Genomic DNA, 243,514 nt, shown 5'->3' on the forward strand with positions numbered 1-243,514 from the left:
CAGGATCGTGGAGGAGGGAAAATGTGGGTCAGGGTGAACAAAGGTGACAAGGGCCCCCAGCACAGCTCCATTTCAGGACCCAGGCCGCCTTCCCAGAGAAGTCCAGCCAGGGGATTGGTCAGGGGATGCGTTACCCCAGTTCCAGCAGTGGCCCTGACCCCAGGGCTCAGGGACACCACGCCGGGTCGGGTGGGGCCGGGTGGTGGGAGTCCACAGGCCTAAGCCCCCTTCTCCAAAGAGGCCCTTCAGTGGGAGGAACTGCTGGCGTCTGGGCAGGAGGACGCCCATCCCTGAGATCCGCAGGACACTGGGGCCTGAGCGCAGCAGGTTTCCTAGCAGTGTTTCTGGGATAGGAATAGCAATAAAATCTGCGCCGGACGAAATAGTCCCCGGGGACCTCAATTACACGGTCATGCAGAAAGAGGTTTAAAGACGGTTCTCTAAGTATTATTTGAGGCACAGGACGGGAGGAAATTCTTTTGTTTTGCCACAACATGGATGAACCTGGAGGCCATTAGCCTGAGAGAGATCAGACAGACACGGAAACAGTGCCGCGTGACCCCACTTCCCTGGGGAATCTCCAACAGCCACACTGGTAGAAGCAGAGCAGGGTGGTGGCCCCCCGGGCTGGGGGTGGGAAAGCGGGGGCGCTGGTCAAAGGGCACAGACTTCCAGTTCTAAGATGAGTCAGTTTCGGAGAAGGTAATGTCCGGCGTGGTGATTATAGTTACAATACTGTAGCGCATACTTGAAACTTGCTGGGAGGGTAGGTCGTGAGGGTTCTCACCACACACACACACACACACACACACACACACACACACACACACACACACACACACACACACACACACACACACACACACACACACACACACACACACACACACACACACACACACACACACACACACACACACACACACACACACACGGCAAATGGGAGGCGAGGGGTGGGCGGATTAGCCTGACGGGGCGATCATGCCACAGTGTGTATGCATATCACACCATCACGTCCTACACCTTAAATATATACAACTGTAATTCACTAATTAGCTACAGTTGTAATTTACTTCATAAAGCTGGTGGAAAAACCATTTCCTTAAGTTGGGAATCTGTGAGATACTGCGTTTTACTGAATAACTCCTTTGGTTGTCCTTAGGGGAAAAAAATGGGTCTTGCCTGACGCTGGGCGCTTTGCCCTCCTAGGGAAGGGGAGGCAGCCGGTGGAGGAACAGGTCAGCTTCATGACCCGCGCCCCGTTTCCCGGGGGCCCGAGACTACCCGACCAGTAGCGGCAGGGATGGGACCAGGTGCACCGCACAGAAATAACCCTGTTTGTCCGGTCTCCAGCCTCTCCCTTCCCCCGAGCCTCCTAAAGGCACACGCTTGCCCCATCCACTCCATTCCAGTGGAAAAAGAAGAGTAGTTGGTGTTTTTTGAGTCCTTGCCCTGTTTAGGCACCATTCCACACCCTTCAGACACATCAGCTCATTTAAACTCTTGCAACAGATGTGCAGGCTACACACCGATCCTATTCCAGGTTCGGACGGGGAAATTGCAGCAGAGCGGTCACCAAGGAGGGGTCTCCCTTCCCAGTGTCACCAGCACTTGGGAGCCGCCCTTCAGGATGAGGTTTCCTTCTCTCTCCTCGTGGGGTAGCCAGTTTGTCCAGATCTGTCGGCACTGTCTTGGTTTTAACACAGAAGGTGCTGTGTCTGGAACAGAGGGCCAGCGGGTCACCTGGGCTCCGCAGAGTAAAGGTTGGCACGCCGCCTGTGAGCCACGTCCTGGTCTGGTGCAGCAGGCGGCTGAGCTCAGAGCGGCTTCTACAGCCAGTAAAGGGTTGGAGGGGGTGGGGGTAGTGGAAAGGACAAGGGTGGGGGCTGGGGTAGGGGGTGTGGGGGAGACTGCGCTGGGAGGGGACGAAAGAGGGAGGGGTGGTGGGGGAGGGGGCGTTGACGCGAATCTGGGACACAGCACGGGGCAGAAAAAGCTTAGACTATCTGCTAACTGAGTCTTCATAACATTCACACCGCCTCCTGCTCTAGACGCCTTCAGGTTTAGAATTGGAGGCGCCCGCACCCCATGAGAGGCTTTAGTGTAGCTGGGGATAAAGACTGGTTCTTTCTGGGGGGCCCCCAGCATTCGGGTCCCTGACCAGTGAGGGGGGGATTAGGGGCAGGGCACGCACTCACCACCAGACGCCCAGGCTGATGCCGGGGCCCCACAGTGGACACCCGGGGGCGCTGAGTGGCCCATGGGACAGAGGCTTCCGGGGACCTAAGGCCAGGCAGCCGCAGGGCAGTTCTGTTTCCTGAGCCCCAGGCCCCCTCGTTTAGGGTGGGGGTGGTAACAGCCCTTTCTCCCGGGGGGATCCACGCGTCCCCTGTTGTTTGCCCAGAGGGAGCTAAGTCCCTGCTGCCCCAGGCATCACTGTTCCCATCTCACAGGTGGGAAACACCTGGAAAGGGGGCTGACGCCCTGCGTGCGGGTGGTGCTCACGGGTGCTGGCACTTCTGCGCTGGGACCATGGGGCCCAGGGGCTTTCCGGGTGGGCCCAGCCTCAGCCTCAGCCTCTCCGTCTTCTGTCCTCCTGGTCTGGGAACTCACCCCTTCCTGCCCCTCAGAGGAGAGCAGCGCTCTGGAGCCTCCCCGCTGCGCCCTCGCCCGGTTTGAGCCCAGCCTGGGCCGAGGCACACCGCTCCTCCTTACCCAGGCCCCCTTCTGGCATCACGCGCGGCTCGCGTTTGGAGCCGCCCAGAACCAGCTGGACGTACTCTCTGAGCTCTGGACAGAGATTCCAGTACGACGAGAGAGGCCGACAAGTGGCCCAGTTAATTACAGGGGGCGAGCGCACTGAGGGAAATGGGGACTGGGAGCCGGGAGACAGCCTGCGTAGGATGGCAGGCAGGGTCCTGACACAGGAGCCGCCATTTCTACAGCCAGCACAGAGGTGGGGCAGCAGGTGAGGAGAGGACTTGGGGCAACAGAAGAATGGGTGGGAAAGAATGTCAGGTGGGACAGAACTTGGGTATTTGCTAAACTAAGTGAAAACGTGCACCTGCGTTTTTGCAAATGTTTCTGCTCATGCCCATTGCCTGCTCGGGAGGTGAGTCCATATCCCTACGGTTACACACTGTGGATGAAATGAGAGTTCCTGTGGCCAGGACTCTCACCTGGCCCTGGTTGACTAGCTCACTGCACACCTGTGGGCCATACATGGCTGTTGACTCTATATAAAGAGCTCCGCCCAGTGCTCTGTGGGCACAACACGGTGACAGGGCTGCAAAGCTGCAGGAGAGCAGAGCAGAGGCTGGAGTGGTGGCAGTGCCGAGGACAGAGGCCCGGAGGATGGCTGTGCGGGACAGCTGTGCAGAGAGGCTGGGGGATGACTGTGCAGAGAGGACCGTTGGACGGCTGTGCAGGACAACTGTGCGGATAGAGGGGCCCAGAGGACGGCTGTGCAGACAGTCCCAGAGGCAGAGACGGGCTTGCTGCGTGCAGACTCGCTCCAAGTGAACGGGATTTTAGTGACTGACCTGCCACCTGGAAATGAAGTTGGGTATAACCCTTTCACCCCAAGAACATTTTGCTGTCAGTTTCTTTGGTCACATTGAATCCACAGCGAACTTGCTGTGGCTGAAACCCACTGGCAAGACAAACACACACGAGTGTGTGGAACACACCCTGAGCCCACTGCCAGTGGGAGGCCCTGGAATCCCGGTTTCAAAGGCTCCGCAGGTATTTCTTATCAGCAGGTTTGAGCCGTTCAGGGCTGATAGGCACAGAAGGGATGGGACTCGGGTGAGGGCTCGTATCCTGAGGCACTAGAAGACACAGTCAGCCAACCTCCCTGTCCTGTTTTTCCTTTCAAAAGTGTCTTGCAAACCTACTTTGTTTGCAGCAAAGTAACAGGAACACAGCGGGCGAGACAGCCAAGTCCCCGCTCACACTGAGCTTGCTAATCGGACTGAGGTCCGGGCAATCAACGAATACTCCGCTCAAAAGTGTACACAAAGCCACGGATTCCCAAGGAAAAAAAAAAAAGCCCCCAAACAACAAAAGAATAGATGAACTCATCTTTCATGAGTGGAATAAACAAAGGCCACAAAGTTCTTCACTCTCATCCAGGAGGAATTGAGTTTTCAGGCTGTATTTCTGTATGGCTTCTACTTTGTCAGCTGTCACCATTTCACTTGTGACAGTTGGTGAGGAAATGTTCCTGCAAGTAGAGACACTCCTCTGATCATGTGGAAGGGGTGGCCTGATGTGTAGCTGTCCCAGGAGGCCCGTTCCAACCACCAGCGTGGAGAAGGAATTCAGAGAACGGCTAGAGAAACAGACATGGCCTCGGCGTTGGGTTTGTGGAAATCAAGGAACATCTCCCAGGGGAGAACAAGCAGATATTTATTCAGAGTGGCTCTGGGCTCTAGCAAGACAGGCGGTCCCTAGCCACTGTGTTGGCGAGACTAAAAGGCAAGTCGGGGAGTGTGCAAGCTGTAGGGCGGAGCAAAGGGCGCTCTCCAGGGGCGCCCCGGCGGGAGGCAGGGCAGCTGGGGGCAGGCTGGTTGCAGGCTGTGGAGGGCTGGGGTGAGAGTGGAGGATGGGGGCCACAGCCAGGCTTGCTGGCAGCGACTGATCAAGTCCTGGCCTGTGGGGGCCGGTTGCTGCAGTGCTGGTGGTCTGGTTTCCGGGACCACTGCTCTCGAGGTTGGGGCTCCGGGTTCTCAGAGAGGGTCTGGCTGCCGTCCGTTTGTACCTGCAGACGCTCAGGCTAGAGCTTGGCGCTGATGACATTTTGGGCTGCGTACTTCCTTGAGGTGGGGACTGACCTCTAAGTTGTGGGGTGGTCAGCAGCACCCCTCCCCTCTGTCCAATAGATGCTGGGGCATCGCCCCCCACATGGTGATAACTGAAACTATACCCAGCTACCGCCCAGTGTTAGCTGGTGGGTGAGATAGGCCAGCTTGCAAGCCGCCGTTAAACCAGGGGTGGTTCGCGGTGCTGACAGCATGCTCTCAACAACACGCGTGCATTTCCCCATAACGTGGTGAGAGTGAAGGAGACTCACAGAGTTCCTAGGGCGGTATTCCACGTATGTGAAATTTACGTGTAGGCAAAAGTCAAACAGGTCTTGTGTAGGGTGGGGGTGTGTGCGGAAGATCTGCCACGATGCGAAGACACAGGAGATGCTGGTGTGCTGTGTCCGGGGGGGAGGGGACAGAAATTTTCTTGAAATTAAACAACACATTTCTCAGTAAGCCATGGGACACAGGAGAAGCCAGATGGTATTGGATCAACTGGAAACCCACATGGAAACAGAGTGAATCTGAGCCTCAGCCTTCATCTTAAACCACATGCAAAAATGAACGAGAAGCAGATTTTAGGCATAAAGAGAAAGCCTAACTCCATGAAACTTCTAGAAGAAAACAAGAGAAAATTTTTGAGACTGTGGGTTAGGCAAAGGCTACAGAAGCACAAGGTAGAAAAATAAAAACCAATGAACTGGATTTAGCAAAATTAAAACTTTTGTTCTTCCGAAGTCCGCACTAGGGAAACACAGAGGCAAGCCACACACGGGAGGGAGCACTCATGACGCGTACATTGGACAAATTTATATCTGAAATACACACATAAATCTATGACCTGACAATTCAGCCTCTAGATTTTAAGTGTACACGTACATGTATACCTGAGATGAAAACATGTTGGCACAAAGGCCTGTATGTGAATGTTCCTAAGCTTTATTCACAACAGCCAAAAATTGGGGGGAATATCCCCCAGTATTCATCAGTAAGTAATGGATAGCCAGAGTGTGTTGTATTCATACAATGGAATAGCGCTCAGTTATGTAAAAAAATGAAGTACTGATGCACATAGAGCACAAATGCACCCCAAAAACACTATGCTGAGCAAAAGACAGCAGACATAAAAGAGCATGTACGGTGCCTGTTGATTTATATGCCACACTAGACGGGAAAAAGCAATCCGCAGGCTGAGAAAGTGGATGGATGTGGGCCCGGAGCTCGTGGTGCTGGGCGGGGGGAGGGGGGGCATGGTGACCATACTGTGACATGGGAGAACTTTAGGGTGATGGAGATGCCCTGTAATTTTATTGGGGTGGTGTTCCTAGACATGCTCATCTGTCAAAACACCTAAGTATACACTTAAAATGGGTCAACCGTCTTAGAAGCAAATCACACATCAACCAAGTTGTTTTTTTTTAATTGAAAGAGAATCTTAATGACTTCAGGAGTAAAGCATCCCATCTTACTTTGTGAAACTTTTAGACCAGGTCTTTCTAAGAAATGCTATACTTAATAGAAAAACATGGTAGCATTTCTTTTAGAATCAGGAGCCTGGACGGGATGTTTACAAGCATGGTGACAATGTAACCTGGCATTGCTGCAGGCCAAGAAAAAAAATGTGTTAGATCAGAAGCAAAGAGAGAAAAACAGTTCTTTGCAAATAATAGGCTTATTTACTAGAAAAGCCAGCAGGATCAGCAGGTGGGCTGTGGGCTGTTAGAACCAGTAACAGTTAAGCAACTTTGCTAGTTAAAAAGACCTATAGCATTTCTCTATACCAACCGCATTCAACTAGAAATAAATTTGAAAAAAAAAAAGACATCACAAAAGCTACTCCAAACTCTAAGACATCTACAAATTAAGTCAACCAAGAGTACATAAGACCCTGGGGGCTTCAATGAGAAAAGCGCAACATAAAACAGTGAGGACAATTTTTGGATAATCTCTTTGTGACCTCTGAATAGGAAAGGGTTTTGAAATTAGACACCAAATGTGCACACCATTAAAGAAAAATATTATTATAATAAGAGATGCTGTTCACAGATCCCTGCAGGGAATGAAAAAAAAAGAAAACTGGGAGACTTGTGATTTGTAGAATTAACAGAGCCACCTTAGCCATGGTCTTGAGAATGAAACTATGAAACTTATGAATCAGTAAGAACAAAGTAGGATGTTTCCCCAAAAGCCAAAAATAGAACTACCATATGATCCAGTGATTCTACTTCTGGGTGTTTATCCAAATAAAACGAAAGCACTAACTTGGAAAGATGTCTGCACCCCCATGTTCCTTGCAACGTTCTTCACAAAGGCCAAAACATGGAAGCTACCCGTGTCATCAATGGATGGACAGATAAAGATGTGGAAAATATATGCAATAGAATATTACTCAGCCAGGAAAAAGGAGATCCTGCCATTTATGACCACATGGGTGAGCCTGGAGGGCATTATGCTAAGTTAGAGAAAGTCAGATGCTGTATTGTCTTCCTTACAGGTGGGATCTAAAAAAGAAAAACTTGTAGAAACAGAATGGTTATTACCAGGGTTGGGCATGAGGTGAGGGGGAGTTAGAGAGATGATGGTTAAAGGGTATGAAATGCGACTAATAAATACACCTGGAAATCTCATGCCCTGTCCAGCCCCGTACAGTGATTATAGACCACAATATTGTACTATTAACTTGAAAGTCACCAAGTGACTAGATCTTAAATGTTCTCACCACCAAAAAAAATGATAATCATGGGAGGCGAAAGAGGTGTTAGCTGACACTACAGTGGCAATCACGTCGCAATATACAAACCTGTCACCTTACACTTAGACACTGCTGTATGTCCCTTATACCGCAACACGAAAGCCAGACCAGACCAAAGCCCAAAGCCTCACGGTGTGCCAGGCGCTGTTCTGAGTCTTCTGCAAACAGTCGTGGACTTGATTCTCATCATTGCCCATGGTACGGATGGGGAAACTGAGGCACGGGGAGATTAGGGGATGGGTCTGAGGCTGTGCTATGCCCCATCTCTGGGGAACCCACGACCAACACACACCAAACAGTGTAGAAGTCTGTACACTTGTACCAAATACTTCATCTACCCAAGCCTTGGCATCCTCATCTGTAAGATTAAGGCTTCTGCGACCGCTTTAAAAGATTTTAATGGCTGAGTCAAATCGTGTTTGAAAGTGGTTTGGCACAAGCCCTGGAATCTCGTAAATGCTCAGTGAAATGACGGGATTTACAGATTTGCAGAAGTCTGAACCAGATTTCTTGGCTGAACCTATACTCCACGACTTAACCCTCCTACTGGGGATCAGAGGTCTGTTTCTCAAGGATCAGAGGCCTCCTGACCCGAGTAACAAGGGGAGGAATCAGCGTCCGAAGGCAGGACGGGCTCTCCCTCAGACTGGGTCTGCCCCCCGAGGTGCTTCCAGGCGGGTCTCCAGCCCCCGTGGGCGTCTTCCCTTCCCACCCTCCCGTGCCCCTGGTTCACCTTCGGGGAGGCCCCTGGGTCTGACATCCTGCCGTCGGCCGCGTGCCTGTGCTCTGGCGCAGTGACGAGACCCCGCAGAGCGGCATCGGGACTTACACACGTCCCTCGACAGCCCCGCCCCACCCCGCCCCACCCCCTCCGCATCCACCGACCTGGTCTGTGGGTCCTCTGGAGCCCGTGGGTCTCTCCCATTTGGGTCATTTACCTGATACTGATAGAGGCCCCCGTTACTCTTCAAGGGTGGTCTACAACCCCCCACGTGGGCGTCACCTGGGAGCTTGTTAAATTTGTCAAAGGGTACAGACTTCTGGTTACAAGACTTACAAGTCCCGGGGGCGTAATGCACGGGGGTCGCAGCTCACAATGCTGTCTCGTACACTCCCGAGTTGCTACGGGAGTACCTGGTAAATGTTACCAGCACAAAAAAGAGACGGCGAGTATGTGACGGGAAGGAGGTGGCTGGTGGCGGTCCCTTTGCGATGAATATACACACGAATCAGATCGACGGGTCACACACCCGACAAGCGGCTGGGTGTCAGTCAGGTCCCAGCAAAGCTGTAAAAAGTGCAGGCTGCTCAGTCCCAGTCTCCGAGTGTTGGCAAGCTCCCCGGGTGACGGAGGGAACACCTGGCACCTCCGTGCCTCTTGAAGCCGGCGTGAGGCACATCGGGATCACCTGGAGGGCGCGTCAAAGGCCCCGGGGTTCGGGCTCGTTGGGGCTGGTGGGGGCCTGAGGATTACCGTGCCTAGGAAGTTCCGGGTGATGCTCGGAGACCACGTTCTCAGGGGTCACCACGTGCCTGGTATGGTCTACGCACCTGCTGGTCTCCATTTATTTGTTTAATCTACCCAATCCTGCCTTCCAGATGAGGAAACCCATCAAGAAGGAAGTTTGCTTGGCTTGGCCCATGCCCCTCAGCCAGTAAGGGGCAGAGGTGGAGTGCTTACCTCCTGGTCTGATTCCCGCTACCGGCTGTCGCCACCCAGGTGCCCGGAGCCTTGCCAGTGCCACTAGATGTGGGAGGGTGTTCTGGGCGGCCCCTCACTGGCGACGCCACAGCTTCCTGGAGGGGCTGTCCGCAGCCTCCTGCTGGCCGTGCTCATGGGTCCCTCCGGAGGCCAGCGCTGTCGTGGACGGCCTGGGCCAGGGGCCCTGCGTAGCTGGTGGTGCGGGAGGCGTTACTGACAGTCCTGAAGGAGACATCGTACTTCTCGCGGTTCATGCCTGTCACAGACCTGGGGGCACCCGCAGTCGGGGCAGAGGCCGTGCCCTGTAGGCGCCACCCTTCCAAGGAGCTCCGCTTCTCCCAGGCGGGGAGGACGCCGGCGGAGCCCAGAGCACACTCAGCTCCAGGTCCCCCGACTCGGTGTTGACGGGCTCTCATCCTGGAACATGGAGGTGGTCCTTCCACTGTGACACGACGTGGCTGCGCCTCTGAGCTTGCCGTGAGTGGACTCATAAGGGGACAGGCAGACGGTGTAGTTGAGGTCGGTGAAAGGGTCATGGCTGGTCACAGCATCCACTCTGTCCGTGTTCGAGGCTGTATGGTGACTAGGGCTGGACGTGGGCAAACCCACACATGGCAGGCCAGGGCCAGGACCACATGAGAGGCCAGGAGCACAGGGCCCAAGCTTTTAAAGTTAGATGGTCTCAGAAATGCCTTTCTCAGTCTGAAAAAGCACACCTCAAGGGTGACAAAGCTTGAAGGAGTGAAACTGCTGCGGGTGAGCTGAATCTGGGGAGGTCTCTCCCTGCGCACTGGGTGGGACCCAGGGGGTCCCCAGCTGGGATGGGGGAGGGCTCTTGACTCTGACGGAGGAAGAATTCCCGAGCAGGTTGGACAAGTATAGGTGAGGAAGGAACGCATTAAAGAGAGAGCAGCGGGGAACGGCAGCAGCCGTGCAGGCAGCAGAGAGCCAGGAGGAGCAGAGGGAGGCAGGGAGGCTCACGGACTCCTGCTCGGCACAGGGCAGACCCCTGCCAACTCCTGAAGCCAGGGGCCACCTGGCATCCAGTGTCGGCTGGAATCTGCATGGTGTGGGGACGAAGCCCTCACCACCCAGGGTTTGGGGGAGACGCAGAGCACTGGGTGGGGTGAGATGATGTTCCAAGAACTTCCCAAGGCAGATAAAGATGTTCAGGACGGCCACTGAAGAGCATGACCATACAGCCGCAGTCCTGTCCAGGCCACCCAGGCGACGGGAACTTGCAAGCCCGGATCAGAGCTCTCAGCAGCCCCTCCCTACTTGTCTGGGGGTAGAACCGGGACAGGGTGAAGACCGGTGCTTCAGTCTGGAAAGTAGAATGAAATAGCGAGATGAGAAAGACACCACGGGAAGAGCGCAGAGACGATATGCAGTAAGTTGAACAGTGAGAGGCTTTATTTAAAAGGCACACACTTGGACAAAGGGGAGCGTGGCCACCTCAGAGAGGAGGTGCACTTAAGGGCTTAAGATTCTGCCTTTTAAAGCTTTCAAGAATGGGGCACCGGGTGGGAGGGGTTTATTGGGTGTAGGCCTGTCATGCGGTCTCATGAGGTCTGTCTCCAGTGAGAGACATATGTCACCAGCCACAGTCAGTCCTCTAGATACTCTGTAAGATAAACTTAACACAAGGAATTTCTTGATCCTGTTCTTCTCCAAGATAGTGGTTTTCCTCAAGCAGTGGGGACAGATCAGTTAGGACTGCTCACCCTGCCTTCAGCTAGGCTGTTCGCTGATTACTAAAGAACATGTCAGGAATCTCACCTCCTGACTCCCTGGTGTCTGAAATGGAATCTTAGCCTTAGGATGGAGTCCTTTCTGTTCTTACTGTACTGTTTGTATCTCAGCATTTTTCATCAGAGGCAGGGAAGTTAATCCTGATGCTTGTCCCATGTCCCTGGCCTGCCTCAAAATGAAGACATGAAGAAATTCCTGAGCCTTAGAGTGGTCTTCATCCATGGCTGTGTATTGTCATCCTTCGGGGAGTTAAAAACAAAAGGCCTCGGGCTGCACCCCAGGGACAATCAAGTCAGACCTCTGTGGGTGGGGCCCAAGCAGAAGGATTTGCACACAATCCTCAGGGCCTTCCAGAGCGTGGGTGGGGTTGGAAGCTGCCAATTTGGGAGGATTAAGTTGGTGTCCCCAGGAGCTCACCTTGAGGAGTAAAGGTGGGCAGTCAAGTCTGGGACAGCCTGTGATAACATCGCCCCCTGCCAAGCAGTCACTGCCTACCTAGAGCTGCCCCAGGAAAGGAGGTTGCCTCTCCCCAAAATCAGTGGGATTAATCTTACCAGTGCTTGGGTCTCTCTTGGATCTTGTCGTAGCTCTCAAAATTTATAACCTGAGCCAATCTTCTACCTGTCTTTACCTGTAAAGCATTTCCCTGTGCCTGCTGGAACCCGTGGCCCCACCTCAGCCATCCACTGAGTACCTTCAACCCTCTTCTCTAGCGGATCTTTCACACCGTTGCTCGAAAATTCCTTCAGTTTTGGTTTTCCCTCCAAAGAGAGTGGGGTGTGTTTATCCATTCACATCCCATTGATGGGGGTTATGTATCCACTTTGCACTTCAGTGCTGAAATCTGACTGTGGTCCATCCTTCATCCCTAAACATCCAGATAATTCAAGACACATGGCATTCGACTGTGGCATCTGCTGCCTCAGAGCAGGGGCTCAGCACCAGGGGAAGTTCTGCCCCTCGGGGGGTATTGGGCAATGTTGGAGACAGCTGGGGGATGACACAGCTGGGAGGGGAGCATCCTACTGCCCCCTAGTGGGTGGAAGCCAAGGATGCTGCTCGACAGCCTCAGTGCACAGGACATTCTCCTACTCGCAGTATCAGGCCCCAAATAATGGTGACAAGGTTGAGAAATGCTGCCTTCAGCTGTAGCATCCAGTGCACTTCCTCACTGAAGTTCTCTGCCCTCTCGGTGACCTCTTCTTGTAGACTGCAGGCTGGAATGTTCTTCAGATAGTCCCTTGGCATCTCTCACTTATCCAAATCTCTGCTATGACGTCACCTCCTAGGAACAAAAATACGTGTTCCCCCTCAAGGCCCACCCCACAACCAACCCACTGTCCCTAAGCATCTCACCTTCAAAAGCATCCACCAGTCTCCATCCCTTTGCACTGCCCTATTTGTCTCCAGCACATTTATTACTTCTTGGCACTAAGTTATATGTCTCTTTGTTGGAATGTAAGATCTATGGAATCAGGGTCTTTTGTTCCCCATGGAAGTCATCTGTTTAGTCAACAAATATTAACTGGCTAACCAAACTAGTCACTGGTACGGACACCAGGGCTACAGGAAACACAGATGAACCCACAGGGGTTTAGCGTTTAAGGAGGTTACCGCTACTCAGCTGGAATGCAAGTAAAGGACTGTGGCATTTTAAGCTGATTCAAGTACTCAGTTAACTCATTCATTTCATCTTCAGTGGTTCATTGAGTGCCTGATGTCCAGCCTCTGGGGATACAGGGTAAACAAGTCCTTGCGGTGGAGGCCTTTTCCCCCTGGCAGGGCTCTCTAAAGATACGTAAACACACGCAAATTCCATTTTTAGATAGTGATGAGAGATGGAGAGAATAAAGCAAGATAAAGTGATGGAGAGTGCCTGGGAGTGCGGGGGCAGGGCAGTGAGGAGCTGCACTTTAGGGCTTAAGATCTGCCTTTTAAAGCTTTCAAGAATGGGGCAACAGGTGGGAAGGGGGCTGTCCTAACCTGAAATCAGGTTGTGTAAGGAGGACTGGGAAGGGGAATGGACGAAGTCCAAGAAGTCTGTGGACGGGGCAGGCCAGGGGACCTGCGAGAAAGCACGTAGGTCTCTGTCCCTGGTAAGTGACCTCCAGGGAGTGCTGTCTACAGGGAAGACCCCCCAGTACCTGGGTAGAGAGGATGCTCCAGACCAGTGCTTGTGTCATGAGCCCTGATATGGGACCTCACGTGACACCACCTCAGCCCAAGGGATTCACTTTGGGTTGGAGATGGCATGGCAATCCGTGCGTGACTAGGATTGACAGCATGCACTGCAAACAGAAACTGCTGCCACCCTGGAGTCGCCTGTTAAAAGCTCAGCTCCGGCGTGACACTGCTGGCCTTCGAGATGTAATGTATGCATCGAGTCGACTGTCAGTGTGAGGTGCTGTGCCCCTAGTAGCTAGAATACACTAGCCTTGCTATCAAGGGGTGGACATAGACTTGGCTTTCATCACCATCATGTCTAGGGACCCGGCTGAAGAATTTGTGTCTCCCGTCCCCCATCCTTGGGATCTACGAGATGATGAGTCTTCACTTTCAGGCCGGGGACACATCTTCCAGGAAACACAGTCAGGGTTCCTGCCTGGTTACCGGGGGCTTTGGGTGCTGATGAACCAGTGGGCAGATAGATGAGCCACTTTGCTGGCAGGGATGACCAACCATGATGATTACCAGGAAGCAGAATCACTGCTGCATCCCAGGGCCAGGACGTGCCCCAGGCTCCCATCCTGAGGTATCAAGTGTGCTCTTCAGCAGGCTTCCCAGCAAGGGAACCCAGCCCCACTGCACACAGCATGCTCTACAGTGACGTATCCAGGGGCTTCCTTCCCCTCTGCGTCTTACTGTCCCTGCCACTTCCCTCTTTTTGGGGGGAGGGGGGATTGTTTTCCAAATAAACATCTTGAATTCAAGTCCTTGTCAGGCTCTGATGTGGGGAATCCAAATTAAGACAGTATCCCCTGGATACACAGAATGGGGAAGAAATGCAAGAAACAGAGACAAAAGGGAAAGGTCTCCATACCCCTAAAAAAATGAATCAGTTACTGAAATAAAATAGCCAGAGTACGAAAGACTCAGACAGAACCACGGAAAGAAAGGGGAGTGAATGCAATGTCTTTCCCCACTCATCTGTCCTCACCACTTGTTTATACTGCCTCTGAATTCTTTCGAACACTAAAGTAATTCTTTTAGAGAAAAGACATGGTGGCCCCGGAGTCTACAGAAGTGCACATGGTGAAGACAGCTGCTCCCGCGGGAACAGTACTCCCAGCACCGAGCTTAAGGCTGTGACCACATCCTCCCTCAAGTCATCCAAGGAAATACACCGGTGATGACTCCTTTCCAACTGAGAACAGGAGGGTCTCTGAGTGCGGGCTCGGGTCACTGGGTGGGACAGAGCAGCTCAGCCTGCCGCGGCCGGGGATTCCCTGCCACGGAGCTGGGGGCCCAAACTGCGTCTGAGGGACAGGATCCCGCAGCGATGGGACAGAGCGGCGTGCCCCGAGGTGGGGGCAGTAAGGGACTCGGGCGGCAGATCAGGAGAATGTGATAGAGGGCTGGCGGGAGCACGTTCCTGGGGCAGGGACGGCAGGAGCATGCGGGGGAAACCGCGGCCTTGTTCTTGGTGCTGGTGGCCTTGTGACCCAAGTAGTGTTCTTGCTGCCGCCTTTAAGGCCCTGTTCTGTCCTGTGTCTGTGCCTTCTTAAGCCAGAACTGGGGACTGAGCCGTGGGTAGGCGGCACCATCATAGTTCTCTGCCTTCAAGAGCAGCTGCTTGTGCGTCAGAACGTGTGGTTCACACCTTCTCGTCCTAATACGATTAAGAGATGCCCCCGCTTGCACCTTGCTCGCTGTTTCCAGAAAGAATGAAGGAGAGCTGGGATGGAAATAAAAAGATAACAAGAAAGGGGAGATGAGAACTCTGAAGGCAGATGGAAAGATGAACTATCTGCCCAGGAGTATCTTTTGTGTAGCTTGCTAAGATCACTCCGTGGTTGGGTCGGGAAGGTCCAGGTGAGTGTTCTGACTGTGGTCTGGTGTGGGGGGTCCTCCAGGATTATCCTAAAGAGTTTCCAGGCCTTAGAGACCCTGAGGAAATTCCTGGGAGGGGGCCGAGAGTGCATGTGATAGACCCAGAGTGAGGATGGGTTCTTTACGCAAGAAAGGATCTTGGTAGCTGGCCTGGCTGGACAGACTGAAGGGAAGGACAGGACAGATAACTGGTGGGTCCTGTACATCAGTGGCTCTCAAATCCTTTTCCTTCAGTCTCATAATAAGAAATAGAATTTCCAACATGATCCCATACACAAACACGTGTCCCTAAACACTTGGACGACATACTTATGTTTTCTGATCTATTTTTTGTCTACTCTTCCTTTAAAAAATCTGAACATAACTAACCCATGGGTGCACTAATTTGTCATGACCTGGAGTTTTCAAGCCACTGCGGGAATGAGGAAAGGCCAGTCTTTTTACTGAATGGTGCTGGAACAACTGAATGCCCTCTACCTCACCATGTACACAAAATCAATTTAATTGGTTGTAAACTTAAGCGGGAAGGTCAGAACAATGAAATTTACACGAGGGCTTTATGACATTGGGTCTAGGGGAACATCTCTTAAACAGAAGGCAAAAATACCAACCATAAAAGACCAAAGCACTTCATTATGTCAAATTAAGGATGTGTGTTAATCAGAAGACTATCAAGGCATGCCCCATAGTGTAATGGTAGACACTGAAATCTGAATCGCCATTCATCTTTTAAAAATCTGACAGATCAACAGAGGAACAAATAAAATCACCCACTGTCCACAATTATGGCACAAAAAATAGATCTTCCCTCCTACCTTACTCATACACACAAATCAAATTCAAGTGAATCACAAATCTAAAGTCAGAAGGAAAAACAATAAGGTTTTTTTTGAAGACAACACAGAAGATCATTTTTATGATATAGGAATAGGCTAAGATTTATTAAAAAGGACCTCGAAATTCTTACAGTGAAGAACGATATGTAATTTAGACTATACAAAAATGAAAGACCTCTGTTCTAAAAAGACACCATTAAGGAAGTGAAAAGGCAGTCCACAGAGGGGGAGCAGATACGTACAACAAAGGGCGTGAGTGTCTTGGTCCATATGCAGGCTGCAAATGGGAGGGGCCTCAACAGGGAAGAAGGAGGGGTTGGGTGGGATCCCGTGTTCTACAGCCCCTACTTCTCAGGGTCCTTGATGATCGCATGGATTCAAACATTTAAAAATCTTGGAGCCACAGGATCCAGCAATCCCACTGCCTTACACACCTGAAAGAACCGAAAGCAGGGTCCCTAAACGATATTTGCACTCCTGTGTTCATAGAGCGTTGTTCACAAATGTTAAATCATGGAAGCTACCCAAGTGCCCATGGACCAATGAATGGATAAGTAAAATACGGTGTATGCATACCAGGGAATATTATTCAGTCCTAAAAAGGAAGGAAATCTGACCCCTGCTACCACATAGTCGATTCTTGAGGACATCGTTCTGAGTGAAATAGCCAGACGCGAAAGAACAAATATTGTATGATTCCACTTCTGTGAAGTACCTAGACTGGTCAAAGTCACAGAGACAGAAAGCTTAAGGGTGATTTTCAGGGGCTTGGGGAGAAGGGATAGGAGTCATTATTTAATGGGGACGGAGTGTAAGTTTTGCAAGATGAAAGAGTTCTGGAGATCGGTTGCACAAAATGTGAATGCACTTAACACTACTAAACAATTCCCTGAAAAAGGGTTAAGATGGCAAATGTTATGTCACATGTATTTGTAGGGGCCAAGGGCAGGCTGCCCCAAAACAGCCACTTTGGAATATTGATCATCTTGAACTCGAAGTTACTTAAGAAACAGCCAGGTCAAGAACAATCTGACCCTCCCTTGTCTCCAGAAAGCAGGAGCTCAATCTCCCAGGTGGAGGGTACACTCCCTGCACAGGAAGCAGAGCCACCCCAGCTCTGAATTCCAGTGCATGTCACTCTGCGAGCAATGACACAAAGCCACCAGGTGGCAGGGTCCCTGGAGCAGATGTGCAGGGACTGTGAGCCCTCCTGAGAGTCAGGCCGCACATACCAGGAAGGGGGGGAGCAACGGCAATGACCATGGTGGTGATCATCGCTGCCCCTTTTTCACAGAGGAGGAGAGGGCACGGGGCATGTAGCTTGCGCAGAATCAGACGGCTGATATGGCGGCAGCTGGGTCTGAACCTGGGTGACGTGGCCTCAAAGGTAGCTCTCTTCTCCACTCGGCTCATCAGTGTAGCAGTGGCTGCATGCCGGACACTGTTCTGGGAAGTTCGGCTTGGTTCTCTTCAAGCAAGCCTTCCAGTAACACTGAAGTGTATTACAGGTCTTCCCGTTGGGAGAAACCAGGCTGCTGAGATGGGTGACTCACCCGAAAGGTCCTTTTCCCACCTCTCCGTGGAACTGGTCTCGTGCCCGATCCCCAGGGCCAAAGGGATGGAACTGATGGTTCCCTGTCTTTTCCCTGCAGACCGGAGCCTCCCCAACACCGTCTGGGATGCTGTGTCAGGGTGTTCGCCAGCTTGGTCAGAAGCTGGTCCGCAGGAGGCCCCTGGAGCCATGGGAGGGGGCCAAGAGCTCCTTGGCCCGCTGCCTGACCACCCTGGATCTGGTGGCCCTGGGCGTGGGCAGCACCCTGGGAGCGGGTGTGTATGTCCTGGTTGGCGAGGTGGCCCGGGAGAAAGCCGGACCAGCGATCGTCGTCTGCTTCTTGGTGGCCGCCCTGTCTTCTATGCTGTCCGGGCTCTGCTACGCGGAGTTTGGGGCCCGCGTGCCTTGCTCCGGCTCTGCGTACCTCTACAGCTATGTCACCGTGGGGCAGCTGTGCGCCTTCATCACCGGCTGGAACCTCATACTCTCCTACGGCCTTGGTGAGGTGATGGGGCCAGGGGAAGGCCTGGGGGAAGCAGGGGGCTTAAGATCAGGAAACGAGGGCAGGGGACTGGCATCTCCACCTGCCTTCATGAGCACCTTGCTGTCCCCGTGGTGCGTGGGCCACAGTGCAGGAAACCCCCCGAACGTCACTCGCTCGGCTCCGTCCTGCTGGAAGCGCAGGGAGCAGTCAGCCCTCTGCAAGGCCCCCTCCCGCAGCCCTCCGGCGCTGGGCTCAGCTGATGCCTCTGTAGCGTTTTCCAGACTCTCCCCGCCCCTGACTCAGGAGTCAACCCTCCTCCTCCGCCAGCCCTGCCAGCCCCGCCGTCCTTCCTTACATGACGCTCATCTGACATTAAATAGTTGGCCTATTTTGTGAATTTCCTGTCTGCTCTCCCCACCCCACGAAAAGAAATTCTTTGATGTTAGATCTATCGTGTGTACGTCTCCCCAAAAATGCATCCATGGCGCCCAGTCGGGGTTCTGTTTACCTCGTCAGCAACACCTCCCGGTCCCTTGCAGGCGCTGCCAGCGTGGCCAGGGCCTGGAGCTCTGCCTTTGACAGCTTGCTTGGGAACCGCATCTCAGGGTCGCTGCCGGAGGGCTTCTCTCTGCACGTGCCCCATGTCCTGGCCAAGTACCCAGACTTCTTCGCGCTGGGCCTGGTGCTGCTGCTTAGCGGTGAGGCAGGGGCCGGAGACAGGGCGGGCGGGGAGGCGGGGAGACGGGACACTGTCCGCGGTGCCCACCCTTGGCACTGCCAGCTCTTCAGGCTGAACCGTTCCGTGGTGTGGACGGTGGCCTGTTCGTTTCGGCTTGTTTTTAAATCACTGTCAGATGTTGAGCAGCATCCCCGGCTTCTACTCAGTAGGTGCCAGTGGCCCCCACCCCGCAAACTGCAACAGTCCAGATCCTCCCAGACGTGGCCAAATCACCCCCAGCTGGGAATCACGTACTTAGACTGACCGATGAGTTTCTTCCTCTGTATGAGACCTAAGGTTTTTTTTTAATTGAAGTGAAATTCATATAACTCAGAATTAACCCTTTTATTTTGCTGTTCTCCCCAGCTTTATTGAGATGTAACTGACACAGGTTCTGTAAGCTTAAGGTGCATGATGTGATGAACTGGTACATGTATGGCCTGGGAGGTGGTCGCCACGTAAGAAATGGGCCGTCTCAGAGGGGACAGCTCAGCAGCACTTATGACCTACATGCTGTGCCACTGCCACCTCTGGCTCTGGAGCATTTTCTTGCCCCTGGAGGAAGCCCCAGCTACCACCGGGCCACTGTCTGCCTCTGCGGTTCAGGTCGCATTGGGTTTTAATGACCCGTCCTCCCCACAGGACTGCTGGCTCTGGGAGCTAGGGAGTCCGCCCTGGTCACTAAGATGTTCACGTGCATCAACCTCCTGGTTCTCGGCTTCATCATCATCTCTGGCTTCATCAAAGGAGATCCGCACCACTGGCAGCTCACGGAGCAGGACTACAAACTGGCCATGCTGGGGTCCAATGACACACACAGGTCAGGAGGCGCCGGCCGCCATGGGGGACGTACAGTCCTGAGCTGGCCGCCCCACGCAGATGGCTGAGCGCACCTCCCGGCTTCTTCTTCCTGCCCTCTCTCCCCACAGCTTGGGCCCTCTGGGCTCTGGGGGGTTTGCGCCGTTTGGCTTTGATGGGATTCTCCGCGGAGCAGCTACGTGTTTCTTCGCCTTTGTTGGTTTTGATGGCATTGCCACTACAGGTAACACGGCCATTCTCTCCCTTCGGGGCTGGGCACAGTGGGGCTGCCCTCGGGCATAGGGCTGGTGGAAGGTCATCCCTCTGGGTTCTGTGCCTTCAGCCCAGAGGGCTTTCCTGAGCGGGTACTTCCACCCACCGCAGGGGAGGAGGCCCGAAACCCCCAGCGTTCCATCCCCTGGGGCATCGTGATCTCACTCCTTGTCTGCTTCCTGGTGTATTTCGGTGTCTCCGCGGCTGTCACCCTCCTGATGCCCTACTACCAGGTCGATCCCAGCAACCCCTTGCCGCAGGCCTTTCTCCACATCGGATGGGGCCCTGCCAGATACGCAGTGGCTGTCGGCACCCTCTGTGCTCTGTCATCCAGGTCAGTGCCCGGGCGTCCTCCCCTCTGCGGTGGGCCTCGCAGGGGTCTGCCCTGGGGCTTGAGAGCTGGGGGAGAGGCGGCTGGCCCTGTGAGGCCGGGAGCAGGAGCCCTGGGGGCCCTCCTCCTCGGCGCCCTCACACACGTCCCGTCTCGTCCAGCCTCATGGGTGCCTTGTTCCCTATGCCGCGGGTCATCTACGCGATGGCAGTTGACGGACTCCTTTTCCGGGGACTTGCCCGGACCCACACCCGCACACACACCCCCATCATCGCCACCATCGTTTCTGGAACTCTTGCAGGTGAATAAATAAGACCCCCCCTTCTCGGATCAGCTTCCCCATCTTGGGCACTCCCCGGGTTCCTCACCCGGTCCCCTCACTCTGCCCCCATTCTAGCTTTCATGGCATTCCTCTTTGAGCTCAGCGACCTTGTGGACCTCGTGTCAATAGGGACCCTGCTTGCTTACTCCCTGGTGGCCTTTTCTGTCCTCGTCCTCAGGTGAGACCCCACTGCACCTTGACTGGGGGCCTTGGGCTCACGGCGACAGGGGGCTAATCCTCAGCCGGTGCGTGGGAAAGAGGTGCGTTCTGCTGCCTGATGGTGGATGTGTGGGGGCTGCTGTTAACTGCCTTCCTGCGTCTTCCTCAGGTACCAGCCAGACCAGAATGTAAGCAAGGAGAAAACAGTGGTGGAAATAACTGAGGTGAAGCGTGAACGTGAGGCGGGTTCTCTGGAGTCTGCACCTGAGGCAGGAAGCTCACAGACTCCGCAGAGTTGGGGCATCCCCGCCAGCACCATGCCTACTCTGAGGTCTGGCCGCATCGTCTATGGGTGTGCCTCACTGCTTGGTGAGTGGTGGGACTTCTCTCTGGTGGCAATTCGGGTATCAACGGGGTCTTTGGCAGCGGAGTCGCCTTGGAGAGGCCACAGCCCTCCTGGTGTGGCAGTTTTGGGGAAGGACACGTCCAAGGTCTGGCACACTCGGCCCCGGGCTGGACTGGTCTCCTCCACCCTGACCTTGTAGCTCTGCTGCTGACGGGCCTGGGTCTGATTCTGGCCCAGTGGCCGGGCCTGCTGTCGTCTGGGGACCCCAGATGTGCGACAGTGGTGGGGCTGCTGCTTCTGCTCATCTCGGGGACCACCGTCGCCATTTGGAGACAGCCCCAGAACCACACTTCTCTTCACTTCAAGGTAGGCGACTCTACCCCCAAACTGTCCTTCAGTGAATGAGCTCTGCATGCTTGACCTAAACCTTCCAGGGAAGGGAGCTGCTGAAACCGACCTGCTCCCTATCCACGCTTGGCCCTTTACAAGTCCCGTCCCCAGCCCCTGCCTCTTTGGGGGCGTCCAGTGGGAGCCTACCATGAGCAGGCCCGAGCATGCAGCCCAATGGATGGGGTCTCCTTTCCACCCAGGCAGGGAGGGGCTCTCCCGGCAGACACCTGAGGTCACTTTGCCCCCAGGTCCCTGCCCTGCCTGTCCTCCCCGTGCTGAGCATCTTTGTGAACATTTATCTGATGATGCAGATGACCGCTAGGACCTGGGCCCAATTTGGTGTCTGGACAGTGATCGGTGAGTGGCTTTCTGGGGAGAAAGGCCCCTCTGGGGACTGAACCCAACCCCTTACCACTACCTTGCCCCAGATCCCGCACTAGGAGTCCCGTTGAGCATTCACAAATGATGAGAGCGCCTCCTCTCCCTCTCGGTCTCATTCCCCTACTAGGGTTCGCCATGTACTTTGGATATGGGATCCGGCACAGCTTGGAGAAGGGTGATCGACAGCCACCAGCCTCAAGCTCCCAAACTCTCCACAGAAACATTCCTAGTGGTGAATTGGTTTAACCATAGGAAAGAGAGGCCATGTAGAGTACCCACACATACTGGAGGGATCTTCTGCTTCAGTGGAGACTTGGAGCCACTATGCAGTGTGAAGGATACATTTAGAACCCTGTATTTATTGCCAGTGCCTGTAATAATTCTTAAGTAAACTTTTAAAAGTGGAATATACACACAGAAAAGTGCATACTTTTAAGTCTGCTGCAAGATAAATTTTTGCAAAGAAAGTATAACCATGTAATAACTAGCAACCAATGGAAGAAATAAAATATGACCTGCGCATAAGAGGTGCCTTGTGCCTGCTTCTAGTGAAAACGCAAAGATTGCTACATGGGAAGAAAAGGCAGGATTCAACTACATATTGTGTTGTAAATTGCACTGAAAATATTAGGACACACAAATGGCTGGGGGGAGATACGAACGCAAGACACATCATGCAAACAGGAACCTAAGGAGGCTGGCACAGCCTTATTAGTACAAAGTAGACTTTATGATAGAAAATGGTAGCAGACCAGGATCATTTCATAATGATAAAGAGAAGTGATCATTTCAATCTCTCCCTCAGCGTTACTGAGATATAACAGACATGTAACGTATAAATGATCGTTGTTCTCTACCCGGCTGTCACAGACTCTTTTGAGTGTCACACAAGAGGTGACGAGGAAACTTTAAGTGAAAAAAAAAACCAACCCACACTGTCAGACACAGGGGCTGGGAATGGGAAGTAATGGTATAGTCAATACTGCTTTGAAAACTAGAGGAGGATTAACAGAAAAACCACCATCTTGCAGTCCTAATGAAATTATAGGATTAGGAAACACTGATTATGAAGACAGTTGGGCGAATGTTGAACAGAAAAGGCTGATGTCGCCTGATTGTCATTCTTATCACACCGTGGGACAACCAGACATCACGGGCATCCCCACATGCTGTAACGGCAGGACAGGACACTACCCACATATCCATGGTGGAAAACGGAATCAGAATGCAATCAAGCCTCCAGATCAACCGTCGGCTCATAGACAACATAAGGGACAGAGCCCCATATCAACTGAAAACACAGCCAAGACCAGAAGGGGTGACGCTCCAGGAAAAAAGAAATAGTATTGATTTTCTGTAAGTGATATGACCAAAACTGGAGAGTTAATAGTTGCAAATTAAATGTAACTTACTGGACAGAAGTCAGAGGCAGTCACTTGGAGCAACAACCTACCTTGTCTTTTCCAAGACAGAATTCATATCCTATCACCCCATTTTTTTGAGTATGATAATGGTATACGGTTAAGTTTTTAAAAATTACGTAAGATTTTGGATATGCTTTAATGTACCTCAGCCAAGGAAGAAAAAGCCGTTTGGATTTGATTTAGAACAAACTCAGAGAGCATTGTGAGATTTGAATTAGAGGGTACTGAGCTCATTATAAAAATTCATAACATATTCCTATATAAAAATGGCTCCTACAGGTCAGTGTATGGTGTCTAGTGACTATTGGTAATATGCTCCTTTGACGTGAATACTGGACTTAGTCGCGGTGGTCTCAGTGAAGTTCTGCAGCTAACAGCCACTTTGCAGTGGGTGGAGGACCTCAGTCTTGAGAGCACAGAAAGATGGAGGGGCTACCTACGCAAACGTAGCCGTCAGGAAGCCGGCATCGGCAGCTTCCCTCCTGCAAGTATTCACTGCTCACAACGTTCCAGGTGTCTCCTGGGGCTGCGAATGTCCCATGGACTTGTCCTTGAGCTTTGCCTCCTCCTAATAACGCGGTGCTCCTTCCAGCACCTCTCCAGAGACGGTCAGCGGTCAATGTGCCTTCCACCAAGGAGCCCCTGAGGAGAGGGGAGGGTCTTTGGGGAAGGTGATGTGTCTAGTGCTGTGAGTGACGTGCCCTTGTAGGTGGGCAGCGGAGGCAAAGGCCTGTGCATTCAAGTGCCAGCAAACACTGACAAATTGTACTAGAGAACAGTGGTGTCCAAAAAAATGTAAAGAGAGCCACATACGTAACTTACTTAACATTTTCTATTATCATAAAAAAATAGGCAAAAACAAACAGGCAAAATTGACTTTAATGATTTAGCCCAATTTATCCAAAATGTTATCTTTTCGACATGTAATGAATGTAAAAGTTGTGAATGAGGTATTACCTGGTTTAGGGCGGTGGTCAGCTTTTGCAGGTCTCCTACGCCGTCTCACATTCCACCCCTCCCCCTCCTGTTTTACAACCTTTTAAAAATAAAAACTCTAATCCTCTAGGCCATACAAAAAAGGCCACAGGCAACATTTGGGCCATGGGCCAGTTTAGTTTACCTGACCAGTGCACTAAACCAGCTAAGCATGGAAGAAAATTCTAGAGCAACATCATCCACCATGGTAGCCAATAGCCACATTGCAATTGAGCACTTGAAATGTGGCCAGTTGGTTAAAGTAAATGTAAAGTATCACACGGGGGTTTGCAGACTGTTGAGAAATAAAAAGGTAAAATACCTCATTCCCTCCTGGCACTGCAGGCTCCAAGGGGTACAGGTCCTGGAGTGGGCAGGATCACTGTGCAGCCGCAGCAGCCACTCCAAAGCCCAGGCAGATGTCTTCAAGCTGTGTGTGAGCCCTGGGTCCACCTGAGGCTAAAGCCAGTGACCCTCTGAGTGAGTCAATCCCTGCTCCCTCTCCCACCCCGCCCTCTCAGGCTGCTGCAAATGACGTCGTGGCTCATTGAACCACGATCCCTGCCTACTATACGCCCTTCCCACTTCCTCTGTCCATGACCATCCATTCAGACGGCATCCCTGCGTCTGCCACGCTCACCTGAGGCCCACCCTCTCCGTGTGATGCACGGTTCTCCCCCCTCCTCACACCTGTCGTCCTCAGGGTCCTCCTCCCCCCGCCCCTTCCTCCCTGCCCGCCATCTCTGGTTTGTGCAGGAGGGTTTGGAAGAGTCTACCTACAGCCGTCCCCTGAAGCACAGGGTACCCGGCCCCTGGGTAAACCGAGCATGGGCCTTACTTCAACCCCAGATTCTGGGTCCTCCGCCTGCCTTTCCGGACACACCTCTGGACTCCGCCCACCACCATGCCCCAGGCCAGGGCTCTCCCGCTGGCTTACACGCCCACCCTGAGTGTCCCAGGCCGCACTCCCGAGCATGCCAGGCCTGCACGCCAGGCCTCCGGCTCTCGCAGGCTCGCCTCCTGGGGTTCCTCTCATGTCTGAGCACCAGCTGCGCCTTGCATGCACCAGGCCTTCCTGCTGTCAGTCCTGCCCCAGTTTCTCACTCACTCTGGGGCACAGGCCCTCCCCCTCCACATTCTCAGATGCCCCGGGGCTCCCTCATTCCAGGACCATCTAAGATGGCTAACTGCCCCTTGACTGCCCCAGGACTGATGTGAGTTCCTGGCCCCCTCCCCAGGGCCACTGCTCACACATCCGTTGAGGGTTGCCTCCTGGCTCTGCAGTGGGCACTGTGGCACCGGGCGCAGGTGTGTGCTGGCTCAGCTCTCTGAGCAGGTCATGTTTGAATATGCAACAGAGGCCAGTTCACATGCAATTTTAATTCAGCCATTTTGCTGAGTGTCCAGTGACATCACATGGTGGGGTGGCCACACTTCCTTGAGAAATGTGCTGCACACATTGGCACTCACTGGCCACGTGTGTCATCCAGGCCCCCGCCTTCTTTAATGGGTGTTACTACTGACTGGAGGGAGTCTCTGTTTTCTGAGCCCTTTGTTGGGTGGGTGCTCTGTATTTTCTGAGCTGTCAGGTGTATGTCCGGGAAATGCCATCTCCCCATCTGCTGCTTTTTCACCACCTTTGTGGTGTCGAGGAACAGAAGAACTTGGTACTTTTGATGAAATCCAGCCTGTTACATTTTGTGTCTTCTGTGTACTGAAAAACACTGCCCACCCCAAGGTTGTGACAATAACCTCCTACGTTTCCTTCAGAAGTCCAATAGTCTTTTCTACCCACAGGGGGTCTTCCTGTAACAATTCATGGCCACAATGATAAGCGCCAACGGCTATTTATTGAGCTCACATAACATCCCAGATACACTTTTCCAGGAGTTTATACATACCACATGTAACCACACACAACAGCAATACCAGGCAGGCACGACCATCCCCACATCACAAATAATGCACAGGGTGACAGGTGACCTTCCTGGTGTCCTGCAGAAAGCTGACCGATGGGAAGGGGATGCTGGCAGACAGGGGACAGGCCACAGGAAAGGGCTTTCCCATGTATGTTACATGAGCAGGGCCATTCCCTAGAATGAATCTGACAGCAAATGAATTCATCAAACGAACCTATCCAGTTAAAAAAAATCCACGCTTAGTATGTTGTGACCAGTGAGAAAAAGTGATTTCTCCATCCTCCAAATTCAACTCTAACATGACCGATATTCTACGCGCAGGAGACACAGGAGGCCTTCTTCTGTGAAACGGCGTCAGGAATCTCCCTCATCACATGGGAGGGGTGAGAGCTGCAGAGAGGCCCGGGCACCTCCTTTGTACTCAGAAGGGTTCTCGACATCGTCTGCACGGCTACACGCCTGCCCACACTCTGCATGCTCATAAGGTTTCTCCCCTGTGTGGATTTTCTGATGCTGTGTGAGCTGATGGCCGTGGCTGAAGGCCTTCCCACACTCTTTACATTCATAGGGCTTCTCCCCGGTATGAATCCGCTCATGTTTGACGAGGCTTGACCTGTAAATAAAGGCCTTCCCATATTGCTTGCATCTGTAAGGCGTTTTGCCCATGTGAATTCTCTCGTGCTGGGTGAGGTGCTAGCCACAGTTAAAGGCCTTCCCTCACTCTGCACATTTATAGGGCTTCTCGCCCGTGTGGACCCGTTTATGAACGACCAGGCTCGAGCCCCACCGGAAGGCCTTCCCGCAGTCCTTGCACGTGTAGGGCTTCTCGCCCGTGTGGACCCGTTTGTGAACGACCAGGCTCGAGCCCCACCGGAAGGCCTTCCCGCACTCGCAGCACTCGTAGGGCTTCTCGCCGGTGTGGATCCTCTTGTGCAGCACGAGGGTTGAGCCGAAGATGAAGGTCTTCCCGCAGTCCTTACACCCGTAGTGCACCCCGGCGTGGAACCTCTGGTGCTGGGTGAGCTGGTTGCCGCGCCGGAAGGCCTTCCCGCAGTCCTTGCACGTGTAGGGCTTCTCGCCCGTGTGGATCCGTCTGTGAAGGACTAGGGTCGAGCCCCACCGGAAGGCCCTCCCGCAGTCCTTGCACGTGTACGGCTTCTCGCCCGTGTGGATCTTCTGGTGCTGGGCGAAATGTCTGCCATACCGGAAGGCCTTCTTGCACTCTTTGCACTCATAGGGCTTCTCGCCCGTGTGGATCTTCTGGTGCTGAGAGAGCTGGTAGCCCCGGCTGAAGGCCTTGCCGCACTCCTTACATTCAAGGGCATTCTCCCTGTTACGAAGCTTCTGCTGTGGTCGAACAGGGGTGTTTTCTCTATAAGGGGGTGTTTTCCCGGAGTTGACAGTCATTTGGTTGAATATTCCCTTCTGAGGGCCCTGTCGTCCTTCAAACTCACCTTCACGTGTCCAATCAGAGCCGAGGGACTTGCTTTTTCCTCTGGAGTCCCTCTTGGGAAATCTTTTCGCATAAATGCTCTTTTCTGCAGGCAATCTCCTGGTCTCATACGATGAGTCCAAATCTGGGGAAAAAAGTAACATATTTTGTTTCGTTTTGAGAAAACAAAAATGAACAGACCCAAAACTTCTCTAATAATAAAACTTCTGCAGTGGAATAAACAGCCATCAGCCAGGAACCCCGTGCAGATGCGAGTCCACTTCTAGCGCCACAATACTTAGAGAGGAAGCACTGGAGACATTCCTGCCGGCGTCCAACACGACAGGGACCAGACAGGGCAGACCAGACCAGAGAGGGTAGGAAGAGCGCTGCTTGCAGATGGTGTGGTGACGGACCTGGGAAACCCAGGAAAACCACACACAAAGCCACTATAAGAGATAAAAATGTTAACAGCTGGGTAGCTGTGCATAAAATCAATTCTGAGATTGATATATGCATATATAAGTAACAGAATTAAAAGTAATTTTGGGAGAGACCCAACACTCAAAAGTGTGATTCTCTCATGAGCAGGAAATGAGAAGAACAAGGTGAGGAGGGTGGGGATCACGTTCAAGTGTGAGGTGGTGCTCTCTTTCCTAGGGGGGACCCAGGGCCTTTGTGGGGAGCTTTCCGACTACTTCGAGGGTTCCCTGCCCCCCCCCCCGCCTAGTAGGACTGCTTATTGTAGTAAATCCCTAGACTGGCTGTCACCTTCCCCTGCACAGTCCTCCTATCTCCCCCCTTGCTTCCGACAGACAATTCCATCTGGCTTAGAAACGAAAGCTCTTGCTTTCACAATGAGAAGTGCCACATGATGCAGAACTTAGGAAAAGATTTTTTGGTTGAATCTTCGTCAAATTTTTAACAACTTAAAAAAACTCAATTATGATAAAGACTTCAGAAAAGAGAAAGGATTCAAGAACAGAGACCAGATAGTAGGGAAAAGGTCTGATTTCAAACTTCCGAAGGCCACGTCTCTGGCTGGGAGGACAGGGTAGCCCACAGTGTGGGTCTGCAGCCAGGATTCTTGCGCTTGGTACCTGCTTCTGCCCTCTAGACAGCCACTCTGTGCCCCCACATACTCATCTACTAATTAGACACAAGTGTGCCAATCTCATGGACTCGTGAGAAGAGGTAGAACGCATTCTCTCTGTCACACGCACACAGCGCTTAGAACGACGCCTCTCATGCCTCCTAAAGCCTAAGCGCAGTATTAGCCACTAACACTGTGCCATGCTTTCTACTATCAGAAATAAGAAACCTCCTGAGACATTTACAAGGGGTCATCATCCAGTGTTTACCTCAGGTTCATGGGTTTTGCATTAGGTACAACATGTGGCAAATGGAAAATGCCCACTTTGATTTTACAGGAATGCTGTTCACTCAGTCCACCTCTACATCAAACACAGGCCGGTTTACTAAAGAAACTCAAGTCACAGTGATGAGTTGTTTTTCCTGCAGGTGGGCCAGCAAGATAGGACAGGCCATCAGCAGTGCTTTGGGTATAAACATAATCCTAGTTTCCCTGAAGGTGGTTATGAAATAAATATTCCAGAACTCCAACTCATCCTTTGGTCACCAGGGAAGGGAGGGAACTACAGGTCCGACAGTGGGGAAGGGCACAATGTCCACTTCCAACCTGACCAAGCTCAGACACAGACACCCCCTGGAACAGGGAGAAAAAACCCGACGCGTCTCCTGAAAGCCTGTGCAGAGGCTCGCGGTGGAGGGGCTGGTGCTCCTGGGATCCGGGGCAGCGACTCACCCAGGGCGACCAGGTTGCTATAGTTCTCCAGCATCACGTCCCAGTATAGGTCCCTCTGTGCTGAGTCCAGACAAGCCCATTCCTCCTGGGAGAAGTCTATGGCTACGTCAGAGAACGTCACCAAACCCTGAAAACGCAAACCCACACGCCCCTGGTGAGATGGGAGGGCGGAGGCTCAGGACGGCGGACAGGAAGGGCTCTGCTCCGGGTGGGGCTGGACGGCCAGGACCACAGCCCAGAGAGGGGCAGGGGGCTGCCCCGGCACAGTGCGGGGAGGCGGGGCCCCTAGGCTTACTGAGGATCCCCTCCTGTGGCAGAGAAACCCCCACCCTGAGGAGAGCTCATCTTCCCAGCCAGCCAGGAAATGGATAAAGCAGTCCAAGCTGTGCTCCTGTTTACTGGCACAGAACCTGCTACTGGTATGCCTCACCAATTCTCACCAGGCATGGGTTTCTATGGCATCCTTTCCCCTTAATGGAAGGAAAAAAATGTTCAAGGGTTTTGTTTCCGAAATGCAATATAAGATCTTCCATTTCTGAAACTAGGGTTTGCATTTCTGAATGTTTTCAAGAATCAAGTCATTTTGCCAGGTCACCTTTCAAGCAGCCTTCCTATGTAGCAATAAAAGCATTTTTTATTCCATCATACAGACGGATTTGAGTTAATTACAATAGTTACACACTTAGGGAGAGCAAGACATTTTCCCCTAGTTGTGGGAGTTTATGATTGCCTATCACTTCTGTACGGATGGCCTCCTACTTATATCACATGACTTGGAAGCACAGAGGAGTCTGGTGGGTCTGTTCATCAGCAAAAGGTCTTTTTCAGGTTCCCCAGAAGATGAACTCCGAGTCCCACCCAATTCGAATAGCCTCGGAGCCCCAACTCTCACCACACGCTACGACTGAGGCCACTCAATATGAACATCCTCTCTTCCCTGCGTAGAAACAAGATCAGTGGAGAATCTCCTTCTCTCATGTGGTCCAGTGGGACCGACAGGTCTGACTCATCAAACCACAGTCCGCTGTAAATGTTTCTCTCCAGGGACCTCCCGCCTCTGTTACTCTTGACAACAAAGTGGACACAGAGCAGATACGAACACTAAGCTCCAGGATAAGTGCGCACCAGCCCCACAGGTGGGCACTGGGCAGAGGGCATTGCCTTTTGCTGCGGCAGAAGGACTGGTGAGTGGGTGTTTACATGGGACTCACCTGGGCAGAAGGCCTTAGAATGTTCATAAGACTGTGCACAGGATCAAACCATCAAGAAGGGAAGAGAAATACACACTCACGTGGGCCATAGTTTTGGAGTGAAGAATTGGTCAGTCCTCTGGGGTTTCTGTCACCAAACAATGAAATCCAGACAGAGCTACAAAAGGAAAATGAGGCAGGAAAATGAACTGTGCCTTGGGGCCCCAAGCTGACTTACTACAACTTCTTTACTTCTCCATCTTTGCTCCCCAAAACCCACAGCTTCCTCCTCAACATGCACACATAAACAGGACGTATCTGGAAAACATTAAGATTCTAGGGAAAAACCAGCTCTCCCCGAAGCCCTAAGAAACCCAGCTGCACAGAATAGAGTTTTCACTTGGTTTTGTCTTGAATTCAGACCCAGACATTTGAGGAGGAGGATTTCTGGCCACTCTTGGTGGGGGCACAGAACCTAGACCAAAGGGAGGTCTGCCCTCAACTTCTAAGAGGTGACAAAGGAGTGTCTTTGCTCTGGGTGGCAGCTGGCTGTGCCCCAACGGCCAACCAGGTGCTTCCAGGGGGCCCTCCAGGCCGCGCGGTACCAACCTGAGACTGAAATTAGTGTGCGGGCCATGGACTGACCAGTCATGTCTGCATGACCAATCACTCAACCGTGTCTACGTGATGAAGCCCGAGTGAAAACCGTGGAAACTGAAGTTCCCTGGCTGGCAAGGCTCCACACGTACCGTCATACACCGGTAGGTCCTGACTCCGTGGGGCGAGGCACTGGAAGCCCCGTGCTGGCCGTGCTGCTGCACTCGACTTGGCGTTCGTCTGCCTGGCTGAGGTTCACCTGTATCCCTTGCCTGTAATGAGAAGAAACTGTGAGTTCTGTGAGTCCTTCTGGTCCTGAAGTACTGAACCTGAGGGTGGTCTGGAAAGTTCCAAACTCCCCTTGCGGCTGGTGTCGGAACTGAGGGGGGCATGTGTGCAGACCCTGCCCTTAAGCCTCCATCTGGCTGACTCTGGGCAGGAACCTGGGGTCTGGGCCTGCGGCTGGCTGCGGCTGGGACACTCAGTCTCACTCTGAGCACATACTGCTCCCTCCAGCCACACCATCCAGGGTGAGGAGGGGCTGCTCCATTCAAACTTGAACCTCTCCTGGCATCTAGACAGGCTCATGTCACTCAAGACATGGCAGGTGAAGGAACTTTCCAGGCAGTGCTCCACACTCTGGGCCCAGAAGAGCTGACTGTCCGAATACAGGCAGACCACTAGTGTGAGGGTAACGGCCACCAAATCCTAAAGGGGGAGAAATGCTTAAAGACATGAACAATATTGCAGATACACTGTCAGCAGAAAAATCAGGCTACCAAAACAGGATGATACAGTAATGCATTTATAAGGTTCTGTATATGAATATACATGTGTATATGCACATACCATATATGATACAACACACATGAAAGATACAGGTATATATATGCAGAGACAAAAAGATACACACAGACAATAAACCATGACACATCAAGAGGAAGAGACATAGAAACAGAAATAAAAAAAGCCTGGAAAGTTACATATCCCCTGTGCAGAAAAGAGTTAATAGTGTCTGAACCTGCTGGCCTTAGGCCCGCTTGCAGGACTGGCCCTTGGCTGGACTTGCAGAGTATTCCCACCATTCCCTAGCTGCTGAGAGTGGCTCACAGTCCTTCAGCTGTTTGCACAAGCAATGTGGTTCGTGATAAGCACTTGCTTGCCTCTGGGAGTCTAGAATTCCAGTGTGAGAGAGGCAGAGGGCGTCTATGAGACTGACCCCTAATAAACGCCCTGGTCTCCCAGGCTCAGGGGGCTCCCGGGCTACCCCAACCTGCAGCTGGAGGAATCCAGCACATCCGGGCACTGAAATGGGAGCACAGTCTGGAGGCTCCCCACGCGCCCTTCCCTTTGCTGCTCTGGCTGTCTCTCCCGTCACTGTAGTAAATCTTCGCCATGAGCAGGAACAGATGTTGAACCCTATGAGGCCATCTAAGAATCACGCCAACAGGCAGCGGCCTTGGTGGCCCGCACCCCTGGGGCATGCGTGATGCTCTTCTTTCTAAGCACACCCTGCCCGGTGCTGTAACAACGGCCATGCACAGGCTTGATGTACATACATGCGTGTGACTGTTTCTGTAAATATACTATGAGGCAATTAGACTCTCAAATGACAAAGAAACATTTTTCTTTAATGTTCTCCTCTTGAACTGGAGAAAAGGCTCAGAATATATTATCTTTGGATTATTTCACTGAATAACTTCTCTGTGTTTCCTTCACTTCCCAGTACCTAAGCCAGCTCTGGTGTCTACACATGCCCACCCATGTTGGAGTCACTGACCAGACACCCCCACTATGCTTCCAAGTGGCGCCCTGGAGACACTGCTGCTTGTCTTGATGCAGCAGAGGCTCATGCCCTGAGGGGAGGGTGAATTCTGCTTCCGAACCTGTCCTTTCAGCCAGGTCCTGTGGACAACTGCCCAGTCATCTGACCCTGTTCTTCATTTTGCACCAGACCTTACTAGGAAAAAACCACGTGAGGTATAAAGCTTAGAAAGTGAATTCCATTTATGTCTGCATGCAGCCCGTGCATTCACAGCTATTTGGTCAAGAGTGGACAGCAGTGGGTCTGGCGAGAATGCCTTTGGCCGCCTGAGGACACACCTCCCTGAACTTTCGGGCAGCCTCGTGCGTCAAACTGCCTCAGGCAGTTTCCTTTCCTGGCTGGATTACAAGCGGGGTACAGGTAACAATGCCCTTTTAGTCACCTGGCATTCTAAGTCCTCGTATCACAGGGTCAGGCAAATGGCAGGCACTCTACAAAAGTATGTTTTTTGACTCAAAATTCCACTTTATGGGACTTATCCCAATTAAATACGTATAGTAATACACAAACATATGCCCAAGACTGTACAGGAGGACAGTTTTTTGTTTTGAATTGAGAGAACCGTGGATTCACGTGCAGCTGTAAGAAATACAGAGGGAGCCTGCACCCCTGCCCTCCCCTGTTCACCCCAATAACGTGCACAAGAGCACAACCAGGATGCTGACACTGATAAAATCCATGTTTTATTCAGATTTTCCAGAGAATCATTTTAAAAACGGAAAAAGGTAGAAATAAAAATGGTTCACGGTAGAGAATAAATCAAATAAATTATGGTCCGCAATAATGGTAAATGTTTACTAATAATGGTATTCATTTATACTGAAAAGGAAATTAAGATGAATTACCAAGCAAAGGTGGTAAGTTTAAGAAGATAGGTGACATCCGGGAGGAGAGGCCTTGGTGAGAGCAGAACAAGGCTGTGGTCTGACTTGCGAGATGTGAATCTTGGCTCTCCCGGCGCCTAACCTCATGGTGTCTGTCCCTCCACAGGTAGGAGTGGGGATGAAAATAGGATCCACCAAGTATGACTGCCTGAACTATTAAGACAATAATCTACATCAAACACAATAATACATAGCAATTATGTATTAACAAGTTAGCTGTTATGACTGAAAATTAGTAACATTACACAGCCCTTAAACTGTTTTTATAAGAGACTCCAGCCTGCTGTGTCCAATTTTTCTTAGGCTAAAACATGCACTTTTCAAATCAGCTGTCCACATCTCATCTATATCATCTGAAAGCTAAGAACTTTCAGAGCCTCGTAAGAATGAAATTCTTTTCAGTGACAACAATTAAAAAAAAAAAGATTCTAAGATGTGTAAGGAGGAAATGGTCCCTCCCCACCAATAAAGAGAGAGACAGACAGGATTCTGCATCAAAAATCCAGCTCAGACTATCTAAACTGGGAAGATAACCAACTGAGAACACTACAAGCAGCTGAACCGTGTCTTTGTGTGACATTGGAGATTCATGTGGACGTTTTAAACTACAGCCACCTTCTGACTGACTCCCATCTGTCCACCCACGGAAGTGTTGCTTGTATGGCCCATATCTGTGATGTGTCAGTGGGACTCCCATGTTCTAGCAGACAGATATTTGCGAAAGTCTGTTTTTTTTGACAACCTGTTGCCGTGAGCTTTGTTTTAAATGATGTCTGTCTAATCCTTTAAGGTGGAAGTACAGGAGAGATGTTGTGCAGAGCACAGAGGTATCATGTGACCTGTGGCCGAGCTAGATCCCTTTTACTAACTGATCTGGAGAGTCTTTGGCTCACTTCCGTGATTAGTTAGCAGGATTCAATTGCTTGAGGCAAAACCACACACAGATCTAGACTGGAAATGTACATACAAGACATCAATAGGAATTCTCTCCGGATGGTACGGTTTGGGTAATTTCGAGTTTCTTCTTTAGGAGCTCCTTCAGGGATTGAATTTTTTGCAGCAGGCCTGCAATCCCATTAATCCTATTTCAAGAAATAGCACTTAAGGAAATCCCAAACTTAAAAAAAAATAACCAAGAAAAGGACCACAGTTATGGGGCAGTAGGAATGCTAATCGCAGTCATTAAGTGAACTGGATGCAAGGCTTGTGGTGGGCAGAGTAACTATCTCCACAGATGTCCACGTCCTACTACTGGAACCCGGGACTATGTTACAACATTACACAGCAAAGGGGAGTTAGGCTGCAGAGGGCCTTCAAAGAGCTACCCAGCTCACCTTAGGAGAGGGCAGTTATCCTGAATCATGCCAGTGGGTCCAGTGCAGTCACAAGGATCCTTAAAAGTAAACGAGGGAACAATGGACTACTATTCAGTCATAAGAAACAAATCCTACCATTTGCAACATGGATGGAGCTAGAGGGTATTATGCTCAGTGAAATAAGTTAGGCAGAGAAAGACAAATACCAAATGATTTCCCTCATTTGTGGAGTATAACAAAGCAAAACTGAAAGAACAAAACAGCAGCAGACTCACAGACACCCAAGAAGGGACTAGTGGTTACCAAAGGGGAGTGGGGGGAGGGAGGGAGAAGGGGATTAAGGGGTATTATGATTAGTACACGTGGTGTGGGGGGGCACGGGGAAGACAGTGTAGCAGAGAGAACACAGATAGTCACCCTGTGGCACCTTACTACACTGATGGACAGTGACTGCAATGGGGTATGGGGTGGGGACTCGATAACATGGGTGAATGTAGTAAACACATTGTTTTTTATGTGAAACCTTCAAAAGAGTGTGTATCAATGATACCTTAATAAAAAAAAAAAGTAAACGAGGGAGGTGAGATGAAGAGAGATGTGACCCAGAAGCAGGTGAGAGGGACGAGGCTCTAGCAGCTGGGGTTCTGAAATATGCAGCTGTCCCTCAGGATGACAGGGTCTTTGAAAAAATAAGAGTACCTAGAATGGAGACAATTGACAAACACTGCCTCAGCCAGGTGACCTGATGCCACCTCGGCCATCACAGATCATGCCAAGTGTGTCTTTGCCATGACATGATATGAAAGCGGTCACTCACATCTCTGTGATCTCCCACCCCAACCCCTCAGCCTAGTCCAACCCTGAGAAGGACATCAGACTCCGAGGGAGGGGCATCTACAAAACACTTGCATGTCTCAAAAATGTCAAGATCATTTGAAACAACGGAAGTCTGGGAAACTGTCCAGCCAAGGGGAGCCTAAGGAGACGTGACTGTGAAATCTAATGAGGTGTCCTGGGCAGGACCCTCAAATGGATGAAGAATGTTAAAGCTAAGGACATCTGAATAAAGCATGGACTTTAGTTAAGGATAGTGTATCAAAACCAGATCACGCAGACCTCAGACTGAGGTAAATTCTTAACGATAGGGGAGACTGGGTGCTAAGTACCTGGGAGCTCTCTGGGCTCTCCTCACAATTTTTCTGTAGCTCTAAAACTGTTCTAAAAAATAAAATATTAGAAAAGAATATGCAACCATACCTAGCACACAAAGCATAAAATACTCCTACACGACCCTTTCTGGAAAAACTCTGCCAAGCCCTGTTCTAGATCCAGAACTCAAGCTCAGCATCAAACCGTATTGCTTCCCTCAGTTCACACCAAGCTGCAACAGTCAGACCTCATACAAGACCCGTGGAAACAACACATTTCTAACCACTTGCTCCTGCAAAAGCATCCCTGCCTTTGATGGCGAAGATTTTTGCTCAAACTCCACTTGTAAAAGCATCACACAGCTGGTCACTTGGTCACGTACAGACTGAAACAAGCAAACCTTCTTACTGTGCTCCGAAAGTCAGGCCTGTGGAAAAGACCACCGGTATCTAGTGTTTGATTCCACCTCAAACTAACAGCCTCCTTACAAAACCACACGCTAAAGAGCAAACGTTCATCTCCCAGTAGCATTCCTTTGCACCATCGAGTTCTTAGAAAAGGAAGCCCACAAGAGTATGTGAACCAATTTTCCCAATGAATTATGTGAATACTTACTGGGGAATATGCCTGCTTGGCCCCTGTCACATCTCTTGGGAAGGAATTACTGGGCTAAGTCACTATTAGGGAGTGACTTTTGGGCCAAGGAAGGAAAATATTCTTAAGCTCTACACACAGAGTCATTCACTAAACAGTAGGGTAACTCATCTGAACCTTGATTTTAAGATGTGTAACAATTCTTCCTCCTCAGGATGCTTTTCCTGGAGGATGGTGCCTGGGGGAAGGAGAATGACAGAATGAGATACTAGGCCTTTCCTGGAGCACACACTACATCAGAAAATACCCCACAAGGCCACACCTGTCCCCATGTCATTCTAATACCAATCAGAAGTAAGAGGGCACTGGGACCTGAGCGTATCAGTGATACCTGGGGCCTAGGCTCTGCAGCAGGGTACTGGAATACCTAGCTGCCCCTATCCTCACCTCCCAAGTCGGGGACCTCTCCTCCCCATGAACGGAATCTCATTCCTGAGGCCTTCCTATCCTGTCATTCTGACAGCCTGTATGTCATTTAGACAGGACTCTAAAACAGTCATCTCGCGACTATGTCTGCACCCTTATTCCTGGTCATTTTCATTTCGGGGTTCGGGCTGCCTTGCCTCCGCGGCCAGCGCACCCGGGCAGGTAGCACATGGTTGGAGGGTGAAGGCAGAGGGAGCAGCAGAGACCTCACAGCTACAGATGACGCTATCACACGCAGTCGTGCTCACCCAATCCGCGGCCACACAGCCAGTTACCCCTGCCCAACCCGTCAGCCATCACAGCCCAACAATCGCGCGCGCGCGACGGCACACACCTGGGCTCTGCCACCCCGCAGGCGCTCCGACGAACAAGTCACATCTACGGAGACGCGGCCGGGCAGCTCCGCCTCCCCACACACCCACTCCTGGGTGCGCCACAGCCGCAGGGACGGGGGACGGGGCCCGCCCGCACCCTCGTCGCTCCCACGCGCGCCTCCGTCTGGGACACTGCCCGGCCCTGACGCGCCCACGCTCACCCGCACTTACTCCCCGCCGCTGCTGCCCCCGCAGCCGCAGGCCAGGCTCCGCTTCAGGTCTCCTCGCTCGGAGCAGTTCCCTCACCGACACCCGGCGCCCCATCCCGCGCTGATTCCCTCCTGGGATGCTCACGACTCACCGCTCGGGGAACAGCGATCCACAGGGTGTCGGAAGGGGGCACAAAGGCTGAGGCTCGCTCGGGATGGCGCCGGGCGGAAACCAGAGCCTGAAGAAACTGCGCGGGAAGCACCTCCCAGCGTGCTCCTCCCGCGGTCGTACCTCAGAGGCTTCTGGGAAATGTGGTCCGGAGTCTGGGAATCAGCTCAGCTGACTTTGCGACGACTCACTTCCCCAGCAGGCAACGCTACACGATCCTAACGGAGCCGCGCCTCGCAGACTTCTGGGAAATGTAGTTCAGAGTCCAGGAAGCGACTATGACGGCGCTCCCAGCGTGCATTTCGGACCCTTAGAGGACGGTGGCTAGGTTATAATCTGAGACGTTACTCGTGATGAAGCGGCTGATTTAAGACAGATTTTTCTCCCTTAGGTCATTATTTTTTTTGACAGCATTAAATTCTATTTTTATTTATTTATCAAATATTCCTTAGGTCATTATTTTATTAAAAAAAGAAAAAACCCTCTTTCTTATTCTGACATTCACTCTATATCCATTAACTGGTATATTTCTATAGAATAAATCTTTCTCTTATAAAGTGGAACTTGTGTGGTTACATTCTAATATTGCTCCCATTTCAAAGACAGGATATTTGCTTCTTTAACAATTTCTGAAGTAATCAGTTGTTTTAAAAACTACCCTGCATGCTGATAAATGTTATTTTTGGCATTTTCTTTTTAGATTATTTTTATGAAGCTGTGGGTTTAAAATTGAATCAGTGTGTTCCACATTACAGAAATTTTCCTTAATGATGGTTCAAATGTTCACAGTAATGGCAATGACTTCCTTTTCACAGCACAGTTGTTTTCTTCTGATTGGACTCCATCCACTATTGAAAACTTTCTTGCTTTTGGACTCAGCCAGCTTTCCCAGGCTCACTTTATTCTTTCTCTCTTCCAGATGCAGAATCGACCACTTCTCCAAAAAGCCCTGGTTCCTTTTATATAGAAATAGCATTAGAGAACACAATCTGGACACTGTTGAGCCAACACTGCTTGTAGGCATTTTCAGCAGACAGAAAGTAGGGAAAGAATGCTTCTGTTCTATTTTTCCAAATCAATTTTAACGTTATAGAAGTTCTGTCTCTAAACTGACACAAAACTTCAAGTAAATTCTGAACTGTAAGTTTATTATTAACATAATTATTTACTGTTACTTACAATATAAGGAAAAAACACGTCCCCAGTAACAATGGCGATACTATACGTGTCATAACTAAAGGAAATCTGAAATGTTCTTTGTTGTGACTCCTTTTGTCCTTAGAATGACTCCCATTAAGTGTATAAAGATAGGACACTGCATTGTGCCTTTATCAGTGATGAACTATTTAAAAATGGTGTTGGGATGACAGGGTAGTGTTATTCAGAAAAAAAGATCAAATTCAATCAAAATCGCAAAATGTATGTCAGAATAAGGTAGAAATGACCAGACATGCAAATATATAAAGAAAAGTCATGAAAATGATAAAAATGTGTGGTCTATAATATGGAATTAAGGAGATCCTTTCTAACTGTAACTCAAAATCCGGAAGTCATACACTGTTGAAAGATCAAGATGTTAGAGGTCTCTAAATCTTAAGAAGGTCTTGGTCATTATAAGGCAGATACAGTTGCAATGTGACATAAACTCTTTTAAGGAAAAGAATAATTAGACATTTTCAGTAAGGCTATTAAAAATATTGAACAGAATGAAAAAAAAAGGACTCAAAATTTTTAATTGAATCTCCATTACATACATAATGAAAAACTATAAATGACTTTAGCCATTTAAATTTAGCCAGTTAGCAATTAATATTAGCCAAATTCAATTTATTCCATTAATCAAAGATTGAGTATTTGAACATGGTTTAATCTTTTGCATTGAAATAAGAGACTTAAACAGAAAAAACATTTGAGCACCATGGTACACTCTTGAATATTTGACAATTAAGCCATGCCAAGTATGAGAAATTTTTAATTATTAAGCAAGAACATTGAAATTAAAAAACTGCAAGCAGGAAAGCTCCAGCGAACAGAATCAGCAGTAAACACTGGGAGCATTTGCACACAAGTGAGGCTGAACTAGGGCCCTAGTCAGAGCTACAGCCATTGACTGCACAGGATGCCTAAGCCAGGACCCAGGGAAAAGGGAAAAGGAGGAAACAAGAAAAGGGAAGCAAATAGCTAGAACCATTACTATTCACAGATGACATGGTCACAACGTGAAACACACTTACAATAGAGAACGTAAGGCAAATCCTTAATATACTGACATCAGTCTTCCACCTTTAGTAGCAGTAATTAGACAATTCAAACAGAGGAGTGTTGGGAGCCGGGGCTATGTCCCTTCCCCCACGTCTGAACGCAGCATGGGAAAGCACAAGCTTGAGAGCAACCGGTGCAGTCCTTGGAAGTTATCTGCTCACAAAAACATATCTTGTCCTTGAAGATGAGCCAAGACTCCTCGCTCTGAAAATAGGGAGACCTTGAGGATGTGTGAAAACACCTCCCCGCCAGCGCCACCTAAGGTCCAATTATCTCCTGACCCACCCCTTACTTGCTACTTGTATAAATTGAGCCTGTAAACAATAAACTTTGCCAGCTTGATCAGACATCCTGTCTTGCTGGTCATTCTTTGTGTCTCTTGCTTGTCTCATTTCTGCAGGCGTCTCCGGCACACTCCACGTTCGTCCTGCGGGCCGGGACAACTGGCGCCCAACGTGGCGTAGAATTACACTCTACCTGTTACCGCACTGTCCAACAGTGCACTGGTGCCGATGGCAAAAAATATCTAACAGCCATCTTACAAAATGGTTATACTGGTTCCTTTGGAGGCGAGTATGATTATAGCAACCCCCAAGGACATTCTAAATATGCACAAGCCTCCTGCCATGGCCAAATTGGCAAGGCGATTTGCTGGCCACCGCAAGCTCCGATTCACATATCTGATGGCGGTGGACCAACAGACAAAGTAAGGGAAACCCAAGTTCAAAAGAAAATTGAAGAAATTATCAAGGAAATATACCCTCCCCTAGAGTATCACCCTCTAGCCTTGCCCAAGTCTCGTGGCATAGATCTTGACACCCAGACTGCTGATATTCTAAAAGCCACCCATAGCGCACTAAACGCTACTAACCCCAGCCTTGCTGAAAATTGCTGGCTATGCATGACCCTTGGTACACCTATGCCCCTCGCAATTCCCACTAACGCTACCACTACACTGCCAGAACAGAATTGTACTCTTAACTCACCCTTTAGAGTACAGCCTGTAGGATTTAACACATCCCTATGCATACAAAAGCAGCCCCAGAATAATGGTGATGACGTGAATGTAGGATTTGCCGCTTTCACAAACTGCTCCCAAGTTTCCAATTATTCCTCTGCTCTCTGCCCCACTATTGGACAAGTTTTTGTTTGTGGAGGAAACCTAGCCTTCACTGCCTTACCCTCAAATTGGACTGGGTTATGTGTGCAAGCCAGTATTCTCCCAGATATTGATATTATCCCAGGAGAAAAACCTATCCCCATACCCAGCTTTGAGTATATGGCAGGGCATTCACGCTCTAAAAGAGCCATCCAGCTTATCCCAATCCTAGTAGGCCTCGGGATTACTACCGCAATGGCCACAGGAACAGCAGGGGCAGGAATAGCCATACATTCCTACCATAAGTTATCCCATCAATTAATTAATGATGTTCAAACACTCTCAGGAACAATCAATGATCTCCAGGACCAAATTGACTCACTTGCAGAGGTAGTTTTGCAAAATCGTAGGGGTTTAGATCTTCTCACAGCAGAACAGGGAGGTATCTGTTTAGCCTTACAGGAAAAATGCTGCTTCTATGCCAATAAGTCCGGCATTGTTCGAGATAAAATAAAGATTCTCCAAGAAGATCTCGAGAGAAGAAGGAAAGAACTTCAGAACAACCCTCTTTGGACAGGACTAAATGGACTCCTCCCATACCTCCTTCCTATATTAGGCCCCCTTTTAGGATTACTACTAGTACTTTCTTTCGGCCCCTGGGCTTTTCAAAAACTTACAATGTTAATCAAACAGCAAATTGACTCCCTCGTAGCAAAACCCATACAAGTTCATTATCACCGCCTTGCTTTAGCTGACCAAGGTGTGAATCTTTACATAGAGCCCTAAGCTGGCAATAAAATAAACCAGGAACGAGCTATGTCAAGGTTTCTTGTCCTGTCCCTTGACAACATCTCTGGGCAATTAAGGCGGGTAGTCAATGACGGGTAATTAAGAGGTTGTACCTGCAGAAATACAGGACAGACATAAGACCTCTGATAAAAATAACAGGGGCCGATCTAATACTGGGGCAAGCTCCTATTTATGTAGGCCGATCCAGTATTAGGGCAAGCTCCCCTGAAGATATCAGGCCGACTCCAAAAAGAGGCAAGCTCCTGAAAAACAGAGGCCAGGTACAAAACCTCTAAACCTAAGACAGGCACCGTCTACCCAGTAGATAAAAAGCTCCAAGTTCCTGTCCCAATCCCTCCTAACTCATCCAACAAGCCTTAAGAGACCTGCATTATTTGAAATTGCAGACGGCTCCCCCACTTGTAAATCATAAGATCTAAAGTCAAGTATGGTAGCCAGTGACGGGTAAGATATGGTTGAATAGTAAATACCAACCTAAGACAGGGAGTGGTCGACAGAGGACTATGCCCCCATGACGGGTAAGGATTTACTTCAACCGTACAACCTAAGACAGGCACATACCTTGACCCAGTCTGAGTTAGGCTGGTTATTTTATTAAAGAAAAAAGGGGGAGATGTTGGGAGCCGGGGCTATGTCCCTTCCCCCACGTCTGAACGCAGCATGGGAAAGCACAAGCTTGAGAGCAACCGGTGCAGTCCTTGGAAGTTATCTGCTCACAAAAACATATCTTGTCCTTGAAGATGAGCCAAGACTCCTCGCTCTGAAAATAGGGAGACCTTGAGGATGTGTGAAAACACCTCCCCGCCAGCGCCACCTAAGGTCCAATTATCTCCTGACCCACCCCTTACTTGCTACTTGTATAAATTGAGCCTGTAAACAATAAACTTTGCCAGCTTGATCAGACATCCTGTCTTGCTGGTCATTCTTTGTGTCTCTTGCTTGTCTCATTTCTGCAGGCGTCTCCGGCACACTCCACGTTCGTCCTGCGGGCCGGGACAGAGGAGCAGCACGCATTCCCGCTAGCACACACATACACACACACACACACACACACACACACACACACACACACCAGGACCCCTTCTTACAAGGCATTTCAAGATTTGTGTGAAGAAGCCATAAAACTTTATTGAAGGACATAAAGGCATGATTAAAGGCTGAAAAACACATCATTGACATTTAACAGACACTGTAAGGGAAGAAACAGAGCTGCTGAATATTAATTAGGTGATCTGGTTAAACTAGTCTTTGACTGTTAATACGAAAGATCATCAATATCCTTACTATCATGGGTTGTGTCCTTTCCCAAAGATATGCTGAAACCCTAACCCCTAGGAACTTAGAGTGTGATGCTATCTGGAAATAGGGTCATTGCTCAAGTCATTAGTCAAAATGAGGTTACGCTGGAGTAGAGCGGGGTCTAATTCAATACGACTGAGAGTCCTTATAAAATGAACTCTGTAAATCAAGACACTGCATAGAGAACATCTTGTGAGGAGGGAGGATTGCCTGATGCACCTACCAGCCAAGACATGTCAAAATTTGCTGGCACCAGAAGCTAGAAAAGGCAAGGAAGGATTCTCCCCTACAGGTTTCAGAGGAAGCACGGCCCTGAGGACATCTTGATTTTGGACTTCTGTACTCCAGACTGCAAGTCAATAAATTTCTCGTTTTTGTTTGTGGTACTTTGTTATGGCAGGCCTAGGAAATGAATACACTTACCAAATGCACAATGAAGTGGTGCAAAATTATTTACCAGGCACCAAAGGTTATTTTTAATATACAGTGATTAGAAAACATTGATAACTCATCTGAATCTGATATATTTAAAAGAACATCTGGAAACTAAAAAAGATTCACTACATTTGGGATGAGATTTCAGTCAAATTTGAGAATACAGGAACGGAATAAAGATGCCCCCTGCACAGGAAAAACACTTTCCAGTGGGGCACAGGGCCTGTAAACATACCATGTACAGCAAGCAGCACTGTGATGGGATGCGATGGGGGAGGAAGTACGAGGTTTCAGACAGGAGCCTGTCACCTCCCCCAAAAGGGAGACTTCGCGTGGCAGCTAAGGGGACTGGCAGGTACCGGCCCCTGGGGAACAAGGTGAGATGCGGACGGTGTCCAAGGACAGGGTGGGGTCTGCAGCATCCCAGGACCAGGGAGAGGACGCGACCGGCGGACACCGCCAGCGGTGGGGACGAGAATCCACAGACTGAGGGCTTTACATGGCATCGGGGTGGGTGAGGAGGGTCAGGAAAGGGTTTTAAGCAGAAAAACGTCAAGGCAGGTGGTGTCCACGCGCCAGAAGGCAGAAGGTGAGCAGGGATCAGCCACGGCGGGCGACTTTAAAGCCCAGAAAGAGACGCGGGTCCCAATGAGGTACCGTGGGTTTAGACAGAGTAGGGTGAGGGCCTCCGGGAAAAAAAGCAAAGCAAGATAATTACAGACAGAATAATGTAGCAATGTGCAAACAAGTCCCTATTCGTCAGAGTCACACTAATTCTCTTGGGTAAAGTCACCACCAGACTGGGAATACAGACATCTTCAGTGAGTCCAGTTAAAGCGCAAAAGGCCAGGAGCGACTTGGCCTGGAACGCTTGAGTGTTCCGCAAATAAAGGGGGGCTCACCTTAACCCGTGACCTCACTGTATCTCAACTATAACCCACCTTGGGGGCAGGGCAGGGGGTACAAGTCTGCACCCCCAGCCCTTTACCCACGTTCTTGAAAAGAACCCCTAGACAACGCACCCTCACGGGCTCTCCTGTCCCCTCCTGGCGTGAGCCAGGAGCTGTCCTCTCACTGTATGGCCACTTAAAGCCTGTCCCTGGCTCTCCTACCTTGAGTGTTTGCGAAGTTCATTCTTCGATTCTGCAAAACAAGAACCCCGGCATCCTCAAGATGCAAAACCTTTCACGGCGACGCTGGGACCCACCACGGGAGGGAAGGACGGGGCTTTATCGCTCACAGCGAGCCCCGCGCCTCAGCGGCGGCGGCCCGGGCCCTGGGGCCGCCAGGATCCAGCGCGAGCGGAACGACGTCATCTCCTCAGAGCCAGCCCCGCCCCTGCCGGAAATGCGCAGCCGCGACGCTGGGATGGCAGGACGCCTGACGGGCCCCAGGCGCGGCGGAAGTAGGGGCGGGGCCTGCACCTACCCTGGGGCATTTCCGGACGTGGTCAAAGGTACTTAACCCTCTGGGCGTGGATCCGTCTATTCCGTTTAATGCGGAGCAGAGTTACTTGTTTCAAACGCTAAGATGTAAACTGGTAGTCTGCGGGTCACTTGTACCGGAAATTGTTCTTTTAAGCTGAAAACTACTTAAAAGCCCTTTGCCTGTGGGAGATGTGTCCTGCCAGTGATACAAGAGGCGTGCTCGTGCTGGGGCCCCAGTGGGGACCTCCATGTCGAATGGACCGCTTGCCTTCTTCCCTGATCTCAAGTCTCCGCTTCAGGTTCTCTGCTCTGCCTCCCCACCACCACCCCGCTCCCCCCATTTGAATCCCAGGCCTTGCCCTGTCACGCAACTGGGCCCCCCTCTCCTCGTCTCAGCGGACTTCAAGACTATCATCTTTCCAGGACAGGGTTACCCTTCCTGCTCTCCCTTTTGCACTTTTGGACAGAGTCCAGGTGGCACACGTATGACTTCACAGGCCCTCCTGAGTTGTGTGCAGGGGTCCGCGCAGCGTCTCTTAACTTCTGAATGGCCTCCGACTTTGAGGGGTTAATTTCTCCACGCTGCCTTTACCCTGGAACAGTAGGGATAAACACCAGATCTGGGACATCTGACTGGTCTGTAGAACCTACCTGAAACTGGAGTACAACATATTCCTCCACTGGAGTGAGTAAGTCCTTGATAGGTGAGTGATTAGGTAAAATAATTCGTTTTGGCTCTTACAGTTTCAGACCCATTCAACAATTATGCTAGTCTGTGTGTGTGTGTGTGTGAACAAGAATGTCTTCTGGCCTGCTAACTACAAATTATGTCTGTAGTTTCCCCTCAAGTGTTTCTGGGTTACATGTGTCATGTTCTGCCTTCTAAAGTCAGCTTATCAAGAGAACTAGTCACACGCACACATAGGCCATTTGTAGCCATTCTGCACCATAGTGAGTTGTCAGCTGTGCTGCCTAGTGGCCAGGACAGCCTGCTGGCTCTGCACCTGTGTAACCCTACCTCACGTGAGCAGAAGTAGACTGCAGGGAAGGAACTCACTAGACTAGTATCGCTGCCAGCAATCGGGACCAGCACAGTACCCAAACCTGATGTCCCTTCCGCAAGGGGAAAAGTCTGGGTAAAGTGACAAATGGATAGAGGGAGAAATTACAGCTGAGGATAACAGGGAGTGGACTGTTGGGGAGGAACTTGCTTGACTAATATTGCTGTCAGCAATCGGGACCAGCACAATAGCTAAATCTAATATTCCTTCCATGGGCAAAAAGTCTGGGTAAATTAAATGACAAATGGACAGAGGATGAAATCATGTGTGAAGTTAATGGGCTGGATAAGTGGGTTATGCAATGAGGGAAATCCAACATTTCATTAATGCCTTGAGAGAGGCTCAGAGCAAGAGAGTAATACTATCTGTTAGCAAAAGCATGCCAGATGCCAAAAGGGTGAAGCTCTGTGTTTGTCAAAACCACCTGTGATCTTGGGAACATGGCAAGTTGAATGACAGCCTACAAGTCAGTTACATTGCTCTGGTAGAATATTTGGTCATAGGACTTTATAAGACAATGAGTTGTCTCTTTAAATGGGTAACCACCACACACTGGCTTCATCAAATGTAAGCCTGTTTTATTTGCACTGGTCCTGTTTCGTCATGTAAATGCCATACTAGATGTAAGTGCTCTGACAGGCATGACCACCGTGCAGTAAGGAATCTGTATTTGAAGACCAAGGTGGGGAGTATGAGATCATGAGTCATACATAATTACTTGATAGTAACATGACTATATATTCCCCAGATACATTTGGTCTTCATCGAGTTCCTGAAAACACTGCAGTCTTAAAGGTGAAATGGGTGTCTCGTCATATTGAGGAGACATTTGAACCACCTCCCAAGGGCAGGGGCTGGAGGATGAATCGGCCAATGGACAATGATTTACTCAGTTATGGCTATGGAATGAAGCCCTCACAAAAACCCCAGAGAAGAGCTTATATAGTTGTTTGCTCTCCTAGGTCCTGCTTCTCCGGCTGAGAGCTTCCGTGCTTGGGGAGCCAGATGGCCTCCATGGGCCACCAAGCCAGGCCCCAAGCCCCACGAGGATAGAAGCTCCTTTATTTGGGACCTTGCCCTGTGTCTCTCTTCATCTTTCTGTTAACTTGTATCCTTCTTTAACTGGTGAACATAAGCGTTTTCCTCAGTTCTGTGAGCCACTCTACAAATTACTCAAACCCAAGGGGAAAGTCATGGAATGTCCGTTCTGTAGCCAGTGGGTGAGAAGCACACAGAAGACTGCCTGCGGCTTGAGACTGGCACACGGAGTGGGGGGTGGAGGCAACTATATCATAAAAAAAAGATTCCCAAGTCAATTCTGTGGTCACTATTAATTTGAATCATTTTTGTAACAAATACTCTAAAAGCAACTGCTAAAAACTTTGGTGTGCTTTCATAGTAAAAAGTCTTGGTGGTTTCTTATGTAAATCATTCCTGGCTAATTTAGATTTTCATTTAAATATTTTCCAACATATTTTGCACCTGCAAATTTTCTGTCCATTATGATGACTGTCATGCTTTTAAGCTATATTTCTTGGGCACTGGTCTTTCCATACTAACCATGTTGGTATGTTTTCTCTCCACTATGAATTTTATGTACAATATGTGAGGAGCAGTCGACAGCTTTGCCACTGCCTTTCAATTTGTAGATTTTTTTTCTCCCATCTGGAAACTTTCAGCCTCCCTATATTTATAGTTTACACAAAGCTCATGCCTACATCAGTGTGTATGTTTCTCTTTAGTATGAGTTTTCTGGTGTGCAGTAAGGCCTGAGCACAGCTTAAAGGCTTTGCCCCATTTTACATGTGTAAGGTTTCTTACCGGTATGAATTCTCTGATGACAAGTTTTGAGAGACTTGAAAACATTTGCTGCACTCTTTACATTTGTAAGGTGTCTGTCCAGAATGAATTTTCTGATATTGAGTAAGGACTGAGGACTGGGTAAATGCTTTGTCATTCTTTACACTTGTAAGATTTCAGTCCAGTTTGGATATTCTTGCATTTACTTATACTCGATCAATTACTACAGGCTTTTCCACACTCTTTGAACTTCTAGGCTTCTCTCCACTATGAACTTTCTCATGTACTTGAAGATTTGAGGAACGAGTAAAGGATTGGCTGTACTCTTTAAATGTGTTAAGGTTTCTGTCCAGAATGAATCCTCTGATGTCGGTAAAGGTGTGAGCCCCGCCTAAAGGCTTTGCCACATTCCTCACACTTGTAAGGCTTCTCTCCTGTATGAATTCGATAGTGCACAGTAAGACTTGAGGAACAAGTAAAGGACCTGCTGCACTCTTTACATTTGTAAGGTTTCTCTCCAGAATGAATTCTCAGATGTTCAGTAAGTTGTGAGCCCCACTTAAAGGCTTTGCCACATTCTTTACACTTGTAAGGTTTCTCTCCAGTATGAATTCTGTAATGTGATGAAAGACTTGAGGAACAAGTAAAGGATTTTCTGCATTCTTTGCATGTGTAAGGTTTCTGTCCAGAATGCATTATCTTATGTAGACTAAGTTGTGAGCTCCACTTAAAGGCTTTGCCACATTCCTCACACTTGTAAGGCTGCTCTCCAGTATGAACTCTCTCATGCTCATTAAGACGTAAAGAAGTTCTAAAGGATTTGTCACATTCTTCACATTTGTAGGGTTTCTGTTTAGAATGAATTTTCTGATGTCGATTACGGTGTGAAGACAACTTAAAGGCTCTTCCACATTCCTTACATTTGTAAGGCTTCTCTCCAGTATGAATTGTCTCATGCACAGTAAGACTTGAGGAATAAGCAAAGGATTTGCTGCATTCTTTACACGTGTAAGGCTTCTCCCCTGTATGAATTCTCTGGTGCACAGTGAGACTTGATGGACAACTAAAGGACTTGCTGCACTCTTTACATTTGTAAGGACTCTGTCCAGAATGAATTCTCTGATGTCGGGTACATTCGGAGCCCCGCTTAAAGGCTTTGCCACATTCTTTACACTTGTAAGGCTTCTCTCCCGTATGAATTCTCTCATGCACACTAAGACTTGAGGAACAAGTAAAATATTTGCTGCATTCTGTACATTTGTAAGGCTTCTCTCCTGTATGAATTCGATAGTGCACAGTAAGACTTGAGGAACAAGTAAAGGACTTGCCGCACTCTTTACATCTGTAAGTTTTCTGTCCAGAAATAATTCTCAGATGTTCAGCAGGTCGTGAGCCCCACTTAAAGGCTTTGCCCCATTCTTTACACTTGTAAGGCTTCTCTCTTGTATGGATTCTCTCATTAACAGTAAGAACTGAGGAACAAGTAAAGGATTTGCTGCAGTCTTTACATTTGTGTGATTGCCTTTCAGTATGAATTCTCTCATGACTGTTTAGATGGGAAGACTGACTATAGACTTTCCCATTTTCATTACATTTGCAAGCCTCCTCACCAGCGTGGATGCTGTGATGTTTAATCACATTTTTGAAATGTTTAGAAGTTTTGACACATTCCTTGAAGACTTGTCCACATTTATTACATGGGGAATGGTTTTCTGGAATCTGAGCTCTCTGATGTTCTCTATGGCTTGATCCTTTGTTATAATTTATTCCCAGTTCCATAGAGTGATATGCTCTCTCTTGAATGTAAATACCGTGGCAATTATTGAATATAGAGCCCTTCCCAAAGGACTGCTTACTTTTATTATACATGTAAGGTTTTTCCTCATTGTTTATAAACTCACTTTCATTAAGCACTGTTGGGTGGACAGAATCTCTGTAATAGTTACCAAAACTGTAGGTTCCAGCACAAGTGGGAATTACTTGTTCTTGGAAGAATAATGAATCCTCGTTAAATGACTTTTCAAATTCAACGTATTTACACATTTCTTCCTCACTGTATCTTTGGGCCTCAGAATTATATGACTGAATATCTAATGGGTTATTATATTTTGTATGATTGAAACTATTACTTGCACCATGGCCCTCCTCAGTTTTAAGGTTTTCCAAGATTTCTTTCTGAGAAGAGTTGTGTTTCAAAACTGGACGATGACATCTACTCACAGAAGCACATTCTTCTGCAACAGTAACTGACTTGCACTGGGTTTTGTCCCGAGTCACCCCAGGCTGCGGGTCCCCACGGATGGGGAGGGGCTTGTCCCGGGGGCTCCTCCCGTGGCTCTGCACTCCTCCGTGACGGCCGTCCTGCCCTCCACGCTCAGCCTCACCGTCCCTGCGTGTCCTCAGGTGTGAGTCCCCAGGGTCACAGCTCCCACATCTTCTTCCCAGGAGCACTCTTCGGAATGAGTCCTTTATGGCAAGCTTAGGTAACAGTCCTTTGTTGTAATGGGAAGAAAGTGCTGAAATATATAAAAAGGTTAAATTACATCCCAAGAATCAGGTACATATACTTTAAAAATACATGTAAAAATTAATAGTGTACATGTACATGTATTATAGTGAACATTTAGTAATCTATAAAATTGCTTTACACGTGAAACAAGTTATGGTGTATCAACTATATAGCTCAATTTAAAAGCCACTCTGGTGATGGTAAATATATATATATATACAGACATTGAAAATTATTGTTATATTTGAGCAGAAAATACTTTTAATATTGGCATGGAATTTAATACTCATGAATCATTTAATGGATTTACAAGAAGATACAATGTGACATCAATAGCATTAAGTGATGAGCAGAATACATACAGGAAGAGTTTTGCTACCTGAAATTGTTCCAGTCTTTAAAGAGATTTTTATAAACTTAGTAAGTTTTATGTAATACCCAAGAAAATACACATGCAAGACACTCAAAAGGGAAAAGAGAAAGAAAAGAAAGCATGACCATAGAAAAATCACTAAACAAAGGCAGACACAGGCAGATGAACATGTGGAAAAGATGCCTAGAAAAGACACACAGAAAAAGTTTTACAGAAAGGCAATGGGCAATGCTTGAACTCCCCTTCAGTAATTAATTGTACGTGGACTAAACGCCAAAAGAAAAGATGAAGAGAGGCTAAGTAAACTGAAAAGACAAGGTCTAACTGCAGGCTTGTCTACAAGACATTCACTCTCTAGAAACACACAGAGGCTGACAGTGACAAAGATGGAAAATGATAATCAATACACAAGGTGACCACGAGACAGGAGTGGCCATTTCAGTTACAATGGACTTTGTGAAAGACTATCACAGGACACAGTGACAGCCAATGACCAATGAGACACTCACAGGAAAAGATCCAAATTATATGTACTACTGCATCCCATATGAGAGCTCCTACATAAAGAACACAAACAGTGACAGTACTAAACAAATGAAACAAAATAATGATGAAGATTCAATATCCCATTTTCAGGAATGGTTAGAACACCAGAAGGGAAGATCAATAAGGAGACAGACAACTTGAAACACACAAGAGGGAAACTGGACATAATGAACATGCAGAATCCTCACCAAATGGCAGAAAAAAACAAGTTCTCAATGTCAAATAGCACATGACAGATGACATACATTAGCCCACAAAATCAGTCTAAGTAATTCTTGGAAAATGTACATCTTACAAAGTATCGTTTCTTTTTAGGCTATTTTTACTGAAGCATAGTTGATATGAAATATTATATTGATGTCGGATGTACAACAGAGTGATATGACAATTATAGACATTACTAAAGGCTCATCAGGTCAACAAATCAAGACCTTACAGTATTTCTTGGCTATATTCCCTATGCTGTACTTGCATCCTATAACGAACTGATACTTAGACAGTTGATTACTATACAGAAGGAGCAAGAATACACAATGGGGAAGAGACAATAAATGCTGGTGTGAAACCTGGACAGTACATGCAAAAGAATGAACCTACATCACTGTTTTATACCATTCAAAAAATAAATTCAAACTGGATTAAAAGACTCAAATACATGACCTGAAACCATAAAATGCCTAGAAGAGAACAAAGCAGTTAACTCTTCAAAACATGAACATCACTAATTTTTTTTCTGGGTATGTTATCTCCAGGCAAGGGAAAATAAAGGGAAAAATGAAAAAGCGGAACAACTTAAAGGTTCTGAGCAGCAAAAAAAAAAAAAGTCAACAAAATTAAAAGAAAATTTACTGGGTAAGGTTACGTATTTGAAAATGATTTAGCTCCCAGAGGGCTAATATCCAAAATAAGAATGAACTCATGCAAGTCAAGACCAACAAGAGAAATAATCCAGCTAGAGGACGGTCAAAGGACCTCAATAGACTTTTTTCCAAAAAATACATACAGATGGCCAACAGACACATGAAAAGATGCTCCACTTCACTGATCATCAGGACGGTCCCCTCACACCAGTCAGAGTGGCTAACAGCAAAGATACAAGACATAGTGACTGTCAGTGAAGGGAACCCTTCTAACACGTCATACGGAACTGTAAATTGGTGTAGCCACTACAGAAAGCAGTTTGGAGATTTCTCAAAAACTAAAGACAGAAAAACACTTAGCATCAATTCTACTACTGGGAATCTACAGAAGACAAGAAAATCACCAATTTGAAAAGATATATAGACCTGTTGGTTTATTGCAACATCATGTACAATAATCTAGCTATGGAGGCAACCTATGTCCATAAATAAATAAATGGATAAAGATGTGGTATATTTATAATGGAATACCACTCAGTTATGAAAAAGAAGTTGATCTTGTCATTTGCAACAATATGGATGGGTGAAGATGGCATTATGCTAACTAGTAAGCTAAACAGAGAAAGACAATTACCTCAGGACTTCACTTATATGTGGGATGTAAGAAACAAAAGAGAAGTAGACCCAAAAACAGAGATAATGGACTGTTGGTATCCTTTGCAGGAGATGGGGGCACTGTATGGGTGAAATAGGGGAAGGGGACAGAGAGGTACAAACACAAATTATATAAAACATCATCATTTTTTACCATGAGGGACTGAAACCAGAAACAATAATGGAAAGAAAAGGGGAAGTAAAAAAAAAAAAAATGCAATAAATACACTACACACACTTAGGCCACCTATTTTCCGAGATGACACAGGCAAAGAAAATTAGAACACATCTTGAGATAAATGAAACCAAAGACACGACACATTGAAACATATGGGATGGAGGGAAACCAATATTAAAAAGGGAAACTTATAACAATGAGTGTTTATATCAAATGAGAAACATCTCAAATCAACAACCTCAATTTACACATCTGAAAATACAAAAATAACAGCAAAGCCCAAGTTTACCAGAAAAAATAAACAAAGCTAGGGCAGAAATAATGAAATGAAAACACAAAATTAATAGGAAGAAAAAAATACTCAATGAATCTAGTTGGGTTCCTTCAGAAAAACAAAACAAAACTGAGAATCCTTATATAAATAAAAAATAAACTGGAGATAACTCAAACAAAACCAAAGGTTAAAGATGAGACAATGCAAGTGATGCAAAATAAAAATGGATGATGGAGATTTTTTTAGAAAAACCATATATGCCAAAACACTAGACATGTAGAACAAATAACGTACCAAGGTTGAATCTTGAAGACATGAATATATGAATCTATGAATATACTAGAAAAAGAGATTAAAAGCACTGCCAGAAGTTCCCAAAGGAGCCCTTTTGCAGTGCAGACGGCTTCACCTGACAATCATTATCAAACACTGACAGAAAAATTAATAACACCCTTTCTCCCTAAATTCTTCCTTAACTTAAAGAGATGGAATGTTTCCAAACCCTTTCCTGTAAGGCCAACGTGACGCTGACACCAGAGTCAGAGAAAGACACAACCAAACAGAAAATGACACACTTCTGATGACCATGGATGCAAAACCCTCAAGAAACACACCACACAGTCGGATGGCACAGTGCAGGCTCAGGCGTCAGGACAACGCGGCAGCCATTCCTGACATGCACAAGGTCACGACCCAGAATAAAAAATAACCAACAGTATACTAGAGCACAATAAATAAATATAGGAAGAAAAACACTTGATTAGCTCAACTGAGGCACACAGGCTTTTGAGAAGTTCAACATTCTTTTAAGATAATAAAAACACTGAACAATGAAGGAACAGGTATAAACTACAACATCATAAAGATTATACATGTAAAGCGCAAGGCTAACATGATACTCAACTGTGAAAACAAAGATTTTCCTTTTTACTCAGGAAAAGGAAGGATTCACTCGTTTACATCTACTCAACATATCGCTGGAAGCCCAAAGCAGAACAATTAGGTAATAAAAAGAAACAAAATTCACCCAATTATGTTCAAGGAAAACAAGTATCTCTTGGCAGTAAACATGATATTATATATAGAAAATTCTAATATCTACACACATACACAATCACTGTCAGGTCTATTAAAACACATTCAGCAAAGGAAATGGCAGAAAAATTCATACACAAAACATCACTTGTCCAGAAAGAGAATTAAGATAAGTCCATTTACAATAGAATCCAAATAGTAAGTCACTTAGGACTAAACTAAACCAACTATGTGAAAAACTGTTTTCATGAAAATTAATAACATTTCTGAAAGACACTATGACATGAATAAAAGTAAAGACATCCCATATTCATAGACTGGGAGAATTAACAGTTAAGATGCCCATAGTAGCAAAACTGGTGATTAGACGCAATGCAATCCACACCATCTCAATGACATTCTTTCCCCAGAACAAATCCTAAAATGCACAAAAATATGGAGACCATGGTAGTTAATACAAACTCCAAGGATGTTAATGTAACAAGGTGACACTCCCCCAAAGAGATGAGGACTTGCATAAACAGAGACACACAGACTAGCTGAACAAGAGAGGCCACATTAGAGCCCCGTGTCCTGTCAAGTGAGCTGTGACAACAGAGCCGAGGGCACACCATGCAAATGAGTCTATAGACCCTGTTCATGGATAAAATGAACATCCACATGCAAAAGAATGAAGCAGAACACTTATACCATTTCCTCATACAAAAATCAACTCGTTATGGGTCACAAAGTATTTAAAACTTGTAACAATAAAACTACTAGTAGAAATCATGGGAGAAATCATTACAATATTGCATTTGGATGCAACACCAAATGAGAGAACAAAGCCTAAGTACACAATGGGCCCACATCTCCCTGAGAGACAGGTCGCACATCACAGAGCACAGAGGCCGCTGGCCCCAGGGGAGGACACACGCTGGGAGCCCAGGTCTGCCAAGGTGCTCCCCTCGGGGGTGCACACTGCTCAGCTTCAAACCCTGAGCCTGAAATCCAAACACTACCCCAATTTAAATGATGGGCATTAGGACTGAACAGAAGTAACACCAAGGAAAATATACAAACAGGTAACCAGCATTAAGGTAAGGTGCTTAAAAGAACCAATCATTAGATAAATGCAAATGAAAACCAGAATGAGTTAGCTTGTATCTGTTAGGTTGGCTTTTCCTGAGTTCTGTGAGCCATTCTAGCTCACATTAGTCAAACCTAAGGGGGAGGTCGTGGGAACCTCCAGTCTGCAGCCGGTAGGTCAGAAGCACAGGGACCTGCATGGGGCTTGTGACCAGCATCTGCAGTGGAGGGGCAGAGGGCAGTCCTCTCGGACGGAGCCCTTCACCTGGGAATCTGGTGCTGTCTCTGGGCAGATAGCATCAGAGTTGAGTTGAGTTCTCCAACACCCTGCTGGTGTTCGAGAATTGCCTGCTATAAATATGCGTGGGGAGACCCCCTCCCACATACTTACACACACTGGAATTAGGTCTGGGTACCCAAACAGAATTAGAGTACTATTACTGCTGGGTATAATACTGTTACCAATATACATAAGTATAGGGAAAAAATACACCACTGCATTTGGCATTGGACGAGTGAGAATTGCCGAAGTGAAGAAAGGGAATGCTTGTGCACTACTGGTGGGATTGTAAACTCTACGGCCATTATGGAAAAAACCGGAAGGGTTCTTAAAAGCTAATAGAACTGGTGATTATACAGCATCTTGCTACGCTGATGGACAGTGACTGTAGTGGGGGGGGGGACTTGGTGAGGAGGGCAACCTGGTAAACAGTGTTCTTCATGTAATTGTAGATTAATGATAGCAAAATAAAAATAAAATAAAATAATAAATCGATAAATAAATAAAAAGTTAATAGAACTATACTACCATCACCCAACAGTTTCACTTCTGGGAAAAAAAAACAAAAAACACTAATTCCTAAATATTGGCACCACCCAATATTAATAGCAGCATTATTTACAAACAGACCATGCATGGAAAAAAAACCTAAATGTCCAACAAAGGATGTATGGATAAAGAAGCTGTTGTATATACACAAAAGGGAATATTATTCAACTATTAAAAAAAAAAAAAGGAAATCCTATCATTTGCAGTAACATGGATGGGCCCTGAAGACATTATATATACAAAGTGAGTCAGTCAGACACAAATACTAACTTATCTGTGGAATTAAAAAAAAAAAAGAGACTCACAGAAAAAGAGACCAGACTTGTGGTGACTGGAGACAAAGGATGGGAGAAGGGAACTGGGGAAGGTGGTCAGAAGTTAAAAAGCTGCAGTTGTAAGATAGGTGAGTCCTAGGGAGAAAACGCACGGCCCGAGGCCTGCAGCCCACGCTGCTCAGTGCCGGGCAGGAGGGACCAGAGAGGGAGGACTGCGAGTGCTCATCACAGGAGGAACTTATTTTTCTTTTTCCTTCTTTAATATTTATTTTTATTCTACCTACTAACGATGGATGTAGGCTGAACATGTGCTAATCATTTCACAATCTATGTCAATAACACCATCCTACTATACACCTCAAATGAACAGTGATGTATATCAATTATTTCTCAAAACTGGAAACACACACATGCCAATGGAACTGAACTGAAGGCCTACACGTACGGCTATATGGAGACACTCAACTAGTGTTGGACAAAGAATGCAGAACACCCAATGAAGGAAAAAGTCTCTTCAATTAATGCCACAAGGAAAATTGGGATATTCACAAGCAAAAGAATCCAAGTGGGGCCCTATCTCGCCTACTCACAAAAAATTTATCTTGAGATATACTAAAGACTTAAATCTAAGACTTGAAACCACAAAACTCCACAAAGATTTAGAGAATGTTCTTTGATATTGGCCTTGGCAATGATTTTTCAGATACGAAACCAAAAGCACAAGCTTCAAAAGTAAAAACCGACAGGTAGGACCAATCAAAAGCTATCCAACAGCTAAAGAAACAATCAATAAAATGCATAGGCAACCTACAGCATGTCAGAAAGTACTGGCAGAACACGTACCTGATAAGGAGTTAATATCCAACATACAGAATTTCACAGAAGATAGAAAAAAAACAATCTGATTAAAAAATGGACAAAAGACCCAAACAGTCCTTTTCCCAAGACAGCTTTAGAATGACCAAGAAACACATGAAAAGATGTTCAACACTGCTGCTCATCAGGGAAATGCCATCCAAACCACAGAATAATAACCCTTCATACCTGTCAGAATGGCTGCTATCAGAAACAGGCACAGGGGCTGGTGAGGGTGCAAAAAAAAGGGAACTCGTGTAGTGCTGCAGGAATGTAACCTGCAGCAGTGATTCTGGAAGAGTTATGAGGACTCTTCACAAATTAAAAACACAACTACCATGTAATCCAGCAATTCCACTTCTGGGTGTGTATCTGAAGGTGATAAAATCAGGATTGCAAAGAAATGCACGCATCCATGTATTCACTGCACTGTTCACACCAACCAAGGCGTGGAAACAAGCCAAGTGTCCATCAGTGGAAACACGAGAGATGCACCCCTACGCACACGTGCACACACACAGTGGAATCCTAGTCAGTCATCAAGGAGGGAGGCCTGCCATTTGCAACCACAGGGACAAACTGTGAGGTCTTTATGCTAAGCAGAGTAAGCCAGAGAAACACAAGTACCACATGATCTCATTTACATGTGTAATATTAAATTTAAAAAACCATAGGAAGAGAGCAGATGGGTAGGCGCCAGGGCCTGCAGGGGGTGGGAGGAGGAAGGGGGATAATAAACTGTACCAACTTCCGCATACAAGATGAATTAACTTCTCGGACATAATGTTCAACAGGGCCCTTTAAACTAGTCCAGAAACAGTTTTTACAAGTTACTGCTCATAAAATTAACAGGGCAAGAGTCAACCAAACAGGAACCATAAAAACAAAATAACAAACTGTCAGAGTGCACTTTGCAGAGATGGGCAATTATGCGGGACCATGAGTCGTTTCCCCTGGAGGCGCGAGTTAGTGAACAAGGCATTAGTGAAGCGGCTCAGCCTCTCAGGGGCAGTAGGTAGCTCTAATGTCCTTGTCTTCCCCCATCCAGGTCATGAAAGGCCCCCCACCCACTCCTTTCTCGTACAAATTCCTTGCTTCCCTGCACAGGGGCGACACTTTTTCTGGTTGCTGGTCCATCTGTGCTCCCCAAGTGGCAATTCTAAGACCCCAGATAAGACCTTGTTCTTTCTCAGTTTTCCCTGCGGCTTCTCCGTCAGTGTGGAGTTCAGGACTGAACATGGGGTGAACATACTTTATGCCCCTGAACTCGGGAAGTACCACGAACCTAGGGTGAAGGACGAGGTCGCTGCAGAGAGGGGAGGTCTAAAGTCAAAATACATCAGGAAAATTGTCTCTATACCAACAAATCCCCAATTTTTCCCTTCAATTCAGGGATCTGACACACTTTCATATAAAGCAGAAATTTATGGGAGCCATTCTGTAAACTAAGAAAATAAAAGTTCTAAGTTTGGACTAGGAATGTTGGAAAGAAGCTCTTATCCTCACCCACGGAGACCAGGTTGCTGTAGTTCTCCTGCATCACACTCCTGTACAAGGTCCGCTGGGCAGGCGCCAGGCATTCCCACTCCTCCTGCGAGAACCGGACGGCCACGTCCCCGAAGGTCAACTGTCCCTGAAATGTAAAAAACAATGGAACAAAAATATCCACAATTACCAAGTGGCTATAAACAAGAGTTCATGGCCCAAATGAAGACTGAAAAGTAAGAGAACTGGTTTGGGCCTGGGTGAGTGAGCGGAATCATTTTTAATACAAACACCACTCTAGTGTTCCTTGAACGTTGAGGAAAGAGAATAATGTAAATCCACAAAACCAGTATAGAGACATAAAATAAATAACTGAGGAATCAATACTGGCATATATATTTTTAAGTACTAAAATTGACAGCTTACCTGTTGCATCTATTTCTCAATGTCAATGTCATTTTGAGTTAGAAGTGTTCCTTCTAATTTAGTATGTAGTACAATGAAGATCTCCTGACCTTTAAAAATCTTCTGATTTTAAAATGGAGATAATGATTCAGGTTTTCTGGGCTGGGTCCTGAGTTTCTCCATTTCCAGCAGGCTCACCAGTGAGACTAAGGACTCTCCCTCCAAGGGCCACATTTTTGAATTACTGAGCAGTGAAATACTATGGGAAATACTCATGGGTGGCTTTGAACTAAACATTTTATGGCAAATGCAGTTTCTTAAATCACAGCAAGAAGGGCAACCACAATTCACTTAAAACATTTACTATCTGCTAGATATTACTCTAACAGCTTTTCATGAACTGATGCATAGTACTCAAAAATAATCCACAAGAACAGTATTTTTTTCCCTCATTTATGAGGACACTTTGTTAAACATCCCGTAAATAGGAGAACCTGGGTTTTAACCCACTTTATCTAACCTAGAATTTATCAAGAGAAATAAAATCAGATGAACACTAGCATCAAAATGGAGATTCACAGCAGTTCCCTAAACTGAGTAATAGAAACAAAGAAAATGAACAGCACAGAACTTAATCTAGTAACATTTACATTTTTACACAGACATGGATATATTAAAATGTAAGTATACACATGTTAAAACTACTACAGTTGAAAATTTTACTCTTGGAAAATAAAGTTTAATTTGCATACCCAGTAATCATGTATGGGGGACACTTTTTCTTGCTTTAAATACACTACAGAAACCCACACATGATAAAAACTAAAATAAAAGCTATTGTTTTTTAAGTCTTGTATTTCTTGAAATTTTTTGCTACATTTATCATAGGTGCAGTATTGTTTTAGAATTTTAAGGCACCAACACATACATTAAGTAACAAGGCGCAGTAGGTCTGTGATGGGAGTGGGGAAATAAAGGCAAACCCCCACAGCCCAGGTTGCCTGACAGAAACCTCCATTTGGACAGGCCAGAATCTGCAGGGAGCACAGGAGACCTGCTGCATTGTACAGAGCAAACTACGAGCAAAGGGGATCTGAGAAGAAAAGGGAGTTTCTAGACTAAATGAGGTGATTTGTGAACTCAGCAAATCCTCTGAGATCCTGAAAGGTAACTGGGAAATTACTAACAGGAGGATCTGGCACAGAGCCCCGAAGCCAAATGTCAACATCTGCTATACTGGCACAAATTGCAATTAGCTGCCTGAGGCCCACAGCTCACATCACTGCTGTGATATTGTGGCAAAAATGAAAGAAACAACAGTCAATCATGATTTGAACCCAATTACGAGAAAAGAGCAATGATGGATGGTTAATAAAAGATACTAAAATATAAGCACATATGCACAAAATTCTACCTCCAGAGCATGAAGTGTTGTGTACTTTATCAACTGCAGATTTTTCTGAATTCATATTAGACTAATTTTAAACCCAACATATTATCACAAGATCCATTCAATCCTGACAGCTATTGTCTGAAACTCATGAGAGTAACTTTCCCATACATGCTGTTTCCCTAACTTCAGGAGGAAAAACAGACCCAAATCTACAGATGACAGGTATTTTCAGTATGACCACAATTAGTGTCTCCATTAATTGCATCACATGCAAAAGAGTTAGAGAAAACATTTCTAGTCTGGCAGTTATAACTAAAATGCACTGATTCTGTACAGGATGACAGGATCCAATAGATTCATCCTGCTCTTTATCACAAGCAAGGTTCTAAGCACAAAGTTGGGAACCGTGATATTCAGTTTGTGATTCCTGTAAGGAAGCTGGATAAGCAGATCCATCTCAGAACTACAGTCCTTCCTGAGCACCTTAAATATCAGGTTTCACTACCACGTTGATTAAACATCAACCTTTCATTGCTAATGACATGAAATTACATTGGGAAACAACTAAATGGTTGCCAGGTGAGGGACCCCACCTGCCTTTTCTATTAGCTCAGCTCATACCTCTGCAATTATTCCACCTTCCTGCGTGGCTTTGATACTGCACAGGCTTCACACCCGGGGGCATCACTTTTTCCCAAGACGATCACTGACGAGACTCCTGATAGCCCTGCTCTCATCACAGACTTAACGCGCCCCCCTCCTCCCTGCTGTGGGGACACCCAGCTCCTGGGAAGGGCAGGCGCGCAGTGCAAATGCAGAGACAGGCCTCAGCGATTCTGTGACCTCGCCGCTCCCCGGGGGCTGCACCGCCCCTTCCCCTACAGCAGCTAAGGGAGCGCGGGCTTGGGGGGACACTTTCTGAGAGCCTTTTTCAGTTGCTAATTACAAGGAGATCAACAGCCATCACAAGCAGCTAGGGAGCTACTCCAGGGCCCCCTGGAAGGTTTGTGACCCTTTCCCTACGATCCTGCAGGCGGGCACACCTGCAAGTGACCCCTGTGAGGACAGTCGTGGCAACCCTGCCACAAAGTGAGCACCACAGTGAGCGCTGAGTGGAGGGGCGGGAGCGCAGCAGGCGCGTCTCACGGCTCCTCCCAGAACCTCCAGGAGTCACGTGACCAAGTAGTCTTGTGACTGGCTTCCTGCCCTTCAGGCTTCTGAGCTGCTCCTACATTTAAGTTATGAGCGAGGTCCCGGGAGGGGTCTTTCTCCCCCACTCCACACCCTCGGACAAGGACACAAAGCAAGGAGGAACAGGAGAGAGAGTCACTGAGCAAGGGGACAGTGTGCTGTGCGGGCAGCCGGGGGGCCAGGCCCAGCCCTGCTTATCTGAACGCTTGGTTTTTCAGGAAGTGGGAGGGCGGGGTTAGCAGGTTCAGATCAGCTCACTGCTCGGGCTCCGTGTAGGCTCCGACTCTGTAATGAGGCAGGAAACCCATGGACGGGGCAGGTTTCTCATGATCAAGTGAAAGGGCCAAGGTCATTCTCACCCAAGTCACCAGTCACCTGCTCAGGCATCAGCCTTCGGGATTTCCCGGATGTCTTACTTTTTCCCTTCAGGCAAAGAGCGATGGAATCCCACCTATAAAGGATACCGGCTTCCAAGTCTCCCTTCCTTCCCGCTGCATGTATCTTACTAACTGCCTAGTCTTACCAGCAGAGATCCAAATCCCCTGAGCAGGATTTTCAGAGAGATTCCAGTAGGAGGAAGAACATGCTCCTGTAAGGCTGGAGGCACCGGAGGGAGGGGTGAGCACGTGGGACACTGATGACGTGCCAGAGTCCCTTGCTGCGGCCCCCAAGTTCCCGGCTGCTGCCCCCTCCTAATCTGAAAAATGTGCCTTGGGCTAGCTAATCCTCGGGCCCCTGTAATTCTAAGCTCTGTCTCCCCCTACCTTCTTTAAAACCTCGCTGCCTGCCCGGCTGACTGTGATTTCCCCAGCCTCCATTTCCATAGACCAGGGAACATCACCCGGGAATTGCACTCAAATAAACTGCCTGGCCCTTTGTTGCCTCTCGTGGCCTGCTTATTTCGGCTAAAATTTATCTTAGAGCTACCTATAGTTTACACTAGTTCAGTGGACTGATTTACACAATCCAGCTTCACTTAAATTTAACTCATCTGCACAATTCAATGCAAACAGATACAGATATTTTAAAGGAAAGTAAAGATAAGCAAATATTGACACCCCACTGATAACCAGAAGTAGGAACAGAACAGTGCCCAGAGGGGGAAGAACAAAAATAAAAGGATGAGGGTCAAATCTGAGATGCAGAATTTTCTCTACTTTTAACTGTCAGAGAAGCCAGTGCAACTTAATTCAGAAGCACGGAATGAAGACCACAGATGTCAAAATCTAGTTTTTTTTTTTCCAGAATCTTGAGCAATAAGCCCTATTGCCATTTCTATTGAGCAGGGAGAGGCATTTCCACTCCTCCTGGAAAGTTCTATGACCACAGCCCTCAAGGTGAGCAGTCCCTGAAATAAACTAGTTACCAAGTGGCCATCAGCAGAGGTCATGCTGGGGGAGAAGCATTGTGTATTTTCCTCGGTTCTTGTCTCCGCCGCAACAGAGAACTGAAGGGCAAGAGTCACAGTAGTGAAGCAGATTAAACATTTTATTTAAAGTTACTTAGAGAGAAAGAAGTGCAGGCGACCTCAGAGAGGAGCACCCTGGAAGGTTGGAGAGAAAGAGTTTAAGATTAAAACGTTACACACTTAGAAAGTGCAGGCTACCTGAGAGGAGTGCCCTTACAGGCTGGGGTTTCCCCCTTTTAACGATTTTTTTTCAGGAAAGTGACAAAGGGCTAGGGTGTGGCCTTGTTAAGTGGTCTCAAGTACCTTTGATGAGACATTAAGTTTCTTACCAGTCAGCCCGCTAGGTAACTCTGCAAAATTAGCTTATCAATCAACACTGTCTGCCGATCCTCCAATGTGGGCAAAGTTATTTGTTGTTTGCTAAAAGAGTATGTTAAGAATCTTTCTTTCTAACTTAATGTTTTTTTTTTTTCAAAATGCAATTTTGGCTTTAAGGTGGGCTCTCCCTGTCTTTATTATGCTGTTTATAGGTGGGCCTTTTAGCAGGCTAGAGTCAATCTTACAACGATCTAACTGACTCAATGAAGATAAGGGCTGTGCTCAAGATACTTCTCTTTATCTGGGGAATATTCAAACATTCAAGGCCAAGTTACTCCTGCCTTTTGAGCTTTAATTAACTCATTAACTCTGGTCTTTTTCAGTGGGCTTTCCTGGCCTTACTCTCTTTGCACCCCACTCATACCTATTTTCCTCCTAACACTCTAGCTAAACTCTTTTCACGCAGTTCTGGGGCGGGAGGTCAAAGATTCTTTCTGCGCCTTTTGTGCCCTGATGGTTTTGCAACTGAGGATAATCTGCATGTCCCAGTGGCACATCTTGGGTGGCCGACCCTGTGTCCCCACACAGCAAAGCCTGAGTTGCATTTTTAAAGGTTTCAGAGCAGGTGAGCACACACGGAAGGCAGGACGGCAGAAGCAGACAAGGAACCGAGCGCCAGTTCTAAACGCAGAGCAGCTCAGGGGGAAACGCGGGCCCAGCCCCGGCCGGACGCACCCTCACCTGGGCGGCCGCCATCTCCGCCTCGGCCTCGGGCTGCTCGGGCTCCTCCCTCACGGGGCGCTGTGCGGACACGGTTCACGGATCCGGAGAAGATGCGCGGACAGCGGCGGCAGGGCCTCCCCCGGCTCCCCGCCGACCGCGGGCAGGACCCTGACGCGGGGCCCAGGCCGCCCTCCGGGCCCGGGTCTCAGGACGGATGCGGGGGCGCGGGGCTCGAGGACCGCGGGCACCGGCTCCGCCCCGCAGCGGGTTGGGTCTGCGCACAGGCCCGGCACCCGGTGGGGACAGGCGAGCTCACCGGGCGCGCGGAGGGGGAGCCCCAGGAAGAGGCCCCACAGCGGCGCCGCCACGAGAACCGGACTACCGCCTCCCGCCGCCGCGCCGCCCGGAAGCAGGAGCGGGACCCGCCCTCCTCTAGGGGAGGGGCCACGGCGCACGCGCAGCAGGGCCGGCGTCTCCCCGCGCACCAGCGGCCCCGGAAGCGGCCTGGGGCTCCGCCCCCTGAGGTTTAACGGAGGGCGGGGCACCGGGGAGGCTCGGGTCCGTTAGAGACGGGCGCTGTCAGGGGTCAGGGGTGTGTAGCGGTGACCCCAGGGGGGCTGACACGGCACGCGGGGCGTTAAACCCCAGGCAACCAAGGTGTTTCCGTCTCAGCGGGACTCTGACTCCTCTGCTTTCAACCCTTTGCATCCTGGATTCCACTGTTGATTCCTAAGCTCTTGAACCGCTGTTCCCTGTCCTGGGCACCCCTCCTACTCGGACCCTCCCTGTCTTGTCCTCTGGCAAAAGGGAGGTTAACAGCGAAAAAGGAAACAAATGCTTATTAGTACACATACATCCAAAACGTGGGAGAGACCCAGGCAAACTGACCATCACCCTGAAATAGCCTGAGTCACCCCCTACGTAAGTCCAGGGATAGGGAATCATGGGGCAAAATACCTCTAAAACCGAAACCAAAGGGAGAAATAAAGTTTAGAGCCCATTTATTGCTTACAAACTGCAGTTCGGGGCTCTCTCCCCTACTGGGACAGAAGCAAAACCAGCACTCACCCCTGACCTCTCAGGTTCAGAGAAGCCCTCTGTTGCCCAGGTAATTACCCACTGATACGGAGATGACCTGCTCTCCACCCGAGGAATGCCTATTGATATGCAAATGCCATAAGGCCATACTTCTGTCCACCCAAGGATGCAGATGCACTAAGGCCAGGCGAGACATTCTGGAAACACTACAATTTTACCCACACCCTCCAATGCCATCTCTACCTGAAGACCAAAGATGTTGGGGATGGGGCGGTTTGAAAAGGTTGTCAGGACAAGCATGTAAGTCATAATGGGGTGTTAGGCACATTCAAATCCATGCTGTCCCCACTGATAATGCTAAAGGGAAACTGCTGCTTGATTTTCAGAGCTTATTCCAGGTACATTGGTTGTTTCTTAAAAATAACCAGCCTGAAATAATCCCTATGCCAAAGGGACAGGTATTGGGTGAGACATTTGCTCCTTTTCAGTAGAGAAATGTTGAATTTTATAATTAAATGCCAAAACATTATCTAAAATTACTGTGCTTTTTATACTCCCATTAGTAATTGAAGAGTCCTGACTAAAAAGTCTGGGCATAAGCTACTCCATTTTTTAATGACTTTGTTTGGGGGAAACAGGTCACGCCCGCTCTGTGCACAGCCCATTTTGCGCACAGCCCGCTCTGAGCTCAGCCTGTGTCTGCGCACGGCCCACTCTGGTATAAAAGAAGAATGCACTTGTACTTTGGGGTCTCCACCTGCACGTGCGAGACCCCAGCATGCTGGCTACCCAATAAACGCTCTTGCTTTTGCATCCACGCGTCTCCTGGTTATTTGGAGGTCGATTGCACGGACCCAACAGTAATATATGGTAATTCTCATTCCTCAATATTCTCATTGAAATTTGGTATGATCAGAGTTTTTTTATTTTAGCCATTCTAGAACATATTAACTGATTTCTCACTACAAAATATGAATTATCTCGTTCGAGGAGCTAAATAGCCAGACAGGAAAAAGAGGGAGGGGGACTTCCACCAGGGTTGACATTTGGCTGGATGCCTACAGTCTACACATCCCATCCACGTAAGCTGTTCTTGCAGGAGGTGGGAGGTGGGGAGTTAGCGTATAGACATCAGACCCACCAAAACCATCTGATTCCAACATGGTGAACAAGTTTTTCCAAATTTCATCTCAAAACACTATAAAAAAGCTTATGTACAGTGAAGGACACTATCAGCAGAACAAAAAGTCATCCTATTGTATGAGAGAATATGTGCATAAATGACTCGTGTGATAAAGCATAAACATCCAGAATATATAAAGAACTCATACGTGTCAACACATAAAAAACAAATAACCCAAACAAAAATGGGTGGAAGACCTGAACAGACACTTCTCCAAAGAAGAAATGCAAATGGCCAACAGGCACATGAAAAAATGCCCCACATCTCCAATCAGTATGGAAATGCAAATGAATACAGCAATGAGATATAACCTTGATGAGGAAATATACAGAAAGTTTCCAAATCCCTCCCCACCTCCGGGTTTGGTAGGAAGCTAGGAAAGCTAAGAAAGTCAATCAAAGTTTCTGTTAAGGGTTCCAGAATATAAAGGAATCACAAGGTGCTTGGGTGCTTGAGATTGAAACAATGTAACAATGTATTCCCCCACCACCACCAGAGGGACTTAGTGGCATGGAACAGCTTGTTGGTCAGTCACCGAAGCCCATTGGTTTATAATAGGGTATCCAGGTAACCTTTACAGAAATGGATTAAAACATAACTAGCATCTTGCATACACCTATAGTGCCCTAATAGCTCCTACTGCAAGTTTCTGGGTGCTGACTCCCCCCTTAGCTTAGTAGTGAACGTATAAAAGGCATGGCCCTGCTGTACTCAGGGAGATGACGCTCCTCTGAGCCCACAGGTGTAAAATAAACCTTCGCCTTCCAGGACCTCTAAGTGCCGTTGGGTTCTTCCATCAGTGATCCAGTCCAGATTTCCTGGTTTTCTGCAACATTTAGTTCCCTGAGAAACCCAACCACGCTGGCCTGTTTTGCCACCAGTTTGGGACAATGGCAGGGCAGTGACGGAATGGGCAGCTGCAGGAGAAGGCATGCCCTGCCTGATCTTTCGCCAGTCTTCTGCTGAGCCGCCTTGGAGCAGCCCCCACTCCGCTGTTCCCACAGGACTCGAGGAGGTTTGGCAGGTGAGGACCTGGTTCTGACGTTGGATTATGGTAAGACCTGGGGGCCCTGGACCCAGTCAGACCCACCCGTTGGGGTGCAAGGGGAGCCTGGTCACCTCCTGGAGACCTCTGAGAGGACTCACAGGTAGAGCTTCCCAGGAATGGAATGTCTAAACACCAGTCAGGCGTGTGTGACTGGGCAGGGCAGCTGAAGACGTTCAGCTGGCCCTGAATCTGTGATTCTCCGGCTTCGCCACAGTCTGAGCGGGCCCTCGTCCGCATTTGCACTCGGTCTCCACGACATAACGGAGACTCAGCTTCGGCTGACCTGGCCCGGGACTTATGCGGGTGCACCTTAGTCAAGGCTGACCAAAGTCTCCGCGAGGAGCGTGAACGGACGGGCATCTGATTGGTCTCCTCCTAGAGGAGGCCTCCCTCCCTTGTCTGTCTTTGCGGCATCGTTACATGGACACGTTATGGGATCTGGGGCACAGCAAACCCACAGTTCTTGAAACCATGATCAAAAATTTCAGGAAGGGATTTCAGGGAAATTATGGAGTAAATATGACCCCAGCAAGTTAAGGACCTTGTGTGAATCTGCCTGGCCCACCTTTGATGCAGGGCGGCCTCCTGAGGGAACCCTAGACTCCCAACAGTTGGCCGAGTCTGGAGAGTCATTACTGGGGATCCAGGCCCTCCTGATCAGCTCCCATATACTGACTCCTGGTTAGGAATTGCCCAGACCCTTGCCCCTCGGGTGCCACTCGCTTGCAACAGGCAGGGACAAAGTAGGTTATCCTACAAAAGCTGGTGATCCAGAGGAAGAACCAATATTGCCCCCATCTTATGTGCCCCTAAGGCCGTCAGCACCCAACCCTGGTCCCGGACACTGGGCCACCATCCTCCAGGTCCGGCGGACCCACTCTCCCCTGGACCAGCAGCCAGACTGTGCCCTTGATGCCAGCAGGAGATGAGGGAGCCTAAGAGGCATAATGATGGGACAATCCAACCTGGCCGGTCCATGCTTTACTATCAACCCTTCTAACAGGAAAGCTCAGGCAGACAGGGAGGCTGAAAAGCAAATAAAAAAAAATGGGCAGCCTCCTGGCAGACACCCTAAAGGAAAAGGATGACCAAAAGGCAGAAAAAGCCGGATGCCAAGATGGGGGAAGCACAGGACCCCCCTAGCCAGGGGCCAGTGCGCTTACTGTAAAGAGAAGGGGCATTGGAAGAACGAGTGCCCCAACCAAGGCAAAGTCCTGAAGCCCATCTGCTACCAGGAAGAACCCCGCGGGGACAGGCCGCTGGCTCAGCAGGAACAGACTCCGCCAGACAAGGACGCCCGCTCTCACTCTCGGCCCCCTGGAGCCCACGGTCACAATAGAGGTGGGAGGCGGGGGTGAAACATGACTTCTGTGGTCAACACGGGGGCAGAACACCCTCCCAGCAGCCCCCAGCCCCCTTCAGCAGGAGTGCAACTATTCTCAGGGCACCGGGTCATAAGCAGTTCAGCAGCACTTCTGTCAAGTGAACTTGGGGGCCACAAGGTCTGACATGAATTTCTCTACCTGCCCAAATGCCCCATTCCCCCACTCAGCCAAGGATCCGGGATGAGAAAAACCCCAGACACTGCTACCCGTTACACACTACTTGAGACAGTTCTCATCATGCAATTGGGCACTGAGCCTGCCTCAAAGACTGAAGGATATAAAATCATCTTGAACCTTTGGACACCCGTAACATCTTGGGTGATGTCACAGAAACACTGATAAAAGCAGTGCACACAAGAGTTCCACAACACAATGGAAATGGCTCATACAGGAGGTAGCAGTGGCGGTAGTGCAAGGTGGCCCACACCAGGCAGCCTCTTTTCTCCTGGGACCCACATCAGAGCGGCCTGAGGCACGGCCAGAACCGATTCTGACATGGGCTGTGCCCTGTGTACTACTGCTCTCAGCTGAACAGCAAAGAGAAGCCTGGTTTACAGATGGCAGTACCATGATGGATGGACAATGTCCCATTTGGAAACCTCTCCTTGAGACCAGTAAGACTGGCAGAGGAAGGTAAAAACATACCAGCTCAGAGCTGAACTGCATGCTGTGCTCTTGGCAGTGATGGGAGAACTAAACAATGACAAAAGCCCCGATGTTTGGACTTTTACTGATTCCTGGGCCTTAGCTAATGGCCTGAATGGTCAGGCAGATGGGCAAGAGAAAATGGACTAAAGAATGCTCATATAGGGTACAACTTTATGGAAATCCTCTGGAATTTAAGAGGTGCATTAAAGTAAGGACACATGCATGCCCATCACAAGAACCCCCTCCCAGGATCAGAAGGTAACTGGAACCACCAAGGGGACCTATGGGTGCGTTCCCTTCAAGTGGCCACCTGGGTCCATGAAATGAGAGGACATGTGGGAGCTGCAGCAATACAGACATGTGCTGGATCTAGAAATATACCTCTCGCATAATGCATGGCACAGACATGCCAAGAACTGTTCCACGTATCAAAAAGACAAAGACTGCAGGCGGTTACGGGGAAAATTCCTCAGAGAAAGGCCCCGCACACAGCTGGCAAGTGGGTTACAATGGAACAAGGCCACTTACCCTCAAGGCCATAAATGGGTCCCTCACTGCACTACACACTTATTCCAGAATGGGCTTTTCATACCCAGTGGCAGACACAAATGCTCAAAATATGATTATAGGATTGGAACAAAAGACAAGTGACCAATTAGGACTAGCGAGTACATCTCTTCAGATTAAGGGACATGTTTTCCAGCCCCCAGTTTCCAACAATGGGCCAGGAGGCCTCACATCAGATGGACACACCATGTCCCTTTTCATCATCAGAGTAATGGTTTAAAAGAAAGTCGGAATGGGCAGTTGGAACATTTGCTGTCTAAAACGGCAATAAAGCCAGGAGGGGTGTGTTTACACACCTTCAAGTGTCATCATACTAAACATGAGGCAGTGAAGCGAGGGTCCCCACTGGATATATCAATCTGATTTTCTGGGTGATCTGCAGAAGAGAGCTTGGGGAGGATCCGAGGGTGACTATACAGTTGTTCTCAAATTCACTGTACTTTTCTCCTGCCTGATGCAATGGTCCGAGGTCCACGGCTACATCTGCAGGTACCAGCAGCAGGCAAGTTTGCCAAGCAGGAGTCTATAACCATACCCTTAAACCTCTGTCAGAATTCCCAAGGGACTGATGGGGTAGGCTGTGCCTTTTCCTCATCTGGCATAATTGGGCCTAACAGTGAACGCAGCTGCACGGCCTAGTGGCCAGTAAGACTAGCTCTGCACCTGTGTAACCATACTTTGCGTAAGGGGAAGTGGAATGCACAGGAGACACTTGCTAGACTAATAATATTGTTGCCAGCAATCCAAACCAGGCAAGGAGTCATACCTGACATCGCTTCCACAGGGGTTCAGAGTCTGGGTAAAAAAAAAGGACAAACGCAGATGAGAAATTATGGCTGAGGATAGTGAAATTAATAATTGGTTATGCAACAAGGGAAATTCAGTATTTTATTAATGCCTTAAGAGAGGATCAGAGCAAGAGAATATGTCTTAGCAAAAGCAAACCAGATGCCCAGAAGGGTGAGGATTTGTTTGCAGAGACCAGCTCTGCTTTTCGAACATGACAAGTTGAGTGACAGCCTGCAAGCCAGTTACATCGATGTGGTACAAACTCTGGCTGTAAGGATTTACAGGACAAATGACATGTCTCTTTAAATGTCTGCACTACACAATGGCTTCATGAAGTGTTAGCTCAATTTGCATTTTTAAATTTTCTGTTGTGTAAATGCTCTGCCAGAAGGAAGTGCTCCGACAGGTGTGACCACTTTGCTATAAGGAATTTGTTTTTGAACATCAAGGGGCAGTGTGAGTGATATCATAGGAATTATGTGGTCATTCAAATGAATATATATTCCCCAGATATATTTGGTCTTCATCCACATTTCCTGAAAACACTGTAGTCTTAAAGGTGAAATGGGTGGCCTGTCACCTTAATGAGTCATTTGGACCACCACCCAATGGTGGGGGCTGGAAGATGAACGAGCCAATACACAACTCACTCAGCTATGCTATGGAATGAAGCCCTAACAAAAGCCCCTGAACAGATCTGTGTGTGGAATCAGAATGCCTTGATGAGCCACTGAGCCAGGTGCCAACCTCCACACGGAAGGAAGCTCTTGGAGAAATTGCCTGTGTATCACCTCATCTGGGTTGTATCCTTTAAACTGGTAACTGTGTTTTCCAAAGCTTTGTGAGTTATTCTAGAAAATTAGGCAAAACCAAGGGGGTCATGGGAATGTCTAATCAGTAGCTGGTAGGTCAGAAGCACAGCTAACTGCCTGGGACTTGAGAATGGCATCCGGACTGGGGAGGTGGAGGACACTATATCATCGAAAATACATCCCTTTCAGACCAACACGAATTACCAAGTCAATTATCTTATCCCTGTTTATTTGAAATCATTTTTATAATACTGTAAGAGTAACCTCTACAAAATTTGGTGCCTTAGAGCTTCCTTATGTAATTCATTCCTGGCTACTTTACATTTTGACTTCAATACTTTCCGACAGTATCTTACACCTGTAGTGTCTCTCCATTATGAATACTGTCATGTTTTTAAGGTGAACTTCTTGGGCAATGTTATATCCGTATTAACCATGTTGGTATGTTTTCTCTCTACTATGAATTTGCATTTGTACAGTATGTGAGTAACAGTTGACAGCTTTGCCACAGTTTTTAGATTCTTCTCCCTTTGTCTGAAAGCTTTCATGCTCCCTACATGTATAGTTTACACGAAATTCCATCCTACATCTGTGTAAAAATCAAGTTTCTCTCTAGTATGTTTCCTGGTGTGCAGTAAGGCTTGAGAACAGCTTAAAGGCTTTGCCACATTCTTTATATTTGTAAGGTGTCTCTCCGTATGAATTCTCTGATGAAGACTAACTTCTTGGGGACATGAAAACAATTGCTGCATTCTTCACGTTTGTAAGGTTTCTGTCTTGAATGAATTTTCTGACATTTATTAAGGACTGAGGACTGGATAAATGCCTTGTTACATTCCTTACACTTGTAATATTTCACTCCAGTATGAATATTCTTCTATTTATAATTGATGAATTACTGAAGACTTTTCCACATTCTTTATACTTGTAAGGTTCTCTCTACTACAAACTTTCTCATGCACTCTAAGAGTTGAGGAACAAGTAAAGGATTTGCCACATTCATTATATTTGTATGGTTTCTCTCCACAATGAATTCTCTGATGTTAAGGGGAGAGCCCTGCTTAAAGGCTTTGCCACATTCTTTACAACCATAAAGTTTCTCTCCAGTATGAATTCACTCACGAACATTAAGACCTGAGGAAGACGTAAAGACTTGCTGCATTCTTTACACTTGTAAGGTTTATGTCTTGAATGAATTATCCAATGCTTCTCAAGGCATGAGGACCACCAAGAGGGTTTTCCACATTCCTTACACTTGTAAGGCTTCTCTCCAGTATGAATTCTTTCATACACAGTAAGACTGGAAGAATAAGTGAAGGATTTCCCACATTCTTTACACTTGTAAGGCTTCTCTCCTGTATGTAGTCTCTGGTGCACAGTAAGACTTGAGGAAGATGTAAAGGAATAGTTGCATTGTTCACATCTGAAAGGTTTCTGTCCAGAATGAAATCTCTGATGTTGATTACGGTGTGAGTCGTGCTTAAAGCCTTTTCCACATTCCTCACACTTTTAAGGTTTCTCTCCAGTATGAATTCTCTCGTGCACAGTAAGACTTGAGGAAGAAGGACCTACTGCACTCTTCACACTTGTAAGGTCTCTATCCAGAATGAATTATCTGATGTTTAGTAAGTTGTGAGCCCCACTTAAAGCATGTGTGATATTTCTTAACCTTTAAGTCTCCTCTCCTGTATATAAATTTTGTGATGCACAGAAAGACCTGAGAACAATTAAAGAACTTGCTGTATTCTGTGCATTTATAAGGTTTCTGTCCAGAAAGAATTATCTAATGTTCAGCAAGTTGAAAGCCCCATTTAAAGGCTTTGCCACATTCCTTACACTTGTAAGGCTTCCCTCCATTATGAACTCTCTCATGCACTCTGACTTGAGGAACAAGTAAAGAATTTGCCACAGTCACTACACTTGTAAGGATTCTCTCCAGTATGCATTCTCTCATGCACATTTAGCCTTGAGGAATAACTACACCTTTTGCCACATTCTTTACATTTCTAAGGTTTCTCTCCTGTATTAATTCTCTGGTGCACAGTAAGACTTTGGGAAGAAATTGTAAGTCTTGTGGAAGAAATTAAAAGACTTGCTTCATAATTTACACCTGTAAGGTTTCTCTACAGAATGAATTCTCTGATTTCATTTAATATGTGGGGACCAATGAGAGGATTATTCCACATTCCTTCTAATATAAGGCTTCTTTCCACTATGAATCTTCACATGCAAACGAACTGGAGCAATAAGAAAATGATTTGCTGTATTCTTTACACTTCTAACGTTTTTTCAGATATGAGATTTTTGGTGCACAGTAAGGTATGAGGAACAAGTAAAGGATTTGCTGCATTATTTACACTTGTAAGGTACATGTACAGAATGAATTCTCTGATGTCTAGTAAACTGTGACCTCCACTTAAAGAATCTGCCACATTCTTTACACTTGTAGGGATGCTCTCCAGTATGGATTCTCTCATGCACATTGTAACTTGCAGAATAAGTAAAGGATTTGCCACATTCCTTACACTTGTAAGGTTTCTCTCCTGTATGAACTTTTTGGTGCACATGAAGACTTGAGGAATAATAAAAAGACTTGCTGCATTCTTCACATTTGAAAAGTTTCTGTCCAGAATGAATTCTCTTATGTTGATTAAGGTGCGAACCCTGCTTATAGGCTTTGCCACATTCTTTACACTTGTAAGGTTTCTCTCCGGTATGAACTTTTTGGTGCACAGTGAGACTTGAGGAATAAGTAAAGGACTTGCTGCATTCTTTACATCTGTAAGGTTTCTGTCCAGAATGAATCCTCTGATGTTTAATAACACTTGAGTGCCAGTTAAAGGCTTTGCAACATATTTTACATTTGTAAGGCTTCTCTACTGTATGAATTCTGTCAATGCCAGTAAGAATTGAGGAATTAGTGAGTGATTTACTGCATAATTCACATTGGATTGGTTGCTTTCCAGAAGGGATACTCTCATGACTATTTAGAAGAGAAGATTCACTAAAGGCATTCCCATATACTTTACATTTGCAAGCTTTCTCATCAGTGTGAATTCTGTGATGTTTAATCACTTTTGTGAAATGTTCACAAGTTTGGACACAGTCCTTGAAGGCTTGTCCCCATTTGTCACATGGGGAATGGTTTTCTGGAATCTCGTTTCTCTGATGTTCTCTATGGCTTGATCCTCTGTTACAGGTCATTCCAGGTTCCATACATTGGTGTCCTGGCTCTAGAATGTACATACCTTGGCAATTATTTAATAGAGAGCCCTTCCTGACAGCCTGCTTACTTTTACTATACATGCAAGGTTCTTCCTCATTCTCTATATACTGACATTCATTAAGCAATGGTGGGTGGGTAGAGTCTCTCTGATAGTTACCAAAACTGTACGCTTTAGATTGAATGGGAATTACCTGTTCATGGAAGAATAATGAATCCTTCATCAAAGAATTTTCCATTTCAATATATTGACACATTTTCTCATCATTGTATCTTTGGGGTTCAAAATTATGTGACTGAATATCTAGTGCATGGCTGTATTTAAAATGATTGAAGTTATTATTTGAAATATGGCCTTGCTCAACTTTAAAATTTTCCAAATTTTCTTTCTGAGAAAAGTTATGTTTCAAAACTGGTCGATGACATTTATGCACAGTAACACAATGTTCAGCAATAGTAATTGACTTAAGTTGGGCTTTGCTCCCCGACATGTCCTGATGACCACCCTCACGGAGGGGTCCGTCACGGGAGGCCCTGCCATGAACCTGCACTCCTCCATGACAGCCGCCCTGCCCTTCACACTCCTCCTCACTGTCCCCGTGTGTCCTCCGGTGTAAATGTCTCTGGTCACAGCTCCCGGATCTTTCCAGGGTCACTTTTTGGAATGAGTCTGTTATCGCTTCCTGGGATAACAATCCTTTTTTGTAATGAGAAGAAATTGCTGAAATATATAAGAAGATCAAATTGCCACATAAGAATCAGGTATATTTACTTTAAAAATCTATGTAAAAGTTAGTACTGTACATGTACTGCAGTGAACACTTAGCATCTACAAAGCTGTTTTACACCTCAAAGCAGTAACACTGTTTAGCAAATATAACTAAATTTAAAAGTCACCCTGCTGGGGGTAAAAAGACACAGATACTCAAGCTTGTAATACTGTTCGCTATATTTGAGCAGAAAATACTTTTAATACTGGCATGCTGTTTAATACTCAGGAATCACTCAAGGGATTTATAAGATGATACAATGTGCCATCAACAGCATTCAGTGATGAGCACCACATATACAGTAGTTTTGCAACCGGAAACTGTTTCTATCTGTAAAGAGATTGTTATAAATTCATCATGTTATATGTAATGCTCAGGAACATACACATGGAAAGCATTCAAAGGGAAACACGAAAAGAACATCACCATAGAAAAACCACTAAACACAGACAGGACAGACAGACAAACACGTGGAGGAGATGCCTCGCAGACACACAGAAGAGCTTTTAGAGACACAACGGGCTTGCTTCCCTTCCCCTTCAGTGACTGAGTGCACAGGGACTAAACTCACTTGGAAAAGATGAAGAGAGGCTGTGTGGGTGACGAAGACCAGGTCCGACTGCAGGACACTCACTCTAGATCTAGAAACACACAGAGGCTGACAGTGACAAAGATGGAAAATGATATTCAATACAAAAGGTGACCACAAGATAGCACGAGTAGCCATTTCAGTTACAATGGACTTTGGAAAAACGGGACACAAATATAGTCATAATGTAATGATCAATAAGAGGTACAGGAAGGCATCCAAATTATATGTACTTCTGCAGCCAGGATCAGAGCTCGTACTTAAAGGAAATGAACAGGGACAGAATTAAGGAAATGGGAACAAAATACTAAGAGGAAAATTCAATATCCCACCTCTAGTGGAAAAACACGTGCACAAGGCCCACAGACACATGAAAAGACGCCATAAGTCACCAGGACTATCATCTCACACCAATCATAATGGCTAACATCAAAGATACAAGACATAACTAGTGTTGCTGAAAGGAACCCTCCTATGCTTCGTATGGAATTGTAAATTGGTGTACTCACCATAGGAAGTAGTTATGGAGATTTCTCAAAAACCAAAGACAGAAAGCAATGAACAGCAGTTCCACTACTGGGAATCTACAGAGCATATCGCCCAATTTAAAAGATATATAGACCTGTTGGTTGACTGCAACATCATTTACAATAACCAAGCTATAGAGGGAACGTATGTCTATCAATACATGAATGGATAAAGATGTGGTATATTTATAATGGAATCTTACTCAGCTATGAAAAAGAAAGCACTATTGCCATTTGCAATAACACTAATGGACAAAGAGGACATTACAGTAATATGTCAGAGAAAGACAATTAGGATTTCACTTGTATGTGCCACATAAGAAACAAAACAGAAATAGACACAAGAACAGACAGTAGACTGTTGGTATCCTTTGTGGGGGGTGAAGGGCATGTGTATGGGTGAAAGAGGGGAAGGGATGGAGAGGTAGAAACTTCAAATGTAAAATACTACACCATTCCTGACCACAATGGATGGAAAATGGAAGTAAAAAAAATGGCAATGAGATAACTACACACTCTTACACCACCAACTACCAAAGATAACAAGAGCACAGAAAATTAGACCAGATCTCAACATAAATGAAACCAAAGACACAGCATACAGGAACATACGGGACAGAGGGAAACCAATATTAAACAGGGAAATGTATAGCGATGGGTGCTTATATTAAATGAAGAACATCTCAAATCAACAACCACAACTCACACATTGGGAACTTCATAAAGAATTAACAGCTAAGTCCAAATTTACCACAAAAAAAAAATTAGGGAAGAACTAAATGAAATAGAAAATAGGAAATAAATAGGAAGAAAAAAATAATGGAGTAGTGGATCCCTGAGAAAAATTTTTAACAAAATGCTGACAATAATGTTGCTCATGTAATTGTAGATTAATGATAACAAAAAAAATGCTGAAAATCCTAATATAATTTAACAAAAATAAACTGAAAAGACTCAACCGAAATCAAAGGTTAAACATGAGATAATACAAGTGATGCAATAAAAATGGACGATGGAGATTGTTTTAAGAAAAACCATGTCAAAACACTGGGCACGTGGAACAAATAGGTAAGTTTCAAAAACAATGTCCCAACACTGAAATCTTTTTTTTAATTCTACAGATAAGTAGGATCTGAATATATGAATATACCAGAAAAAGAGATCAAAAGCAGTGCCCGAAGTTCCCAAAGGAGCCCTTCTGCAGTGTACCTTTCTCGTACAAATTCCTTGCTTCCCTGCACAGGGCGACACTTTTTCTGGTTGCTGCTCCATCTGTGCTCCCCAAGTGGCAATTCCAAGACCCCAGATAAGACCCTGTTCTTTCTCAGTTTTTCCTGCTGCTTCTCTGTCAATGTGGCTTTCAGGACTGAACATGGGGTGAACATACTCTATGCCCCTGAACTCGGGAAGTACCACGAACCTAGGCTGAAGGACACAGGTCGCTGCAGAGAGGGGAGGTCAAAGTCAAAATACATCAGGAAAATTGTCTCTACACCAATAAATCCCCATAAGTTTGGATCAGGAATGCTGGAAAGAAGCTCTTATCCTCACCCACAGAGACCAGGTTGCTGTAGTTCTCCTGCATCACGCTCCTGTACAAGGCCCGCTGGGCGGGCGCCAGGCATTCCCACTCCTCCTGCGAGAACCGGACGGCCACGTCCCCGAAGGTCAACAGCTCCTGATTTGTGAAAAACAAACAAAAATATCCATGTTTCCCATGAGGCTATGAACAGAGCTCATAATATGACCCACAATGAAGAGTGGAAGGGAAGAGAACTGGTTTGGGCCTCGCTGAGTGACCCGCATCATTTTTAACACAAACAATACTCAATAACGCTCCCCTGATGCTGAGCAGATGAGGTGAACCCACAAAACCACTATAGACACTAGAATTATATGGAAAATAAAATATGTAATTGAAGAATCAATACAGGCATGTGTATTTTTAAGTACTAAATTCATAGCTTACCTGTTGTATGTATTTCTAAAAGGCAAAGTCATGGTGAGGTATCAAGTTGCTAGAACAATGAATTTGTAGAACAAATGTGTAGAACAAATTTAATATGAAGTACAATTAAGATCTCCGGATATTTAAAGTACACCTGATTTTAAAATGCAGATAATGATTCAGGGGTATTGGGCTAGGTCCTCAGTTCCCGCATTTTCAACAGGCTCACCAGTGATGCTAAGGAAACTCCCTTTACGGACACATTTTTTAATTATAAAACAGTGACATACCATGGGAAAATATTCCGGGGTGGCTTTGAACTAAGCTTGATGGCAAACACAGTCTCGTAAATCATACCAGAAGGGCATTTGGAACATTAGAACATTCGGCAGAGCAAGCGAACAGCCCATTCAGAACATGTACCGTATGCCAGATATTCCAAACACAGCTTTCCACGACCTGATGCATGACACACAAAACAATCCAGGAGAACAGATTCATTTGCCCTCATTTATGAGGACATTTTTAAAATTTCCAGTAAACAGCAGAGCCTGGCTTTTAACCCACTCTGTCTAACCCAGCAGGTATCCAGGGGAACACACAGGTGACCTTCCAGACACCCCCAAACGGGGCCCACAGGCGTTCCCTCCCGAGGAGAGGAGCTGAGACCAATGACCTGAGCAGCACAGACCTGATTGGGGACTTGCATTTTACACACACATTCATATATTAAAATGCAATTACACACGTTAAGACTAAGTTGAAAATTTTATTGACAGAAAATAGTTTCATTTGCATACCATTAATCATTTATGAACGATGCTTTTTCTGGCTTTAAATACACCATGGAAGCCCACATATATGATAAAAACTAAAAAGCTATTTTTTTCCAGTCTTCCATTTCCTTGAAATTTTTGGCTACATTTATCATAGGTATGGAGTCATGTTTTAAATTTTAAAAGATATTAAATATATGGTTCCTGTTTTCTCTTTCTGAAAATGCATAAAGTAACAAGGAGCAGGTCTGTGGCGGGAGTGGGGAATGAAAGGCAAACCCACAGGCCAGGCTGCCTGACGGAACCCTCCACCTGCACAGCCCAGAGCCTCTGGGGGCGCAGGAGACGCCCTGCACTGTACAGAGCAAACCACATGCCCTAGGGAACTGAGAAGGACAGGAAGGTTCTAGACTCAGTGAGGGAGTCTGTGAGCATCTCTCAGCAAATTCCCGAGACCCTTCATGCTAACTGGCAAGTCACTAACGGGGGGCAGCCCCGAGCCTCGGAGCCATGGGAACAGACGGGAACATCTGACATAACGGCACAGACTGCCATTAGCTGCCTGATGCCCACAGGTCACACCACAGCTGTGATACTGTGGCCAAAATGGAAAAGAAATGAGTCGATCGTAATTTGAATCCAATTATGAGAAAACAACAGTGATGGATGTTATATAAAAGATTAAAATATAAGCGACATGCACAAAATTGTATCTTCGGAGCATGACATCTTGTGTATTTTATGAACTGCAAGTGTTTCTGAATTGATTATTAGACTATTTTTAAACCAAATATATTATCGCAAGATCCATTCAATACTATCAGGTATAGTATGAAACTGTCAGAAAGTCACCTTTTAAATACATAGTCTCCCTACCTTCAGGAGAGAAAACAGACCCAAATCTACAGGCCACTGGTATTTTCAAGTATGACCACAACTAGTGTCTCCATCAATTGTGTCCTATGCCCAGAGCTCGAAGATATTTTTCTAGTGTGGCAGTTGTGACTCAAATGCACTCATTCTGCACAGGATGAGATGATCCAAACAGATCCATCCTGCTCTTCATCACAAGCACGAACGGGTTGTAAGCACTAAGTGAGGAATCATGACATTTAGTCTGTGATTCCGGTAAGGTATCTGGACAAGCAGATCCGTCATGATGCCGGGGTTCTTGTTCCTGGAGCCGAAGAATATGACCTTCGCACTCAAGGTGGGAGGGCCAGGGAGAGGCTTTTATTTAGAGATAAAGTGAGAGGACACAGCTCCTGGCTCTTACCAGGAGGGGACAAGAGCATCCGTGGTTGGCTCATTGTCTCGGGGATTTATAGTCGGTTGAGGATTTTTAGGAATGGGGGTAAAGGGCTAGAGGTGCAAATATATACAATGCTCATTTTTGATGAGTGGAAGAAATTTGCTGCTCTGATTCTTTCTCAGGACAGCAGTTTCCCTCTGGGAAGGTATGTTAAGATTGCCTGCGCTGCCCCCAAGGTGGGAGGGGTGGGGGCTGTCTGTTTGCTAGACTGTGCTGAGAATCTTACTTCTTAACTTTTGGGCTGCTTATAGTTGGGCTTGCTTACTAAATTAATCTTTTTCCTAGCTCGCAGATTACTTGATTAGGATTAGAGAAGAAAACACAGCACACAGGTACAGTTGAAAATAAGCTGGGCCTTTTAGAAGCTTAAGGTAAATTTTAGAGTGTCACGTTCTAACTGATTATGCTAAGATACTTTCCTTCATCTGCAGAACACTCAGATATCCCAGAGCAAGTGGCTCCGGGCCTTTGGAGCTTTAACTGATTTCACTGAAGACTGTCTATATTCCTAGTCTGGTATCTTTACCCTAGAGTTTAAGAGTGACTCTGACTTTGTGTAATGCTGAACACAAGAGTTTCGACAGCGACTTCTTTGCACATTGCTACAAAGTTCAGACAGTAATTATCTTGCTTTGCTTTTTCCGGGGCCCTCATACTACTCTGCCTAAAACCACGGTCCCGTCTCACTCTCAGCACTACAGTCCTTTCTGCTCACCTTAAAAATCAGGCTAACCTACCACATTGATTAAACACGAAACTATCATTTTCAATGACAGGAACTTACACGAGGAGCCATCTCAATGGGTGTGAGGTGAGGGACCCCACCTGACTTGTTAGCTCAGATGACACTTCTGCAATTATTCCTCCTTCCTGCGTGGCTCTGATACTGGACTGAGTTCACACCCGGGAGCATCACTTCCTTTCAAGACGATCACTGACCCAGACTCCTGACAGCCCTGCTCTCATCACAGACCCCGCCTCTCCAGCAGAAATACAAAACAGCCCCTCCCCCCTGTTGTGGGGACGCCCAGCTCCAGGGAAGGGCAGGCGCCCAGGGCGAATGCAGAGACAGGCCTCAGAGAACCTGTGACCTCACCGCCCCTTCCCCTACAGCAGCTAAAGGGAGCGCGGGCTTGGGGGGGACACCTTCTGAGAGCCTTTTTCAGTTGCTAATTACGAGGAAATCAACAATCATGATGAGCTTGAAGGGAGCTTCTCCACGGGGCCCTTTGGAGTGTTTGTGACCCTTTCTACAGGATCCTGCAGGCGGACACACCTGAAAGTGACACGTGCGAGGACAGTCGTGGCAACCCTGCCACAAAGGGAGGACAGTGAGCGCTGAGCGGAGGGGCGGGAGCGCAGCAGGCGGGTCTCACGGCCCCGCCCAGAACCTCCAGGAGGAGTCACGTGACCGAGCAAAGGGGTGCTTCCTCACCTTCAGGCTTCTGAGCTGCTCCTACATTGAGTTATGAGCGAGGTCCCGGGAGGGGTCTTTCTCCCCCGCCTCCACACCCTCGGACAAGGACACAAAGCGAGGAGGGACAGGAGAGAGAGTCACTGAGCAAGGGGACTATCTGAACGCTCGGTTTTACAGGAAGTGGGAGGGCGGGGTTAGCAGGTTCAGATCAGCTCACTGCTCGGGCTCCGTGTAGGCTCCGACTCTGTAATGAGGCAGGAAACCCATGGACGGGGCGGGTTTCTCATGATCAAGTGAAAGGGCCAAGGTCATTCTCACCCAAGTCACCAGTCACCTGCTCAGGTGTCAGCCTTCGGGATTTCCCGGATATCTTCCTTTCTCCCTTTAGGCAAAGAGCGGATGGAATCCCACCTAGAAAGGATACCGGCTTCCAAGTCTCCCTTCCTTCCCGCTGCATGTATCTTACTAACTGCCTAGTCTTACCAGCAGAGATCCAAATCCCCTGACAGGATTTTCAGAGAGATTCCAGTAGGAGGAAGAACACGCTACCAGTAGTTTTCACTTCTTCAGGGGATTGATTTACACACCCCAGCTTCACTTAAATTTGACTCACCTGCACAATTCAGTGCCAAGAGATACAGATATTTTGCAGGAAATTAAACATTAGCAAATACTGACACCCCACTCATGACCCGAAGTAGGAACAGCACAGTGTCCAGAGGGGGAATGACACAAATAAAAGAATGAGGGTCAGATCTGAGATGCAGAATTTGCTCTACTTTTAACTGTCAGAGAAGCCAGTGCAACTCAATTCAGAAGCAAGGAATGATGACCACAGATCTCAAAATCTTTTTTTTTTCTTTCCAGAATTTGCAGCAATAAGCTGTGGTTGCAATTCCTGCTGAGCAGCGTCCTGGCATTCCCACCCTTCCTGACAAAATTCTATGACCACTGCCCTCAAGGGGAGCAGTCCCTGAAATACACAAGTTACTAAGTGGCCATCAGCAGAGGTTGTAATCTTTCCTAAGGTCAAAAAATGTTAGGAGAAATGGCTCTGACTGACGTCAATCTCCAGCTTTTTCCCATGAGACCATTCTCAGCACACTAAGATGCCGAGTGTATTGTCTGAATCTCAGGGAAGATGACTTATGACCCACAGACACACGGCAAAGCTGTGTTTCCTCACGATCAGTTACACAGTACAGGCATCAACAGAGGCACACAGTCTTGAGTGCTGTGTTTACTGCCCACAGATTTACTTGTGTACATACATGTCTTAGAAGGACAGTTTTGGGGAGTTCGAAATGGACTCCTCACATTCCAACAGGGGCAAGAATTCCACTACAGGAAATTGAAGATCTTATTAAAATGCAGCTGCTCATTCAGGAACTCTGGGCTGGGATCTTAGTGTGCATTTCTAAGAAGGCCCAGCCCAGGGCCCAAGGTGCATTCTTGAATAGCCAAGAGGTAGCATTCCAGGGAAAGAATCCTGGCAAGACTTTGCAAGAGTTTTCTGATAACAACAGGTTCTAATACCAAGAATGGAAACAATCCTTGGTGAATATTTACTAGTTCCTAGGCATCATTCTAACAACTTTTCATAAACTGATGCAAGAAAACCCACAAAGATTATCTATGAGAAATATCTTTTATGAAACAGTTTTGCCAAACCAGAACGACAGCAATGAGATTTTGACCAGGTAATCTGGCTCACCCGCGTCCAGCCTCACCCGCGTCCCCCCAGATCACGTGACATGCAGCTGTCCCAGGGGCAGCGCTCCTCCTGGAGGAATTCCTGTTTGGGGGAGCGTTGTGTATTTCCTCGGTCCTCGTCCCCGCCGCGACAGAATTGAAGGGCCGGGAAACAGCAGTGAAGCAGAGTAAAAGCTTTCATTAAAGTTACTTACAGAGAGAAAACGTGCAGCAGGCAACCTCAGCGAGCAGTCGCCCTGAAAGGTTGGAGAAAATAAGTTTAAGATTAAAAAGTTACTCAATTAGGAAGTACGGGCGACCTGACAGGAGTGCTCTGAGAGGCTGGGGGTTTCCCCTTTTAAGGGCTTTTCAGGAATGTGACCACGGGCTGGGGGTGCTGACTTGTTAAATGGTCCGTCAATATTTAAAATGAACTTAACACAAGAAATTTACTGCTCCGATTTCACGCTGAGATAACCGGTGTCTTCGTCTGGGACGGTATCAAACAGGTCGGGCTGCCCAGACCCCCGGTGGGCTGAGTTATTGTATGTGTGCTAAACAGTAAGTTAAGAATATTACTTATTAACTTCCCACTCTGACTTTGTTGTTTATGACTGGACCTGCATGCTAAATCAGTAGCCAATTTAGCAAATTACCAGATTAGGCTGGGGGGAAAAAAAAACAGCATATATGTAAAGTTTAAAAATAAGCTGGGCCTGCATGATTAACACAATAAAGACATGGGCTAATGTGCTGAGGTACTCTCCCGTATCTGGGGAATATTCAAACATTCCAGGCCAAGTTACTCCTGGCTTTTTTTAGCTTTAACTGTTTAACTCATTAACTCTGGTCTTTTTCGGTGGGCACTTCTGGCGTTACTCTCTCCATCCCGGTCACACTTATTTTCATGCCTAACACTCTAGTTAAATTCCTTTCACTCAGTTCTGGGGTGGGAGGTCAAAGATTTTTCCTGCGTCTTTTGTGCCCTGATGGTTTTGCAACTGAGAATAATCTCATGTCCCAGTGGCACATCTTGGGTGGCCGACCCCCGGTCCCCACACAGCTAAGCCTGAGTTGCATTTTTAAAGAGGTTTCAGAGCAGGTGAGCACACACGGAAGGCGGGACGGAAGAAGCAGAGAAGGAACCGGGCGCCAGTTCCAAACGCAGAGCAGCTCAGGGGGAAACGCCGCCCAGCTCCGGCCGGACGCACCCTCACCTGGGCGGCCGCCATCTCCGCCTCGGCCTCGGGCTGCTCGGGCTCCTCCCCCACCGGGCGCTGTGCGGACACGGCTCACGGATGCGGAGATGCGAGGAACCGGGTCTCAGGACGGACGCAGCGGAGCAGGGCTCGGGGGCCGGTGGGACTCACCGGGCGCGTGGAGACGGAGACCCGGGAAGTGGCCACACGGGCGGCGACCACGGGACACACGCCTCCCGCCGCCGCGCCGCACGGAAGCAGGAGCGGGACCGCCCTCCCCGCGAGGTGGAGCCACGGCGCACGCGCAGCAGGGCCGGCGTCTCCCCGCGCACCCGCGGCCCCGGAAGCGACCTGGGGCTCCGCCCCCTGAGGTTTAACGGAGGGCGGGGCACCGGGGAGGCCCGGGTCTGTTAGGGACGGGCGCTGTCCGGGGCCAGGGGTCTGTAGCGGTGACCCCAGGGGGGCTGACACGGCCCGCCGGGCGTTAAACCCCAGGCAACCAAGGTGTTTCCGTCTCAGCGGGACTCTGACTCCTCTGCTTTCAACCCTTTGCATCCTGGATTCCACTGTTGTTCCTAAGCTCTTGAACCGCTGTTCCCTGTCCTGGGCACCCCTCCTACTCGGACCCTCCCTGTCTTGTCCTCTGGCAAAAGGGAGGTTAACAGCGAAAAAGGAAATAGATGCTTGTTAACAGAAAAACATCCGAAAACGTGCGAGAGACCCAGGAAACTGACCATCCATCTCCCTGAAAGGGCCTGAGTCACTCCCTCTGTTAAGTCCGGGAAGAGAAAATCATGGGGCAAAATACCTCTAAAACCGAAATCAGTCAAAGGGAGGAATAAAGTTTAAACCCGTTTATTGCTTACAAACAGCAGTGGGGGGCCGTCTCCCTCTCTCTCTCTCCCCTACTGGGACAGAAGCAAAACCAGCACTCACCCCTGACCTCTCAGGTTCAGAGACGCCCTCCCTTGCCTAGGTAATTACCCACTGATATGGAGATGACCTGCTCTCCACCGAGGAATGCCTATTGATATGCAAGTGCAGTAAGGCCACACTTCTCTACCTGAGGATGTAGATGCACTAAGGTAAGCGAGATATTTTGGAAATATTAGTTTTACCCACACACTCCAATCCCACCTCTACCTTAAGACAGGAACAAGAATTTGCCACATTCGATAAACTTGTAAGGATTCTCTCCAGTATGCTCTCTCTCCTGCACATTAAGCCTTGAGGAATAACTAAACGTTCTGCCACATTCTTTACATCTAAGGTTTCTCTCCTGTATTAATTCTCTGGTGCACAGTAAGACTTGTGGACGAAGTAAAAAGCTTGCTCCATTCTTTACATCTCTAAGGTTTCTGTCCAGAATGAATCTTCTGATGTCACAAGTGAGGAACAAACACTGAGAGGCATTTCCACATGCCTTACAGTTGTTAAGGCTTCTTGCCTGTATGAATTCTCTCATGCAAACTAATAAGACTTCAGGAATAAGAAAAGGACTTGCTATATTTTTTACACTCCTAAGTTTCTTCTCTGATATGAACTTTTTGGTGCACACTAAGATATGAGGAACAAGTACAGGCTTTGCTGCATTCTTTACACTTGTAGGGTCTCTGTCCAGAATGTATTCTCTGATGTCTAGTAAACTGTGTCCTCCACTTAAAGGATCTGTCACATTGCTTACACTTATAAGGTTTCTCTCCTGTATGAATTTTTTGGTGGACAGTAAGATATGAGGAAGACATAAAGGACTTGCTGCACTCTTCACATTTGAAAAGTTTCTGTCTGGAATGAATTCTGTGATGTTCATTAAGGTGTGAGGCTTCCTTAAAGGCTTTGCCACAATCTTTGCACTTGTAAGGTCTCTGTCCAGAATGAATTCTCTGATGTCGGTAAAGGTGTGAGCCCCGCTTAAAGGCTTTGCCACATTCCTTACACTTGTAAGGCTTCTCTCCAGTATGAATTCTCTGGTGCACACTAAGATATGCAGAACAAGTAAAGGACTTGCTGCATTCGTAACACTTGTAAGGTCTTTGTCCAGAATGAATTATGTCATGTTTAGTAAGTTGAGAGCCCCATTTAAAGGCTTTGCCACATTCCTTACACTTGTAAGGCTTCTCTCCACTATGAACTCTCTCGTGCGCTTTAAGACTTGAGGAACAAGTAAAGAATTTGCCACATTCTCTACACTTGTAAGGATACTCTCCAGTATGCATTATCTCGTGCACATTAAGCCTTGAGGAATAACTAAACGTTTTGCCACATTCTTTACATCTGTAAGGTTCCTCTCCCGTGTGAATTCTCTGGTGCACAGTAAGACATGAGGAGTAAGTAAAGGACTTTCCGCACTCTTTACATCTGTAAGGTTTCTGTCCAGAATGAATTCTCTGGTGGTTAGTAAGACTTTTGTGCCACTTAAAGGCTTTGCAACATATGTTACAGTTGTAAGACTTCTCTCTTGTATGTATTCTCTCACTAACAGTAAGATTTGATGAATTAGTGAATGATTTACTGGATAATTCTTGTTGGATGGTCTGCTTACCAGTATGGATTCTCTCATGACTGTTTAAAAGGGAAGATTCACTAAAGGCATTCCCATATTCTTTACATTTGCAAGCTTTCCCATCAGTGTGAATTCTGTGATGTTTAACCGTTTCTGTGAAATGTTCGCAAGTTTGGACACATTTGCAACATGGGGAATGGTTTTCTGGCCTCTCGTTTCTCTGATGTTCTCTATGGCTTGATCCTCTGTTACAGGTCATTCCAGGTTCCATAGATTGGTATCTTCTCTCTACAGTGTACATACCTTGGCAATTATTTAATACAGAGCCCTTCCTGATGGCCTGCTTACTTTTACTATACATGCAAGTTTCTTCCTCATTCTCTATATACTGACATTCGTTAAGCAATGGTGGGAGGGTAGAGCCTCCATGACAGCCGCCCTGCCCTTCACACTCCTCCTCACTGTCCCCGTGTGTCCTCAGGTATAAATGTCTCTGGTCACAGCTCCCAGATCTTCCCAGGGTCACTTTTTGGAATGAGTCTGTCATCGCTTCCTGGGGTAACAATTCTTTTTTGTAATGAGAAGAAACTGCTGAAATATATAAGAAGATCATATTACCCCACAAGAATCAGGTACATTTACTTTAAAACTTTATGTAAAAATTAAAACAGTACATGTATAGCAGTGAACATTTAGTAATCTGCACAACTGTTTTACACTTCAAAGCAGTAATACTGTTTATCAAAGTTCATCTTACAAGTCACCCAGCTGGTGGTAAATAAACTCAGATATTCAAGCTTGTAATACTGTTCACTATATTTGAGCAGAAAATACTTTTAATACTGGCATGCTGTTTAATACTCAGGAATCACTCAAGGGATTTATAAGATGATACAATGCGCCATCAACAGAATTCAGTGATGAGCATCACATATACAGTAGTTTTGCAACTGGACACTGTTTCTATCTGTAAAGAGATCGTTATAAATTCATCATGTTATATGTAATGCTCAGAAACGTACACATGGAAAGCATTCAAAGGGAAACACGAAAAGAACACGACCATAGAAAAACCACTAAACACAGACAGGCACAGACAGACAAACACGTGGAGGAGATGCCTCGCAGACACACAGAAGAGCTTTTAGAGACACAACGGGCTTGCTTCCCTTCCCCTTCAGTGACTGAGTGCACAGGGACTAAACTCCCTTGGAAAAGATGAAGAGAGGCTGTGTGGGTGACGAAGACCAGGTCCGATTGCAAGACACTCACTCTAGATCTGGAAACACACGGAGGCTGACAGTGACAAAGATGAAAAATGATATTCAATATAAAAAGTGACCACAAGATAGCAGGAGTGGCCATTTCAGTTACAGTGGACTTGGTGCAAGACTATCACAGGACACGGTAGCCATAATGTAATGATCAATAAGAGATACAGGAAGGCATCCAAACTGTATGTACTCCTGCAGCCAGGATCAGAGCTCGCACACAAAGGAAACAAACAGGGACGGAATTAAGGAAATGGGAACAAAATATTAAGAGGAAAATTCAATATCCCACTTCTAGTGGAAAAACACGTGCAGACGACCCATAGATACATACAAAGACATCATAAGTCACCAGGACTGTCACCTCCCACCGATTGGAATGGATCACATCACAGATACAGGACAGAACTAATGCTGGTGACGGGAACCCTCCTGGGCTTCATATGGAACTGTGAACTGCTGTACTCACCACAGGGAGCAGTTATGGAGATTTGTCAAAAACCAAAGACAGAAGGCAATGAACAGCAGTTCCACTACTGGGAATCTACAGAAAACATTGCCAGGTTTAAAAGATACACACCTGTTGGTTGACTGCAACATCATTTACAAAAACCAAGCAATGGAGGCAACATAGTCCATCAATAAATGAATGGATAAAGACATGGCATGTTTATAATGGAATATTACTCAGCTATGAAAATGAAAACATGATTGCCATTTGGAATAACACTGAGGGTCAAAGAAAACATTATGTTAGTATGTCAGAGAAAGGCAAGTAGGATTTCACTTGTATGTGCAATATAAGAAACAAAAGAAATAGACACAATAACAGAGACTGGACTATCGTTACCCTTCTGGGGGTGAAGGGCAAGTGTATGGGTGAAACAAGGCACAGAGAGGCAGAATCTTCAAATGTAAAAAAACTACACCATTTCTGACCACAATGAATTGAAAAGGGAAGTCAAAAAAATGGCAATGAGTAAACTACACACTCTTACACCGTCAACTGTCAGAGATGACAAGGGCACAGAAAATTAGAACACATGTTGTGATAAATGAAGCCAGACACAACATAAACATATGGGATGGAGGGAAACTAATATTAAACATGAAAATGTGTAGCAATGAGTGCTCATATTAAATGAAGAACATCTCAAATCAACAACGTCAATTTACACATTGGGAACTACAAAAATAACAATAGCTAAGTCCAAACTTACCACCATGAACAAAACAAATAGACAAGAAATAAATGAAAAAGAAAATAAATAGAAAGAAAAAAGCAATCAAGTAGTTGTTCCCTGAGAAAATTTTTTTTTAATGTGAGAATCCTTACATAATTTCACAAAAATAAAATGAAGTCTAAGCCGAAATCAAACGTTAAGCATGAGACAATACAACTCACGCAAAATAAAAATGGATGATGATTTTTTAAAGAAAAAGCGTACCTCAAAAAACTCAATACACAGAACAAATGGGTAAGTTCCAAAAACAATGTACCGGACTGAATCCTGAGGACATGAATACATGAATATACCAGAAAAAGAGGTTAAAAGCAGTGCCAGAAGTTCCCAAAGAAGCCCTTCTGCAGTGCAGACGGCTTCACCTGACAATCTTATCAAACACTGAGAGAAAAATTAACACCCTTTCTCCCTAAATTCTTCCTTAACTGAAAGGGGTGGAATGTTTCTAAACCCTTTCCTGTAAGGCCAACGTGACGCTGACACTAGAGTCAGAGAAAGACACAGCCGAACAGAAAATGACACGAAACTGATGACCATGGATGCAAAACCCTCAAGAAACACACCACACAGTCGGATGGCACAGTGCAGGCTCAGGCGTCAGGACAACGCGGCAGCCATTCCTGACATGCGCAAGGTCACGACCCAGAACAGAAAATAACCAGCCGTTACACGATAGCACACCAAGGACATACAGGACAAAAACTGCTTGACTGTGTCAACTGATGCACACAAGGCTTCTGAGAAATTCAACATTCTTTTAAGGTAAAAACACTCAAGAATGAAGCAACAGAAGTAAACCCCACAACATCATAACGGGAGTGCGTGCAAAGCGCAAGGCCAGTGACACACTCGACTGTGAAAGCAAAGATTTTCCTTTTCACTCAGGAACATACAAGGATTCACTCTTCGCATCTACTGGACATACAGGTGGGAGCCCAAAGCAGAACCATTAGGTAATAAAAACAAACAAAATTCACACAACTACATAGAAGAAATACAAATCTCTCTCTTGGCAGAAGACATGATATAGAGAAAATTCTAGTATCTACACACACACAATCACTGACTGTCAATTCTATTAAACACATGTAACAAAGGAAATGGAAGAAAAATCTATACACAAAATGTCACTTCTCCAGAAAGGCAAATAAGACAATTCCATTTACGACAGAATGCAAACAGTAAGTCATTTAGGACTAAACTAAACCAACTATGTGAAAATCTCTTTTCATGAAAACTAACATTTCTGAAACTAAATATAACATGAATGAAAGGAAAGACATCCCATATTCATACACTGGTAATAGTTAAGGGACCCATAGTAGCAAAAGTAGTGATTGGATGCAATCCAAACCATATCATCTCAGTGACATTCTTTCCCCAGAAATACAGAACAAATCCTAAAATGCGTTAAAACCCAGAGAGCATGGATAATAAATACAAACTCCAAGGACTAAGTGTAAGGCTTCTACTCAGTATCAAATATGTAACAAGGCGACACTAACCCAGGGACACTAGGACTTGCCTAAACAGGGACACACAGACTAGCTGAACAAGAGAGGCCACATTAAAGCCCCGTGTCCTGCCAAGTGAGCTGCGACAAGAGAGCCGAGGGCACAGCCTGCAAGGGAGCCCCTCAGCTCTGGTCGGGAGTAACATGAATGTCCACATGCAGGAGAACAAAGGAGGACACTTTGCTTAAACCATTTCTTCAGACAAAAATCCACTCGTTATGGATCACACAATAAGAATCTAAGACTTGTAACAGGAAAACCCCTGCTAGAAATCAGGCGGGAAATCTTTCAACACTGCATTTGAATGTGACATGAAAACGAAAGAGAACAAAGCCAAAGTGCATAAATGGGACCACCCCTCCCCGAATGTCTGCACATCAAACAACTGCGGAAAGGAAAAGGCCGCCTACAGAAACAGAGGACGGGTGTTGGAAGCACAGATATAATAAGGCGTTCTTTTTTTATTTTTACTTGTTTTTAAAGTACGGTATTACTGACATACACTCTTACGGAGCGTTCACATGAGCAACACTGTCGTTTCAACATTCACCCATGTTACCAATTCCCCCCAGCCCCACAGCAGGCACTGTCCATCAGCGCAGTGAGATGCTAGGGTCCCTACTCGCCTTCTCTGCGCTGTGCCGCCTTCCCCGAGACCTACCCGTGCTGGGAGTGCTGATTCTAATGCCTCTAATAGGGCATTCTTATCAACTATGCACTATAATCGACCTCAAAACCTAGGCCTGAAAGCTCAAAACTACCCCAACTAAATGATGGGCATAGCGCTGAACAGAAGTAACACCAAAGAAAATGCACAGATAGGCCACGAGCATACGACAGGATGCTGAAATCACCAATCACTAGCAAACGCAACGCCAAGCCAGAATGAGTCAGCTCATATCCACTGGGGTGGCTTCCATCGGGCAAACAGGAAACGACCGAGGCTTGTGAGGAGGTACAGGAAGTGGAACGTTTGTGCAGGACGGGTGGAGACACAAAACGCCTCAGGCACTAGGGAGAACAGTGTGGAGGCCAGAAAGCATAAAACAGAACTGTGCTCTGACCAGCAATCCCACCCGCCGATACACATGCGAAACAATTCACGGCCGGATGTACGATTCCACATGTGGGGCATTTCAATAGTCAACCCCAGGGAAATGGAACGATGTTTCCCAGGGACGGGAGGACAGGGGACGGGACAGCTGTTTCAATACTCAGCTGTGACCGTTGTAAAAAGAAAAGTTTTAGGGAAGCATCGCAGTACAAGGTGAGTAGAGTCACCACTACTGCACTGTATTCATGGAAGTGCTTAAGATGGAAAATTTTCAAATGAATTCTTTGCCACAATTTAGCAATTTTTATAAAACCTGAGTGAGTTATACATTTTAGAATTACCTTCAAATCACAAAAAGTACCTCTCAACCATAGAAAATTGTTTCTCTTAAACACAGAATATAATCTGATAAACAAATAGAGGTGAATTAAGACTACTTCGAATGTATTTACCCAGACAGTTTGAAACAACAATCAATGATGGTAAGTATACGAAAAGTTTTAACAAAATAGGGTTGACAGTCACACAGGCACACAATCACATGACTCAGTTTATTGGCAATAGACCTTTATCTGATTACATCTGAATGAATTCAGCCCCACAGTCACTTAACGGCACTGAGCTGAACGCTACCATCTGGACGACTGACAACGTCATAATGGAAACATGGGTCATTCCAAACTTCAATCCCCTTCACAAGGAGACCAACGAGAAACTATCCCAGACAAGATACCATTGTGGAACCACAGAAGGGGAGGGGGACAGCATGGGGCACCCCAAGACTTACAGCTTCTACAGTGGGAACAAGAGAGCCTAAGGTGGACACCCTGACCGCCAACATTGCTGCACATTAATCAGGAAGCCCACTCGCATCGTTCCTCCCAGGAATCACTAGGGGAATATGGGGCTTCACTGTGGGGATCAGATAGAGCAGAGACCCCAGCCAGCCACAGGACCTGTGCATGTTTAGAGACCAGACAGGCCCCCATCTGGCCAAGGAATGCAGGTGACATTTCCACCCCATGTGGGCCATGGCCAGTAAGTTCTGCTGGCTGTGGAAACCATGTTTTAACAGTACTTGGGCAGACAACCAAGTGCAAAGCTGCATCCACCTGCTGAGGGAGCCCCCAGACCCACGTGAGCAGAGAACCCAAGGAGCTGAAGGGCCCTTCCTACAGCCACTCATGGATGCAGAGCCAGGCCAGCAGGGCTGCCCAACTTTCAGTAGAGTCTCTGAGGCCACATGCCCAGGGATCCTGAACAGTAACCCTGGACAGCCTTGGTACACGCGGAGGGCACCACCCAGCCCTGGAGCCCAGCCTACTGCCCCACCCACGACGGAGCCCAGATTAATACTTCATGAGCGTGGAACACAATCCGTGACCTCATCCAGGCACACAGACCAGCCAGGAACCCCACCGTCATGAGCAGAGCCTGTGGACTCAAACAACAAGGAAGCCCTGACAGCATCCATGACTGACCCTGGACCATCATTTCTACCCCCACCCAACTTGGGGACACAGCTGGGGGCCCCCTTCTATAGTGACAGCACAGCTGGTGCCCTTGTCCTACAGCAGAACACGGCGGCCTTCTCTGACCACAAAGCCCGGCCTGCAGCACGGCCTAGACGCAGAATCCAGCCGGGGGCACTGTCTGCTCAGGCACTCATCAGACCGGAGGGCCCACAGGGCCCATCCCTTCCTGCCCAAGCATCACGTACACCCAGTGGCCCTGTCCAGCCTGAGCAGGCAGCCTGCAGGGCCCAGATGACGGCTCCCTGGTGACAGAGCACAGCGAGCATGCCTCCCCACCCAGGAGGGGCGCTGACCCGGGGCCCTGACTGCAGGAGTGCAACCCCGGGGCCGCCCAGCTACAATCCTGATCGCAGAGGCCAGGCGATGGTGCTGCTATCAAGCACTGCCTGCCCAGGGACACCATCAGATGGGCCATCCGTCACCCCAAGCTGTCTATCCCTGGTGAAGTGAACTATATAATCTCAAAGAGGAAACCCCTTCTTCAAGTTTCCTGATTTTTAATTCAAGGAATCAAAGATCACATAGAGACAGATCATCATGAAACCAATGGAAATTAATAATGATCCAAAGGCTAACCCCAGAGATAGAAACACAGAAATTATGTGACAAGTAATTCAGAATTTTCTTACTGAAAAAAGTTCACTGACCTCCAAGCACATAGAGAATTAAATGAAAGGGGAAATAATGCATGAACAAAGAAGTTTAATGAAGAAAAATAAACCCTCTCTCCTTACCTTTCTCTCACAAACACACACACAAATCTTAAAGATCAAAGCAAGGGAACTCAAATTTAACGTAGAACATCCACATCAGACTAGTCAATGAAAACCTTACCCAACAGCTCAAGAAACAATCAGTAAAATGAACAGGCGACCTACAGCATGTAAGAAAAGTACTGGTAGAATATGTAGCTGATAAGTTTATATCCTACATATAGGATCGCACAGAAAATGATAGGTAAAAATCAATCTGATTAAAAAAATAGGCAAAAGACCCAAATAGTCCTTTTCCAAAGATGGATTTTGAATGACACACACATGAAAAGATGACCAACACTGCTGCTCATCAGGGAAATGCCGTCCAGACCACAGTACCTCTCCCTTCATACCCGTCAGCATGGCTACGATGAGAAAGAGGCACAGGGCTGGTCAGGGTGCAAAAAAAAAAAGGGGGGGGGAATCCATGTAGTGTGTCACGAATGTAACCTGTAACAGGGACTCTAAAAAAAAAAACAGCTATGAGGACTCTTCAGAAATTCCACAACTACCAGGTCATCCAGCAATTCCACCTCTGGGTATCTGTGTATCTACAAGTGAGAAAATCAGGATTGCAGAGAAAATTTATGCAGTGTGTATTCACTGCACTGTTTACACCAACCAAGGCCTGGGAACAAGCCAAGTGTCCATCAGTGGATACACAAGAGATGCACCCCTACGCACACGTGCACACACACAGTGGAATCCTAGGCAGTCATCAAGGAGGGAGGCCTGCCATTTGCAACCACAGGGATAAACCCTGTGGTCTTTATTGTAGGCAGAGTAAGCCAGAGAAACACAAATACCACGTGATCTCACTTGAATGCGGAATGAAAAAGAAAAAGAAAAAAAAAAGGACCAGAGCAGATTGGTATTTTCCAGGGCCTATGGGGAGTGGGAGGAGAAAGGAGGATATTAAAACTGTACCAACTTCCGCGTATAAGAAGAATTAACTTCTCGGGACATAATGTTCATCAGGACCCTTTGAACTGGACCAGAAACAGAGTTTTTACAAGTTACTGCTCATAAAATTAACAGAGCAAGGGTCACCCAAACAATGACCATAAAAGTAAAATAACAAACTGTCAATGCACTTCACAGAGATGGGGCAGTTATTAGAGACTAAAACAACTAGTTTCCCTTGGAGAAACGAGTAAGTTAGATGAAAATTTCTTTTTCAGTTTTCCCTGCGGCTTCTCCGTCAGTGTGGCTTTCAGGTGAACATGGGGTGAACATACTTTACGCCCCTGAAACTCGGGAACTACCATGAACCTAGGCTGAAGGACACAGGTCGCTGCAGAGAGGGGAGGTCTAAGTCAAAATACATCAGGAAAATTGTCTCTACACCAATAAATCCCCAATTTTTTTCCTTGAATTCAAGGATCTGACACACTTTCATACAAAGCTAAAGTTCAGCGGAGCTATTCTGTAAAGTAAGAATATAAAAGTTCTAAGTTTGGATCAGGAATTCTGGAAAGGAGCTCTTTTCCTCACCCACAGAGACCAGGTTGCTGTAGTTCTCCTGCATCACGCTCCTGTACAAGGCCCGCTGGGCGGGCGCCAGGCATTCCCACTCCTCCTGCGAGAACCGGACGGCCACGTCCCCGAAGGTCAACAGCTCCTGATTTGTGAAAAACAAACAAAAATATCCATGTTTCCCATGAGGCTATGAACAGAGCTCATAATATGACCCACAATGAAGAGTGGAAGGGAAGAGAACCGGTTTGGGCCTCGCTGAGTGACCCGCATCATTTTTAACACAAACAATATTCAATAATGCTCCCCTGATGCTGAGCAGATGAGGTGAACCCACAAAACCACTATAGACACTAGAATTATATGGGAAACAAAATATGTAATTGGGGAATCAATACAGGCATGTATATTTTTAAGTACTAAATTTATAGCTTACCTGTTGTATGTATTTCTAAAAGGCAAAGTCATGGTGAGGTATCAAGTTGCTAGAACAATGAATTTGTAGAACAAATTTAATATGATATTTTAATTCTGGGGTACTTTAATTCCGGATATTTAAAGCACACCTGATTTTAAAATGCAGATAATGATTCAGGGGTTTCGGGCTGGGTCCTGAGTTCCTACATTTCCAACGGTCTCACCAGTGATGCTAAGGAAACTCCCTTCATGGACACATTTTAAAATTACAAAACAGTGAAATAACATGGAAAATATTCATGGTTGGCTTTGAACTAAGCTTGATGCCAAACACAGTCTCTTAAATCATACTAGAAGGGCATTTGGAACATTAGAACATTCGGCAGAGCAAGCGAGCAGCCCATTCAGAACATGTACCGTATGCCAGATATTCCAAACACAGCTTTCCACGACCTGATGCACAACACACAAAACAATCCAGGAGAACAGATTCATTTTCCCTCATTTATGAGGACATTTTTTAAATTTCCAGTAAACAGTAGAGCCTGGCTCACTCTGTCTAACTCAGCAGGTATCAAGGGGAACACACAGGTGACCTTCCAGACACCCCCAAACGGGGCCCACAGCTGTTCCCTCCCGAGGAGAGGAGCCCAGCCCAATGACCTGAGCAGCACAGACCTGATCGGGGACTAGCATTTTACACACACATTCATATATTAAAATGCAATTACACACATGTTAAGACTAAATTGAAAATTTTATTGACAGAAAATAGTTTCATTTGCCTAACATTAATCATTTATGGACGATGCTTTTTCTGGCTCTAAATATGTGGAAGCCCACATATATGATAAAAACTAAAAAGCTATTGTTTTTCCAGTCTTCCATTTCCTTGAAATTTTTGGCTACATTTATCTAGGTATGGAATTATGTTTTGAATTTTAAAACAGGTATTAAGTATATGGTTCTTGTTTTCTCTTTCTGAAAATGCATAAAGTAACAAGGAGCAGGTCTGTGGCGGGAGTGGGGAATGAAAGGCAAACCCACAGGCCAGGCTGCCTGACGGAACCCTCCACCTGCACAGCCCAGAGCCTCTGGGGGCGCAGGAGACGCCCTGCACTGTACAGAGCAAACCACATGCCCTAGGGAACTGAGAAGGACAGGAAGGTTCTAGACTCAGTGAGGGAGTCTGTGAGCATCTCTCAGCAAATCCCCGAGACCCTTCATGCTAACTGGGAAATCACTAACGGGATCAGCCCCGAACCTCGGAGCCACAGGAACAGAAGGGAACATCTGACATAATGGCACAGACTGCCATTAGCTGCCTGACGCCCACAGGTCACACCACAGCTGTGATACTGTGGCCAAAATGGAAAAGAAACGAGTCGATCGTAATTTGAATCCAACTATGGGAAAACAGTAGGGATGGGTGTTTTATAAAAGATATTAAAATATAAGCAACATATGCACAAAATTTCATCTTCAGAGCACGACATCTGTGTGTTTTATGAACTGCAGGTATTTCTGAATTGATTATGACTATTTTTAAACCAAATATATTATCACAAGATCCATTCAATCCCATCAGCTATAGTCTGAGACTCAGACACAAGGTTACCTTTCCCATACACAGTGTCTCCCTAACTTCAGGAAGGCAAACAGACCCTAATCTACAGGCAAAGTTATTTTCAAGCATGACCACAATTAGTATCTCCATTAATTGCATCACAAGCCCAGGGTTCGAGGAAACTTTTCTAGTTTGGCAGTTGTACCTCTAATACACACTCATTCTACAAAGGATTCATCCTGCTGTTTATCACAAGCATAAACGGGTCGTAAGCACAAAGTTAGGAATCGTGAAATTTAGTTTTTGTTTCCTGCAAGGTAGTTGGACAAGCAGACTCATCTCAGAACTACAGTCCTTCGTGCTCACCTTAAAAATCCGGTTTCATTACCACATTGATTAAACACCAAACTGTCAGCATCAATGACATGAAATCACATTAGGAGCGACCTTTAAGGGTGTGAGGTGTGGGACCCCACCTGCCTTTTTTATTAGCTCAGCTCACACCTCTGCAATTATTCCTCCTCCCTGCGTGGCTTTGATATTTGTGTTCACTCCTAGAAACAAGACTTTTTTCCAACAGGATCACTGACCCAGACTCCTGACAGCCCTGCTCTCATCACAGACCCCGCCTCTCCAGCAGAAATACAAAACAGCCCCTCCTCGCTGCTGTGGGGACGCCCAGCTCCTGGGAAGGGCAGCCGCCCAAGGCAAATGCAGAGACAGGCCTCAGCGATCCTGTGGTCTCACCACCCCCCCGGGGGCTGCACCGCCCCTTCCCCTACAGCAGCTAAGGGAGCCCGGGCTTCGGGGGGACACCTTCGGAGAGCCTTTTTCAGTTACTAATTACAAGGAAATCAACAACAATCCCAAGCAGCTAGGGAGCTTCTCCAGGGCCCCCTGGAAGGTTTGTGACCCTTTCTCCACGATCCTGCAGGCGGACACACCTTAAAGTGACACGTGTGAGGACAGTCGTGGCAACCCTGCCACAAAGCGAGCAGCACAGTGAGCGCTGGGCGGAGGGGCGGGGGTGCAGCAGGCATCAACAGAGGCACAGTCTTGAGTGCTGTGTTTACTGCCCACAGATTTACTTGTGTACATACATGTCTTAGAAGAACAGTTTTGGGGAGTTAGAAATGGACTCCTCACATTCCAACGGGGGCAAGAATTCCACTACAGGAAATTGAAGATCTTATTAAAATGCAGCTGCTCATTCAGGAACTCTGGGCTGGGATCTTAGTGTGCATTTCTAAGAAGGCCCAGCCCAGGGCCCAAGGTGCATTCTTGAATAGCCAAGAGGTAGCATTCCAGGGAAAGAATCCTGGCAAGACTTTGCAAGAGTTTTCTGATAACAACAGGTTCTAATACCAAGAATGGAAACAATCCTTGGTGAATATTTACTAGTTCCTAGGCATCATTCTAACAACTTTTCATAAACTGATGCAAGAAAACCCACAGATTATCTAGACAGATAAAATATTATCTTCTTTTATGAAACAGTTTTGCCAAACCAGGACAGCAATGAGATTTTGACCCGATAACCTGGCTCCTTACCAGCCTCACCCGCGTCCCCCCAGGTCACGTGACATGCAGCTGTCCCAGGGGCAGCGCTCCTCCTGGAGGAATTCCTGTTTGGGGGAGCGTTGTGTATTTCCTCGGTCCTCGTCCCCGCCGCGACAGAATTGAAGGGCCGGGAAACAGCAGTGAAGCAGAGAGAGTAAAAGCTTTCATTAAAGTTACTTACAGAGAGAAAACGTGCAGCAGGCAACCTCAGCGAGCAGTCGCCCTGAAAGGTTGGAGAAAATAAGTTTAAGATTAAAAAGTTACTCAATTAGGAAGTACGGGCGACCTGACAGGAGTGCTCTGAGAGGCTGGGGGTTTCCCCTTTTAAGGGCTTTTCAGGAATGTGACCACGGGCTGGGGGTGCAGACTTGTTAAATGGTCCGTCAATATTTAAAATGAACTTAACACAAGAAATTTACTGCTCCGATTTCACGCTGAGATAACCGGCGTCTTGGTCTGGGACGGTATCAAACAGGTCGGGCTGCCCAGACCCCCGGTGGGCTGAGTTATTGTATGTGTGCTAAAGAGTAGGTTAAGAATCTTACTTATTAGCTTTCCGCGTTTTACTATGTTGTTTAACGGCTGGACCTGCATGCTAAATTAGTTTCCCCACTTTGCAAATTACTTGTTTAGGGCGACGGGGAAAAAAAACCAGCATATAGGTAAAGTTTAAAAATAAGGTGAGCCTGCATGATTAACACAATAAAGACATGGGCTACTGTGCTGAGGTACTCTCCTGTATCTGGGGAATATTCAAACATTTCAGACTATGTTACTCCTGCCTTTTCGCTTAAACTGATTAACTCATTAACTCTGGGTCTTTTTCAGTGGGCTTTCCTGGCCTTATTCTCTTTCCACCCCGTTCATATGTACTTTCCTCCCAACACTAGCTAAATTCCTTTCACGCAGTTCTGGGGCGGGAGGTCAAAGATTCTTCCTGCGTCTTTTGTGCCCTGATGGTTTTGCAAGTGAAAATTATCTGCATGTCCCGGTGGCATATCTTGGGGTGGCCGACCCTGGGTCCCCACACAGCAAAGCCGGAAGTGCATTTATTAAAGAGGTTTCCGGGCAGGTCAGAAGCAGAGAAGGAACCGGGTGCCAGTTCTAAAGACAGAGCAGCTCAGGGGGAAACACCGCCCAGCCCCGGCCGGACGCACCCTCACCTGGGCGGCCGCCATCTCCGCCTCGGCCTCGGGCTGCTCGGGCTCCTCCCCCACCGGGCGCTGTGCGGACACGGCTCACGGCCCCGGAGAAGATGCGCGGACAGCGGCGGCAGGGCTTCCCCGGCTCCCCGCCGGCCGCGGGCAGCACCCTGACGCGGGGCCCAGGCCGCCCTCCGGGCCCGGGTCTCAGGACGGACGCGGGGCTCGGCGACCGCGGGCACCGGCTCCGCCCCGCAGGGGGCTTGGTCTGCGCACAGGCCCGGCACCCGGTGGGGGCCCACGGGGTCAGGGGAGGTCACCGGGCAGGCGGAGGGGAAGCCCCGGGAAGAGGCCCCACGGCCGCGCCTCCCCGACCGCGGGACACACTCGTCCCGCCGACGCACCACCCGGAAGCAGGAGCGGAACCCACCCTTCCCGCGAGGTGGATCCAGGGCGCAGGCGCAGCAGGGCCGGCGTCTCCCCGCGCACCCGCGGCCCCGGAAGCGGCCTGGGGCTCCGCCCCCTGAGGTTTAACGGAGGGCGGGGCACCGGGGAGGCTCAGGTCCGTTAGGGACGGGCGCGGTCCGGGGCCAGGGGTCTGTAGCGGGGACCCCAGGGGGGCTGACACTGCCCGCCGGGCGTTAAACCCCAGGCAACCAAGGTGTTTCCGTCTCAGCGGGACTCTGACTCCTCTGCTTTCAACCCTTTGCATCCTGGATTCCACTGTTGATTCCTAAGCTCTTGAACCGCTGTTCCCTGTCCTGGGCACCCCTCCTACTCGGACCCTCCCTGTCTTGTCCTCTGGCAAAAGGGAGGTTAACAGCGAAAAAGGAAATAGATGCTTGTTAACAGAAAAACATCCGAAAACGTGCGAGAGACCCAGGAAACTGACCATCCATCTCCCTGAAAGGGCCTGAGTCACTCCCTCTGTTAAGTCCGGGAAGAGAAAATCATGGGGCAAAATACCTCTAAAACCGAAATCAGTCAAAGGGAGGAATAAAGTTTAAACCCGTTTATTGCTTACAAACAGCAGTGGGGGGCCGTCTCCCTCTCTCTCTCTCCCCTACTGGGACAGAAGCAAAACCAGCACTCACCCCTGACCTCTCAGGTTCAGAGACGCCCTCCCTTGCCTAGGTAATTACCCACTGATACGGAGATGACCTGCTCTCCACCGGAAGAATGCCTATTGATATGCAAATGCAGTAAGGCCACACTTCTCTACCTGAGGATGTAGATGCACTAAGGTAAGCGAGATATTCTGGAAATATTACCGTTTTACCCACACCCTCCGATGCCATCTCTACATGAAGACCAAACATGTTGGGGATGGGGCGGTTTGGGAGGGTTGTCATGACAAGCACTTAAGTCATAATGGGGTGTTAGGCACATTCAAATCCATGCTGTCCCCACTGATAATGCTAAAGGGAAACTGCTGCTTGGTTTTCAGAGCTTATTCCAGGTACATTGGTTGTTTCCTAAAAATAACCAGCCTAAAATAATCCCTATGCCAAAGGGACATGTATTGGGTGAGACATTTGCTCCTTTTCAGTAGAGAAATGTTGAATTTTATAATTTAATGCCAAAACATTATCTAAAATTAATGTGCTTTTTATACTCCCATTAGTAATATATGGTAATTCTCATTCCTCAATATTCTCGTAGAAATTTGGTATGATCAGAGTTTTTTTTTAATTTTAGCCATTCTAGAACATATGAACTGATTTCTCACTACAAAATATTAATTAGCTAGTTAGAGGAGCTAAATAGCCAGACAGGAAAAATAGGAAGGGGACTTTCATCAATTTTGACATTTGGCTGGATGCCTACAGCCTACACATTCCATCCATGTAAGCTGTTCTTGCAGGAGGTGCGAGGTAGGGAGACATCAGACCCGCCAAAACTAGGTGGTTCCCACATGGTGAAGAAATCCCAAATTTGATCCCAAAACACATTATAAAAAAGCTTCTGTACAGCAAAGGATACTATCTGCAAAACAAAAAGTCATCCTACAGTATGGGAGAATATATGCATAAATGACTCATGTGATATGCGGTAAACATCCAGAATATCTAAAGAATTCATATGCCTCAACTCCCAAAAAACAAATAACCGAGTCAAAAATGGGTGGAGGACCTGAACAGACAGTTCTCCAAGGAAGAAATACAAATGGCCAAAAGGCACATGAAAAGATGCTGCACATCTCCAATCAGCATGGAAATGCAAATATAACCTCACACCAGTTAGAATGGCCAATATCCAAAAGACAAGAAAAGACAAATGCTTGCAAGGTTGCGGAGAGGTAAGAACCCTGCTACACTGTTGGTGGGACTCCAAATTGCTGGCAACCACTGTGGAAAGCAGTATGGAGGTTCCTCAAAAAATGAAAAATAGAAATGCCGTTTGACTCAGTAATTCCACAACTATGAATTTACCTGAAGACAATGAGATCCCTGATTCAAAAATACATATGCACCCCTATGTTTATCACAGCAGTCTTTACAATAGCCAAGATATGAAAGAAACCTAAGTGTCCATCAATAGATGAATGGGTAAATAAGATGCAGAACATATACATAATGAAATATTATTCAGCCATAAGAAGAAAAGAAATCCTACCATTTGCCAAAGGATGAATGGATCTAGATGGTATTATGCTCAGTGAAATCAACCAGGCAGAAAAAGATAAATACCGTATTATTTCACTTATTTGTGGAATATAAAAACAGAGCAAAACAGAAGGAACAAAACAACATTCGATTCATAGACACTGAGAAGTGACTAGTGGTTACCAAGGGGAGGGGCGTGAAGTAGGGGATGGAGGAGGGAGAGGGGGACTGTTGAACCACTGTAGTGTACATTTGATAAAATTTAAAATAATATGAAATCTTTTATGTGAATATGAAGCTAGTGTAAGAAAAAAATGGACATATTAAAAACAGAGCTTTTAAAAGAAAATTCATCTAAACTCTTAGAGCAAACATTTCCAAATATCACTTAACATGAAAAAATTTGCAATGTAGGCATCAGGAGAAATATCAATTAGTTGATTGAAGACCTGCAGGGAATACAACACACTCAATTTGCTGTGATATTTGAAAAAGTAAATTGTAGAATACTTGACACAGAATCATGCTTAATTTTTAAATTTCTACTTCAAATAATATACATGTAAAAGATGAGGAATACAAATGAATGGAAGGAAGACCCTGCTGAGAGCACACCTTGTGGAAAACCACTCACCATCCCTGGTGTGGACGGATTCCATTCCACATTGGTTAGTTTCAAAGCAAATACGTTATTACGCATACAACACCAAAAAATGAAAAACCACAAAAGTCTGGTCATCTCTTTGTTTCATTATTGCCTGCCTTTTCTCTTTGGTAGGTCGAAAACTATTTTCATTGTCAGTAATAAACTTGTGAACCATTAAACATGTATTATGGATTCCCTCTTCAAGTATTCTGTCTTCCTCACCAGTATCACTCCACTTTGATCGTTATGTGGTTAGATTATTTCCACTTGAGTTTTCCACTTGAGCAGGTATGATGAAAATATCCTCACCTACTTCCAGGGGTAACTGCTGGAAATAAACCCTAAGAGAACTACCACACCCTAAGGACCCCTTGCTCTAACCCCTCTGACTGGTAGCCTGAGTGTCTTCAGCAAGAGCCATCCAGGCGAGGCACTCTGTGTGACCTTAGGATGGGAAAAGATTTATTCAAAAGAACAAATACCTTAATCATAAAGGAAGAAATGACAAGTGATTCTATTAGAGTTAACAGTTTGTCCTCATCAAAAGCCACCTGGATAGATACTAGTGTTTCATTCGGGGACCACGAAAATGAGAAACCGAGTTGGAATGGCGTTTTAAGCAGAGGGCTTAGACTTTGTCTGGAGACTAAGCACCAAGTCATTGCTCCCCAGTGGCTTTTAAATTCCTGCAAGCAAAAAGACGGGCATCGAGTAATGATTATAGGATGTGTTTTTTCATCAAGCTAAACAACTGCAAGCTAATTATTTCGTAAAATTTCTCCGTGTCTCATCAAGGCATCCGGCACGTGAGTCTCAGCATGTTCCTTATTGGGTTTGCCTCAGAAGGATGGCGAGAACCGTTTGCAGTCCTCGTCACCGCTCAAGACTCACACCAGATTGCAAGACGCAACACATATTGTTCTCTTCTCTTAGATTAGTTTTGGATGCAAACCATATTTTTCTTTCTCTTAGATTAGTTTTGGCTATAGATTAAGATGAAGAAGGAACTAAATTACAGCAATGTTAACTCCTGGGGTATCTACATTTCCCCCTTTTTGTTTATCTTGCGTCTTTTGTAACATTAGTGAGGAGATTCCTGATTGCTGCTGAGCAGGTTGACATTTTCCGGTAGCTCTTCTCCAGACTATACAAAACACAAATAACAAACATAATACAATTATGGTAAGTGTAGCAGTGGAAACACTAAAGATTTTTAAGTGTTTTATTGCGTTCAAATTACTTATTCCATCTGCAATACTTTCCAATAAATTAGAACCACTTAATACTTGTAATTGTTACTGGAAATTATCAGAAATGTGCTGTTGAAGGTGTAATATTTCTTGAGTCATATTGCCATGATTTAACAAATGCCTTTTAACATTGTTCTATGGAAAATAAGTATGATTATAAGGTACAGGAGTAACACAAAATCCAGTTGTATCCTAATAACATTTCATAGAAATTTGATATTGCAAACTAACAATTTGATCTCGTAGCATAATAACTGACTGTTGCAAATCAGTCAGTTGTGCATTAATTTCATTACCTATTCATCTTTGGGTAGTCCACAATTTTGATGAATCAGAATGCCAATTATTAACAAAGTCAACAGTCGGAATACTTTGCTGAAGTGCGACCCCAGCGGTTGCAGCAGTTGCAGTTATGGCTATGATCCCCAGGATGACTGCAATGATTAATCCAATCATTCATTTAGTTCTTTTCAGAAGATTGTCAATAGTATATTGGAGAAGCATCATGCTTGGAGAATCTTGCCATTTTTGGTGTAATTGTACTGGAGGCCAGAGATATGTTCTAGCCTTAAGAATATAAAGACAATCTTTTGTGGAAAAAGGAACAGAATTATTAATACAAGTATAGAATGAACAATTTACACAGGAGAGACGAACTCCACACTGTGTGACCAATAATAATTAAAAAGCGCAGTCAGACACAGGCTGTAATATAATGACTCGTTTTTTGTAAAACTCAATCAATTATTTTTTGTAATAGTTATCATTCCGAGTATGGCCTTTCCAAGCTATTAGACCCCGTAAAGCCAAGGGAATTTTCCTTAAGTGATATTGCAGGGGCCCAAAAGGTAAATGTGGGCAGGAGGAGACATCCCACCTCCACGCCAATAAATGGTCTCATTAGAAGATGTGACAATGGTGTGACTAGTGCCATAAGTATGTTTACACCATCTCAGGTCATGCCCCTGTCCTCTGGTCCGGGCGGAACCTTGAGGGCTCCAATCAATGACGCTGCCATAAGAGGTATTAAGTAAAACCCGGCCTATTTCTCCCCGCCAATTCGTCCAGTGCACCCATTCACTGATTCTTGCAGCTATTGGTTGGGTGCAGATGGGTAAATCTGGGGGATGATCTGTTATGTCACTTGAATTAATTTTTTTGTGGAATCTGAATGCTTGAAGAAGGAATAATTTTTTCTATGATTCTTTATAGGTACCAATTTTAACAATGGATAACCATGCAGCTGGTTATATTTTCAAGCAATGGTTTTCATGTCCAATACAAATAGATACCCCCTCTACTCCCACTATATAATTCTCAATTTTCATGCCCTCTTCTCCTGGTCTTAAGGGGCCACAAGTATCATAAGGACCAGGAGTCCAGTTGGAATCATTAACATATTGGGACTGTTTTGGAGAGCCGATGGATAACTTGATCAATCAGGGGGTTAGGAGTATAAGCCCAATATGAATGATAAATGCCCTTAGCAGAACTTACCCCCATGGTGACAGCAGCAATGATAGCCAGGAACAAATTTGAAGTGTTGCGTGCCTGTCCGGTCTGTTGTATAATTTTTTCAGCTTCCTGTTTCATCTTTTTTAGTTATTCCCGTGTTGGGGGATTCACTTCTTGAAGTCTTGGTAACGGAGCTCAAACTGAATCTTCCAATAACCATGGCTCGCATCTCATCAATGGGAGATTCAACGTCAAATCGAGGCCTTCTGTTCATTTTCTGGGTTTTATCTTCTTAGCTGGGATCCACACAGTTTCTGTAATGACACAAGCATATCCTCGACACCACCTTTGAACCATCCCTGACTCCCATTCTCCCATATCATTCTTATGAAAGACAGGCTGATTTATTGCAGGGAACTTTACTCGCACCCAATGTCTATCGGCTGCTGCTGAACCTGTATCATTTAAATAAAAAAAAAAATCAGGGTAAATAATGCCCTATTTACTTTCATCTGAGGATTTTGTATACCACCATATCACCCTTTTTGTTTAAGCAACATATCTTTCAATGTGCAATTATGTCTTTCAATAATTGCCTGTCCCTGAGGGTTACATGGAATCCCAGTAACACGTTCAATATCCCATTGAGAGAGAAACTTTTGTAATTCTGCAGAAAGGTAACTAGGGGGATTATGTTTTAATTTTAGCTGGCAATCCCATAACACTAGAAGCTTCAAGTAAATGTTGAATCACATTATCAGCCTTTTCTCCTGATAATGCAAAGGAAGCCCATCTAAAACCAGAATACATGTCAAGTGAGCAATGAACATAGGACAATTTCCCAAATTCTGGGACACGGGTGACATCCACCTGCCCCAGTTCACTAGGGTGAAATCCTCTTGGGCTGACCCCTGAGGTGTGAGGTTTACTTTGGGTTTGAGTACCCTGAGGGCTTTGGTAAATGATATTTTGAGCCTGTTCTCTAGTGAGGTGAGATTTAACTTGTAAACCTTCCTGTTGACATGAGTTTGTTCATGCCACGCCTCGGCAGTCAATAGGGATCCAATAAGTAATTTATCAGTATGTTCATTAGCTTTGGTCATTGGTCCAGGGAGGGAGATCTGTGCTCAGATATAAGTAATATAAAGATTATTGTCTTTCATATAATAATTGTTGCACAGTACAAAATAATTGATACAATTCAATGCCATAATCAGAGTAACAGAGTAAATATGTTTTACTGTATATTCAACATATTGTGAGTCAGTAACAATATTAAGGGGACTCGTAACATCATGTAATAACATAATAGCATATAATTCAGCGTTTTGTACTGAGCGATAAGAAGATTGGGCAATTTCTGTAGTTTTTCCACTATATACCGCTTTGCCTTCCTTATTAGCATCTGTATAATAAGTATCAGCTTTTGGGATAGTATGAGTTTTAATAATGACAGTACAAATCCATTGAGTTTTTTTAAAGAAATTGAATAGTTTGTCCTTTGGAAAATGATTATTAATATTTCCTATATAGTTGGCAAAAGCCATTTGCCAATTATCATTTAATTTCCAATTATCAGCTATTTGAATGTTAGTAAGAGGAACAATGATATGAGAAGGATCTTGTGCAATCAAGGCACACAATCGTAAGCACCCACGAATAATTAACTGACAAATTTTATCTATATATGTAAGTAATTTCTTTGATGCCTTATGTGGTAAAAAAAAAAAAAAAAACTCATTCTAAAATTTTTCCTCTTTGCCATAAAATACCAGTAGGGGAATGCTCAGAAGGGAAGACTAATAGCTCAACATCATATTGTGCATCAATACGATCGAAATAAATTGCTCATATGTTCTTCTATCCATTCTAATTCTTTTTTGGCTTGTGGGGCCAATTGTCTAGGACTAATTCAGAATTCCCAGTTAAAGTATTAAATAAATGCTTGAGTGAAAAGGTTGGAATTCCTAGTGAAAAGCGATGCCAATTGATATCACCTAAGAGCTTCTGAAAATCATTTAGAATCCTGAGACTGTCTCTCCCAATTTGAATTTTTTGTGGATTTTCATTCTTTCAGTTATACTTCCTAAATAATTATATGGAGTACTGTCCTGTACCTTTTCAGAAGCAATAATAAGACCATAAGCAGTTAATTCTGTGACAGATTGCTCATAGGGGGTTTGCAAAGTGGGCAAATTTTTATGAGTAATTACAATATCCATATAATGAATAATTAACAAATCAGGGAATTTTCTCCTTAATTTTTTCTAAAGGTTGATTAACAAAGAACTGGCATAATGTAGGGCTATTTAACATTCCTTGAGGCAAAACTCTCCATTGGTATCAAGCAGTAGGTTTATCATTACAGGGAGATGGAATACTGAAAGCAAATTTCTCACAATCAGAAGGTGGTAATGGAATGGTGAGAAAGCAATCTTTTAAATCAATTACTTTAATATTCCAGTCCAGGGGAATCATACTGGGTTGTAGCAGTCCAGGTTGTAAAGGACCCATAGGTTGAATAACAGCATTTATTTTTCTTAAATCTGTCAGCATTCTCCATTTTCCCTATTTTTTCTTAGTAACAAGAACAGAATTCCATAGACTAACATCCTTCTATATGTCCAGCACTCAGCTGTTCTTGTTCTAATTGCTCTAATGCTTGAAGCTTGTCGTTTGTGAAAGGTCACTGCTCTACCCATACTGGCTTATCAGTTAACCATTCTAAGGGAAGGGCGAAGCCAGGAACAGTGGCCTCTATCATAAATTTGGATAACTGATGCCTGATCGATCTAATTTGGGCTGAATTATTATATTAATTAAGATATTTTGTTGGTTTTTCCTAGACCCTTTTAAAAACCATATCCCATCTGAGCCATAATATTTCTAGATTAAGGAGAGATGGATGATATATTTATAGTTCCCCCCACTGGGACAATAAATCCCAACCCTAAAGATTAATCTATGTAGGTGCAACAAAAGGTTGCAATGTAGCCTTTTGTCCTTCAGGCCCAATACATGAATAACTTGACACACTTTGAAAAATCTCTGTAAGTGTTCCTATTCCTGTAAATGTAGCAGACACAGAAGTTACAGGCCATGCAGAAGGCCAAGACTATTGAGATATTATAGAAACATCAGCTCCTGTATTTACCAATCCCTTAAAGGGCACATTATTTATATAAATATCCAACTCGGGTCGATCATCATTAACATAAGTCGGCCAGTATATCTTTTTACCAGTACTGCCGAATCCACCTTGTCTTTGGTATGTAAGACAATAGAAGGAGGTGTGCAATTCTCTGTCCCGCCTCTAACAAAACTGGTTCATTGGTACTCATCATAATATGAGTTTTGCTTTCATAATCACTGTCCGTAACTCCCAAATGAACTTGAATTCCTTGACTGGTAAGACGACTTCTGCCAATTAACAATACAACACTATTTTTTGGAATGGGTCCATAAATGCCAGTTGATATTTTAACAATGCTGGCCCGAGGTAGTAAATGTAAACTATCTAAAATGGGAGTATCTACCGCAGCGCCCCCTCTTGTGCCGCGAGGAAGGTCATTTATTGAGCGACCGCATCATCTTTGCCATGGCTGACTGGGTATTGTTAAATGCTCATATTGTTTTTCTTGGGGCCCCGAGCTGGGCACAAATTCCAGTTTCCCTGTTTCTCTACAGGTTGCCCATTTTATCCCACTTTGACCTACATTCATTAGCCCAATGTTTCCCTTTTTTAATTCGAGGACATACACTGGGAGGAGGTTTCTTTTCTTCTTCCCTTCTTATTAATCTACTTTTTCGGCAACCTTTTTGAAGATGACCCAATTTGCCACAATTATAACAAAATTATAAAAATTATAGTTTTATTTTGCTTTATTTACCTTTAAGAGCCATGGCCAATAAATTAGCTTTATAAGGCTCGCTTCCAACATCCAGAAAAGCTTTAATATACTCATCTAGGGGGGGCATTTTGGGCTTTTAAAGGCCATGGATCTTTTGACATTCTACATTAGCATTTTCAAAAGAAAGCGTTTGCATCAAAAGGTCTTGGAGTTCTGGCTGGGAAACTGTTTTTTGAATAGCATCTTTCAATCCAGATACAAAATCCACATAAGGCTCCCCTTGGGACTGTATAAGATTTAGCAGTCTTGCCGAGCGGTTCGAGGCCTCCCAAGCACAGAGGCAACGCAAACGGACTTGTACAATAGCCTCGACAGCGTGTTGCAACTGTGTTCTTACCCCCAACCAGTCTTCACTACCAGTTAATTGTTCTGAAGTCATTGGTAATTGATGGGCCTGGTTTCCCCTTGCCACCTACTCCGCCTCGTCTCTCCACCATGTTTTAAATTGCATATCCGGCCAGACGACAAAACTGTTCTGGCTGACATACCCCAGTCATAAGGGATTAAGCCGTATTCCTGAGCTAATCCTTGTAACAGCCCTTTAACATAATTAGATTGTATCCCGTACATGGTCACTGCTTGTTTCAAGTCCTTCATGACTTTAAAAGATAAGGGAGTGTATTCAAACTGTTGATATCCCTGAGGATATCGACCATTAGCAGACATTTGTTGTACAGCAACAGGAAATACAGAAGCTGTGATAGGCAGTAAGAAACCATCAATATCTCCCTCTTTTCTTGCATTTAGAATGGATTTGGGTATTACTGAAATTTAAAGAGTGGTAATAATTAATTTAGGCGCTATTTCCTGATACCGAGGCACAGGAGGGGCTCTACAGACAAGCTGCCTTTTTCTACTATCAAAAATCTCTACAGGATAGATGTGTTTATCATCTTCCTTAATTAAAGGAGAGTCAACTTTACTTTTCAACGGAGTTAGCATTGAAATTAATGATTCTAATAATGTTGTCAAGGTAGCTGTTTTTCAGTCGAATGCTGGGAGTCATTATTTAAAGGTGGAGTTTCTGTACGCAGCTGAGAAAAGCTACATTTTCTATCCCTTGTTAGCTCCATCTCAGAATTCTTTTCCATATCTGATTCCTTATCAGGAAGTAATGATTCCATATGCAACATCCTTAGACTTTCACATTGACCTGCATAAGATTCATAAGAACGGGGACACTCCCCTAGTATTTTCTGGGTCTCCTCTTCATTTTCATTTTTATCATTAAATTGAGCATTGACCACTTCACAGATTCCTCAGATTCAGATTGTAAAGGTTCCAGGGCTAAACTAATTAAATTACACAGAGACCAGACCGACAAGGGAATTTGCACCCCCTGCTGGTGAGCTCGGCGGAGGACTCTCAAAACCTGTATCCAGACTTTTAAGTTTAATGCAGTTTTCCCTGGTGGATGAAACCAATAACAATGTTTATTAACCAATTCTAACTCTATCATGGTTGATTTTTTTACTTTAACCCAAGAACTTTTAAGTAAGGTATGCAATAAAACAGAATATTGTTGTTGGGCAGTCTGTGAATTTCCCATGTCTCTGTAAAAATAATGCCAAAAGTGTCACTTACCTCGAAAATGAGAAACCGAGTCGAATGGCGTTTTAAGCAGAGGGCTTAGATTTCCTCTGGAGACTAAGCACCAAGTCAGCGCTCACCTGCGCGTTTATTAAATCACAGCACGTAGAAAGACAGACAGGTATCGATTAATGATCATAGGATGTGTTTTTTCATCAAGCTAAACAACTGCAAGTTAATTATTTCGTTGTTTCTCTGTGTCTCATCAAGGCACCGGCACGTGAGTCTCAGCGTGTTTCTTATTGGGTTTGCCTCAGAAGGATCGCGAGAACCGTTTGCAGCCCTTGTCACACTGCTCATGACCCACACCAGGTTCCAGGACGCAACACATATTTTTTTCTCTTAGATTAGTTTCAGATATAAATCATATTGTTCTTTCTCCTAGATTACTCTCAGCTATAGATTAAGCTTAAGCAGGAACTAAATCACAGCAAGGTTCACTGCTGGGGCATCTACATACTAGCAGGACAGATGATCGACGAGCAGAGTGAGCACCAGGGACACACCCAAACTGTACATTTATAAATATCTCATATGAACCAACGAGGGAAAGAGAGACAATGCAACTGGGGAAAAAGGACTAAAACAAACCAACAGACACTTCAAAAAAGGGTTTACCTAGTGTCTAATAGATGTGGGAAATGGCTGCTATAGCTCTGGGAGGAGGGGGTTCCCCATCGCGGGCAAGTTCTCTATGAATTATATGAGGGTGAATAAAAGCAAGGGCAGTGAGTTGGGGATTAAAGGGGGTTCCCACGTTCACTCTCACGGCAGGAACTGTGTCTCTGCTCCGCTCTCTCCTGGCCGAGCACCAAGCTCCCTGATCCCACCCTCAGGTTTGCCTCTCCAGGAGCACCAGGCTCCACAGCCCTCTCCCCTCTCCAGGTGGTGGGCTACTTTCCCGCCCTCACACTGGGAGGAACTCTATGTGCACGTGTCTCGTGACGGGCACACGCCTGACCAATTATGTAGCAGGAACACAGGAAGAGAGAATGGGTGGTTCCTCTCTACTCCTCCCCTGGCCAGGTACTCCCGTGACTGTCCAGTTGCTCTGTCCCTGGTAAACATCCCACAGATGTGTAAACAGGCTCTTATATGTATATACAATGGGTGCTATTAAAGCCAGGCATGAATCCTGGTCAGAAATATCCATTTTCCCCACAGCTGCTCAACTTCCTTACTCATCAAGCAAATGCAAAAAAATCCACCACCTGGTTCTGCTGCACAGTCACCCGATGCTACAATAAAAATGACAGGAAACATCACCTGTGGACAAGGATGCAAATAATGAATATAATCACCTGCTGTTGGGTGTGAAATGAATACACAGGTTTTGGAAAATTGTCTCAAATATGAACACATGTAAACATAGGATCCAACAATATCAAAAATGAGCATAGATTAAAGAGAAACTGTTACAATATGAATATACATTCAAGCACACGCATGCCAGCATTGTTCCTTACAGGGCCAAATAGAAAATCACTAACATGTACTTTATCAGTATCATTATATAATTTGATTTCACAGTGAAGTTCTATCACCAATAGGAATAGCAGATCATTAACAACAGATATCACCAATAAACTGATGAACAACATGTATCAGAAATCAAAATAGCAAAAGAGTTCATGCTATAATTTCATTTATAGAAACTAAAGAAGGGGGAAGAGATTTAGATGTCAGTGTGACAACATCAGTCACCCTTAAGGGTGATGACTGGGTGCAGCCATCTGCCAGGCTGACAATGTGCTGTTATTTCAAAAGGAATTGGGTACAGGGTTGGTTCTGTTTGTGAAATACCATTGAGTCAACCACAGATGACCACTGATGCATGGATATTATTTTTTAAAATACATGTCAGCAATTCCAAGAGTTAGAGGGATGTGATTAATGACAGTATTCCTTTATATCATCAAAGCATAAGTGAAAAGTATTAAAATAAGCACACTGGAACTTTTTAGGGTAATAAAAATGTTCATTTTCTTAATTATGGTAAAAAAAAAAATAAGCACACTGTGAAGAGTTTTTTAAAGTATGCAGCAATAACTAGGTTGCGAACTACGAGGTTCTGAAAATACAACCTTCAAAAACAGGTTGAACAATAGTCCAAAAACTTAACAAAATGAAATAAGAAGTGTCATGAAGAGCACAGTGAGCCCACACATCCAATCCCAAACACACCCTTGTTTAGCAACACATATAAATGAATTGCTCCTCTGAAAATAAAATGATTTGACTACATTCAATTAATTTTCAAGAGCATACATAATGTTATAGCAGGAAAATAAACAGAGTTGGTTGGTTGGAGATTTTGGTCTGAGTGAGGTTTGAGTGTGTGGTGGGAGGGGCTTCTTAACCCAGGCACACCAAGTAGTTGTTGACACCAAGCAGGACATCCATGATTTCAACTCAATCCTGTTCTCTGCCCAGAGAGAGCACCAGATTCCTCAGGTGGCAGCCGCTGTCCTACAAGACTGCACTCCACTCCTCACCCCAAACGCCAGACAGAAGGCCCAGGCTATTACCTGGGCTTCTGGCCCAATGACTAGATTGCAGGATCCTTGCCTTCCCCCTTATATGTGTTCACGTTGCTACAGGGGATAATAGAACTCAGGAAGCACTTATGAGGTAGAGTAGCGACATGGAAGAATGAAGATGATTAATTTTTCCTGTATGTAATTAAAAATACTCAGCTATAAATATTATACTGTGAATCAATGAGTCATAAGAAACACATGCTTGGTGATTCCTGACGAAATATGTCCTTCCCGGGTGTCTTTGCTCTTCATCCACAATTCATGAACACGCTGGAGAGCTTAATTGTGAAGTGAGTGGCTTGCATAGTAATGAATTTTGGACCCCAACCAGTGAGGGTCTGGAGTTTGAATCAGTGGAAAGCCACTTATTCAGTCAACCAAGACTATGAAATGAAACCGTCATGAAAACATCCAAGTGCACATTGCTGTCAGCTCCCCCGGATCCTGCTTCAGTGGGGAGGGCCTCCCGGTGCCACTGAGCCAGGCCCGAAGCTGCACCAGGATAGAAGCATCTTTATTTGGGACTTCACTTATCTTTTCATCTGGCCTTTATCATTTACAGCACCTTTTATTAAACAGGTCAATGTGAACAACCTACCAACCAAACAGAAGGGAGAGTTTGTTGGAATCTACCGTCTGTAGCCAGCAGGCCAGACGCAGGGGTACAACTGCCTGGGGCTGGTGACTGGTGGTGGAAGGCAGTCATGAAGGACAGGGCCCTTCTCCTGGGGACTGCATTTCCTCTGGGCAGAGGGCATCAGAATGGAGATCTCAGAGCCCTGATGTTGTTCAACAATTGCTTGGTCTGTGTCTGTGGGAAGGACGCCTCCACCCCACACACACTAGAATTGGGCCCTGGAACCTGAATGGACTTGAGCTCCCCATCACATTGGGAGGCGGATGGCGGGATTTGCTGGACCAGTCCAGGGCCACGGAAATAGGAGGTTTTTGAAGAGCATGAATGAAAGGGGATGGGATAAGGAACCTTTGATGCCTGGATGGCTACCCAAACAGCCATGGTATTAAACAGCAGCTGCGCTGCCATCAATTACTAAAGGTAAAAGATACCAGAGGAATTTAGAAAGGGCAGTGGACTCAATTCCTGAGTTGTCTCATTCGAAATGTAACAAAATGAAAATAAGCCAGATATGCCATCCTGGCTGTTATTTCTAATAGCCAAGTAGAAAATAAAAGAATGCTCTCAGTCAGGGTTTGATACTGAGCCAGGCTTGGCTTTGGGTCAATCTGTGCTTTGGCCGTTAGCCTCAAAGCCACCTAGAAAGGGACAGATTTTGTCAGAGCAACAGGAAGGACCTCTACGACCTGTGGTCACAGGGATGATAGTTAATGTAGGAGGAGAAAACCAGGAAGTGACCGAAGCCAGGGGACCCAGAGGGAAGGAACTGGCTCACTTTGTAGATCAGCATCACAAGCTTCCTGAAGAGCCTGTACTGAAGTGGATTATGAGTAACCGGTTAGGGGGCTGTGTCCTTGGTTCTGAATGTTTCCAAGTGGAAGAGCATGTCTGGGCTGCAGCAGGACACACAGCTCACTACCAACAGTCACAGGTGGCTGTGTGTGATCCAGACACACGGGAGGGGAGCCCCGAGAGAACAGCCCGCCTGGTGGATGGCATAAAAGCCACTGTAAAGCGTGCTCACCCTGTGAAGGGGTCTGCCCATCTCCCCCTATAAATGCCAAATGGAACACGCTGGTATTCTTCATATGCAGGCCCTGTGGGATTGACTTTATGACAGCTGAATCACTCAGCCACTGAGTATTCCTGTCACCCAGGTTATGGTGAATGCTGTGACTACGGGGCCTGCTATGTGGGCACCCCATGTAACTCACCTACAAAATTGAAGCTTGAAAAGCCTTATTGGATTTGTTATTTGAGCTTCCCCACAAGGGTCTCTGATCATAACTCTGGGGGTGAGGAGAATAGTTCCCAGCCCCGTGGCAAATTACCTTTGAAGCCAAAATCAGTCAAAGGGAGAAATAAAAGTGGGAGAAGCCTGTTTATTGGTCACAACCACTCACCCACTTCTGCTCGCCTGTGTCCTTTGTAACCCAACTGCAAAAGGGGACGCCACACAACCTCTCCAGTCCAGATATACCCTCGCTTCCCCTTGGAAACACCCGATGTGGAGATGCACTAAGGGCAGGCAAGAGATTTTGGCAATACAGCAACTTTATCCACACTGTTACCAAGAGCTTTAATGTACTTTAGAAAATGGGAGGGACAAAGGGGAGAGTCCAGGGACTGTGCTCAATGGAGTAAGTCTTGAGATGGTTATTGGCAAATGGGATGAATAAAGCAGACAATGAGGGGAGTTTAAACAAAGGTGTTAATTCAGCACCAACAGAGATTGGACGGACCGATGGGATCCCACTGTTCGCCCAACACCACAAAAGCTCAAAAAGTTCTGCTATATTTATCCCGGTTCACAGGAATTTTGAAAGCCTGAAGGTCAAGATTATAATGAAAATCTAACCAGGAATCACCAGGGGCACTGGCCAGGAAAAATTCAGTGAAAGATTAGGCTAGTCTTCTGACCACATCTGAGGTAACAACCTGAGCCCAGACGGGTGGGGGTGGGAGGCAAGAAACCTTCCTGGGAAGCCTTGTTTTGGAAGCCCAAAGGTACTGTGATTACAAAGTTACTTGTGAGGTCTTATCAAGGGCTAATGTTAGATTGGGAGGATATGGGGATAAAATGATAAGATGGGAATCAGGTGAAAGTTTGGATAAAAATTGGGGTATTTAAGCAGACCTTGTGTGGAGTGGTTGCATGTCCTTTACTTTAATGTATAATTGATGGGTACTATGTCTCACTGGAAATTGCTTCCCCTACAAAAATATGGTAAAAGAGTAGGTACGTAAACCTGTCCTCAGACCAGTTTTGATCGGGTATGTTAAATGGGAACCCCTAGAACCGTCCAATCCAACACAGGTAGGTAACTGGAAGCAATACTGACCATGTCCAGTGTGGCCTGTGAAAATGGCAGATGGCTCCTGGAAACTAACAGTAGAGTATCATGGTTTAAATAGTTTCACCACCCATGGCCTCACTCAGCAGTTCTAGATATGGACTCAAACCTACAGAAAACACAGCACGCTGAAAGGTGCTGGTACTCAGACTGCCCTTCCAAATGCTTTCTCCTGTATTCAATCTCTGAAGGGTAAGCTATGGTTTGCCCTCATCTGGGAAGGATCCCAGTTCACATTTACTGTGGTGACCAGGGTTATCTGAACTCACCAGCTTATTGTCACTACCTGGTCAGAAGGAACTTGGACTCAGTGTAGGTGTCGACTGCAGCAATACATATTAGGAGCACAGGAGCAGGTTAGGCCTGATTTGATCACAGTGACACATATAATCAACCAGGGCTTGTCAATGAACCCACCAAAGGACCAAGGTTCTGCTCAAGCAGCAAAATTTATAGGAGTAACATGGACAGAAGATGCTGGGATATTCCACAAGTGATTGTTGGTAAACTGCTGTCACAATGATCCATACATACAAACAAAAAGCCCAGCATTTGGTTGATTGGGATTTTAGAGAGTGCATACTCTATACCTACTTCCCATTTATCAAATGACACAAAAAGAAAAGCTATTTTTTGAGTGGGGACCTGAACAGAAGCCAGCCACGTCTGAACTACAAAAGGCAGTTGTGCTCCTGATACTTCAGGACCCTTATGACCTCCCACTCAGGTATAATTTCCGAAGTGTCTGCCACCTGTAACCATGCAGACTGGAGGTTGTGGCACAAAGTCCATGAGACCTATGATCAAGGATCATTGGGATTTTGGATGAGAAAAACCCCAGACGCTGCTGCCGAGTACACACCATTTGAGACAGTTCTCAGCATGCTACTGGGCATGGAGCCTGCATCAAAGACTGAAGGACATAAAATAATCTTGAAGCCTAGGAATCAGGTAATGACTTGGGTGATATCAGAGAAACACTCTGATGCAGGCAGTGCCCACAACAGTTCCACAGCATGATGGAAATGGTTCATAACAGGAGGCAGTGGGGGGTTAGGGGGAATGCAAGGTGGCCCACACTGTCTGCATGAGCAGGTAGCCTCTTTTTTAGGGCCGACAATGGAGACCCCTTATGCATCACCAGAGGTGATTGTGACACGGACTGTACCCTGTGTACAGCTCTCAGCTGAACAGCAAAGTGCTGCTTGGTTTACAGATGGCAGTACCATGATGGATGAAAATATCCTGTCTGGAAACCTGCTCCTTGAGGCCAGTGAGAGTGGGCGAGGAAGGTCAGAACAGATGAGCCCAGTGGGCTGAACGGCATGCTGTGCTCCTGGCAGTGATGGAGGAACTGAACAATGACAAAAGCCCCAATGTTTGGACTTTTGCTGACTCCTGGGCCATACCAAATGGCCTGAGTGAATGGTCAGGCAGATGGGCAAGGGAAAACAGACTACTAAGGAATGCCAGTGTAAGGTGCAACTTTATGAAAATCACTCTAGAATTTAAGGGGTGCATTAAAGTAGGACATGTGCATGGCCATCACAAGAGCCCCCTCCCAGGATCAGAAGGTAATTGGAACCACAAAGGGGACCTGTGGGTGTGTTCCCTTCAAGTGGCCACCTGGGTCCATGAAATGAGAGGACGGGGGAGCTGCAGCGACAGACATGGGCTGGATCTAGACGTATACCTCTCGCATCGTGCACAGCACAAAATGCCAAGAACTACTCCACGTATCAAAAGACAAAGACTGCAGGCAGCTACAGGGAATATTCCTCAGAGGAAGGCCCCGCACACAGACGCTGGAGCAAGGCCACTTACCCTCAAGGCCATAAATGGGTCCCTCACTGCACTACACACTTATTCCAGAATGGGCTTTTCATACCCAGTGGCAGGCACAAATGCTCAAATTACGATTAAAGGATTGGAATAAAAGACAACTGACCAGTTAGGACTACAATGTACATCTTTTCAGATCAAAGGACATGTTTTTCAGCCCATGGCTTCCAATAATGGACCAAGAGACATCACATCAGATGGACATACCATGTCCCTTTTCATTATCAGAGCAATGGTTTAATAGAAAATTGGAATGGGCAGTTGGAACATTTGCTGTATAAATTGGATATAAAGCCAAGAGGGCCTTCTTTACACACCTTCAAGAGTGTGCTCACACTGAACATGAGGGGGGCTAAGGGAGGGTCCCTATTGGATATATCAATCTGATTTTCTGCGGGATCTGGGGTAGAGGGATTGGGGAGGATGCTAGGGTGACTATACAGTCCATCCCAACATCACTTTACTTTTCTCCTGCCTGATGCAGTGGTCCCAGATGCAGGGCTACATCTGCAGGTACCAGAAGCAGGGAAGTTTTTCCCAGGAAGAATCTGTAACCATACCCTTAAACCTTTGTCAGAATCCTAAGTGACTGATGAGGTGGGCTGTGCCTTCAACCCATTTGGCATAATTGGGGCTAAGTGAGCTCAGCTGCACAGCCTAGTGCCCAGGACAGACCCCTAGCTCTGCACGTGTGTAACTCTACTGTGCATGAGTGTAAGTGGAATGCAGGGACATAGTTGCTGGACTAGTATTGCTGCCAGCAATCTGGACCAGCAATTACCAATACCTAACATCACTTTACCAGGGGTTGAGAGTCCGGGTAAAGAAAAAGGACAAATGGAGAGGAGAAATTATAGCTGAGGGTAGTGAAATGAGTAAGTGGGTCATACAGCAAGGGAAATCCAGTATTTTATTAATGCCTCAAGAGAGGCTCAGAAAAAGAGAATATTCTCCCTTAGCAAAAGCAAACCAGACAACCAGAAGGTTGAAACTGTTTGCCAAGACCACCTCTGCTTTTGGGAACATGACAAGTTGATTGACAGCCTGCAAGCCATAGTTACACTGATATGGTACAAACTGTGGTCTTAAGGATTTACAGGACAAAGGAGTTGTCTCTTTAAATGTCCCCCTACACACTGGCTTAGGGAAATGTTAGGGCTATTTGCATTGTTCCTACTGTTCTGTTGTGGAAATGGTCTACCAGATGGACTCTCACAGACACGATCACTTTGCTGTAAGGAATTTGTATTTGAACATCAAGGGGCAGTGGGTGATAAGTCATAGGAATTATGTGGTCAAAACACATTAATAGACATTCACCAGATATATTTGGTCTTCATCCACATTTCCTGAAAACACTGCAGTCTTAAAAGTGACATGGGTGGCTTGTGACCTTAATGAGACATTCGGACCACTTCCCAATGGTAGGGGCTGGAAGATGAACCAGTCAACAGACAATTTACTCAGCCATGCCTATGCAAACAGAAGCTCTTTTAGTGGAGACCATTCCTATGTATCACATATCTCTGTTGTATCCTTTACAGTATCCTCCTTTAAACTGTGTTTTCCTGGGTTCTCTGAGTTATTCTAGAAAATTAATCAAATCCAAGGGGTGGTCATAGGAAAGTCTAATCAGTAGTTGGTAGGTACGAAGCACAGTGCCTTGGGCTTGTGACTCACACCAAGAGAAGGGGGTGAAGGATGCTATATCATTGAAAATACATCCCCTTTTAGACAGACACAAATTACCAAGTCAATTATGATACCTGTTTATTTGAAATCATTTTTATAATACTGTGAGAATAACCTCTACAAATTTGGTGTTTCAGAGCTTTCTTATATATTTCAATCCTGGCTACTTTACATTTTCACTTAAATACTTTTCAACAACAGTAAAGTCTCTCTCCATTATGAAGGCTGTCATGTTTCTAAGGTGAATTTCTTGAGCAAAATTATTTCAGTATTAACCATATTGATATGTTTTCTCTCCACTATGAATCTGCATTTGTACAGTATGTGAGGAACAGTTGACAGCTTTGCTACAATCAATTTTTAGAATCTTTTCTCCCATCTGAAAGCTTTCATGCTTCCTACATGTACAGATTACACAGAACTCCATCCTAAATCTCTGGAAAATCAAATTTCTCTCTAGTATGAGTTTCCTGGTGTGCAGTAAGGCTTGAAAACAGCATAAAGGCTTTGCCACATTCTTTATATTTGTAAGGTGTCTCTCCAGTATGAATTCTCTAATGAAGACTAACTTTTCAGGGACATGAAAAATAATTGCTGAATTCTTTACATTTGTAAGGTTTCTGTCTAGAATGAATGTTATGACATTTAGTAAGGACTGAGGCCTGGAGAAATGCTTTCTTACATTCTTTACACATAATATTTCACACCAGTATGAATATTTTGTGTTTATTTATATTTGATGAATTACTACTTTTCCACATTATTTACGCATGTAAGGTTCTCTTCACTATGAACTTTCTCATGCACTCTAAGACTTGAGGAACAAGTAAAGGATTTGCCACATTCATTACATTTATACGGTTTCTTTCCAAAATGAATTCTCTGATGTTAAGGTGTGAGCCCCGCTTAAAGGCTTTATCACATTCCTTACACTTGTAAGGTTTCACTCCAGTATGAATTCTCTCATGCACACTAAGACCTGAGAAGGACGTAAAGGACTTGCTGCATTCATTACACTTGTAAGGTTTCTGTCCCGAATGAATTATCTGATGTTTACTAAGGTATGATGACCACCGATAGGCTTTCCACATTCCTCACACTTGTAAGGCTTCTCTCCGGTATGAATTCTCTCATGCACAGTAAGACTTGAGGAATAAGCAAAGGATTTGTTGCATTCTTTACACTTCTAAGGTTTCTCCACGATACGAACTTCTTGGTGCACAGTAAAATATGAGGAAGAAGTAAAAGACTTGCTGCATTCTTTACACATGTACAGTCTCTGTCCAGAATGAATTATCTGATGTTTAGTAAGTTGTGAGCCCCACTTAAAGCATTTGTCACATTCCTCACACTTGTAAGGCTTCTCTCCTGTAAGAATTCTGTGATGTACAGAAAGACCTGAGGAATAAGTAAAGGACTTGCTGCATTCGTTACACTTGTAAGGCTTCTCTCCACTAAGAACTCTCATGTGTTTTAAGAATTGAGAAAAAGTAAAGAATTTGCCGCATTCATTACACTTGTAAGGATTCTCTCCAGTATGGATTCTCTCATGCACATTAAGCCTTGAGGAATCAGTAAACATTTTGCCACATTCTTTATATCTGTAAGCTTTCTCTCCTGTATGAATTCTGCGGTGCACAGTAAGAATTGAGGAAGAAGTAAAAGACTTGCTGCATTCTTTACATCTGTAAGGTTTCTGTCCAGAATGAATTCTCTGATGTCGATTAAGGTGCGAGGAACACTGAGATGCTTTTCCACATTCCTTTCACTTGCAAGGCTTCCTTCCACTATGAATTCTCTCATGCAAAAATACAACTTCAGAAATAAGCAAAGGATTTGTTGCATTCTTTACACTTCTACGGTTTCTCCCCAAAACTAATTGTACGGTGCACAGTTAGACATGAGGAACAAGTAAAGGACATGCTGCATTGTTCACACTTTTAAGGTCTCTGTCCAGAATGAATTTTCTGATGTTTAGTAAACTGTGACCTCCACCTAAAGGATCTGCCACATTCTTCACATTTGTAAGGATGCTCTCCAGTATGGATTCTCTCATGCACATGAAGACTTGCGGAAAAAGTAAAGAACTTGCCACATTCCTTACACTTGTAAGGTTTCTCTCCAGTATGAACTTTTTGGTGCACATTAAGATATGAGGAACAAGTAAAGGACTTGCTGCATTCTTCACATTTGAAAAGTTTCTGTCCAGAATGAATTTTTTCATGTCGATTAAGGTGCGAGCCCCGCTTAAACGCTTTGCCACATTCTTTACACTTGTAAGGTTTCTCTCCAGTATGAACTTTTTGGTGCACAGTAAGATATGTGGAATAAGTAAATGTCTTGCTGCATTCCTTACACTTGTAAGGTCTCTGTCCGGAATGACTTCTCTGATGTTTAATAAATACTGAGTTCCACTTAAAGTGTCTCCCACATTCGTTACACTTATAAGGATGCTCTCCGGTATGGATTCTCTCATGCACATGAAGACTTGAGGAGTAAGCAAAGGCTCTGCCACATTCCTCACACTTGTAAGATTTCTCTCCTGTGTGAATTCTCTGGTGCACAGTAAGACTTGAGGAACAAGTATAAGACTTGCTGCATTCTTTACAACTGTAAGGTTTCTGTCCAGAATGAATTCTCTGATGTTCAGTAAGACGTGAGGGCGACCTAAAGGCTTTGGAACATATTTTACATTTGTAAGGCTTCTCTCCTGTACGAATACACTCACTAACAGCAAGAACTGGGGCATTAGTGAATGATTTACTGCATAATTCACATTGGATTGGCTGCTTTCCTGCATTCCCATATACTTTACATTTGCAAGCTTTCTCATTAGTGTGAATTCTGTGATGTTTAACCACTTTTGTAAAATGTTCACAAGTTTGGACACAGTCCTTGAAGGCTTGTCCACATTTGTCACATGGGGAACGGTTTTCTGGAATCTCGTTTCTCTGATGTCCTCTATGGCTTGATCCTCTGTTATAGGTTATTTCAGGTTCCACAGATTGGTATTTTCTCGCTACCATGTACATACCTTGGCAATTATTTAATACAGAGCCCTTCCTAATGGCCTGATTACTTTTATTATATATGTAATATTCTTCCTCATTGTCTGTATACTGACATTCATTAAGCAAAGGTGGGTGGATAGAGTCTCTGTGACAGTTATTAAAACTGTACGTTTTAGCTTGGAGAGGAGTTACCTGTTCATGGAAGAATAATGAATCCTTCATCAAAGAATTTTCAATTTCAACATACTGACACATATTTACTTCATTATATCTTTGGTCCTCAGAATTATATGACTGCATATCTAGTGCTATGCTGTATTTAAAATGATTTGAGTTATTATTTGAACCATGACCTTGCTCAACTTTAAGATTTTCCAAGTTGTCTGTTTGAGAAGAGGTATGTTTCAAAACTGGATGACATTTACGCACAGTAACACAATGTTCGGCAATAGGAACTGAATTAAATAGGGCTTTGCTCCCCGACACGTCCTGATGAGCCTCACCCTCACGGAGGGGTTGATCATGGGCGCCCCTGCCATGACCCTGCACTTCTCCATGAGAGCCGCCCTGCCCTTCACGCTCCTCCTCACTGGCCCCATGAGTCCTCTGGTCACAGCTCCCCGATCTTCCCAGGGTCACTTTTTGGAATGAGTCTTTTATCACTTCCTGGGGTAACAATCCTTTTTTGTAATGAGAAGAAACTGCTGAAATATATAAGAAGATCTTATTACCCCACAAGAATCAGGTACATTTACTTTAAAACTTTATGTAAAAATTAAAACAGTACATGTATAGCAGTGAATATTTAGTAATCTGCACAACTGTTTTACACTGAAAAGCAGTAATACTGTTTCTCAAAGTTCAACTTAAAAGTCACCCAGCTGGTGGTAAATATATACAGATATTCAAACTTGTAATATTGTTACCTACATTTGAGCCCAAAATACTTTTAATACTGGCATGCTGTTTAATACTCAGGAATCACTTAAGGGATTTACAATAAGATGATACAATGTGCCATCAAGAGAATTCAGTGATGAGCACAACATATACAGTAGTTCTGCAACCTGAAACTTTCTATCTGTAAAGAGATTGTTATAAACATAACATGCTACATGTAATTCTCAGGAACATACATACAGAAAGCATTCAAAGGGAAAGAAGAAAGGAGCACGACCATAGAAAAGTCACTACACACAAAGGCAGGCACAGACAGATGAACACATGAAGAAGCCTCACAGACACACAGTAAATACTTTGGCAGAGACACAATGGACATGCTTCCTTGCCCCTTCGGTAACTAAGTATGCAGGGACTAAACTCCCATGGAATAGATGAAGAGAGGCTGTGTGGGTGAAGAAGACAAGGCCCAGCGCGATTCAAGATGGTGACATGAGAGGTGGGACAGAGAATTCCTCCCCAAGCCACATATGGTGTGAAATTGTAGTTAATACAACTAGCCCTAAAACAGCAACAGGAGGGCGGGCTGCACCAGACTGCACACAGACCTCACGAACAGAGCAGACCTCACGGAACAGGGTAATGTACGAAAGCCTTGATCTGGCGGGACCCAAGCCCTTCCCCGAACCCAGCTCACCAGCGAGAGGAAGAGAAACGGAGCGGTGGAGGGAGTGTAAGCCTGGGACTGCTGAATACACAGCCCCGAGGTCTGCTTTGAACCACAAACCTACATTGTGTGGTGCTCTTGAGGTTTCTGGGGTTGGGGAGCTGGGACAGGAAGAGTGCTTGAGATTCTGGCCATTTGTGGAGGATGGGACCCACATCTGGCCACTCTGGGACAAAGGAAAGGCAGGCGGCCTGAGAGGCTTTCTAGCAGCCAGAGGGCTGCTGAAAGGGCAGGGTTTGCCCAGAGCTTGCTGCGCAGGAGAAGGGATAGGTGGACAAGGTTGTCTGGGTGAGCTCTGCTCAGCAGGCTGGGAACTTTGAGGAGCTTCAGGCACTCCATCCCCCTGGCTGGCTGCTCAGCTCTGAGGCCCCCAACTGTGAGACGCAGCCTGCTAAAGTCTTCCTCCTGGCCTGACAGCCTGGGCTGCAAACCAGCAGTCACAGCACTGGCGTCAGGCTAGCCAGAGGGAGGCCCCGCCTACAACAGCTAGGGATGGAAAGCACAGAGGCTCACACCTGGGTGCTCTGCCCACTGGCTCTGACACCGGAGACAGGAGACAGGCACCGCAGACGGGAATCAGGAAACAGCTCTTTCCTCCCCCCAGGCACAGCACTGCTGCCCCACAACCCCCAACCTAACTCTAGGGGCTGAGCAGCTCCAGAGACTTCACATTCTGGGCACTAAAGGGCACCACATAGAATTATGAAACATCAAAGGAACCTGGTTCAGACCAAAATGTCAGAAACCCCAGAAAAAGGGCGAAATGAAACTGAACTCACCACTCTTACTGAAAGAGAGGGTAAAAGAAAAATCATGAACATGCTCATGGAAGTACTGAAAAATATTCAAGAACTCTGGGGCAAATTTAAGACAGAGAGCCAATCATTAAGAAATTCCATATCTGAAATGAAACATACAATGGAGGGATTTAAAAGCAGATTAGATGTAGTAGAAGAGACAGTAAATGGGACAGAAATTAGAGAAGAGGAATACAAGAAACCTGAGGCACAGAGAGAAAAAGGATCTCTAAGAATGAAAGAATATTGAGAGAACTGTGTGACCTGACCCATCAAAACGGAACAATATCCGCATTATAGGGGTACCAGAAGAAGAACAAGAGAGAAAAAGGGATAGAAAGAGGCACAAGGGCTGGTGAGGATGCAAAAAAAAGAGAAAAAGGGAACCCGTCTGTGCTGCAAGGATACAACCTGCAGCAGGGACTCTGAAAAAAAAAGAGTTATGAGTACTCTTCACAAATTGAAATCTCAACTACCACATAATCCAGTAATTCCACCGCTGGGTATCTGTGTATTTACAAGTGAGAAAATAAGGATTGCAAAGAAATGTTTGCAGTGTGTATTCACTGCACTGTTCACACCAACCAAGGTGTGAAAACAAGCCAAGTGCCCATCGGTGGATACACGAGAGATGCACCCCTACGCACACGTGCACACACACAGTGGAATCCTAGTCAGTCATCAAGGAGGGAAGATGGTCATTTGCAACCACAGGGATAAATCTTGTGGTCTTTATTGTAAGCAGAGTAAGCCAGAGAAACACAAATACCACATGATCTCACTTAAATGTGGCATAAAAAACAAAACAAAACATAGGTCCAGAGCAGACTGGTATTTTGCAGGGGTTGCAGCAGATGGGAAGAAGGAGGAAGGGAGATATTAAAACTGTACCAACTCTGAAGGATAAAATCAATTAACTTCTGGGGACATAATGTTCAACAGGACCCTTTGAACTGGACGAGAAACAGAGTTTTTAGAAACTACTGCTCATAAAATTAACAGGGCAAGGATCACCCAAACAGGGACCATAAAAGTAAAACAACAAACTGTCAATGCACTTCACAGAGATGGGGCAGTTACGAGAGAACAACACAACCAGTTTCCCTTGAAGAAACCAGTAAGTTTCAACAAAGCATTAGTGAAGCGGCTCAGCCTCTCAGGGGCAGTAGGTAGCTCTTATCTCCTGTCTTCCTCAATCCAGGTCATGAAAGGCCCCCCACCCACTCCTTTCTCGTACAAATTCCTTGCTTCCCTGCACACGGGCGACACTTTTTCTGGTTGCTGCTCCATCTGTGCTCCCCAAGTGGCAATTACAAGACCCCAGATAAGACCTTGTTCTTTCTCAGTTTTCCCTGCTGCTTCTCCGTCAGTGTGGATTTCAGGACTTAACATGGGGTGAACATACTTTACGCCCCTGAACTCGAGAATTACAAGGAACCTAGGTTGAAAGACGAGGTCGCTGCAGAGAGGGGAGGTCTTAGTCAAAATACATCAGGAAAATTGTTTCTACACCAATAAATCCCCAATTTTTTTCCATAAATGTAGAGATTTTACACACTTTCATATGAAGCAGAATCTTACGGGAGCCGTTTTGTAAAGTAGCAAAATTAACGTTTTAAGTTTGGATCAGGAATTCTGGAAAGGAGCTCTTATCCTCACCCACAGAGACCAGGTTGCTGTAGTTCTCCTGCATCACGCTCCTGTACAAGGCCCGCTGGGCGGGCGCCAGGCATTCCCACTCCTCCTGCGAGAACCTGACAGCCACGTCCCTGAAGGTCAACTGTCCCTGAAATGTAAAAAACAAAGGAACAAAAATAACCATATTTCCCATGAGGCTATGTACAGACTTCATAATATGACCCAAAATGAAGAGTGGGAAGGTAAGAGAACTGGTTTGGGCCTTACTGAGTGACCTGCATCATTTTTAACATAAACAATTCTCTGTAACACTCCCCTGATGCTGAATAGATGAGGTGAATCCATAAAACCACTATAGATATTAGAATTAATGGGAAATAAAATATGTAATTGAGGAATCAATACAGGCATGAATATTTTTAAACACTAAACTTATAGTTTACCTGCTGTACATATTTCTAAAAGGCAAAGTCATGGTGAAGTATCAAATTGGTAGAAAAATGAATTTGTAAAACAAATTTAATATGAAGTACAATGAAGATCTCCAGATATTTAAAGCACACCTGATATTGAAATGCAGATAATGATTCAGGGGTTTAGGGCTGGGTCCTGAGTTCCTACATTTCCAACGGTCTCACCAGTGATGCTAAGGAAACTCCCTTCATGGACCCATTTTAAAATTACAAAACAGTGAAATACCATGGAAAATATTCATGGTTGGCTTTGAACTAAGCTTGATGGCAAACACAGTCTCGTAAATCATACCAGAAGGGCATTTGGAACATTAGAACATTCGGCAGAGCAAGCAGCAGCCCATTCAGAACATGTACCGTATGCCAGATATTCCAAACACAGCTTTCCAAGACCTGATGCACGACACACAAAACAATTCAGGAGAACAGATTCATTTTCCCTCATTTATGAGGACATTTTTTAAATTTCCAGTAAACAGTAGAGCCTGGCTTTTAACCCACTCTGTCTAACCCAGCAGGTATCCAGGGAAACAGACAAGTGACCTTCCAGACACCCCCAAAGGGGGCCCACAGCCGTTCCCTCCCGAGGAGAGGAGCCGAGACCAATGACCTGAGCAGCACAGACCTGATCGGGGACTTGCATTTTACACACACATTCATATATTAAAATGCAATTACACACATGTTAAGACTAAACTGAAAATTTTATTGACAGAAAATAGTTTCATTTGCATGACATTAATCATTTATGGACAATGCTTTTTCTGGCTTTAAATATGTGGAAGCCCACATATATGATAAAAACTAAAAAGCTATTGTTTTCCAGTCCTCCATTTCCTTGAGATTTTTGGCTACATTTATCACAGGTATGGAGTCATGTTTTAAATTTTAAAACAGATATTAAATATATGGTTCTTGTTTTCTCTTTCTGAAAATGCATAGAGTAACAAGGAGCAGGTCTGTGGCGGGAGTGGGGAATGAAAGGCAAACCACAGCCCAGGCTGCCTGACGGAACCCTCCACCTGCACAGCCCAGAGCCTCTGGGGGCGCAGGAGACGCCCTGCACTGTACAGAGCAAACCACATGCCATAGGGAACTGAGAAGGACAGGAAGGTTCTAGACTCAGTGAGGGAGTCTGTGAGCATCTCTCAGCAAATCCCCGAGACCCTTCATGCTAACTGGGAAATCACTAACGGGATCAGCCCCGAACCTCGGAGCCACGGGAACAGACGGGAACATCTGACATAATGGCACAAACTGCAATTAGCTGCCTGACGCCCACAGGTTACACCACAGCTGTGATACTGTGGCCAAAATGGAAAAGAAATGAGTCGATCGTAATTTGAATCCAACTATGGGTGTTTTATAAAAGATATTAAAACATAAGCAACATATGCACAAAATTTCATCTTCAGAGCACGACATCTGTGTGTTTTATGAACTGCAGGTATTTCTGAATTGAGTATGACTATTTTTAAACCAAATATATTATCACAAGATCCATTCAATCCCATCAGCTATAGTCTGAGACTCAGACACAAGGTTACCTTTCCCATACACAGTGTCTCCCTAACTTCAGGAGGGCAAACAGACCCTAATATACAGGCCACAGGTATTTTCAGTATGACCACAATTAGTGTCTCCATTAATTGCACCCTATGTATGTCCAGAGTTCGCAGAGACTTTTCTAGTTTGGCAGTTGTACCTCAAATGCACTCATTCTACAAAGGATATGATCCAAACAGATCCATCCTGCTCTTCATCATAAGCATGAACGGGTTGTAAGCACAAAGTTAGGAATCATGGAATTTAGTTTGTGATTCCTGCAAGTTAGTTGGACGAGCAGATTCATCTCAGAACTACAGTCCTTCCTGTGCACCTTAAAAATCAGGTTTCATTACCACATTGATCAAACACCAAACTGTCACCGTCAATGACAGAAAATTACAGTAATAACCATCTTGATGGGTATGAGGTGAGGGACTCCACCTACCTTCTTTATTAGCTCATCTCATGCCTCTGCAAGTATGCCTCTTTCCTGCGTGGCTCTGATACTGGACTGAGTTCACACCCGGGAGCATCACTTCCTTCCAAGACGATCACTGACCCAGACTCCTGACAGCCCTGCTCTCATCACAGACCCCGTCTCTCCAGCAGAAATACAAAACAGCTCCTCCTCCCTGCTGTGGGGACGCCCAGCTCCTGGGAAGGGCAGGCGCCCAGGGCAAATGCAGAGACAGGCCTCAGAGATTTTATGACCTCACTGCCCCCCAGGGGCTGCACCACCCCTTCCTCTACAGCAGCTAAGAGAGGGCAGGCTTGGGGGGACACGTTCTGAGAGCCTTTTTCAGTTGCTAATTACAAGGAAATCAACAACCATCACAAGCAGCTAGGGAGCTTCTCCAGGGGGCCCTTTGGAGTGTTTGTGACCCTTTCTCCAAGATCCTGGAGGCGGACACACCTGAAAGTGACATGTGTGAGGACAGTCGTGGCAACCCTGACACAAAGTGAGCAGCAGTTAGCGCTGGGCGGAGGGGCGGGAGCGCAGCAGGCGGGTCTCACGGCTCCTCCCAGAACCTCCAGGAGGAGTCACGTGATGAGCAAAGTGTGGCTCTGGGACAAGGACCCTGGATGTAGACAGAGTAAGGTGAGGGCCTCCAGCAAAGGCAAGGCAGGACATTTACAGTGACAGCAATGTACCTACATGCAAGGAAACCCCCTACCAAAACTCTGTGTCGTACATTGAGCTCTAGAGTCATTCTTCAGTGAGGTTAGTTAATATTCCCCAAATAAAGAGTAGCACATGTTTTTATTATGTGAATCATTTGTGATCATGTGTAAGATTCACTTTAGCATGCTAAAAGGCCCAGGTCTATATGCTGTTCTTTCTCCAGACCTGATGAAGTGATGTGCTATCTGGGCAGTTAAAGGCAAGCAAGCCTAGCCATAAACAACATAGTAAAGGCAGGAAGGATTCCACCTTACAGGTAAGATTGCATTTTAATACCGAAGAATTTAAAAAGCAAGATTCTTAACTTACTCTTTAGCAAACAGACAATAATACTTCAGCCCACACTGGAGGCTGGGCATGCAGTATTTGATATGCTCCCAGACAAGACAACAGTGTCTCAGGGATTAATAAGAGCAGGAAGTTCCTTGGGTTAATTCTAAATATTCAAGTCCACACCCCTAAGACTTTTATTACGTTCCCCAAAATCCTCAACTGCCTATAAACCCCCTAGACAATGCACAACTACGGGCTCTCTTGTCCCCTCCTGGCGTGAGCCAGGAGCTCTGTACTCTCACTGTCTCTCTCAATAAAAGCCTCCCTGGCTCTCCTACCTTGAGTGTTTGCTAAGTTCATTCTTTGACTCCACAAACAAAAACCCTAGAATCAGCTTCCTTACCTTCAGGCTTCTGAGTTGCTCCTACATTTATGAGTGAGGTCCTGGGAGGGGTCTTTCTCCCCCTCCTCCACACCCTCGGACAAGGACACAAAGCAAGGAGGGACAGGAGAGTCACTGAGCAAGGGGACAGTGTGCTGTGCAGAGAGCGCGGGCAGCTGGGGGGCCAGGCCCAGCCCTGCCCTGCTTATCTGAACGCTCGGTTTTATAGAAAGTGGGAGGGCCGGGTTAGCAGGTTCAGATCAGCTCACTGCTCGGGCTCCGTGTAGGTTCCTGTGGGGGCCCGGCCTACGGCCGAGGCTGAGCCCCACTCCAGCTGGACAATGCCCTAAAGATGGCGCCTGCTTCCCTGTTGGGATTGGCCCAGCAGACTTCCGTACCCGTGCACAGCTCTTGCTGCCCGCTTAGAGTGGCGCGTGACACCTATCCGCTTAAAGGTCACCCATGATACTGTCCCGGATTGGTTGGGTGACTGAATATAAGGGAGCCCACCGGGAGGGAAAAAAAGCTGCCCGACAACTGCTGTAACCACCGTGAGAGATTAGACAATAAAGCCTAGAGAAGAATCAAGACCTTGGGCGTGTTGCTTTGGTCCCTGAAGGGTCGCGACAGGCTCCATGTAGGTTCCGACTCTGTAATGAGGCAGGAAACCCATGGACGGGGCGGGTTTCTCATGATCAAGTGAAAGGGCCAAGGTCATTCTCACCCAAGTCACCAGTCACCTGCTCAGGTGTCAGCCTTCGGGATTTCCTGGTTGTCTTCCTTTTTCCCTTCAGGCAAAGAGCGATGGAATCCCACCTATAAAGGATACCGGCTTCCAAGTCTCCCTTCCTTCCCGCTGCATGTATCTTACTAACTGCCTAGTCTTACCAGCAGAGATCCAAATCCCCTGAGCAGGATTTTCAGAGAGATTCCAGTAGGAGGAAGAACACGCTACCAGTAGTTTACACTACTTCAGTGGACTGATTTACACAACCCAGCGTCACTTAAATTTGACTTATCTTCACAATTCAATGCCAAGAGATACAGATATTTTGCAGTAAATTAAACATAAGCAAATATTGACACCCCACTCATGACCCGAAGTAGGAACAGCACAGTGTCCAGAGGGGGAAGAACACAAATAAAAGGATGAGGGGCAGATCTGAGATGCAGAATTTGTTCTACTTTTAACTGTCAGAGAAATCAGTGCAACTTAATTCAGAAGCACAGAATGATAAACACAGATGTGAAAATCTTTTTTTTTTTGTCAGAATTTTGAGCAATAAGCCCTGGTTGCAATTCCTGCTGAGCGAGTGCAGGCATTCCCACTCCTCCTGAGAGAATTCTATGATCACAACCCTAAAGGTGAGCAGTCCCTGAAATAAATAATTTACCAAGTGGCCATCAGCAGAGGTTGTAATCTTTCCAAAGGTTAAAAAATGTTAGGAAAAATGGCTCTGGGCGAGGTCAATCTCCACCTTTATTCCATCAGACCATTCTCAGCACACTAAGAGGCCCTGAGTGTATTGTCTGAATCTCAGAGAAGATGACTTATGACCCACAGAACTACCGCAAATGCTATGTTTCCTCACGATCAGTTAGACATTACAGACACCGATACAGGCACACAGTTTTGAGTGCTGTGTTTACAGCATATAGATGTACTTGTGTACATGTTTTAGAAGGACAGTTGTGGGGAATTAGAAATGTATTCCTGTTTTCTTCTGAGAGTGTATTAAAGATGGCAGTGGGAGAGGTGAGACAGAGACCTCCTCCTAAAACCACATATAATATGAAAATATAATTTAATACAACTAATCCTGAAAGTGCAACAGTAAAGAAGGCTGCACCAGACTGCATACATCTGGAGAAAAAGAGCAGACCACACGAAACAGGGTAGCATACCAAAGCTGTGACCCAGCAGGGCCCAAGCCCTTCCCCCACCCCAGCTCACCGGCTGGAGGAAGAGAAACGGAGAGGAGAGGGAATGGAGACCTCAGATGGCTGAACACCTAGCCCTGGAGATCTGCTGTGGGAGCATGAACCTACACTGCATGGTTTTCTGGTGATTTAGTGTGGTTGGAAAGATAAATAATACCTGGAGAGCTGGAGATTCCAGCTGCTTGTGGAAAATGGGGATTCATACCTGACTGATCTGGGTGGGCAGTATGAGACTTCCTAAAAGTGAGAAGGCTGCTAAAGGGGCAAGGATTGCAAAGAGCTTACTGCTCAAGAGAAAGGACAGGCAGACAAAATTGTCCAGGTACACTCTGCCCACCAGGTTGGGAGCCTAAAGGATCTTCAGGCGTTCCATCCCCCTGGCTGGCTACACAGCTCCAAGGCCCCCCACCATGACACACAGCCTGCTGTGTGTTTCTCTGGGTAGCCAGTACCTGGCGCAGGCTTACAAACTGGCAACCCCTGCCCTGGCATCAGGCCAGCCAGAGGGATGCCCTGCCTACAGCAGCTGCAAACACAAAGCATAGAGGCTTACACCTATGTGTTCAGCCCACTGGTTCTGGCAATGGAGGCACCCATAGCAGCCAGGAAGCAGGAAAAAGCTCCTTCCTCCCCTTCATGCACCAACACCGCTCCCCTGCGACCCCTGACATTGCTCCAGGGGCCGAGCAGCTCCACAGAGTAGAGCTTCTGGGCACTAGAGGGCGCCATATATAAATATGAGATGCCAAAGGAACCTGGCTCAAAGTAAAATTATGAAAACAACACCTGAGAAAGATTCAAATGAAATCGACGTCATGAATGTTCCTGAAATGGATTTCAAAATAAAAATTATTAACATACTCATAGAGGTACAGAAAAATATTTAAAACCTCAAGAATGAATTTAGGACAGAGATCCAATCGTTGAAGAGCACAACGGAGGGTATTAAAAGCAGATCAGATACAGTGGAGGAGATGATAAATGAAATAGAAATTAGGGAAGAGGAATACAAAGAAGCTGAGGCACAGAGAGAAAAAAGGATCTCTAGGAATAAAAAAATACTTAGAGAACTGTGACCAATTCAAATGGAACAATATTTGTATTATAGGGGTACCAGAAGAAGAGAGAGAAAAAGAGATAGAAAGTGTCTTGAGGAAATAACTGCTGAAAATGTCCCCAATCTGGGGAAGGAGATAGTTTCTCAGGCCATGGGGGTACACAGATCTCCCCACACAAGGAGGACACCAAGACATATAATAATTAAAATCACAAAGATCAAGGATAAAGACAGACTACTAGAAGCAGCCAGAGAGAGAAATAAGATCACCTACAAAGGAAAACCCATCAGACTATCATCAGACTTCTCAGCAGAAATCTTACAGGTCACAAGGGAGTGGCATGATATATTTCATGCAGTTAAACAGAAGAGCCTTGAACCAAGATTACTCTATCCAGCAAGATTATCATTTAAATTTGGAGGGATTCAACAATTTCCAGATAAGCAAAAGCTAAGAGAATTTAGTTCCCATAAACCATCTCTACCATCTATTTTAGAGGGACTGCTATAGATGGAAGTGTTCCTAAGGTTAAATAGCTGTCACCAGAGGTAATAAACAGGGATAGACAAAGAGTACAGAATATGATACCTAATATATAAAGAATGGAGGAGGAAAAAAAGGAGAAAAAAAAAGATCCTTTAGATTGTGTTTGTAATAGCATATCAAGTGAGTGAAGTTAGACTCTTAGATAGTAAGGAAGTTAACCTTGAATCTTTGGTAACCATGCATCTAAAGCCTGCAATGGCAATAAGTATGCACCTACTGATATTCACCCTAAATGTAAATGGACTGAATGCACCAATCAAAAGACAGAACGTCACTGAATGGATAAAAAAACAAGACCCAACTATATGCTAACTACAGGAGACTTACTTCAAACCCAAAAACATTTGAAAACCCATCAACATCACCCACCACCACAACAAAAAGGACAAAAACCACATGATCATTTCCATAGTTGCTGAAAAACATTCAACAAAATTTCACATCCATTCATGATAAAAACTCTCAACAAAATGGGTATAGAGGGTAAGTACTTCAACATTATAAAGGCCACATATGAGAAACCCACAGTCAACATTACACTTAACAGTGAGAAGCTGAAAGCTTTTCCTCTAATATCGGGAACAAGACAAGAATGCCCACTTTCCCCGCTTTTAATTCAACATAGTACTGGAGGTCCTAGCCACAGCAATCAGACAGCACAAAGAAATAAAAGGCATCTAGAAGGTAAGGAAGAAATTAAACTATCACTGTTTGCAGATGACATGATATTGTACATAAAGAAGCCTGAAGAATCCAATCCAAAACTACTAGAACTAATATCTGAATTCAGCAAAGTTGCAGGATACAAAATTAATACACAGAAATCTGTTGATTCCTATACACTAACAATGAACCAGTAAGAAAGAGAAATCAGAAAAATAATTCCATTCACAATTGCATCAAAAAGAATAAAATACCTAGGAATAAACCTAATGAAGTGAAAGACCTACACCCTGAAAACTACAAGACACTCCTAAGAGAAATTAAAGAGGATACTAATAAATGGAAATTCATCCCATGCTCTGGGTAGGAATATTGTTAAAATGGCCATCCTGCCTAAAGCAATGTACAGAATCAATGCAATCCCTATCAAAGTACCAACAGCATTCTTCAATGAAGTGGAACAAATAGTTCTAAAATTCATGTGGAACCACAAAAGAACCCGAATAGCCAAAGCAACCCTAAGAAGGAAGAATAAAGCTGGGGGGATCTCACTTCCCAACTTGAAGCTCTACTACAAAGCCACAGTAATCAAGACAATTTGGTACTGGCACAAGAACAGAGCCAAAGACGAGTGGAACAGAATAGAGACCCCAGATATTAACCCAAATATTTATGGTCAATTAATATATGATAAAGGAGCCATGGACATACAATGGGGGAAATGACAGTCTCTTCAACAGATGGTGCTGGCAAAACTGGACAGCTACATGTAAGAGAATGAAACTGGATCACTGTCTAACCCCATACACAAAAGTAAATTTGAAATGGATCAAAGACCTGAATGTAAGTCATGAAACCACAAAACTCTTAGAAAAAACGTAGGGAAAAATCTCTTGGACATAAACATGAGCGACTTCTTCATGAACATATCTCCCCGGGCAAGGGAAACAAAAGCAAAAATGAACAAGTGGGACTATATCAAGCTGAAAAGCTTCTGTACAGCAAAGGACACCATCAATAGAACAAAAAGGTACCCTATAGTATGTGGGGGGAGGAATCGGGAAGGGTTGGTGCAAGGGGGAGGGGAGGAAGTGTAGGAGGAAGGGTGCGGAGGGAGGGAGAAGGGGATTGAGGGGTATTATGTTTAGTACACTTGGTGTGGGGGATCACGGAGAACACCGTGTAGCACACAGAAGACAAATAGCGAATCTATGGCATCTTACTACACTGATGGACAGCACCTGCAACGGGGTATGGCGGAGACTTGATAACATGAGTGAATGTAGTAATCACATTGTTTTTCCTGTGAAACATTCATGACAGTGTATATCAAAAACACCTTAATAAAAAAAAAGATTAAAAGGTTATGCACTCAGAAAGTGCAGGCAACCTTAGAGGAGTTCCCTGTAAGGTAGAGGGTTCCCCCTTTTAAGGATTTTTCAGGAATGTTACCACGGGCTGGAGGTGCAGACTTGTTAAGTGCTCCCTGAATATTTAAAATGAACTTAACATAGGAAATTTACTGCTCTGATTTCTCCGAGATAACTGGCGTCTCGGTCTCAGACCATACCAAACAGGACCGCCTGCCCAGCCCTCAGGGTAGGCTGAGTTAATGTCTGTTTGCTAAATAGTAATTTAAGAATCTTATTAACTTCCTGCCTTTTACTTTGTTTACGGCTGCGCCTGCATGCTATATTAGTTAACCCAGTTTGCAAATTAGTTTATTAGGGCGACTTAAGACCAATCTTACAGGTAACGTTTAAAAGTCAGCTGGGCCTGCATGATTAACACAATAAAGACTGAGGTACCTTTCTTTATCTGGGAAATATCCAAACATTTCAGGCCAAGTTACTCCTGGCTTTTTGAGATTTAACTGATTAACTCATTGACTCTGGGCCTTTTTTATTGGGCTTTCCTGGCCTTACTCTTCTTTCCACCCGGCTCATATCTATTTTCCTCCTAACACTCTCAATTCTTTTCACGCAGTTCTGGGGTGGGAGGTCAAAGATTCTTCTGCGTCTTTTGTGCCCTGATGGATTTGCAAATGAAAATTATCTGCATGTCCCAACGGCAAATCTGAGGGTGACCGACCCTTGATCCTACACTGCTAAGCCTGAGTTGCATTTTTAAAGGTTTCAGAGCAGGTGAGCACAGACGGAAGGCAGGACGGCAGAAGCAGAGAAGGAACCGGGCGCCAGTTCTAAACGCAGAGCAGCTCAGGGGGAAACGCCGCCCAGCCCCGGCCGGACGCACCCTCACCTGGGCGGCCGCCATCTCCGCCTCGGCCTCGGGCTGCTCGGGCTCCTCCCTCACCGGGCGCTGTGCGGACACGGCTCACGGCCCCGGAGAAGATGCGCGGACAGCGGCGGCAGGGCCTCCCCCGGCTCCCCGCCGGCCGCGGGCAGGACCCTGACGCGGGGCCCAGGCCGCCCTCCGGGCCCGGGTCTCAGGACCGATGCGGGGGCGGGCGGCTCGGGGACCGCGGCTTCGGTTCCGCCCCGCAGGGAGCTGAGTCTGCGCACAGGCCCGGCACTCGGCGGGGCCCCGCGAGAACTGGCGAGCTCACAGGGCGCGCGGAGGGGGAGCCCCGTCACGAGCGCCTGACACACACCTGACGCCGCCCGGAAGCAGGAGCAGGACCCGCCCTCCCCGCCGGGCAAAGCAGCCGCGCAGGCGCAGCAGGGCCGGCGACTCCCCGCGCACCCGCGGCCCCGGAAGCGGCCTGGGGCTCCGCCCCCTGAGGTTTTAGGGAGGGCGGGGCGCCGGGGAGGCTCGGTCCGTTAGGGACGGGCGCTGTCCGGGGCCAGGGGTTTGTAGCGGGGACCCCAGGGGGGCTGACACTGCCCGCCCGGGCGTTAAACCCCAGGCAACCAAGGGTCTCAGTCTCAGCGGGACTCTCCGAGTCTTTTGCTTTTAACCCTTTGATTCCCCGTTTCCACCTTTATTGATTCCTAAGCTCTTGAACCTCACTGTTCCCTGTCCGGGGTAACCCTCCTACTCGGACCTTCGCTGTCTCCTCCCGTAAGAGGAAGATTAACAGAAAAAAAGGAAACCCATTATTAAAACAAATACATCCTAAAACGTGGAAGAAACGCAGGAAAACTGACCATCTCCCTGAAATGGCCTGAGTCACCCTGTCTGTAAGTCTAGGGAAAGGAAATTACAGGGCGTAATACCTATAAAACCGAAATCAGTTTAATGGGAGAAATAACGTTTAAAGTTCGTTTATTGTACTTTGGGGCCGTCTCTCCTACTCGGGCAGAAGCAAAACCAGCACTCTCCCCTGACCTCTCATGTTCACATAAACCCTCCCTTGCCCAGATAATTATGCACTGATATGGAGATGAACTGCTCTCCACCCCTGACGAACGCCTATTCACATGTAAATGCACAAAACCCGTACTTCTCTCCACTCCTGAGGATGCAGATGGACTAAGGGCAGGCAAGATATTCCGCAAATATTACAATTTTACCCACAGGCCACCCGTCCATAAATTTCGCCTTACTATCTACTCGATCCCCCTCTTCCGCAGTGGTTCCTGGGGAAGAAAACTGGAGCACTGTGAGCAGACTAATGATATACAATAGAAAAAGCAATAAAATCATGATATTCCTCAAGCTAGAGGATTCAGCTAGGTTCAAAGTCCTATGCAGTTTAAGTCCATGCTTTCACGCGGCAGCTGCGGCCAGGGGGCACATAGAGGCCACAAGGAGTGTAGAAGAAAATACCGATCATCTTTGGGGTTCACTGTGCTGTTACTTCAGGAAAAAGAGGCCTCTTCCAGGCCTTTTCTGCTAGGTGCCAGAAGAGCCAGCAATCGCCGGTCCATGTGTCAAAATGTCCAGGGCCACATCCACTTAACAGTATCTGTTTCCTCTTTATTTCTAATTTCTGAACCCATCTTTCCAGCACATGTCCAGTAAAGTAGGTTCCCTGATCAAACTCAATCACTAGCAGCTATCCACAGGCTGCAAAGAGAAACTCTAGGCCCCGCTTGGTGGTTTACTGATCTGCACAATATGCAGGAAATAGTCCAGTAGCCATGTCCACACAAGTCATGGCATACCGATACCCTTCTGATATGGGCAGAGGCCCAGTATAGTCTATCTGCCACCTGACAAGGGCTATTGGCCCCCTTACTATTGTCCCGTGTTGCTGTGGGACTCGGTGTAAGGTCCTCTTGGAGCACACAAGGCACTCCTCTGTTCTGCTGAATTCTTCAGAGGTCAATGGCAAGCCCCGCCGACAGGCTACAGCCCACATTGTCTTGCCCTGCATACAACAAACGCTGGTGTGGCCACTGGGACACATCAGAGGCAGGCTTTCCTTCTGGGCAACACACCAGGGCCAATATGTATGCTTCATTATTCCCTGAGTATGCTGAAGGCAAATGGCCAGTCACATGACATACTGCAGGGGTCTGTGCCACGCCACTCCATCTGTGGCCTTTGGGTCCAGTCTCTTACCCACGCCACAAAAGGATAAGTGGTTATTACCTTGGTCTGAGCTCTCCCAGCGATGGGCTCCATAGCCAGCAAGGTGTGGTACACAGCAGCCAGTTGCTTCTCTATCGAGGTGACCCGGACCTCTGCTCCTTTCTGTACTTGTGACCAGGATCCAGCTGGCAGCAGGAAGAGCAGCAGCAGCAGCAGCCTTTGGCTTCGGCCACAGGCTGGGCTGTTGCGTCCAGCAGCAGTGGTGTCGCCTCCACAACCACACGAGTGGAGACACATGTCCCTTCTTCCCACCATTTCTAGGTATGGCCCTCCCAAAGGCCACGCCCATTACGGCAGATTTTCTATTCAGCGGTCCTGCTGACTGCGCCAGAGGTAAGTCCTGGGAGAGAAAAATCCTGCGGCAAAATACCTCTAAAGCCAGAAAGAGTCAAAGGGAGAAATGAAGTTTAAAGCTTACAAACTGCAGTCCCAGGCTGCCTCTCTTTTCTACTCAGGCAAAAGCAAAACGAGCCCTCCCCCTGACCTCTCAGGTTCAGATAAGCTGTCCCTTGCCCAGGTAGTTACCCATCGATATGGAGATGAACCTCTCTCCACACCTCAGCAACGCTTACTGATAAGAAAATGCACTAAAGCCATACTTCTCTCCACCTCTAAGGATGTAGATACACTAAGTCCAGGAAAGATATTCTGGAAATATTACAATTTTAGTCACAATCTACAATCCCATCTCTACCTGAAGACCAAAGGTGTAGAGGATTGGGGTGGACTGCGAAGGTTGTCAGGACAAGCACGTGAGTCAATAATGGCATGTCAGGCACATTCAAATCTATGCTGTTCCCACTGATAATGCTAAAGGAAAACTCCTGCTTGGTTTTCAGAGCTTATTCTAGGTATACTGGTTGTTTAAAATTAATCAGCCTAAAATAATCCTTACGTCAAAGGGGCATATATTGCATGAGAAATTTGCTCCTTTTCAGTAGACTAATGTTGAATTGTATAATTACATTCCAAAAACTTGTCTAAATCACTGTACTTTTAATACTGCCATTAATAATTTATAGTAATACTCATTCCTCAATATTCTCAGTGAAATTTAGTATGACCAGAGGCCTTTTATTTTAGCCATTCTAGAACATATTAACTGATTTCTCACTACAAAATATGAATTATCTTGAGTAGCTAAATAGCCAGACAGGAAAAATAGGGAGGGGGACTTTCATCAATTTTGACATTTGGCTGGATGACTACAGTCTACACATTCCAGCCATGTAAGCTGTTCTTGTAGGAGGATGCAGGTGGGGAGTGAGGGAATAGGTATCAGACCTGCCAAAATGTGAGGTTTCCAACATGGTGAAGAAGACCCAAATTTCAACCCAAAACACATTATTAAAAGACTTCTGTACAGAAGAAAACATAGGCAAAAATCTCTTGAATATAAACATGAGCAACATTTTTCTGAACGCATCTCCTCAGGAAAGGGAAACAAAATCATAAATGAACAAATGGGACTACACCATGCTAAAAAAGTTTCTGTACAGCAAAGGACACCATCAGCAGAACAAAAGGCATCCTACAGTATGGGAGAATATATTTGTAAACGACTTATCCGACACGGGGTTTACATTCAAAATATATAAAGAACTCACACACCTCAACACCCAAAAAGCAAATAACCCAATTAAAAAATGGACAGAGGATATGAAGAGACACTTCTCCAAAGAAGAAATTCAGATGGCCAACAGGCACATTGAAAGATTCTCCACACTGCTAATTATCAGGGAAATGTAAATTAAAACCACAGTGAGGTATCACCTCACACCAGTTAGGATGGCCAACATAGAAAAGAGTACGAAAAACAAATGCTGGCAGTGATGCAGAGAAAGGGGAACACTGGTGGGAATGTAAACTACTACAACGATTGTGGAAAGCAATATGGAGGACCCTCAAAAAACTAAAAATAGAAATACCATTTGATCCGGGAACTCCACTTCTAGGAATTTACCAAAAGAAAACAAATTCTCAGATTCAAAAAGGCATATGCACCCCTATGTTTATCGCAGCACTATTTACAGTAGCCAAGATATGGAAGCAATATACTTATGTCCATCAGTAGATGAATGGATAAAGATGTGATACATATACACAATGGAATACTATTCAGTCATGAGAAAGAAATTAATCCTCCCATTTGCAACAACATGGATGGAGCTGGAGGATATTATGTTCAGGCAAATGAGCCATGGGAAGAAAGACAAGTACCAAATGATTTCACTCATTTGTGGAGTATTACAATGAAGTAAAACTACAGGAACAAAACAGGAGCAGACTCACAAACTCCAAGAGGGTACTAGTGGTTACCAAAGGGGAGGGGTGGGGAGGGAAGGGAGGGCGAAATGAGTTGAAGGGTATTACAATTGGTGCACATGGTGTGGGAGGGATCATGGGGAAAACAGTGTAGCACAGAGAACGCAAACAGTGACTCTGTGGCATCTTACTATACTGATTGACAGTGACTGGAATGGGCTATGGGCAGGATGTGATAATATGGGTGAGTGTAGAAACCACATTGTTTTTCATGTGAAACTTTCATAAGAGTGCATATCAATAATACCTTAATAAAGAAATAAAAATAAAAACCAAACAGAAGGAATAGAACATTAGACTCATAGATACTGAGAGGTGACTAGTGGTTACCAAGGTGCGGGGGGGAGTTCTCTAAGAGTGGAGGAGGGAAACTGGGCCTGTTGAACCAGTGTAATATGCATTTAATAAAATTTAAAATGACATGAAATCTTTTATGCAAATATGAAACTAATGTAAAAAAAGACATAGAATTAAAAACAGTTTATAAAAGAAAATTAATCTAAACTCTTAGAACAAACATTTTATCACTTACATGGAAAAATTTGCAATATAGACACATGGAGAAATATGAATTAGTTGATTAAAGACCTAAAAAGATGCAGGGAGTACAATACACTCAAATTGTTGTGATATTTGAAAAACAAAATTGTAGAATATTTGACACAGAGTCATGCTAACTTTTAAATTAGTACTTCAAATCATATACTCATAAAAGATGAGGAAACACAAATAAATGGTGAGAAGACCCTGCTGAGAACACACCATGTGGAAAATCACTCACCATCCTGTTGTGTACAGATTCCATTCCACATTGGTTAGTTTCAAAGCAAATGTGTTATTATGCATTCAACACCACAAAAAGAAATACTACAAAACTCTGGTTATCTCTGTTTTATTATTGCCTGCTTCATCTCTTTGGTATGTCAAAATCTATTTTCAATGTGGGTAATAATCTTGTGAAGCATTAAACATGTATTATGGATTCCCTCTTCAAGTGTTCTGTCTTCCCACCAGAATTACTCCACTTTGATTGTTATGTGTTTAGACTATTTCCACTTTAGTTCTAACTGCAGGTGTGATGAAAGTATCCTCACTTTCTTCCAGGAGTAACTGTTGGAAATAAACCCTAAGAGAACTATGAAATCCTACAGAATCCTTGCTCCAACCCCTCTGACTGGTAGCCTGAGTGTCTCCACCAAGAGCCAGCCAGGGGAGGACACTCTCTGTGTGATCTTAGAGTGGGAAAAGATTTCTTCAATGAACAAAATACCTTAAACACAAAGGAAGAAGTGACAAGTGATTCTTAGAATTAACAATTTGTCCTCATCAAAAAGCACCTGGATAGATACTAGCTGAAAGATGATAGACAGGTAGAATGAGCACCGAGAACACACTCTTATTGTACATATATAAATATCTCACATAAGCCAGAGAAAGGTAGAGAACCCGACTGGGGGAAAATGAGTAAAAGGAACCAACAGACACTTCAGAAAAGGGTTTACCTAGTGTCTAATAGATGTGGGAAATGGCTGCTACAGCTCTGGGAGGAGGGGGTTCCCCATCGTGGGCAAGTTCACTATGAATTATATGAGGGTGAATAAAGGCAAGGGCAGTGAGTTGGGGATTAAAGGGGGTTCCCACATTTACTCTCATGGCAGGAACTCTGTCTCTGTCCTAGCTGAGCACCAAGCTCCCTGATCCCACACTCAGGTTTGCCTCTCCAGGAGCACCAGGCTACACAGCCCTCTCCCCTCTCCAGGTGGTGGGCTACTTCCCCACCCTCACATGGGGAGGAACTCTATGTGCACGTATCTTGTGATGGGCACACGCCTGACCAATTATGTACCAGGAACACAGGAAGAGAGAATGGGTGGTTCCTCTCTACTCCTCTCCTGGCCAGGTACTCCTGTGACTGTCCAGTTGCTCTAACCCTGGTAAACATCCCACAGATTTGTAAACAGGCTCATATATGTATATACAATGGGTGCTATTAAAGCCAGGCATGAATCCTGGTCAGAAATATCCATTTTCCCCACAGCTGCTCAACTTCCTTACTCATGCAGCAAATGCAAAAAACTCACCACCTATTACCACTGCACAGTCACCCAGTGATACACTAAAAATGACAGGAAACATCATGTATGGACAAGGATGCAAACAAAGAATATCATCGCCTGCTGTTGGGTGTGAAATGAATACACAGATTTTGGAAAATTGTCTCAAAGATGAACACATGTAAACATAGGATTCAACACCATCACAAATGAGCATAGATCAAAGAGAAAGTGCTACAATATTAATACACACTAAGCACATTCATACCAGCACAGCTCCTTACAGGGCCAAATAGAAAATCACTTACATGTACTTCATCAGTATCATTATGTAATTTGATTTCACAGTTAAGTTATATCACCAAAAGGAATAGCTGATCACTAACAGATACCATAAATAAATGGACAAAGAACATGTATGAGAAATCAAAATAGCAAAAGAGTTCATGCTATAATTCCATTTATAGATACTTAAGAAGGAGAAAGAGATTTCAATGTCAGATGTGACAATATCAGTCACCCTTAAGGGTGATGACTGAGTGCAGCCATCTGCCAGGCTGAAAATGTGCTGTTATTTCAAAAGAAATAGGGTACCGGGGTAGTTCAGTTTGTGAAATATTTTTGAGTTATCCACAAATAACCACTGATGCATGGTTATTTTTTAAAATACATGTCAGCAATCTCAAAACTTGGAGGGATATGATTAATGACATTATTCCTTTATAACATCAAAGCATAAGTGAACAGTATTAAATAATTCCACACTGTGAACAGTTTTTTAAATTATGCAGCAATATCTAGGTTACGAACTACAAGGTTCTGAAAATAGAACCTCCAAAAACAGATTGAACAATAATCTAAAAATTTAACAAGAAAACAAAATGAGGAAATAAGAACAGTGTCTTGAAGTGCACAGTGAATACATATGTCAAATTCCAAATAGAGCCATTTCTCTCAACACATATAAATCAATTGTTCTTGTGAAAATCAAATGTTTTGACCACATTCAATTAGATCTTCAAGAGCATACATAAATCATAATGTTATAGCAGAAAAATGAAACCCATTCCATGTCATTTAAAATAAACAGGGTCGGTCGAATGGAGATTTTGGTCTCAATGTTTGAGTGTGTGGTGGTGGGAGGAGCTTCTTAACCCAGGCACACCAAGTAGTTGTGGACACCAAGCAGGACATCCATGACCTAAACTCAATCCTGCTCTCTGCTCAGAGAGAGCACCAGATTCCTCAGTTGGCAGCTGCTGTCCTACAGGACTGCACTCCACTCTTCACCCCAAATGCTGGCCCAATGACTTGATTGCAGGATCCTTGCCTTCCCCCTTATATGTGATCACATTGCTACAGGGGATGATAGAACTCAGGAAGCACTTATGAGGTAGAGTAGCAACATGGAAGAATGAAGATGATTAATTTTTCCTGTATGTAATTAAAAATACTCAGCTATAAATATTATACTGTGAATCAATGAGTCATAAGAAACACATGCTTTAAATATCCTTAATTTTGATCACTTAAAGGGTGTCAGATGATCAGCTATAGAGGTACACTTTTCTGATAATATTCCTTTCTCTTAAAAAAAAAAGTAGTTCCTGTGTGGTGACCTCCAATGAGTTCTACACAATGGTCTAAGGGGCATATCAAAGTGAGGGCAAAGGGTCTATTTGTGTTTATACAGAGGATCAAAGCCTAATTTGGCTACCCAGAAAATGAACTAAGATACGATATGAAGAAGAACTTCCAACATCAGCACTCTCTGGAAGACTCATACCAGAAGATGATCATCAAAAAACCTCACCAAAGATCCAGGCGATGCTGCAGTTGTAGCTGCATCCATCCCACCGGTTCCTGGACTTGCCATTGGAATGAGGAAGGAGATATCTAAGCTGGCCTGTGCACACAGTAAAACAACAAATTTGACTGAATCTATACTGTTGGAACTCAACCAAGAATTAGGAGAAGTGCAAGTTGTAGCGCTCCAAAATTGTGCGACTACAGACTATCTACTGTTAAAAGAACATATGGGATGTGAACAGTTCCCAGGAATGGGTTGTTGTAATTTGTCTGATTTCTCTCAGACTGTTCAAGTACAGTTGGACAATATCCATCATATCATAGACAAATTTTCACAAATGCCTAGGGTGCCTAACTGGTTTTCTTGGCTTCACTGGAGATGGCTGGTAATTATAGATCTGCTTTGGTTATGTAACTGTATTCCTATTATGTTAATGTGTGTGCACAATTTAATTAGTAGTTTAAAACCTATACATGCTTAAGTTACTCTACAAGAAGATATGTCAAAGACATAATCAATCCTCCCATGTTTTCTTCCGTCTGCTACTTCTATAGCTTTTCTTCTTCCTTCCTAATTACAACCCTTAAATAGAATTCGTGCCTCATATCAAATTTACCGAGTATCATAATTCCTCCAAGTGGTAAAGATACCTCAAGACAAATGTTCGGCATAGAAGCCACAGGGCATAAATCTGCAAAGAAGTAAAAAGCTAACCTTTTCAAACAATATGGATTCTCTCTCACTTACCAACTTTACATATCCCTGTATGGCCCCAGAAGATGACTGGCTAGCCAGAGACGGGTAAGATTCCTCAAGGGAGGAACAACCTAAGACAGGCACAGTCGCAGGGGGGCCATCAGGTGAGAAATTGGGGATCAACAGTGGTGAGGCTTAGAACCTCACCATCCCTGTTTTGAGAGAAATCTTCTGCATCCGTGGATGTTTTAATGCCCTTGTCTAGCTTGGATTAACGCAAAGTCTACAGGCACACACCTGATCATCTACAATTGCTCTCTTACAACACTAAACTATGCTTTCTACCTTTATCTTCCATCTACCTACCACTTCAGCATTTTATTTAAAAATAATAATAATAATAAAGGGAGAAATGTGGGATTCACATATAAATCAAGTATAAAAATCAAATGAATAGTCATTTTGACCTGATTGATTATAGTTCATAATGCGTGATCAAAACCGAAAGTTTCTGCGATGACTGCCCTTGTACCGTTCACCATGTAAGAACTTATTCACTATGTAAGAATTTGTTCACCATGTAAGAACTTGTTCATTATGCTTCAGAAGATTGGAGACTGATGAGAATTAGGCTTGAGATGGATTAATGATTGTGCATTAAGCATTGACGCCCCTATACAGAATCTTATTGTTGTTAACAACCATTTAATCAATAAATGAGATGCCCTCTCAAAAAAAAAAAGAAAGAAAGAAAGAAACACATGCTTGGTGATTCCTGAGCAAATATGTCCTTCTCGGGTCTCTTTGCTCTTCATCCACAATTCATGAACACGCTGGAGAGCTTAATTGTGAAGTGAGTGGCTTGCATAGTAATGAATTTTCGACCCCAACCAGTGAGGGTTTGGAGTTTGAATCAGTGGAAAGCCACTTATTCAATCAACCAAGACTATGAAATGAAACCGTCATGAAAACATCCAAGTGCACATTGCTGTCAGCTCCCTCGGATCCTGCTTCAGTGGGGAGGGCCTCCCGGTGCCACTGAGCCAGGCCCGAAGCTGCACCAGGATAGAAGCATCTTTATTTGGGACTTCACTTATCTTTTCATCTGGCCTTTGTCATTTACAGCACCTTTTATTAAACAGGTCAATGTGAAGAACTCTACCAACCAAACAGAAGGGAGAGTTCGTTGGAATCTACCGTCTGTAGCCAGCAGGCCAGACGCAGGGGTACAACTGCCTGGGGCTGGTGACTGGTGGTGGAAGGCAGTCATGAAGGACAGGGCCCTTCTCCTGGGGACTGCATTTCCTCTGGGCAGAGGGCATCAGAATGGAGATCTCAGAGCCCTGATGTTGTTCAACAATTGCTTGGTCTGTGTCTGTGGGAAGGACGCCTCCACCCCACACACACTAGAATTGGGCCCTGGAACCTGAATGGACTTGAGCTCCCCATCACATTGGGAGGCGGATGGCGGGATTTGCTGGACCAGTCCAGGGCCACGGAAATAGGAGGTTTTTGAAGAGCATGAATGAAAGGGGATGGGATAAGGAACCTTTGATGCCTGGATGGCTACCCAAACAGCCATGGTATTAAACAGCAGCTGCGCTGCCATCAATTACTAAAGGTAAAAGATACCAGAGGAATTTAGAAAGGGCAGTGGACTCAATTCCTGAGTTGTCTCATTCGAAATGTAACAAAATGAAAATAAGCCAGATATGCCATCCTGGCTGTTATTTCTAATAGCCAAGTAGAAAATAAAAGAATGCTCTCAGTCAGGGTTTGATACTGAGCCAGGCTTGGCTTTGGGTCAATCTGTGCTTTGGCCGTTAGCCTCAAAGCCACCTAGAAAGGGACAGATTTTGTCAGAGCAACAGGAAGGACCTCTACGACCTGTGGTCACAGGGATGATAGTTAATGTAGGAGGAGAAAACCAGGAAGTGACCGAAGCCAGGGGACCCAGAGGGAAGGAACTGGCTCACTTTGTAGATCAGCATCACAAGCTTCCTGAAGAGCCTGTACTGAAGTGGATTATGAGTAACCGGTTAGGGGGCTGTGTCCTTGGTTCTGAATGTTTCCAAGTGGAAGAGCATGTCTGGGCTGCAGCAGGACACACAGCTCACTACCAACAGTCACAGGTGGGTGTGTGTGATCCAGACACACGGGAGGGGAGCCCCGAGAGAACAGCCCGCCTGGTGGACGGCATAAAAGCCACTGTAAAGCGTGCTCACCCTGTGAAGGGGTCTGCCCATCTCCCCCTATAAATGCCAAATGGAACACGCTGGTATTCTTCATATGCAGGCCCTGTGGGATTGGCTTTATGACAGCTGAATCACTCAGTCACTGAGTATTCCTGTCACCCAGGTTATGGTGCTGTGACTACGGGGCCCGCTATGTGGGCACCCCATGTAACTCACCTACAATACTGAAGTTTGAAAACCCTTATCGGATTCACTATCTGAGCTTCCCCACAAGGGTCTCTGATTGTAACTCTGGGGGTGAGAATAGTTCCCAGCCAGATGGCAAATTACCTTTGAAGCCAAAATCAGTCAAAGGGAGAAATCAAAGTGGGAGAATCCTGTTTACTGGTCACAACCACTTGCCCACTTCTGCTCACCTGTGGTCTGTTAACCCAATTGTAAAATGGTTACCAAACACAACCCCTTCAGTTCAGGTATGCCCTCACTTTTTCTTGCAAACACCTATTGATATGGACATGCACCAAGGCCAGAGAAAAGATTCTGAAAATACTGTGATTTTATCCACACTGAAACCAAGAGTGTTAAAGTACTCTAAAAAATGGGAGGGACAAAGCGGAATCCAGGGACTGTGCCCAATGGAGTAAAAGGCTTGAGAGTGTTATTGAAGAATGGGATGAATAAAGCAGATATTGATGAGAGTTTAAAACAAAAGTTTTAATTAAGCACTAATGGAGATTACATGGACCCATGAGATCCCACTGTTTGCCCAACAGTACAAAAGCTCAAAATATTGTTATACTTAACCCAGTTCACAGGAATTTGAAAGCCCGAAGGTCATGATTACAATGAAAAACTAACTAGTGATCCCCATGGGCACTGGTCAGTCAGATTAATCCAGTATAAGATTAGGCGTTTCTGACCACATCCAACATAGCAACCGGAGAGTACGTACGTGTGGATAATATGGCCAGAGGTGAAGGGGTTGCTGGGTGGAAGGGAAGAAACTTTCCTGGGGAACCTTTTGGGAGCCGAAATGTGCTGTGATTCCAAAATCTACTTGTGAGGCTTAATCAAGGACTGTTAGATTGGGAGGGTATGTGGATGAAATGGTAGATGGGTCAACATAAAATTCTGGATTAAAATCGGGACATTTGAGATTTTGTGTGAAGTGGTTGCACGTGTTTTAATGTATTATAGGATGGACGTGTCTCACTGGCAATTGTTTCCCCTACAAACACAGTAAAACAAGAGGTATGTAGACCTAGCCTCTGCCAGTTTTGACAGGGTATGTTAAAATGGGAACCCTTAGAAACACCCCAGCCCACAAAAGTGGGTAACTCGGAGCAATATTGAAGAACACCTTATAGACAAAAACAGATCGCCATTTTATTAACATGATATAAACTGAAGTGGTAGTGCCCAAGAATTCACTGTACAGTCCAGTGTGGCCTGTGAAAATGGCAGACAGCTCATGGACTTTCAGTAGACTATCATGGTTTAAATAGTTTTACCGCCATGGCCTTAGTCAGCAGTTCTGGAAAGGGTCTCAACCGTACAGAAAACATAGCAGGCTTAAGGACACTGTTATTCACTGATCTTCCAAATTCTTTCTCCTGTATTCAATCTCTGAAGGGTGAGCTACGGTTTGCCCTCATCTGGGAAGGATCCCAGTTCACATTTACTGTGGTGACCGGGATTATCTGAACTCACCAGCTTATTGTCACTACTTGGTAAGGAGGAACTTGGACTCAGTGTAGGTGTCGAGTGCAGCAATACATATTAGGAGCACAGGAGCAGGTTAGGCCTTATGTGATCACAGTGACACATATAAACATCCAGTGCTTGTCAATAAATCCTCCAAAGGCCCAGGGTTCTGCTCAAACAGCAGAATTTGTATGAATAATATGGACCAGAAGACACTGGGATATTCCACAAGAGACTATTGGTAAACTGCTGTCACTACCGACCACTACATACAAACATAAGGTGCAGCATTTGGTTTGTTGACTTGGGGTTTTCAGGGTGCAAACTCCACGCCTATCTCCATCTTTCAGATGACACAAAAGGAAAGCTATTTTTTGTGTGGGGACCTGAACTGAAGCCAGCCAAGTCTGAACTACATACAAAAGGCAGTTGCACTCTTGAAACCTTCGGGACCTTATGACCTCCCAATCAGGTATAATTTTGGAAGTGTCTGCCCCCTGTACCCATGCAGACTGGAGCTTGTGACAAAAGCCCATGAGCACCTCCAAGTAAGGATTATTGGGACTTGGGGTCAGAAAAACCCCAGACGGTGCTGCCGAGTACACACCATTTGAGACAGTTCTCAGCATGCAGTTGGGAATTGTGCATGCCTCAAACATTGAAGGACATGACCTTGAAGCATCACAAACCCATAACCTCTTGAGTGATATCAGAGAAATACTTTAATGCAGGCAGTGCCCACGAGAGTTCCGTAACAGAATGGAAATGGTTCATACAGGAGGAGCTGCAGGGGAATGCAAGGTGGCCCATACTGTGTGCATGAGCAGGCAGCCTCTTTTCCTCTAAGGCCGACATTGCACATCCCTGACGCACCGCGCCATGTACAGTTCAGTTAACAGCAAGGAGCTGCTTGGATTACAGATGGCAGTTCCATGATGGATGGACAATGTCTTGTTTGGAAACGTTCTCCTTAAGATGAGTAAGAGTGGTCGAGGAAGGTCAGAACAGATGAGCCCAGTGGGCTGAACTGCATGCTGTGCTCCTGGAAGTGATGGAAGAACTAAACTATGACAAAAGCCCCGATGTTTGGACTTTTACTGACTCACAGACCATACGCAATGGAATTAATGGTCAAGTAGATGGGCAAGGGAAAAGGACTAGTACAGAATCCCACAGCAAGCCACAAATTTATGAAAATCACTCTGGAATTAAAGGGGTGCATTAAAGTAGGACATGTGCATGCCCACAAGAGCCCTCTCCCAGGATCAGAAGGTGAGTGGAACCACCAAGGAGACCTGTGGGTGTGTTCCCTTCAAGTGGCCACCTGGGTCCATGAAATGAGAGGACTTGGGGGAGCTGCAGCAATACAGACATGCCAAGAACTACTCAATGTATCAAAAAGACAAAGACTGCAGGCGGCTACGGGGAAAATTCCCCAGGGGGAAGGCTCACACATTGCTGGCAAGTGCGTTACACTGGAGCAAGGCCACTTATGCTCAGGGCCATAAATGGGTCCCTCAGTGCACTACACACTTATTCTGGAATGGGCTTTTCATACCCAGTGGTAGATAATAACTCTCAAAATATGATTATAGGATTGGAACAAAAGACAAGTGACCAATTAGGACTAGCGAGTACATCTCTTCAGGTCAAGGGACATGTTTTCCAGCCCACAGTTTCCAACAATGGGCCAGGAGGCCTCACATCAGATGGACACACCATGTCCCTTTTCTTCATCAGAGCAATGGTTTAATAGAAAATTGGAATGGGCAGTTGGAACATTCGCTGTCTAAAATGGGGGATATAAAGCCAGGAGTTGCTTACACATCTTCAATAATGTGCTCACACTGAATATGACAGGGCCCAAGGGAGGGTCCCCACTGGATATGTCAATCTGATTTTCGGGGGACCTGGGGTAGAGGGGTTGGGGAGGATGCTAGGGTAACTATACAGTCCATCCCAACATCACTTTACTTTTCTCCTGCCTGATGCAGTGGCCCCAGATGCAGGGCTACATCTGCAGGTACCAGAAGCAGGGAAGTTTTCCCAGGAAGAATCTGGAACCCCACCCTTAAACCTTTGTCAGAATTCTTGAGAGACTGGTGGGCTGTACCTCCACCCCATTTGGCATAATTGGGGCTAAGTGAGCTCAGCTGCACAGCCTAGTGCCTGGTACAGACCCCCAGCTCTGCACCTGTGTAACTCCACCCTGTATGAGTGGAAGTGGAATGCGGGAGAGACATTTGTTAGACTAGTATTGCTGCCAGTATTCTGGACTAGTAAGTAGCCATATCTAACATCGCTTTCACAGGAGTTGAGTCTTGGTAAAGAAAAAGGACAAATGGAGAGGAGGAGAAATTATAGCTGAGAGTAGTGAAATGAGTAACTGGGTTACGTAAGAAGAGAAATCCAGTATTTTATTAATGCCTTAAGAGAGGACCAGAGCAACAGAATATTCTTAGTAAAAGCAAACCAGACACCCAGAAGGTTGAAAATGTTTGCCAAGACCAACACTGCTTTTTTGAACATGACAATCTGATTGACAGCCTGCAAGCCAGTTACATCGATCTGGTACAAACTGTGGTCTTAAGGCTTTACAGGACAAAGGGGTTGTCTCTTTAAATGACCCCCTACACACTGGCTTAGGGATATGTTAGGGCTATTTGCATTGTTCCTACTGTTCTGTTGTGGAAATGGTCTACCAGATGGCATTACTCTCACAGGCATGTTCACTTTGCTGTAAGGAATTTGTATTTGAACATCAAGGGGCAATGTGAGAGGAATCATACGAATTATGTGTTCATTCACATGAATATCTTTCCCAGATATATTTGATCTTCATCCACATTTCCTGGAAACATTGCAGTCTTAAAGGTGAAATGGTTGGCTTGTCACGTTAATGAGACATTTGCACCACCACCCAGTGGTGGGGGCTGAAAGATGAACCAGCAAATAGAGAATTTACTCAGTCATGGCTATGCAATGAAGGCCTAACAAAAACCCCTGAAGAGACCTTCTCAGTGTGTGGAACCAGAATGCCTCCATGAGCCACTGAGCCAGGCCCCAACTTCCACAAGGACAGAAGCTCCTTTATTGGAGACCTTGCCTTTATATCACTTTATCTCTGTTGTACCCTTACAATATCCTTCTTTAAACTGGTGAATGTTTTCCTGAGTTCTGCGAGTTATTCTAGAAAATTAGTCAAACCCAACAAGGGTCATGGGAATGTCTAATCTGTAGTTGGTAGGTAAGAAGCACAGGTAACTGCCTGGAACTTGCAAACAGCATCGGCACTGGAGGATGAAGGACACTATATTATCGAAAATACATCCCCTTTTAGATTGAGACAAATTACCAAGTCAATTATCTGATCCCTGTTAACTGTGAGACTAACCTCTAAAAAATGTGGTATCTTAAGAGTTTTCTTATGTAGTTCATTCCTGGCTACTTTACATTTTTCACTTAAATACTTTCCAACAGTATGTTGCCCCTGTAAAGTCTCTACATTATGAAGACCGTCATGTTTCTAAGGGCAATTTCTTTGGCCACATTATTTCTGTATTAACTATATCAGTATGTTTTCTCTCCACTATGAATTTTCATTTGTACAGTATGTGAGAAACAGTTGACAGCTTTGCCATGGTCAGCTTATAGCTTCTTTTCTCCCATATAAAAGCTTTCATGTTCCCTACATGTATAGTTTACACAAAACTCCTTCCTGTATGTTTGGAAAAATCAAGTTTCTCCCTAGTATGAATTTTCTGGTGTGCAGTAAGGCTTGAGCACAGCATAAAGGCTTTGCAACATTCTATATTTGCAAGGTGTCTCTCCATATGAACTCTCTGATGAAGACTAAGTTTTTAGGGACATGTAAAAAAATTTCTGCATGCTATGCATTTGTAAGGTTTCTGTCCAGAATTAATTTTCTGACATTTAGTAAGGACTGAGGCCTGGAGAAATGCTTTGATCCATTCTTTATACTTGTGTTGTTTCACTCCACTTACAATATTCTTGCATTTATTTATACTAAATGAATCACTGAAGACTTTTCCACATTCTTTACACTTTTAAGGTTCCCTCTACTATGAATTTTCTCATGCACTCTAAGAGTTGAGGAACAAGTAAAGGATTTGCCACATTCATTACATTTGTATGGTTTCTCTCCAGAATGAATTCTCTGATGTTGAATAAGGTGCGAGCCCCGCTTAAAGGCTTTGTCACATTCTTTACACTTGTAAGGTTTCTCTCCAGTATGAATTCTCTCATGAACATTAAGACTTGAGGAAGTCCTAAAGGACTTGCTGCATTCAGTACACTTGTAAGGTTTCTGTCCCGAATGCATTATCCGATGTTGATTAAGGTGTGAGGACCACCGAGATGCTTTTCCACATTCCTTACACTTGTAAGGCTTCTCTCCAGTATGAATTCTCTCATGCACAGTAAGACTGGAGGAGTAAGTGAAGGATTGCCCACATTCTTTACACTTGTAAGGCTTCTCTCCTGTATGCAGTCTCTGGTGCACAATAAGACTTGAGGAAGACGTAAAGGAATTGTTGCACTGTTCACATCTGAAAGGTTTCTGTCCAGAATGAATTCTCTGATGTCGATGACGGTGTGAGTCATGCTTAAAGCCTTTTCCACATTCCTCACACTTGTAAGGTCTCTCTCCGGTATGAATTCTCTCGTGCACAGTAAGACTTGAGGAAGAAGTAAATGTCTTACTGCATTCTTCACACTTGTAAGGTCTGTGTCCAGAATGAATTATTTGATGTTTTGTAAGTTGTGAGCCCCACTTAAAGGATTGGTCACATTCCTCACACTTGTAAGGCTTCTCTCCTGTATGAATTCCATGATGCACAGAAAGACCTGAGGAAAAAGTAAAGGACTTGCTGTATTCTGTGCATTCGTAAGGTTTCAATGCAGAATGAATTATCTTATGTTCAGCAAGCTGAGAGCCCCATTTAAAGGCTTTGTCACATTCTGTACACTTGTAAGGCTTCTCTCCACTATGAACTCTCTCATGCGCTTTAAGACTTGAGGAACAAGTAAAGAATTTGCCACATTTGTTACACTTGTAAGGATTCTCTCCAGTATGCATTCTCTCATGTACTTTAAGCCTTGAGGAATAAGTAAACATTTTGCCACATTCTTTACATCTGTAAGGTTTCTCTCCTGTATGAATTCTCTGGTGCACAGTAAGACTTGCAGAGGTAGTAAAAGACTTGCTGCATTCTTTACATGTGTAAGGTTTCTGTCCAGAATGAATTCTCTCATGTTGATTAATGTGTGAGGGCCACTGAGAGGATTTTCCACATTCCTTACACTTGTAAGGTCTCTCTCCAGTATGAGTTCTCTCATGCAAATTAAGACTCGAGGAATATGCAAAGGTTTTGCTGCATTCTTTACACTGGTATGGTTTTTCCCCTGTATGAATCTTTTGGTGCACATTAAGATATGAGGAACACGTAAAGGACTTACTGCATTCTTCACATTTGTAAAGTTTCTGTCCAGAATGAATTCTCCGATGTCGACTAAGGTGTGAGCCCCGCTTAAACGCTTTGCCACATTCTTTACAGTTGTAAGGTTTCTCTCCAGTATGAGTTCTCTCGTGAAGAGTAAGACTTGATGAAGATGTAAAGGATTTGCTGCATTCTTTACACTTGTAAGGTCTCTGTCCAGAATGACTTCTCTTATGTTCAGTAAATTGTGAACTCCATCTAAAGGATCTGCCACATTCTCTACACTTGTAGGGATGCTCTCCAGTATGAATTCTCTTATGCACATTAACACTTGCAAAATAAGTAAAGGCTTTGCCACATTCCTCACACTTGTAAGGTTTCTCTCCTGTATGAATTCTCTGGTGGACAGTAAGACTTGAGGAAGAAGTAAAGGACCTGCTGCACTCTTCACACTTGTAAGGTCTCTGTCCAGAATGAATTCTCTCATGTTTAGTAAGGCTTGAGCGCCACTTAAAGGCTTTGCAACATATTTTACATGTGTAAGGCTTCTCTCCTGTAGGAATTCTCTCACTAACAGCAAGAGCTGAGGAATTAGTGAACGATTTACTGCATTCGTCATGTTGGATTGGTTGCTTTCCAGAGTGGATCATCTCATGACTGCTTAAAAGGGAAGATTCGCTAAAGGCATTCACATATTCTTTACATTTGCAAGCTTTCTCATCAGTGTGAATACTGTGATGTTTATTCACTTTTGTGAAATGTTCAGAAGGTTTGTCACATTCCTGGAAGAGTTGTCCACATTTGTCACATGGGGAATGGTTTGCAGGAATCTCATTTCTCTGATGTTCTCTACGGCTTGATCCTCTGTTGTAGGTTACTCCAGTTTCCACAGATTGGTATCTTCTCTCTAGAATGTACATACCTTGGCAATTATTTAATAGAGAGCCAGTTCTGATGGCCTGCTTACTTTTATTATACATGGAAGATTTTTCCTCACTGTCTGTATACTGACATTCATTAAGCAATGATGGGTGGATAGAGTCTCTCTGATAGTTAAGAAAACTGTGTGTATGAGATTGAATAGGAATTACCTGTTGATCGAAGAATAATGAATCTTTCATGAAACAATTTTCAGTTTCAACATACTGGCACATTTTCTCATCATTACATCTTTGGTCCTCGGAATTATATGACTGAATGTCTTGTGCTTCGCTGTATTTAAAATGACTGAAATTATTAGAATCATGTCCTTGCTCAACTTTAAGATTTTCCGAGCTGTCTGTTTGAGAAAAGTTATGTTTCAAAACGGGATGATGACATTCACTCACAGTAGCACAATGTTCAGCAATAGGAACTGACTTAAGTTGGGCTTTGCTCCCCGACACATCCTGATGGGCTCCACCCACAGGGAGGGGTCTGTCACGGGCACCCCTTCTGTGACTCTGCATTCCTTCGTGAGAGCCACCCTGCCCTTCACGCTCCTCCTCACTGTCCCCGTGTGTCCTCAGGTGTAAATGCCTCTGGTCACAGCTCCCATATCTTCCCAGGATCACTTTTTGGAATGAGTCTTTTATCGCTTCCTGGGGTAACAATTCTTTTTTGTAATGAGAAGACACTGCTGAAATATAGAAGAAGATAAAATTACCTCACAAGAATCAGATACATATATTTTTAAAATCTATGTAAAATTTAGAACAGTAAATGTATTGCAATGAACATTTAGTAATCTGCACAATTGTTTTACACTTCAAAGCAGTAATACTGTTTATCAAATTTCAACTTAAAAGTCACCCAGCTGGTGGTAAATACATACAGACTTTCCAACTTGTAATATTGTTATGTATATTTGAGCCAAAAATACTTTTAATACTGGCATGCTGTTTAATACTCAGGAATCACTTAAGAGATTTACAATAAGATGATACAATGTGCCATCAAGAGAATCCAGTGATGAGCACCACATATACAGTAGTTTTTCAACTTGTAATTGTTTCTATCTGTAAAGAGATTGTTATAAATTTACCATGTTATATGTAATGCTCAGGAACATACACATGGAAGGCATTCAAAGGGAAACATGAAAAGAACCACAGAAAAACCACTAAACACAGACCGGCACAGACAGACAAACACGTGGAGGAGATGCCTCGCAGACACACAGAAGAGCTTTTAGAGACACAATGGGCTTGCTTCCCTTCCCCTTCAGTGACTGAGTGCACAGGGACTAAACTCCCTTGGAAAAGATGAAGAGAGGCTGTGTGGGTGACGAAGACCAGGTCCGACTGCAGGACACTCACTCTAGATCTAGAAACACACGGAGGCTGACAGTGACAAAGATGGAAGATGATGTTCAATATAAAAAGTGACCACAAGATAGCAGGAGTGGCCATTTCAGTTACAGTGGACTTGGTGCAAGACTATCACAGGACACGGTAGCCATAATGTAATGATCAATAAGAGGTACAGGAAGGCATCCAAACTGTATGTACTCCTGCAGCCAGGATCAGAGCTCGCACACAAAGGAAACAAACAGGGACAGAATTAAGGAAATGGGAACAAAATACTAAGAGGAAAATTCAATATCCCACTTCTAGTGGAAAAACATGTGCAGATGGCCCACAGACACATGAAAAGATGTCACAAGTCACCAGGACTGTAACCTCCCACCGGTCGGAATGGCTTACATCACAAATAGAAGACATAACTAGTGCTGGTGAAAGGAACCCTCCTGGGCTTCATATGGAATTGTGAACTGCTGTACTCACCACAGGGAGCAGTTATGGAGATTTCTCAAAAACCAAAGACAATAAACAATGAACAGCAGTTCCACTGCTGGGAATCTACAGAAAACATTGCCAGGTTTAAAAGATACACAGACCTGTTGGTTGACTGCAACATCATTTACAATAATCAAGCTATGGAGACAACATAGTCCGTCAATAAATGAATGGATAAAGGCATGGTATGTTTACAATGGAATATTACTCAACTATGAAAAAGAAAGCACTATTGCCATTTGCAATAACACTAAGGGACAAAGAGAACATTACAGTAATATGTCAGAGAAAGACAATTAGGATTTCACTTGTATGTGCAATATAAGAAACAAAACAGAAATAGGCACAAGAACAGAGACAGTGGACTATTGGTATCCTTTCTGGGGGTGAAGGGCACATGTATGGGTGAAAAAGGGGAAGGGACAGACTGGTAGAAACTTCAAATGTAAAAACTACACCATTTCTGACCACAATGGATTGAAATGAGAAAGTCAAAAAAAAGGAGGTAAATAAAATACACAGTCTTAAACCACCAACTGTCAGAGATGACAAGGACACAGAAAAATTAGAACACATCTTGAGATAAATGAAAACAAAGACACAACATACAGAAACATATGGGATGGAGGGAAACCAATATTAAACAGAAAATGTATAGCAATGAGTGTTTATATTAAACAAAGAACATCTCAAATCAACAACCTCAATTTACACACTGGGAATTACAAAAAGAATAATAGCAAAGTCGAAATTAACCACAATAAACCAAAAAAATTAGGGAAGAAATAAATGAAATAGAAAATAGAAAATAGGAAGAAAAAAAATAATTGAGTAGTGTGGTTCCCTGAGAAAAATTTTCATAAAAAATGCTGAGAATCCTTACATAGTTTAACAAAAATAAACTGAAGACTCAACTGAAATCAAAGGTTAAACATGAGACAATACAAGTGATGCAAAATAAAAATGGACAATGGAGATTTTTTTTAAAGAGAAATCATATGTCAAAACACTGTACACATAGAACAAAGGGGTAAGTGCCAAACACAATGTACCAAGACTGAATGTTGAAAACATAAATATATGAATATACTAGAAAAAGAGATTAGGAATAGCACACCAGGAGTTCCCAAAGGAGCCCAGGCTTCACCTGACAATCTTATCAAACACTGAGAGAAAAATTAACACCCTTTCTCCCTAAATTCTTTCTAAACTTAAAGGGTCAGAATATTTCCAAACCCTTTCTGTAAGTCCAACGCGACACTGACACCAGAGTCAGAGAAAGACACAACCAAAACAGAAAATGACATGAAAGTTGTGATGACTATGGATGCAACAACCTCAAGAAACACAAGCACACAATGAGACAGCACAGTGCACACTCAGGCCACAGGACAACGCGGCAGCCATTCCTGACATGCACAAGGTCACAACACAGAATAAAAAATAACCAGCCGTTATACTAGAGCACATCAAGGACATACAGGAAGAACACTATACTGTCTCAACTGATGCACACAAGGCTTCTGAGAAATTCAACATTCTTTTAAGGTAAAAACACTCAAGAATGAAGCAACAGAAGTAAACCCCACAACATCATAACGGGAGTGCGTGCAAAGCACAAGGCCAGTGACACACTCGACTGTGAAAGCAAAGATTTTCCTTTTCACTCAGGAACATACAAGGATTCACTCTTCACATCTACTGGACATACAGGTGGGAGCCCAAAGCAGAACCATTAGGTAATAAAAACAAACAAAATTCACACAATTACAAAGAAGGAACACAAATCTCTTTCTCTTGGCAATAGACATGATATAGAGAAAATTCTAATATCTACACACATACACAGTCACTGACTGTCAATTCTATTAAACACATATGGCAAAAGAAATGGAAGAAACATCCATACACAAAATGTCAGTTGTCCAGAAAGGCAAATAAGACAATTCCATTTCCAATAGAATGCAAACAGTAAGTAAGTCGCTTAGGACTAAACTAAACCAGCTATGTGAAAAACTGTTTACATGAAAACTAACAACATTTCTGGAACTAAATATGACATAAAGGAAAGGAAAGACATCCCATATTCATACACTGGGAATAGTTAAGGGACCCACAGTAGCAAAACCGGTGATAGGATGCAATACAAACCATATCATCTCAGACACATACTTTCCCCAGAAATACAGAACAAATCCTAAAATGCGTTAAAACCCAGAGAGCATGGATAATAAATACAAACTCCAAGGACTAAGTGTAAGGCTTCTACTCAGTATCAAATATGTAACAAGGCGACACTAACCCAAGGACACTAGGACTTGCCTAAACAGGGACACACAGACTAGCTGAACAAGAGAGGCCACATTAAAGCCCCGTGTCCTGCCAAGTGAGCTGCGACAAGAGAGCCGAGGGCACAGCCTGCAAGGGAGCCCCTCAGCTCTGGTCGGGAGTAACATGAATGTCCACATGCAGGAGAACAAAGGAGGACACTCTGCTTAAACCATTTCTTCAGACAAAAATCCACTCGTTATGGATCACACAATAAGAATCTAAGACTTGTAACAGGAAAACCCCTGCTAGAAATCAGGCGGGAAATCTTTCAACACTGCATTTGAATGTGACATGAAAACGAAAGAGAACAAAGCCGAAGTGCATAAATGGGACCACCCCTCCCCGAATGTCTGCACATCAAACAACTGCCGAAAGGAAAAGGCCGCCTACAGAAACAGAGGACGGGTGTTGGAAGCACAGATATAATAAGGCGTTCTTTTTTTATTTTTACTTGTTTTTAAAGTACGGTATTACTGACATACACTCTTACGGAGCGTTCACATGAGCAACACTGTCGTTTCAACATTCACCCATGTTACCAATTCCCCCCAGCCCCACAGCAGGCACTGTCCATCAGCGCAGTGAGATGCTAGGGTCCCTACTCGCCTTCTCTGCGCTGTGCCGCCTTCCCCGAGACCTACCCGTGCTGGGAGTGCTGATTCTAATGCCTCTAATAGGGCATTCTTACCAACTGTGCACTATAATCGACCTCAAAACCTAGGCCTGAAAGCTCAAAACTACCCCAACTAAATGATGGGCAAAGCGCTGAACAGAAGTAACACCAAAGAAAATGCACAGATAGGCCACGAGCATACGACAGGATGCTGAAATCACCAATCACTGGACAAACGCAAAGCCAAGCCAGAATGAGTCAGCTCATATCCACTGGGGTGGCTTCCATCGGGCAAACAGGAAACGACCGAGGCTTGTGAGGAGGTACAGGAAGTGGAACGTTTGTGCAGGACGGGTGGTGACACAAAACGCCTCAGGCACTAGGGAGAACAGTGTGGAGGCCAGAAAACATAAAACAGAACTGTGCTCTGACCAGCAATCCCACCCGCCGATACACATGCGAAACAATTCACGGCCAGATGTACGATTCCACATGTGGGGCATTTCAATAGTCAACCCCAGGGAAATGGAACAATGTTTTCCACAGATGCGGGCAAGGGGACGGGACAGCTGTTTCAATAGACACTCAGTTATGACTATTGTAACATGAAAAACTTTAGGGAAGCATCGCAGTACAAGGTGAGTAGAGTCACCACTACTGCACTGTATTCATGGAAGTGCCTAAGATGGCAAATTTTCAAATGAATTCTTTGCCACAATTAGGCAATTTTTATAAAACCAGAATGAGAGTTATAAAACATTCTAAAAATACCTTCAAATCACAAAAATCACCTCTCAGCCATACAAAACTGTTTCTCTCACACACAGAACATAAACTGATAAACTAGAGGTGAATTAAGACTACTTCAAATATATTTACCCAGATAGTTTAAAACAACCATCAACTATATGAGGTAAGTATGTATTAACAAAATAGGGTTGACAGTCACACAGGCACACAATCACATGACTCAGTTTATTGGCAATAGACCTTTGTCTGATTACATCTGAATGAATTCAGCCCCACAGTCACTTAACGGCACCGAGTTGAATGCTACCATCTGGACGACTGACAACGTCATAATGGAAACATGGGTCATTCCAAACTTCAATCCCCTTCACAAGGAGACCAACGAGAAACTATCCCAGACAAGATACCATTGTGGAACCACAGAAGGGGAGGGGGACAGCATGGGGCACCCCAAGACTTACAGCTTCTACAGTGGGAACAAGAGAGCCTAAGGTGGACACCCTGCCCCCTAACATTGCTGCACATTAATCAGGAAGCCCACTCGCATCGTTCCTCCCAGGAATCACTAGGGGAATCTCTGGGGCTTCACTGTGGGGATCAGATAGAGCAGAGACCCCAACCAGCCACAGGACCTGTGCATGTTCAGAGACCAGACAGGCCCCCATCTGGCCAAGGAATGCAGGTGACATTTCCACCCCATGTGGGCCATGGCCAGTAAGTTCTGCTGGCTGTGGAAACCATGTTTTAATAGTACTTGGGCAGACAACCAAGTGCAAAGCTGCATCCACCTGCTGAGGGAGCCCCCAGACCCACGTGAGCAGAGAACCCAAAGAGCTGAAGGGCCCTTCCTACAGCCACTCATGGATGCAGAGCCAGGCCAGCAGGGCTGCCCAACTTTCAGTAGAGTCTCTGAGGCCACATGCCCAGGGATCCTGAACAGTAACCCTGGACAGCCTTGGTACACGCGGAGGGCACCACCCAGCCCTGGAGCCCAGCCTATTGCCCCACCCACAACGGAGCGTGGAACACAATCCGTGACCTCATCCAGGCACACAGACCAGCCAGGAACCCCACCGTCATGAGCAGAGCCCGTGGACTCAAACAACAAGGAAGCCCTGACAGCATCCATGACTGATCCTGGACCATCATTTGTACCCCCACCCAACTTGGGGACACATCTGGGGGCCCCCTTCTATAGTGACAGCACAGCTGGTGCCCTTGTCCTACAGCAGAACACGGCGGCCTTCTCTGACCACAAAGCCCGGTCTGCAGCCAGGCCTGGATGCAGAATCCAGCCAGAGGCACCATCTGCTCAGGCACCTGTCAGACCAGAGGGCCCACAGGGCCCAGCCCTTCCTGCCCAAGCGTCACGTACACCCAGTGGCCCTGTCCTGCCTGAGCAGGCAGCCTGCAGGGCCCAGATGACGGCTCCCTGGTGACAGAGCACAGCGAGCACGCCCCCCCACCCAGGAGGGGCGCTGACCCGGGGCCCTGACTGCAGGAGTGCAACCCCGGGGCCGCCCAGCTACAATCCTGATCGCAGAGGCCAGGCGATGGTGCTGCTATCAAGCACTGCCTGCCCAGTGACACCATCAGATGGGCCATCCGTCACCCCAAGCTGTCTATCCCTGGTGAAGTGAACTATATAATCTCAAAGAGGAAATCCCTTCTTCAAGTTTCCTGATTTTTAATTCAAGGAATCAAAGATCACATAGAGACAGATCATCATGAAACCAATGGAAATTAATAATGATCCAATGGGTAACCATAGAGATAGAGATATAAAAAAGCCTGACAAGTAATTCATAATTTTTTGCTACAAATGTTCACTGCACTTCAAGCTCGTAGAAAATTAAATGAAATTAGAGAACAATGCATGAACAAACAAGTTTGATGAAGAAAAATAAACTCTGTCTCCTTATGTTTCTCTCACAAACATAGACACACACAAATCTTAAAGAGTTAAAGATCAAAGCAAGGGAACTCAAATCCAACACAGAATATTCACATCAGACTTGGCCAAGGAAAAAGAAAAGAATTGGTGAATTAGAAGAGAGATTATTTGAAATTTCCCAGGCTGACAGTAAGATCAAAAAGAATGAAAAAGAGAAGAAAGTCTACAGGACTCAAAATGCTGCAAAAGAATCAAACATGCCTTCTGGGAATCCCAGAAGAGAAAGACAAAGCAACAGAGAGGCTATGATGGGCACGAACTTCTGAAATTTGGGGGAAAAAATGGACATACACATTCGTGAGGCACAAAGACCATCTATTAAGTTAAATCCAAAAAGTCTGCACTGAGAATTATTATAATCAAATTGTCAAAAGTCAAAAACAAGACAATTTTGAAAAGATGGAGAGAAAAGCTCACTCACCACATATAAGTGATCCCCAATACATGGCAGTTTTCTGAACAGAACGTTTAAAGGCCAGGGGAGAGAGCAGGAAGATATTCAAAATACTGAGAACAACCTGTCAACTAAGAATACCATACACAGTAAAGTTGTCCCTCAGAAATAAAAGTGAGATAAGTGCTTTCCAAAACTAAAAAAAGTTGAGTGAGTTAATCACTAGATGTGCCTTACTAGAAATGCCAAGGAATATGCTTCAAGTGGCAATAAAGACACTAATGAGCATGTAAAAATATTAGTGTGCAAAACTCACTTCTACTAGTAAATATATACTCAAAGTCAGATTCTCTACTATTGTGATAGTGATTGTGTTTTATACCTACACAGCAAAACTTTTAACAAATCAAGACTACCTTTAATTATAACAATTTGTTACTGGATACAAAATATAAAAAAAGATGTACACTTAAACATCAAAAACTAAAATGTGAGTGGGGACAAGTAAGAGTGGAAAGTTTGTGTATGGTATCTAATTTAAGTCATTATCACCTTCAAATTAGGTGTTATACATTTAAGATATTTTACCTAAGCCTCATGGTAACCATGAGGGAAGTCGCTATAGTAATTACACACAGATTTTGGGCAAGGAGGCACAGCATACGGATACTAAAAGACGTCAGAACAGAAAAAATGCAGAAGGATAAGAGACAAGGACAAAAGGCACACAAAACACTTATAAAATGGCAATATTTTGGGCTTATCTATCAACAATACTTTATACAGAATGTTATTCATAGTTAAAAAGGCAGAGAAAGGCTGATGGATAAAAAGACAAGATGAGGAATATGCCACCACCGGGAGATTCACTCGTCTTAAAGGCACTCATGGAGTGAGTGAAGGGATGGAAAAAGATATTTAATGTAAGTGGTATTTTAAAAAATAACACAGGGATAACTAAACTTCTTTGATCAGAAAAAGTACACTGGAAACCAAAAATGGTAAGGAGACACACTGAACATCATTACACAATGATACAGTGGTCAATACATCAAGATAATCCAACAATTGTGTATGTGCAGCCAACACAAGAACTAAATATATAAAGCAAAATTTAACAGATGTAAGATTTACAATATTAAAAATACAGTATTTGGGACTTGAATTCTCTACTAACAAAGAGGGATACATCACCTGAGAATCATAAAGCAAACCAGTGGACGTGAACAGCCCCACAGAGCAAACAGATGTAAGAGAAACATACGGAACGTCCTACCCCAAGACAGCGGAATCTGTATTCTTCAAGTGCACATGGAATATTTTCTGGGATAGACCTTATATCAGGCCACAGTCCAAATCAGAGAAGCAAATTAGAGAAGACTGTACTTAATATGGATTATCTCCTCTGATTAGAACACCATGAAACTGGAAATAAAAGGAAAACTGGAATATTTGCCAACACATGGAAATCAAACAACAAAGAGAACAACGAAGGGATCGGAGAAAATAAAAGTGGGAGTTACAAAGTTTTTTGAGATGAAAAGCTAAACATACCTACCTATCAGAACATACAGGCTGCAACAAGAGCAGTTCCCCGGAGGAAATTCCTAACAATAACGACCCATAGCAAAGAGATCCAAATGCACAATTTGATTCTACGACCTGAAAGAACAAGAAAAAGAACAAAAGAAGCCCAGAGTTAGCAGCAGGAGGAAGTGATAAAGATCAAGAACAGAAGTGCTTAACAGGAAGAACGGACAGAAGGGCTGCTCCTTTGTCAAGTTAAGCAAAATTGGGTAGCCCTTTGTAGATTAACCAAGAAAACAGAAAGAACCAAATCAATACAATTGTACATGACAAAGGCGCCTCAGAACTGAGACCACTGAAATGCAGGGGGTGAAAAGAGGCTACAAAGAGCAACTACACACCAAGGAATCAAACCACATAGAGAATTAAACCACATAGAAGAAATGTAGAAAACACTACATACAATGCGAAGACTGAATCTGGAAGAAATACAAAATCTGAACTGATCAGATACTAGCATCAGGAGATTGAATGAGTTGTCAAAAATCACCCCAAAAAGGAAAGCTCAGGAACAGCTGCCTTCACTGGTGAATTTACCACACTTTGAAACACCAGTCCTCCTTCCTCTTCCGAAAGTTCAAGTGGAAGCAACCCTCCCAAATTCATTCTGCTAGGCCAGCATCACCCTGACACCAAAACCAGTAAAGGACACTACAGAAAAGAATTTAAAAGACAATTATCAATGCGGATGCAAAAATTCTCAACAGAATACTGGTGAACTGAATTCAACAGCTCATTAAGGGGATAATTCACCATGATATAGCGGGACTTACCTGCAATGTAAGCATAGTTCAACATGGGCAAGTCACTCAGTGTGACAGGTCTCAGTAATTGAAGAATTAAATAAAAAGGATCACTATGATCATCTCAATACACGCAGAAATACCACTTGGTAAAATTCAACATTCACTGATAATAAAAACTCAACAAATTACACCTAGAAGGAATTATCTCATCATAAAATGCCATATATGCCAAGTTCTCTGTAACATGCTCCATGATAAAAGGGTGAAAGCTCTTCCTGTAAGATCAGGAACAAAAGGGGCCCTCCCATTCCTACCAATCCTTCTGAACACAGTTGATGGAAGTCCTACTATAGTAAAAAGAAATAAAAGGTATCAGATTCAGAAGGAAAGAAGTTAAACTTCCTCTATTTGCAGATGACTTGATTTTAGAGAGAAAATCCTAAACACAAACCAAATAACTCCTAGCTCTAATCAAAGAATTTGGAAAAGTTGCAGGATATAAAATCAACTCCAAAAAAATCAATAGCATTTCCATATACTAACAAGTTTTCTGAAAAGGAAATAAAGTGATCCCATTTATGACAGCATCAAAAGCAATAAAAGAATTAGGAATAAATTTAACCTGGGCTCAAAAATCTTCTGAAAACTCTAACAATTGATGAAAGAAATCAAAGACAAAAATAAATGGAATAGTATCCCATGTTCATGGATTGGCAGGATTAATACCGTCAATGTCAGGACTTCCAAAATGCCATCTATATATTCAATGCAATACCTATGGAGATTCCAGTGATATTATTTACATAATTAGAAAAGACAATCCTAAAATTTATATGAACCCACAAAAGACCCGAAATAGTAAAAGAAATCCTCAGAAAGAAAAACTAATTAGGAGGCACCACACTCTCATTTCAAGGTATGCCATCAGGCTAGTCATCAAACGAGTACGGTATTGGCAGGGAACCAGACAAACAGACCAGAGAACTAGAATCCAGAGCCCAGAAATAGAGGGAACAATACTGGGTCAACTACTATTTGACAAGGGTGTCAGCAATATTCAATGAAGGCAAGACCATCTGCAATAAATGCTGACAGCTAATTGGATATTCCCATGTGAAAGAAGTACACTACACCCCTATCTTATTCCGTTCACAGAAATTAACTTGAAATGGAGTAGACTTAAACATGAGGCCTGAGACCATGAAACTCCTGTAAGAAAAAACAGGAATGATGCCCCGACATGGGTCTTCGTGATGATTCTTTGCATATGACACCTTAAGCACAAGCAACAAAAGCAAAAGGAAAGAGACTGCGTCCCATGAGAAAGCACCTGCCGAGCAAAACAGCAAGAAAGTCAAAAGAAAACCTATGGAATGGGAAGAACTATTTGCAACCATTCTCTCTGCTAAGGGGTCAGTATCCGAAACACATAAAGAACCTGTACAACTCAACAGCAAAATGAAAAATCATCCAATTAAAAAATAGGCAAAGGACCTGGATAGACATGTCTCTAAAGATTCAGAGAAGGACAACAGGTACAAGAAAAGATTCCGGACGTCACCCACCCATCATTAGGGAAATGCAGATTCACACCAGTGCGACAGCGCCTCTAGCCTGTTAGAACGGTCATCAAACAGATGAGAACTAACACCCACTGGTGTGGACGTGAAGAAAGGCAACCCCTGCACATTGCTGCTGGGATTGTAAACTCTTATGGCCCCTATGGAAAAAATAGGAAAGACGCCTACACACACATGAATAAACCTTCTGGTCTTTATGCTAAGCAGAGTAAGCCAGAGAAACACAAATACCACATTGATCTTACTTAAATGTGGAATAATAATAATAAAAAAGAACATAGGACCAGAGCAGACTGGTATTTTCCAGGGCCTGTGGGGTGGGGAGAGGAAGGAGAAAGGGGGATATTAAAACTGTACCAACTCCCAAGTTTAAGAAGAATTAACTTCTCTGGACATAATGTTCACCAGAACCCTTTGAACTGGACCAGAAACAGTTTTTACAAGTCACTGCTCATAAAACTAACAGGGCAAGGGTGACCCAAATAGGAACCATAAAAGTAAAATAACAAGTTGTCTATGCACTTTACAGAGATGGGGCAGTTACGAGAAAACAACACAACTAGTTTCCCTTGGAGGAACCAGTAAGTTAGTGAACAAGGCATTAGTGAAGCGGCTCAGCCTCTCAGGGGCAGTAGGTAGCTCTTATCTCCTTGTCTTCCTCCATCCAGGTCATGAAATTGCCCCCCACCCATTCCTTTCTCGTACAAATTCCTTGCTTCCCTGCACAGGGCGACACTTTTTCTGGTTGCTGCTCCATCTGTGCTCCCCAAGTGGCAATTCCAAGACCCCAGATAAGACCTTGTTCTTTCTCAGTTTTCCCTGCTGCTTCTCCGTCAGTGTGGAGTTCAGGACTGAACATGGGGTGAACATACTTTATGCTCCTGAACTTGAGAAGTACCACGAACCTAGGCTGAAGGATGGAGGTCGCTGCAGAGAGAGGTCTAAAGTCAAAATACATCAGGAAAATTGCTTCCACACCAACAAATCCCCAATTTTTTTCCTTGAATTCAGAGATCTGACACTTTCATATAAAGCAGAAATTTATGGGAGCCGTTCTGTAAAGTAGCAAAATAAATGTTTTAAGTTTGGATAAGGAATTCTGGAATGAAGCTCTTTTCCTCACCCACAGAGACCAGGTTGCTGTAGTTCTCCTGCATCACGCTCCTGTACAAGGCCCGCTGGGCAGGCACGAGGCATTTCCACTCCTCCTGGGAGAACCTGACGGCCACGTCCCCGAAGGTCAACAGTCCCTGATGTGTAAAAAAACAAACAAAAATATACATGTTTCCCGTGTGGTTATGGTTCATAATATCGCCCAAAATAAAGAGTGAAAGGTAAGAGAACTGGTTTGGACCTGGTTGAATGACCTGCATCATTTTAAACACAAACAATACTCTCTAACATTCCCTTGACGCTGAGCAAAGGGGATGATGTAAAACCACTATAAACACTAGAATTATATGGGAAATTAAAAATGTAATTGAGGAATCAGTACTGGCATCTCTTCAAGTACTAAATTTATAGTTTACCTGTTGTATATGTTTCTAAAAGGCAAAGTTATGGTGAAGTATCAAGTTGATAGAACAACGAATTTGTAGAACAAATTTAGTATGTAGTACAATGAAGATCTCTGGATATTTAAAGTGCAGATGATTCAGGTGTTCCGGGCTGGGTCCTGAGTTTCTGCATTTTCAACAGGCTCACCAGTGATTGCCAAGGACTCTCCCTCACAGGGCCACATTTTTGAATTACAAAGCAGTGATATACCATGGGGAAATATTATTGGATGGCTTTTAACTAAAAGTTTTATGGCAAATGCAGTCTCTTAAATCAAAGATAGCAACCATAAGCCATTTAGAACATTTCCTAAATGTTAAATACTATTCTAACAGCTTTTCATGAACTCATGCATAATACACAAAAATAATCCATGAGAACAGTATCATTTTCCCTCATTTATGATGACATTTTCTTAAATTTTCAGTAAATAGTAGAGCCTGGCTTTTAACCCACTTTAACCTTGAATTTACCTAGAGGAACACAGATGAACTTTCTAGAAAAACCTGAAAGAAGGCTCATAGCAGTTTCCTAAACTGAGTAATGGAAACAAATGTACAGCACACACCTATCTAGTAACTTTCACATTTTACACACACATTCATATATTAAAATTTAACTATACACATGGTAAGACTAATACAGCTGAAAATTTTTTGTCAAAAAATAAGGAGTGGTTTCATTTGCATACCCATTAATCATTTACACATGATGCTTTTTCTGGCTTTAAATAAACCACAGAAACCCACACACATTAAAAACTGAAAAGCTACTGTTTTCCAGTCTCCCATTTCCTTGAAATTTTTTGGCTACATTTATCATAGGTGCTGAGTTATGTTTTGAATTTTAAAACAGATATTAAGCATATGGTTCTTGTTTTCTCTTTCTGAAAATGCATAAAGTAACAAGGAGCAGTAGGTCTGTGGCGGGAGTGGGGAATGAAAGGCAAACCCACAGCCCAGGCTGCCTGACGGAACCCTCCACCTGCACAGCCCAGAGCCTCTGGGGCACAGGAGACGCCCTGCACTGTACAGAGCAAACCACATGCCCTAGGTAACTGAGGACAGGAAGGTTCTAGACTCAGTGAGGGAGTCTGTGAGCATCTCTCAGCAAATCCCCGAGACTCGGAGCCAAGGGAACAGATGGGAACATCTGACATAATGGCACAAATTGCAATTAGCTGCCTGATGCCCACAGTCACCACTGCTATGAAATTGTCGCCAAAATGAAAAAGAAACAAGTCAATCATAATTTGAATCCAATTATGAGAAAACAGCAGTGATGTTTTATAAAAGATATTAAAATACAAGTGACATATGCAGAATATTGTATCTTCAGAGCATGACATCTTGTGTATTTTATGAACTGCAGGTGTTTCTGAATTGATTACTAGACTATTTTTGAACCAAATATATTATCCAAGATCCATTCAATCCCATCATCTATAGTCTGAAACTCAGTCAGAAAGTTACCTTTCCCATACACAGTCCCTCCCTAACTTCAGGAGGGAAAACAGACCCAAATCTACAGGCCACAGGTATTTTCAAGCATGACCACAACTAGTGTCTCTATTAATTGCATCTTAATTCACAGTTGGAGGAAACTTTCTAGTTTGGCAGTTGTACCTCAAATGCACTCATTCTATAAAGGATATGATCCAAATAGATTCATCCTGCTCTTTATCACAAGCATGAACGGGTTGTAAGCACAAAGTTAGGAATCGTAAAATTTAGCTTCTGATTCCTGTAGTTGGACAAACAGATTCATATGACAAGTATAGTCGTTCTTGAGCACCTTAAAAATCAGGTTTCATTACCACGTTGATTAAACACCAAACTGTCAGCGTCAATGACAGGAAATTACATTAGAAGCCATCTCAATGGGTCTGAGGTGTGGGAACCCATTTGCCTTTTTTATTAGCTCATCTCATGCCTCTGCAAGTATGCCTCTTTCCTGCATGGCTCTGATAGTGGACTGAGTTCACACCCGGGAGCATCACTTCTTTCCAAGACAATCACTGACCCAGACTCCTGACAGCCCTGCTCTCATCACAGGCCCCACCTCTCCAGCAGAAATACAAAACAGCCCCTCCTCAATGCTGTGGGGACGCCCAGCTCCTGGGAAGGGCAGGCGCCCAGGGCAAATGCAGAGACAGGCCTCGGGATCCTGTGACCTCACCGCCCCTTCCCCTACAGCAGCTAAAAGGAGCGCGGGCTTGGGGGGGACAGTTTATGAAAGCCTTTTCAGTTGCTAATTACAAGGAAATCAACAACCATCACAAGCTTCAAGTGAGCTTCTCCCAGGGGGCCCTTTGGAGTGTTAGTGACCCTTTCTACAGGATCCTGCAGGCGGACACACCTGAAAGTGACCCCTGTGAGGACAGCCGTGGCAACCCTGCCACAAAGTGAGCAGCACAGTGAGCGCTGGGCGGAGGGGCGGCAGGGCAGCAGGCGGGTCTCACGGCTCCTCCCAGAACCTCCAGAAGTCACGTGACCGAGCAAAGTGGGGCTTCCTCACCTTCAGGCTTCTCAGCTGCTCCTACACTGAGTTATGAGTCGGTTCCCGGGAGGGGTCTTTCTCCCGCCCCCCCCCCCCCCACTCTCGGACAAGGACTCAAAGCGAGGAAGGACAGGAGAGAGAGTCACTGAACAAGGGGACAGTGCGCTGTGCAGGCAGCCGGGGGGGGGGGTGGCAGGGGGGTACCAGGCCCAGCCCTGCTTAGCAGGTTCAGGCTCACCATGCAGACAGGAACCCCACAGGGGTGGCGGTGGAATCCTAAGCAGCACGTGACTGGGCCAAGGTCATTCTCACCAGTCTGGGTGTCATCTGCTGAGATGTCCACCTTGGGGACTTCTCAGCTGTGTCTGCCTTTTCCCTTTAGGCAAAGACTGGATTAAATCTACCTAGAAAGGATACTAGCTTCCAAGTCTCCCCTCCTGCTGCTTGTATCTTACTCACGGCCTACTCTTAACAAGCAAGAGACCTAAACCTCCTGAGCAGGATTTTCTGAGATCCAAGTAGGAGGGAACAACATGCTACCAGTATTTTACATAAGTTCAGTGTGTTAGAAAAAGCATAAAACCTAAATGTGATTTATTCCCACCAGGAGGTTTAAACATCTTAACAGTAAGGTATTAATGGCCACGTGGTGGAATATATGCCAGGAAGTTGCTCAGGCTGAGAGTGGGGGTGGGTGTGGGGTACTGGCAAGAGCCTGGCTATACCTGTATGAGTTTAAACCTACCAATGAAATAAAGACAAATGACAAATGTAAGACAAGGCCCAATGTGGATAATAGGCTTTGGCGACGTCCAGGAAAGAATGTGGACCCTGCGGTAAGGTACTCAGCTAATGAAGAACCAGGGGAGGGACTTGCATACTAGGGAATAAATTACTTGCGCCAACTATCTGCCCCAGGTGTGCCTGCTTACCGGACACCTCATCTTGCAAGACCTCCATTAAAGCCTCGCTCCGCTGTTCTCTATGTCTCCGTGTCCATGTATTAAGTTTGGACCGGTGAGTGTTTCTCACAAGTGGGCTGATTTACACAACGCAAGTTTGACTCATCTGCACAATTCAATACCAACAGATAGAGATACTCTGCATGAAAGTAAACATAAGCAAATACTGACGCCCCACTCATGACCATTACTGGAAACAGAACAGTGTCCGGAAGGGAAAATCACAAATAAAAGCATAAGGGTTTTATCTAGGAGGCAGAATTTGCTCTACTTGTCAGAGGAGCCAGTGCAACTTAATTCACAAGCACTGAATGATAACCAAAGTTCTCCAAATCTATTATTTTTTTTTTGAAGAATTTTAGCAATCATCCCTGGTAGCAATTTCTGCTGAGTAGAAAATCCAGGCATTCCCACTCCATCAGAGAGAATTCTACGGCCACACCCTTAGGGTGAGCAGTCCCTGAAGTAATGGAGACCAGGTGGCCATCGGTAGAGATCATAATGTTTACTAAGGTGGTAAGACAGTCAGGGAGAACTGGCTCTGACTGAGGTCAAAGTCCAGCTTTATCCCATGAGACGCCCTGAGGGTGCTGTCTGCATCTGAGGGATGACCTACGACCCACAGAACCACTACAAACCTGTTTCCTCAAGATCAATTGCACATTACAAGTATACACAGTCTCGAGTGATGTGTTTACAGCCTACAGGTTAACTTGTGTACATGTTTTATAAGGAAAGCTTTGGTAAGTTCAAAACATACTACTCACACGCCAAAGTACGTTAAAATTTCACTACAGGAAATTGGAGATTTTATTAAAACGCAGCTGCACATTCAGGAGCTCTGGGCTGGGCTCTGAATCTGCATTTCTATCAAAACCTAGCCCAGGGCTTCAGGGCCATTTTTGAATAACTAAGAGGTAGAACTCCAGGGAATGAATCCTTGTGAAACAGTTTCCTGGCAATTTCAGATTCTAAATATAATCCCAGTAAAACGGAAATAATCCTTAGTGAACATTTACTATTACTAGCCATCATTCTCACAGCTTTTCATAAACTAATGCAAGAAAAGCCATAAAATTATCTGTAAAGAGAAGCATAATCTCTTCTCTTATTAAACTGTTTTGCCAAACACGCAGTAAATGGCAGCAATGAGGTTTTAACCAGATAATCTAGCACACTGATCATCACATTCACCCACCTCCCTCCCAGGTTACATTATATACAGCTATCTAAAATGACATCTCTCCTCCTGGGGTAATGCCTCCAGCTAAACTCTGTTCACGCATTGTAGGATGGGAGGTCAAAGATTTTTCCTGCATCTTCTGGTGCCCTGATGGTTTGCAACGGAAAATAATCTGCATGTCCCAGTGGCACATCTTGGGTGGCCGACCCCCGGTCCCTACACAGCTAAGCCTGAGTTGCATTTTTAAAGAGGTTTCAGAGCAGGTGAGCACACTGGGAAGGCGGGACGGCAGAGCAGAGAAGGAACCGAGCGCCGGTTCTAAACGCAGAGCAGCTCAGGGGGAAACACCGCCCAGCCCCGGCCGGACGCACCCTCACCTGGGCGGCCGCCATCTCCGCCTCGGCCTCGGGCTGCTCGGGCTCCTCCCCCACCGGGCGCTGTGCGGACACGGCTCACGGCCCCGGAGAAGATGCGCGGACAGCGGCGGCAGGGCCTCCCCCGGCTCCCCGCCGGCCGCGGGCAGAACCCTGACGCGGGGCCCAGGCCGCCCTCAGGGCCCGGGTCTCAGGACGGACGCGGGGCTCGGCGACCGCGGGCACCGGCTCCGCCCCGCAGGGGGCTGGGGCTGGTTACAGGCTCGGCACCCGGCGGGGACCCGCGGGGACAGGCGAGCTCACCGGGCGCGCGGAGGAGGAGCCCCGAAAAGAGGCCTCAGGGCCACGCCGCCACGAGCTCCGGACTACCGCCTCCCGCGGCCGCGCCGCCCGGAAGCAGGAGCGGGACCCGCCCTCCTCTAGGGAAGGGGCCACGGCGCACGCGCAGCAGGGCCGGCGTCTCCCCGCGCACCCGCGGCCCCGGAAGCGGCCTGGGGCTCCGCCCCCTGAGGTTTAAGGGAGGGCGGGGCACCGGGGAGGCTCGGGTCCGTTAGGGACGGGAACTGTCCGGGGCCAGGGGTCTGTAGCGGTGACCCTAGGGGGCTGACACTGCCCGCCCGGGCGTTAAACCCCAGGCAACCAAGGTGTGTCGTCTCAGCGGGACTCTCCGCCTTTGCTTTTAACCCTTTGCTTCCCTGTGTTGACACCCTCACCGATTCCTAAGCTCTTGAACCTCTCTGTTCCCTGTCCTCGGTACCCCTCCTACTCGGACTTCCCTGTCGTCTCCCTCTCTCCTATAAGAGGGAGATTAACAAAAGAAAGTGAAGCAGAAACTTATTAACAAACATACCTCTTACAACGTGGGTGAGACCCAGGTAAACTGACCATCCCCTCGAAATGGCCTGAGACACCCCCCTCAAATCCCATCTCCACCTGAAGACCAAAGATGCTGGGGATGAGGTCGGCTTGGGGAGATTTATCAGGATATGCACTTGGTAAAGAATGGGGTTGTTACACAGATTCATGTCCCTGCTGTCCCCATTCCTAAGTTTCTGGACGTATAGACCCGTCCCTCCTCCAGGTACAGAGGAAGTGTAAGTCCGACAGGGAGGGTCCGAGTAGGAGGGTTACCGAGGACAGGAAACAGGTTCAAGAGATTAGGTATTGAATTGTGCAGATAAGTCAAACTTGACTTGCGTTGTGTAAATCAGACCACCTGTGAGAAACACACTTACAGGTCCATACTTAATACATGGACACGGAGACAAGAGAACAGCGGAACGAGGCTTTAATGGAGGTCTTGCAAGATGAGGTGTCTGGTAAGCAGGCACGCCTGAGGTAGGCAGTTGGCGTAAGTAATTTATTCCCTAGCATGCGAGTCCCTCATTGGCTTGAGTACTGCAGGGTTCACATTCTTTCCCGGAAGTCGCATAAGCCAGTTATATCCATACTAGGCTTTCCCTTGCATTTGTCTTAATTCTATTGGTAGGTTTAAAACTTCTCTTCTCAAAATACCTCTAAAAACCAAAATCAGTCAAAGGGAAAAATACAGTTTAAAACCTGTTTATTGCTTGCAAACTGCAGTCCAGCGATATCTCCCCTGCTCCCGAAGAAGCAAGCCAGCCAGCCCCTCCCCTTAACCTCTCAAGGTTGACATGCCCTCAGTTGCCCAGGTAATTACCCACTGACATGGAGATGAACTTCTCTCCACCCCTGAGGATATGCAGATGCACCAAAGCCACGTGAGATATTCTGGAAATATTACCGGGAGAAAGCATAATAATTGATTTTCTTTCTAAATACAACTTCCTCTTAACAGAAGGGAAACTCCTGCTTGGTTTTCGGCATTTATCTATAACTCCAGGGAGGTGAAATCCCAGGGCAAAATATCTTTGAACCGAAATCAGTGAAAGGGAGAAATAAAGTGGGAGAAACCCATTTATTGCCTACAAGCAGTCGCCCACTTCTGCTCGCTCATGTCTCTGGCTACCTGGCAGCAGAAGAAGGTACCCCACCCATCCTCTCCAGTCCAGATATGCCCTTGCTTGCCCTGGTCTCAATTATCTATTGATATGGAGATGGTGTGTACTTCTCTCCTCCCCTTGGAAATACCTATTGATATGGAGATGCCCTAAGGCCAGGCAAGAGATTCTGGAAACATTTGCAACTTTACCCACATTATGCAATGTATATTTGTTATTTCTTAAAAATAACCAGCCAAAAATAATCTTTTGCCAGAGGGACATATTTTGGGTAAGAAGTTTTGCTTCTTTTAGGTAAGGAAATGTTGACTTTATGCCAAAAAAATTACCTAAAATTACTGCACTTTTTACACTCCTATTTGTAATATATGAGAATTCTCATTCCTCAATATTCTCACTGAATTTTGGTGTGATTAGGTGTACCTCTGCATCCCCAGCCTGGGGCAAGTTCTCCACAAAGATATGTTTATGCAGACCTCTCAGCTCTGAATTCCCTGTCTCTGGAGATCGGGATCCTTCTACCCTCCAGGTACGGGGAGGGTATATTTCCTGTGGGAGATTTACTTCCCGGTTTCAGGGGGACAGAGGAGGGTCAGAGTGTCCTTTCTGCACCTGCTTTTTCTCTAGTAGCTAATTTAATCCAAAGGAATCAATATGCCAAAGTGGCACAATAGGGGGCATCTGCCCTTGCCCCTAAGGCAAGTTCTTAAAAACATCTTTTCTGGGTCCTAACTGCCTTCAGCTCAAAACAATGCATGTGCACAGTAGCATGTTTGGGGAGCATGTATTCTGCTCTCCATCAAATGAATAAAGAAAATGCAACTGTACATATTCCACCTTGAAAACAAGGAAACCCTTTCATTTGTGACAAGGAGGATGAATGGGACATGCTCAGTGAAATAAGCTCATGCTGTATGAAATCACATGTATGTGGCATCTATAAAATTTTACCTTCACCATAAAGGTGAAGATTAGAGTGTTGGGTGCCACTGGCTGTGGGTGGGGGAAACGGAGACAAGTGAGTCAAACGGTGAAAAGGTTACTTATGGAGGATGAATAAATTCTGGAGATCTAATGTATAGCACGGTAATTAGTCAATAATAGTGTATTGGGCACTTGAAATTTCGGATAGTGTATCTTCAGCGTTCTGTGTTAGAGGCCCTAACTCTACATTTTGAAACGAGCTAAGAGATCAAACCTCTTCCGTGCTCTCTTCTGCTGTCTTATAAAACATTAGCCAGGCCTCTCTGAGTTTCAGGAATCCACCCACCATGCCTGGAAACCAGAGAAGTGGCAGTTTTGAAGCACAGTTTCCTAGACGCCAGCAATCTGCCCTCAGGCTGGTGCAGACACTGATTAACTGTCAGTTCTGCCTGTAGCCCCTCCTGTTCCATGAAGTTCCCCTTCCAAACGTTCTCCCTCTGAACAGTGCTGCATAGGTGTTCCTGGGGGGCTGTCCCCATCCGCTCCTGTGGCTGGCCTCCTAAATAAAGCCACCTTTCCTTGGCAAATAACTGATTTCTGTAGAGCAGAATGAATAACAGATTAATTTATGAATTAGTCTTAATGATAAAAATCAGACTCCTTTACTGTTTGGAACACACTCCAGCAATCCTCATCAGGAAGAGCTATATTAAAGTGTTCATCCCACATGCACACACATAATATGCACACACACCCTCATAACCCGTGTATGGACGAATAGCGCACATACACACCCACACTACACACAGAATTTAGTATGGTACAAGTATTCTTTGTGTAAACAAAAAATGATGCTTAAAAATCTACATATATTAGAGAATAATTATAAAATGATAAATTACAATGAAAAAAGTAACTAATACAACTGCACAAAATACATGCTGACACATTAAACTATACTCATTACTACAGTAAATGAAACTGACTTTATTAACTAAAATGAGATATGACACTAATATTTTTTTTCAACATATGTATCTTATAGAAATGTAAATCATGAGTTAATTTATAATATGATCTACTGGATAACAAATATACAATATTTCAATATATATATTACATTAAAAAATTTTGTACCAAAACTTACAATGCCAGATAACCTGTTAAATGTATAGCATATTTACAGTTTCATCATGCTAAAACACTAAACAGAATTAAAACTACATCTCAGTAATTCAAAGAAAATTAAAAACAATATGAGTTAGCAAATAAAGTATCTGAAAGGTAATTAATGTCAAGAAAGGAAATAATTAAAAATCGAAACATGGTTCAAGAAAGCTAATTTTTCAACCTAGGTCTGACTGGGCTCCTGGGCACCCCCTGTGTGCCCGCCCACCTGCCTCCTCCTGGGGCCCAAGGCTCCTGTCCTCCTGGAGAGCCCATGAGGCTGCCCCCCTGCCTTCAAGCCACATCTCGGGAAAATGCAGGGAACGCCAGGGAACATTCATCCCAGAAAGAAAATAATGTCACCACCCCAGACAGAGGAAGGGGGACCGTTATTGTGGAAAGGGGATTAGCCTGGGATTCATCGCCCTGAGAGAGGTTGGGAGACTGGACTAGGGCAGTACGGGCAGGAGGGGACCCCCGGGGACAAACGGTGCAAATCATACAAAAAGAAGCACACCTTGGACCCGCCACATGAGGCAGAGGGAGCGTCCACGCAGAGCCCCTGACCTCACTGCCGACTCCTGCAATTGAACTTCAAAAAGTTCGCAAGATTCAGCAGCTTCGTTTGGCTCATGTGTCAGGTGACACTCAAGGTATGACGTGTCCTCACCAATCATCAAATTCAGAGCTGACGCACATGCAGGAATATTTCACCAACAGCTTGAGCCGAGGTTCCCAGGGAACGTTCCCAAAGCGATGCTCCCATGAACCGGCTGCAGGGCTGTAACTTCCCCACACCGAGAGCTGATAAAAACCCGGTGTGAAGAGCAGAGGAGGGCTTGGGGAGTGTCTGGATGAGACTTTCTGGGTCGTAGGGGAGGAGAGGAGATGGGTAGGGAGTCTTTTTAATCAAGTTATGAACAGGAAATTAAAGGAGCAGGGCCGAGCGTTCAACATGCCTCCCCTGCATTTGGGGGGAATGACAGTAGCTGAGCGCATCTGAGAGTCGGCACCGTGCAGAACAGGCTGTACTCATGTCTATTTTTTGTTTTTGATGTGATTAAGGTACAGTTCCTCCTTCCACAAGAAACATGGGAACTCCTGCACACACTTGAAAAGGCACAGGTAGTTGGGAAGCACAGCGATTAAGGCAGAGGCAGCGGTGAGCAACCTGCCGGGACCATGCAGAACAGCCGGACAGACTTGGATGCTGGAGGGGAACACGGTAAACACAGGGCGGCGCTCACCGGCCGAGGGCGGTTTGGGAGCTCTCGTCTCGGGGAGCATGGGGGGCAGGCACCTGTCCTGTGGACGCGCTGGACGCTCTGCTGGTGCCTGTGCAGGAGGAAGACCGCTGAGCTGCTGGCCCAGAGCATGAGCCCCGCGCGGGTGGATTTCAGCGATGCGCATGGTAAGCTTAAGACTTCCTGAGGAAACGAAGCCAGACAGTGTCCAAAACCACTTTTCTTTGTGATGTTTGTGTGTTTTCTGTCTGCCAGTCACATCACAGGGAAAATGAGGTTTCCTGGCAAGCACAGGATCCCACACAGGATATTGGAAGGTCCCTGTATTTGGGGGTTTTGACTCTAATCTCCAATCACCTATAGTTGGCTGGGTTGATCATGACGGCCGGGAAGAAAGGCATGTGGGGCCAAAGGACACACCCTTATCCACATGGAAAACCCCCAAAACAAGTGTGCACCCCGAATCCCTGGGGAACTGCTTCAACCCAAAAGCTGCCACTGTTGCTGGGATTCCGCTGAGGAGGAAGACCGACGATCCGGTCCGGACAGGTGCCAGGGACTACAATCTATGGACTTAGGACTGCATCGGTAAGTAAAGGGTACATAGTGGAATAACACTGAAAAATTGCCCGGGATTCCAGTGACAATCTGGAAAAGGAAGATTATTCCAATTTTCAAATCTAAAGCTATAATGGGTTCGATATTCATATTCATAAATAGAGAATTCTGCATGACAATATGGGTTGTTGATAATTTCATGAAAACTTAAATAAAAAATTCTCTATCTGTTATTACTCTGCCCCAGTAATTTCTTTCCTTTTTTTAAATTAAGTATCATTGCATGTCTGCCTGGATCATGGTTGGTAGGTGTAACCGCCTATGTGCTGCTTTCAAGGTCAAAAGTGAACTTTCTCGTCTTACGTCGTGGAGTAGAAGGGGCCCATATCCCTAAAAGTCTTCCAAGCACAAATAATCTGAGAGTAGCATTTTGTCTCCTGGAGTTTATAATACACATTAGAAGGAGGAAGAAATATTTCAAATTTTAATTTCCCAAGATTGTAAAAGCAGATTCATTAGGTCTTCCTCTGAACCCACTGCCTAGCTTCCCTAGCAGAAGAACCTGGGGTTTCTGAATTGTCCTAGGCAGATTTTGTTTTAATGCTGTGGTTTGATAGGCCCCTGATACATTGCAGCGTAGCAAAAGGAAGGATTTTGCCTCTTGTGGAAGACTAATTTTGCATCAGATCTGAAAAAGGGTCATTTGCTTTAAAGATAATTTTACTATTGCTAAAAATTGAACAGGAAACATGTAGAGAACAAAATATACATTTTTGTGTTCAAAAAAAAATTAAGTATCATTGATATGCAGTCTTATGAAGGTTTCACATGAACAACACTGGTTTCAACATTCACCCATATTATCCAGTTGTCACCCTCTCACTGCAATCACTATCAGCATAATAAGATGCGATAGCATCATTGCTTGTCTTCTCCAGATGCACTGCCTTCCCCATGACCTACCTGTACTGTTGTTGTGATTGTGAATTATAGTGAGCCTTAACCCCCTTCTCCCTCCCAACCTCTTCCCTTTCGTAACCACTAGTCCCTTCTTGGAATCTGTGAATCCACTGCTATTTTGTTCCTTCAGTTTTGCTTTGTTTTTATACTCCACAAATGAGTAAAATAATTTGGTACTTGTCTTTCTCTGCCTGGTTTATCTCACTGAGCATAATACCTTCTAGCTCCATCCATGTCATTGTAAATGGTAGGATTTCTTTTCTTTTTGTGGCTGAATAATATTCTGTTGTGTATACGTACCACATCTTCTTTATGCAGTCATCTCTGGATGGACACTTAATGGTTGCTTCCATATCTTCACTAGTGTAAATAGTGCTGTCAAAAACATAGAAGTGGATATGTCATTTTGAATCGGGGATCTTGTTTTCTTTGGGCAAATTCCTAGGAGTGGAATTACTGGGTCAAATGGTATTTCTATTTTTAGTTCATTGAGGAACTTCCATATTGCTTTCCACAATGGTTGAACTAGCTTACATTCCCACCAGCAGTGTAGGAGGGTTCCCCTTTCTCCACATGCTCACCAGCATTTGTTGTTTCTTGTCTTTTCAATCTTGGCCATGCTAACTGGTGTGAGGTGATATCTCACTGTGGCTTTAATTTGCATTTCCCTAATGATTAGCGATGTGGAGCACCTTTTCATGTGACTGTTGGCCATCCAAATTTCTTCTTTGGAGAGGTGTCTATTTAGATCCTCCACCCATTTTTTAATCTGGTTATTTGCTATTTGGGTTTGAGACATGTGAGTTCTTTATATATTTATTTTGGATGTTAATCTGTTATTGGGTAAGTCATTTATGAATATATTCTTCCTTTAGGATGCCTTTTCATTCTGCTGATGGTGTCCTTTGTTGTATAGAAGCTTTTTAGTTTGAGGTAATCCCACTTGCTCATTTTTTATTTTGTTTCCATTGCCTGAGCAGATGTGCTCAGGAGGAGTTGCTCATGTTTATATTCAAGATATTTTTGCCTTTGTTTTCTTCTATGAGTTTTTATGGTTTCATGACTTACATTCAGGTGTTTAATCCATTTCTAGTTTACTTTTCTGTATGAAATTAGACATCCAGTTTCATTCTCTTAAATATAGCTGTCCAGTTTTGCCAGCACCAGTTGATGAAGAGGCTGTCTTTTCCCCACTGTATATCCATGGCACCTTTATCATACATTGATTAGCCACATATGTGTGGGTTAATATCTGGGCTCTCTACTCTGTTCCACTGATCTATGGGTCTCTTCTTGTGCCAGTTTGTCTTGATTACTGTGGCTTTGTAGTAGAGCTTGAAGTTAGGGAGCATAATCCCCCCAGCTTTGTTTTTCCTTCTCAGGATTCCTTTAGCTATTTGGGGCCTTTTTCATTTTCATATGAATTTCAGAACTATTGATTCTACTTTGTTGAAGAATAGTGTTCATATTTTGATAGCAATTGCATTAAATCTGCAGATTGCTTTGTGCAGGATGGCCATTTTGACAGTATTAATTCTTCCTATTAATTAATATTGTCATGGGATATATTTCCATTTATTGGTGTCTTCTTTAATTTCTCTCATGAATGTCTTGTAGTTTTCAGTGTATAGGTCTTTAATCTCCTTGGTTAGGTTTATTCCTAGGCATATTCTTTTTGATGCAATTGTAAATGGATTTGTTTTCCTGATTTCCCTTTCTGCAATCTAATTGTTATTATATAGAAATGCAATATATTTTGGTGTATTAATTTTGTATCCTGCAACTTTGCTGAATTCACTTATTAGTTCTAATAGTTTTTTTGCACAGTCTTTAGGGTCTTTTATGTATATCATGTTGTCTGCAAACAGTGGCAGCTAAATTCTTCCTTACCCATTTGGATGCCTTTTATCTCTTTGTGTTGTCTGATTGCTGTGGCTAGGACCTCCAGGACTATGTTGAATAAAAGTGATGAGAGTGGGCATCCTTGTCTTGTTCCCAAACTTAGAGGAAAAGCTTTCAGCTTTTCACTGATAAGTATGTTGCTAGCTGTGGGTTTGTCATATATGGCTTTTATTATTTTGAGGTACTTGCCCTCTATACCCATTTTATTGAGAGTTTCTATCAACAATGGGCATTGAATTTTATCAAATGCCTCTTCAGCATCTGAGATGAACATGTGATTTTTGTTCTTTTTGTTGATATGGTGTGTGATGTTGATTGATTTTTTAATATTATACCATCCTTGCATCCCTGGAATAAATCCTACTTGGTCATGATAGATGATCTTCTTGATGTATTTTTGTATTTGGCTTGCTAATATTTTGTTGAGGATTTTTGCATCTATGTTCATCAGGGATATCAGTCTGTAATTCACTTCTTTTGTATTGACTGTCTGGTGGTTGTATTACAGTGATGCTTGTGTCATAGAATGAGTTTGTAAGTATTCCCTCTTTGGAATACCTAAAGGAGGATGGGTATTAGCTCTTCTTTAAATGTTTAATAAAATTCAGCCATGAAGCCATCTGGGGCCAAGATGTTTGTTCTTAGTTTTTTGATACCAATTCAATTTCATTGCTGATAATTGGTCTGGTCAGGTTTTATGTTTCTTCCTTGGTTAGTCTTGGAAGGTTGTATTTTTCTAGAAAGTTGTCCATGTCCTCTAGGTTGTCCAATTTTTTGGCCTATAATTTTTCATAGTATTCTCTAATAATTCTTAGTATTTCCATGGTGTCTGTTGTGATTTTTCCTTTCTCATTTCTGATTCTGTTTATGTGCATACACTCCCTTTTTTCTTGATACATCTGGCTAGGTGATTATCTAATTTATGTTCTCAAAGAACAGTTCCTGGTTTCATTGATTGTTTCTATTGTTTTATTCTTCTCAATTTTATTTATTTGTACTCTGATCTTTATTATGTCCTTCCTTCTAATGACTTTGGGCCTCATTTGTTCTCTTTCTAGTTTCATTAATTGTGAGTTTAGACTGTTCATTTGGGATTGTTCTTGTTTCTTGAGCCTGTATTACTGTATATTTTCCTCTTAGAACTGCCTTTGCTGCATCCAACAGGTTGTGGGCTGTTGCGTTGTTGTTTTCATTTGTCTCCATGTATTGCTTGATGTCTGTTTTTATTTGGTCACTGATCTATTGATTATTAAGGAGCATGTAGTTAAGCCTCCATGTGTTTGTGGGGTTTTTTGTTTTTCGTTTGGTTTTTTTCTTGCACAATTTATTTCTAGCTTCACACCTTTGTGGTCTGAGAATCTGGTTGGTACAATTTCAATCTTTTTGAATTTACTGAGGCTCTTTTTTCTGGCCTAGCATGTGATCTATTCTGGAAAACGTTCCATGTACACTTGAGAAGAATGTGTATCCTGCTGTTTTTGGGTGGAATGTTCTATAGATGTCTGTTAGGTCCATCTGTTTTAATGTATTGTTCAGTGCCTCTATCTCCTTACTTATTTTCTGTCTGGACTGTCCTTTGGAGTGAATGGTGCATTGAAGTCTCCTAAAATGAATGCATTGCATTCTCTTTCTTCCTTTAGTTCTGTTAGTATTTGTTTCACCTATTTATGTTCTTCCATATTAGTTGTATAGATATTTATAATGGTTATATCCTCTTGTTGGACCAACCCCTTTATCATTATGTAACATCTTTGTCTCTTGTTATTTTCTTTGTTTTGAGATCTATTTTATCTGATATAAGTACTGATACCTCTGCTTTTTTCTCCCTATTATTTCCATGAAATATCTTTTTCCATACTTTCCCTTTTAGGCTGTATATGTCTTTGTGTTTGAAATGAGTCTCTTGTAGGCAGCATATAGTTGGGTCTTTTTTTTTAAATCTATTTTGTGACTCTGTCTTTTCATTTGTGTGTTCAGTATATTTACATTTAGGGTGATTATTGATAGATATGTACTTATTGCCATTGTAGGCTTTAGATTTATGGTTACCAAAGGTTCAAGGATAGCTTCCTTACTATCTAACAGTCTACCTGAAATAGCCTATTATGCTATTTCAAACACAATCTAAAGGGTTTTTTTTCCCACCTCTTCTTCTTCCTCCTCCACTCTTTATATATTAGGTGTCATACTCTGTGCTCCTTATGTATCCCTTGACTAACTTTGTAAGTAGTTGATTCAATTTTGTATTTGCTTAGTAATTAATTGGTCTACTACCTTTACTGTGGTTTTATCTTCTCTGGTGACAGCTATTTAACCTTAGGAGCATTATTCTAGAAATTCAGAACAGTCTCTTTAAGATATCTGGTAGGAATGGTTTGATTGTGCCAAATTCCTTCAATTTTCACTTATTTGGAAGTTGTTTAATCCCTGCTTGAAATTTAAATGATAATCTTGCTGGGTAGATTTATTCTTGGTTGGAGGTCCATCTGTTTCATTGCAATAAATATATCATGCCACCACCTCTGGCCTGTAATGTTTCTGCTGAGAAGTCTGATGATAGTCTGATGGGTTTTCCTTTGTAGGTGATCTTTTTTCTCTCTCTGGCTGCTTTCAGTACTCTCTCCTTGTCCTTTATCTTTGCCATTTTAATTATTAAATGTCTTGGGGTTGTCTTCCTAAGGTTACTTGTGTTGGGAAACCTCTGCATTTCCATGACCTGAGTGACTATTGCCTTCCCCAGATTGGGGAAGTTTTCAACAATTATTTCCTCAAAGACACTTTCTATCCCTTTGCTCTCTCTTCTTCTTCTGATACCCTTAATGTGAATATTGTTCCATCTGGATTGGTAGCACAGCTCTCTTGTTCTTTAATTCCTAGAGATCCTCTTTTCTCTGTTCTCTAGCTTCTCTGTTTCCTGTTATTTAAATTCTATTTCATTTACCATCTGCTGTATGTCATCTAATCTACTTTTAAACCATTGTATGTTTCATTTCAGACACTATATTTTTCAAATTTTCTCTTTTTGTTGAAGTCCTCCCAGAGATCTTAAATATTTATCTGTAACTCCATTAGAATGTTTATGGCTTTTATTTATCAAGAAGATTGGTGACTTGTTTCAGTAAGCCCTCTTCCTGGCATTTTTTTTTCTTAAATTTTTGTTTGGACCAAATTCCTCTGTCTCTTCATTTTTTGGTGGGGGGGTTCTTATGAGACAACAGATTTGTGTAGGAGGCACCATGCAGTGCCCAGAAGCTGAGTCTCCTGCGCGGGAGCCCCAGCTGTTGGCATGCAGTGAATACAGCACCTGTCTGTCTTGCTAATGGTGTACTGCTCTGGTGCAGGCAAGCAGATGCAGTGCCTGCCGGGAGGAAAGAGCTCCCAGGGCTGGCTTTTAAATGCAGCTCTCTGGCTGGCCCAAAAAGGGCTGAGTAGGCTGGGTGTTCTCCCCGTGTATAAATGAGAGTAAAGTTTATCTTTACTGTTGTCCAGAAGGCCACACACCACTGTGAGGAGACTGTGGGCTGTGTTGCCAGCAAGGGGGTCAGGGCACCTGAAGCTCCTGAGGGCTCCCAGGCTGTTGGGCTGAGGGTGGGCTAGGGAGGTATTGTCCACCTGATCTTTCTCTTAAACAGAAGGCACTGTGCAGTCCTTGCCCCTCTGGTGCCCCTTTCACTGCTGGGAAGTCTTTTCAACTGCCCACTCAGGGGGGCCAGTAGAGTGCACCTGTTCTCCACAGGCAGCTGGGATCTCAGCCTCTCCAAGTGTACCACCCATCTCTGTTGTCCAGCTCCATGAATCACCGGGCACCACACAACGTGGGCTTGTGTTCCTGGACCAGATCTCCAGGGCCACAAGAAACCTGTGTCCCTGTGTTCCAGGACCTGGGCTTCTATTCCCTCCCTGCTCTATTCCACTTCCTCCCTCCCATGGGCTGGGGTGGGGGGTGGGCTTGTGCCTCACTGGATCAAGGTTCTATCACTTTACCCTCTTCTGTAGGGTCTTCTCTTCTTCCCCAGAAGTCGGTGGTCAGTTCCGCAGTCTTCAAGTTGATTTCAGGCCTGGTTGTATTTGCTGTATTTTCATGTTCTATGTGATTTTGGGAGGAGGTTTTTGTTTTACCTTCCTATACCACCATCTTTTTTTCTCTCTCCTCAGTAATTTCTTTCTAAAAGATATTTCATTTTAAAAGAAACTTCCGAAGTTCAATGTGTTTCTTTTTATAGCCTTTACAATGAATGAGTCACTGTTATGGGTGGTTTACATGTTATAAATAATTTAATATACACAATACTAAGATTTAGGCATTACTCTTATTCTTTTAAAGATCTGGAAAATATACCACAGGGCATTTAAATGACTCACTTAAGTATTGGCAAAGTCTGGGTTTGAACTAGGGTAGCCTGGATGCAATGAAATTATTGTTACCACTCTGCTAGATAATAGAACCCTGTTTGTGTTCTTTAAATAACTCAAATATATGTATACTTTGTCATTCTTTATATGTATTTTATTTTCTAATTTTGTAATCCATTGTTGTCTGTTTTATTCTGTGTACCAATATCCCTTGTGAAGACGGATTTGGGGCTGTTGATAAAATATAGAAGCTCTGAGTAATTTATCATGACCAAATTGGAGTTACTGAATATGGATCAATATTAGGATAGGGACAGAAATACTTCATTTCTTGCCTAGGGTTCCCACCACATTAAGTTATTGTACAATGACATTGGAGTGTCCTCTAAGCTACTGGGTATGAAAGACAAAAAAGTGATGAAATACTCATGGTAGAAACTAAATTAATCCTTATTTGAGAGCATAAAATTATCTGCCCATTATTTTAGAAAAAAAAACACCTGAACACCACTTACTGTGTGATTTGGAAAAGAGATTAAAATACAAGAAAAGTATGTGAAATGGAATTTGGAGGTATAGGGTCATGTGCATTTAAAAGTTTTAAATGGAAGACAGTTGGAAATAACAGAGAATTTTTAAACAACAAAAAATTATATGGTATATTTGGCCATGAAAAATACTGAATGAAATACTTGATTTTGTGTCTGCCATCTTCAGTCCTCAAGTATGAAGTTCATTTTCCTTAAAGTCTCATTCCCTAATTTTGAGAGGGAAAATTGCTCACCATGATCAATAGACAACAGATATTTTCAATGGGGATATAATCACTGTTTCCATCAAGCATGTCACACTCAAATTAGAGAAAGATAAATGATACTTATTCAAAATATGTAGGATTCCATCAGCTCCACCATATTCACTAACACAGGCTCAGAATTTTACAGAAAACCTAACCTAATCATGAATATTTTTTCATGTTTTCTCTACAGAGGATTGAAAGTAAAATTCATAAAAATCTGACTTCCTTACTGCATGTAACTAATCGCAGGTAACATCGTCAGTAGGGTTACCTTGAAAGCTATTAGAAACAGGGTTCAGTGTTAAGACTTTTAAAAATACGATATATGCACTAGAAAAAAATGTGAAGGCATGAGTTAAGCACTATAAACAGTAATTAGATGACAAATCTATCTTTATGATTTATGTATTTTTGTAATCTATTCCTTATATTTTAGAATATTCATGTCCACAAAACATTGCATAATAAAACTTATAATGCCAACTAATGTGTAAAAAGTATGGCATATTTACATTTTTATGACAGAACAGCATTAAATTAAAAGAAAAATACACTTTAAGAAGTCCACATAGAAGAATTAAGGCAAACATAAGATGTTCTAACAAATTTAAAAAGTGAAATATAAGTGATGTAAAGCAACAGAGTGGAGCAATTATACATGGGAAAGACTAATTCTAAGAAAGATAAAGACATAACCTGCTGGGGTCCGAAAGTCTTCCCTCAGTCTCCGTCCATCCTTGGGGATGTGAGAAGGTTCTGAATGGAGTTGATCTTTACGTTATTTCGGCATTTTCCCTGTGAGTGAAGCACAGAACGTAGATGTTTATTCCTCACTGGACAAGGACTATGAGAAAAGTATAAAAGATGTGTGTTCATAAATACTAGTATCTTAAATTTAACAAATTAAGATCTGCAAATATTCCATTAAAGAGCCTGCTTAATTTTATTGTGCATATGTGTTTATGTAACGGGAGTTACTTCAATATGGTTTCTTCATGCTTTGCCCCCTGCCCGCATCTGCAGTGAGACTGGCCTGCGATTGTTAAGATCCCGCTGAGAACGAGGGCATCACGGTGGGTGCGACACGGTGAGAAACACACATTTTCTAATTTCGGATGAGGTGCGAGCACCGTGCATTTCTTCCAGCACGAGCACAGAAGCGCCTGGACACACAGGCTCACAACTCAAGGGCACAAAGGGGCTGACGGTGGGGAACATGCCCTGAGGAAGACAGAGGAGCTCACCGGCCACCAAGTGGATTAGCAAAATGAGAAAAATAAATGTAAATGATGGGGGAGAGGGGAAAGAGGATACAAAGGCATCAGCAGGGCCAGCACGGTGCGGGCGGCTCTGGTCTCAGGGGGGCTCTTGGGGAGCCCGTTCCTATGAATGTGCAGGACCCGCTGTGGGTGCCTGAGCCAGAGGGAAACCACCGAGCTGCCGGCCCGGAGCGTGGGCCCCAAACACGGGACATGCCTGCCCCAGTAGGGTTATGTGGTACATGAAAAATCCACTTTATTCCTAACTGCTGCACCTGTTCTTGTAATGCATGTCCAGTAAAGTGGGTGCCTTGATCGCTCTCAATCACCTGCCGCCGGCCATAGGCTGCAAAGAGATGCTTCAGGCCCCTTTCGGTGGTTCTGCACGACATGTAGGAAAAGCAACCAACAGTCCAGTGGCTGTGTCCACACAAGTCATAGCATATTGATGACCTTCTGATATGGGTGGAGACCCAATATATTCTATTTGCCACTTGATGAGAGGTATCAGCCCCTTAACCATTGTCGCATATTGTTGTGGAACTCATTGCAAATTCCTCTTACAGCACAAAAGGCACTCCTGCTGGGATCTACTGACTTCAAGGTCAAAGGCAGGCCCCATTGACAGGCTACAGCCCACACTGTCTTTTGTCTGGCATGCAATAAACGTTGTTGTAAGCATTGGGCCACTTCAGAGGCAGGCTTTTCATCTAGCCAATGTACCTCGGCCCGTGCGTCTACTTCACTGCTCCTTAGGGAAGCCGAAGGCAAATGGCCTGTCACGTGACATACCGAGACTATTTTAGTCTGACCAGAGGCCCATAAATCTTGCCACAATTCTTTCCCCAAAAGGGGCTGGTGAACAACAATCCACTTGGCATGGTACCACATCAGGAGTCCTAATAGATGGCATAGCTCCTCGTGCAGACAAGTACTGGGGAGGGCTCCTGGGGGTTCATGAGTCATACTGCCCATTGTCTGCTCTTCCCTTTCCCACCCTCCATCCATATTGTCTCAGTCTCAGGATGGAGACCCACAGCCCTCCACTTCAGGGACTGCACATGGCTGGAGCTCTCTGTGTACCATGAATCTTCGGGTACAGGGGCTCTTTCCTTCTGATAAGTGGTCTTTGTTACTAACAGATCCAAAGCAAATTCCTTCTGCTTTTCACTGGTAAATGTCACTGGCCCCAAGTAGCGTTGGAGCTCTCCACTCCAGGGGCTAGTTGAGAGGGCGCTATGCTGCTGTAACTATGCATCCCATTTGGCCAGTTTCAGCATCTGTGTCATGCCACTCTGTGGCCTTTGGGTCCAGTTCTGCCGTCACCTCACCATAATTCCAATTATGGAATACAATGTCATTATTGGTGTCAGGCCTGTTCCACTGATGGGCTTCATAGCCAGAAAGGCGTGGTGCACAGCAGTCAGTTGCTTCTCTACCAACGTGATCTGGACCTGCATTTCCCAAAACTGCAACCAGAATCCAAAAGGCTGGTGGGTCTGTTCAAGCCACCGCTAGAGGCCACCATCTTCAGTTACATGAACATCTAGCTCACAGAGCATCGATGGGTCCATCACACTCAAGGTGGGCACAGCCTTGACTTGCTGTAGCAGCAGCAAGGGCAGATGCACACGTATCACCCCAGTCCCACCTGAAGGCATTTTGTACAAACCTGTTTAAGGGCTTCAGAATTTGTGCCACGTGTGGGCTAAACTCCCTCCAGCAGCTCAAGAGATCCAAAACTCTTGTAATACTGCCACAGTGGTAGAGGTAGGGAATGCCTGGACCTTATTTATGATCACCTCTGGGGTACTTTAGTCGTATCTGACCAGACAACCCCCAGGAACTTCATGACAAACCAGGTCCCTGAACCTCAGTGCTGTTGCAGCTGTCTAGGAATTGCCCCTTGTTGATCTTCAAGAGAATCAGACGTGAGCATAATATCATCAGTGTAGCGATACAGCCTCACCGTTGACGGTTTCTCCCACGCTGCCAAGTCCTGGGCTACGAGTCCGACAGACGGTGGGATTATGGAGGTATCCCTTTGGAAGGGCAGTGAATGCTCACTGCCAACCTTCCCATGTGAAAACAAATTGTCAATAGAGAAGAAGGAATTAGCAATGTCCACAACATAATGATACACCCCTAGTTCATGACTGGGGGTGTCCTAAGGGCTGTTATAGAGGGGATAGTAGCATGCATATGGGGTGTGAGATTATTTCTCTGTAATCCATGTTCATATGTCAATAGCCATCTGGCTTTTTCACTGGCCACACTGGGGAATTAAAAGGACTATGAGTGGGGTTTATGATGCCCACATTCTCCAGCTCCTGTAGAGTCTTTCCAATTTATTTATGTCTCCCAGGCAATTTATATTGCTTAGTATTTGTCACCCAGTCAGGAACAGGAAATGCTATAGGCAGGTGTGTAGCATGTCTTCTCAGAACTGTCTTTACCACACGTACCCTCAGTCTGAACTCACCTGCAGTGTTTGTGACCATAGGCCCTGCAGGATGTCCACCCCAAGATATATTCAGGTGTGGTAGAGATAAACACAGGTCACTCCTCTGTGAGAGGTGCCTTACTCCCATGGGATTTGGGCTTTCTTCACTCTAATTGCCTTATCCCTGTAGCCATCTCTCACAGCAGGGACCCAGGAAACCGCTCAGGGTTGTCATATAGGACAGCATTCAACTCCGGGATCTGCTGGTGCCAGGGTACACTGAATTGCTAATTTAACACGTGGCCTCTGGTCCCCAACATTTCCGTCAAGTAGGGTCCTTGTCATCTCTCCTGTCAAACTGCAATGCGCAGTCATCTTCCTGGGTGCGTCTGGGTGGGGTTGGAGTACTCTCCCCCAGGAAGTCCTGCAGACACAGAGGCCAGGCATGTGGCTTTGCCTCCATTTCCCATGTCTTGGACCTTAGCAGCTGGAACTACAGCTCTAGCAAGACTTTATTGGGCTGCCCTTCTAATTTCACTTCCAGTGCCCCCATCTTTATCAGGCAAAGCCACATCTGAGTCAAGGACTTCACAGGTACTGATGAAGACATCTCTCAGCGGTACACCGTATTTCCTTCCATGGTCTCATTGTTTCCGCCTCTTCCGGATCTGCTACAGTATGAATAACCTCATCTTTGGGCGGCTCTAAGTGAGGGGCAAGAACAGCCACTAGGGACCTAAAGAGGGATGGGGGGCCGACTGAAGAAGCAGGCTCCTCATTTCCATTGCGAACAACTCCACGTCTGGATACTTATGCTCCATGTCATTGAAATTCTTCATGCCCAATTCCCGTGAAACCTGTGGATCAACAGACATCTGCCATCTAGATGGAAAGACAGCAAATCGCCCCGATTAGGCCACATGGCACGGAGCACCAGCGTTCCAGTTGAGAATGCCGTAGTTCCCGGGGTCTGAAAATCATTTCGTGATCTCTGCCAAAGGGGTGCGTCATCAGGGAAGCCGGTTTTCCTATTTCTGACCCAGATGGAGTAATTCCATCTATCCTGCTTCCCAACGGCACAAAAGCCAGTTGACAGAGCCTCCGAGAGCTTCTGCAGACATTGGGGAGCTCAAATCCACCAGTTCAGCACAGGTATGGGGGAAAGAACGTGGGGCTCCACAGCCTGGGGAGGGGGCTGCATCTCCCCCTGAGGGACCCACTGGTGTTGCATTTTTACTTTTACTACAACTGTGGAGGCTTTCAATGCACTTGCACACGGGAGGGGCTGGTGCCTCCAGCGGTGCCTCTGGCGCAACAGCCTCATCCTTCCTGAATTCTTTGTCCCCTGACGTCTCTTCTACCAGTTCTGGGACGAAGAGCCCAACCGTTCCCTCGCCTCCCCCAGGCCTCTCGCCGTGTGCGTTCTCCTACAGCCCCTTCCGGTACCATTAGTAACCTCTCAGCAGCACTCTCTCGGTTTTCACCAGTTTCCTTCCTCATATCACAACTTGCATTCTTGTTCTGCCACTTCCTGAGGTGAGTCTCTCTCCTCAGTAGCCCTCCCAAATGCTGAGAAACATCCAACCCACACTTCCCCCTATGGCACGGGCACTGTTCCCCCAAGAAGTCCCCTATTTAGTGGAGGGCCAACTCCATAGCCTCAGGTGCCCAATAGCCTAGGGATGAAGCCACCACAAATTACATCCAAGCTGGGGGACTCCTGGGTGCCTCCCCACCATCCCTAGATGGGTCCCCAAGCATCTCCCAGACACCCGTTGGGACAGCCCACTGAGGCTTCACACCCATCAGGGTGGACCTTTGGCTGCGCTGAATCCTGCTGACTGAACCAAGAATGGAGCACCGGGAGTAGGGGGTTCCTTCCTGGGGTAAGTTCCTATGAATTCGGACCAAAGGGGAGCAAGGGCAAGAACCTGGGGATTAAAGATGGTATTCTCACAGCTTAGTCTCCCTGGCTCACGCCTGCAGCCGTCTCTGGCACCGTTCAGGGTCCGCTCACACGGTTCACGGCTGGCCCCAACGCTCTCTGGCCGCTCTCCGACCCCAGCAGCAACACCGTGGGCAGGTCCGCGGGGGCTGGAGGGCGCCTGACCGACCGCACGCAGAGACAGAGGGAGGACAGAACGGGTGCTTCTTCTCCATCGCTGACCTGGGCTGGCAAACCTGTAACTGACCAGTGGATGTGTCACTGGCAAACATAATGTTCAAATATACCCTTATTATATACACATTGGGTGCTATTAATGCCAGTAGAAAACCCATGTCAGAATGCTCCATTTCCCCCAGATTTAGTCTTCACCCACAGTTCCTAAAAACAATGCGGTCTCTTTAAGGTGAAAAGGGGGTCTTTTCACATTAATGACTTTTGGACCCTACCCAATAGTATGCACTGTAGATTGAACCAGTCAGTAGCCAGTAATTTAGCCAATCATGAATATATGAGGTCCTCACAAAAGCCTCAGAAGTGCTTCTCTGCTCCCTGGAATCCCGCTTGTCAGACAGCTTCCATGCCTGGGGAACCAGAACGCCTTGACACGCCAAGCCAGACCCCAAGGATGATTGGCACCTTGCCCTATACATCTCTTCATCTGGCTATTAACTTGTACCCTTCATGGTACCTTCATTAAACAGGTAAATGTGTTTTCCTAAGTTGTGAAGCATTATAAAGCAAATTAATAGAATACTAAGGTAAGCTTGTGGGAACCCCCAATCTGTAGCCAGTAGGTCAGAAGCACATGTCACTTCCTGGGCCTTCCAACTGGCATATTCAGCGGGGGGTGGAGGGCAGCCTTGTAGGATGAAGCCTTTAACTTGGGCAATGTGGTCTGTCTCCAGGAGATAGCATCAGAATTATCAGACACCCTACACGTGTTCAAGAGTTTCTTGGTGTTGTGTGGAGAGACCCACCCTCTACCACACACACGCAGGTACTGGGCCCAGGAACCTGAAGGGAGTTAGGCTACCCCGCCTCATTCGCTGTCCGAGTAATGGGATTTGGAGGACCAATGCAGACTCACAGAAATATGTGGTTTCTGAAGAGAAAGAATGAAAGCTCAGGGGTAAGGAAACTTTCTGCCTGGTTGGATACCTATTATCTTGGTATGAAAGAACTGCAGCACTGCAATCAGTTACAGATGGTAAAAGCTACCGGTGGAACTTGAAAGTGGCCTTGGATGAAACTCCTAAGAAGTTGGCTCATTGGTATGTAATGAAATGCAAACTACTATGAAGCAAGTAAAATACACCATATTCCCTGGGTACCTGTAATAATCAAACTGAAAATGAAGAGCTGGGTCACGGCTTCGAGCTGAACCAAACTTGAATTTGGGTCAATGTGAGCTTTGACCATCAGCCTCAAAACCACCGAGAAAGGGAAAATTGTCAGAGCCACAGAAGTACCTCCAAGACCTCTGGTCACAAAGGTTAATGTAGGAGTATGTGAAAAAAAGGAAATGACTGAAACCAGGAGACGTAGTGCAAAGGAACTGGCTCGTGTTGTAGATCAGGACCGCCAGCTTTCTGAAGAGCCTTTGCTAAAGCAGATTGTGAGTGACCAGGTTGAGGCTGTGTCTTTGGCTTTGAATGCTTCAGAGTGTAAGGGCATGTCTGGCTTGATGCAGGACCCATACATCACGGCTGAACATGGCTGTTACGTGATCCAGACACAGGGGAGGCTATTCCTTAGGGAACAGCCAGCGTGGTGGGCTGGATAAAAGCCACCGTGAGGCCTATCCTGTGAAGGGGGGCTACCTGAGCACCCCCATAAGTGGCGAGTGCAACAGCCCTGGTGAGGCAGCTGATATGCTTCAGATGTAGGCCATGTGGGACTGGCTTTATGTTGGTCTTTGTCACCCACTGAATATTCCTGTTGCACAGGTTATGGTGAAGGCTGTGATATAGGGGGCCTGTTACGTGGGCACCCCATGTAATTTACTATTACAAAATGAACAGTTCAAGGCGGCTTATTTGTATCTCATCTTCCTTAGACGGGTCTTACTGATACCAAGACCATGAACATAATTGGGAAAACAGGGAGGGACAAAAGGGAGACCAGAGACTTGGCCCAGCAGAGTAAAGGTCTTCAGATGGTCACTGAAAAATGGGATGAATACAGCCAACATTTTTGGGTCTGTAACAAGGGGCTAACCGCAGCTCTACCGGAGACCGGGTGGGTCAGTGGGAGCCCCTGATGCTCCTCTAGCTTTAGATGCCCAAACAAGACCATTTACTAGTCGGAATTTAAAAAGCCTGAAGGTCAAAATTACAATGAAAACGCAACCAGGAACTGCAGCATTGTTCGGGTGGGTTGATCCAGTTTCACACGGACAGAAGGGCCAGGGTCTTCCAGCCACACCCGCACCAAGGACTCGAGGCCATTTGCACATGTAAGGGCAAGACACAGGGAGCTGGGAACTTCCCCAGAGAACGCCTTGTTTTGGGAGCCCAATGCACTGTGGTTGCAAAGCCTGCAGATGCCTCACCACATTATGTATTATTGGGATGGATACTATGTCTGAGTGGGGATGGCTCCTTCTCCCTAGTCCTGGTAAGCCTGCCCTCAGGCCAGTTTTACTTGGGCATGCCAGTGGGAACCACGAGAGCCTCCCCAGAACACAGAGGTGGTTAACTGGAATCACTAGACACCTGCTCTACTTAGTGATGCGCTACAAGCTGGAGTGCTGGTGACCATGACTTCACTGCAACAGTGCTCTGTGGCCCTAGAAAAAGGCAGATGGCTTGTCAAGACTAACAGACTGTTGTGGTTTAAATAAAGTTGTATTGACCATGGCCTCAGCAGGTCCAGACATGGTTTCAACTGTACAGAAAACAAAGCAGGCTGAAAAAGGTTGGTATTTAGGGGCTGACCTTGCAAATGGTTTCTCCGTTGCCTCCATCTTTGTAAAGAGCCCACTACAGTTTGCCTTCCCATGGGAATGACCCCAACTTACATTTACTATGCTGACACAGGGTTATCTGAACTTACTGGCTTATGGACACCACATGGCCAGGAGGGATTTGGGCTTCATGCAGGTCTTGAGTGTAGCACTAATGACATACCCAAAGCATTAACAGCAGGCTAAGGACTGATTTTAATGTGACAGTGACATATAGGACCAACCAGGGCTGGTTAAGAAATTTAGTGAAGGTCAAGGTCCTGCTCAACAGTGCGAGGTCTTAGGAATAACATGGGCAGAAGCCACCCAGGATATTCCACAAGTGACTAATAGTAAACTGCTATCCCTACCCATCCCTACAACCAAACAAGAAGCCCAATGATTGGCTGGTGTATTTTGGATTTTGCAGGATGCCTACTCCATACCTGGGAATATGCTAGGTCCGATCTGTAAGACTGTATGAAAGAAATCTGTATTTCAGTGGGAACCTGAACAAAAGCAAGCCATGTATGTAGTACAGAAGTTATGTGCTCGACACCTTTGGGCTCTTACGACACCCATGCGTTATGATTTTGGAAGTGTCTGCCACTGTACCATGCGGGATGGAGCTTGTAGCAAAACCCCAGGACTACCTCCCAGGAACAGTGACTGTTGGGATTTTGGACAACTACCCCAGAAGCTGATGCCTGATACACACTGTTTGGGAGACGATTATCAGCAGGCAATTGGACACTGAGACTGCCTCAGTGACTGGACATAAAATGATCTGAAAACCTGATACCCATGTCTTGGGGGATGCCAGAGAAACAGTCTTAATAATGCAGGCAGTTACTCTCCCCACTTTTATTCAACATAGTACTAGAGGCCCTGGCCATGGTAATCAGACAAAACAAAGAAATAAAAGGCATCCAGATTGGCAAGGAAGAAGTTAAACTGTCCCTGTTTGCAGATGACATGATATTGTACATAAAAAACCCTAAAGAATCCACTCCAAAACTACTAGATCTAATATCTGAATTCAGCAAAGTTGCAGGATATAAAATTAATATGCAGAAATCTATGGCATTCCTATACACTAACAATGAACTAGCAGAAAGAGAAATCAGGAAAACAATTCCATTCACAGTTGCATCAAAAAGAATAAAATACCTAGGAATAAATCTAACCAAGGAAGTGAAAGACCTATACTCTGAAAACTACAAGACACTCATGAGAGAAATTAAAGAAGATGCCAATAAATGGAAACACATCCTGTGCTCATGGATAGGAAGAATTAATATTGTCAAAATGGCCATCCTGCCTAAGGCAATCTACAGATTCAATGCAATTCCTATCAAAATAACAACAGCATTCTTCAACAAACTAGAGAAAATCATTCTAAAATTGATATGGAAGCACAAAAGACCCTGAATAGCCAAAGCAATCCTGAAAAGGAAGAATGAAGTGGGCGGGGGGCGGGATCTTGCTTCCCAACTTCAAGCTCTACTACAAAGTCACAGTAATCAAGACAATTTGGTACTGGCACAAGAACAGACCCATAGAACAATGGAACAGACTAGAGAGCCCTGATGTAAAACCAACTGTATATGGTCAATTAATATATGATAAAGGAGCCATGGACATACAATGGGGAAATGGCAGCCTCTTCAACAGCTAGTGTTGGCAAAACTGGACAGCTACATGCAAGAGAGTGAAACTGGATTATTGTCTAACCCCATACACAAAAGTAAACTTGAAATGAATCAAAGACCTGAATGTAAGTCATGAAACTATAAAAGTCTTAGAAGACAACATAGGCAAACATCTCCTGAATATAAAGCATGAGCAACTTTTTCCTGAATACATCTCTTTGAGAAAGGGTAACAGAAGCAAAAATGAACTCATGGGAGTACATTAAACCAAAAAGTTTCTGTACAGCAAAGGACACCATCAACAGAACAAAAAGGCACCCTACAGTATGGGAGAATATATTTGTAAATGACACATCTGACAAGGGGGGGTTAATATCCAAAATATATAAAGAACTTACACACCTCCACACCCAAAAAGCAAATAACCCGACTAAATAATGGGAAGAGGATATGAACAGACAGTTCTCCAAAGAAGAAATTGAGATGGCCAATAGACACATGAAAAGATGCTCCACATCACTAATCATCAGGGAAATGCAAATTACAACCACAGTGAGATGTCACCTCACACGTTGGGGTGGCCAGCATCCAAAAGACTGAGAACAAATGCTGGTGAGGATGTGGAGAAAGGGGAACCCTCCTACACTGCTGGGGGGAATGTAAGCTAATTCAACCACTGTGGAAAGCAGTATGGAGGTTCCTCAAAAAACTCAAAATAGAAATACCATTTGACCCAGGAATCCCACTCCTTGGAATTTATTTACCCAAAGAATACAACTTCTCAGATTCAAAAAGACAGATGCACCCCTATGTTTATCACAGCACTTTTTACAATATTCAAGATATGGAAGTAACCTAAGTGTCCATCAGTAGATGAATGGATAAAGAAAAGGTGGTACATATACACAATGGTACATTCTTCAGCCATAAGAAACAAATCCTACCATTTGCAACAACATGGATGGAGCTGGAGGACATTATGCTCAGTGAAATAAGCCAGGCCAGGTGGAGAAAGACAAGTACCAAATGATTTCCCTCATTTGTGGAGTATAACAGTGAAGCAAAACTGAAGGAACAAAATAGCAGCAGACTCACAGACTCCAAGAAGGAACTAGTTACCAAAGGGGAGGGGTGTGGGAGGTCAGGGAGGGAGGGAGAAGGGGATTGTGGGGTATTATGTTTAGTACGCATGGTTTGGGAGGTCAGGGGGAGAACAGTGTAGCACAGAAAAGGCACACAGTGGATCTGCGGCATCTTACTACACTGATGAACAGTGATTGCACTGGCTTATGGGTGGGAACAGGATAATATGGGTGAACGTAGTAACCACATTGTTTTTTCATGTGAAACCTTTGTAAGAGTGTATATCAATAATACCTTAATAAAAAATTTTAAAAAAAATTGTGGGCAGTGCCCAGAAGAGTTCCATAATACAATGGAAATGGTTCCTACGGGAGCAGGACGCCAGGGGAATGCAAGCAGTCCCACGTGGTATCCATGAGCAGGCAGCCTCTTCCTTAGGGGTGACACTGAAGCCCCCTACCAGCTTTAAGAACTGATTGTTACATAGGCTGTGCCCTATGTACAGCTCTCAGCTGAACAAAGAGCTATTTGGTTTAGTTTGTAGACGAATGGACAGTATCCTCTGGAAAGCTTCTAGCTTAAGACCAGCAAGAACAAATCAGCTCAGTGGGCTGAACTGCGTGCTGTTACTGGCACTGATGGAAGAACTGGACAATGATAGCAGCCCATATGTTTAGACTGACTCATAGGCTGTAGCCAATGGCCTGGCTGCATGATCAGGTAGATGGGCAAAGGAAAACTGGTAACCAACACCCGTGTGGGGTGCAGCTTAATGGAAATCACTCTGGCAATTTAAGTGGTGCATTAATTTAGGACACGTAGACGGCCATCACAAGGACCGTCTTCCAGGATCAGGTGGCTGGGGCCACCACGCAGACCTGTGGGCGCTCCCGTGGGGCAGCCGCCTGGATCGGTGGAGTGAGTGGGCGTGGGGTGGCTGCAGCAGTGCAGACATGGCTGGAATCTGGACATGCACTTTCACCCTGCGAAGCACACATGCCAACAAGAATGGTTTCGTCAACAAGAGAGACAAAGACTGCAGCTGGCTACAGGGAAAACACCTTGGGGGGAATGACCCACACACCGCTCACAGAAGGATAACATTTGACCAAGGCCGGCAGTCTCTGGGGCCTATACTGATCTTAACTGGAATAGACAATTATTCGGGGGTGGGCTTTCGCATATCCAGTGGTAGATAGATGCAAATGCTCATAATGTGATTAATCAATTGGAACAAAAGACACTATACCTATTCAGACCAGCAAGTTACACCTCTTCAGATGAAGGGACATCCTTTACAGCTCATGGTGTCCAATGGTGGACCAAGAAACATCACATCAGACAGACATATCTTGCTGAATATATTATTCAGAGAAATGGTTTAACAAAAATAGAACGGGCAATCGAAATATTCACTAAAATGGGAAATAAAGGAATGGAGGTCTTACATGCTTTGAAGTCTGTGCTCATGCCTAACATACGAGGCCATAAGAGGGTCCCCACTGGATGGATTCCTTCACTTTTCTGGAGGATCTGGGGAAGACGAGGTGGGGTAGGATGCTAGTGAAAGTATATAATTCTTCACATCAGCACAATTTGCTTTTTTTCTACTAGATGCAGTGGTCCCAGGTCCATGGCTGCAAGTTCAGGTAACAGAAGCAGGGAAGATTATTAAGCAAAAATGTAACCATATCAATAGAAAGAGAAATCATGAAAACAATTCCATTCACCATTGCATCAAAAAGAATAAAATACCTAGGAATAAACCTAACCAAAGAAGTGAAAGACTTATACTCTGAAAACTACAAGTCACTCTTAAGAGAAATTAAAGGGGACACTAATAAATGGAAACTCATCCCATGCTCATGGCTAGGAAGAATTAATATCGTCAAAATGGCCATTCTGCCCAAAGCAATATACAGATTTGATGCAATCCCTCTCAAATTACCAGCAACATTCTTCAATGAATTGGAACAAATAATTCAAAAATTCATATGGAAACACCAAAGACCCTGAATAGCCAAAGCAATCCTGAAAAAGAAGAATAAAGTAGGGGGGATCTCACTCCCCAACTTCAAGCTCTACTACAAAGCCATAGTAATCAAGACAATTTGGTACTGGCACAAGAACAGAGCCACAGACCAGTGGAACAGATTAGAGACTCCAGACATTAACCCAAACATATATGGTCAATTAATATTTGATAAAGGAGCCATGGACATACAATGGCAAAATGACAGTCTCTTCAACAGACAGTGCTGGCAAAACTGGACAGCTACATGTAGAATGAAACTGGACCATTGTCTAACCCCATATACAAAGGTAAACTCAAAATGGATCAAAGACCTGAATGTAAGTCATGAAACCATTAAACTCTTGGAAAAAGACATAGGCAAAAACCTCTTAGACATAAACATGAGTGACCTCTTCTTGAACATATCTCCCTGGGCAAGGAAAACAACAGCAAAAATGAGCAAGTGGGACTACATTAAGCTGAAAAGCTTCTGTACAGCAAAAGACACCATCAATAGAACAAAAAGGAACCCTACAGTATGGGAGAATATATTTGAAAATGACAGATCCGATAAAGGCTTGACGTCCAGAATATATAAAGAGCTCACACGCCTCAACAAACAAAAAACAAATAACCCAATTAAAAAATGGGCAGAGGAACTGAACAGACAGTTCTCTAAAAAAGAAATACAGATGGCCAACAGACACATGAAAAGATGCTCCACATCGCTAATTATCAGAGAAATGCAAATTAAAACTACAATGAGGTATCACCTCACACCAGTTAAGGATAGCTGCCATCCAAAAGACAAACAACAACAAATGTTGGCGGGGCTGTGGAGAAAGGGGAACCCTCCTACACTGCTGGTGGGAATGCAAATTAGTTCAACCATTGTGGAAAGCAGTATGGAGGTTCATCAAAATGCTCAAAACAGACCTACCATTTGACCCAGGAATTCCACTCCTAGGAATTTACCCTAAGAACGCAGCAATCAAGTTTGAGAAAGACAGATGCACCCCTATGTTTATCGCAGCACTATTTACAATAGCCAAGAATTGGAAGCAACCTAAATGTCCATCGGTAGATGAATGGATAAAGAAGATGTGGTACATGTACACAATGGAATACTACTCAGCCATAAGAAGTGGAAAAATCCAACCATTTGCAGAAACATGGATGGAGCTGGAGAGTATTATGCTCAGTGAAATAAGCCAAGCGGAGAAAGAGAAATACCAAATGATTTCACTCATCTGAGGAGTATAGGAACAAAGGAAAAACTGAAGGAACAAAACAGCAGCGGAATTACAGAACCCAAAAATGGACTAACAGGTACCAAAGGGAAAGGAACTGGGGAGGATGGGTGGGCAGGGAGGGTTAAGAAGGGGGAAGAAGAAGGGGGGTATTAAGATTAGCATGCATGGGGGGGGAGGGAGAAAGGGGAGGGTGGGCTGCACAACACAGAGAGGACAAGTAGTGACTCTACAACATTTTGCTAAGCTGATGGACAGTAACCGTAATGTGGTTGTTAGGGGGGACCTGATATAGGGGAGAGCATAGTAAACATAGTATTCTTCATGTAAGTGTAGATTAAAAATTAAAAAAAAAGAAAAGGGGGATTACTCCTTGATAGGATAAAACTATTGGTAAATCAAAGATCAACGCATGCTTTAAATATCCTTAATGTTGATCAATTAAAGGGTGTCAGATGATCAGCTATAGAGGTACTCTTTTCTGATAATACTCCTTTCTCTTAATAAAAAAAAAAAAAAAGCAGTTCCTGTGTGCTGACCTCCAATGAGTTCTGCACAGTGGTATAGAGGGCATGTCAAAGTGTGGGCAAAGGGTCTGTTTGTTTCTATGCAGAAGATCAAGGCCTAGCTTGGATACCCAGAAAATGAACTAAGATACGATATGAGGAGGAGCTTCCGGCATCAGCACTCTCTGGAGGACTCGTGCCGGGGGATGATCATCAAAAAGCCTCCACAGGGATCCGGACGATGCTGCGGTTGTGGCTGCGTCCACCCCACCGTTTCCTGGACTTGCCATAGGAATGAGGAGGGAGATGTCTAGGCTGGCATGTGCATACAGTGAGACAACGAATTTGACCGGATCTGTACTGTCGGAACTCAACCAGGAGTTGGGAGGGGTGCAAGGTGTAGCACTCCAAAACCTTACGACTATAGACTATCTACGGTTAAAAGAGCATATGGGATGTGAACAGATCCCAGAAATGGGCTGCTTTAATTTGTCTGATTTCTCTCAGACTGTTCAAGTACAGTTGGACAATATCCATCATATCAGACAAATTTTTACAAATGCCTAGGGTGCCTAACTGGGTTTCTTGGCTTCACTGGAGATGGATGGTAATTATAGATTTGCTTTGTTTATGTCACCGTATTCCTATTATGTTAATATGTGTGTGCAAATTAGTTAGTAGTTTAAAACCTATACATACTTAAGGTACTCTACAAGAAGATATGTCAAAGAAATAATCAATCCTCCCATGTTTCCTTCCATATGCTACATCTGTAGCTTTTCTTCTTCCTTCCTAATTACAACCCTTATATAGAATTCGTGCCTCATATCGAATTTACCGAGTATCATAATTCCTCCAGGTGGTAAAGATACCTCGAGACAAGTGCTGGGCATAGAAGCCACAGGGCATAAATCTGCAAAGTAAAAAGCTAACCTTTTCAAAGAATATGGCTTCTCTCTCACTTACCAACTTAACATTTCCCTGTATGGCCCCGGAAGATGACTGGTTAGCCAGAGAAGGGTAAGATTCCTCAAGGGAGGAACAACCTAAGACAGGCACAGTCGCAGGGGGGCCATCAGGTGAGAATTTGGGGATCAACAGAGGTGAGGCTCAGAACCTCACCCCCCCTGCTTTGAGAAATCTTCTGCATCCGTGGATGTCTTGCTGCCCTTGTCTAGCCTGGATTAATACTTAGTCCATAGGCACACACCTGATCATCTGATCATCTACATTTGCCCTCTTACAGCACTAAACTATGTTTTCTACCTTTATCTTGCATCTACCTACTACTTCAGCATTTTATTAAAAATAAAAATAATAATAATAATAGAGGGAGAAATGTGGGATCAACATATAAATCAAGTACAAAAATCAAACGAATATTCATATTTGACCTGATTGTTTATAGGTCATAATGCGTGATCAAAACCGAAAGTTTCTGTGATGACTGCCCTTGTACTGTTCACCATGTAAGAATTTATTCACTATGTAAGAATTCGTTCACCATATAAGAACTTGTTCATTATGCTTCAGAAGATTGGAGACTGACGAGAATTAGGGTTGAGATGGATTAATGATTGTACATTGAGCATTGACCCCCCTATACTGAATTTTATTGTTAATAACCATTTGATCAATAAATATGAGAGATGCCCTCTCAAAAAAAAAAAAAAATGTAACCATACCCTTACCACTTTATGCCAGAATTCCTAAGGGCCTGATGGAGTGGACTGTGCCGTTACTCCATCCAGTCAGGTTGGGGCTGAAGGTGAGCACAGCTGTGCTGCCCAGTGACCGGGACAGCCCATTAGCTCTGCACCTATGTAACCAACCCTACCTTACGTGAGCGGGAGTGGACTGCGGGGGAGACACTTGCTAGACAAGTATTGCTGCCAGCAACCAGTATCAGCACGGTAGCTGAACCTAACGTCCCTTCCACAGGGGAAAAGTCTGAGTAAATTAAATGACAAATGGACAGAGGGAGAAATTATGCATGAAGTTAATGGGATGGGTAAGTGCGTTATGCAATGAGGAAAATCCAACATTTTATTAATGCCTTGAGAGAGGCTCAGAGTAAGAGGATAGGACCTCTTAGCAAAAGCAAGCCAGACGCCCAGAGGGGTGACGCTGTATGTCTGTAAAAACCACCCCTGCTATTGGGAACATGACAAGCTGAATGACACAGCCTGCAAGCCAGAGTCACACCGCTCTGGTAGAATGCCTAGTCCTAAGACTTTATAACGCAGATGACTTAGTTGTCTCCTTAAACCTGTCCCCAGCCCACACTGCCTTCGTCAAATGTTAGGCCTGTTTGCAATGGCCTATTGCTCTATCTGTTGTGTAAATAAATGCCATACCATATGTAAATGCTCTCACAGAAATGATTATTTTGCTGTAAGGAATCTGTATTTGAAGACTGGGGTTGGGGGTAGGGGGTTGAGTTATAAGAAATATATACTTGGTCATTCACATCAACAAACACATATTTCCCAGGTGCATCCGTTCTTCATCCACAATTCCTGAGAACTCTGCAGAGTCTTAAAGTTGAAGTAGGAGTCCTATTAATGAGACATTTGGACAACCACGAAGGTCAGGGGCTGGAGGATGAATCAGCGAATGGACAATCATTTACTCAATTATGGCTCTGGAATGAAGCCTTCAAAAAAAAAATCCCTGAGAAGAGCCTATCGCTGTCTGCTCCCGTGGATCCCACTTCTCCATCTGAGAGCTTCTAAGCCTGGGGAACCAGAACGCGTCCATGTGCCACTGAGGTAGGCCCCAAGCCCCATGAGTATGGAAGCTCCTTTATTGGGGACCTTGCCCTGGGTCTCTCTTCATCTTTCTGTTAACTTGTACCCTTTACAGTATAACGTAAGTGCTTTCCTCAGTTCTAGGAGCCACTCTAGCAAATTAATCAAACCCAAGCAGAGGTTGTGGGAACCTCCAAACTTTAGCCAGAAGGTCAGAAGCACAGGTTACTGACCCGGGGCTTGCAGTCAATATGCAAAGTGTGGGGTAGAGGGCACTATACTACCTAAAATACATCCCCTTTTTAACTGACACAAATTACCATGTCAATTACCTGATCACTATTAATGTGGATAATTTTTATAACAAATTCTCTGAAAGTAAACTAAAAAATTTGGTGTCTTACTGCTTTATGTAAATCTTTCCTGGTTAATTTAGATTTTCTCTTAAATATATTGCAACAGATTTTGCAACTGTGAAGTTTCTTTCCATAATGAAGACTGCCATGTTTTTGAAGTGTATGTCTTGGACAATAGTGTTTCCATATTAATCATATTGGTATGTTTTCTCTCCACTGAATTTTCCTATGTACAATATGTGAGGAACTGTTGACAGCTTTGCCACTGTCTTTCATGCTCCCTATATTTTATACTTTACACAAAACTCTTTCCTACATCAGTGGGTAAATGAAGTTTCTCTCTAATATGAGTTTTCTGGTGTGCATAAGACTTGAGCACAGGTTAAATAAAGGCTTTCCCACATTCCTCATATTACAGTTTCTCTCCAGTATGAATTCTCTAAGAATAAGTTATGATGGACATAAAAAACATTTGCTGCATTCTGTATATTTGTAAGGTTTCTGTCCAGAATGAATTCTCTGATTTTTTTCCAGTAAGGTGTAAACACTGCATAAGGGCTTTACCACATTCTTTATACTTGTAAGGTTTCTGTCTTGTATGAATTCCCTGATGCACAGTACTATGTGAAGAACGAGTGAATGATATGATCCATTCATTACATTTATAAGGTTTCTGTCAAGAATGAATTCCCTGATGGTTAGCGGGCTTTGAGCACTGCTTAAAGGCTTTGCTGCATTCTTTACAATCATAAGGTTTCGCTCCTGTATGAATTCCCTTATGCACATTAAGATTTGAGGAATAACTGAAGTATTTGCTACCTCCATTATATTTGTAAGGTTTCTGTCTGGAATTAATTCTCTGATATTGAATAGGGACTAAGGTCTGGACAAATGGTTTGTCACATTCTTTACACTTGTTAAGATTTCAATCCACTAGAGATTTTCTTATGTTTACTTATGCTTGATGAATTAGTAAAGGGTTTTCCACATTCTTTGAACTTGAAAGGCTTCTCTCCAGTGTGAATTCTCTCATGCACATGAAGGTCTGAGGAAGAACTAAAGGATTCGCTTAATTCTTTACATTTGTAAGGTTTCTGTCTAGAACATATTCTCTGATGATTAGTGAGGACTGAGCTCCACAGAAAGACTTTCCACATTCTTTGAACTTAGGCTTCTCTCCAATATGAACTCTCTCACGAACTAAATTAAGTCTTGAGGAACAAGTAAAGCATTTTCCAAATTCTTTACATTTGAAAGGTTTCTTTTCCAGAACCAACTCTCTGATGTCAATTAAGATTTGAGGACCACTTAAATGCTTTTCCATATTCCTTACACTTCTAAGGCTTCTCTCCAGCATGAACTCTCTCATGCATACAACATGAGGAAGAAGGGTTTACTGTATTCCTTACACTTGTAAGGTTTCTCCACTATGAATTCTATGGTGCATAGTAAGATTTGAGCAACACGCAAAGGATTTACTGCATTCTGTATATTTATAAGGTTTTTGTCTCGAATGAATTCTGTGATGTTCATTAAGGTGTGAGGCCCGCTTAAAGGCTTTTCCACATTCTTTACACTTGTAAGGCCTCTCTCCAGTATGAATTCTGTTATGTGCAGTAAGACTTGAGTTAGAAATAAAGGATGTGCTGCATTCTTTACACTTGAAAGGTTTCTTTCCTGTATGAATTCTATGGTGCATAGTAAGATTTGACCAACAAGCAAAGGATTTGCCGCATTCTGTACATTTATAAGGTTTCTCTCCAGAATGAATTATCTGATGTTGGTTAAGGTGAGCGACCCGTTTAAAGCCTTTTCCACATTCCCTACACTTGTAAGGCCTCTCTCCAGTATGAATAGTCTCATGTGCATTAAGACTTGAGGAATAAGTAAAGGATTGGCTGCATTCTTTACATTTGTAAGGTTTCTCTCCTGTATGAATTCTGTGATGCACAGAAAGACTTGAGGAGTAAGTAAAAGATTTACTGCATTCATTACATTTGAAAGGTCTCTGTCCAGAATGAATTCTCTGATGTTGATTAAGGTGTGAGGGCCGCTTATAGGCTTTTCCACATTCTTTACACTCGTAAGGTTTCTCTCCAGTATGAATTCTCTCATGCACATTAAGACTTGAGTAAGAAGTAAAGGATTTGGTACATTCCCTACATTGGTATGGTTTCTGCCTAGAATGAATTCTTTGATGCCGATTAAGGTGTGAGGGCCGCTTAAAGGCTTTTCCACATTCTTTACACTCATAAGGTCTCTCTCCAGTATGAACTGCCTCATGCACATTAAGACTTGAGTAAGAAGTAAAGGCTTTGCTACATTCTCTACATTGGTATGGTTTCTGCCTAGAATGAAGTATTTGATGCCGATTAAGGTGTGAGGGCCGCTTAAAGGCTTTTCCGCATTCTTTACACTCGTAAGGTCTCTCTCCAGTATGAACTGCCTCATGCACATTAAGACTTGAATAAGAAGTAAAAGATTTGCTACATTCTCTACATTGGTATGTTTCCTGCCTAGAATGAATTATCTGATGGCGAGTAAGGTGTGAGCCCTGACTAAAAGCTTTGCCGCATTCTTTACACTTGTAAGGTTTCTCTCCTGAATGAATTCTGTGGTGCACAATAAAACCTGAGCAACAAGTAAAGGATTTGCCACATTCTGTACATTTATAAGGTCTCTGTCCAGAATGAATTCGCTCATGTATAGTAAGGAGTGAGCCCCACTTAAAGGCTTTGCCACATTCCTTACACTTGTAAGGCTTCTCTGCACTGTGAACTCTCTCATGCACTTTAAGACTTGAGGAACAACTAAAGAATTTACAACATTTTTTACATTTGTAAGGTTTCTTTCCAGAATGAATTCTCTGATGTCGAAGACATTGTGAGCCCTGCTTGAAGGCTTTCCCACATTCCTTACACTTGTAAGGTTTCTCTTCGGTATGAATTCTCTCATGAGCATTTAGTAGGGAAGATTCACTAAAGATTTTGCCACATTCTTCACATTTGCAAGCTTTCTCACCAGTGTAAATTCCGTGATGTTGAGTCACTTCTGTGAAATGTTCACAGGTTTTGTCACCTGTATATTCCTTATATTTGTGAGGTGTCTCTCCAACGTGGATTCCCTGATGCATAATAAAGTCTGACCATTCCTTGAATACATGTCCACATTTAATACATGGGTAATGGTTTTCTGGAATCTGAGTTGTATGATGATCTTTATCGACTGATCCTCTGTTATAATTTATTCCAGGTTCCATAGACTGATATGTTCTCTCTTGTATGTAAATACCTAGAGAATCATTTAATAGAGAGCCCTTCCTAAAGGCCTGCTTACTTTTGTTATACATGCAAGGTTCTTCCTCATTGTCTACACAGTAACATTCACTAAGCAATGTTGGGTGGGTAGAGTCTCTCTGATAGTTATTAAGACTGTAGGTTTTAGCACAAGTGTGAACTATTTGTTCACCGAAGAATAATGAATCCTTCATCAAGGAACTTTCAATTTCAACATATTTACACATTCTTTCTTCATTATATCTTTGCTCCTCAGAATCATATGACTGTATATCTAATGCTTTGCTATATTTAAAATGATTGAAATTATTGTTTGCACCATGGCCTTCTGCAATTTTAAGATTTTCCAAGATTTCCTTCTGAGCAAAGTTGTATTTCAAAACTGGATGATGACATTTACTCACAGAAGCACATTCTTCTGCAACAGTAACTGACTTGCACTGGGTTTTGTCCCATGTCACCCCAGGCTGCGGGTCCCCATAGACGGGGAGGGGCTTGTCCTGGGGGCTCCTCCCGTGGGTCTGCACTCCTCCGTGACGGCCGTCCTGCCCTCCACGCTCAGCCTCACCGTCCCTGTGTGTCCTCAGGTGTGAGTCCCCAGGGTCACAGCTCCCACATCTTCCCAGGAACACTTTTTGGAATGAGTCTTTTATGGCATGTTGGGGTAACAAGCCTTTTTCGTAATGAGAAGAAACTGCTGAAATATATAAAAAAATAAAATTACCCCATAAGAATCAGGTGCATATACTTAAAAAATCTATGTAAAAATTAATACTGTAAATGCATTTCAGTGAACATTTAGTAATCTAAACAATTTTTATGCCCCAAAGAAGTAGCACTGTATATCAATTGTAATTTAATTTAAAATTCACTCTGCTGATGGTATAAACACAGGTTTTCAAACTTGTAATACTATTATATTTGAGCAGAAAATACTTTTAATACTTGCATGAATTTTTATATTTATGAATCACTTAACGGATTCACAATAAGATGATGCAATGTGCTACCAAAGTATTAAGTGATGAGCAGCATATATACTGGAGTAGTTTTGCAGTCTGAAATTGTTCCCATCTATATAGAGATTGTTATAAATTTAACACTTTTTTGTAATACCCAAGAAAACACACATGGAAGACATTCAAAGGGAAACAAGAAGAGAAAGCATGAGAGTAGAAAATTCACTGAATACAAAGGCAGGCACAAGCAGATGAACACATAGAAAAGATACCTAGAAGACACACAGAAAAAGGTTTCCCGGAAGGCAACTGACATTCCTTCCCTTACCCTTCATTAGTTACGTTTATAGGGACTCAACTCCTACGGAAAAGATGATGATGGTTTGCGGATTCAAAAGAGAAAGTCCGACTGCATGTTGTCTACAAGAGACTCACTTTAGATTTTGAAACAGAGGCTGACAGTGACAAGAATGTAAAATGATACTCAATACAAAAGGTAACCATCAGATAGCAGGAGTGGCCATTTCTGTTACAATGGACTTGAGGAAAGACTACCATAGGACACAATAGCCATAATGTAATGATCAATGAGACACTGATAGAAAAATATGAAAATACTGTGTCATTCTGCATCTGATATCACAGCTCTTATATAAAGCAAACAAATAGTGACAGAATTAATCATATAGGAACAAAATAGTAAGAGGAAAACTCAGTATCCCACTTTCAATAACAGAACACCTGGAGGAAGATCTTTAAGGAGATGGAGGACTTGAAAAGTACGAAAGGGTAATTAGATGGATAAAAATGCAAACCCCACACAGCAGATAAAACAATCCAAATGTCAAATGGCACATGACGGAGGACAAAGGCCACATAAACCCACAAAGCAGTCTACGTAATTTTAGGAAAACATACATCTTACAAATTATCATTTCTTTTTTGAGTGTTTTTACTGAAGCATAGTTGACAGGCAATATTATATTGGTTTTGGGTGTACAGCAGACTGATAGGACAATCACAGATGTAACTGAAGGCTCACTATGATAGGGTACTTCCCTCAGTCACCAGAGACATTACAGTGTCACTGGCTGTATTCCCTATGCTGTACTTGTACCTTGTAACCAACTGATATTCACATGGCTGATTAATACACAGGAGAAGCAAGAATATACAAGGGGAAGATACAATCTCTTCAATAAATGCTGCTATAAAATCTGAAGAGTACATGCAAAAGAATGAACCTACATAACTGTTTTATAGCATTCAAAAAATAAAATCAAAATGGAACAAAAGACACAAATATATGACCCAAAAACATAAAACTCCTAGAATAAAACAGAGCAATTAACTCTTCAACAAAAACATTACTAATTTTTTTTCTGGACTTTCTCTCCAGACAAGGGGAAACTAAAGGAAATATAAAAAAGTGAGATGACTCAAAGACTCTGAACACCAAAAGAAAAAGAGTCAAGAAAATTAATAGAATATATACTGGGTAGGATTATGTATTTGAAAATGACTTAATCACCTATGAGGCTAATATCCAGACGAGAATGAACACACACAAGTCAAAACCAAGAAAAGAAAGAATCTAACTAGAGAATGATCATAGGACCTGAATAGACTTTTTTTCAAAAAAGACATACAGTGGCCAATACACATTAAAAGACGCTCAATTTCCGTAATCATCAGAGCTATCACCTCACACCAGTCAGAACGGCTAAGATGAAAGATACAAGACAAATAAGCTTTGGTGAAGGGAACCCTCCTACACTTCACAGGGAATTGTAAGTTGGTGTAACCACTACAGAAAGCACTTATGGAGATTTCTCAAAAACTAAAGACAGAAAAACACTTAACATCAATTCCACTACTGGGAATCTGCAGAAGACAAGAAAACCACCAACTTGAAAAGATACACAGGCTGTTAGTTTATTGAACCTCTTTTACAATAATCTATGGAAGCAACCTATGTCCATCAAAAAATTAATGGATAAACATGTGGCACATTAATAATGGAATATTACTCAGCTATGAAAAAATAATTTTGCCGTTTGCAACAGTATGGATGGACAAGGAGTACATTATGCTAACTAGTAAGCCAGACAAAGACATTACCTTAGGATCTTACCTATACATGGGACAGAAGAAACAAAACGAGAAGTAGACCCAAGAACAGAGACAGTGGATTGCTGGCAGCCTCAGTGGCGGGTGGGAAGTACGTGTATAGGTGAAATAGGGGAAGAGGGAAGAGAGGTAGAAACATCAAATTATAAAAAACAGAATCATTTCTGACCACAATAGATGGAAATCACAAGCAGTAACAGAAAAGGGAAGGAAAAAAAATTGTAATAAGTAAACTACACACTCTTACAACACCCAATTTTCAGAGATGAAACAGGCAAAGAAAATTAGAACACATCTTGAGATAAATGAAAGGAAAGATACAATATACAGAAACATATGGGCTGGAGGGAAACCAATATTAAACAGGGAAATTTATAGCAATGATTGCTGATATTAAACAAGAAAAACCTCAACAAGCAAAATTTATACATCAGGAGCTACAAAAATATAATAACAACAAGTCCAAATATACCACAATAAATAAACAATATTAGGGCAGAAATAACTGAAATGCAAAATAGAAAATAAGAAAAAAAATACTCAATGAAACTAGTAGTGAAAATCAATACTGAGAATCCTTAAGTAAATTAACAATAAACTGGAGAAGACGCAACCAAAATCAGAGGTTAAAGATGAGACAATACAACTGATAGAAAATAAAATTGGACAATGGAGTTTTTTTCAGAAAAACTACATGCAAAAAATTGGATACTCAGAACAAATGAGTAAATTCCAAACGCAATGCATCAAGATTGAATCTTGAAGACATGAGTATATGAATATACTAGAAAAAGATTAAAAGCAGCCCCCAGAAGATCCCAAAAGAGCCCTTTTGCATTGGAGATGGCTTCCCCTGTTAATCCTAACAGTGACAGAAAAATTAAACCCATTTTCCCTAAAATCCTCTATAACTTAAAAGGTGGGAGTATTTCCAAACTCTTTTTTATAAGCCTAATGTGACACTGACACCAGAGTCAGAGAAAGACATGATCAGAACAGAAAATGACACAAAACTGATGACTACGGATGCAAAATCCCTCAGGAAATCCAAGCACACAATCGGAGGGCACAGTGCAGGCTCAGGCAACAGGACAATGCGGGAGTCAGTCCTGCCGTACAGAATGTTTCAACAGAGAAGAAAAATAATCAACCATTACACTACAGCACAACAAGAACCGGAAGAAAAATACTTGATTATCTCAACTGATGCAGACAAGGCTTTTGAGAAGTTCAACACTCTTTTAAGATAAAAACAGTCAACAAAGAAGGAAGAAGTAAACTACCTCAACATCATAAAGGTTATATACCTAAAGCCCAGCAAGTCTAACAGTATACACTCAACTGTGAAAACAGAGGTTCTCCTTTTCACTCAAGAACAAGCAATGATTCACTCTCTCATCACATGTATTCAACATACTGTTGGAAGCCCAAAGCAGAACAATTCAGTAATAAAAACAGATAAAATTCACCCGAAATCATGTAGAGGAAATAAGTTATCTCTCGTGGCTGATGATAGGACATTATATATAAAAAATTCTAATATTTACACACATATACAATCACTGTCAGATCTACTAAACACATTCACCAAGGGAAATGGATGAAAAAATCCATACACAAAACATCACTTATCCAGAAAGGGAATTAAGGCAATTCCATTTACAATAGAATCCAAATAGTAAGTTACTTAGTTATTATAAACTCAACCAACTATGTGAAAGCTTCTTTTAATGAAAACTAATAACATATCTGAAAGAACCCAAGTATGACATGAATGAAAGGAAAGATATCCCATATTCATAGACTGGGAGAATTAATAGGTAAGATGTCCATAGTAGCAAAACCATTGATCAGATTCAATGTCGTCCGTATCATCTCAATGACATTCTTCTCCCAGAAATACAGAAAAAATCGTACAGTGCATGAAAATCTGGAGACCATGGATAATCAATACAAACTTCAAAGGATGTTAGTGTAAGCCGTCTAGTATCAAATATGTAACAAGGTGACCTAACCCAAAGAGACAAGGACTTGCCTAAACAGAGACACACAGACTAGCCGAACAAGAGAGGCCACATTGAAGCCCCGTGTCCTGCCAAGTGAGCTGCGACGAGAGCCGAGGGCACAGCCTGCAAGGGCGTCTTTTATCAACTCTGGTCATGGAAAATGAATGTCCATCTACATGAAAAAGAATAAAGTGGGACACTTTCCTTATACCATTTCCTCATACAAAAATCAACTCACATGGATTACAAACAAATATTCAAGACTTGTAACAGGAAAACTACTAGTAGAAATCATGGGAGAAATTTTTTCAACACTGTGTTTGAATATTACACCAATGAGAGAACAAAGCCTAAGTACACGAATGGGCCCACATCTCCCTGAGAGACGTCCGCACATCACAGAGCGCAGAGCCCGCGGGCCCGAGGGGAGGGCATGCGCTCCCCTTGAGGGGGGGAAGTACACTGCTCAGCCTCAAACCCTGAGCCTGAAATCCAAACACTACCCCAATTTAAATGATGGACATTAGGACTGAACAGAAGTAACACCAAGGAAAATATACAAACAGGTAACGAGCGTAAGGAAAGATGCTTAAAAGCACCAATCATTAAATTCAAATCAAAACCAAAATGAGTTAGCTCATATCCACTAGGTTGGCTTCTATCAAATAAACAGAAAATGACCAATGCTTGTGAGGAGGTACAGGAACTGGAACGTTTGTGCAGGACGGGTGGTGACACAAAGAGGCTCAGTCACTATGGAAAACAGTGTGGAGGCCTGAGAAAAATTACAAACAGAATTGTGATATGAACGTTAATCACACTGCTTGATACATACCCCATGCAATTCAAGGCAGGACGTCAAGGTGGCCTTACCGCACACCTGCCCTCAGTAGAGTTCTCACAACAGCCAAGTGGAGGAAGCTATCCAAATGCCCATCATCAGAAAAATGGATGAGGAAAATGTGGCACGCGTATAGCATGCATTATTCTTCAGACTAAAGAGAAGAAAATACTCTCACATACTACACCTTGGAGCCAGTCTGAGAACATCACAGTAACTGAAATATACCAGCCACAAAGAGGCAGATATGGATGATTCCACATGTGGGGCATTTAAATAGTAAACCCCAGGGAAAGGGAACGATGGAGAGGGGAGGGGACAGCTGTTCTAATGGGTCCTCAGTGTCACTTTCGTAAGATGAAAAATTTCTAGGGAGGCAGTGCACGACAAGGTGAATATAGTCAGCACGACCGCACTATTCTTTTGAAACTGGTGAAAAATTTCAAATTAATTCTTTGGCACAATTAAGCAATTTAAAAAAATCCTGAACAACACAGTTATACAATGTTTTTGAAGAAGTACCGTCGAATCACAAAAATTACCTTTCAACCACATAAGAATTTCTCTCACAGACTATATTGATAAAAAATAAACAGAGGTGAATTGACTTCTGATGTTTTCAACCAGTTTGAAACAACCATCAACATTCAAGTATATACAAGGTATAAACAAAATAGGATTGACAGTCACACAGGCACACAATTACACACCTCAGCTCACTGGAATAGACCTGTGTTTGACTATATTTGAATGAATTCAGCCCCAGTTACTTAAAGTGTATTGAGCGCAGTGACAACATCAAGATGGTCACACGTAATTCCAAACTTCAATCCCTTTCACAGGAAGATGAACTTAGAAACTACTCCAGACAAGACACCATGTGAAACCACAGAAGGGCAGGGGGAGCTCAGGACCCCTGACCACAGAGCCTGGGAGGACGGCAGTAGGAGGGGGAGGGGAGTGGCCTCACTGAGCTGCTCACCATGTGGGACCATCAGACCTGCAGCTTCTCCAGTGAGAACAAGAGCCTCAGGTGGACACCCTGCCCCCCAACACTGCTGCACGTTAGTCAGGAAGCCCACTTGGGTCATTCCTCACAGGAATCAGCAGGGGATCCCTGGGTCTGTCCATGGGGCCATACAGAGCAAGAAGGGGTAGAATTTGTAGCATTCAAGGCCCAGATGGTAGCAGGGCTGCTGGACCAGAGACCCAACCACTGGCTCTTTGCACATTAAGAGACCAACCAGGCCCCCATCTTACCAGAAACCCAGGGGGCATTTCTGCCCCTGTGCACCCACAGTCCATGAGCTGCACTGGCTCTGGAAACCATTTCTTACCCCTCCCTGGGTAGACAGGCAAGCTCACAGCCACATCCACCTGCTGAGGGAGCCCCCAGACCCACGTGAGCAGAGAATCCAGGGAGCTGAAGGGCCCTTCCTGCAGCCACACATGGACGTAGAGCCAGGCCAGCAGGGCTGCCCAACTGTTCAGTAGTCTCTGAGGCCACATGCCCAGGGATCCTGAACAGTAACCCTGGACAGCCTTGGTACACACAGAGGGCACCACCCAGCCCTGGAGCCCAGCCTACTGACCACCCACGACGGAGCCCAGATTAATACTTTCTGAGTGTGGAACACAATCCGTGACCTCATCCAGGCAGACAGACCAGCCAGGAACCCCACCATCATGAGCAGAGCCCGTGGACTCAAACAACAAGGAAGCCCTGACAGCATCCATGACTGATCCTGGACCATCATTTATACCCCCACTCAACTTCGGGACACAGCTGGGGGCCCCCTTCTAGCTGGTGCCCTTGTCCTACAGCAGAACACAGTGGCCTTCTCTGACCACAAAGCCCGGCCTGCAGCCCGGCCTGGACGCAGAATCCAGCCGGGGGCACTGTCTGCTCAGGCACCCATCAGACCCGAGGGCCCGCAGGACCCAGCCCTTCCTGCCCAAGCATCACGTACACCCAGTGGCCCCGTCCAGCCTGAGCAGGCAGCCTGCAGGGCCCAGATGACGGCTCCCTGGTCACAGAGCACAGCAAGCACGCCCCCCACCCAGGAGGGGCGCTGACCCGGGGCCCTGACTGCAGGAGTGCAACCCCGGGGCCGCCCAGCTACAATCCTGATTGCAGATGCCAGGCAATGGTGCTGCTATCAAGCACTGCCTGCCCAGGGACACCAACAGATGGGCCATCCATTACCCCAAGCTGTTCTGACTGGTGAAGGTCTATCTCTGGTGAACTATATAATCTTGATGAAGAAACCACTTCTTCAAGTTCACTGACATTAATTTGAAGGAATCAAAGATCATGTAGAGACATAATCATAATGTCAATGGAAATTAATAAGGCTCTAATACCTAACAGTAGATATGTAGAGATAGAGAACTATCTGAAAAATAATTCAGAATTCTCTTTATTAATGAAATTCAGTGAACTCCAAGCACATATAGAACCAAATGAAATTGGGAAAGAATGCATGAACAAACAAGAAGTTCAATAAAAATATAAAAACCATTTCTCCCTCTCTCAAACACACACACACACACACACACACACACACACACACACACACACACATCTCAGAGTGGAAAATTATGGCAAGTGAAGTCAAATTCTGCATAAATTTCAACATCTCTCTTGATGACGCAAAAGAAAGAATTGGTGACTTAGAAGGGAGATCATTTGAAATTTCCTGGTCTGAGAGTAAGATAAATAAGAATGAAAAAACAAGAAGGTCTACAGGACTTATGAAACTCACCAAAAGCAGCAAAACATGCATTCTAGGAATCCCAGAAGAACAGAAAAACAAGCCGATAGAAAGTCTATTTTAGGAAATGATGAGCAAGAACTACCCAAACGTGGAGAGAAAAATTGACATACAGCTTCTTGAGGCACACAGAGCCCCCTTTAAATTACATTTAAAAAGGCTACGCTGAGAATCATAATTAAATTGTCAAAAGTCAAAAAGAAAACAGATTTTGAAAGGATGAAGAGAAAAGTTGACTCACCACACACGAGTGATCCCAAGTGGCAGTCTTCTGAACAGAGTTTCTGGCCAGGGGAGAGAATAGGATGATTATTCAAAATACGGTGAGAACAAACCTCTCAACTAAGAGTATCATACCCAGCAAAGTTGTTGAGGAAAGCATTTCACAAAACAAAAAAAAAAGTCGAGTGATTTCATCACCACTAGTTCTGCCTTACAAGAAATGCTAAACGGTATTCTTCAAGAGGAAATAAAGATACTAATTAACATGTAAAAACATGAATGTGTAAAAACCACTTCTACTGGTACATATATACTCAAAAGTTAGATTCTCTAATCTCTGAACGGTGTTTGTGTCCTTTATACCTATAGATCAAACCGTAACGCATTGAAAGTAACCTTAACTCTAACAATTTGTTACCAGATACACAATACAAAAAGAGATGTATATTTTAACATCAAAAAGCTACAACGTGACTGGGGACAAGTGAAAGTGTAAATTCTGTATATGCTGGACGCAGAAGTGGGCCCACTAAGTCACTATCACCTTCGAAAAGGTGTTATGTATTGAAGATATTTTATCCAAGCCTCACGGTAACCACGAGGGAAGTGGCCATAGTAATTACACAGAACATTATGATTAAGAAAGCACAGCCAATAGTGACATGAAAAGACATCAAAACAGAAAGAAAGGAAGCAGGAAAAGAAACAAGGAAAACAGGTCCACAGAGCAATTATGAAATGGCAATATTAAGGGCTTATCTATCACCAACTACTTTAAACACAAACGGATTCACACCCAGTTAAAAAGAACATGGAAAGGCCGAGTGGATAAACAGAGGAGATGAGGAGTATGCCGCTCCCAGGAGATTCACTCTTCTCCAATGGCACCACAGACTGAGGGAAAGGGCGGAAAACCCATTTCAAGAAAATGAAATTTAAAAAATGAAAAACACTGGGATAACTAAGCTTCTTTTATCAGACAAAACAGACTGTAAAGTAAAAATGTTAAGGAGACAGAGAGAAGGTCATTACACAGTGATAGGTCAATACATCAAGATGATCTAAAAATTACATATATGCACCCAACATCAGAGCAACTGAATATATAAAGCAAAATTTAATACAGGTAACATTTACAATATTAAAAATGCAACACTGGGGACATGAATACTGCACTCTCAAAGAGGGACGCATCATCCAGAGAATCATAAAGGCAACAGTGGAACTGAACAGCACTACAGAACAAATGGACCCCAGGGAAACACACGGAACATCCCACCCAACAAGAACAGAATCCATATTCTTCCTCGAGGGCACACGGATCATTTTCTAGGACAGACCAAATGTTATGTCAGGAAACAAGTCTTAGCAAATCAAAGAAGACTGTAATCATACAGATTACTTTCTCTGATCACAAGAGCATAAAACTGGACATAAGAGGAAAACCGGAATATTCGCCAACACATGGAATTTAAACAACACTCCTGAACAACCAAGGGACTGAATAAATTAAGACAGGAAATTAGAAAGTTCCTTGAGACAAAAAAGGAAACATATCTATCAGACCTTACAGGTTGCAACAAAACTAGTTCTAAGAGGGAATTCGTAGCAATAATGACCTGTATTAAAAAGATCTGAAATAGACAGCCTAATTTTACACCGTAAGAAACTAGAAAAAGAACAAAATGAGCCCAAAGTTAGCAGAAAGAGGAATAATAAAGATCAAGAACAGAAATAAGTAACAGGAAGGACTAATGAAAGTAAGATTTGTTTCTCTGTCCAGGTGAACGATATTGAGAAACCCTCTGTTAGACTGACCAACAAAACACAGAAGGGACCAACTCAACACAACGGGACATGACAAAGGAACCTCAGAACTGAGACCACAGAAACTCAAGGGATGAAAAATGGCCTCTGTGAACTACACACCAGCAAATTAAACAATTCCTAGAAGATAAGGAAAAATTCTCAAAACATACAACACCCAAAACTGAATCAGGAAGAAATACAAAATTTGACTGGATCAATTACTAGAGTAAGGAGATTGAATCCGTAGTCAAAAATCTCCCAAAAAAGACCATCAGGAGATGCCCTCACTGGTGAATTTCACCAACAATTTAAGGTTTAACAGCAGTCCTCCTTGCCCTTCCACAACATCAAGAAGGAAGTAACACCCCCAAATTCACTGGGCCAGGCCAGCATCCCAGTGACTCCGAAACAAGGAAAGGACACTACAGAGAATGCCCTACGGGACAGTTACTACTGATCAACACAGAAATGAAAATTCTCAAAAGAATACTGGTGAACTGAATTCAGCACCTCATGAAGGGATAATTCACCACGTGCAAGTGGAACTTACCTGGAATGTGAGCATAGTTCACTATGGAAATATCAACGTGATAGATCCCATTAATGGAATAATGAAATAAAAAGCATCATTATGATCATCACCATAGAGGCAGAATTGGCACTTGATAAATTCCACAGCCACTCACAATAAAAACTCAACAACTTAGGCTATCAGATTTAGAAGGGAAGAAGTTAACCTGTGTCTGTTTGCAGATGACATGATTTTAGAGAAAAAAATCCTAACGACTCAACCAAAGAATTCCTAGCTGTAATCAAAGAATTCGGTAAAGTTGCAGGATATAAAATTAACACACAACAAAATCAACAGAACTTCTTTACTCTAACAATGGGTTTTCTGAAAAGGAAATAAACTAATCACATTTATGACAGCATCAAAAAATATATACTTAGGAATAAATTTAATTGAGAAGGTCAAAGATATCTTTTCTGAAAACCGATACAATTGATGAAAGAAACTGAAGACAAAAATAAATGGAATAGTATCGCACCTTCATGGATTGGAAGGATTAACACTGCTAAACTGTCAGGACTTCCAATACACCATCTACATACTCAGTGCAATCCCTATGTAGAGTCCAGCGACATTATTTACACAATTAGAAAAGACAATCCTAAAATTTATATGAACCCACAAAAGACCCTAAATACACAAAGAAATCCAAAGAAAAAAAACTAATCAGGAGGCAGCGCACTCTCATTTCAAGGTGTTCGACAAACCTAGTCATCAAGCTATTGTCAGCGCAACAAACAGTCCAACGAACCAGAATCCAGAGCCCGGAAATAAAGAGAACCATACTGGATAAACTACTATTTGACAAAGGTGCCAGGAATATTCAATGGAGAAAAGTCAATCTTCAACAAACGGTGCTGAGCTAACTGGATACTTGTGAGTGAAAGAACAAAAATAGACCCTTATCTTACCCAGTCACAAAAATTAACTTGAAATGGATTAGACTTAAATATGAGGCCTGGGACCATGAAACTCCTGCAAGAAAACAGGAATGATGCCCCCTGACATGGGTCTTGGTGATGACTTTTTGGGTATGACACCTAAACCACAAGCAACAGAAGCAAAAATACATGAATGAGACAGCGTCCCACGAAAAAGCATCTCCACAGCAAAAGAAAATAGCGACAAAGCAAAAAGACAACCTATGGAATGAGAAAAACTATTGGCAGACATTCTATGTGGCAAGCTGTTAATATCCAAAATATATAAAGAATCCATACAACTCTATAGCAAAAAGAGAAATAACCCAATTAAAAAATAGACAAAGGATCTGAATACACATTTCTCCAAAGATTCAGAAAAGGCTAACAGATAGAAGAAAAGATGCTAAACATCACCCATCATTAGGGAAATGCAGGTTAACACCACAATGAGACAGCACCTCAAGCCTGTTAATAAAAAATTATCAGACAAAAGACAGCATATACTGCTGTGGATGCGAAGAAAGGGAACTCCTGTTCACTGCTGGTGGGACTGTAAACTCTTATGGCCATTATGGAAAAAATTGGAAGGATTATTTTAAAAAATTAATAGAACTACACTATCATCACCTAGCAATTCCACTTCCGGGAATATACACAACACAAAAACTACTTATTCATAAATAGCATGTTAACAGCAGCATTATTTACAACAGACTACACATGGAAAGAATCTAAATATCCATTAATGGATGTATGGATGAAAAAGTTGTAGTACGTATAAAATGGAGTATTATCCAGCAATTAAAAAAGAAAAGGAAACCCTAGCATTTGCAATAATGAGGATGGACCCTGAAGGCATTATATACAAAGTGAGTCAGTCAGACAAAAACAAACACTGTATGAACTCACTTATCTACCAAATTAAAAAAGCAAATTCAGAAAAAGAGACCAGACTTGTGGTGGCTAGAGACAAAGGACAAGGGGACAGGGAACGGGAGGGAAGATGGTCAAAAGTTAAAAACTTTCAGTAATAAGGAAAATGAGTACTTGGGACAAAACGCACAGCACGACGCCTGTAGCCCATGCTGCTTAGCGACAGACGGGAGAGGTCAGAGGGCAAGTACTAAGAGAGGTCATCACAAGAGGACATTTTTTTTTCTTTTTTTCTTCTTTCCTTAATTTTTAATCTATCAAAGATGGATGTCAGCAGTCACTGCAATGGGGTTTGGGGGGGGAACACGATAATATGGGTGAATGTAGTAACCACACTGGTATTTCATGTGAAACATTCATAAGAGTGTATATCAATAATACCTTAATAAAGAAAAAAGGATGGATGTGAGCTGAATGTGTGCCCATCATTTCACAATCTAGGTCAGTGAAGCCGTCCTGCTGCACACCCGACACGCCCACAGTGACAAACAGCACTTATTTCCCAGTAACTGGGAAACACACACATGCCAATGGGACTGAACTGAAGCCCAAACATACGGCTGTGTGCAAACACTCAACTAGTATTTGACAAGGGATGCAAAACACTCAATGAATACTCTTCAATAAATGCCATGGGGAAATCTGGATATTCACATGCAAAAGAATCCAACTGGAGCCCTATCTCCCCTACTCACAAAAACATTATCTTGAGATGTACTGAAGACTTCAATTTAAGACCTGAAACCATAAAACTCCTAGAAAAAAAAGGTCTCGAGAAAGTTCTTTGATATTTGGCTTGGCAACGATTTTTCAGAAATGGCACCAAAAGCACAAGCTTTGTAAGTAATTGAGAAGTAGGACCACATCAAACTAGTGAATTAAAAGGTACTCAACAGCTGAAGAAACAATAAAATGAATAGGCAACCTATGGCATGTAAGAAAGTATTAACAGACCACATACCCGATGAGGGGTTAGTATTCAAAATACAGGATGTCGTTTACGATGAAAGGAAAAAATGTGATTAAAAGGGGGCAAAATACAGAAATAGTCCTTTTCCCAAGAGGAACTTCTGAATGACCAAGAAACACATGAAAAGATGTTCGACACTGCTACTCATCAGGGAAATGCCCGTCCAAACCACAGTAAAATCTGTCCTCATACTTGTCAGAACGTACCTATGAGAGAAAGGTACAAAGGCTAGTGAAGAAGCAAAAAAAAGGAAACATGTAGAGTTGAAGGCATGTAACCTGCAGCAGGGACTCCGGGAAAGAGTTATGAGGACCCTTCACAAATTAAAAACACAAACTACATATAATCCAGCAATTCCACTTTTGAGTTTATATCAGAGAGTGATGCAATCGGGATTGCAAAAAAACGTATGCATGCACATATTCACTGCACTGCTGTTTACACTAACCAAGGCATGGAGACAGACCAAGGGTCCATCACTGGATAAATCAAGTGTGAGCTGCACCTCTACACACACATGCACACATACAACGAAATCCTATTTTGTCATCAAGGAGGGAAGTCTGCCATTTGGAAACACATGGATAAATCCTGAGGTCTTTATGCTAAGTGAAGTCAGTCAGAGAAGCACAAATACTACATGATCGCACTTATATGTGTAATATTAAAAAAAAAACCCAAAGGAACAAAGCAGATGGGAAGTCGCCAGGGGCTGCAGGGGGTGGGGGACATTAAAACTGTACCAAGTTCCAAGTATAAGATGAACTAACTTCTGAGACATAATGTTCAACAGGACCCTTTGAAGTAGGCCAAAAACAGATTTTACAAGTTACTGCTCATAAAATTTACAGGGTAACTGTGAATGCAACAGGAACCATAAAAATAAAGTCATTTCTCAGAATGCACTTTACAGAGATGGACAGTTGAGAGGGAACTCCATGAGCTGTCTTCCTTGGCGGCACTCATAAGTTAGTAAACAAAGCACTATTGTAGCAGCTCAGCCTCTTAGAGTCAGTACATAATTGTTCATCTCCTTGTCTTCATCCAGGTCATGAAACTGCCCCCCACCCACTCCTTTCTCATAAATGTTTCTTGCTTCCCTGCACAGGTGCGACACTTTTTCTAGTTGCTGCTCGATCTGTGCTCCCCAAATTGCAAGTTTAAGACCCCAAATAGAGACCTTATTTCTTTTACAGTTTTCCCTGCTGTTTCTCAGTCCTGTGTGGATTTCAGAATTGAAGATGGGGTCAACACTATTTTATGCCCCTGAATTCAGGAAGTACCATAAACCTAGGGTGAAGGACGCAGGTCACTGCTGAGAGGGGAGGTCTAAGTCAAAATACATCAGGAAAATTGTTTCCACACCAACAAAACCCTAATTTTTTCCTTCAATTCAGGGAGCTGACACACTTTCATACAAAGCAGAAGTTTACAGGAGCTGTACTGTAAACTAAGGAAATAAAAGTTTTAAGTTTGGGTAAGGAATTCTGGAAAGGAGCTCTTATCCTCACCCACGGAGACCAGGTTGCTGTAGTTCTCCTGCATCACGCTCCTGTACAAGGCCCGCTGGGCAGGCGCCAGGCATTCCCACTCCTCCTGGGAGAAGCGGACGGCCACGTCCCCGAAGGTCAACAGTCCCTGAAATGAAGAAAAACAAAGGAACAAAAATAACCAAGTTTCCCAAGTGGCTATGAACAGAGTTCACGACCCAAAATGAGAGCGAAAGGTAAGAGAACTGGTTTGGGCCTGGGAGAGTGACCGGAATCCCTTTTAATACAAACAACATTCTACAGTGTTCCTTTAAAGCTGAGGAAGAAGGATGATTTAAACCCACAAAAACATTAAAGGTACTGTAATTATATGGAAGATAAAATATATAATTGAGGAATCAGTACAGCCATGTATTTTTTTAAGTACTAAATTTATAGCTGACCTGCTGAGTTGTGCATATTTCCTAATGGCAAAGTTATAGTTTATTAGAAGTGTTCTTCTCAAATCTAGTATGTCCAACAATAAACTGGAGATCTTTCAAGTGCACACAATGATTCAGGTGTTTCCGGGTGGGTCCTCAGTTTCTGCATTTCCAGCAGGCTCACCAGTGAGGCTAAGGACTCTCCCTCCAGGGTCCACGTGTTTTAATTATAGAGCAGTGAAATACCACGGGGAAAATATTCATGGGTGGCTTTGAACTAAACATTTTATGGCAAATGCAGTCTCTTAGCAAGAAGGGCACCCACAATCCATTTAGAACATTTACTCTGCTAGATATTACTCTAATAGCTTTTCATGAACTGATGAATAATACAGAGAAATAATCCATGAGAGTTATTTTCACTTATTCATGAAGCTATTTTGTTACACACCCGGTAATAGTAGAGCCTGGCTTTTAACCCACTTTATCTAACCTGGCATTTACCAAGAAGAATACACAGATGAACAGTCTAGTCAACCTGAAAGGAGGTCCACAGCAGTTTCCTACACTGAGAGAAACAGAAACAAATGAGAAAAACAGCACAGACTTGATTGGTAACTTTTACATTTTACACCACACCTACATATTAAAATGTAACTATATACAGGTTAAAACTAATACAATTGAAAATTTTACTGTCAGAAAATAAAAAGTATTTTCATTCATGTAGCTCCGGGTAAGTGTGTTCCCAGCCTGGGGTAAATAAACCTGTGAAGCCGAAATCAGACAAGGGGAAAAAACCTTTATCTGGAAGCCTGCCTCCAAGTGCCTGGCTCTGGCTGCCGTTCTCACTCACGGGCTTCCAGTCCTGACAGGGGAGGCCAAAACCCTGTCCTGGCCTGGCCTGCTGCTCACCTCTCTACCTGCCCCCTGTAAACACCTACTGATATGGAGATGGCCTGAGGCCAGGCAAGAGATTCTGGAAATATTGCAATTTTACCCACAATTTGCATATCCATTAATCATTTAGGGATGAGGTTTTTCTGTCTTTCCATACACTATGAAAACCAACACATGATAAAAAAAATAAAAGATATTGTTTCTGAGTCTTCTATTTCCTTGAAATATTTTTGCTACATTTCATAGGCGCTGAGTTGTTTTAGAATTTCAAGACACTAACAGATATTAAATATATGGTTCTTGTTTTCACTTTCAGAAAATGCAAAATGTAATTAAGGAGTAGGTCTATGACAGGGGTGGGGAATGAAAGGCAAACTGCCATGACCCAGGCTGCCTGACGGAAACCTCCACTTGGAAAAGCCCAGTATCTGCAGGCAGCACAGAAGACCCACTTCATTTCCCAAATCAAACTACAAGCGAACTGAAACTGAGAAGAAAAGGAAGTTGCTAAACTAAATGAGGTGTTTGGTGAACATCTCTCGGTAAATCCTAAATTCCTTAATGATAACTGGGAAATTACTAACAGAAGGATCTGGCACAGAGCCCCGGAGCCAAGTGAGCAGATATGAATCTCTGCCATAAAGGCACAAATTGCTATTAGCTGCCCAAGGCCCACAGGTCACACAACTGCTGTGATACTGAGAGCAAACAAACAAACAAATAAAACCAGTCAATCATAATTTGAATCCAATTATGAGGAAACACAAGATGCATGGTTTCTAAAAGACATTAAAATATAAGAGATATGTGCAAAAAAATTTATCTCCAGAATATGAAATCTTGTGTAGTTTATCAACTGGTTTTTCTGAATTGATATTAGACTAGTTATAAATCCAATATATTATCACAAGATCCATTCAATCCTGACAGCTATTGTCTGAAACTCAGTTAGGAGGTTACCTTTTCCATACACGCTGTTTCCCTAACTTCAGGAGGGAACACAGACCCAGAGCTACAGGCCACAGGTGTTTTCAGTATGACCACAATTAGTGTCTCCATTAATTGCATCACATGCCCAGAGTTAGAGAAAGCATTTCTAGCGCTGATCCTGCACAGGATGACAGGATCCAAACAGATTCATCCTGCTCTTTATCACAAGCACGAACGGGTTGTAAGCACAAAGTTAGGAATCCTGAAATTTAGTTTTTGATTCCTGTAAGTTAGCTGGACAAGGACATTCATCTCAGAACTGCATTCCTTTCTGTGTCCCTTAAAAATCAGGTTTCATTATCATGTTGATTAAACACCAAACTGTCTTGTCAATGATATGAAACCACATGAGGAGCCATCTCAAAGGGTGTGAGGTGAGGGACCCCACCTGCCTTTTTTATTAGCTCAGCTCACACCTCTGCAATTATTCCTCCTTCCTGCGTGGCTCTGATACTGGACTGAGTTCACACCCGGGAGCATCACTTCTTTCCAAGACTATCACTGACCCAGACTCCTGACAGCCCTGCTCTCATCACAGACCCCGCCTCTTCAGCAGAAATACAGAACAGCCCCTCCTCCCTGCTGTGGGGACGCCCAGCTCCTGGGAAGGGCAGGCGCCCAGGGCGAATGCAGAGACAGGCCTCGGGATCCTGTGACCTCACCACCCCCCGGGGGCTGCACCGCCCCTTCCCCTACAGCAGCTAAGGCAGCGCGGGCTTTGGGGGGGGTCACTTCTGACAGCCTTATTCAGTTGCTAATTACAAAAAAACAACAAAACCATCACAAGCTTCTAGTGAGCTTCTCCCAGGGCCCCTCTGGAGTGTTTGTGACCCTTTCCCCACGATCCTGCAGGCGGACACACCTGAAAGTGACACGTGTGAGGACAGTCGTGGCAACCCTGCCACAAAGTGAGCAGCACAGTGAGCGCTGGGCGGAGGGGCGGGGGCGCAGCAGGCGGGTCTCACGGCCACGCCCAGAACCTCCAGGAGGAGTCAAGTGACCCAGCAAAGTGGGGCTTCCCGACCTTTAGACTTCTGAACTCGTGCTACATTAAGTTATGAGCGAGGTCCCGGAAGAGGTCTTTCTCCACCCCCTCCTCACCCTCGGACAAGGACACAAAGCGAGGAGGGACAGGAGAGTCACTGAGCAAGGGGACAGTGCACTGTGCAGAGAGCGCGGGCAGCCAGGGGGCCAGGCCCAGCCCTGCTTATCTGAACACTCGGTTTTATAGGAAGTGGGAGGGCCGGGTTAGCAGGTTCAGATCTGATCACTGCTCGGGCTCTGTGCAGGCTCCGACTCACAAGGCAGACAGGAAAACCCACGGAGGATGGGGAGGGTATGTGTGGAATGCCAAATGATCACGTGATAGGGCCAAGGTCATTCACCCACCCAAGTCTTGGTGTCAGCTGCTCAGGTGTCAGAGTGGGAGAGTTCCGGGTTCCACCTTCCTTTTTCCCTTTAGGCAAAGAGTGGGTGTAAACCCACCTATAAAGGATTCTTGCTTTCAAGTCTCCCACCTTCCTGCTGCTTGTATCTTACTCACTGCCTACTCTAACCAGCAGAGACCTCAATCTCCTGAGCAGGATTTTCAGACAGAAGCACGCAGGAGGAACGACATGCTACCAATATTTTACACTAGTTCACTGGACTGATTTACACAACCCAGCTTTACTTAAATTTGACTCATCCGCACAATTCGATGCCAAGAGATACAGATACTTTGCAGGAAAGCAAACATAAGCAAATACTGACAACCCACTCATGACAGAACAATCTCCAGAGGGGGCCAATCACAAATAAAGGCATGTGGGTCACATCTAAGAGGCAGATTTTGTTCTACTTTTGTCAGAGAAGCCAGTGCAATTTAATTCACAATCACTGAATGATGACCACAGTTCTCCAAATCTATTGTATTTTTTCCGGAATTTTGAGCAACAAGCTCTGGTTGCAATTACTGCTGAGCAGGATCCAGACATTCCCACTCCTCCTCAGAGAATTCTATGCCCACAACCCTGAAGGTGAGCACTCTGTGAAATAAATAGTAGTAACTGGGTGTCCATCAGCAGAGGTCATAATCTTTCCTAAATTCAAAAGAGAGGAGAATTGGCTCTGACTGAAAGGTCAATTTCCAGCTTTATCCTCTAAGACCATTCCCAGCACAGTAAGATGCTCTTAGTGTACTGTCTGAACCTGTTAGGCAAAAAGACAGAAATGAGTGGGATGAGAAAGAGACAGGCCCCCACACACCCCAAAGGACTCTCAGAGTTAATCAGATGAAGCCACGGGTCCAAGAGTGACTCAGGAAATGTCCAGGGTCTCCTAAGACAAGAAACATCAGAAGCACAGGAACAGCCCGTGTCCTCAATTCACCAATCAGAACAAGCCTAGAGGGATAAGCGCTGTCAATAAAGGCCTTCATTGCCCTACCAAACTGACATAAAAATAGCATCAGAATGAGTAGCTAGGCCTATCTAACCTTAAGAGGGCCCACTCTGTAGAGTGCACTAAAACTGACTTTGCTTTTTTTGACTCTGTTCTTATCTCACTCCGACTTCCCTTTGACACCCAGCCGAGTTCCTAACAAATCTGAGGTAAGATGACCTATGGCCCACTGAACCACCCCAAATGCTGTGCCTCCTCGAGATCAGTTACACATTACAGGCACCCACACAGGCACAGAGTTTTGGGGGCTGTATCTACATCCTACAGATTTACTTGTGCGTATGTCTTAGATGGAAAGTTTAGGTGAGATAGAAATGTACTCCACACATTCCACCGTGAGTACAAGAAATTGCAAATCTTCTTGAGACAGGGGACCTTGGGTTTAGACAGAGTAGGGTGAGGGCCTTCGGGAAAAGCAAGGTAAGATAATTACACTCAGAGCAGTGCAACAATATGCAAGGAAACCCCCTACCAACTCCCTCTTAAACATTATGACCTAAAGTCATTCTTCAACTACATCAGTTAATTATTTCCCAGATAAAGGAAAGTATCTCGGCATACCTCACGTTTTTTTGTGTGTGTTAATCATGCCATTGTAGGGTTCACTTTAGCATGCTAAAAGGCCCAGGCCTATATGCTGTTCTTCCTCCTTTAGATCTAACCAAGTACTTTGCAACCTGGGCAATTAATAGTGGCAATCCAAGCCATGAACAACATAGTAAAAGCAAGAAAGTTTCCATCTTACATTGCCTTTAAAAACCCAGGAAGTTAAGAAGTATGGCTCTTAATATACTCCTTAGCAAACAGACAATAACTCAGCCCATCTTGATGGCAGGGCAGGCAGTCTTGATATGTTCCCAGACCAAGAAGCTAATATTCTGAGAAGAATCTGCAGTAAATTTCTTAAGTTAATTTTGCAGAATTATCTGGAAGACTGATTAGAAAAGAGACTTAATGTCTCATCAAGGATGAACATTATAAGAACACTTACCAGGTTCACACTCCTAGCCCTTATCACATTCCCAAAAATCCTCAGCTGCCTAAAAAAACCCTTGACAGTGTATGACCAGACTCTCTTGTCCCCTCCTGGCAAGCATCAGGAGCTCTGTCTCTCACTTTATCTCTAAATAAAAGCCTCACCCTTGCTCTCCTACCTTGAGTGTTTGCAAAGTCTTTTCTTCGACTCCATGAACAAAAACCCTGCACTATTCTTAAAATGCAGCTGCTCAAAGAGGAGCTCTGACCTGGGATCTGAGACTGCAGTTCTATGAAGGCCAGCCCAGGGCCCAGGGTCCATTTTTGAGTAATAAAGAGGTAGAACTCCAGGGATAGAATCCTGGGAAGACTTTTAAAAAGTTTTCTGAAAATAAGTTCTAATACCAAGAATGGAAAAAATAATCCTTGGTGAATATTTAGTAGTTAGTAGGCATCATTCTCACAACTTTTCACAGATTTATGCAAAACCCACAAAGATTACCTATAAGGAGAAATATATACTCTTCTTTTATGAAACTGTTTTGCCAAACATAAACGGCAGCAATGAGGTTTACTGGCTCACTGACCATCAGACTCCCCCACGTCCCTCCCGGGTTACACTACGTACAGCCGTCTAAGGTGACAGCGCTCCCCTTGGAGTGCCGCCTCCAGCTAAACTCTTTTCACGCAGCTCTGGGATGGGAGGTCAAAGATTCTCCCTGAATCTTTTGTGCCCTGATGGTTTTACAACTGAGAATAATCTGCATGTCCCAGTGGCACATCTTGGGTGGCCGACCCTCGGTCCCCACACAGCTAAGCCTGAGTTGCATTTTTAAAGAGCTTTCAGAGCAGGTGAGCACACTGGGAAGGCAGGACGGCAGAAGCAGAGAAGGAACCGAGCGCCAGTTCTAAACGCAGAGCAGCTCAGGGGGAAACGCCGCCCAGCCCCGGCGGGACGCACCCTCACCTGGGCGGCCGCCATCTCCGCCTCGGCCTCGGGCTGCTCGGGCTCCTCCCCCACCGGGCGCTGTGCGGACACGGCTCACGGCCCCGGAGAAGATGCGCGGACAGCGGCGGCAGGGCCTCCCCCGGCTCCCCGCCGGCCACGGGCAGCACCCTGACACGGGGCCCAGGCCGCCTTCCGGGCCCGGGTATCAGGACGGACGAAGAGGCGCGAGCCTAGGGGACCGTGGGGCACGGGAACCTCGAGGAAACCGCTTCACGCCGCCTCCCGCCGCCGCGCCGCCCGGAAGCAGGAGCGGGACCCGCCCTCCCCACGGGGCGGGACCCGGGCGCAGGCGCAGCAGGGCCGGCGTCTCCCCGCGCACCCGCGGCCCCGGAAGCGGCCTGGGGCTCCGCCCCCTGAGGTTTAAGGGAGGGCGGGGCGCCGGGGAGGCTCCGGTCCGTTAGGGACGGGCGCTGTCCGGGGTATGGGCTCTGTAGCGGTGACCCTAGGGAGCTGACACTGCCCCCCCGGGCGTTAAACCCCAGGCAACCAAGGTGTGTCGGTCTCAGCGGGACTCTCCGACTCGTTTGCTTTTAACCCTTTGCATCCTGTGTTGACACCCTCACCGATTCCTAACCTCTGGAACCGCCGTTCCCTGACCTGGGAACCCCTCCTACTCGGACTTCCCAATCTTCTCTTCTCCCATAAGAGGGAGATCAACAGGAAAAAAGAAAACATACTTATTAACACAGATACATCCTAAGATATGGGAGAGACCCTGGCAAACTGAGTACTTCCCTGAAATGGCCTGAGGCACCCCCTCCCCCACTCCCATCTCTACCTGAAGACCAAAGACGCTGGGGATGGGGTCGGATTTGGGAGGTTATCAGGACAAGCACGTGAGTAGATAATGTATCTGTTATGCAGATTAAAGTCCAAGCTGTCCCAACACTGAAAAGTTTCTGGATGTATAGACCCACCTCCCCCAGGTACAGAGGGGGAAACCCTTACAATTGGAGAGTTCCCGTCTTAATAGAACTGTCTCCTAACAGAAGGGACACTCCTCTTGGTTTTCAGAGCTTATCTATGGTATATCTGTTTTTTCCTAAAAGTTATCAGGCAAAAAATAATCCTTATGCTAGAGGAACATTTTTTGAATTAGAAACCATTTTGCTCATTTGCACTAGGGAAATGTTGAATTTCATTATTTAATGCCAAAAACATTATCTAAAATGTATGTACTTCTTATTCTCCTATAAAATTAGATGAGAATTCTTTTCCTCAATATTCTCACAAACTTGGTGTGGTCAGAGTTTTTAAAAAAATTTTGGCCATTCTAGAACATATTGTTTTCTCAGTACAAAATATGAAGTTATCTTGCTAGAGAAGGTAAATAGACAAAAGAGGTGGGGAGGAGGACTTCCACCAGTGGTTACGTTGGGGGGGATGCCTACATTCTACACATTCTGTTCAGGTAAGCTGTTCCCACAGGGTGTGGGGGTCAAGACTCAAGATAACAGACCCGCCAAAACCAGCCGGTTCCAACATGGACAAATTGACCCAGATTTCATCCCAAAACGCATACACTCATCACCATAGTAAAACTCACACCCCTCTGCCATTAACATAATAAAAATCAGGACTCCCTGAAAGGAAAGGAGCGACACACAGCAGCAATTCACTGGAGAATTCCGCTTTATTAGGGAAAGGTGCTGGGTTATATAGGAAGGGGCATGAATTGATTGAGGTGTCACTTCTACGGGGCTGGTGGCTGTTGGCTAGGTGCTGGGATTGGGAGGGGGGCGAGAGGTGATTGGGCTTCAGGTGGCGCCAGCGGGAACCGAGGACCCCCCCGAAAAGAAGCCGGAAGTTTGCCATCTTACTGGTGGGGGCCCTTCACTCCCCACACCAGGTCAGTTGGAGTGAAAACCACGTATAGTCAAAAACTTCCCCACCTGACATGCGGATGCAGCAAGCCCCAACTCAGAGAAAATCCCACCTACTCCCTTTATAACCTAGTCCTGCTTAATGAATATTCACATTCTTTATATAAAAAAGACTCCCTATCGTGTCCTCAGCGTATCCCTCTCTGGGTCTGTGCCTAACTCTCAGGTGTGTACTGTCACTTTTTCTTCAAAATCTTATTCTGCAAATAAGCTCTTAACGCTCAACTGCTTTTTGTGTCCATTCCAGAATTCTTTCCCCTGATGAGACTGAGGACCTCTCTCCAGTAACGTTCTCACCAGTCTTCCTAGTGACTGGGATGTATGTTTTGCAGAGGGAAACTTTTCCCTTCTTCCCAAGGGTCTTTGGCTGGTCTGATAATTCAACTGATGTAAGAGAGGTTAACAGGTGAAAAAGAAGTTTCATTTCATAAGTACAGGGACCCCAAAGACAGGAGGGTTAGAGACCATGAGCAATTGAGGTTTATATGTCCTCCTCAGCTAAGAGGAGGGTAGAAGTCTGGGCCTTCAAAGGGCAGGAGGACAATTCACAGGAAGATGGGAGGGGCCAAGGATTGGTAAATATTTGCCACGTATGGGTAAAATTGTAACATTTCCAGATTATCTCGCCTGGCTTTGGTTCATTTGCATATACTTCCAGGTGGAGAGAAATTCATCTCCATCTCAATGGGTAATTACCTGAGCAACCCAGGGCATGTATGAACCTGAGAGGCTAAGGGGAGGGGCTGGCTTGCTGCCTTCCGGAGCAGGGGAGAGAGATGGTGCTGGACTGCAGTTTGTAAGCAATAAACGAATTTTAACTTTATTTCTCCCTTTGACTGATTTCGGCTTTTAGAGGTATTTTGCCCCGGAATTTCCTCTCCCCGGATTTAGATCTGGCGGCAGTCAGCGGGGTGCCTCTGAGCCCGAAATCTGTCAAAATGGGTGCAACCTTTGGGAGGGCTGTTCCTGTGGATGGTGGGGAGGCCCCAGCGGATGCAGCGGCAGAGGGGGCCGCTTCACCTGTTATTATCCTCCCATCTGTGGGGCTTCCAAGTTGGAACCCCTAGTGGGGAATTGGTCTGGGTAAAGTACCTCCTACAGGGGTGGCTGGGGGAGGGTGGAAACACCGGAAGCTGCAGAATTAGCCCTCCGTGAGTTGGAAGACTGCATGGAGACTTAGGGGGCCTTAAAGCGGCTGGCATTGTAGGTTCCTTTTCATCCAGATAGTGGAAAATGATATACAGGAGAGAGGATTATCGAGAGGGTTAGCGAGGAGAGAGAGGGACTTAGGCAGGAGAGAGACACACTTCAGCATCGCCTGGAGGAGCTGGGCGATAACCTATGGGACGCTGTTAGAGACAGTTACTGAAAAGGCAGGTCACGCTCCTAGAAGACTCCTGAGCGGCGAGGAGAGAGGCAGCAGGAAAAGCCGCGTTGCAGGAGGCCTGGGGGGTGGAGGGAAGAGTGGTGCCTTCAGCCCCAGAAACGGTGGAGGAGGAGCCGTTGGGGTAGGAGCCCCAGGGAGAAGAGGCGGCGGTGGGGCCATGGGCCAATCTGCTACCCAGGCCACCACCGGAGGTACCAGCCTCTCCGGTTTTAAAGGCCCACCCAGCTGTAATTAAGAAAATAAAAACGAAACAACCGCGGGTTCCTCAGGGGAAGGAGCAGCCCCCTCCCCAGGCTGTGGAGCACTCCATGCTCCCCGCTATACCCAGGATGAGCTGGTGGACATGAGCGTCCGGTATAGGCAGAGGCCATCGGAATCTCTGCCTACATGGCTTTTATGTCTCTGGGATATGGGGGTGGAGAACATTGTTGTGTCGGGTACTGAGATGAGTAGAATGGCTTCCCTGAAGACTCACCCTTCCCTCCGGCAGCGGTTGCCAAATGCCTGTCACACCTCAGGGAATCAGCGACTCCTGCAGTGGCTGACAGTTGCCATCAGGGCACTTTGACCTAATCAGGGTGACTTACCATATTTACCCAGTAGTTGGAAAACGTATGCAGAGCTCCAACAGGTACTGCGGGAATTGGGTATGAAAAATATCATCCATAATATGGACCCCCAGGGCCCCGATGAGGTGTTCACTGTAGGGATGAGAAACCTGGTGCTGCACACAGCTCCCCTCTTTGAGTCCCTAGTGAATACTTTTGTCCCCCACCTAGGGCAACCCGTGAGGCTACCTGTACTTAGCAGATCTGGGGGAGGTTGAAACAATAAGGGCACAGAGGGAAGTACGGGCCACGACTGAGAGGAGAGGTGCAGAAGGCCCCATGAAGGTCTCGAGGACCCAGATGTGGGTTGATTTGATAAAGGCTGGGGTAGTGAAAGAAAAACTCAATGGGCAGCCCAACAGAATATTGTTAGAACCGTGGCACCAATTAATGCCAGAGTAGCAGGTCCAGCCGCTGAGGTCCAGGACACAGAAACCAGAGTCAAGGTCTCATGCCCACCTGTGTCCCTGCAAAACTTCCTGGGAGACAGTACTCAGGATTCGCCTGAGCCCTCTCCCCCACAGGATGGTGACTGGGCATCGTGGTTCGACTGAAGGGGTCAAAGTCCCCACCTTGGGGGACATGGTGGGGACCAGAGGCCACATGTAGAATTAGCAGTTCATTGGTCCTCTGTGAATGTACAATGTGTCCTGGCGCTGGTAGGCACAGTTGAGTGTTCTCTGATTCATGGCAACCCTGCATGTTTTCCTGGGACCCCTGCTGTGATAGATGGCTATGGGGGTAAGGCAATTAGGGTGAAGAAAGCCCAGATCCCATTGGGGATAGGGCGTTTACCCCCAAAGGAGTATACCATGTACATTTCTCCCATCCCTGAATATATTTTGGGGGTAGATATACTGCAGGGCCTGTGGTTACAGACCACTGCAGGGGAGTTCAGACTGAGGGTACATGTGGTAAAGGCAGTTTGGAGGGGACATGCTAAGCACCCACCTATAGCTCTGCCTGTACCTTGGCGGTGACAAATATTAAGCAGTATAAATTTCCTGGGGGACACAAGGAAACTGGAGAAACTACAGGAGTTGGAGAGGGTGGGCATCAAAAGTCCACTCACAGTCCTTTTAATTCCCTAGTGTGACCAATGAGAAAGCCAGACGGCTCCTGGAATATAACTGTAGACTACAGGGAATTGAATAGTCACACCCCCTTTGCATGCTGCTGTCCCCTCAACAGCAGACATTCTGGACACCCTCAGCCATGAACTGGGAACGTATCACTATGTAGTAGGCCTTGCTAATGCTTTTTTCTCTACTGACAGCACAAGAAAGCCAGGAACGGTTTGCCTTCACGTGGGAAGGCCGGCAGTGGACGTTCACTGTCCTTCCACAGGGATACCTCCACAGTCCCACCATCTGTCATGGGCTTGTAGCCCAGGACTCGGTCACATGGAGGAAACTGCAAACAGTGCAGCTGTATCACTACATTGATGATATTATGCTCACATCTGATTCTCTTGCAGATCTAGAAGGGGCAGTTCCTAGGCTGCTGCAACATCTCCAGGAGAAAGGATGGGCTGCGAACAGCACCAAGGTTCAGGGACCTGGTTTGTCTGTGAAATTCTTGGGGGTTGTCTGGTCAGATAAAACTAAAGTTGTTCCTGAAGCAGTTATAGACAAGGTCCAGGCTTTCCCCACCCCTACCACTGTGGCAGTATTACAAGAGTTTTGGGTCTTCTGGGCTACTGGAGAGTGTTTATCCTGCACTTGGCACAGATTCTGAAGCCCTTCTCCCGGTTGGTACAAAAGGGCATCAGGTGTGATGAGACATGTGCAGCTGCTTTTACTGCTGCCAAGCAGGCAGTCAAGGCCGTATAGGCCTTGAATACAGGTAATGGATTCAAGGCCCTGTGAGCTAGATGTTCATGTAACCAAAGATGGTTATGGATGGGGTCTGGCAGCGGCTTGAACGGACACGCCAATCTATTGGATTCTGGTTACAAGTACGGAAAGGAGCAGAGGTCCAGTACACCTTGAGAAGCAACTGGCTGCTGTGTACCACTTCTTACTGGCTATGGAGCCCAGTGCTGGAACAGCGCCGACCAAGGTAATAACCAGCTATCCCATCATGAGGCAGGTGCGAGACTGGACCCAATGACCATGGAGTGGCGTGACACAGACACGTGCACTGGCCAAAGAGGCTGCATATTTACAGCAGAGCAGCAACCTACTACCCCTTAAGTGAAGAACTGCACCGCTTATTGGGGCCAGTGACTTATACCAGTGGAAAGCAGGAAGAACTTGCTTTTCAGCCCTTGGTAGCCAAGACTCCTTATCAGGAGGGAAAAGCCCCTATACCTGAAGATGCTCGGTACACAGACGGCCCCAGTCATGGGCAGCCCCCAAGGTGGAGGGCTGTGGATTTCCATCCTAAGACTGAGACAATGTGGACGGAGGATGGAGAGGGGAAGATCAGCCAGTGGGCTGAGTTGCAGGCAGTATGGCTCATGATCACCCAGGAGGCTTCCCCCATAGTTGTCTGCACTGACAGCTGGGCCGTCTATCGGGGCTTGACCCTGTGGCTACTGACATGGTACCATGTCAACTGGATGGTTGGTGACTGAGCCCTCTGGGGGCAAGAGTTGTGGCAAGACTTACGAGCCTCTGGTCAGACCAAGACTGTTACCATATATCATGTGATTGGCCATTTGCCTTTAGCATCCCCAGGGAATGATGAAGCAGACACACTGGCCCAGGTGCACTGGCTAGAAAGAAAGCCTGCCTCTGTTGTGCCCAATGGCTACATCAGCGTTTGTTACATGTGGGGCATAAGACAATGAGGGCCACTGCCCATCAGTGGGGCTTGCCATTGACCTTTGATGAAGTCAGCAAAGCCCAGAAGTGCCTTGTGTACTGTAAGAGGGACTTACACCAAGTCCCACAGCAATACAGGACAATAGTAAGGGGGCCAGTACCCCTTGTCAGGTGGCAGACTTTGCCCCTATCAAAGGATATTGGTATGCCATGACTTGTGTGGACACAGCTACTGGACTATTGTTTGCTTTTCCTGTACATCATGCAGATGAGCAAACCACCGAGAGGGGCCTGGAGCATCTGTTTGCAGCCTATGGCCGGCTGCAGGTAACTGAGAGCGATCAAGGCACCACTTTACTGGACGTGTGTTACAAGGATGGGTGCAGCACTTAGGAGTAACATGGAAATTTCATGTACCATATAACCTTACTGGGGCAGGCATGATAGAGAAGTAAGAGTTTATTGAAATCTGGCCTGAAATTGGACACCAATAGTTGACAGGGCAGGTCAGTTCACCTATGGACAGTGCTGTGGTGTTTCAATGGGAAACCACGAAAAGGAGCCTTGAGCCCTGTGGATGTGCTCACACACCCTGCTGCCTGTCCTGTACAACTGTATGTGCAACCAAAGAGGAGCTACTGAAGCCAGGATGTGGCCAGCAGAGCAACATCCTGCTGCCAGCCCCACTGCATTAAACCCTGGGGACACTGGTGAATGGTCCTGGCCCTGGACATTTTGACACATGGACCAGCAATGGCTGGCCCTTCTAACATCTTGGAGAAAAGGCCTGGAAACTGGCCTCATGTGTATTCCTGGAGTAAGACCAGAGTGACCCCCAAAGATCACAGTAGTGTACCCAAAATGTCCAGCAAGTAAGAGCATCCTATGGGGAAGTCCTGTATTATCTTTATGGCCAGTGCACATACCTAGCATAGCCCTATACATTGACTCACCTGTAACTCCCACAGGGAGTCTGGTGTTCCAGAGCAGGACAAGATCCCATTCCCGCCACTGCCCTATCACAGGACCACTCTCTTGCATGCACCCTACCTGATGGACAAGATTTGCCTATGCTGGCATCACTAAAACAGAAAAGTGAAAGTAGTACCTTATCGCCCTTAAGTTTATTTTCTTCTACAGTCCTTGTGGCCTAGATGCGTACCCTGGGTGCAGCTGCCACGTGATGATCGAATCCTTTACCTCTCCAGCTACTGTCTGCCTATGGAATGGGCGAGCTACACACCTAACCTGTATAGAACTTTGAACCTCTGACTTGATGATTATCATGAATTTATTTCTGTTGCTATTGTATGTCGTTAGTCTGGTCACAGTGCTTCAGTTTTCTTGCCTCGGTACCACTGGGGAAGAGGGGGAGCAAATAGATTGCAGGGTGAGATTTCTGGAGGAGTGGCATGTGGGTAAAATTGTAGTATTTCCCGTCTGCCTTTACTTCATCTGTATATCAACAGGTGTGTCCCAGGGGTGGAGACTCGTTCACATCCATATCAATGGGTAATTACCTGGGCAACAGAGGGCTTTTCTGAACCTGAGAGGTTCGGGGGAGGGCTTGCTTGCTTTTACTAGAGGAGGAAAGAGAAACGGCCTGAACCGCAGTTTTTAAGTAATAAATGGGTTTCAAACTTTTCTCCCTTTGACTGATTTTGGTTTTAGAGGTATTTTGCCCTGAGATTTCCTCTTCCCAGAGTTACACTAAGGTATTATTTGTTTTGTGTTTTTCAGATAATGTTTCCTGCCCGTCAGCAATTCTGACAACTCCCAAGCCAGAGTGTTGTAAAAACAATCCCTGAGAGTGCAGGCAGAGGCCAGTGAATGATGTGAAAACATCAGAGATCCCCACAGGAGTGTCTCCTAAGGTGTCACAAATTCCCACCTAAAATGTGGGAATA

General features: G+C 44.9%; 7 protein-coding genes and 1 pseudogene across 37 annotated transcripts; 1 reads left to right on the forward strand and 7 right to left on the reverse strand.

The window, feature by feature from the left end:
* Positions 1–16,032: 16,032 nt before the first annotated feature.
* LOC108396743 (cationic amino acid transporter 3-like) lies at positions 16,033–22,995 on the forward strand. The gene is made up of 11 exons (XM_017659709.3): positions 16,033–17,952; positions 18,476–18,634; positions 19,297–19,474; positions 19,584–19,696; positions 19,837–20,059; positions 20,218–20,357; positions 20,454–20,556; positions 20,707–20,906; positions 21,083–21,249; positions 21,522–21,630; positions 21,782–22,995. Exons 1-11 carry the CDS (start codon positions 17,580–17,582, stop codon positions 21,898–21,900), a joined length of 1,884 nt encoding a protein of 627 aa, XP_017515198.3. The 5' UTR covers positions 16,033–17,579; the 3' UTR covers positions 21,901–22,995.
* A 2,418-nt stretch (positions 22,996–25,413) lies between these two features.
* Positions 25,414–45,762, reverse strand: ZNF331 (zinc finger protein 331). Its single transcript, XM_073226154.1, has 6 exons — positions 44,980–45,762; positions 37,946–38,918; positions 31,169–31,288; positions 30,521–30,597; positions 29,230–29,356; positions 25,414–27,549 (listed from the first exon to the last, which is right to left on the reverse strand). The coding sequence occupies exons 4-6, from the start codon at positions 30,527–30,529 to the stop codon at positions 26,690–26,692; spliced, it is 996 nt and encodes a 331-aa protein (XP_073082255.1). The 5' UTR covers positions 30,530–30,597; positions 31,169–31,288; positions 37,946–38,918; positions 44,980–45,762; the 3' UTR covers positions 25,414–26,689.
* A 2,454-nt stretch (positions 45,763–48,216) lies between these two features.
* Positions 48,217–64,964, reverse strand: LOC108396742 (uncharacterized). Its single transcript, XM_073226139.1, has 3 exons — positions 64,547–64,964; positions 59,118–59,244; positions 48,217–50,671 (listed from the first exon to the last, which is right to left on the reverse strand). Exons 1-3 carry the CDS (start codon positions 64,565–64,567, stop codon positions 48,492–48,494), a joined length of 2,328 nt encoding a protein of 775 aa, XP_073082240.1. The 5' UTR covers positions 64,568–64,964; the 3' UTR covers positions 48,217–48,491.
* Positions 64,965–71,274: 6,310 nt separating this feature from the next.
* Positions 71,275–102,740, reverse strand: LOC118973785 (zinc finger protein 534-like). 19 transcript variants are annotated; one of them, XR_012126743.1, is made up of 7 exons: positions 101,511–102,740; positions 100,535–100,576; positions 96,828–96,954; positions 84,474–84,515; positions 78,665–78,791; positions 78,323–78,555; positions 74,987–75,948 (listed from the first exon to the last, which is right to left on the reverse strand). XR_012126743.1 is itself a non-coding variant. In XM_073226152.1 (6 exons), exons 1-6 carry the CDS (start codon positions 101,529–101,531, stop codon positions 75,901–75,903), a joined length of 435 nt encoding a protein of 144 aa, XP_073082253.1. In that variant the 5' UTR covers positions 101,532–102,740; the 3' UTR covers positions 74,987–75,900. The 19 variants fall into 19 exon arrangements, 14 of the variants coding, with proteins under 14 accessions (XP_073082248.1, XP_073082242.1, XP_073082241.1 ...); XR_012126739.1 differs by lacking the exons at positions 78,323–78,555; positions 84,474–84,515 and adding an exon at positions 76,569–76,655; XR_012126741.1 differs by lacking the exon at positions 84,474–84,515.
* Positions 102,741–102,745: 5 nt separating this feature from the next.
* On the reverse strand, positions 102,746–139,798 carry LOC108386171 (uncharacterized). Of its 6 annotated transcripts, none has more exons than XR_005063331.2 (5): positions 139,418–139,798; positions 129,113–129,239; positions 107,495–107,766; positions 106,294–106,584; positions 102,746–105,891 (listed from the first exon to the last, which is right to left on the reverse strand). XR_005063331.2 is itself a non-coding variant. In XM_037025967.2 (3 exons), the coding sequence occupies exons 1-3, from the start codon at positions 139,430–139,432 to the stop codon at positions 123,959–123,961; spliced, it is 1,923 nt and encodes a 640-aa protein (XP_036881862.1). In that variant the 5' UTR covers positions 139,433–139,786; the 3' UTR covers positions 122,080–123,958. The 6 variants fall into 6 exon arrangements, 1 of the variants encoding a protein (XP_036881862.1); XR_005063333.2 differs by lacking the exon at positions 102,746–105,891 and adding an exon at positions 112,948–113,033 and having other exon boundaries at positions 105,937–106,584; XR_005063332.2 differs by lacking the exon at positions 106,294–106,584 and having other exon boundaries at positions 139,418–139,795.
* LOC140847090 (uncharacterized) lies at positions 122,080–123,600 on the reverse strand (annotated as a pseudogene).
* Positions 139,799–154,842: 15,044 nt separating the features above from the next.
* ZNF845 (zinc finger protein 845) lies at positions 154,843–177,639 on the reverse strand. Of its 6 annotated transcripts, none has more exons than XM_037025959.2 (3): positions 177,509–177,639; positions 171,758–171,880; positions 154,843–159,516 (listed from the first exon to the last, which is right to left on the reverse strand). In XM_037025959.2, the coding sequence occupies exons 2-3, from the start codon at positions 171,825–171,827 to the stop codon at positions 156,461–156,463; spliced, it is 3,126 nt and encodes a 1,041-aa protein (XP_036881854.2). In that variant the 5' UTR covers positions 171,828–171,880; positions 177,509–177,639; the 3' UTR covers positions 154,843–156,460. The 6 variants fall into 6 exon arrangements, with proteins under 6 accessions (XP_036881854.2, XP_036881855.2, XP_036881853.2 ...); XM_037025960.2 differs by having other exon boundaries at positions 154,843–159,513; positions 177,209–177,619; XM_037025958.2 differs by having other exon boundaries at positions 177,209–177,619.
* Positions 177,640–208,577: 30,938 nt separating this feature from the next.
* LOC140843031 (uncharacterized) lies at positions 208,578–235,257 on the reverse strand. Of its 3 annotated transcripts, none has more exons than XM_073225688.1 (3): positions 234,914–235,257; positions 228,245–228,371; positions 208,578–213,289 (listed from the first exon to the last, which is right to left on the reverse strand). In XM_073225688.1, the coding sequence occupies exons 1-3, from the start codon at positions 234,932–234,934 to the stop codon at positions 210,705–210,707; spliced, it is 2,733 nt and encodes a 910-aa protein (XP_073081789.1). In that variant the 5' UTR covers positions 234,935–235,257; the 3' UTR covers positions 208,578–210,704. The 3 variants fall into 3 exon arrangements, with proteins under 3 accessions (XP_073081789.1, XP_073081788.1, XP_073081790.1); XM_073225687.1 differs by having other exon boundaries at positions 208,578–213,292; XM_073225689.1 differs by having other exon boundaries at positions 208,578–213,292; positions 234,920–235,256.
* Between the last annotated feature and the right edge of the window lie 8,257 nt (positions 235,258–243,514).

This window comes from Manis javanica, chromosome 17, assembly GCF_040802235.1.
Source record: "Manis javanica isolate MJ-LG chromosome 17, MJ_LKY, whole genome shotgun sequence".
In the NCBI taxonomy this organism is placed as follows: domain Eukaryota; kingdom Metazoa; phylum Chordata; class Mammalia; order Pholidota; family Manidae; genus Manis; species Manis javanica.

Excerpts from the sequence above, each read along its gene's own strand:
- LOC108396743 (XM_017659709.3), top strand. The coding sequence starts at position 17,580 with ATGCTGTGTCAGGGTGTTCGCCAGCTTGGTCAGAAGCTGGTCCGCAGG. Across the intron at positions 19,475-19,583 it reads GGGTCCAATGACACACACAG|CTTGGGCCCTCTGGGCTCTG; the intron begins GTCAGGAGGCGC and ends CTCTCCCCACAG. Across the intron at positions 20,907-21,082 it reads TGGGTGTGCCTCACTGCTTG|CTCTGCTGCTGACGGGCCTG; the intron begins GTGAGTGGTGGG and ends CTGACCTTGTAG.
- ZNF331 (XM_073226154.1), bottom strand. Across the intron at positions 27,550-29,229 it reads TAGCAACCTGGTCGCCCTGG|ATTTGGACTCATCGTATGAG; the intron begins GTGAGTCGCTGC and ends TTTTTTCCCCAG.
- LOC108396742 (XM_073226139.1), bottom strand. The coding sequence starts at position 64,567 with ATGGCGGCCGCCCAGGTGAGG. Across the intron at positions 59,245-64,546 it reads TGGCGGCCGCCCAGGTGAGG|GGACAGTTGACCTTCGGGGA; the intron begins GTGCGTCCGGCC and ends TTTACATTTCAG. Across the intron at positions 50,672-59,117 it reads CAGCAACCTGGTCTCCGTGG|CACTTTCTTCCCATTACAAC; the intron begins GTGAGGATAAGA and ends TATATATTTCAG.
- LOC118973785 (XM_073226140.1), bottom strand. The coding sequence starts at position 85,490 with ATGGCGGCCGCCCAGGTGAGG. Across the intron at positions 84,516-85,469 it reads TGGCGGCCGCCCAGGTGAGG|GGCGACTGCTCGCTGAGGTT; the intron begins GTGCGTCCGGCC and ends CCAACCTTTCAG. Across the intron at positions 78,792-84,473 it reads CTGCTGCACGTTTTCTCTCT|GAGCTGTTGACCTTCGGGGA; the intron begins GTAAGTAACTTT and ends TTCACAAATCAG.
- LOC108386171 (XM_037025967.2), bottom strand. The coding sequence starts at position 139,432 with ATGGCGGCCGCCCAGGTGAGG. Across the intron at positions 129,240-139,411 it reads TGGCGGCCGCCCAGGTGAGG|GGACAGTTGACCTTCAGGGA; the intron begins GTGCGTCCGGCC and ends TTTACATTTCAG. Across the intron at positions 125,734-129,112 it reads CAGCAACCTGGTCTCTGTGG|CAGTTTCTTCTCATTACAAA; the intron begins GTGAGGATAAGA and ends TATATATTTCAG.
- ZNF845 (XM_037025954.2), bottom strand. Across the intron at positions 159,517-171,753 it reads CAGCAACCTGGTCTCTGTGG|CAGTGTCTTCTCATTACAAA; the intron begins GTGAGGAAAAGA and ends TCTATATTTCAG.
- LOC140843031 (XM_073225687.1), bottom strand. The coding sequence starts at position 234,934 with ATGGCGGCCGCCCAGGTGAGG. Across the intron at positions 228,372-234,913 it reads TGGCGGCCGCCCAGGTGAGG|GGACTGTTGACCTTCGGGGA; the intron begins GTGCGTCCCGCC and ends TCTTCATTTCAG. Across the intron at positions 213,293-228,244 it reads CAGCAACCTGGTCTCCGTGG|CAGTTTCTTCTCATTACGAA; the intron begins GTGAGGATAAGA and ends TATATATTTCAG.